The following is a 260,514-nucleotide window of genomic DNA, read 5'->3' on the forward strand; positions in this document are numbered from 1 at the left end:
TGCCATCTCCCAGTTATTGCCAATGACAGCAGCTTACAATCATTGTACAATGTTTTATAATCACCCTCTGTTTCACCAGCCTTTATTCAGGCACCTTTGAAGAAAGGGAAGCTTGGCAGGGCACTTTAGAAAGTGCAGAGAACTGCATGTAATTGAATGAGCTTGAATGGAGGCATTTTGGTTCTAGTTTACAGACAAGATCCTTAAATCCCTTCAAATGATCTGCTTCCCTGTGCAGAAAGGTAAAAAGAATTCTCTGGAACAACCCAAGCTGGGTGATTGTGCAGTGTTTTTCTATGTAAACATGTTGAAGTATTTAATATAATAAATCTATTAACAATTACATTTGCATTGTCTAACAGTCAAAATTTGATAAATTTGTGCCATTCAAATTTGATTCTCTACTGTATGTTACTGAAAACATTAAAATACACTCATTGTCAGTAACCATCCTTCTCTACAATATTGTCACGACTACGGACTTACGAGGGAAGGAAGCGCAGAGGTCTGACATACTGGGAAGGGGTTTTTATTATACAACAAATAAACAAACTCAAAGAAATACAAAGAAACAATGGCGCGATGGCCAAAAACAGTTTAACATAAATCAAGAACTGAAACAAACCCGTAGGCGTGTGGCGATTGCCAGAACTCAAAACACATAAAACTAAACAAGGTCAAGTTCGTGCATAGAGTTCACGAAAGTGCCAGCGACCCCGAACGGGCGGAACCTTCCGGCATTTATGGGGCGTCAGGATTGAGTTCCGGTGTGGAGCCCAGCTGCAGGCAATCCTGACAAATATCAGACGAATCCGTCCTTATCTGTCAACACAGACCACCCAGCTACTTGTTCAGTCCTTAGTAATCTCACAACTGGACTACTGTAACTCCCTTCTAGCAGGTCTACCACTATGTACTATCCAACCTCTACAACTCATACAAAATGCAGCAACACGACTGATCTTCAACCTTCCCAAGTTCTCCCACACCACCCCTCTGTTACCTTCCCTCCACTGGCTCCCAGTAACTGCACGCATCACATTCAAAAATGGCCTACAAAGCCAAACCACAGCCCTTATTATACTTCACACTGCATCTCGTATTCTCCGAGCCTCCAGTACTGCTCGCCTGGTCCCTCCATCTCTGAAGGTAAAAGGAAGACACTCATCTAGACTCTTCTCTGTCTTGGCCCCTCAGTGGTGGAATGAACTTCCCCTTGAGGTCAGAACAGCTCAGTCACTGAGTATTTTCAAAGAGCAGCTCAAGACCTTCTTCTCTAGAGAATATTTAGATGAACTTTAACTTTCATATTGTCTGTATAGTATGTATATGCATAGAAACTACAACAGAGTGAATTACTTTACTTTTACTTTAATTTACTTAGCAGACGCTTTTGTCCAAAGTGACTTATAAGAGGAAGACACCAGGAATTCTCATTTGGTTTCTATAGATTTTGAGTAGGGCCATCAGGAGCAAGGCAGGGGCACCAGACAATTGCGGGAAAAAATCCAGGGCCATTAAAGACAATCCATTGTGCAGCCATATTTTAAAGATCCGTACAGCGAACAGTGAGGACAGTGAGAAGATCATTGCAGTCTCTCCTCCCTCCATGACGGACACACGCTGAATCCAGAAAGCCACCAGCATTGTGAAGGAATCTATGCACCCCTCACATGCTCTCTTCACCCTTTTGCCATCTGGAAAAAGGTACCAAAGCAATTGAAACCTCACTGAGTGTCACGTGACTCCACTCACTTGACCGGGAGCAACGCAGGAGCGGGGTGACGCGACTCCTATAAAATGGCAAGTTGGCCGTCTCCAGTTGCTCAGTCATTGCTTGCCTTCAGACTCATTCACAGATGAACTCAGAGGAGATTCGCCTGCATTATGATATGCAGTGAAATGCTTGTCAATGGTGGTGGATTTGCCAGACAAGAAGAACGTAAACGAGGTCGAAGCAGTCGTGATGGCAGTCGACCTCACCGGCGGCATCTTGATCCCAGCACAACAGAACTCCGCAACTGGGTTTTCATTTCCACCAACACACGCTCGCTCACGTGTCTTGCCTCATTCCTGTGACACAGAGCTTCAGCGATACAGAGCAACAGCTTCCTTCTACAGGTCATCAGACAGCTGAAGACTATTCTCTTTGGACTGACACACACACACAGGTGGGGTGGCCTAGTGGTTTGAATCCCCGTACCGTCCCCACACACTGCACACAGGCACCTTTCATGGCTGCCCACTGCCAAGGGGGATGGTTAAAAGCAGAGGATACGTTTCGTTTGTGTCACCATGTGCTGTGCTGCAGTCACTTCACTTACACACACATTATGACAGTTACTTTGTTTAAATGTAACATGTAGCACATGTAGGTTCTGGAGAAACGTTGGTTCATTTCACTATGTAAGTCCTTTCCCGAACACCCCCTCTGGTGCCCACCCCCCACCCCTGTTGTGGAAACCAGGTAACTAGAAACCAGATTTAACCAGGTAAACATATATGGGGCTTTGACCTTTACTTATCCATCTTCCATCTGTGTAAATTTTGCACTCCAGTATCAACACCAATCCTTCAACCCAAGGATCACCCCAATGTAAATCAATAGACACTTTAGTGAGCACATTCATTTTGTATTTTTTTCTGTGATTTCGCACAACCCAGGAAAAATTCATTGTGACATAATGAGCTTGGATTGACAACATTATGAATGAATGAAATGTGCTTTATTTGGAAGCAGCCTCACCCCTTCCCCTTTAGACAGATGTGAGACTTCAGCCCAGCAGCTGCAGTAAGTGGGCGCACATGGCTGTTATAGAATTTAGAGAACACAAAGACGCTTAAGTTAGCTCATTATTCACAGCTCCTTATTTGAATTGTCTGTTTCACCTTAAATACTGCAGGCTGCAATACTAGCTATTTTACATGGAAATTTCCATATTCATAAAAAATCTATGTGTACATGAACAAAGTTCCCAGGTCAGTTTTACAGTAAAAAAGGTAAGAAAGTTATTAGTTGATGCTATTTCTACAAATCCTATCAAACCCATATTAAATACAGTCACTGTGTACAGTTCATCCAGAACGTATTCACAGCACATCACTTTTTCCACATTTTGTTATGTTACAGCCTTATTACTAAATGTATTAAATTCATTTTCCCCTCATAATTCTACACACAACACCCCATAATGACAATGTGAAAAAAGATTACTTGAGGTTTTGGCAAATCTATTAAAAATATATAAACTGAGAAAGTACACAAGTATTTACAGCCTTTGCTCAATACTTTGTCGCCTTTGTCAGCAATTACAGCCTGTAGTCTTTTTGAATATGATGCCACATGCTTGGTACACCTATCCTTGGCCAGTTTGACCCATTCCTCTTTGCAGCACCTCTCAAGCTCCATCGTGTTGGATGGGAAGTGTTGGTGCACAGCCATTTTAAGATCTTCCAGAGATGCTCAATCAAATTCCAGTCTGCACTCTGGCTGGGCCACTAACATAACATAACCCCCTAATTCTTCTTTTTACCTACCTGCATTTCATTGTTTATTTTTGGACTTTGGAGGTTCTCATGTTTGTCCGTTGTTTCTATGGCATGCTCTTTTTCGGTGCTGCTGCCATCATGAATGAGGAGGACAGTAGCCTGATGACTCACGCATAGCTGTTTCTCATTAGCCTAATGAGGGCGCTGCTATACTGTTCACATTCTGGGTTCAGGGTTTAACAGGCGCTTATCTCACTGCCAGTACCATGAGACCCTACGGCAAAAATGACTGTCACAAAGCTGACATCACGGTTCAAATCCCAGCTGTGGCCTGCTTTGCATGGGACGCCTGAAAGAATACAAACGGCCACTCATGCTGACAAGGCCTCCTACTATGAAGACGATTAATGAGTGCCCAGGTAGCAGTAAATCGTGAGGAAAACAACTAAAATAAACTGCTGCCTGCTCTTAGATGCTTGTAAGTGGTTTGTTTGAGTGTGGGAAAGGTATGCCAATCCCTAAATGCAACCCTGGTAACCAAAAAATATGTTTTTGTTTCTAAAATAAAAAAAACAGGATGACCACCAGGCCAGAAGTGTAGTGTGAAACAAGTGACCATACACAGAGACACACAATGTGAGCAAGCAATGTGAGTCATACTTTTGTTTAATATTTGTTTTGGCTGTGCATGTCAGCTGGTTGTGATGCTGATTAATCATCGTTTGGCCCCGTCCATGACATCTCCACCCACCGGTGTAATTACTCATAACGGAGAGATTCAGTGGATGGGAGAGCAATAAATCAAGGAAAAACACTGAAATTTCACCAGCGAGTGCTTAGCAAATCGTGTTTATTGATCTATTAATGCTCAGAAAGTTAAAGCCACCATCGTACATGTCCCCATGACAGAAGCATAGAAAAGTGTCATCAACAAGTGACGATTTTCCATAAGGGGATTTCTGTTGCTTTTGACTAGAATATCAGTAAATCTATTCAACAAACAGCACTATTGTACCTAATTATTTGTTACTTTTTATGTTACGTCATTGGCCAGTTTGAAAATGAAACATTTAACAGGAGCATTTTTAATTAGGAGAGGATTTACCCCTAATTTTTGCCTTGGCTCTTTCATGAACTTACATGAAGTCTGTCCTCTCTTCAGTTCAAAGCAGACCTCAAACATGGCAAAAACAAGCCCCTGCTTTAACCCAAATGTAAATGTGCTTTTAACTTGGACATGGGATCTAGTGAATTTGATGGTAATATTATTATTATAGCAAACTGAGGGGCATACTGAGGGGCCACTGAGCTAAGCATCCACCCCGCACACTGAGCTAAGCATCCACCCTGGGCGCTTGTTGTGGCTGCCCACTGCTGTGAGTAACACACTCACCTATGAACCAGAAGACCTAGGTTCAAACCCCACTTTGTTCCCAAGCAAGACACTTAATCCTGAGTAGTTCCGGGGGGACTGTCCTTGTAACTACTGATTGTTAGTCACTCTGGATAAGGGATAAATGTAAATGGTAAATGCAGAAGACACATTTCGTGTCCTGTGCTGTGCTTGCTGTGCTTCACAGTAACTTCACTTTCACTTAAACATCTTAATAACATTGTGAAACAGCTGGTTGTAAATGCGTTGTTATGTTCTTGTAGGTCATTAATTATTTAAAATTGTCATACATTTGCATGATGTTACATGCTTCTACTGTGTTAAATACAAAAAAATGCTGAAAAAATTCCTAAAATGCTGAAAGTTTACAAAAGACCAATAATATAAAGTTACTGGTGTCTAACCACAGAAAATTCTAATTCTACATAATCTTAAAATCTATAAGACCAGCTCTGCCAACGGTGAATATAACATGTTTTCTATGTATTTGTAATGGACTAGAGTATTATGTATGTTTGGGGTGGCGGTGGCCTAGCGGGTAAGGAAACTGTACCCACACACTGTTCTGCTGCAATGTTTCACAATGACCATGACTTTCAATTTTCACTATTTCATATGTACCATGTCAATGTATCATGTTGATAATCCCCATTAAATGTGCATTAAAGATGTGTGTTATGTGGAAAGAAACAGCCTGTTGGTCTCATATCTTTGACCAGAATCAACCATGGGATAAAATGTATAACTGCCTCAATGAAACAAGACCTAAACATAGTTCTCATTCCATAAAACTAACCATACCCAATCATGAGAAATGTGAGAAGTGAGAAAAGTAACTTTAATGTGGTAAAAGCCGCATGGCAGTTTTTTTATAGCAAGATCAGCATGTGGGTGCGCAGAGTAAGCATAACTGTCCTAAAACTATACAGTAATAAATCTAAGTGGTTAATTATAGTGATCTTATTGGTTTTACCAACCATAAGATATTTACATGATCATCTTGATGGCCTTTGATATAATTATTTGTTTATTTCTATATCACATTATACAGATATGGATAAGTCCTTTAATTTTATCTCCAGAGATCATAATGCTTAAAGGCCCTTTCACACATGCTACTGTAACCTTTTACTGTATCAGGGAAAACAACTTTGACACAAGCAGACAGAGTGATTTTTCACTTCAAGAGTCCATGGTAGTTTTTAGAATGTTCATTACTATAATGTACTGGAGTCCAGATCATTAGTCATAAAGAAAACTTGAATAACATGTAAATGTGAATTGTGTATAAAGCTGACATATGATATAAAAAGGTTCAAAACAGAACATTTGAAACTTAAATTAAATTACAAGTCTGAATGACTAGGACAGTTAGTTATAGAGAAAAAACTTTAGAAAGAATTCCAGAGAAAATACAATCACCTCGGTTTCATTATATGTCGCTTTTATTTTGTATTCCCACTTAGATTTATCCCACTGGCTTCTGGGGATGAATTGAATCCTGGCTTGATTTTAAGGTCCGTCTTTAATACATCTGTGTGTTCCATACAGCAAAGCAGTATCCATATTATTCACTCCAGCACTATAAAAATGTTCCTTTTTACATTACCGAGAACATGTACTGGCTACAAATACAAGGACTCTGTGCTAGTCAAGTTGTCATGGACATGAGCCATCACTGTCCCCTCTAGAGGGAGCTACATTTCAATTCAGTGACATTTTTGGTAGTGGCCCTCCAAAATTCAGTTGTGAAGAGTTGTCATGTGGTTCAGTCTGAAAGGATGTGAGGCATTTTCCATTAGGACTCACCTCACCTCAGAGTTAATAGAAGCATTGACAGAGAATGGGCTCAGAAAAAAACATTTTCCCTCAAAGCTAATTCACCAGTAGACCCTTGCCAAGATTACTGAATGTCAACACTCTCTCACATTGCAAAATAACACACAGACCCAGAAGTGACAAGATATCATCCTTATTAATTTTTATTATTTTTTTATTCATTTATTATTAATTTTTCCTCAAAGCTGTGTTTTAACCCCAGCATAGCATATTTATTCTGCATGATTACATTTCTGGCAGAAACTGGCTACTAAACTGAATAGCTTTGTGACATGACATGAAGTTGTGCTAACAGTGGACAAATATTTTAATCATCAGTAATATTTAACTGTTTTTCCAATCTTTATTGAAGGCTAAATCCTAAGAACTCTACTGTTATTTTAATAATTGACATTAATTGATGGATGCCTTCTATTTTTATGTCTGAAATCAAGAATTGATTCTCATTATGGATACTGGAGTAAGGGGTTACTAGAGTTAACACAGGGGCTTTTATGTAATGTTCATAAATGAACATTTCTGTTCATTGCATGGTGCAGTATCTGTTGGTCTTGTTATGTAAAACTATTGTTAGCAGCTGATTAATAGCCACTTCTTACGTCAACCAGATCATTCCTTGGCCAGACTCTTTAAGAAAAAATGTTTTGGGAGCTGCACTTAAAAACCACTAGAGTTGCATAAAGGCATAAAAAGGGCCAAACGGGAATTTGCGGTCTCTGTAATTCTAGAATTGTCTGCCAGAAATCCTGTTGACTGAAACTCTATCCGCTAGTGCATTAATCTCAATGCTCCAGCAATATTGTGGCCAGACATTACTGGTTCCAGTGTTCTCAATGCTTGACGAATACATAAAAAAAGGATGGGCCAGCAACCAAACTACTGTGGACAATCAAACTGCTGTGACTTCCATATTCACACAAGGCATTGTTTAAAATGGTTACATACATAAAATGGTTATTTTGCATCAAGTCTAAAACTACAACTGAAGCACCTCTGTCTTGAATGCTAATTTGGCATCATTGCCTCCATCGTTCACACAACACATGAGTCACTTCCCAGCCTGGATTCTCTGAAAGCAATTTAGCAGCGCCAATGCACTGCGTCTGAAGTCTTTGGTTTTACTTCCATATCTGGAAAAAGAGACACGACCGTGGTCCACATGAGCAGCTGTGTTTTGGCCTTGTGTTCCAGAGAAGTACCTTAATAAAAGTCCACTGCGTTTCTCCTCGCTCTAGTAAAGACCTCAACCACACTCAAATATGCATGCTGACAGATACATGTTGAAAAGCTCATGCAAGGCACCATGCAAGGGCTCTGTAATTAACCATTAAAAGTAGCAGACAATTAGCTGTCATGACTTTTCTTTGCTGCCTAATTAAACAGCGGAAGTCATGAGTTGTGCAATGAAACTGAAGAAGGCTTCACATTTTGCCTTTCTTTTTGTTGTGTGCGCTCTGTCAAACTCGTTTTAGCACAATTATTTGTGACAGACAGTATTAATCAGTCTTATCGCTCATGCAGGCAGTCCTGACAGTCATCAATAATGAATTCAAGGTTAATGTTAACATTTCAATGCTTCCTCCAGTGGCAGTGATCACGTTTTTTTTTAGCATTCAGGAACTAAAATGTATTTATTGCTGGAGTAATAAATGAACATGCATTTATTCTACCATAACTTTCACTTTTTTGGAGGATCAATCACAGGTATATACTTCTCTTCCTCTCTGCAAACATGAGGCCAAATTGTCAGATTTGTCACCTTTGTGTGGAAGAGATAAGAGTTAGTCAAAGTCAAAGTGCACTTTATTGTCATCTCAATGTATACAAGTACAAAGAGAGATGTGATTGTGAAGCTTTGGAGATTCACAGTGTGGCAAATGGAATAAGACACAACACAACAACGTGACAAGGGACATTTTGGACATTGTGGACATTGCACTGAACCATAAAAGACCAGCCGCATAAAAGACCAGTCTTTTAGAAATGTGTCAAGTAGTGGGGTCAGAGGCATCCCAATGATGTTCTCACCTGTTTTCACTATCCTCTGTAGGCTCTTGAGGTTGCCTGTAGAGTGTGGCGAGGATGGGCAGGGGGAGGTCCACAGGAAGGCTAAAACAATGTCAGGTACACCTGCTCATTTGGTTGCCTGACCCAGCAGGCAGACAAGTAGCAGCAATGACAGTAATGACAATATATTGCTGTGTGGATGTATTTAGTATAAAGTGTATGTGGTATATGATATGCTATGATAATAATGGCAGTAGTAGTGATATGAAATGATATGATGACCATAACACATTAGCACAGTGTGAGGTAGTGAGGGTGTAATACTTCAGCTAAAAGTGCAGAGTGCTGTACTGATGTTAAGATCGCGGTTGCCTGTAGAGTGTGGCGAGGATGGGCAGGGGGAGGTCCACAGGAAGGCTACACCTGCTCATTTGGTTGCCTGACCCATGTTCAGCAGCTGGTCTCTTCTGACATCAGCACAGGAAAACAATATACTGAGTGAAGACAGTTTGGATTAGACAAGTGACATTGAACATGTGGTAGCTTAACTTCTTTAGCCTTTTTTACAGTCAGTGTAGAAAGTCTTCAAGGGTTTTTAACTGGAAGTATGGAAATAATCAGCATCTGGCAGAATCCTTCGTATAAGAAAGGTCTAAGGTCACCCTTTTCCCATCTCATAAAACTTTACAGCATAGAGGATCTTGGTTGCAATCCATAATGTTTACACTGTTTTTACTGTGTGAAAATTAAAACAACAATATTAAAACAATATTGACCTTTAGGGCAAATAATAACAAAGCAACGTCTCATAGTGCATGTATGTTACCAGTAAACTTTTAATAGCTGCAGTTTTTAAGAACATATTCTTCATATTTGAATACCATGTGTTCTCATTGCCAAATCAAGTTATACACTTTCCAGACCACATAAAGGATCACTGGAATCTTCCCCTTATCCTGTACTGTTGCTCTTTCAAGTTAAAGTTAAGTGTAGTGATTGTCACATGATACACAGCTGCACAGCACACGGAAATTTGTCCTCTGCGTTTAACCCATCACCCTGAGTGAGCAGTGGACAGCCATGACAGGTGCCCGGGGAGCAGTGTGTGGGGACGGTGCTCTGCTCAGTGGCACCTCAGTGGCACCTTGGCAGATCGGGATTTGAACCGGCAACCTTCTGATTACGGGGCCGCTTCCCTAACCGCTAGGCAACCACTGCCCCTAAATCATAGACAGTATTATCCAAGGACCCACTTCAAATGGCATTGGGAATGATGTTGGTCCTAAACATGACCGTCCACTGGGGCATAAGGGCTTGTAGAGTGTCTAAATGTAGTGGACTTAAAGTGAAAGTGAAGTGATTGTCATTGTGAAACACTGCAGCACAGCACATGGTGTGCACAGCGAAATGTGTCCTCTGCTTTTAACCATCACCAACAACATTTGAATGTCTTGAATGTCTTACCAAGCTCCAGATGGATGGTTTCGCTATAGGGTGGGGTGGCTGTCATGTGTTTCACCATTTTTTAAAAAAAGTGCAGCAAGTTCGATAAATATCTGTGCTGTTTGCTTGGGCTATTTTCTTTTTTCACTGCTTTTGCTGCTCTATAGGAAAGGACCTTGTAAGTCTGGTACTTTGCTTTTTTCCTTATAAGGGAACAAAACCAAGACATAAGAGATACTGTTATCGATTTTGAATCAATGTTATCAATCAGATTGCATTGTAGTCAATTCCAGACTGCTGGTCTGAAATCCCTGCACTGTGGCCTTCTAATACTAATATCTATATAGCCATTGTACTATCCCATTATAGCAAGCATTCAGAAGACACAGGATGTGAGAGTCCTTTTCCAGCTCCTTTAACATTTCCATTTAAACCACTCTTAGAAGTGAAATGAAGACTCACATCTTATTTTTCTTCCCATTTTTATGCATTGCAGAACATTGGACATAATCTTAGCCTGAGACTCTTCACCCAGTCTGGGATTCTTGATCCAGGGCTTCATGCATGAGCACTTTTTGTTGCCAGAGCCCAATTAACCAACTAATTAAAACAACCAATTGGTTGTGTCTTCTCATGTGGGATTTAATGCCTTAATTGGTGGCTGACTGAGAGGTTATCCTCCACGCCCTAGTACACACCAATCTCTGAGGATTAAATTGCCTACTACTGTTCAAACCACCAACAATTTGTAGATCTTTGGGCCATTAAGGATTGTGTGGGTATAATTTACACAGACTTGGAATTACAATATTACGACTGAACAAAAACCATTAATTTTAATTTGTACATTTTAGGCCATTAAAGTTCCCCCTGAGATGTACATGTTCAGCGGCTAGTCCAAAATAGAACAATTTCTTGTACTGCTCATTATTATTTTTACTGTCATGAGGTCAAAGGATGCTGGTGAGAGTTAAAAATGTATTATTTACAAAAAAGGCAGGATGTTATAGGAGATCGGCAAAATGAGGGTGGGGAGCCAGCCCATCTCAGGGCACACACACACATTTCTGGGCAATTTAGAGTCACTAATCCACCAATCCAAACACATACGTTTGGTGAAGTCAGTTCATTCATTTGCCTTGTTTGAGTTGATGAGATTATCCAGACTGTTTTTTTCATATCTGACCATGTTTCCTCAGCTTCACTTTCAAACATCTCAATAAAGCGCTTTACCTCTATCGCAATTTTAAATGAGTACCATTGTGCATGGTCACCTAGAGCTTCACTACTGTGCTCAGACGGGCCCTTTTATCTTTGTTGTCTGAGTTTCAGAGTGTTTCTCTTTCGTTGTTATCACCCTGCTGAATCTTGTAGATATTGCATAAAGCACTTGCAGATGGTCCTGAACCAATTCTCCTCCATCTTTCACCTTTATCCCACTTTTGTATGTTACACAGCTATTTAGGCCCACATAATAGGATTTTAGACTAAACAGCTGTGCCATAAGAAAGACACTTTGTATGCACTCATCATACATAGTCCCTGCTGTATTAGCCTGTGGAGGCAGTGTTCTAATCTGGAGTTGCTTCAGTTGGTCATCTCTGGGTTCAACAACATTAAGTCAGCTAAATGACCATGATTTTCCATTTTTCAATGGTGGAAGAATGGTTGAGGGAACGTGAGCCATGTATTGGCAACCATGAGAATATGTATATATGCATATACACATATTAAATGCCTTTATCTTTGATTATAGTCTGTAGTATCCACCCACAGTATTAAGTTTCACTTTTGTCTAGAAGGTTAATTCTAGTATTTAGGAACAGGTCCAATAGGCACTGACAGCAGATGGTCAAACAACCTTGAGAGATCTAGGGCCTTGATACAAACATGCCTGATGGTTTTGAGTGATAATGAGCCTTCTAATTCAGGGTAAGTAATGACTTGATTATCTGATGACAAGATTATTCAAGTGCTTAGTGCATCCTGTGTCAGATTTGATCTTTTTATGTTAGGAGGCTTAAGGTGTGCCAAGCTTTGATTTTATGCTGACTTTATTCCTCTTTACTGGCACAGAGCGGTGCATTCCTAAGGACTTTTCACTCCCTTCCTCAGCACTTTTATGGCATTGGGAAGTGTTGATAAAGAGATAACACTAATCCTGGAATCTGGTTCTTCGCCTTGTCCTGGCCTCTGTCCATATTTATACACTTCTGGTGCGCAGTTTACTGATTCAGCTGGATGTGGAGGACACATGCACTGCCTCAGCTGTTTGTGCTCCCTCTTTATAGTCAGCTTGGGTGGTGAGCGTTGGCACGGCTACTAAATAAATAAACACAGACAACAGGGACAGCTAAGAACAAGAGGGCAAATACCATGTTCTTCAGATCACACGAGCTGTAACTGTCCCTGGAGGTCTAGTGGTTAGGATTCGGCGCTCTCACCACCTCGGCCCGTGGTGGCCTAGCGGAGGCAGTGGCGGCCTAGCAGTGGTGATCTAGCGGATAAGGAAGCGGTTCGAATCCCGACCGCCAAGGTGCCACTGAGCAAAGCACTGTCCCCACACACTGCTCCCAGCTAAGGCAGTTCATGGCATGACTAAGTGATGTTAACCACCGCTAGTCAGTAAGAAAAACTGAAAGGTTGCAGGTTCAAATCCCGAACAGCCTGTACTCAAGTATCGTCCCCACACGCTTCTCTCCGGGCACCTTTTATTGCTGCCCACTGCTCAGTATGGGTGATGGGTTAAATGTAAAGTAGCATTGTGTGCACTATGTGATGTACAGGGTGGGTCATTTATATGGATACACCTTAATAAATTGGGAATGGTTGGTGATATTAATGTCCTGTTTGTGGCACATTAGTATATGTGAGGGGGCAAACAAAAAAGGATGGGTGGTGACCATAGTGGCCATTTTGAAATCGGCCATTGGATCCAACTTTTGTTTTTTCAATAGGAAGAGGGTAATGTGACACATCAAATTTATTGGCAATTTCACAAGAAAAAATATGGTGTGCTTGGTTTTAACGTAACTTTATTCTTTCATTAGTTATTTACAAGTTTCTGACCACTTATAAAATGTGTTCAATGTCACCAACCATTCCCATTTTATTAAGGTGTATCCATATAAATGGCCCACCCTGTACTACACTGTAAAAAAACTGTTCTGGAGGTTGGTACACATGAACCATTCAAGTTGAGTAAATTATTCTTACTTATATTAGTCTTGTTTTTTAGTGGCATTGCGGTTAAGGAAGTAATCAGAAGGTTGCTGGTTGGAATCCCGATCCGCCATGGTCCCACTGAGCAAAGCAGTGCCCCCACACACTGCTCCCCAGGCGCCTGTCATGGCTGCCCACATCCTTAAACTGTAAGATACTATTTTTAAAAAAAAAATCAAATATAAATTATCTAAACAGAATGTGTGCAAATTGTTGCCTCAATTTTATGTGATTTTTATGCCTCAAGTGTAAGCTGTGTATGACAAAAAAAATCCCTTTCACTTTCTTGTTTCAGTTATTAGTTATTATCACTTAAACGGATGAAGTGAGGAAAACTGGCCACTTGTGGTGCTCTTTAGTTTGAAGATCATGCTGTTTGAGTATTGTTGTTTCTGAGACAGCCATTAATGCCTTCACCAAACCATCATTTAATGAAGATCTATGTATGACCACATTTACCGCTGCAAACCTGCATTTGGCTTTTAAACCTATTTTTAGTGTTATTGTCCAGGCATGCTGGACAAAGGGGAAGAAATGTCTAGGCTTCTATATCCTCCATCGTCCAGTGGTTTTACCAAAACCATGCTGGTATTGGACTGTTTTTTTTAAGGTTTTATTATTTTGTTCCCTCTGTCCTTCCAGGTGGTCAAGAGTCCTGTATTATTGCCTGTTCAGGGAGATCCTGCCTGATCCTTTTATTCACTAGCCTTTTTGGACCATTCATTTTTCAATCTGTTGTCATGTATAGCTACACTGCAAAGAAAGCTTTTCTTACCTAGTAATTTTGTCTCGTTTCCAGTCAAAATATCTAAAAAATCTTAAATTAAGATTACTAGACAAGAAAAATGGCATGAGAAAATTAAGTGATGCTTAAAACTTCTGTTTGAGATTATATCTCATTAAGATTAGTTTTCTTACCCCATTGGCAGATAATTTTGCTTGTTTTAAACAAACAATCACTTAATTTTGAGATGTTTTATCAGGAAAAAAGACATAATTTCTTATGCTATTTCATGTGTCTAGTAAATGTATCTTGATTTAAGATTTTTTAGAGATTTGGACTGAAATCAAAAAAACATTTTTTGCAGTGTGTGTGTCAGTGTGAGAGTTTGTGAGTGTGTGCATCTGCAGTGTAGTGTAGACATTCAAACAAATCCTGTTAAATTTTCTGATTTGTATTGTTCTTTATTTTTTTATAAATTATTTATCGTTCTGGCAGCTCAGGTGGCACTTTATAAAAAAAGTCTAGATTTGGCATATGTAAAGCATATGTGTATGTTTTTTGTGTTAGTTAATTTTAATTTTATTTTATTATTAAAACAGCTCAAGAAGCAACATGTTTGTGCACTTTCTAAAGATTTTGGTTCTGTTTTTGAATAAAGGGTTGGAAATGAATGCTTTTCTTGTTTTGTTTTTTTTTTTATATCCGATTCTACGATTCATAAAAAATAATAATCGACAGATTAATCGATTATTAAAATAATCGTTAGTTGCAGCCCTATATCTCATACCATCATTTGGACCAGATTTCAAAATATGAGTAATCATTGCTGCACAAAATCATACGACGAATCTGCAGAGATTATACGGTCGCACGGCGGGTTAAAACTTGGGACGTTCAGGTGTAGCGACGTCAGCGACGGATCCGCAGACCCGGGCTGCGCAGACAGGAGGACGGGAGGGGGGGGCGCGGAGAGCCCCGGTAATCCACGCCAATCCACGCCTCGTGATTCCACCGGCCGCGTCCGAGAAGCGAAGCGACGCCGCGCACCCAGCCTGCCTCCGGCCTCCAGACGGGGGACATCCTCACGCACCCCGTCCTGCTCTGTCGGTCGCGGCTTCTCTCCCTTGGTGCGTGTTGCCCGTTTCACTCGGTCGTTCATCCCGACCGAGAACTTTTATAAAACCGCCGCGTTTAATGGCCGCCAGCCGGCAGCGCGGCGTCCGTCAGGTTAAAGGTGGTCGGCACGTTTTTGCTTCCTTTCTTCTTGTGCCATGTGGCTCCCGTACAGCCCGGCGTGTGATGTCGGTTCCGCGTGTTTTACATGAATAGATGATAAAACCCGCCAGACTCTTACTGTCACGCTGTGGATGTTCTGTGCAGGCAGCGGCGTGGAGGGGGGTGTAAACACCGGGACGTGGCAGCGGCGTGGAGCTGCGGGGTGACGCGGCATCCATTCATAAAGCGCACCGGGGGGCTCAGCGGGCTCAGCGGGCAGGGCGGCAGGTAACGTCGCCGCCGTCGCTTCCTGTTACAGTTTCGTGCACCCGCGCGTTTTTATCATCATCATCATCATCATCATCATCGTCGTTGTTGTTGTTGTTATTGTTGATGATGATGATGATGATCGGGGGTGTGCACGCGCGCGCGCGCTCCCGACGACGGGAAGGTGACGAGGACGCCGACTACGACATGTCGGCTACGAGGATGCGGGGTCGGTGCAGGTGGCCGCGTGGGGCTGGTCGTTTTCTCCGCGAAAGTTGCACAGTTAATTCCGCTCGTGCACCGGCACCGAATGCACGCTCATCCTGGACCGTGAGTGGACGAGACACGCGTGGTTTGCTTTTGGCGATTTTTTTTGTTTGTTTGTTGGTGGTCACCACCAGATAGTTTCGATCTTGGCAGCACGCAGGCATTTCATTGCTCCGCACTGCGTGTTTTGTCTTATTGGACACCTACGTTGTTCTGGACGATCCTCTGTGGGACAGTTAGACAGTCCCCCGTGTTAAATGAGTCCATGTTGAACAAAATCGAATGTAGAGTTGATATTCTTATAAGAACTAGGAACCCATGAGCTGTGCGGATTGGTGAGTGAAATCAGGATGTTGCGACGGATCCAGTGCAGTCTTTTTGCCTCTTTTGACACCTGAAGTAGGTTCCATATGATGACCGCTCTCTGCACTTGTCTCTTGGGAGACAGAGAAGCGATAACGGCCTAAAATCGTTAGTTCTTAGAATACAGAATAGAGCAGGATGTTGACCATTGACCGGATGACCACATGCATGGAAACTGATGAATGAAGTGAATTGGTTTGTTGGCTACATTGGATAGAAAAAGCAGACAAGTGACGCCTGGGCTGATAATTGATTCTTAGTTGTAATGCTATATATATATATATATATATATATATATATATATATATATATATGATGCTTTTATTCTATATTCTGAGTGGGCAGGGAATAGTTTTTGTGACAGAAACGTGAGCATGAACGCTGCATGAACAGGACTGGCATCTGTTGACCTCTTCATTCTGCAGCGGTTTTTACTCAGAACGACTGACGTTGATCCGGTAATTTCTTTGTCATGCTTCACAAATTGACAGAGTTGCTTGTGTGTATTATCTGGATAGGCCTGACTTGAGCTGTAATTGTTTTGTAATTGGGCGTGTCCCCTGGGTGGGAGCCCGAGTCAGCTAGCTTGAAATTGACTGTGAATCTTCAGCAGTAATTGATGTGGACATGAAGTGAAGAAGCTAGATGAAGAAACTGGTGTTGGGCGAGATTTCAGCTAAATTAGTGAAATGACGGCGCTGTTCAAATTTTGCATGATCATGTGACATCATATACATTTTTTGGGGGATTTTATTTTGTTTTTGTGGGTACTTGTGGGAGGGTCTTTCGAAATACTGTATTAACAAATTAGCATACGTTTGCAGGTATTCTGATTGCAGGGCATTATTGCCACCTACTGTTAAGGAGTGTGACTTCAGAATGACTGCTCTAGACCAATCCAATGGAAAAAAACCCACAAATTTGACTGGCGATTCCAAATCAAGTCCTGTGGAGAGTTCATAGTACACAGTGGTTAATTATGAATTGAAAGTGGTTCAAGGAAGGACAAATTGTGAATCAGCAATGGAGTTACAGTGTGTGTGTGTGTGTGTGTGTGTGTGTGTGGTCATAACTTTCCTGCTGTTCCTTGCATTTCCTTGCCATTGTTCTCTATTGGAATTGTGTTGTGCGTGCCTTTTTGAGACCCCATTTTTCCGTCTACTGAGCTGAACAGTACTACAGGATGACCCAATTACTGTCCATCCTACACACAGTATTGTCCAGTCCTTCCCAATGATCACAAGCACCACCTCTCTCTCCCTGTCTCTGCTGGGCTCTGAAATGGCAGCGTTATGTCTGATCCCTCTGATTTCTCCAACACACGCACATGCACACTGATCAAGGTCACCGCAGCTTCAGACAACGAGGCACAAGGGGGATGCTTTCATAAGCCTGATGCTTAGAAATCTTGACGTGCAGAGAGTGGACCTGTAACATTGGTGTGACAGCATTCACACGCACCCTGCACTCTATAGCTAGTAATCTGTGCATGTGTGTGTGTGTGTTTGTGTGTTTGCACACACACTGTATTCCTGGCTCCATTTAGTGGTTGAAAGTAAAAGTGTCCCTTTTGGCAATGTAGAAATGAAAGAGGAAGGATTGATGCACTTTCTGCCACAGGAAGGCATCAATGAACTGTGGTCCTGCTCTCTCAGTGTGTGTGTGTGTGTGTGTGTGTGTGTGTGTGTGTTTTGGGTGAATGCCGAGTGGGGGGCATTATTCACTTTGGCGCAGGTGGGTGGAACATGATTAAAATCTCTAAAGGGCACCGCAGGCTGAGTCATTATGTTAAAGTGCAGGATAGCTCTGGTGCTAACATGCTAGCACAACACACACACACACACACACACACACACACACACACCCCATTCTCATTCACTCTGGGTGCATCAGCCCTCCCCATCCTTACTCCCTCATCCTTCCGCCTACAGAAAACCAAACTGGAAATTGTAGTAAGATAATCAGAGCGTATACACTCACACCTTAACAGATGGACTTATATTTCTGCCTGTGACAGCAGTATAAATGGCCTGCCTGAGTTATTTCTTCCCTCTGGTGCACCTGGAGTATGGATGCATGCTTTTCTGGTGTGTAGTCTGTGAAGTGGTCGTCCACAGGTACTCAGTACTCTGAACAGGACTCATTTAAGACTTCCTGAACTTCAGCAGCTGTGGTCTTGGAATGAAATGTGACAACAAGGTCTGAATCTGGACAATGCCTTAATAAACCAGAGATTAAAAAGTCGAATTAAGTAAAAGTAAAGTAAAATCTTTAGTTTGCTTAAATTATACTCAAGTAGATACCAAAGTAAAGATTTACTTGAGTGAAAGTGGGGGAAAGAATTGTTGTTTTTATTCTACTTTTAGGTGGTATAATGTTCGGACCATAAAACATTTTTAAGCGCTGTTAACCACAAACGTACCAAATTCAGAATTGTATGGTAGCTCAAACATTACAATAAAAAAGACAAAATATAGCCCAGATCAAAGATTCCAAAACTGTGAATGTTTAACAAATTTTTTATTAACAAACTGTGCTTTGTTCTTTTTATAGCAAACATAAATGTACCAGTTGTCTTTACTGACAAATGACACACTGACTGCAGATATAAGAAATGAAATAAAGTGCTCTGCCCCATAGAATTCAACAGTATTTGACTGTAAAGCTCTTGTTCAGTTTGGGCAACGTAATGTATGGAATACACAGGCAAAAATCCTACACAGTGCATCCAGAAAGTATTCACAGTGCATCACTTTTTCCACTATCAAAAAAGTACATAATCTTTGCCATGAAACTCTATATTGAGCTCAGGTGCATCCTGTTTCCCCTGATCGTCCTTGACGGCACAAATCTCGGGAAGGTTCCAGAAAGATTTCTGCTGCTTTGACGGTCCCAATAAGCAGAGTGGCCTCCATCATTCTTAAGTGTAAGACGTTCAAACCCACCAGGACTCTTCCTAGTGCTGGCCTGCCACCTAAACAGACCTGATGGTCACTCCAGAGGACAACCTTCTAGAAAGAAAACCATCTCTGCAGAAATCCTCCAATCAGGCCTGGTAGAGTGACCTGGTAGTAAAAGGCATATGGCAGCCAACCCAAAAAGGCACCTGAAGGACTCTCAGACCATAAGAAACAAAGTTCACTGGTCTTTGGTGTGAACGTCAGGCATCATGTTTAGAGGAAACCAGGCACTGCTCATCACCAGGCCAATACCATCCCTACAGTGAAGCATGGTGGTACTGGGAGATAGAGGGTAAGGATAGAGGGTAAAAAGTAGCTGCAGCAATGTACAGAGCACTCTTGAATTCAGATTTGAACTTGTCTTTTGGCAACAACCAAAGGAGTGGTTTCAGGAGAACTTGAGAGGCCCAGCCAGATTCCAGACTGGAATCCGATTGAAAATCTCTGGAGAGATCTTAAAATGTCTGTGCACCAACACTTTAACATCAACATAAACATCAACAGACAGACTGTCAGGTTGCTTACCCTGCTCTTTGACTCATTCTGTAGCCACATCAGCAGAACAGTTGAGTCGCAGCCAATACTCATATGGATCTTCTTGGGGCTCAGGGAATATAGAGCAAAGATCTTGCCGGGACAAAAACTGCTTGCAACTGAAATGCTTTCACAAAAGACTATAAATTACATCTGGGATATTTCTAATGTCAATTCCAGTAGAATTTAAGCCCACTCTGACAACATCCTTGGCCTTGCCCCTTAGATGAATGAGTATTTCTTCACCTTGCTCTTTAGTGATCAGACCACCTCCTTATGAAGGTTCGCATGAGTTCGCATTCTTGAAGTGTAACATTATAAGACGAGTCACCTCTGAATGTAGGATTGTCTCCATGGGTATCATGATGAGGTATAGATGATTCTGGGCTGGTTTTACCCAGCTGTGTAATAATAAAATAAGGCGGTTGTTGGCTGATTTGTTGCACAATGTTACTCACCTGAATTAGAATGTCATGTGTTATGCTGGGAGTAGATGTGCAGGGCTTTTGGTCAGTAGGGCGGCTGTCATGTGACAATCACTTCACTTCACTTACTAGAGTGGTTTAGTGTATTACTGCCAACAGAATCTAAATGCACCATCCCTACACCCCTAGCACCAGTATTACGTAAATCAGGAACACTCCCAATACACTTCTACCCTGATTGTCCCAATTGGAGTCTGATACAGACATCCAGTCAGCTGAGTGTCATCCATTAAAACTCAGAATAAAGAAGAATGAACAAATATAAAAAAAAAATAGAGATATGGAAAACTGAATTATTCTGTAATACAATGACCACACTCTATCTTCTGTCTTCACTCTTGTATATTAATTAATATTATGTTTCAAATGACCCATAAGAATGCTCAGCTGATCTGAAGTGGTTCGTTGACAACAGGTCCACTGGTCCAATTAGGCGTCAATCAATGATCAGCCACAGCAGCCGGATCATGACACCACTGTTTCTGCGTTGTGGTGATTCTGGATGACTAAGATGTGGTTGATCAATGAAACTGATTTATTGGCTGCACAAAGGGTCAACAAACAAAATAACTGGGATGGGCAAATACGTAGAGTCCTCCTGCAGCAATGCATGAGGTTTCTGCCACGAATTGCAGCATTGCGTGTGTGACAAGATCACCAACTCACAAATAAATCACAAAATAAACATACACATGAAACAAAATTTATATGTATTAGAAATTATTTTATCTTGAACATAAATGAACATTAAACTTTACACTTTAAACACAAGAAAATTATTAGCCCCCAGGCCATTAAATGTCAATAGTGTACCCTTTTTGAGCCACAACTAACACCAATCTCTTACACTAGTTCTTTACTAGGTTGGCACAGGTCTCCTGAGGGATTTTGCCACATTCTTCCATTGCAAATTGTTCTAGCTAGTCCAAATTGCATGGCTTCTGAGCATGGACATTCACAGATTCTCAATATGTTCCATAAAAAATATTCCAATATTCCATATTCCTGTGGGGCTAATAAATGTGGGTTTAAATGTACTTATTGAACAGGTATGTGTACTGGTTCTCATTTCCCTGTCCAAATGAAAGCAACTCATCTGCATTGTGAGAGTTATTTTGGTCAAAATATAAATGATGATTATTTAAAACACCCTGTGTTTATTGAACTTGAACTAAAGTACAGCATAATATAACAAGCAACAAAATGTAATAATAAATGAACCTAGTTATCAGAGCTATGTGTTTTAATGATTTAGTTTTATTGGGATAATAAGAGTGAATATTATTGATTACTCAGCAACACAAACAGCTCAGAGCAAGACAGAACATTCTGATACGGTTTAGTTGGAAAGAAGATGTACGTTTTTAGGGAAATGTGTCAAACAGGACTGCCATATTGGCAGTATTTGTGAGTAACAAGTTACGTGTAACTGTGTTACATAATTTAAGTACAAAATTCTAAATGATTCTAAGTGATTCTAAACCAAGTTCCTCACATTATTGAATGTTAAATATTTGATTTAGCAGTGGTTTTAACTGTGTCTTACAATAAAACGAGGCCTGAAGTCTGACCTTGTGGTGGCTTTTGTTTTATTATTTTAAGCGCCACAAATTCTGCATCTGGATTCTCTGTGGCAAAACTGAAATAAAAGCAGCTTTAGTCATGATGACTGGGAATGATGCAGTGTCCAGTTCAGACATTTCCATCTGCTGGGTTCTCCGGTGACGTCTCAGCATGACTCATCACATACAGCTGGCCTTTTTCGGGCCCCAAAATCATATATTGTCAGTTCGACTTGCCTGGATATTGGTTGCATGTCTTGAATTCGTTTAGAATGGAGCTAGATCTCACTCGTTGTGCCCTTGGGTCTGACCACTCCATCACCTCTGCTGACTCGATTGAATATCCTCCCTGTAGAAGAAAGTCACATTCATTAACAGAAGAGAAAACCCTGAAGCTAACCAGTGATCAGTTAATTCCGCTTCAGTTATCATTGGTATTTGCTATGATTTACTTTATTTGTGACGGAAGTAACTAGCAAAAGAAAAAAACTAAGAAAATACCCAGCAGTATCTTGATTGTTGGTCTTGCCATCTAGAAAAACATGTTGCCTAGTATTAAGCTGTCAGAACAACATTTAAAAAAAACAAAGAAATGCTAAATCTGTAGTGAAGTCACCAGATTTTTCATGTCTAATATGCAGTATTTCGGTAAAGCAATCCTAAATTATAGGCTTTAAAAAAAAAAAACACACACATTTGGGCTGCTCACACTTCAACCTGTTTCCCATTTATTTCTCATGGAAGAGGAAAAAAAAGATGAAATAAAGACCTTATTTTTAATCAAATGGTCCTTGGTAGAGTCTGCATGCATCAGAGGCAATAAAATACTGGTAACACACTGTGTTTACATTGAGACATTAAGATTCTATAATATAATACAAAGTCACTGCTTGTATATTCTTCTTCTGCGCAGTACAACAGCAGCTTAATTTACATTATTTATCATTACATTACACCCATGGTAGCACTCTGATGTGTGGTCCTGCATTGACACACACATACACAAGAGAGGTGACATAATGTCTCCACATGCATCATTAGCATCTGGATGTCATTGATCTCCTCAAGTAAATGAATGAACCTTTTTTTTCAGTGTGATTTGTAAATGAGGCAAGGTACCATTTATTGAACTGAATTGATTCGTTATTGAGCTAAATTTTCCCGGAAGCACCAGCTGATCTCTGGCAGGTATGTGAACCTGTGGTTTCTAGTATGGACTCTTGTACTATTGGTCAAGCAGACATGTAACAACCACCATGAGGGTAGAAACTTTGTTTAGGAAAAGTGATCAGAATTCACTGAATATGCTGCACTGGTGGAAAAATGGTTCTGTTTTCTCTACTTTTATGACTAAAAAATACTATACAGCTAATAAATGTCCTCATGTTTGCAGGTTTCTGGCGCTCTTGGTTACTCTGTGTCTGCTTGACCTGGAACTAACCCTGTCGCCTGTACTCCCTTGCGGTTCCGTTGCTGAGATGGGGCGTAAGCTGGACCTGTCTGGACTGACGGATGATGAGGCGGAGCATGTGCTGAAGGTGGTGCAGAGAGACATGAAGCTGCGCAAAAAGGAAGAGGAGCGGCTCAGGTAATTGTGTGTACATGTGCAAAAAAGAAGTCTGTCTTGTCTAAAGACTGTCTTTTCCAGCTAATTAAACTGTGAACAGTGTTATTATCTTAAAGGAATAACGCCAAACTGCCACTTTGATGGAAGCATTTTTTAATTTTGTTCCTGCTGCTGTCATGTACGTGAAGGCCATGTTTCTATATATAGTTATCTAACAGTGATTGACTTTGAGACATTTGACCGTATCAGGTGTTTGGTATGACTGCGGTTTTGAAGGTTCTGTAGAAATTGGTCACTTTTAGCCTGGTAAAGTTCTGTCCTAACAGAAAGTCTGTGAATGCATTCCATATATTTAATGTATTAATAATATGTACTAATGAAGATGATTTATGGATGTTGGGCGCACTGGTTCATGGGATGGAAAACCTTCCATTTTTGTTCAATTAAATACCTTCTGATTAAAACCCTGTTTTGTAGCTGTTTCTGAAATTAACTGAAAATTACTTCACTTTTTTCATCTTTGCTTCCCGCATTTTGTCTGTTGTTTGGGTTTATTTCATTGACTCTTATGGTGATTTTAACCAGTGTGACCCCTTTGTTGTGTACTTCGTAGTGAAGTGTACATAGTCTCTCAGTGCTATCTGATGCTATATTACACAGATGTGGAGGATGTCTCATTGTACTTGTTGCAATGTTTCTATTTAAAACATAAATGGCAGTCATTCCATTCTGCCGGCTTAATTTTGATTAATTTAAAATTATGAGGATAAACAAAAAAATGGGTGAATAAATATGGTATATACCCAGAAAAATGTGTAAGCCAGCTTAATCACAAAATGTATTGATCCTAGATCAATTTTAAAGGGGGTGGAAAATTGGATGGGAGGGAACAGAATGTTGAGATCAGCAATGGCCATATTAGACAGGAAATGCCAGAAGTGCTGTTTGGCTACATTTCAGGCCTTCATCTAGGCCTTATTTAATAAGTACGGCAAATAATTTGATATGGATTCTAAATTTTACATGGGGCAGTGGTGGCTTAGCGGGTAAGGAAGGCTTGAATCCCAAAACCCCAAGGTGCAACTGAGGTGCCACTGAGCAAAGCACCGTCCCCACACACTGATCCCCGAGCACCTGTCATGGCTGCACACTGCTCACCAAGAGTGAGGCTTAAAAGCAGAGGACACATTTCACATTTGCTGTGCTGCAGTGTTTCACAACAACAATAACTTCCCTTTCAAATTCTAAATATATATCAGTGTGTAGATTTTATATTACAACATAGAATATGTTTGTATATGTATATGGAGGCAATATATCTAGGCGTCTAAGCACTAAACTAAAAAGGACTTCTGATTCACACTGTGTGGTTCTCTTTATACACTCCTGCAATGTGGAGAGACCAGGGGTGTAAAGCTGCATTCAATAAGTCTGTGCCTGTAGGCTTCCTGAAATCCTGTACCTGTCTGACCTGGGCTAAACCTGAGAGTCCGAATATGATTTTCTGCTCATCAGTTCAGATAAACTTTGCATATACACTTTGTGTGTGACACTTAATTTAGTCCACACTCTGCTGTGATCAAAGGCCTCCTGGCTCTTTTGAAGAACAAACGATACTTCACACAGTCTCACACTCGCAAATAGATGGGCATCCCGTTAAGCCAGAATCTCATGAAGGAAATTAAACATGCTGTGTTGTCTGACTGAGTGACTGATTTGTCAGACGAAAGTAGTTAATTCTGCGGTGGGAAGTCCCCGCCCTGCACCCAATGTCCCGGGATGGGTTCCGGCAGTTGCGACCCCGAGAATGGTTGTGCATAGTGAGTGAATGAGGAGTAGTTAACAGCGAGTAAAAGCCACCACATCACTGAACACTCTTTAGATTTCAGGTATTTGTGTTTTTAGCTGTAGAATATTTTCATAGATGAATGATTCTGTAGTTTTATCCATAGGTCTTTTTATGGATAATTCACTTTGGACTTGACTGAGATAATACTTGAAAGTGAAAGTGAAGTGATTGTCACTTGTGATACACAGCAGCGTACGGCGCACACAGTGAAATTTGTCCTCTGCATTTAACCCATCACCCTGAGTGAGCAGTGGGCAGCCATGACAGGCGCCCGGGGAGCAGTGTGTGGGGACTGTGCTTTGCTCAGTGGCACCTTGACGGATCGGGATTCGAACCGGCAACCTTCTGATTACAGGGCCACTTCCGCTAGGCCACCACTGCCCCAGTATTTAAATGTGTGTAAGTGTTTGAATCCGTTGGACTGCTTCCCAGTCTGCGAAAGATTGCTGCGGTTTCCCTGTTACCCTTGCTTGGATAAGTGGGTTTAGAAGATGGATGGTTGGTGCCTCAGTTGCTCAGTTTCAGGCTGTGGTCCAATTTGCTGGCTTTCGTTCAGGCAAGCCAGGCCTGCTGCATATGTTCAAAAATTGTCTTCATCTTCCAGACAAGCTTCTCTGTCAGCAACTTGCCACATCTCCTTTATTCTAACCACATGAAATGAAGTTCATAGAAATCATTATTAAATTATTTAGTATAAAATTGTAGCCGAAGGTATGCTGCATACATCCCCATGCTGTATGACTTTGCACATAAAATACCTCATCAACAAGGATTAGACCTAAGCTGATTGAACACTACAGTTCACAATGCTGCTTTTTGAAGCATATGGGTGTGGTGAGGCAGCTAAGCCATCATAAGTGTAAATTGTGTGCTTTGTTCAGAGTGGCAAAGGCAGGGATTATATATTATGTCTGCAGCCACTCAGCTGTTACATAGTACCGCTACTCTACCACGTGGTTTAAGCTTATTGGTTAAGCCATCACCATCAGTTTGATATATGATGTTATAGATGTTACCATTCTACCAACATACATAATTCAGGTTAAAGCCCAGTTTTATCAGACATAAATAATATTGTAATGTTTCTATGATTTCACTGTGCAGTGTTATTTTTGTCACTTTTGCATGGCACTTTAGCTCACGTCATGCAACAATGCAGTAAACATGAATATGACTTTACATAAAGCAAGTAACAAGACTGAGACTGATGCTGAAACTGAAATCTGCTTTACTGCTCAACAATTTTAATGAATTCAATGGTTCTGGGAATCACAGATTCTAGATACCAGTGAATAGATGTCACCTGATAAATGTGAGAGAGTCTATGTGTGAGAGATCATAATACTGCGATGTTCTCACTCCTGTACCAGTGGGGTTTGTTGTTTTACATTAAATAATTTGACTATTGACTATTAAATTGACTATTATTGAACAGAAGTGCATCACACAAACCTGGTCCCAGCCGCTATGTTCATTTTATTTGATATTTTTCTCACTCGATGGAAGGCTGCGAGAAACATGTACAGTAGATAATGGAAAGGTTAATTTTTTAACCACTGAAATTATGTAGCAATGTAGGCCTTTATTAGTTATACAGTGACAAAATTCCACTAACCAGCTAGGTAATGGCCATAGAGTTATGCAATGTATAATAATTGCAAAAAAAAAAAAACGAACATGTTGTAAAAGTCAAAGTTACAACTGTCTCATATGTCACAAATTGTAGGGCAGAATATATGTGATGTAATTTGAATACAACAATGTTCCTTTTGTCACTATTTAAAGTACTTATTAATAGATTTCACGAAAGGTCAGTAGAATCCTTGAGGTCCTTTGGTGACATTTTCACACAAACCCTTATTTCTCCTAGTCTGAAATATCCAATGGATTTTCAGCACCTCCAGACTCCAGTAGCCTACTTGTAGTATTAATGCAAATGATCATCAGTGGCCTCAAGTAAATGGGGTACGGTTCTATAGCGACCTACTGTCCATCGATCTGACTAATATGAACCGTGGTGGGCCAACTGCATTCATCATCCTGGAGCACCTGGATGTTTCGGCCCAAATCGCCGGCTCACAGCCAGGCAGCTGAAACTTGGCTGCAAACAGATGTTCCCACACACCACTTACTCCCTGCATACACGCAGGAGCAGCTAATTGACCGGATAGTCAACATTTTGCCCTGGGTGTTTCTGTTGCCGTGGTTTGTGTTTATGAGGGTGAATGATTAAAAGTCCATTTCAGCGGGTAGCATTTGTTTGCACAGGGCTGGCAAAATCTTGTATTTGTTGCCCATGTTTAATTGGTGTCCACTCATATTTAGTTTAGTGCTCATATGTTATGCAAGTTCTAGCAATTTAAAATTTTATTTTCATAAAAATATTTTTTGGATTTTTTTGGTCATCATTCTGCAATAGTCGTGTATTGTTGTAAAAAAACATACAAATTCTTAATATTCATTGTCTGAGCCTAAACATGCCATATTAATGCACACAAATGAAATCAGTTTAGTGGTCACGGATGCTGTCTGGGTTGTTTCAAGGTCATATCCTGGCAACAACAGCCAGCAGTTTACATTATCAGATGGAGAGCTAGACAGAAAGTCTTTACCTTGGAAAGTCTTTTCCACTCAAAGCTGAGCACATGGTGTTAGAACTTGTTTTATCCCATTGTATTATTGTATTTATTGCTGTATTGTTGTATTTATTGCTTTACTTATTGCCCTCTGAAGACGTCTACTTGACTTAGTGCAAAGAAAGCAGTTGCATTTATTTGTACAAGTCATAAAATTCATTTTCAAATGGTCATGCAATCAACCTAATTTAAATTGCCCTTATTGTGTTATTTCATGTTTTTGGTTGGAAATTATCATATTTAAAATTTATTTGGGATAATAATATTCTTAAGCTATTACCGTCAGAGGTGGTTTATGCCACTCTGACATCTTCATTGCCTTCTTCAAATATAGTAAACAACATTCATATAGCTATGTCATGATTACTGGGACATTTGTTAGATATCTTTTACATGTGTTTTGGTTCAGTATTTGTTTGGTTTTATGATCGATTAAGGGAGCAGATGGCGAGAGAAAATGTTCATTGTCAAATATCAGTTCAGTTTTTTAAACAACATTTAGCATGACAGTCCCTGCAGCATTTCTGTGGCCAGGGAGCCACACTGTTTCACCTCAGATCACCTCAAGCAGAGAGAAATTGACTTTTTCCAAACACTTTAAAGTTGAAAGTGAAGCGATTGTCACACGTGATACACAGCAGCACAGCACACAGTGCACACAGTGAAATTTGTCCTCTGCATTTAACCCATCACCCTGAGTGAGCAGTGGGCAGCCATGACAGGCACCCGGGGAGCAGTGTGTGGGGACGGTGCTTTGCTCAGTGGCACCTTGGCGAATCGGGATTTGAACCGGCAACCTTCTGATTACGGGGCCACTTCCACTAGGCCACCACTGCCCCGCTTGACAACAGCGATGTCTTTTCCCCATTGTCAGCTGTTGTGTCAGAGTGGCTTACAGAGCATCAAAGTGACTGTCAGAGATATGCGCATGGAAAAAAAACGTCAGACTGCAGTTTTTCAGAGAGTGACACCTTATTCTCCTGTCAACAAGGATTTCAGGCTCTGGGTTGCCTTGTTTATTCCTTTGTATGTTTCTGAATGCCATCTACATCGCTTTCTTCGTATTGACTAATTGAAGACACACACAATGATGGTCGGCAGAGGGAATACAAATTTTTGCAGTCTGGATGAGCACTAACTGGCATTATACCATATCTGAATTTAATTATGCATCTGCTGAGCTCAGGGAGTTAACAATGGCTTACATAAAAGGAGTATAAATTGCAAATAGACCTTTGGTCTACAGGCATGCGGCTGTGGCCTTTTTAACAATCGAGCATCTGAGATCATGATCACTGTACCTTGGAAAACTCCAACAAACATACACACAGACAGCTTAGACATATAGACACATTGTTTAGACATCATGGAAATGGCAGATGATTAAGCAGTTAACACAAAAAAAAAAAAAGAACTGGGAAAAAATATAAACAATGGTGCAGATCCAAGCGGCTGAAAGTTGTGGGTTCCTGGAAGGAAAGGTGTAGTTGACATGACGCTCTCTGGAATAGTGGTTGAAACATGTTGTTTTTCCCAGACGAGCGTTCCAGTAAGACCACCTTGTGACATCGTTTCGTAAGGAAAGGGCCTAATGCTTTAATACAGGAAGTAATCTCCTCAGTTTTGGCTGAGCTCCACAGAGCCGTTTGCTCATTTCATTGTTTGTGGACATGGAGACGGTGAACAGCAGGGGGAAATATCCGTCTGCTGCGCTGCCGGTACCATGTTGTTTGCATAACGCAATAAAATGCTGTCTGTTCTAAAATGTGCTAGGCAATGTTAACTCTGTGGAATATTAAGAACGAATTATTGTTACCTGGCTCTTTTGCGTTAACGTTAACAAACGTCATGACAAAAGAATTCACTTTACTTCTAATTCTCATACAAAATAAAGGACTAACCGAATAAATTTTAATCAGTATCTCAGGGTACCTGTTGAGTCTGATGCAGAGAACCTGACTTTTCAGAGTTTTTAAAGTATTTGAACTTAAGGACTCACCAGACCAACCAACCTGGACTGTTGGCTGGTATCACCTCAAATAATAATAATAGTCACTGATGTTATTGTTTGTAAATGGGCCTTTAATTCTAATATTGTGACAATCCTAAAATCCGTTTATCCCAGAAGGATGTACACCGCTGAACATCGCATTGAAACCAACGTGTATTGAGACTCCATCAAAGGGCTTTTTTCATTTGTAACAAATACCGTATTGAGACATCAGAAACGTTAGCATGTACCTTTCTGTCATTTTGCTGTACATCTGAACTCAACAGTGTCTGACATCTTCTGTTCTTTTGAGCCGAGAGCTGCCTATCGGGATGTTGAATGGTGTCATGCGGTGATGAAGGAGATGAAATATCCCGAGTTAGATGTCAGAAGAAGCTGTTCTGAATTGGGCTTCAGTGTGATGACTGAAAACACTGTGGCATGTGAATCGCCTCATTATCATTCTCATCAAATTTTAGTTGAGCAGGCAATGCCTCGTGGGCATTGGCACACTCATTCTGGAGAAATGGGGAATGGACTATGAATCCTGTCTAGTATGCTCCCACTATTTTCACTCTTCTATTTAATTTACAGTTTCGTATTATCACGAAACCATGAAAAAAAACACTGCATGCCAATGATGTGCACAGTCTTCGTCAGAACTGCTGATATAGATGGATCGTAAAAAAAGTTAATGATAGCTTACATCTCCGCTTAGCTTTGAAGAGCTGCTCATCGTCCTTCTGGAAAGGAGCAGTTCTGGTGGACTGGTACGTTTTTGGGCCACAGCACACATCCTGTGTAAAACATCTGGTTTTTGTTAACACACTTAACTAAGCACTAAAAAAAATTCATGGAATAACCCCACTACACACTGAGGAGAAGTGGCCACTACAGGTCAGAAACTGGTGTCGTAACCTATTGTACATAATCTAAGCATTTTTGGGCACTTTATTATGGATATTGAGCTCTATATAACCATAAATTGCTGCAAAGTCTACCTTCATTTTTATGCTCTGCTATTTTTTCTGTGTCTGTTTCAATGTCTTCTTGCATTGTCTCTGTTCTAACGATTGGGTACTGCTCTGATAAATGTTGGTAACACACTCACCTATGAACCAGAAGACCCAGGTTCTAATCCCACTTACTACCATTGTGTCCTTGAGCCAAACCCTAAGTTGCTCCAGGGGGACTGTCCCTGTAACTACTGATTGTAAGTCGCTCTGGATAAAGGTGTCTGATAAATGCTGTAAATGTAAATGTAAAATGTAAAGTGTATGACGCTCATCCTGAAGATTGTGCTGTTATACAGCTTAGATTGTAAGGAACTGAATTTTTGTCGACCACATACTATGTATTTAGATAAATGACAGTAGAAGGAAGGGCAAAATGAGTTTTGTCAAAACAACAACATAGCAGCGGAGTCTTTTTTTTTTTTTTTTTCAGCTGAAACAACCCTCTTTCTATAGTCACTTAACACCAAGTGTTATTATTATTATTTTTTTATCAATATTTTTTTCAGTATACTGGGGTCCCTGCACACACTGGAATGCTAATTTGCTCTGTTGAGTCATGAGCTATGCTTGTTCGGTTGTAGTTTTTTCTGTTTTTCTTAGTCTGATTTAGCCAAAAGCAGTTTCCTTAATCTCTGCATAAAAACATGTTTTTTTTGTTTTGTTCTTTTTAAGCATCAGTTCATAAAAATCAGCTATGGCTTCGAAAGATATCATTCTATATGATATCTATCATATAGAAAATATAAACCAGTTATTATACCAGTTGTCACTCAGCGGCATGCCTTTATTGAACTGGACAAACCATTATTACCATGCATGGACTGGCATATATTTTATCTATTAACCAAAATGAAGACAAAAGGTAACCCCCTTTTCGCAATTAGTAGCTATGGTTCTTCATTTCTTAATATTTATTGCACATGATATGTCTCATTCACATCAGTGATATTTGACATTTGATGAATATCAAATGTCAAAGAAATTCATGATTATCTTCAGTCTAGTTTCAGCAGTTCAAGTTTCAGAATATTAGATTGTTTGTTTGAATAATAGCACCAAACCGTTTTCTTTTGATGACCCTCATTACTTTTCTGTGTACTCTATAATAAAGGGAATTTTTTTTTTTTTTGAACATCTTGGTTCACTTTTTTTTTTTTTTCTTAAGCCAGAAAGAAGAACCTCAGAAGCACATTTTAACATTTGGTAGAAATTCCTGGAAAAACTGATTTACCCAATTACATAGTATGTTCCTTACTCAGCAATGACTCCACTAAGTGACTGCATGGGATTCTGCTGTAGATTTATGGGTTTATGTGCTGAGTGAAAGCCAGTAAAGTTGGTGGTATATTGTGTTCATGTGTGTGTGTGTGTGTGTGTGTGTGTGTGTGTGTGTGTGTGTGCTTGTATTTGCAGCATGTTAATTAGCATATATGTTCCCATTAATAATTATTGTATTGTAATTATTTGTAATTATATTTGCTATACACTTAATTATAATATAATATAATATAATATAATATAATATAATATAATATAATATAACACCTCCAGCCCACTAGTGGGTTTTGTGAAATGATTGAATTTTGTCTAGTGCCTTGCACACTGCCTTGAGATTTGCTCATTGTGTCTTACTCAGGCTCAAGTTGGTTGCTACAAATGTTCTCTTCAATGTGATTGCAGTGCCCAAGTCAGCTCCTCATTGATGGTCAGACTCTGTAGGGTCATCAAAGTTTGTTTCTGGAGGCAGATATCAGTGTCACACAAACACATACTGTACGATACCATTCATCACTGTCAATATACTAGCAGGCTTCCATTGGTTTTGTGAAGCTGTGTATTTGTGCCTGTGTGTGCAGGGGCTTTTGCTCTGCTCCAGACTCTCATTGCAAATGTGGCAGAAAGCCCAGATCTACAACTTCGTCTGAGAAGTTCATCTGATTTAGCATGAAAATTCAACCCGGAGCTGATTTTACTGTTGACACTGACAGGAAAACAGGAGCAGATAATATGTTTTATGCATGGTCACTTTGCTCTGGTCCAGCTCTGTCCAGGGGGTAAAAGGATGGTTTTCAAGATGACTCTGAATGGCTTCAAACTCCATTGGTAATGGAGTACTATCAATCTGCCCCAAGACTAGAGTGAGACTGTGCCATTATTGTAGATAATTGATAGATATACTGTAGACTGAGTACTGTTACTCTAGTTAACTAGTGTCACTAGTAATTGCACAGATCATGGGTAGGTTTAGTTTTCAGTCTAATTAGGTCTGTGTCAGGATTATCCCATGTTTGATTGGTAATTTTTGTGGTAAAATAACATTTTGATTTAATGACAGTGTGGTTGAGGCTTTAATCCAGGTTCCTTATCGCCGCCTGAACACCATGGATTGACTCTAAACTGGCCACAGGTGTGAATGGTGTGTGTGCCCTGTGGTGGGCTGTATGTAGAAGTCAGGTCACTTCTACTGCCTTGCCGTGAACCTGTGTGTCAGACAATGTGACAACACCCAGGTCTGATGCCATAGTGACTCAGCACGCCTCGCCATGGTCTGTGTTCTGAAAAGGTGCTGTATAATCCACACTGGACTAAAGGTAATTTATTCTCGTTAATCTCAAATCTTAATATGGCAGAAAGTCCTTGAGCACATCATTTCTCTCTGTTCCTTTATTGCTTTTCTCTCTCGCCACCATTGACTTTATTGATCATTCAGGCACACTCTGTGAGCCTTGTGTGTGTGTGTGTGTGTGTGTGTGTGTGTGTGTGTGTGTGTGTGTGTGTGTGTGTTTGTGTGTGTGTGTGTGTGTGTGTGTGTGTGTGTGTGTGTGTGTGTGTGTGTGTGTGTTCTGGTGAAAGTGTATTGATCAGACCAGCTGAATTATGGAAAGCGTCACTGACTCAAGAAAGATGGAACAGAGACTATGAAGCTTCTTAGTCACCGAGATCAAAATGACTGGTTTTGACCAACATAGACGTTCTTTCCTGGAACTGGTGGAATTTTGTGTGTTGTGTCTGACTTTATTAGTGAAACATCATCGTTCACATGGGGATTTACAGAAATGAATATATACAAACGAGAAGTGACTGATTGCTAGATATCTATATGCCCTTATTGTTGGTTTGTCATTATTTCTGACACCCAGAAGACAAACTATAATGATGCTGTTGGCATGATTAATAGACATAAATCAAATGAGGCTTCAGTGTTGTCCTAGCTATGCAATGAAACTTGATTGTTGGCTTTCAGAGAGACTGGCTGGCACTAATCATTATAAAGGTATTAATATTGTAAAAAGTATAATTAACAAGGTCGTTTAAGTAATAAAATAACCAAAATTGTTAATACTTACAGATTATTTCAGAATGGTCTGTGGTCAGTTCACAGCTCTCTCGCCCTCTACTTCCTCATTAAGCCCCCTCCTGTCAATAGCACATCATCCGTCTCCTTTCTTCCTCCTCTATATTCCCTTCTTTCTCCCTTTCATTCATTTTGCCTCTCTTCTCACTCCCCTTCCGTCTGTCTGAATAACTGCCTTGACCCCGGCCTGTCTTGTGCTGTGCTCAGGATGTGATGGATGGGTTTGGCCTGGTTGAGCTCTCTGCTCTAATCAGCGTCACTCATTCGGACGCTGAGGGACGGACCAGACTGGTGCAGCCTTCCAGAATCCTGTTTACCTGGCGCTGCCTGTCTCGGCATCGGGTCTGTTCGGCAGGGTCATTCAAGTACCTTGCTGAGTGATGCTTTTTTTTTTTTTTTTTTTTAAAGAACAAAACAGAGGGTTACAAAGACATTTTGTAACCACCATTTTTTATTTAGTTATCATTACCAAGAGCGTGTGTTATCTGTGTTGGTATTCACGCTCACAGCCCTGCCCATAATGAGCTCTGAGAAGAGCCCTCCACTGAGCTTTCTGCTGATTCATTTTACATTTCCATCTCTCAGAGCTGTGGAGGAGAGATAAGTCATGGGATCAGGATTCTAGCAGGCTGTGAAACGAGGAATTGGGTCTACTTCAAACAGATGCCAACACGCGCACACACACACTCACAAATAGTGACTTTTTAGTCAAGGGACATCAGTGTGTACTGGGTTTCCAGGGCTCATAGTGACCATTCATCACTGTCAGGTAGTTTCTGTTTCCCTTTCTCTTTCAGTTTTCTTCTTTTCATTTTGCAGGTTACTTGAACACAGATGGTCGCTAAATAAATAGAAGCCAAATTGTAATTAGAATTAAAGTATAACCTTAATTTGAATTGAAGTCTTAAGTCTGAACTGTGACTGTTGCATCTATACAAGTAACTTTTCTCTTAGTAAAGATAATGCTCTCATTCCATTCATTTCAAACACATTTGATATTTGACTGTGTAAAAAGACACACAAGGGGACCTAGGGCAATTAGTAAATTAAATGCAAGGATTTCTAAAAAACATTTGAACAGGGATAATTAATCAAAGGCCTCGTACTACATATAAAGAAGCATCTCTTGGGACTGGGGATTTAGAGGCTATTAAAGGGTGTGGTGGAGGAGAGAGTTCAGTATGGGGTCTGCATGTGGTTCAGGAGATGTTCAACCACCTATACAGTATATCCCCATATGCATTGCTGATGTGTGCCACAGTTCGTATTCCCACTCACCTGTGCTGAATGTATTACCTGGAAGTGTTTCAGTAACTTAATATGAAGAATGTCCTGCTTTCAATGAATCCTCTATTGGATGATTATCTGGAAAATGATACCAAAATGCTAAAATTTCCTGACCCTAAACCTAAACTTTTTTTTTTTTTTTTACAAATATATGAAGTTCAAAGGAAATTGTTATAATAAACTAGACATTCAAAGTTCAGTTTATATATATTATATTGAATAGTGTTTTAGGCTTAATTAAAAGAATGCACCACAATTTAACTCTTAGTACTGGCTGTCATATATTAAACTTAGCAGCACTTATGTAGTTTTTAGATCATTGACATTGTCTTGTGCATCACATTTTAGTTGCATATATTGGTGTTGCATAACCATTATTTTATTAAGGTGTTGCACAATTTTGACACCCATTATACACTGAAATATTTGGTGCAATAGGTTTGTCTGTTCACAGAGTTCACAGAATTTTATTGTGGAAGTTTGTTTTAGCAAGTGAGACTAGTTTTCTGTGTCCCTTGCATAACATGCCAAGTTTTCAAATTGCTTGTATGGATTTTTGTATTGAATTTTATATTGAACTACCAAGTAGTAAGGCACGACAAGTACTACATACAAGTCACAGTTGTTCATAGTTCTGATCATTCGTTTTAGGGATAACTTGTGTTATCAAAATGTCCCATCCATCGTGTAGAGAATTGTCTTATAGCGGTTTCCAGCAGAGGCCATAATACATATTCACAATATGAATGTGCTGACCATTGGCCACTGGTCAAATCTGGAAATATCAACGTAATTAACAAGAAAGGTGGCAGGGTGCAGTGGTGGCCTGGCGGATAAGGAAGTGGACCAGTAACGAACTTGTGCCAGATTTAAATCTCAAACGTTTAAGGTGCCACTGAGTTCTCCTTGAGCAAGGCACTGTTCCAACACACTTCACCCTGGGTGCATTTCATGTCTGCCCACTGCTCCCTCAAGGGATGAGTTAAACGCAGAGGACACATTTCATTCTGTGCACCATGTGTGCTGCTTGCTGTGAATCACAATGACAAAAACAGTCACTTTTTGAGGACAAATTTAGTTTCATTTCCACAAATCATCTTGCAGCTGCCATCTCTGTACTGCTGTAAAGGCAGGAAACTTCAGAAGCACCAACCTTATTGCATCTCACATGGTAACAAAACAGACACATTGGGCTCATTAAGCATTCAGCCTAGCTGTGTTCATGTTATATCCCGGCTCTGGTGTCTCACCTGGAAACCTTGGAGAAACCAAAAGGAAACATTTCTAACTCTTAATACGCACTGTGTACAAAACTATGGCATGTAGGTTTAATGCATAGCAGTTTTAAATGACAACAGCCTTGTCCCAAATGCTCAGCTTTAAAATACAAATATGCACATGACAACAACAAGAGGAAACATTAGAATATGTTGTTCTTTGGGAGAGAGGGAAGCAAGGAATGAGACAGTGTGTCCGTTTGAATGGAGCCCTTGTGCTCAGTATGCGTTTTTAGGTTCCATGCGCTCTTTCCTGCATGCTTGTGTTTTGATTCATAGAGGATGGCGTTACCTAAGTCTGTGTGTACCTGCACAATATTTACAGTTATTTTTACACTTACCTTTTGTATCTTTAGCTTTGTTCTATCATAGGCTTAAAAATGCAAATCAGAAACTTCTTTGCTTCATAAGCCAGAAAAAAAAATCAATAATTATGCAGAAGGCATAAGGCTGCAGTTTTCCACTCTGTATTTAACACAAGATTTATCGAGGCTGCAGGCATCAGCCAAATATGTCTGTGTGGTTTCATGACTCGCTGGATCAGCGGAAAATGAAGGTATTTTCTGTGGTTTTGCTGGTTTGGGATTAATATCCGGCTGATGGTTGGCTGCTTGCTGTGAACTCCAAATTTCTCACTGGCTTCCTTCTTTTGGTGTGACCTATAGGGGGCAGTATTGGTGCAGTTTCACAATAATGCAGTCACACTGTTCGTCTTTACGGTGTCCATCCTCCCCTTAACATAATAATATTTGTGTGCTAAACATTTGTGTGTCAAGGGGACCTGAGTGGCACCTTGGCAGTTTGGGATTTGATCCCACAACATTCCAGTTACAAGTTCACTTCCTTACCCACTAGGCCACAAATGCCTCGTGTGAATGTATGTATTATTGCACTAGGATAAATGATAGATGTTTAGCAATGTCCAATTTCATCAGGAACCTGAATTCTTATAATGATTCATTCTGTTTGACCTCAGAGGATTCTTGGTCTCATACAGGAGCTGAAGCTCTACCACACCTTCATGGAATGCTCTGACTCCCCGAACATTGTCAAATGAAAACTTGATAAAACTGTTATGTGGTGACTTCAAGTTATAATCTGTGTGTAGCCGAAATAAGTACAGTCCTTTGATTTTCTTTCCATGTACTTCTCCAAGTGACTGACATATCAATTTCCTGATGAAATTGGACATCCTGCATAATTTATCATGTTGCCACACACGCGATTCACATAACTTAAGTGATGTCAATTGTGTACCAACACAGAAAACTTCTGAGTTGTGGATCAAAAATGCAGACAGTTCAGATGTGGTTTTGGGCAATACCGATAAGGAGATAATAATGTTGACATAGTTGTCTGATGACATAGTTGGTAGATAGCACTACACAGATAGTCTCCCATAGCAGGTTTTGTTAAAAGGACAAGGGAGGGACATTTTAAATCAAGTGATTATTAAAGTCCAGGTTGGATTGAGGAACATATTTTAAAAAATATGTCCAGTCTCTTTTCTAAATTCTATATATTTGCATTTTCTTAACTGTACATAAGCATGTGAAGAAGAGCAAACTCTCCTGGCACATTGTGAGAGGAGATAAAAATGAGTGCTGGTCACAGCCGTTCATAACTTTAAATTGAAGTCTCACTGTCACACCTGTCAGTGTGATAAGGACAATGAGGAATCCCATGCAGGAACAAATTGGGTCCCAAGTTTACCCAACCAGCTGTGAGTGAAAGTAAGTATGTGTGCGCAGCAAGTTTGTCATTTTGTGAGAACGTATTAGGCGTTGCTTCAATACATAAACTTTCACTGAACATGAACCTCACATTGCATGTAATATCAGGCCCTGCCTATTATTACTAATGAAGATATTCAATGTATGAATATGAAGTTGATAAGTGTTTATTATCTGCACTGTTCCTTGTCTGGAAAAAAAAAAACACACATACATGCACAAGAGGCTACATGTATGATGTATGCATATGCACACACACACACACACACACACACACACACACACACACACACACATGCACACATACTGCAGTGCAGAGAGGAGGGTGTGTTTATGCTCGGGGCTGCAGCCTCTTGCTGGGTAAAATAATCACCACTTCTCACTCTAACCTGACCTGCTGAGCCTCAGGTGTGTGTGTGTGTGTGTGTGTGTGTGTACTTGTCACCAGCTGCAGAGGTCTCAAAACAAATTGATATGAAGTCTCTTTATATTCAGTTATGGCCTTTATGTGTGTGTGCAGGGGACATTTATTTATAAAAATTGGGACTTTAAAATGGGATCATTTGAGTTGTTAAATTGAGAGGTTGGGTTAGACCTTTATAATCCTGGACATGTTTTATGTATTGTACAAGATATAAAACAAAAATGTAAATATCATGGTGACTGTGTGTCCCAGTGGGCATATGTTTCCCCTCCTGCTCTTTAGATTTCTGTAGATGTTCTGTGTCCTGCATTAGGCTGTGCTTGAATTAAAGCCTCTTGCAGCACAAAGGCAGATGAAGCAGTGATGCTTCTCCCCTGTGTCCCTGCCTGAGGCCGCGCCCTGCTCCGATTTTCACCACAGAGCTGTCTGTGGGCATTTCAGTGCCCTACTCCAGCAGAAAGAGATTTCTTATCAAAATATTTATTATTATATATTTGTTTATATCATTTAGCAGATAGTCCATAAGAACATGTACAGCTAGGGCTGATGCAATCTTGAAATATTACACGATGGTTAATTGTCATGCAAATAATTGGGATTAACAAATGACAAATTGGGATTGTCCATTGAACCCTGTGACAAATTACTACATAATAAACAAATGTATTAAAGCCTTTAAATCTTATGCAGGGTTACTGTGTTTTATATGATTCATTAGGGAATTATGGAACCACTGCCTACAGTGACTAGAAAAGGTATCTGAACCGTTTTGGAATTTCATGGTTTTTTCCATGAATTCGATCAGATCGTCTTTACCTAAGTCATCTTTTACATCTTTGAGAACAACCATAAACAACTTGAACTTCTTGTGGAAAAAGTATGTGAACCCTTGAAATTAATAACTGGTTGAACATGAACCAGGCACGTCTTGTACCTGTGGATCAGACCTGCATGTGGTTCTGGAAGAATCTTAACCCATTCTTTCTGGCAGAACTGCTTTAGCTTGGTCATTGTCTTTGGACACATCGTGGCTCTCTTCAAGTCATCCTGTAGCATCTCTATTGGGTTGAGGTCTGGGCTCTAATTTGGCCACTCCTGTTGTGGACGAGGTTTTGGGCCTTTGTCCTTTTGCATCATCTATCTCTTGACAGAGTTAGACCGTGCCATGCTGCATGTTGTCCTCCTGCCAAGGGGAGAGTTCATGGCATGACCTTCCTGCACAGAACATTCAGGGGTGTGAAGTCAGAGTCTTACACTAGAAATTCACAGTTAAGATAATTTTAACATTTTCCATCTATAACATTTCCCAACATGCAGTGCCATTTTCACGCCACATGTAGTTCTTTAATATTAGTGTCCTCAATCCACAAAACATTTTACAGTACCACTCTGGAGTGTAAAAGGGTTCAGATATTTGGATGTATGCTTGATGTAAATCAACAATAGGTTTATTGTTCTCGTGGAGGGCAGGAAGTGAAGTAGTGAGGATCTGCCATCTGAAAAGATGCTCCCTTTTTTTTTGATACACAAAGGCTGCTCCAATTGTTCTAACTGAGCAAATAAAAAGTGGTTGCACCTCACAAAGTAAACATCAAAAATGACTCTGTCATGGGAAGAAATTGGTACAAAATTTGTAACCAGGTTTGGATTTTCAGAAATAGCAGATCTGTATATGGTGTGACTCGTTCCCACCAAGAACTTGCATGACACTGAAGTGGCAAGGTCAAAGACACCAAATAACAAATGCAAGTGTTGGGCTCATATTCACACACTTATGACATTTAGTAGGTTTTACACCGAACATGCTAAGTGAAAATACCATTGAAAAATTGGTAAAATACATTGAGCAAATTATCTGGCATTTCAGTTGTTTCTGGGTAGACAATTTATGCACACTTAATATGTAAATACATTTATGTTTATAGTTTTCCAATCCAGCGTGAGAAGCTTTGCAATTCAATAATTATTCAGTTGTCTGCAAATATTTGGATTTGCTTTATTTCAGTCCCTAACTCATATTTTTCACATCTGTTTTTCACATGCATTATGAGTTGTTTATGTGATTTGTTTAAGTTTAAGTGATTTGTCATTGTGATATACTGCTCAGCACAGCAACCAATCACTGGTGAGCAGTGGGCAGCCATGACAGGCGCCCGGGGAGCAGTGTGTGGGGACGGTGCTTTGCTCAGTGGCAACTTGGTGGTTTGACATTCTGAATATGGGTCTGTTTCCTTACCCGCTAAGCCACCACTGCCCCAAATTATTTTCAAGAAAGACATGCAAGATCATAATATTTTGGTGTTTTTATTTTAGGCACATTATATTTGTCAATACCCTTGACTTAAATGATCAGATCAGATTTTAGAACAAATGAATGTAGAAAACCATGTTCACATCCAGGATACTCTCAGAGCTGCTGAGACAGGTGGGTTGTCTGTATAACTACAGTCATGATGCTTTATATTTAGTCAATGAGCTCAAAGCTTCAGCAGTAGCCAGTTGCCAGGATGGAGCCAATTAGGCTCTCCTAATTTAGCTGTTTGCTGGAAACCAAATTCCACTTACAGGTCTATATACAGGAGTACAACACATGTATGTGATGAGTGCAGATATTCTTCTTAGAGGGGATTTCGACATAAATATTGTTTAGCTAAACCTCAACATGGGGTTTGTATGTGTTTGTGTGAGAACTTTATGCAATAATGTAGAAATAATGCAGTAAAAATCTGTCTATGGTCCTGCAGTGGCGTTAGATGTAAAGAGTGCTTTGACCATTCTGTTTAGCCATTCAGAGAGCAACAGCTCAGATGGCCGGATCTGGAATTTGTCCAGTTATGTCATTATAAGGGGAAAGGTTACCTCCTGTTTTCTCATGCTTTGTCCCCCCCTAAAACATTATCTCCACCAACCATCATGGTTTGCAATCGTGTGTGGATGTAAAAATAAGCACAAATGTATTTTTTAGTAGAGACAGAAGAACCAGTAGGTTTATTTTTTTCTGGCAAAACGCAGACACTACTTCCTGTCTGTGCCAAACATGGTTGGTGAATGGTGCTGATGTTATTTCCGCGAATGCCTGCTCACTTCTATAGTGCTCTCTCTTCTTCGTCCCACCACTCTCCTCATTAACCTTTAAGCTACAGACACAAAAGCGGCATGTCCTGGGGAAATCTCATTGCGGGATTGTCTCAAAGTGACTAATTCTGCACAACACCTGAATTTCATAAAGAGACTTCACATATAGTATTAGGGGACCACTAAGACCCCTAATACTTAACTCTTATATCTAAATTCACACATTAATATCAGGTGCCTCCTGTAAGTCGCTTTGGATAAAAGCGTCTGCAAAATAAAGGTACTCATACTATACATACTACAGCATGAACAATATCACCTTGCACACACCAATGTACAAACATCTCTTTGTACAATCGGTTCAGTTCAAGTAAGAGTGATCAAACCGGTTTCGGAAGGATTAGGCCTATGAAAATATCTGTAGCCCTTTAAATGGGCTTCACATCACCTCTTAAAAAGCACTTCAATCAATGTGAAAAGGCAAATCAAATGCTGCATTAAGGCTCAAGGTTGATATATTTTTCCTCCAAATATCTGTTATTTGTGAACTGTCAAAATGCCAGCTTTTTGTGATGCAAAAAAAGACCACTGTAGGTCATTTCAAGACTTCTGACCTAATTTGACCATCAACGTGTACAGTTGAAAGCTTAAAAAGTCTGCACACCTGAAACTAATACTAGGGCTGTGCGATAAAATTTTACCATAGATGGTAGACTTAATATATAAGATGCATAAGATACATAAAATATAAGATAAGATAACATATAGCTTAATCATATACCAGATAAAACAATATCTATTGAAAAATACTACTGAAAGTGAACTTTGTCACATCCACAAGGAGAGTGAAATAACAGGTATTTGTATGATGTTAGTGGTTAAATAAAACTTTAGGATTTGCTGTATTCAGCTGTACAGTTTACATAAAAAATATTGTCAGAAAATAACACTATGCTTGTTCATAGTGTTCATATATTGATATATTCATATTCAAGATTTTATTTTGTGAATATAAAATCATAATTACTTTTTTTTTGTTGCTTAGGGCACCAAACAGGCTATGACCGCCCTTGGTTATTTCCATGCACTAGCTGTCTGTACCCTATCGGTTCCACTTGCCCGTTATGCGCCTGCTGTGGTCAGGATTGGGCACTGACACGCGTGCTGCATTTAGATTACTAACAGATTGAGGGCTTGTTTTATTGGGTCTACAGTATTTTTAAGACCTAGATTTAAGGATAATCTAACTCTAGATCTAAGAAATAATAATCTCTAACAATAAATAAGGCCTTGTTTTTTTGTTTGTTTGTTTTTTTACTCGATTTTAGGACTTTTTAAGGATCTGCGGAAACCCTGCCGTGCACTCTGCTCTCACCCGAAACTAATGCATTGCGCTGAGGTGACACGATATATTTAGGGCTACAACTAACGATTCTTTTAATAATCGATTAATCTGTTGATTATTATTTTTGATTAATCGTAGAATCGGATAAAAAAAAAAACAAAAAAAAACAAGAAAAGCATTCATTTCCAACCCTTTACTCAGAAACAGAACCAAAATCTTTAGAAAGTGCACAAACATGTTGCTCCTTGAGCTGTTATAATAATAATAAAATAAAAATTGACTAACAGAAAAACATACACATGTATCTGCCAAATATAGACTTATAGACAAATATAGTTAAAATAAAGTGCCACCTGAGCTGCCAGAACGATAAATAATTTATAAAAAAATAAAGAACAATACAAATCAGAAAATTTAACAGGATTTGTTTGAATGTCAGAACTTGTTCTCTACACTGCAGATGCACACACTCGCAGACACGCACACACTCACAAACTCTCACACTGACACACACACACACACACACACACTGCAAAAAATGCTTTTCTAACTTAGTAGTTTTGTACTGATTTCAGTCCAAATCTCTAAAAAATCTTAAATCAAGATACATTTACTAGACACATGAAATAGCATAAGAAATGATGTCTTGTTTTCTGATAAAACATCTCAAAATTAAGTGATTGTTTAAAACAAGCAAAATTATCTGCCAATGGGTTAAGAGAACTAATCTTAATGAGATATAATCTCAAACAGAAGTTTTAAGAATCACTTAATTTTCTCATGGCATTTTTCTTGTCTAGTAATCTTGATTTAAGATTTTTTAGATATTTGGACTGGAAACGAGAAAAAATTACTAAATCAAATTCAAATTTTATTTGTCACATACACAGTCATACACGGTATGATGTGCAGTGAAATGCTTTCTGCAACTGCTACAGACCACAGTATTGCAAATGTTGCAAGTAAACAGTGAACCAATATGCAAATATTGCAAACATAACCAAGTATTACACTTTTACGTCTTTAACATAAAATATGTGTAACTGGTAGGGTGAAGGTGTGCAAATGAGTTACAGTTTTTACAATGTTTAAAGAAAGAAGAAAGAGCCATAAAGAAAGAGCAGTAAGGACCTAAAAGGACCATTTTGTGCAAAGTGGTTTTGTGCAAAAGAGGTGGAGGTGAAAGTGCATGAGTTCTATGTACTGTTGTTGAGAGCTTGGACAGCCTGCGGGAAGAAGCTCCTCCTCATTCTCTCTGTGTTTGACTTCAGGGAGCGAAAGTGTTTCCCTGATCGCAGCAGAGAGAAGAGTCCATTGTTGGGGTGGGTGAGGTCCTTCACTATCTTCCTGGCCCTGGTGCAGCACCGTTTGCTGTAGATAGATTGAAGGTCAGGGAGCTTGGTACGGATGATTTGTTCGGCTGATCGAACCACCCTCTGTAGGGCTCGCCTGTCCTTCATGGTGCTGTTCCCGAACCAGGTTGAGATATTTCCCGTCAGGATGCTCTCTATGGTGCAGGAGTAGAAGTTCCTGAGCACCTTGGAGGGCAGTCTGAAGTCTCTCAGGCATCTGAGGTGGTAGAGACGCTGCTGGGCCTTTTTCACCATGGTGTTGATGTGACAGGACCATGACAGGTCCTGCGTGATGTTAACACCAAGGTAACGGAAGCTGTCCACTCTCTCCACTGGGCTCCTGTTGATAACAGGGGTCTGGTAGGTCCTCTCCTGCTTTGTACTGAAGTCCACTATTAACTCCTTTGTCTTGCTGACGTTCAGGTGGAGATTGTTCCTCTGGCACCAGTTCTCCCGATTTCCAATCTCTTCCAGGTAGGCCGTCTCATCGTTGTCAGAGATCAGGCCCACCACGACAGTGTCGTCAGCAAACTTGATGATGGTGGTGGAGTTAGTAGTGGCTGTACAGTCATGGGTGTACAGGGAGTACAGCAGGGGGCTCAAAACACAGCCCTGGGGGGCTCCAGTGCTGAGAGTGATGGAGGCTGAGACATGTCCACCCATCCTTACTGCCTGTGGTCTCCCGGTTAGGAAGTTGGAGATCCACTGACAGAGAGATGAGTCCCAGGTGCTCCAGCTTGGTGGTGAGTGTGGAAGGGATTATTGTGTTAAATGCTGAACTGTAGTCAATGAAGAGGTAAGAAAAGCTTTCTTTGCAGTGTAGCTATACATGACAACAAATGAATGGTCCAAATAAAAACATGTCTTTAGACTTTTAATGCAAAGTAACTATAGCACCCCTGCTTTACTACTGTTATTAACAAGCTAACGCTAACTTGTCATGCCTGTCAAGCTGAATGACGGGTAAACATTTACATTTACAGCATTTATCAGACGCCCTTATCCAGAGCGACTTACAATCAGTAGTTAAGGGGACAGTCCCCCTGGAGCAACTTAGGGTTAAGTGTCTTGCTCAGGGACACAATAGGCGAGTTGTCCACGCGAAGATGCAGAGAACAGTCCGAACGCTGTTTCATCCCCCCTCCACACCTGTAGGTGGCGCTGTCAAGTTCTCCTCCACGGTGAGTTATACACCAGCACCAGGGACATTACGTTCCTCACTTCAAAACGGAACAAAAGTAGGATTCTGTAGCGATTTCCCCTGCTGCTGAACTCCCTTCTTCCTCCTCAAACACTCCAACATGTTTGCGTTTCAGGTGCTGGATCATTGCCGTGGTGCTCCCGTGCCGTGCCATGTCGCTTTTGCATATTTTCGCACAGATTTCTATGCCTCCGCCATGTATCTGTCCTCTACCTCCGCTTGCTTTTTTTTTTTTTTTTTTTGCTCTGCGTCTGCTAGCATCTGTGCGCGAGAGAGACCGAGTGTGTTCACTCCGCGCTCAAATAAAGTTTTTTTTTTTTTTTTTTTTTAATATTCAAACGTCTCCGCATCGCGCGACATTACGAATCGATTAGGAAATTCGTTGCCAATTCTTTTAGTAATCGATTTTTATCGATTCAATCGATTCGTTGTTGCAGCCCTAGATATATTGCATACCGTTTATACCACGCAGCCCTAACTAATGCTTGCTGAAACTTTGGATTTAGTTACAACCTTCAGTTTAGCATGTACAGAAGTAGATTTGTAACAGAAAGGTTGCGGGTTCCACTTCCAAACCATGCCAGTCCCCACACACTGCTCCCCAGGAGAACACTTTCATTTTCATGGCACCCTTCACATTCTGCCAGATTGTCTGGGCATCATCATCATCTTTAAACCACCACACAGGAGGCAGGAGATTTGCCCATGGACAAAATGGTACAAACCTGTTACTTTTTGTGGTCATATGCTTCATAGGTGAGTATGTGACTAGTGTGAATGCAGTGTGAAATGGTTGCCCAGTCAGTGCCAGCAGGAAAAACTACCCCCCACTCATGAAGTGTTACTATTTGGATTTTGGAGTGCACACATTTGTTGTATGATTTTATTTTGAGAAAAACTAAACATTGTAGTAAACAGTGTTTTTGCCATGACTGATGTAATGTAGAACATGTGCTCATGACTTTCGATCTCAAAAGGCTGACCTGGCGCATAGAATAATTTCTGTACGTAGACATTCGCCATCGTCTCAACTCTTTCATCATAGCAGGTCAACCATATGATCTTAAATGAAAGCAGGTAAACAAGAAAGTGCTGCTGGGTATTTTCTTACTCCTGCTCTTCCAGCTTCGGCTAACCAGAATTTTCTGCTTCATATGTTTTCTTTTCTGAAAACTGAAAAAAGTGCTACGTTCTTCACATCTGCTTTATAAAAGAGCTGAGAGTTAAAAGAGTGAGCATATCAGAGAGAGAGTGTAGTTGTGTTTCGTATGTCTTCAAAAGAGCATGAGTGTAAATGTGTGTCTTTGTGATTCATGTGCGTTTGTGTATCTGGGTGATGACTCATCCTCAATGGCATCGGCTTCCTGCTTTCTGTTCGGTTTTGCCTCTTTGCGTCCTGGGGGGAGCTGTTCTCTGAATGGCTTTTTCCAAACGCTGCTCTCTGATTGGTCTTCTCCCAAATCATGTGGTCCCCCCAGGTCTGTTCGAAAGAGAGAGAGAGGATCACCTGTCAGTCAAAATTCTCTTCACTGAATGGCCCTGCTTCCCATACACTCTGCACATGAAGAGACACACACACATGCAACCTGACAGAGTTATGCCCTCACACACCTGTGTGTGTTGTGAAGGTTGTAAAAGTGTTTGTGTGTCTATTTGGAGCTGTGAATATAACCAGCATGCAATAAATAATGTTTTATCTTAAAACCTCAGTTTCTGCATTTACATGTGGAAAAGGAAAAATCTGACAACATGAATCTGCTGAATTTTTACCCATTTCCTGAGTGTTATTGTCTGCATGAGGCAATTTTCTGCAATTGAAAATGCAAACAAATACAGGGAGTGCAGAATGATTAGGCAAATGAGTATTTTGTCCACATCATCCTCTTCATGCATGTTGTCTTACTCCAAGCTGTATAGGCTCAAAAGCCTACTACCAATTAAGCATATTAGGTGATGTGCATCTCTGTAATGAGAAGGGGTGTGGTCTAATGACATCAACACCCTATATCAGGTGTGCATAATTATTAGGCAACTTCATTTCCTTTGGCAAAATGGGTCAAAAGAAGGACTTGACAGGCTCAGAAAAGTAAAAAATAGTGAGATATCTTGCAGAGGGATGCAGCACTCTTAAAATTGCAAAGCTTCTGAAGCGTGATCATCGAACAATCAAGCGTTTCATTCAAAATAGTCAACAGGGTCGTAAGAAGCGTGTGGAAAAACCAAGGCGCAAAATAACTGCCCATGAACTGAGAAAAGTCAAGCGTGCAGCTGCCAAGATGCCACTTGCCACCAGTTTGGCCATATTTCAGAGCTGCAACATCACTGGAGTGCCCAAAAGCACAAGGTGTGCAATACTCAGAGACATGGCCAAGGTAAGAAAGGCTGAAAGACGACCACCACTGAACAAGACACACAAGCTGAAACGTCAAGACTGGGCCAAGAAATATCTCAAGACTGATTTTTCTAAGGTTTTATGGACTGATTAAATGAGAGTGAGTCTTGATGGGCCCGTGGCTGGATTGGTAAAGGGCAGAGAGCTCCAGTCCGACTCAGACGCCAGCAAGGTGGAGGTGGAGTACTGGTTTGGGCTGGTATCATGTGGGGCCTTTTCGGGTTGAGGATGGAGTCAAGCTCAACTCCCAGTCCTACTGCCAGTTTCTGGAAGACGCCTTCTTCAAGCAGTGGTACAGGAAGAAGTCTGCATCCTTCAAGAAAAACATGATTTTCATGCAGGACAATGCTCCATCACACGCGTCCAAGTACTCCACAGCGTGGCTGGCAAGAAAGGGTATAAAAGAAGAAAAACTAATGGCATGGCCTCCTTGTTCACCTGATCTGAACCCCATTGAGAACCTGTGGTCCATCATCAAATGTGAGATTTACAAGGAGGGAAAACAGTACACCTCTCTGAACAGTGTCTGGGAGGCTGTGGTTGCTGCTGCACGCAATGTTGATGGCGAACAGATCAAAACACTGACAGAATCCATGGATGGCAGGCTTTTGAGTGTCCTTGCAAAGAAAGGTGGCTATATTGGACGCTGATTTGTTTTTGTTTTGTTTTTGAATGTCAGAAATGTATATTTGTGAATGTGGAGATGTTATATTGGTTTCACTGGTAAAAATAAATCATTGAAATGGGTATATATTTGTTTTTTGTTAAGTTGCCTAATAATTATGCACAGTAATAGTCACCTGCACACATAGATATCCCCCTAAAATAGCTAAAAATAAAAACAAACTAAAAACTACTTCCAAAAACATTCAGCTTTGATATTAATGAGTTTTTTGGGTTCATTGAGAACATGGTTGTTGTTCAATAATAAAATTATTCCTCAAAAATACAACTTGCCTAATAATTCTGCACTCCCTGTACATACTATTGCTAGTTATGCTGCTATTTGGACCCAGGCAATTGACCTATGAACTTGTTGTTTCCAAAGCGCTATAAAAGACACATTGCATAGGGCATGTTTACTAATGTCAGATAATAATGTCTGTCATAATTAACAGAAATAAACCGATATAAACAAGAAAGGACTCCTTTTTAGTGTCTTGGAGAGGAGGAACTAACTACTCTCCCAGCCCACAGCAATATGCCCCGTTCTGTTACTGATGAAATGTCATATTCATTACACACACTCCGACACACCCGGTGTGCATTACACACACTCTCATTTCCCCAACTCACGCATCGGACCTGCTGTGAGTCGGCGTCAGTCATGGTCTGTATACCACTGCAGATTGAGGTCTCTGTACAGTGCATGCACAGAACTGCTGTGCATTTGTGTTGTGTTGTGTTGTGTGTGTGTGTGTATACATGCGCCCATGCATTCTACACACTTACAAACAAATTGCTTTTGCATTTAACAGGCTAATGGCGTGTCTAATGTTAAAATCTATATGCCTTCTTGAGCACCGATATTTCATTTTCACTGTGTGTGTGTGTGTGTGTGTGTACAAGCTGGTGCTTTTGATGGCAGGTTTAAAGATTGGGTGCAAAGGCAGTTCAAATGAAACCGCAGTTAATCAGTTTTGCTGCTATTTTTAAAGTAGCAATTTCACAGTAATTTTGTGTGTTTTTTTTTTTCAGCTTTGCATGTTGTCTTCACAGTCTTAGAACTGCTCTAATGACTCTGAAGTGCCCTATGCTCCCCTCTTGCATTTTCCTATTCTGTTGCTCTCATACTCGTTTTGTCTCATACTGTGCAACGCTTTAGCCGAACTGTTGGCAGAGCATGAAATGATTCAGCAGAGCTGGAGCAATCATAGCCTTCATAGATATTCCATCATGTGCTTGGAAAGCTAGCATCAAATTGCAGGCCTCAAAACAGAAGGGGGCAGTGAGAGAGAGGAGATGAGAAGAAAGCACAAAGGAGAAAGACATAAAAAGTAAGAAAAGGATGGAGGGAGAGAAATATATATCTCAATATTGTGATTGAGTTGAGGGAAAAAATTGGATCTAAGGCAGAGACATGAATCCAACTCTGATCTACATGTTAGTTTGGTCCCGGACGTGGTCCCAAGATAACAGATTTTTTTGGTGAGCACTGATTATGATTTGTATGATTTAAGTTTTAAGTTTTATTATGAGGAAACCAGAGATGGAGTGGATGGAGGTTTTGTTTTCAGTTTTTAAAGAAACATTTCTTCTGTTCATGAGATATTCATGATATATTAAATGTCTTGGTTTATTAAATATTAAATGGCCACTGGTTTGCATTGTCCAGAATGAGGAATTAGGGTTTTTGAGAGCTGTCAGTATTGTCACGGGATTCATTATGAATCAAATATACAGATATCAAGCATGTTGTTCTTGTTTCATCTTGTTTTATCTAGTAATTTTGGTATATCTTGTTGTAAGGAATGTGAGGCAGGGGAAAAATGAAGAGAGCAAGGATATGTTTATACTAATTATAATATGATAACTTACACTAGCAAACAAGACTCATTCACTAAAATCTATTGTGGTGCATTGAAAAGTCTTCATATGGAAATGTCTGTTTGTTTGTCACATTAGTCAGTTTTTTGGGCCTCTCAGTATGACAGACCATTTACGTTTTTGGCGAGGTGAGGTCGGAGGCCTCGCCAAGTCCTATGATCTGACATATGGGATGAGTTGGTGCCGCCAATGGGGATTTGGAAAATCCCCCCCAAAAAAACGGAAAACGAGCCGGCGTCAGGAACAGGCTGAGGGCCTGTGCACAGCTGGTGGAACAGCGTTGTTCCCCTCACTCACTCCTGCTCACCGAACCTGGAACTACTGCCCATCATATGTCGTCCTTTTTATCTTCCTCGGGAGTTCACATCATCATCAGCGGCGCTTACGTCCCACCGAAAGTGGACACGGACACTGCCTTATGCGAGCTGCAGGAGGCGCTCACACAGCACCAGATAGAGCACCGGGACGCTGTGCTTATTCTGGCAGGGGATTTTAATAATGCCAGCCTCAAACGCGCAGCGCCAATATTTCATCAGCTTGTCACCTGCCCCACCAGGGGCGAAAGGACACTTGGACCACTGTTACACGACAATTAAGGACTGTTACAGGGCACAATTTCAAACACCGCTCTTCAGGACGCACTGGATGACACAGACTGGGGCATGTTCCAGAGCACTTCCAGTAGCATTAGCGAGTTTGCGGAAGCAGTTGTGAGCTTCATAGGGAAACTGACGGACGGCACCGTTCAGAAAACGATCGTCAGAACGTTTCCAGATCAGAAGCCGTGGGTGGATAAAACCATCCACGACGCTCTGAAATCTCGCACCGCAACCTATTGTGCGAGGCTCGCTTCCGGGAACATGGAAGCATACAAGGCTGCGTCGTACAGCGACAGGAAAGCGGTGAAGGAGGCGAAGCAGCGCTACGGGAAGAAACTGGAGTCGCAACTCGAACAGAGTGACTCTAGGAGCCTGTGGCGGGGACTACGGACAATAACGGACTATAAAGCACCAACATCCGGTACGATGAACGCAGACGTGTCTCTGGCAGACAAGCTAAATATATTCTATGCTCGCTTCGAGGCTGCAGCTAAAGACACTTCATCATTTCTTCATTACCGGACACACTCGACCCAGTTTGCTTACCATCCCAACCAATCCACAGACGACGCCATCTCACATCTCCTCCACACAGCACTCACCTATGTTAAAATGCTTTTCATTGACTATAGTTCAGCATTTTAACACAATAATCCCTTCCACACTCACCACCAACCTGGAGCACCTGGGACTCAGCTCATCTCTCTGTCAGTGGATCTCCAACTTCCTAACCGGGAGACCACAGGCCTCGGTGTTCACATCACGCATGGTCCTGTCACATCAGCACCGTGGTGAAAAAGGCCCGGCAGCGTCTCTACCACCTCAGACGCAATTCTTTATGTATTCAATAGTATATCAACAACAGACGCCTGAGAGGTTTTAGACTGCCTTCTAAGGTGCTCAGGAACTTTATTATCCTAGTCCAAAATATGACTTATTTTTTTTAATTTTTTTTTTATTTTTTTTTTTACTTTGTGTCCAGATGGTTTAACATACAAAAAAGTTTTTGTCTCGTAGATCTGGCCAAGACCAACATTTTGACATATGGTTTGTCTCTGTCCGATTTACAGATCACAATTTAAGAAAAACAAAAAAGTGTCAATGGACGAAAAAAGTTAACTTTTTTATTATTATTCCAGACTTTTTCAGCACTTAATGCGGGTCATACCGAAGCACGCACACCGGCAAGCTATAAATTAGTACTTTAATGTGCTATTACTTTTAAAAGCAATCAGAGTGGGCATGGCAGAGCTATTAACGCTCAAACGGGATTATTTTCGCATTGGAATGCATTGAATGCTAATTTTAGCATTGGTAGAATTTGTAAAATGGGGCCCCTTTTAAGTGGTACTACTACAGTGTCATTGCCAACAAAGGGGCCCCTACAAGGGGTACTGATACAGCAGCATCAGTGGAATTCAATGGAATCTTCAACCAGGCACTTCATTAGGATGCCTGCTCAATCAGCCACATTATTAAGACTGCCCTGTCCTTCGGCCACTTTATTAGGGACGCCCTGTCCATCGGCCACTTTATTAGGGGCGCCCTGTCCATCGGCCACTTTATTACGGACGCCCTGTCCATCGGCCACTTTATTACGGACGCCCTGTCCTTCGGCCACTTTATTACGGACGCCCTGTCCTTCGGCCACTTTATTACGGACGCCCTGTCCTTCAGCCACTTTATTGGGGATGCTCGGTCCTTCGGCCACTTCATTAGGGTGAATTGGTATCACTACATTACATTTACAGCATTTACATTTACAGCACTTATCCAGAGCGACTTACAATCAGTAGTTACCCTGGAGAAATTTAGGGTTAGGTGTCTTGCTCAGGGACACAATGGTAGTAAGTTGGATTTGAACCTGGGTCTTCTGGTTCAAAGGCGAGTGTGTTACCCACTAGGCTACTACCACCCTTTATCAGACGCCCTTATCCAGAGCGACTTACAATCAGTAGTTACAGGGACAGTCCCCCCCCCTGGAGCAACTTAGGGTTAAGTGTCTTGCTCAGGGACACAATGGTTGTAAGCGGGATTTTAACCTGGGTTTTCTTGTTCATAGGCAAGTGTGTTACCCACTAGGCTACTACCACCCCCACTAAATTCTCCATAGGCATAAGTTTGAGTTGAAGCGATGTGTGTGTATACGGCCTGGTCTGGGTGCATTATTTTCCATGCTGGGCACCAGCAGCTATGACCCTGATTAGGAATAAGTTGTTATGGAAATAAATGGATATCATACACAAATGAATGTAAATCTTAGAGATCTTAGCAATAACAAATTGCTGAGGTAACAACATGAAGCACTTTTAGTGCCCAGCTTTGAAATACATGTGTTCTTGGACAGCATAATGGTTCAAAATTGAAGGCATGAAGAAATAATACAGCATAATACTTTATCAGTTTTATTGCATGTTAAATGATTGAAGTTAAATAGTTTATGTGACAAGAATCACAAATGAAATATTACTGAGTCTTGACTGCAGTAGAGCCACTCCCAGGCTGTGTAGTTCTGTGGAGAAGAACAGCACCCAGGGGTACACAGTTTCTCTGCGCAAGCCGTCTCTCTGTTGCTAATTTCCTGCTGCGTCGGGATGCTGAGGCTCTAACTGGATTGTCACAGCTAAAGGCTCGTATGGAGAACCATACAGTATGTGAGCCTACAAATATTTTGTTTTGGAAAATCTTATTGGTTCATCACACTGCTGAGTTAAATTAGTTCTGTGAGGAGAAGGATTAAATTGGGGACGTTCCCCCTCTATTAATGTTGTTTTGAAGGGTTTGAATTTGGATTTACTGAATCCCAACCGAATCCCAATTGGTTGGGATTCGGTTGGTAATAGTGCTGCCTGACAAAATCCAGCTCTATTTATCTCTTTTCATTTTGCAGGCTTTCTCCAGGCTTTCTTTTCTAGTATGTGTTCCTTTTATAGTCAAGCTTAAGTGATGATCGTGTCTCATAGTGGGTGAAACTCATTACAGTGGAGAAATGCTATATGCCACTATTGGTACAGCTGCAATGCAATATCACTACCACAGTCTTTATGTAATTCTTTTTAATTCTAATTTAACATTTCCTTTTCAGTTTCAATACATATTCAATGATAAATGTATCTATAGTAATATATGCAAAAATTGCATTGTGGTCTAAACATGGCAATGATTTAATTAATTTAGGTTTCAATTGTGTTCTTGCCCACAAAGTAGGTTTCCTATATTCTACACGTCTTAAACAATGAAATGTAACTCCAGGTCAATCAGACTTCTGTGAAATCAAACTGTCCACTAGCAGTAGCATGAGACTGAGTCTACAACCCACACACATGCAAGCTATGGCCATCAGCGTAGTGTCCAGAGCATGGAGACGCTACCAGGAGACAGGCCAGTACATCAGGAGATGTGGAGGAGACCGTAGGAGGGCAACAACCCAGCAGCCGGACGTTACCTCTGCCTTTGTGCAAGGAGGAACAGGAGGTGCGCTGCCAGAGCCTGTAGATCAGCCTGTAGTGTGTTTTTCCACCTGTGACCTCCATGGGTTGATTTAAATTTGATTTCCATTGATAATTTTGTGTGATTTTTGTCTGATCATTCAACTATGTAAAGAACAAGTATTTCATAACAATATTTTATTACTTCAGATGTAGGATGTCTTATTTTTGTGTTTATTTTTTTGAACACTGTACTTATGTACATCATTGCTCTGTTTGGAGAAGGATTACCACAATGTCTTCTTTGTCACAGCACAAATGGACACAGGACAGACAGACATAACAATGATCACATGTTGGTTTTTGTACAACAAGTGAATATCAGGGTTCCCAATTTCAAGCAGTTTTCAGATTTACACTTTAACATTTAACATTTATGTCATTTATCAGATGTCCTTATCCAGAGCAACTTACAATCAGTAGATACAGGGGCAGTCCACCTGGAGCAACTTGGGGTTAAGTGTCTTGCTCAAGGACCCAATTGTAGTAAGAGGGGTTTGGGTCTTCTGGTTCATGGGTGAGTGTATTACCCACTAAGCTGCTACCACCCTACCGCACTTGCCTGGCATGTTTGGTAAATTAGCAAGTGGACATAGACTCTGCAAAGATTTCGCATTCTATAATGTTGCATATTTTTTAGAGCGGGAGAGCAAAACAAAACACTCACTGGGAACAAAGTTGTGTAAATACACATCAGGTTTACACAAAATTTCCTAACCCAAATGATCAAACTCCCTGACTTTCCCTCTCATTTACTGAAATTCCCTTACCTATGGGATTCCTGGAATATACATATACATTTATATGGATAACCACAACCTTCATGTTCAGTACTGTGAGAATGGGGAACTTGGAAACGGGGAGTGGGAAGGCAGAAACACAATTGCAGGGGAGGTGACTTACTTTGAAAGGAAAGACAAACAATGGTTAACACAGACCCTGAGAGACACTGACAGTAGAGCCACACCGGCTGCAGTAGAGATCGTTACATGTAGACAGACGCAGACTACTAGACATGGACCGGGCCAGTCAGGCCCTCGACTCGGAAGTCACACAGCCTCGGATTAAAATGCAGACACAGACCACATTGTTCTGCCCTGAGACCAGACACTAATACACAGGGCAGGACACTGCTGCGGCAACAGGACACATGAGACATTGCGTTCACCCACAGAGGGATTTGTGCAAACGGAGAAATCAGACACACAAACCGAGACGAGACAAGACTCGTACAGACGCACAAACGTACAGTGCTATACAATGGACGTGCGTCTAAGAGACCGGACCACTGGTGCAGGGGAAACAGGCGTAGGGAATGAGGACTGGGCGTGGCCTGCACTCAGCGGTAACTGCAACCCGGTAACCGCAACCAGCTGACACTAGATGCCGGAGACTGTTGTTACAGTATTTGCTTGCCATTTGTGAGCTTGACATTTTGCCACACAGTCACCGTTTGGTGGATGAGCACTCTTTGATGATTTGGATTTCGTGTGGACGTTGGTTGCAATGTTTTGGGTGGTCAGGATAAACCCACATTTCCCGCAACTCATATGAAGCAGTCTCACACTTTTAGATATAGAGCAAGAATTTATGGCAGGGAAGCAAAGTAGTTTGTCTGCCTAGATGTACTCTTCAATAATTTCCGTTTGGAGAATGCTGTGCTTTGGACTCATAAAATATAAATGAGGATTAATATTGAAATCATCCTCATGCATCTTTCAGCCAGGCTCTTATTAACAGGACGTGGCAGATTGGGAATCTGTTAAGAGCAGAGGCTCAGTCTTTACATGCTACAGAGCTCCAGTCTTGCAGTGAGCTGTTACATTCAATAAAGGAGTTGTTTTATTCCTCTCTACGTGTTTTAGTCAATTCATTCTGCATATCAACACTTAATCATGCAGTGGAACTGAAACAGGGGACTCAGCAGGCCAGGCTGATCATCAGTTGTGTCCTGGAATGTTCGTTTGAGTGGCATGTTTTGGCATGTTAACGGAATTAAATGTTTCATAATATCTGTGTACCCATCTTAAATATTAATACAAGTAAAAGTGTAAATATTACAGAATTCTTTTTGCATTTTCATTTCATTTTCCACAGAATTGCCCAGTTGATAGATGTGTGTTTTTCCAAATCATGTCCAGTCTATAGAGTTTAAATAGCTAAGAGAACACAAGGGATTGGTGAAATCAATGAACAAGAACCAAGACTACAAGTCGAAAAAAGTCGACTTTTAACAGTCAGCTGTGGAAAATCAAGACCTTATTACTCAACACATTCAAAAATGTAGGGTAATTTTGAAATTATAATTCATGAAATGTGTTTACATAGAAACAATAAAAAAAAAAATTGTTATTGACAAAATTTGAAATAACGATGTAGTCAAACCCACATCAGCTGATTTCACTAGATACTAATGTGAAGAAGGCCAGTTTTATGCCTTTTTTTAATAGTTAAATTGTTTATAGATGTACCAAGATAATTGAAAATCAGTTAATCAATGACGCTTTTAAGTGGCACAGCATGCCATTGGAATTGCTTGTTGTTGATAAAGTTCCTTTCTGTATGCAGATATTCCATCATTTACAGTCATTTCCAGCTCCCATAGTAATTTACAACTTGAGCAATGTCTAGACTTGAGTGTTGTCCATTTATTGATATTTTTTAATGCACTGAACAGTTGTTTCCTGTCAAAAAAGTGCCCCTAATCTTTTGAATAGTAATGTATATGGAAGAATGACATTGGAAACTGGACCTAGTGATGTTAATGGGCTGCCATCGTCATGATGCAATGGCATGAAACCAAAGTAAAGAGGGGATTTTTGCACCAAGGGTCAATCTCCTGTGTCCCCAGTGCCTGAAAGTGCATACATTTCCAAGGATAAAGACCAGATGTACATATGGTCAGGGAAAGATTGCAGGTGAATTCCAATTAAACACAGCGTGGGTGAAAGAAACCTCCAGCATGATTCGCAGTGAAGTGCAAGGAATGTCCTCTGGATTTCATAGAAAATACATCATGTAAGGATCCTTTCTGAGTGGAGAGGCAAGACTCTGAGACAGCCAGCTATGAAACCCAGCAATTCCCCACATGGGGTTTTGAGAGCGGCCAGAAAGAAAGCTATTACATTGGAGGACAAAAAAACTGAAATGAAATGTTGAAGGTTTGTCGGCAGCCATGATGAACCTTAAATCCAAACATGCAGGGATTACAGGCTTTGAATAAAAATGTTATTATGAGACGTTGTGTAATTATATGTCTATATGGTTCTATTAACACAACGTCAGTGGTCCTGTCCTTGGTTCTGATCTGACTGCTGTCTGTGGTTCTGACATACATTTTGACACAAGCTTGTTTGCTAATCTGGTGAGGCATACCTGGTTAATGTCTGTAGTCAGCTTCCTCCTGCTATCCTCCAGAGAACAGCTGCTCTGCAGCTGGTTTTGTTTGGACCGTGTCCTGAATAGAAACGTCTGGACGTCTGCCACATTCAAGACAAACACGGCTCCTCTGAAGGGCCGTCCCAATGAGCTAACAGATGGGAATAAAATCTGCCTGTAGCTGCCACCACACCGAAGAGATGAGTAAACAAGCCTAGCAATCGTCTCTGTGTGTGTTTGAATCCCATGAGTATGAACAGCCACTGGATGTCCTGCATTTACACTTCTGTAACTGCGCTCCAGCACATAGAGCAAGTCGATATTTTAACGGATTTCTCTGAAGAAACCCACAGTTCACATGTGTTGTTGCTTTAAGTGCTTCTGTGCACAGAGAATGTGCAGAATAATGTCATCTTTTACTCATTACCTTGCATAGTATGTTCTTTCACTGCATTTGTTGGAACATAAGAAATGCGTATTTATTTTAAAATGTTTACGGTCATTTAGACAGTTTCATTTAGACGGGGCAGTTGTGGCCTAGCGGTTAAGGAAGCAGCCCCTAATCAGGAGGTTGCCAGTTCGAATCCCAATCCGCCAGGGTGCCACTGAGGTGCCACTGAGCAAAGCACCGTCCCCACACACTGCTCCCCGGGCGCCTGTAATGGCTGCCCACTGCTCACTCAGGGTGATGGGATAAATGCAGAGGACAAATTTCACTGTGTGCACCGTGTACTGTGCTTCTGTGTATCACATGTGACAATCACTTCACTTCACTTTCTTGTCGTCCATATAGGAAAACACAGTATTAATTTGAGTGTAATATGTTTTAGTCATAGACAAGTTTAGAAACAAAGCTGCATTTGCTGATGCACACTCAAGTAGTCAGCCTGCTTTACCTTTATTGCCCCTTTAATCAGTGCAACTGTTTCCGGCTGTATTGCAAAAGGGTTTTCGAATAATCAATGAACTCAAGACTGATTGTTTGCCACTAATGGTCCTCTCTACATTAACAGTAAATATAGTCATTAACAATGTCAGGACACAATTATACATCAATTTTATGTTATTTTAATGGCTCAAACAATTGTGTTTTTTTGCCAAATTAACTTTTATATTTCATCATAAGTATATTTTTTGCTCTTTTGTTTTCAAAAATAAAACTCAGAAACCGTTGAATTACACTCATTAGTTTTACCGACCTGCTACTGTAAAAGGATTGCTGCCTCTGGAGAAGAGAAGAACAGTAGATTTCCATCTAACTTAAGATAGATTTTCTTGGCTAATAAAAATAGTAATGATTAATACAAAGCCATGGTAACGCTTGCCACAACTGGTTTCTGTTTCACTTTTGTCACACTTATTCGGCCATTCCCACTCACTCTCTGTTTTCCTCGGTCTCAGTGAATGACTAGTTAAATCTACTTCACTCCATTATTCATGTCCATTACTGCAACCCATGGTTGTTGTTTCAGATGGTCTTTTAACTCTGGTTTCCCAGCACTAAATGTTTTTTGCCCAATTCATAATTTTTTTTTTTGTGCAGATGGTAATAGTTTGGTATCAGTACAATCTCTCAGTATTCCCTGCCATAAAAGGATATACCTCTATATGGGTGCCTGATTGTAAACTAGGTCATTCTCAGATTATATTAAATGCACCAGGATGCCTGCAGAATATGTCAAATTTGAATCCAATGATATATTTATAAAATAGAAATCGAATCAATTTTATGACCACAATAATGAGCAATAAAGGAGCATTTTTATTTTTCTCCTTCTAGTGTTGTTGCAACCTAAGTGTCAATACACTGGATAACATTCTAACTGACCCGTTCAGCTTGAAATACGCAGCCGTCTTAAGACTGATTGTTTCAATTATTGTACCATTTCTTTTCTTTTACAAACTTTGAGTGTCACCTGAGAACATTGACTGACCATCTTTTACCTTGGGCGTCTGTCATCAGTAATATTAGGGGAACATTTTTCATTTCGTTTTTGGGTCACCACTGCATCGTAAATTCAGAACCAGAGTGATGTTAATTGTCCAGATTTTCCTCAACTGACCCTTCTCACAAATATCCCTTCTCTGTCTTATGACATGTTGCTTTTGGTCCATTAAGCATTTTTTCTCTTCACCGTCTAGATTACTTTGAATTGCTGAACAGTGCAAATGACCTTCCCCATTATTAGGTGATTGATTAGGACTCAGAAAGAGCTGACCTTAAAATGGAATCTAAATTTGCCTCAGAATTATGTAATTGGGTCTTAGTAGATGGAAAGTGACAATCAGATCTTAAACTAAAGAGTGTTTGAATGTATGTGTGTGTGTGTGTGTGTGTGTGTGTGTATATAAAAGTCATTTGGTTTATGGTGTGGGCAAAGAGTTATGGCCATTTTAATGACCTCTTTAAAAAGACATGAGTTAATGCTTGAGGAAGTTATGCATGTCTGATCATCTATTATACTGGGGTAGTATGTGTTGGATATTAATCTCATTATTATAATTGATCATCATCATCATAGCTCTGCCAGTCTTTTTCTTATCTGCACACACGGAGAGAGAAAAAGTCTGAAAAGAGATAGATAGACACACCCTGGGGGTGTTTTGTCCGAATAGAAGACCCTGGGCTTACGCCTGTTCTCTGGATTCTCCTAATTAAAGCATGTACTTTGTCTTTAGTATTTGCAGTCATTATAAAATTGCTTATATATGAAAATTACATTGCATTACAATAAATGTTACATTTACATTACAATAAATGTTATTTTATAACCTTAAACTAGAACTTTGGTACAGATCTAAACCTCACCCTAGGTGAATGTACAGTGGTAAACAAGTGTGTGGCATTTATATATCAAATGGCAGTGAAGATATAAATAGATGTTTGTGTGATACTTTAAGCAGTTTTTCATGGATTTGTCCATGAGTCTGATTGGTCTAGTTGGCCTTGGGCTGGAAACATTTAATCCTATACTTCAGTATTTAGTCAATACCTCTTAACACCCACCCAATTTCTCACTAATGTTACATTATGGTCTAGTTGTCCAATAATGTGTATTATTATCCAAAAATGTTTTATTATATTAATGACACACTTTGTTTCCTGTAGAGTTTTTTTTTTCTGTACTTTTGTATTTGATTCATTACTTCATGTGCCAGGACAAAAATCATTTTACATCTGCATAATCAACAACCCGATTTACCCAAGGAGTTTTACTTGAACCAGTCGTATATTTCAGCACTGTTTATGTTAACCCTCAGCAAAGTTGGTGTGATCTCTTGTATTTTCATGATAAGACATATGAATAAGACATATTGCTTTATCCATGCTCAATCACGTCACAGTTAGATATTTCTTGGTTTTCTGAAATAAGTAAAAATGGGTTCTGGCTGGTTATCTCTAGCTTAAAGAGGAGGAACTAACTTACATTCTGGTTGATTTAAAGCCAGGCACAAAACATAAGATTCCTTGTTATAGTGCAGCGTCCATCGCCTTGGACTCATGTTTCCTTCTGCTCTCTACATTCGTGATGCATCTTGTCTATGGGGACACAGATGCGATCTTGGAAATTATAGATATCTCTACTAAAACAAAGCATTCCAATGGGCACACATGGGCAAATAGGAGATTAGCAAACATTACCTCTGTGCTAAATTGTGTTGAAATATGTCCCTCTGTCTTTCAAATCTTTAGCCGTGGATTCTTGTTTTATATTATTCTGTTTTTGCTCCATCTACTGACTTTAATGTCATACTGTGCTTGAAGCTATAATTACTGATTTTATGACCCTTCCTGGGAACATTATGGTGCACTTTGTGCAGTTTGTGTCACTGTGAAATGTAGCTTTATAATTGTGTGTGTGTGTGTGTGTGTGTGTGTGTGTGCGTGCTTGTTTAGAAACCTTCAAGCACCACATGCCTTCATATGGTTGATGATAAAAGTAAGCACCTACTTTGTGGAGACCTTTAGGTTTTTCTAATCAAAGTGAAATGGCTTTAAGGTCCTCTGGGATAAATACATTATTTATAAATGGTACTTTTTGTTACTAGGTTAAGATGAGATTTAGGATTATCTGTGATATTAAGAAATCATTAATAATTCTGAAACATCCTTTGTGTGTATTATGATTTAAAGCTGTGCATACTTTTTTTTCTTCATGATTCTGGTTTTCGTCCAGTTGAACTTCCACCTTAAGCCTGCACACACATGGTTTGATTGATGTGAGGAAGCACAGACTGATGCCTTGGTGGATTGAAATGTCATCCATCTCGTTAGCGTGGGAGATTGGAGTAAGAGATCGGGGTGTGTGTGTGTGTGTGTGTGTGTGTGTGTGTGTGTGTTTGTGTGTCTGTGTGGTGGGGTAGAGAACAGTGGGAGAGAGCAGATTGGTCTGTTTCTCCATTCCTACCTCTGCCTCCGCAATTCTCCTCTTTTTAATTTTTCAACATCTGCAGCTACTTAGCATCACACATTCAACCCCTCACTCACCTTCTCTCTCTCTCTCTCTCTCTCTCTCTCTCTCTCTCTCCTCCCTGCCTGTCCTCTGTCTCCGCCTCTTCATCTCTTCTCACTTGTCCTCTTTCTCTCCTCCCCCTTCTCTCTCCCCACCCTCTCTCTGTCTCCACCTCTTCATCCTTCTCTCTCTCTCTCCCTTTCCCCTGGTCCTTCCCCTCCCTCCCTCTCTCTCGTTCTCTCTGCCTCTCCTCCTCTCTCAGTGAGATGAAACAGGAGCTGGTGGAGGAGGGCAGTAGATGCTCGCTCCTCACCAAGCAGCACCGCTTTAATGAGCTCTGCTGCATCCGCTGCTGCTCCCCCTTCACCTTTCTGCTCAACCCCAAGCGCAGCTGCCTGGACTGCAGCTACAACGTCTGCAAGGCCTGCAGGACCTTCAGCCAGAGGGAGAACGGCTGGATCTGCACCGTCTGCCAGAAGGGCAGGTGAGTGGATCATATACGTGCTCACACGTACACACCCAAAAATGTAGAGGTTAATGCTCACACACTCTCACACACGTTATTCGTGAGGCGCATACATACTTCAGCCACAATATTAAGCCACTGAACATTGATTGTCATTAGGCAGCAGTCACTTTTTGAAGGTCTTTAATAGTGATATACCTCCAAAATATCCCTGATGTAAGTGGTCCAAGGAAGTAGAACCAGTGAAAAAGACACGTGCACCCAAAGCTTATTGGGGATGTTGAGAAGGTACGTCTGACCTATCTGGTCATGAAAGAAAGTGATGGATATAGCGGTGTGTATGTGGCATGGTCATCACGGTTAGATCGTGTGCACGGCCGGTGTGCTTGTGCATTATTTACCTGTGGGGAAAATGGCAGCAGGATGCACTATGGGAATGTGATGTGATGCACTGGGAATTGGACTACAGACCACAGACAGCCCTTAATTGAAGCGGCTGGTAGGAATGGTTTGAAGAGCTTGTCACAGCGTTCACTTCTGTTCAAGCATCTGTGGGATATGCTGAAAAAACTGTGTTGAAGCATGAAGGCCCATTGCACAACCTCTTTTTAAAAGGTGTCTTGGTACCTTCAGAGGTGGTTGTTGGTGATCACTGTAAGCACATACATAGAGAAAACATGCACTCTCACCCACGGTAACACACAATCACACACAATCAAATACACAGCAATACACATTCTCTGATGATTACATATAACCATGTCAAGATAGACAGTCACACACAAACACACACAAACACCCTCGTGGACAAAACACAGGCAGACAGGCAGAAAGTGGATTTGTCAAATGGGCAGGTTGGTGCTGCCTGTCTCCCTCACTTGAAATCTCATACACACAAGCACATCTTATGCACAAACTCATGCACACACAGCTAACAGCGAAACACACAGAAATGGTACAACGTGCCAACGTGGCATGTCAAAGCTCATGAATCTGCAGCATGTCAGTGCCACGATGTTACAGCCACCAGTTATTCTAGAGAGAAAGAGAGTGTGTGTGTGTGTGTGTGTGTGTGTGTGTGTGTGTGTGTGTGTGTGTGTGTGTGTGTGTGTGTGGACATCTACCAAAATAGGTTTACTAAAGATTTGAAAGATAATTTACAGGACAGATAGAGCCTAAAACATGACTTTTGTATGTGTGTGAGAGAGGATGTCTGGATAATGGAGAATTGATCCTGGTTGTAAGTTGTAATTCTATTAACAATGAACAGAACAGATAGTTTAGATATTTATTAAGGTAGTAGGAACCTAGGGTGTGATCACAGGTTAGATCTCCACTTGCTACTATTGTGTTCCTGAGTGAGACACTTATTCCAGTGAAACCGAATTTACTGATTATGTGTTGTCTGCTTGTACCAATGTTCTAACTGTGAACATATTCTAATTTAATTGCAAATCCCCCCCGCTGCTGCTCTGTGGTAGTCTGCACCACACACTGCTGATAAAATTGGACAGAAGAAGCTCAGTGCAGGGCCTTGTCTGGGTTTGTGTCCATTTTTGCCAAAACTGTTTGAGCGTTCTGGAAAAAGACATCAAACACGAAAGAGTTTGGCTGAAAACCAAATTGGCAGACATGCCTGGGTACAACATTAGGCCAGTCATGTAAATATTCGAGTCCACAGCTACTGAGCACATTAGAGTCTAAGGAATAGACAGCCTCCACATTACCGCTCCTTCCACTGATTAAATAGGCCTTGGGGAAAGGAGGGGGGCAGAACTTGCACTGTAAAGACCCTTTCAGCAGAGCAGGAAAGATGGATGACTGGCAAATCCCCTTTATTTTACATATTAAGGTTATCCTCCACCCCTCTGCACATCCATCTGTGAAATGAAGACATGGACTTAACATTTTCAGCTTTCACTTCAGCCCAATGTCATATTTTCTCTTAATCTGGCTAGAGTGCTGTGAGTGTGTGTGTGTGCGTGCATGACATCAGTTTAAAAGATGTTATGTAGGACGTGCCTGTGGAGTGGTCTGTGGAAGTTATAATTTAGAATTTTGAATTTACAGATGCATCCCTAATATGGGAATTTATATTGGGATAGCATGTTCACCATCAAATGTTTCTAACAGTTTCATTTTTTAAACAGTTATTCATTAGAATTTGAAACTGGCCCCATATATATGTAAACCAAAGCAGGTGTACACACACTCTCACACACACTCGCACACACACACACACACACACACACACAGACACACACACACACACACACACACACACACACAGTATGAGAGACAGACTGAAAGGTCCAGAAAGACATTTCTCCAGATGTAATTTTGTCATTTCCTGCCACTGTTGAATTCCTGAGAGCCTGCAGCCAAGTGTGTGTGTGTGTGTGTGTGTGTGTGAGAGAGAGAGAGAGAGAGAGTCCTTTATTTAGACAGTAGAGTGTAATTGAAACATTTACTTTTTCACGTTACTCCTACTGGGAGTAGTCATGGACTCCACGATCCAGTATGTAGTAACAGTGGAGTAAAACTGTGGGGTGTGTGTGAGTAACAGTTCTGGCCTTGTGACAAACCTCCATGCCATCTGCTGGTTGACACTCTTTCATATGACACAGTTAACCGCAAGACTCTCCTGACTTGGATTTCAGGGCTCAGCATTAAAATGGTTGTTCTTTTACCAAGTGACTCAGAAAGTATCCACATCTGCTTCATGCAGACTCTCCACTGATGTCCCTCAGGGCTCAGTACTTGGTCCTCTCCTTTTTTCCCTCTACTCAAGATCACTTGGTGAGGCCATTTCCTTACATGGTTTATCCCCACTGCTATCTACTCTTTTCCTCCCTCAGATGTACATGCTGCTTCTAAAATCTCTGCATGTCTAACCTGTATTTCATCTTGGATGGCAGCCCATCATCTAAAACTCAATCCAACCAAAACAGAACTAATATTAATTCCAGCAGATTCTTCACCTGTTACTCCATATGCCATACATGTAAATTTACATTTACAGCATTTATCAGACGCCCTTATCCAGAGCGACTTACACTCGCACTGTCCCTGTAACTACTGATTGTATTAACCACTAGGCTACTACCACCCTTTGTGTGTAATATGTGTGTAAAATGTAATATGAAGATGGATAAATTGAGTATGCATTTTTAATTCCAAGATTTCCTCACATTATCTGTGCAAATACATTAGAACACCAGTTATTATCACCTGTTTTATTCAAAAATGTATTTTTACTGGGTAATGACAGTAACAGGGTTTAGAATGACTCTTCTAGGTATTTATTTAAATTGTAGTATTCAATTATAATAGTAATAAATACATGAAACATGGGTGAAAACATCTGTTGCATAAAACAAGTGATTTGTAATGATATTGTTACGAGTCAGTCTAGGGGTACGACCCATAACAAATAAAAGAAAAGACGAAAACCTACTAACAAAAAAACTAATAAATAAAGAAGAAATTCATACAAATTACAATGACTAATGACAAACAAAACAGGCAAAAAAAGTGAAAAACAAACACCAACAAGCCTCTTACGGGAAGCGCGGGGAAACCGGAAGTGATGCAATCTGGAAACACAACACAACACAAACACAGAACAGAAACACACCAAAAAAAAATAAAACAGAATGTAACAATATTCATATGTGATGAATATATTCATGGTGATGATACATCCCTTGTGAATGTATAAGGTTTTAATGGCTTGCAAGGGTTGAAACTTAAGCTTTTTGTAGTTCTCCATACACCCTTTAAAGTTTCCATTAGAGCGTGCCCAGTAGGAGTTTGCATTCTCTGCATATTAATTAAAAGGAGCAAATTGCACCACCATCCATTCAGTTATCATGCTGAGAAGTACAAATGCAGTGAATTATAATTAGGAGAGTGGGGGACTCTAATGATAACAATTCAAAAATGTAAACTAAGGCATTTGGACTATTTCATTTAATGTTTCATTTGCTTTTGGTCATTCAGACAGCTGCCTTGTGCACAGAATGGAAATTGTGAGAATTGTCTTTGTGACCTGAGACCTGGCAGTTTTGCCAGCTGGGAACTGTGTGTTAGATCAGTGCTGCACTGCACTCTGATTCAAGACTGACTGCGTTAAGCAGCATAATGGTGCACAGTGTGCTTCACAGATCAGGGAAGTAATCTCTGTGTGTGTGCCTGAGTGTGGACAGGGAAGAAGGCATTTGGAGAGGAGTAACTATCTTCAACCATTTTAGCCAGATCCACATTCTGTGTGAAATGGTACTCATTTGCAGTCTGAATGTATTTGTTGGCTGGTAAAGCAACATTTTGTTAAATTTCTCAAATATTTTTGGTCATACATTTCAACAGGTCCACAAAAACCTCTTAAAGTTGTAAATTTGAGGCAGTTGGGCCAAGTATAAATTCTGTAGCTTGCTCAATTGCTCTTGGGGATGCACTGGTGGCCTAACAGGTAAGGAAATTGACTCTTAACCGAGTTGCGAGTTCAAATCCCAAACCACCAAGGTGCCATTGAGGTGTCCTTGAGCAAGGTAACATCCCCACACACTTGATGGCTGCCCACTGCTCACTAAGGGTGATTTGTTAAATCCAGAGAGCACATTTCCTTGTGTGCTGTGCTTTGTATCACAATGAAAGACTAATTGCACCTTTATGATTCATGCCCAAAATGATTATATGACCCACAAATGACCCAAATGAAATATATGTAAAATGGAAAAGGTGTGGAAGAGATTAGGCAGCCCGGGTGAAGTTGAGAATGAGAAAAAAGATGAGGATGAGACATGCTGTATGGTCAAAATACTACATCTTAGAACAGTATGCAACAGTATGTATGTATTTACATTTATGGCATTTAACAGACGCCCTTATCCAGAGCGACAAACAATCCATTGTTACAGAGACAGTCCCCCTGGAGACACTCAGGGTCTTGCTCAGGGACACAATGGTTGTAGTGGGGTTTGAACCTGGGACTTCTGGTTCATAGGCAAGTGTCTTAGCCTCTAGTCTACTACCACCCCATGTGCCACACTGTATGCCAAAGTTATATTTAAAGTTATATGTAAAACCCTGCAGAAATATGAGAGTGTGTGTGTGTGTGTGTGTGTGTGTGTGTGTGTGTGTGACTAGGCATGAGTGCATGTCAGGCATCAGAGTGAAGATGAAATAGATATCGGATCTGAACCGTAAGCCATTTTCTTTATCACTCCTTTTATCTTCTACATTTTCCCCTTTACCCGCAAATGCTCTCAGTCAAAAGGATGAAGTGGAAACACCCAGGAGGGATGTGGCGAAAGTCACTTTCTTTCATCACCCTTGGTGAACAGTGGACAGCCATGACAGGCACCCGGGCAGCAGTGTGGGGGCTTTGTTCAGTGTCACCTCATTGGCACCTTGGCGGATCGGGATTCGAACAAGCAACCTTCTGATTCCTTAACCGCTAGGCCACCACTGCCCACTGCTTTGGTTCTATCACAGACTCATTACAAATACATGCATTTATCCACACCTCAAGCAATCTCAGTATTCTAGTGCACTGCCTGGAGCTAAATCAGTGTTTAGAATAATCGGCCCTGCCCTGCTGCTGTGACAGAATACTGTGATCACCTCTTCCGTTCGGTACAGTCAGCCATTTAAGAAGGACACAGTGGCCGAGAGGTCTTGTGATTGTGTGTGCGGGCATGCACTTTTATCTTAGTGGGAACCTAACGTACTCGTCAAAATAAGTAAACCGGAATTTGTTATATAAAGATAAGGCGTAGAGCCTTTGCCTTCGACAAAAGATTTGTCATTGGAGTTATTATTAAGTTATTTTCCCATATACAGAAATTTGCCCTGGGTCTTCATAAATACATGAAAATAAGTGCATGAGTATGTAAATAAAAATAGGTCTTCCTCCGATTGTGCATTACATAAATATTGCAGTTTGCAATGTGTGTTCTGAATTTGCTTTTATTCAGTTTCACTGCTTTGCCACAGTAAATCCCGAATCCCCGAAGAGATGAGATTAGTGCTTGGCATTTACGGCCTTTGTGTTTTTATTGTTTTTGTGCAGCAAATCAGAAAACTGGCTGCCTCTTTTACATCTCACAGCTGGCCATGTGACCTGGTGTGTGTGTGTGTGTGTGTGTGTGTGTATGCATGTGTTTAGTACACCCACCAGGACATCTTATGATCCGTTTATCCCTTAATCGGTTAGTCATTCAAATGCCCCCTCTTGCAGTTTAATCCTGTGTTGTTTTAGACCTCCATGGGAAATTCTGCAAGCTTGATGGAGCCTGAATCATGAAATGTGGAATTTACTAATACAATTCAGCACATAAATGACCCACAAATAGAGCAAAACTGTTGTTCTAGCACGGTTTAAATAGTCAACGATTCACATTGATACTGTGAATAGTATAGTCTCATGGTTTATGTGGGGAAGACTTGCTGGTTCATTTAATGATTAATTGTCCCATCAGTTTTCTTCTCTTTTTTTCTGTTCCTTTTTATGTCAAGGTTTGCTGTTTCCCCCCCATATGATTTGTGAGTGTTTTATGTCGAGGTCTGGGTGTAAACCAGTGCACCATGGACTGAATCATTCTTCTACCATATGATATGTGCAGTCAAGCAACATAACAATGAAACTGGGGGAAGATACTAGACATGGAAAGCCCCTCGCGTTTTGTGACCTTGTCTTCATACGTTTATGCTGTGAGTTTTTTTATCAGGAACGAGGAGGTGGGGCACACCAGCAGCGGGCAAGGTGGGCTTCAGAGTAGCAGAATTGGAAGGCAACTGGCTGTAATCGGGATCGATGAGTGTGGGTGGTTCCGGGTGGCAAATGTAACATCGGAGACAAGACTGGAATCGTGGTCGTGGACGGAAAAGGCGGTCTGCCAATTAAGAGTCAGAAGGGCAATACTAAAACATGGAAGTTGGCTTGAGGTGAGATCAATCAAGCAAATGACTTACAGCAAACATGAACTGTATTGACGAATTATACTGTCTCTTGACCTGGGCGTGTAGTCCTTCTGCTTCAGCGAGGTTTGGGTGTCCCAGGCTCCCTCTGGTGGCCCGGTGGACAAATGGGTGGACCAATGGGAGCCGTGACAATTTTATATTGCTGCTGCAGTTTAATCATGGAAGGAAAATGTTTTTATCATTTATAAATAAAAACATTTTCATTTCTATGAAATGGTTGAAATTATTGCTTCATTGTGATCTTCATTATTTTCTGCTTTATTCCAAAATGGGTTAAATGCATTATTTCCCTCAGAATTCATACAACACCCCATAATAAAACGAGGAGAAAAAAGTTTACTTGAGGTTCTGGCAAATTTATAAAAAATATAAAACTGACAAAGCACAGGTACATAAGGTCAGGTGCATCCATATCTCCCCCGGTCATCAAGAGAACTTTTTCACAAAGTCATTATGGGTGTTGTGTGTAGAATTCCGGATGCACTGTGCATCCTGCAATTTTAATGTGTTTGTACACTGTTCACATCCACTATATATAATGCATCACAATGTAAAGATGCTGAAAGGACTTTATATAAAAAGGCCAGTTAATCCTGGATTTTCTCTCAGTATATGATCATTTGTGCATTGATGGAGATGATTAAATGACTGAGAAATAAAAATGCTACATGAGAACTTTACTGTTGGAAAATATGCCAAATGAAATCATGTCAAGAATAAAGTTTTTTTACGCTTGCATGAGATGGTAATTCAGACCCTTTGAAAAAGGCATATTTCCTAATACTGCACTCCATTTTGTCTCATTTACAGGTGACATGACATTTTAAAGTACATGGTGTAGTATGTCTGGACAGAGAAGGAACGACTTCTCACGAGAGACTTAATGGGAACACAGTCATTTTGAGCAACTCTGCAATAGAAATGCAGCTACTATCTTCGTTCATCAGCAAACATTCAGCATCCATCATTCAACGTCAGCTCATGGCATTTGTGCGCCCTTTAAAATACATAGTACAAATCTCTATTCTCACAATCAAATCAGTATTTAGGGAATCTAATACTGAAACAGATACACAATCTGAAGGTGTAACACTGGCCCTTGAGAAATGATGGAACGTGAAGGATAGGATGATGGAGGGAGCAAGAGCGGTGATTGAGTTTCTACCCATGAAAACATTTCCATAATTGCAGAAATCCCTTCCTTCACTGTCAAACACCGACAGAGCTCTATTATCTCCCTCTTTCACTGTCTGCACACATAAACACATTTGCAGCCTTTTGTTTCTGAGTGTGTGTGTGCATAACAATTGGCAAACTTGTTCATTTGCATCTCCCGTCATCCTGGACTGTGGTACTGAGGCATTCCAACTGATGTCTTTTCTGTCTTTATTCTGTCTCTCTTTCTCTCACACACACATATTATACATATTTCCTCTCGTTGACAGATAGCATGTGTAGGTTTTGTTCATTTGGACAATTTTTTTGACATGGTATTAAGTACAGTGTTAGAGCAATGCTTGTATATAAATACAAACATTATTTCAGATACTTCTTGTTTTATGTATTTATGTAAATCCTTGCACTTTATCATTGCCATTTGAAAATAGTGCCCAATGTGTGTTAGGAACCCAGCAAGACTGTGCCAGTGCCATTTTTGAATAATTCTGTGCTGAATTGAAATGACAGGCTTGGATATATTACATACGTGCAGCGGGGCGGGTTGTAAAACCCTCGAGGTGCTAGAAGGAAACATGCCTGCATTTTTACTGCTTTCATTAATTGATAGTCTTACATCGTTTTAATGCAGCATTTTCAGTAGAGCCTTCTCAGAGGGAGTTCATGTCTCTCGTGTGGAGTCTCCTCTGTAGAAGGGCGTTCTGCTTCTGTGAGGTTTCCTTTGAAATCAAAGGAGCCGTTTTATTTTTCAGCATCAGGTATCAAAGCTGCATCAGCGGCAACAGCAATTTCATTACAGTGGCAGTGAGAGCCTCTGTGGATTTGTCATGCACTGTGGGTGTGTGCATGTGAATTAGAAAGATAAATGTACAATCCAATCTCTACCACATATAGAATCTTCCTTGCAGTGAAGTGTTAACCCTTTGACTTTCTGCTGCATGTTTCAAGATGATTTGTAAGAATACGGCTTTCATGGTGTATGTGCAGGTGTGTGTTTTTGTGGCAGTCTCACTTTCAAGGCTTTCTGCAGCTCAATGCTGAACATTGGCTTCAAGTCTACAAGCGTTCAGAAAGTGGTTGCTTCCTCCACATGTCTGCTTAATTATGTGTTTGTTGAAGTCCATGCTTTGATGTCATAGGTACAACATGACATGCTTCTCCACATCCAAGGTAATGAACAACTGACTTTTAACTAATTAACATTTAGCAGTGCAACATCACAATAGCATGTTAATCGCTGCAATGAATTCATTCATGTTAAAATGACATGGATGTGAAATTCATCTTATAGCCGGAGATGATCCACTCTTCAAGATGGAGAGGGAACAGTGGAAAAACCTTCAGGGCCAATTCAGAGGACACTTTTTTTTGCATTTTTGATCTTTTTGTTCTTTTCTAATGGAGATACATGGCGGCCGAGGTGTTGAAACAGGGGAGCAATGTGCTTGTGGAGTGTCTGCTTCTGGGCGGGTCTTTTTTTTTCAGGCTTGCAGAGAGTGCAAAGCAGGGGCGACCAGTTGAAAATATTTAAACATGCATGTGACATGAGGTTCACAGCTCTTCGCAGCACATCTAATTAGTTACAGTTCATTAGTTATAATTATGATACAATGAAAAACCATATAACAAATAGCAATGTAAATTATTTAGTAGTATGGACTTATTTATTATGCACTATGTCTTCCTGTGCTAGTGCATGTGTGTATGCATCCTTGGGCCTATGTATTTTATTTAAATTGATTTAAATGGCCTGGTACTATGACCAGTATACCAGCTTGAATGGGAAATAGTTGCAGCAAAAACATGCATAACTATGGACACGACACACACAGGTACTGTCCTACAAATGAATCCAAAAGTGGGACAGAACCTGTACAAGCAATACAAGTTGCTCTAGCTCTATCCATTCATCAATCAGTGCATTTTCTAAATTTGACTATATTCCCAGCAATTAGAAGAACCCTTGAGCCCTCTTGTATTTATTACTCTTTCATACATGGCCGTCAGTAATATTTTGTTTAAATATTTTATGCCCCCATTTTCATTTGTTAAATATCAGCATGGTCAGATCTAATCTTCCTCCCTCATTAAGGACACAGTGGCACAAGATTTGCACACTGTGGCCAAATGCCACGATACTCCATGGCATTTTCTGGGCAAACAGCCTGAAGGAGATGAACCCCAGAGGCCAGAAAGCGGAACAATTTTCTATCTGTCCTGCAGCCAAGCCGACCTTCACATATTTCTATCAGGAAGTGACACCGGAGCTATTATCCCATCACTTCCCCACTCTGTGGGCTTTATAGCTTGACGGCTGCTGGCAGCATTGGTAGTGCTGGTTATTTTTTGCTGAGTCACCATTGGAGCTGAGTGATGGCCAAATTGTCAGCGGGATGAGTCAGTGTAACAGATATGACAATATATGACAGAAGCTGCCATGCAGTCATAATCATGTAAATATGTCGACATTGTAAAGAATGTGAAACACATTCAAGAATCATGTGTATGATTTTGGGGTACAGGATGTGAAATTATTTTCTGGATCAGCGTTAACCAAGGATGGTTGAAAGTACAATAAATAAAAACTGAAAACACACACGTGCACACACACGCACATCTGAGAGCAGGATTCAAACCCACAACTGATTTATTTGTCCACATATCAGATTCTGCTTTGTGTAACAACTCACACAGAAGTGCTAAAATAGATAATTTACAGTAATAACCTTCTTGAACTCAGTTGTCACTGTAGAGGTACATTTGTTTCATTAATTAATGGAAAAAATATTTCTGTTTTAAACAAAACAAAATGAACAGAGGTTTTTCTAATCCTGGGTCCTAACATCTAAAGAATGCAACCCCGATCCTTCCATTCACATCTCAAACCTCTCTCTAAAGACGTGTGGTACGGTTTTGACTGTACCATCTGTGTCCCAAATATACCTGCATAAAGTATCTGCTCTAGTGAAAGCATAGAAGTGTTATTAGAAATCCACAGAGTGAGCCAGTCTGGAAAGCAGAAGAGGTGTATTGTCTCAGGAGACGAGCTGAGTGTGCACTGGATTACTGCTTTAATTTACCCTAGGCAAGCAATCAGCCATTAAACATACCTACAAAGCAAGGGCCTACACACACATACACACTCCCACACAGAGATAAGAGAATGACTCAGAGGGAATCAATTGTGTATGTTACTTGGTTTTTTAATGATACCAGCATGTTCTTTACTGTGGTCATTATTCTTATGAACAATTTATACACCAGAACTGTGCCGTTTTCTGTGTGTGTGTGTGTGTGTGTGTGTGTGAGTGTGAGTGTGTGTGTGTGTGTGTGTGTGTGCGCAGTGGAAATCTGTGTTTTGGTGCTTTTGTTTTGGGTAGTTTTAGCCAGAACCCAGACTTAAATCCAATATCTTCCAATAGAAGAAAGAATGCTATAATTAAATCAAAAGGTGCTTCAACTTTAGTGTTAGTTTAAGGGTGTGCATACTTATGCAGACAGCTTGTTTTATGATGTCTCTCCCCCAGTTGTATTTCAGATATATTTTGTAGATCACGTTGAGGGTTTTTAATTATTAATTTTTACATTACAGAATCCGGGTATTTTAACATGACAGCTGTGATAGTTTCCCATCACAAGACAGCCAAGAGGTGCTGCTTAAAACAGTTGCTTTGGACCGTATATACGCTGACCATAACCTGTATATCTATGCTGACCACCCACCTCTCTAAAGTCGCTGTTGTCAGTGTGTCATGTTCAAGGTGACTCTTCTTGTCTGACTGCATCCTCCCACAGACTCCACTGTGAATTCTGGCATTGCTGTATAAAGGGCACATTCACAGTCACACATACTTTTAGCAGAGAACCGGATTTATTCTCACCAGGGACAGCTATGAGGGTACCTGCATTTATTATTTATTTATTTATTTATTTATTTATTTATTTATTTATTTTTTGTAATAAAATTTTTCTATAGAATGGAAGTGACCTATGTCAGAGCTAATTAGGAGGCAGACCATACTGTTCTTCCAGCATGAAGAGATACAGTACAATAAGAGAGGGTGAAGATTTTTTTTTTCTGTGTTTGTGAGAGAGAGATAGAAAAACTTCCCCTCAACTTTACTCAAGTACAAGTACACAACTTCATGGAAACAGTTTTCTCTGATGGTAGGATAATGCATCTGGATAAAACAAGTTCAAGGTGTTGACATTACCTCCAGATCCTCCACAGCTCAGTCTGTGGGATGACCGGGTCTGATCCGTGGAAGCACCGCCTGTAAATTAGCTTGATCACCTGACAGTTCCTGCTATGTGAACTCTACTGATACATTTAGAAATGTGGATCATACTGCAGGTCTTTTAATCAAGCAGCATCCTGAATCACACTTGGCCTAATATCAAGAAGCAATAAATACATTTTTATGCTCTTGCAGAAAATGAGAGAATGTCCTGTAAGTGTTTGGGGTTCTGTTTGATCTGCAGTTAAATCCGCTGCCACCCCTCGCCCTTCCATAGGAGCATCTTCAGTTTATTAGAAGTCTCAGAAAGTCAATTATGTTAATAGCAGCTCTTGCCAGGGGAAGTTGGAGTTTGGCAGAAGCACAGACGCAGCCTTTCCTTGTGCATGTTTTATTTAAATCTCATTTAAAATTGCAGCAGGAGGCATGAAGCTTTTTTTTTTTTTTTTTTCTCAATTCAACTTACTTTGGTGAATGTATTAATTCTGTTTGTGATATAGGGTTGTGGGGTTGTGATGTACAGGAATTCTTGAACAATTATGCTTTTACCTTGTCAAAATGTTTGCATAGTATGACAAATGTATGCAAGATGTATTACACCCAAAAGAAACAGACATCATTATTTGACATCATATAATGTATTTTGTATTTGCAAAAGGTAAAGATGAATAAATCCACAAGAATAGCTGGTGGTTGCGCACATTGGGTTTAGTATTACATTTTAGGTTTAAAAGTCACTCTTATACATTTTATAAAAGATACATTTATAAAGTGTACTCTACAATTCAAGATTTGTATTAGTCTCATGCATAGTTATAATAGTACAACATGCAGTGAAATGCATCCTGAATCACCCTTTTTTTAACTGTGCATAGTTAAGTAAAATTATGTAATAAAGTAGAATAAGGGAGAAAATAGAATAAAATAAAAGATGTAAAATTATAATACATTTTAAGGTACATTTAATAGTGCAATTATGATCCTGACATGGCTATGTGTCATAAAGCTTTCTCTATGTGTGTGTCTTTCGAACAAAATACAACCCAAACACACTTTCCTTTTTGGCTGGATCTCACACACACACACACACACACACACACACACACTCCTCCTGTCCCCTGAAGGCCTGCTTTATTGCATTCTGCGTGACCTGAAATGTGAACTGAGTGAGAGGAACAGGAAGAGAGAGAAGGTTAAAGAAGGAAAGAGAGGGAGCGGTAGAGTATGGATGGAGAGGCGCTCTTTTTATCCTTTTTTTCCTTCCTCTCTCTCTCTGTCTGACTCTTTTTATCCCTCTCTCTGCATTACATTCTTCTGGATGAACTGCAGTAACAGCAGGACTTTCCTCAGCACCCCAACTGAAAAGGAGCCATTGTGTTTAAAAATAACCTGGGTCTTCCAAGGTAAAGAATGAGAAAAGTAGGCCGAATGTGTTTGACCAGAACAACATGGGCGGTGGTGGCCTAGTGTTTAAGGAAGCGGCCCTGTAATCAGAAGGTTGCCGGTTCGAATACCGATCTGCCAAGGTGCCACTGAGCAAAGCACCATCCCCACACACTGCTCCCTGGGCACTGCCTGCTGTTCACCAAGGGTGATGGTTAAAAGCAGAGGACATGTTTTGTTGTGTCATCATGTGCTGTGCTGTGTTTCACAATGACAATTACTTTCACTTTTGACAAGCACACTTTTTGAATAGCTCCAATGTGGAGCATGATTATCAACAAAACATTTCAATTAACTGTGTGCATGTGTGTGCGTGCTTTAAAAATGTAGTGAAACATAAAAAATTAAAAATGCAATGTACACACACTTAAATTAGACCAGTTGTGTGGGAAGTGCTGTTTTAAACACAGACAGACACTCAACTGTCTAATCAGTAGTCAAGCACTTGGTTACCTGCCAGTGGACTTATCTTCAGTGATGGATGCGACCACACAATTACTGGACCACAGCAAAGGAATCCCCACAGAAGAGGAAAGTTTGTGTGTGGGGTGTTGAATTTCCTCTAATACAATAGTGTAATTCACTAAAGAGTGTGGATTTCTTCCAATTATCTCACTTGTAATCACATAGGACGAACACAGCAAGCAAATCTTCAATTAGAGTGCTAGCTGAGCTTTAAAGATACTGGGCTCATTGACTTTGACTGCACATTAAGGGCCTGGTTATGAGCTCAGTCTTCACAATCCTCAACTTTACTCACTGAATAAAAGCTGATGGCGTGTGAAACCCTCGGTACTCCATGGAGTGGCTTCCTTCAAGTTCTACGCCAATCTTACCAGGGATTCTAATTTCTTTTCATGGAATTTACCCACTCAGTCTAATAAATTCTCATGTCAAATTATTAAATGACTATTAGGACTAAAATTCCTATATCAAATTTATAGAAATCATTATGAAATTTGAGGTTCGAAATATGAATTTAAAAATCAGTATTAGTATTATTTACTTCTGTGCTTTTTAAATGATCTAGTTATTCAGTGCAGAAACTGTTTAAATGATTGATGTCCACCAGGCCATGTGCACCTTTGTGGTAGTGAATGTCAGTGAGAATGTCACTGATGCTGTTTTGTCTGTGATTTGTGTTTTGCAGACTGCTGAGGACTCAGTCTCTGGAGTGGTACTACAATAATGTCAAAAGTCGTTTTAAGAGGTTTGGCAGTGCCAAAGTCCTGAAGACCCTCTACAGAAAACACATAATCGAGAAAGGAGTTTTTTCCGACCTGCCAGGTATATCTTACTGCCTCCCATCCTCAAGTTAATGTGTATACATATAGAAAAGCTGACCGCCCCACCCTTGGTGAGTCCCTACACCCAGTGTCTGGGATGCAGCAGTCCAGTAGGACCATGGAAAGTGTGGTTGTATGTCTAAGTATCCAGTTTTACCTCCTTGCCTATATAGATGTGTGTGAGTAAAAACAAGAGCTGTGTTTGTATTTTAGTGTATTTTTTAATTGCTATTGAATAATCACATAATCAGTCATTTTTGGCAGTATCTGATTACCACCATACTCTTTTCAGTTGTGTTTTAGTTCCTGTGTTAGTTTAGGCATTTTGAAGATTTGATCAGATTTGAAGTTATTTTTAACCCTCACCACCAAAGGTTTTTCTTCTTTAGCCATCCAATGCGAATGAAGACAGGAGGTTGAACATTTGAAATGAAGTTGGTGCAAACCATTATTTGCAATACGTAACACTTTTAAGACACATGCCTTCTATCTGGGAATCTGCAGTTTGATTTTTCATTTACATTTACGTTTACAGCATTTAGCAGACGCCCTTATCCAGAGTGACTTACAATCAGAAGTTACAGGGACAGTCAGGGTTAAGTGTCTTGCTCAGGGACACAATGGTAGTAAGTGGGATTTGAACCTGGGTCTTCTGGCGAGTGTGTTACCCACTAGGCTACTACCACCCAGCAGTAATATTAAAATATTGTAGTTTCACCTGTCTGACTTCACTGTTCTGTGTCCATATAAGCACATCAGTGCTGATTCATTCTTTTCATATAACCCCATTTTACCACGTCTTCTCCTGGAATGTCCCCTCGCCTGTTCCTGATCCCCACGCTGTGACTGCAATCCTGTGCATTGGCCCTCGTCCCTTCCTAATTGCTGTGCTATGGGTGTGTTCCTGTATACTGAACTCTGATCCTCCTTGTCTACTGTGTCGTGCTTTTCCCCCTGTCTCTATTCCTGTCCATGAAAATTCTCCAGTGCATCCTTTGCTGCAGCGCTTCTGGGTTATTCCTGCCTGAATTCTGCAATATTTTACCATATTGCTGCCTTTTCGTGCAGTTCTTTCTCAAGTAAAATTTGTTTTACAGAGAAGTTTTGTATTATAAACTTTCCTCAAGATAAATTAATAAATTAATATTATTGCAATATTATTTTTAGACTACATATCATTGCGCTTGACCACACACAAAATATGAAATAGTACTTGCATTTGTTGGTGTCAGGATCCGGTCCGGAAGGGGCTACTCCGGGGTTCGGATCGGAGTTTCGTGTTTGTCCTGTTTTTGGATTCCTGATGGTTTTCACCTGTGTCTGCCTGGATAAAGCTGCCCTGTTCATTTCTGTTCACCGTCGGGTTGTTTTTTTGGTGATGTTTGTGTCGTGTGCTCCATGTAATAAACCTCCTGTCTCGTGATGTTGTGCATATGTGTCCTTCTTCCTTGCCATGTCCAGCCATCATGACAATTGGTGACATTGGTCGCTCAGGGATAAGATGGGTGATCGCAGGTATTGCAGACATACACCAGATATTCTCTCCCAGTCTCACAACAAATGGTCGGGCAAGCTCCACTGGGATTTGAACCTGTGATCTCAGCTTTATAACATCTGTCTACTGCTCCCTAGTCTCCTTTCTAACTGACTGTCATTGTCTCCTCTACTCTCTCCTCTGTTCTCCTGCAACAGCTTCTGTTCAGGGAATAAAGCTATCCTTAAAGATCTAGAATTAATCATTGCAATTTATTATTTCAAATATAGAACAGTTGATCTATTTCAAAAGAAACAGAGTAAATACAACAAAAACAACTGTGACATATGTTAGATATAATACCATTGCAACCTGAACCCAACTTTATTATTATTAAAACAAGCATGCTCCCATTATTATAATTGTGCTCTTATTTCATTCAAAAGAAGCTTACGTTGCTGTATGATAATCTTAAGACTGTTTGTTCATTTAAAACCTGTAACCTGCAGTGTATAGAGGTGGTTGTTAAATGTCTGCAATATAGTCAATAGACTGTAGATTCTATGATGAAATAATAATAATAATTATTATTATTATATTCAAAGCATGTTGTTTGTATCTGTGCATGTAAAAACATACTGACTTTTGTGGTTACTCAGAATGCTCAAAAAGTTACATTTATTATACACTTTAGAAATGTGCACATTTTGTTCTTTCATTCATGCATAATGTCACTGTTTTGAATAACCTATGCCGGGTTGCCATGGTAACCCGGAGACAGACATTTACTCTCTGGAGTCAGTAGTGCTAAAAGGCAACTAGTTGCAAGAGGTGTGTGTGTGTGTGCGTGTGCATGTGCGTGTGTGTATATACATATACAGTATGTTTTCCACATGTATTATATCTTCTGACATTGCCATATTTTCAGAACAATGTGGTGGGATATACTGCTGAAAACAAGTAGACACTTCCATCATCAAATGAGTCCCTAGTGTGTGTGGTTTTACCCTGCCTTATTAGGGCAGAGTGTCTTTAGGGGGAGTCCATCTGTCCAAATGTTTTCTCTTATTCCCTGATCCTTCAGCATCATCTTTTGGTGCATCATTCTGAATGTGAATTAAACAGCAGGTGAACGTATTTGAAATGTACAAACATTATGACCAATCAGACAGAATGGCGGGAATGAGATATCTCTCTATAGCTGTTCACAACCTTCAGTCCCTAGATATCGAAGATAATGTCCTAAGATACAAGCACATTACTCCAGTTCCAGAATCATTACTTTGGCTCCCAATTTGTTATCGGATTGATTTTAAAATTCTTTTATTTGTTTTTAAATGTCTTCCATGACCTTGCCCCACAGTATCAGTCTGATCTGCTTCAGTTTTAGCTCCTCCACATGCTCTCAGGTCGGCAGATCATTCCTTGTTAGTTGTCCCTAAGACAAGGCGGAAACTTAGGGGTGACCAAGCTTTTTCATTTGCTGCTCCAAAACTTTGGAACAAAATGCCCTTGAACATCAGGAAGGCCAACTCCCTTCCTGCTATTAAGAGCTCCCTTAAAACTCATTTGTTTTCTCCTAGACTTTTAAATCTGTGTGAGATGTTGGTTTTACTGTTTTACTGTGGCTGTTTTTACTGTGGCTGGATTTATTCGCTGTCTCTCTCTTTTCTCTGTTGTCTGTGTACAGCACTTTGGTCAACTGCATTGTTTTAAAGTGCTTTATAAATAAATTGGAACTTTGAACTTGAACTTTGATAAGAGTTACAGTAAGTAAGCATTGTATGCAACCTGTCAAACCCCAGCCATAACAATCCATGCTCTTTTTCTCCTCTCCTCTCCAGAAGTTGCCAGTGTTCATGAGGGCAGCAATGACAATGATGGAAGTGCATGTGGCAGCGACTCCACCTTCTACAAGCAAAGTGAAGGTAAGCCTGATCTCCGAGATGCTCTTGGTAGTCCCAAGAATGTCACGTTTCCATACTGTTTGATCGTGTGATCAATCGTGTTCCACCTAAATGAAACAGTGCCTTCATTACCTCCACAAGGGAGGTTATGTATTTCCTGTCTGACTACCAGTCTGATTTCTATGGAATTTGATTGAGAGGAATTATAACAATTGGAGCACTCATTCTAATAGGCCCTGTTGCAACTAAGTGTAGAGGAATCTACTGCTCTCCCTGATGATGGTCTGCATTTCCTGTTTGATACTAAAGTCGATTTCCATAATGAGATTTATTTAAACTAAATTGGAGTTAAATGTCCAATATTTTGTAATAGTTTCAGGATTATCACATCAAAACAGCATATTTTGCAGGCATTATTTTGAAACTGGTGCTATGTGAAGCATTATGTGTGAAGCACTATAATATGAAGCATGTTTGGTACTGTAAGGTCAGTGGCATCCTCAGGATTTACATAATCAAGAAAGAACCACTTGGTAAACCGCTATAACCAACAACCCATTTATGGGTGTGTAATTATTTCTGTGTCCTAGAACATAATCTTAAATTATGTTTTTAAAATGTGAGGAGCCAATAATGGACAGCTCTTGCACACTATGCTTCTTTGGTTTAGAGCTATGCCAGTCAATACATCATTACATATTGTTTCTTTCTTTTTTGTATTTCTGTAAATTCAAGGACACTTTTGGTTTAGTTTGTTACTGTGACTGAAAATCAGAATTTACTATGAATTATACAATATATTTGTAAGTGCCGATTGTATATTTTTTCATGGATTTCTACTCCGGTGAGAAAGGCTTGTGAGTAGCTCCACGTTTGCATTCAAACAGCATTGCACCACACTTGAAATTCTCATGAGTGTCCTAAAATCTGTGAGCAGCAAGTAAGTGATCAAACATCTGAAGATGCTTATAAATCCTCTAGACTCTGCAAAAAATTCTGCTGACCAGTCAGAGCTTCAGTCTGGCAGCACCTCATTGCTTTCTGTTTTTTTTTTTCCCTAGGCGTGCATGTTTAGTGATATCATCTGTAGTGAAATGTAGGGAATGTTCATGTCACAGGTTTCTCAGGCACTACAATGAAGCAATTACAGATTACAAACTAGAAAGGGAAGTTTGTTGATGAACTTCATGTTGGCTTTGCAAAGCTGCTAAAAATGTTAAAAGATGCTGAACATATTTAAACTGACACGATGACTTGAAATAATAAAAGATGTGTTAATAATTCAACATGTTGATGTTAACAGGTGAATACAATCATATAAACTTATATAAATGACTATATAATGAGTATGCATGGGTTGTCTTTGAACAAGGCATACTCTTGTCATTGGCTGTATTCTCCATGTTTGTATCATGCACTGCATGCAAAGTTTGGTTGAAATTTTCTGCAAATGCAAAGTTTAATGCTTTTAATGATTTACCATTAATTTGCCCTGTTGCCCTGTAACATGTATAGGGGGTGAATGCCACGTTGTAATTCGCTCTGGATAAGGGCATCTGCCAAATACCTTAAATGTAAATGTAAATGAAAGAGGATGGAGGGATGAAAAAGGGAGTGGGGGATAGGGGGGGGGGGTGAGTGGAGAAAGGTTGATGGTGGCTAAAATGGTTACATTGGTTGAATTGGTGAAATGTGTGAAGGTTGGAAGGCTGAAAGTGTGACCACTGTTGCTCTGTAAAATACATGGGGTTAATAGACACAACTGTAAGACAATTGTTGGTAAAAAAAAATAAATGTTCCTTTTTCTCTTTCACTTTTTTGTATGCAACTGGATCACTCAAAGCCCATTGATTTATACTCAGCTGTTCTTAACATAAAATATTCTCAGATAGAATTTATGCAGATAATTTTTGGTGCTCAACACAGCTAGTGTTTACCAAGACGGTTTGTGGGTGTGGACTGTCCCCATGGTACAAAAAGATAATAAAAACACTTCTTCTGTAAATTTGGAATATCCAAATGCTTAGAAAAGCAGTAACCAAGTAAGTCAAGCCTCTGTTGAAGCATGGCTCTTTTCATTTGCTGTATTTCCCTATGCTCCCTGTGTATATTTCATGATGATTTTGCTGTCCACCAACTTTCAAAGTTGTGGTTTTAATATAACTCAATGCCAATTTCATCTGTAACACAATGAAAGTTTTGTTTATTTGTTTTATGTTTCTTTATCTTTATTAGTTTATTCGCTTTATTTGGTTATGATTTTCTTTTTGATATGTTGGAAAAAACCTCAACGGAGGCTTGGCTTATTTCCTGAGCAACCCTGAAAGCACCGTTTCCTAAATTGCAAATTGACACACCGTCTTCCTAAAGACTATCTGAGGATATGAGTTTCTTCTGTTCAGAACAGCTGTTATTTCATGGACTTTGAGTGATCCAATTGCCCTTTATATTGAAGGAGGTCATGCAGGCATGCTCATGTGAGACCAGACATAAAATATATTTTCTTTATGGTTACAAGTCTTGATATTATCATGGGAACGTGTCAGTGTTAGTGTCCACATCATATTGTAATTCATATGTGGTAATAATATAACATAATTAATTGCAAACAGTGTTATTGACATGAAAACATGATGGTGTAAGAAAAGTTTTGGATGTAACTGGATTACTTAAAGCCCATGAATCTCTACTCAGCTGTTCTGAACATAAGAAAGTCATATTCTCAGATAGCCTTTATACAGACTGTTTGTTAATTTGCATTTTTGGGTGCTCAACACAGCTAGTGTTTACCAAGACGGTTTGTCGGCTGAGTGGTCTCATAAAAAATGCTTCCACTGTAAATTTGGAGTGTCCAAATGCTTAGAAAAGCTTTTGCACACTCGAAGAATATGGGCCAAAGATGTGCGGGATATTTTGATGGCTGTAAAATGTAATCTCAAGGACTAGTTGCTGTTAGGAAAAATAGGCAAAATAATAAATAGAAGAAAGTTGATGAACAGTATGTTGGTGTTGCCAAGCCAACATAATTAGTAGAATGCAGCTCTTGGCTATACATGTCACCACTGCCCACTGCTCACTGGAATGAGCTCAAATGATTATTTGCCAGTATATATCTGCTCGAGTACCATGAGTACAAGGTGTCCTATGTGCATCAGGTTCCAGTAGAGGTATAGGCACATGTATAGATGTAATAAAATGATTTTATCAATGACTCAGATAAAATAAAACATGTTGTATTAGAATAGCATCGGCTAATGGGGAGATTAATATGGACTGATACCAATCATGTGTCATGTTTCATACACAGCCTGTGTTTTTAGGAAACACACCAATAACTCGGCAGTTCAGATTTGCCCATAATTCTAGACCCTAGAATAATATCAAATCAAATCGGTAAAAAAAATCTGATGAAATGTGATATTTGCCCTTTCAATTAATATTAATAGGTAAACACTAGGAACACTGATTCCACACAGTTAAAAAAAAAGTACTGTTGAATTTATTTTATTAATTTTAGTGTTATAGCTTGAGTTTACTGGTGCCAATGTGTTAAATATAAGATATTCAATTTTAACATGAACATTTTGTTTTGTGCTGCAGCAGATGTGCATGATGTGCATTACTTTTTGAATTATTAATGTGTGACTTTTAGGCATCAAATTGTAATGTAATCCTCTGATAGGAATAAAACCAGAAATGTATTTAACATGGCCTGCATGGGAGTGAGTGTGTTTTGTGGTGTCCACCCTCAGCAGATCCTGTGCAGATTGCTGTTTCAACCATCTACACATTACACAACAAGAGACCCACAGTGCAACAAAACATCAACACAAAATCACAGAAGCACTCAAAGGATAACAGCGAGTGTGAAAGCCTGAACAGACTGTAATTGTGAACTAAGAATGATGGGACAACAGCACTGCTTTGTTGTGCAAAAATGAGGCAGTAATAAGTACAGTATCAACTAGTTTCTTATACCTTTGCAACAGTGATGATTAGAAACGGATGCTTCTGAATGAATCTTTAATTATGTGTGTGTGTATGTTTGTGTATTTGTGTGTAGATCACAGCATGGCAGAGACACTCACCATTGCACTGCGTGTGGCTGAGGAGGCCATAGAGGAAGCCATCAATAAAGCAGAGAGCTGTGGTGACAGCCTGGTAATACTCCTTTCTCCCCATCACTTGCTTTGCGGTTTTCACCATCCATCTCTCTTGCTCTCTCGTTCTCTTACTTTTGCTGTCAATCTCAGTCCATCCGGCCATCCATCTTTTCATCCCTCCATATTTATCCATCCTTCCACCTCACAGTGTTGTGTCCTGTTCCCAGGAGAAACAGAATGAAGCTCGGTATCTGCGCGACCACAGAGAAGAGCTCATAGAGGAGCTGGCCACAACCATTGTTCAGAAGGTAAGCAGTGTGTTTGTGTTTGTGCATGTGTATTTTTTGTGTGTGTGTGTGTCCGATTTTTTGCATACGTTTATCTTTCAGATCATTCAGAGAGGGAAGCGCTCAGACATGCAGATGGACTTTGACTTCATGTTGCCACAGACTCCTAGCGCCTGCCTGCCCTCTCCTGGCCCGTCTACACACACACGCTCTCCCACAACGCACACACACACATCTACACCGAACACACACACCACATCCAAGCACAGCCCACTAGCACAGGCCTGCTTTAAGAGCTCCTTCTCTATCCGGGTAAGAGCACTCATGTGTTTACGCTCATCCGCTCACATTCCTAAGCACACATGCACACACATTCAGCATGCCAAATTAAATCACGTTTCCTGACTCGCGGTTCAATTTGGTATGGCTTAAATTTAGAAATCTGCACATTTTCCTCAGTTTATTTTCAACAGCGCATACTGACACATGTTTAACTTTCAGAGATGCTCTGTAGCTTTGTGGCTTTGTAATTGTAGTGTAATGCTCTTTATATATTTCATACCAACAACATTAAATAATGACATCTTGAGGAATTACTTGCAGAATTCAAAGCAAAACATGAATTTTAACAGATTCATTGTTATTGCATGTTGCCATTTCTGTAAGTTGGTAAAACCACTCACAGTATTCGCATGCTTTTATTCAATGGAATATTTCCAGACTAACAACTGGGTGGTGTTAGTTAAAGTAAGCAACAAAAATTATTCAGACTTTGCTACCCTCTTCTGGTCATTTTTAGCAATCACACGTGCATATAAATCATTTGGCTAAGAGTTCATTCATAAATAAAGACTGAACAGGTCTATGTTAGCACAGATGCCTATTCAAGTAGGCCAAATTAAGACTTGGTTAAATTTACAGCATTTATCAGACATTAGTAACAGGGACAGTAGTTACAGGAACAGGAACTCTAATTTTCTAAAGCTTTAAAGAAGCATGTCTGATAAATGCCATAAATGCAAATATAATGTAAAGGCATGCCACATTGCCACATCTATCACCATCTCTGAATATCTCTGAACTGCCACTAAAACTGAAGTTCAGTTTGGTTCAGTGGAATGAACAGGGGAGGTATGCCACATAGGGCTAACGCACATGGTTTGTTCAATGGTGTCTAATCTCATTATTGGCACGTGGGTCTTATTAGCCATGGGTCTGCCCTCCAGAAAACGGTTTTTCTCTCACTTTCTGCCTTTTTCACAATCTGTCGCTCCATGCTCACGTCCTGTTTGAATATGTCTGCCTCCCTGCCGCTCTATGTGTGTGTCTGCATGCTCCTTGTGTGTTGTGTGAATGTGCTACACCTGCTCTGTTTGTGTGTGTCCTGCGTGTGCGGCTGCTGCTGCTGTGTGTGTGTTGACGGCAAGCAGAGGTCCAGGTCAGCGTTCTCCCTGACCAGCGAAGAGTCACCAGAGAAGGATCCGGAATCGACCGCGGCCCCCAAGACACCGGGTGGAGAAGATGGGGAGGAGGGGAGGGAGGTGCAAGAGTACTCCTCCCTGAAGAGGGATGGGAGGAGGGCCTCCCTTCCCACCTGGAAAAGTGTGGACCGGCTGGACAACTCAAGTAAGACATAGAAACATCCATTAACTGTGTTTATAAGTTTTTTTTTTTTTTTGTGGTCATTATATGGTGATTTTTCGTAGTGATGCAGGACCGGCACTATGCTGGGGCAAGAGGGGGAAATGCCCCCTTAAATCAAACTTTTTAGAAATTAAGAAAGAAAATAATAAATTAGCCACAAACTGAATATTGACTTGATTTACTACAGTACCCTAAAAATCCACCGGAAAAGACACAAATTAGATCCCTCTCCCTCCACCTAGCTAAACATCCAATCACTGTTAGTATGTAAATGAGTCGGTGTCAAGTTTGTCAGCTGGGCATACACGGTGCGATTTTAGAGCCAATTGTGCACTCGTGCAATAATTCTTTCATTTCGGTCAAATCACAACTTGGTCGTGCGTTGTGCATCGTACAGTGTATAAGATGTACGATCACCAAAAGGCAGAATTAGAGACAATTACATTGTTACATCTCAACAAATAATTCTTTAAATTTGATTATTTTATGCATACACATACATTTAAGTGGTCTGAGGTGGGCTGAGGTGAGTTTGGACTGTTTCACATTGTTCCAAGATTAGCTAAGTAAACCTTGAAAAGAAACAAATGTTTTTTGTTGCTTAAGCCACAGACACATGAGGGCACATTCCATATAGTCTTTCCCAGCCAATGGGATCCAAACACCTACAATGGTCAGCATAAATGAGTACAACCCAACAGACTTGGCCTTTGGTTTCCTTTCAGAATCAGTATTTTGTGAAGTGAAAACTATGCTCCAAAATACTACCACAACTCTGGGCCATTGATTGGAAACAAGATTTTTCTTTTATTTGCTCACACAAATAAAAAAGAATTTGACTGTAAATTGGAATTAACAAAGAAACCCCTTCCCATTCCATGATGTGAGGAGTGGCATCACATGGAAGAGAAAAGGAGGCGTGGTAGGGGGGGGTAGTAGCCTAGTGGGTAACACACTTGCCTATGAACCAGAAGACCCGGGTTCGAATCCCACTTACTACCATTATGTCCCTGAGTAAGACACTTAACCCTGAGTTGCTCCAGGAAGACTGTCCCATTAACTACTGATTGTAAGTCGCTCTGGATAAGGGCGTCTGATAAATGCTGTAAATGTAATGTAAATGAGGCAGAAAATAATTTCTTTAGTAATCAGTAAAATCCGGAGGCGAAAGTGATTTCATCAACTGATGTTAACACCTTGGCAGGAGCATCTTCTGATGAGAATAGTTCACCATGAAAATCAAGAAAATCACCATGCAAGTTTGCTGCAGTTAGCTAAAGAAGTAGCAAGCCAAACTGGGCTGACTGTTTCCTGCCATGCATTGGTGTTGTCCATGAAGGACGCATCTCTTGAAGTCTATGCACAATCTATCATTTGTTAGGGCCCATGCTGAATAAGATGAAGACTACTTGGACTCTATACTCTGGAGTAATGAGATGACGATAAAACTTTTGGAACGGTTTGGCATCGCAAAGGTGAAGAATAGACAGAAAAATGCATGGTGTCTGCGGTGAAACTTGATGGTGGCAGTGCACTAATGCAGGGCTGCATAAGTGCTGCATTTCATTGATGGTATCATGAATTCAGAGATGTACTGCTCCCAATTCAAAGAGAAAGTGCTTCCATTACTTCGTGCCCTTGGTCGTTGTGCAGCTTTCCAACATGACAATGATCCAAAATGCACATCTAAGGCCACTGTTGCATGTGGAATTCTGAAGAGACAAGTTTAGCATCACTCTCCATGCAGCATCCAGGCTCTTAAAGAGGTCATTCTTGAAAAATAGAAAAGATAGATGTTGCAATATGTTAATTCCACAACTAGAAGACTCGGTGCTGATCTTAAAAACCATGAAGGTTATCCAAGGCACTGGAATCCACAAGCAAACATTCCAAGAGTAGAAAACTCTAATGAGTGAGGCTGTGTCCTATGAAGCTATGCTGGCCAGGCTAAGGGACAAAAACTCTGAGGCCCTTGGGAAAATGGGACTACTGTATGGTTCGCCTGAGTAGCCATTAAGAAATGTAGTGTTTATTCTTTGTGTGCAGGTGCATCTTCGGTCCTTCAGAGTCCCGATGGAAACTGGATTGCACTGCAGAGTTCTCAGCTCTCCCGCCCATCGCTGCTGACCAAGCGGAAGAGCCTGGTGTTCAGCGCCTTGGAAAAGGAGTCTGGGGTGGTCTCTGCTTATGATGAAATGGGCTCGGAATCAGACCCTGAAGATGAAGGCGGGTGGGGAGCTGCCCTGGCACAGTTCAGACGCAAGTATTCAGACGAGACCTACTACACTGACTCACAGCACGACCCAGAGTGGACGTACACACACCACCCGCCCATCACCTCCCCCTCATCCGGACAGTACACCAACACTGAAACACTCAATTCGGACTCCGAGCCCTGCAGATCCTGCAGACCTGGTCCACTCCAGCTGCGGCCGACGCACTCACCCCACCTATACTCCAGTGCTGGACTGGACGTCAACTTTAACCCACGCGTTGCTGGAGATAGCAGCGAAGCAGAAGAGAGGCAGAGTGAGGTGAAGAAGGCACGACGCAGGAGAAGGAGCAAGCGGGAAGGAGCACATGCACCATGTGGAGCTGTGGCTATGGTGAGAACAGAACAGAGTTGTGTATCTCTTAATAACTCAAATCGATTTTTGGTAACTATTCGCAAAGTAACTATACTCAGTACACCCAAACTGGCCAACTGCTCTTCAGTATCATGCCCAGCACAAACAAGGTGAGACACAAGGCATAATCCTTATAAATCTCATTAACCTTTGAGGGTCGTGGGATGTCATAAGCCAGAAAATACCACGAACAACAGTGAAAAAGGTACAGTTTTATCCATAGTTCTGTTCAGAACAATAAAGTATCTTGGCTGTTTTGGCTTTGAGAGGCTAAAATACAGTGAGCCTTCTTATTGAAGGTTCAAAAATGGTTGAAATGGTTAATCTAAGAAAATAGACTGAATAATTACCAGGACAGTCCACCAGGGGGCATCGGTGCATTGGACATAACAAGGCTGTGGAGGACTGTCTGTTTAGGAATGTAGTTTGTGATTATTACTGAATGACCTGAGATCATTTGCTAAGTGAAGACACTTGTGGCAGTAGATCATACAACAATCCGGATGTGTCCAGGTTTGTGAATGATAAAAGTAACATATTTACTGGAATTTTGAAATTGAATTATCAGTTATTAAATACTGCAAACATGAGAGTGGAGATTTGGGGAGCTCCAGAGTAGTAAATTACGGTCTCCAGGAAGCTCTGATGAGGAACTGTTTGTGGTTCTACAACAACAGTAAAACCCAAATAGACATATTCTATACATACAAACAACAATTTGATTGTGAAATCCTGCACATTGTGGTATGTTAGTACGTGGAGCAATTCCATTCATAATCCCAGATACTGCTTTATCTTCTAGTTCCAGCATACCAGGTTAAACGTTAATTGCAAACTTTACCCAGAATTCATACAAAGCGCTTGTCCTTGCATCACCACTTGGTCAATATATTACTAAATAACTAAAAAGTCTGAATTAATTGTTCCTCTCATTTTTAGTGGGTATAACAAGGGAGAATAAACAATTATCACATTTACTTTACCTGAAATCTGAATATCAAAGCGAAAGTCAACTTTATTGTAATCTCACAAACAAGTCACAGAGAGACGAGACTGCAAAGCTTCAGGGATTCAGTGTTCAAAAAGACAAATGGAAATAACACACAAAAAAATGACGGAGGACATTGTGCACCGACCCATAATATAGTGCAGGGGAAGACAAACTAGACAAAACAGACAGACAAGTAGCAGCAAAATGATAATATATGAGTGTATAGATAGATTTAGTGTTTGTAGAATGTGATATAATATGTTAATAATAATAGTAGTAGTGATATGACACAATATGATAGTATGATGATAATAAAAATAATAACACAGCAGCACAATGTGAGCTACTGAGAGAGATTAAAGATTAAAGTACAGGGTTCTGCAGATGAAGATTTTGTTCAGTTGATGTGAATCCTGGGAGCAGTGTATTGAGGAGCTGGACAACCTGGGGGCAAAAGCTGTCTCTCAATCTGTCTGATCTTACTCTGATGCTGCAGTACCTTCTTCTTGAGGGCAGGAGTGTGAAAAGACCGTGTGATGGGTTTGAGGGGTCCTGCATGATAAACAATCATTGATTTAGATTTTTATATTCCTCTCCTACCTTCTCTTTGTTTCTACCCCTAGGAGAACACTGCACTTCTGCTCAATGCTCTTATGATAAAGAGACAGCTGAGCGAGGAATCCCCACTTCCAAACCACATCCCCGACACTGTGACCCCTACCAATGTCTTGACCCATTGTGCAATGACTCCCGAACCCGAGTTCTCGGACACTGTGGTCCACAATTCCATATCCCCTGGCTGGCTGCCCATTGGTGGTCAGAACCTGAGCTTTCAGGGATCCAATCTGCTGAGCCCTTGCCGTAAAGGCCCAACAGTGGGCCATACCATGGAGCATGAGCTGAAGACCAAACTCTGTGAGCTTGTTGGTCAGGTCAGTGACAAGGACATGATCTCATCTGAGGACGAGCCAATAAGACAAACGATAGAGTGGCTGGAAGGAAGAGAAAGGAGGGAAAGAGAAAGTGAGAGGCAGAGGGGGAGCAAGAGAGAGAAGGAAAGGCAAATAGATTCATTGCGAGAGAAACTGTGTGAAATGGAGCAGGAAAGGAGGAACAAGAAAGAAATAGAGAAGCTGAGGGAGAGACAAGTGGAACGACAGATCAGCCAAAAGGACGTGAAGGACACTGGCCTGACAGAAAGACGCATCAAAAGAGACCAGGTTAGACATAATCGAGAAATGGAGGACATGAGAGAGCGACAGAAAGATGACATCGAGAGGCAGAGCAAAAATGAGACAGACAGACCTGGTCAGAGAGAGCAAACCAAGATGTTGATAGAAAAGGTGAGATTGGAGGACAAGATGAAGAAAGAGAAACGAGGGAAGAAAACAGAGAGGGGTATGAGCAAGAGATCTCAAGCATCACAGGAGGATAGAGAAAGTGAAAAATGTGAGCAAAGAAGCACAGATGGAAAACACAACAGCAAGAGGACAAGATTGACTGGCACATCCCCTGACAGTGCCCCTGCTGGTGTGGAAGACCCACTGCACCCAGAAGAAACTTGCACAGTAAGCCTCAGTGATAAAACTGAAGATCAAACTAGTGGTTGAATGTTTTTTTTTTTTTGCTTTTTCTGATTTTGTGCTTTGCTTCAATGATTGCAAATGTCATGTCTCTGCAATGAAAGGCAGATGCTAGGTGAATACTTCAATACTTTCCTTTGTAGAAGTGAAATACTATCTGCCTTTTTGTTCCAGTTGTCCCGCACCACAATGCCTTTGATGCAATGCCTCTTAAAGCTAAGGCTGCCAATCACATCACAGTGTATGACCAGACCAGAATCACAAGAGAATTTCTAGGGTGGTAGTAGCCTAGTGGGTAACACACTCGCCTATGAACCAGAAGACCCAGGTTCAAATCCCACTTACTACCACTGTGTCCCTGAGCAAGACACTTAACCCTAAGTTGCGTCTGATAAATGCTCTGAATGTAAATTTAAAGAAAAATTCATCTTAGGAAATTCTGAATTGAACACAGAAGGGCGGCCCTAAAAATGTACCGCTTTCAGTTTTTAATCAGGTTCATGTTTTTCTACTACTGAACAAGTTTTAGCTTCTTTTTTTGTAAAGTCTTAACATTGTAAGGTGGGTATTTGACTGCTGTCGCCACACAGTCGACAGCTGCCTCTTCTATGTGGGGCTGCTGATGAATCTGCTTCTACCCACTTTTCAACATACAGCTTCGTCCTGTATCAGCAACTGGACCTGCATGGGAGATAAAGGCTATGACGCAAAGCATGTTTTGACACCACGTCTGAAAGCACTTGGTTCAGGGTAGTGGTGTTGGGTGTTGTGCATGTTATTTATATAACCTGAATAGCCTGAGTCATGCCCCATTCCTTCCCCTTAATGCCTCTCAGTTTACTCCTGCAGAATTAGGACAGGGCTACTCTGAACATGACCTGAGCTCACAGCTAACCTTTACACAATCACAAAACCACATATACATTGAGTGTGTGGAGCGCACCTCACCCCCCACACCCCATTTTTGTGTGTTCACCTCTCTTTTGTCTTTCTTGTCCTCATTTCACTGTCCTCTTCTGCTTGTCTCCTGCTTCTCCTCGCTTGCCGCCTCCTTTTCTCCCTCCCTGTGAATCAGGAAGGTGAGAAATGGGGTGATCGTCATCTTCAGCAGAAACTTCAGTTGCTCTCTTCTCTCTTGCAGCAGGTGAGAATCACAAACGGGAGCCGGTGAGGCGAGCTTGCCTTAAAAAAGCATGCACCAACACACAGAATATACATGTTCACACATTCCCCAGGTGACCAGTTTGTAGCTACTTGGTTTCACATGTCACACAGTATACCAGAGTAAATAAAAATTAAAGCCTTGTGCTAATGAAGGAACACATAAGCACAATGTGATTGTGTTCTCACAATGGAAATGTTGCAGGAAAAGATAGAATCTTATTGGCAGTTCTTGCACAAAATTATGCCACAGATTATAGTGTCATATGAGTTAATCATGATAATTCACCTGAATCACTCTGCCCTACACATGCATTTTGAAATATACCACGGCATTTGGAAACAGAAAGAAACGTTTGATGGAAAATCATGGTTCACCTGTAACCCACACTGAAGCAGATCATATCTCTGCCTTCACAGACTTGTACTGTAGGAATTATGCACGATGGAGCAGGGTCATTCTGAACTCATCAGACCACATGACATTTGTCCATTGATCCAGAGTCCAATCATTTTGCTTCCTAGCAAACTGAAGCCTTATTTTATGATCAGCCTCACAGACAAGTGGCTGTCTTATGGCCACACAACTGTTTAGTCCCAATCCTGTAAATTCTAACCTCACAGTGTGCAATTTACTTTCACCAATGTCTAGCTTCTTTCTCAATTATTATATACAGATATATGTATGCTATATATGCTAGAATGGTGTTGCTGGTTTTGTTTGTTGCAACAATCTGCCCGTCATAAGGGCTCATAATGTGGTGTAGATTCTTCACATTAAAAACTGTTTAGAATCACGCACTGCAGAATGTCTATTCTTTTTCAAATTCCTATTTACTCATTTAAATACTGGTGGTCACTTGGAAGGTGGTGTGTTCAGTTTTTTAACAAAAGAAATAAAAGTTATGTTTCATAACTTATATAGTTCAGTCACCTTTCTTTACCTTCAATGCTGGTTTATACACTATTTATCATAAGTATCTTCATGTGAATAGCAGAAAATTAATAGATAATGCCCTGTTCTCTCTTCAGATACACCCAGACAAAATCTGTCCCAATTCAGGGATGACATACTTCACTTTTTTGGACCAACTTGTGAAGTGTTCACCTTCTTCCAGAAAGAAGAGACAACTATAAAGTACAAACCTGTAATTGCTTTGCGGTTTAAAGCACTGGAACATTCCTCAAACCTATCGAAACATTTGGAATGGTACTCAGCTGGAACCGTGCAGCCTATTGCTGCATCTGAAGCCGTGTTCAACACTTACACTTGCTGTTTCGAGTGTGAGTGGGCTCACACTGACAATCAGGGCAACTTGTAGTATACTCTGAGTACCTGAGTGCACTCATAATGGTCATAAAGTTGGGTGTGAAACACTGGACGCTTAACAGCCTTAATGGTGGCCTTCTCATACACATAGTGGAGAAGGAAGGGCCAGCAACAGCCGTGAACAGTCTGCACTTCTGGTGAAGTCATTTCCAGGATCTTGAAACACAGATGGCATACATGGGTCATGAACAGATATGGCGAGATATTTTCAGGTCACAATGTGGCACTACCCCATTGAAAGACAGTAAATATTTTACACTGTAGTTTGGGGGTTTAGCATACACACATGTTTCCCTTCTGGTTGGATCATTATATCATTGGATCATTTTCAGAGTTTTAGAGCTTTTTGATTATTTGTCATGTGGTACTTTTCCAATCAATACTTTCAAAGGAGATAATGTGAGAAAACATGCACTGTGTGTCCTTGTGTGTGTGTGTCATGCTTATGTACACATAATACGTCCCCCTCCTCTATCTTACCTTTTGTGTCCTTGTTTAAAAGCCGTCTTTGCTTTCAGCCGGTTTTAGCTGAGATCAATGTTCTTATTAGTGCCTTACTTCAGAGCGGGGGCAGCAGTAATTAGTTAATTAATTATTAAATAACATCTTGCTTTCTTTCTTGATGTCTTTTCGTCATTCACTCTAAAACATTATTCATAAGCTCTTCTTTTGGTGAATCACATTTATTCATATACACGCAGACTCTGTGTTATTGATAACATACCTGTCCTTTTAAGGTAACGACAGAATTTTTTTTTTCTTGGACAGATATTTCTTGGCTTTAATCAGAATCTTTCTTTGATCAGATGTTGAAAGCTTTGCTTTGCTTTGTGTGTGTAGGTCTGCACGCATGTGTGCATAGATAGGTGTGAATGTACATGTTTATTTGTTCCGGCATGGCTGCCTGCACTTGAAACTCATTGATCCGTCGTTAGAAATGCACACTCTAACACACTCTAACACAGTCATGCACTCGAGTCACCGTAATGCTTCACAACAGACCTTTGTATTCTAAAGGTTCAGAAAAGATGCGCTTTTGATCCTTATTTTTTTTCTGTTTCTTCTCCCTGACCATGACCAAACAAGTGGAAGACAACCTGGGGTGTGTTCACACTGTTGTGTCAGTATATGTATAGAAGGGACAGGCGGGATGCACACAAGGTGTAAGAAAATGGTGTGAATGGCTTGGTGAGCAGTAGATGTCTGTCCGTGTTTGACATGCTGAACTTGACTTTCTGAGCAGGAAATTGTGTGGATGATGATTGCCATTTTTTTTTTTTTTTTTTTCTTTTTTTTCCCCCCATTTTCTATCCGACTAGTCACCATCGACATGCACCCAGTCCACTCATACAAATAATAGTTTACAGTGGCATCTGGTTTCAGTACATTAACTAAGATTTTTTTATTTTTTAAATGCAATGGTTTAATTTTTTTCCATATTGTTTTTTTGTGTTTGTGTCTGTCCATGTGGCACGGGGAGCAGAAGTACTCTGCTGCGTCTCTTTGCAGCATCACCACTGAGGTGCTGAAGGTCCTAAATGCTACAGAAGAACTTATTGGTGAAGCTGGGGGTGAAGGTCATGACCAGTCTGGCTCCACCTCCATCACGTCCCTTACCTCTGACAATGCCAGCCGGAGGCTTGATCAGCACCTCACAAAGATGGAGGAAAATGTAAAATATTTGATTCAGTCTGCTGCGTTGTTGTGGTAAAGATGAAAGTTATGTTTCCATTAATGAGTTTAACTGGCATCACTGCACTAGAAGACATCATCTTGATCTAGTCCTCCTACAAAAAAAAAAGTCAACAGACAGATTAAAAAGCTTGATGCAGGTCAGAATTGACAAGGCTTTAAAATGAATGAAGACATCACTGATGCAGGCAATGCAAATTGTTAATCCATTTACACCCATAGATAAGCAGGTTTTAAATAGAATCCAGGAGACTTGCCTGACTTTATGAAAAATTACACATACTATGATTTAATGATATCAAAAAAATGTTGTTGTTATTAGGTAGCTCTGAAATTTTAGAATACATGCCCCAAATCCAGTCACTAACCAAAAAGACAACTGTGATGATCTGTCAGTCATGTAGATATTGTTGGCATTTAGATATTATCTTTACCTGCCTGTATTTGAATTCAGTCCATTTCTCCATTTAATATGAATTTTATTAAATTCATATAAACATATGAGATCCAAAATTATAAGGATGTGTTTTTTGCTAATGGGAAAAACACATCATACTTCTGTACCATTGAAGAAAGTACAGGATGGTGAACAATTTATGTTAATCACTCTTGTCATGTAAAGTTTAGTGCATGCATGAATTAAAGTGTTCTGACATCATTTCCCAGTAATCTTTGCACCCTACTTATATTTCAAAGCTATCTTTATATTGTGTCAAACTGCTTTAATTGGGTCGTCCAGTGTGTACCTGCTTAATGAAATGTTTTTCTGCTCTCTGGTAGGTGTACCTCACTGCAGGAGCAGTGTATGGCCTAGAGGGGGCGCTAGGTGATCTTGAGGACTGTGCCCGAAGCATCAGCAGCACAACCTCAGAAACAGAGCTTGCCTTCTTGGAGGACCAGGTGGCCACTGCAGCCGCCCAGGTCCAGCAGTCTGAACTTCAGGTATGTGTGATACTGCATTGTTATCCATAATGATATCTGCTGAATGTTTATACAGTTAGAGGAAACCTTTTTTTCTGTCTTCAAGATCTCTGACATCGAGGCAAGGATATCTGCTCTGAAAACTGCTGGTCTGAATGTGTCCGCCTGCTCACGTTTCCACAGACTGAAGCCTAAAACTAAGGTGAACAAAATACACTATAGTGAGGTAAGATGGTAGAAAATGTACAGATTACCATCAGTCACAGCTCCGTGAAAGTAAAAGCGTTTTACATAGAGTACAACAACGCCTTAGAGGATTGGGACTAAACAGCTGTGTGGCCATTCAAAGGCCACTTTGGTAGTGAGGCTGATTATAAAACAATGGCTTCAGATCAATGAAAAAATGTGGTCTGCGTTCATTTTGGGGTCGTTTTAGCCTAGTGGATTTGACACTCATCTATGTAAACCACAAAGTCACAGGTTCAAACCCCACTTACTACCATTGTAACCCTGAGCAAGGTTCTTGACCCTGTGTGTCTCCAGGGGGACTGTCCCTGTAACTACTAATTGTATATCAGCTTTGGATGAGGGCATCTCATAAATGCTGTAAATGTAAATTTAGGTTGACCCTGATCCACAGTGATGGGTGCATCAAGTTAAGAAGGGAAGTGTATATAATGATGTATAATGATCCCTACTGTATGAACCTGTGGGGAGTTATGATCTGTAGTTGCTTCAGATGGTCATGTCTGGGTTCAACATTAAGTGGTTTTCAGATTGTAGTTGACAAAATCTCTACGCCAAAGGTCACCATGTCAAACAATCCACCAGAGCCACCCAACACTCAGACCATCAACATCCACTGCTCTGCATACCCCCTTGAACCCCAGCTGTGTTTCCTGCAGTTTAATGAGATTTCTCTGTTCCCTCAGTCCCAAACGATAGACTCCTCACGTCAGCAGAGGAGGAAGCTGCCAGCCCCTCCCATCAAAGGTACACAGGAAAGTGTGTGTGTGTGTGTGTGTGTGTGTCCTCTGAAGCAGCTTTATAACTTTCCAAAATAAATCTAAATATAAGATTAAAGCTTGACCTCCCTTCAAATTCAAGATGGATTCCCATCTCAGAGACAGTATGACCTTCATTAAATGTAGTATTACAGATGAGTAAGGGTTATTAATAAAAATCATATTGGTACCCATATTTTCCAGATTAATGGACCAGAGCAAAGGCCCTCTCATCTGTGTGTAGGTGTGTGTTCGCCTTGTGTCATATGGATCAATGCCACAATCCCTAAAGCAACAGTTCATCAAGGTCTGTCGGGACCTGGTGTTCATTTACTGATGTTGAGCAGAAAAAGAAAAAAAGTGGACCAGTATTCACACCTCAGCAACATTACACGGCTTCCGCTTTGAAAGGAAGAAAGGGTGACTGCTGAAAGGGTGTGAGACCAAATGCACCAAGTAGCGAGAGAATGAAGGAGAAAAAAGGGTGGAGTGGCTCCATTAGGGAGAAATAGATTGACAAGACAGTGAAGAACCAATAATGTTCCCTTCTCTCTCTCTCTCGCTCTCTCGCTCTCACTGCCTTTTGCATGAAGCATTTTTATTTAACTAATGTGATCTTTCTACAGCTAATGCTGAGGTCTGACACTCACCTCTTTATTTAAATCAAAAATAAATGTTATCATTATGTTTGTTGGAATATATGCAAATGTTGTATTATTTAATTGTATTTTATTGTCGGTGTTGTAGAATAAATATTAAATTATTTTATCATGCTGAATTCAATCATAGAAGTTCAATCATACCACAGTAGTAGAACTGTGTGAAATCAACCTTTTTTTACAGATGCAGATGGGTATTCTTTTTTTTTTTAGTACACTCTTTGTACAACAAGATAAATTTTAAATCTCATTAGATAATCTGCAGTACAATGAATGCATGTTCAGATTCTTGTGTTCAAATGATTATTTTTTTATAGGATTCTTTGGGCAAGTACTAAGTAATAAAATAAATATCTGGCTGCTTTCCAGTCTTCAGATGATGTCCCTCTCCAGATATTAAACATGCTTTTCATTTGGTTCTTTCAGAACAGAAATATAAATTTTATGTTCTGTCCCAGTGTTCTCTTAACCGGTTAATTATGTCTGGTTAATTATGTTATTTTACATGATTACTTCTGTCGCCTCAGCCCATTCTCTCTATACATATTTTTAAAATTGTATTCTGCCAAAGAATCTGTCTCACTGCAGCTGTGAAAGCACAACTATGAAGGGCATGAATGCAAGCATAAATGTGGAATCCGCCTTATTGATTTTAAGTGAAATTAAAACACTGTAGTTTTTGGTACATTTTTAATCAAAAGACAACCAATGTAAATGCATATATAGCTTGTAGAAAAGGTTATGATTCTTAAATTTTTTTAATCTTAATTAGAGTAATAAATAATGTTTACCGGTTACCTACAATTTGACAAACTGAAGACATCTGTGTTCCCGTTTTTTATTATTTTGATGCCAAAATGTTGTTTCTTCCTGTCATTTTACTGTTTTAATCATTGCCTTTGCCTCACAATATTTGCAATGCAGAAACCCTGTTTTTTTGTCAGAAAATTGTACAATCCAAAAACTCATATGCTCATATCTGTCTCGTGTGGCTGCTGGTTTGGATTATTTATTAATGTGATCCTTCAGAGCTAAACAACAAACTAATGTATTAAACCCAGGGTTGTCCAAACTATGGTGCGCAGGCAAATTGCGATCCGTGTTCAAATTTAATTGGCCTGCAGCTAATTCTAAAAATGTAATAAAATATATACATAAAATTTGTTCTCAACTATATTATACTTCTTAGTTTCAACACAAGGTGAAATGTTTGCCCTGTTTCAGGCAAAATCTTCACAAAATAAGCGTAACCAAAGAAAGATTTTGCCCTTTTGTGTTAAAAAAAATCATTGAAAAATGTTTGGACACCCCTGAGTAAAACATTCCCAGAATGTGCTAAAAACATGCAGATGAATCATTATAATGATAATTCTCGAACCTCTGACTACTTTAATTTTATTGTCCTTACAGAAAAAGATGATTCAGCCGAGCAGTAGGAACTCCTCCTGGCTCTGTGTAGATCCACCGGGCTCCACCTCGCCAGTGCCTTGATCCAGCGTACAGAATCAAGACCTCCTGACAATTGGCTTCTTTAGCGTGATCCATCCAGCCTTCAGACCTCAAGACAGTATCTCATGGCTGAACAAGGCTCCAGACAGACCTCCATGTTCCACCCCTTCCCCTCAGCAGTCAGCAGAAGTAACCTCACAACACCTCAGTCACGGACTCACCTTGAGAACATGGGAGTCTGGTTCTCCAGCCCACTCTGCCTTAAACCAGTGGACAATCTTCAGGGCCAATACAGAGGGGACCTGTTTATAGCAGCACAACACACACACACACACACACACAGAAACACACACTCATATACATCTAAGAATAAAAAAAGAAGAGGAATTTGAAGAGATATGTAAGGGCTCAGTCCCTTCTCCTTGTTTTGTAATCGTTCGTCAGAGTGCTGTTTGTGAAGTCAAGTGAAGTTCGTGTGCTGGATGTCTGGTACAGATGGACTTTTGTATTACGTTCTAGTGCATAAATGTTGTTGAGGGAACAAGATAGAATCACCCCTTGGACATGCACATGATAAGGAAACTTTTTGTTTTTGCCAGGTTCCTGTGTCAGTTTTTCCCCAATTCTTATTTCTCATTAGTTGCAGGTTTTCCATTAATAAAAAATATAAAGATTTCTGACAAAGAAACCATTATGTACACAGGTGCATTATGGGTAACCATTGTCTTTCAGGCTTTAGGTGCCACCCTTTTGGGTTCTAGATGCAACACACATTAGAATTTTAAGACATCTAAGTAATACAACAGTGTAGATGTGATTAAGGCTCTACTTAACCCCTGGTAGACCACCAGTCGCCCAGCTCTACAGAACTCTCCATTCCAATGCCATAGGCAATGTGTTCTCCTTGTCTTGATAAATATTAATATGTAGAACCTTATCATTGAAATCAGCCAGCATGGTGCTAACATCACCCCAACCAAAATATGATTTTCTGGAAAAAAAACTTGCCAACAGTTGTTCATGAGACATGGCAACTTTTTACTTGCTTTGACCAGTGTGCAGCCAAATAACAATAAGATGGTGTAATTACTAATAACGTTGCCCTTTATATCTTCATTATGACTTAAAAGGGTCAAATTTATATATTTATATATATATTTATACATACACACACACATATATATATATAGATATATAGATATTAATGGACCCACTCTGTCAGAAAACTGTAGATGATTCTTGCTGTGTAAACTAGTTGGGCTTGTGTATTGGGGCTCTTATCCTCTCGCCTACTAAATTTAATATTTTTTTATTGCTGAAATTTTCATATTTTTGAAGTCATTTTTAAATATTAAAAATATATGGTCAGCCTGTTTGGTTGAAACACTTCTGTTTTGTTGCATTGGTTTACATTTTTTCTGAATTACTCTGGGCTCCTTAAAGTCTTGTGAAGTTCATGGAGGTCTTTCATTGCTGTCTCAAACAGGTCTTTCTTGCTGTTGTTCATGGAAATGTATGTCAGTCAAGCATGTTTCTGGTTTTAATTAGATTCGTCAAATAAGCACAGAAAAAATCTAATTCATGCCCCACAATGTCCCATATTTTTCTATTGTATAAATTAATAAATTAATGTGATATAGTTGTCCATTTGGAATAATTAGAACGCTATGGAGCGTATGGGCAATGCTGAATCTTTCAAATAAAATGCTTATTTAAAAATGTATTTCTCTAGCCTGAAGCAAAGCCAGAAAAAAAAGGCTCCCCCCAAAAAAATCCTTGTGCCAAATTGTTCTGAGAGAAAATGTAAAATTAAAAGAATAAAGTTTGCATATCTGAAGACAAATGTGTATGTGTCTTCTGTGTCTTTTCAATTTAATGTCTCACATTGCAGTTTGACTGTTAATGGTGTTATTGAGATTATACCCATTAAGAAGGCCATTTAGAAGGCCGATCAAAAGGAACTGGTTGATGTGGATCCTTATCTTTTTATAGCATTCAGAAATGATTGGATTAATAACAGTAACAATGAGGTCCATCCATGTGTTCTCCATTCCTGCAGTTTAAGGTGGACCAACCTGTCCTTTCACAGGATGAACACCCAGTTCCATTTCACCAATTCATGGAAAGTCGCATGCAAATGTGTGAGGCAGAGCTGCTGAAAAACGCAAAGCTGTATTTACTGAATCTAGTTGAGTTTTATTAGTGCCAGACCTTTTTAGTTTTCCAGTTTGGATTGGCGACCCTGCCTACCCTGTTTCACTATTTTACAATCAGTGTGAATCATAGTACTATTAGCAAATTCAAATTTCATTCATGATCATTTCACACAGACTCCTATTTTGCAGACAGAACTTTTAAGTTATGAATTCCACACTGCAGGTTCAAGGTGCAATATTAAGCATGAAGAGGATGGTAACAGACAAGTTTGAGAGTTTTTAATTTACTAACAAATTCAAGGGTAAACAGGTAAACAGACTGTACATCTTGGGTCCGTCACGGTATCCAGTCGGGCTCCTCTGGCGCCAGCGCGCTGCGCAGGTTCTCTTTGTCCCTGAGAGTACTCAGCAGGAGCTCCAGCGAACTCAGCACGTGCCGCAGGCCGCCTGCCGTCTGCCGTTTACCGAAGCGCCCAATGGGCCTGACCCCACGTCCCACATACCAAAAAGGGTCGATTTCAGGACCTGACACAACATGGATACAGGTCAGCATGTATACAATCAGCAGCCAATTTTAATTGGACAGTTGTGGAAATTCAATAATTTCTTCACCACAACAGGCCATTAATATAAGTGTATGCAGAACATACAGTCATGTATTATAAATTATAGGTTTGGTCAACGTCTATCATTTAGACTCCAATATATACTCCACATGAAATATGGAAATGATAACACACACTTAAGCCTTTGTAGTCAGTTCATATTTGACTCCCTAGTCACGTTTTAATCAAAATGATTACGAGCTGGGGAGTCCACTACAGTTCCATGTTGTACCCCAACATTTGCCACTTATTAGATGAGGTCAAACACTGCCGTAGTGAAGTGAAGTGATTGTCACATGTGATATACAGCAGCACAGCACACAGTGCACACAGTGAAATTTGTCCTCTGCATTTAACCCATCACCCGGAGTGAGCAGTGGGCAGCCATGACAAGCACCCGGGGAGCAGTGTGTGGGGACGGAGCTTTGCTCAGTGGCACGTCAGTGGCACCTTGGCGGCTCGGGATTCGAACCGGCAACCTTCTTATTACGGGGCCGCTTCTTTAACTGCCGTAGGAGCTCCATTCACAGCAAGCTCCCTCATAATAATATAATATATTTGTGATTCACAAAATAATATCCAACATTTAAAAAGCTTTTGAATCTTGCCAATACTGGGCAGACCCATTCTATGCATGTATTGTGGTCTGCATTCTTATTAATTTATTACTATGGTAAATTAATATGATTTTTTCTTTTAGAATTAACCAAACATTGTTTTCCCAACCATCAGATTTAGAGAAGACATTGATGATCTCCACTGATTTGAGTTTAGATAGAAAACGTGGGTTAAATGGAATAAATGGCACCCTCACTCCTGTTGTCGACGTTGTGGACGATGTGCAGGTCGTGCTCCACCGTGGTGCTCTGCACGCAGCCGGCGGTGAGGGAGAGCAGCAGGAGCAGTGCCAGCGCCGCCGTCCCCCAGTGAGAGTGGGTGACGCGCCTTCTCCCCGGGAGACGGAGGGTGGGAGGCAGCATGGTCGTCGGGTCAGGGCTGCAGAGGCCATGCAGCAGAATTACAACACATATATAATAACATTGCAAAAAAGTCCACAAGATAATCAACTCTTCTTTTACAACATTAAGTAGCTCGTCGAGCTTTAACGTGTTTATGATACAAAATGCACTTTGAACACTGTATTGTGCTAATATACTTAATTAAATAACTATTATTTTAATAATTGGAGCAAGGAGAAATCAAACTATTTCTGAATCATTGCTCCATATGAAGTATAAGTATAGTATTATATTACATCTCACTGTTATAATTTAAACTCTCTCCAAATCGTTGCTCAAAATGAAGTATAATATTATATTATATCTCACTATTATATTTTAAACTCTCTCCGAATCATTGCTCCATATGGAGTATAAGTATAGTATTATATTATATCTCACTATTATATTTTAAACTCTCTGGGAATCGTTGCTCCATATGGAGTATAAGTATAGTATTATATTATATCTCACTGTTATATTTTAAACTCTCTCCGAATCATTGCTCCATATGGAGTATAAGTATAGTATTATATTATATCTCACTGTTATATTTTAAACTCTCTGGGAATCGTTGCTCCATATGGAGTATAAGTATAGTATTATATTATATCTCACTATTATATTTTAAACTCTCTGGGAATTGTTGCTCCATATGAAGTATAAGTACAGTATTATATTATATCTCACTGTTATATTTTAAACTCTCTGGGAATCGTTGCTCCATATGGAGTATAAGTATAGTATTATATTATATCTCACTGTTATATTTTAAACTCTCTGGGAATCGTTGCTCCTTATGGAGTATAAGTATAGTATTATATTATATCTCACTATTATATTTTAAACTCTCTGGGAATCGTTGATCCATATGAAGTATAAGTACAGTATTATATTATATCTCACTGTTATATTTTAAACTCTCTGGGAATCGTTGCTCCATATGGAGTATAAGTACAGTATTATATTATATCTCATAGTTATATTTTAAACTCTCTGGGAATCGTTGCTCCATATGGAGTATAAGTATAGTATTATATTATATCTCATAGTTATATTTTAAACTCTCTGGGAATCGTTGCTCCATATGGAGTATAAGTATAGTATTATATTATATCTCACTATTATATTTTAAACTCTCTGGGAATCGTTGCTCCATATGGAGTATAAGTATAGTATTATATTGTTGGTAAGTGTTATGAGCGGTACTGACCTTGTCTTTGGAAGCGTCTTCTCCTCCTGCAGCTGATCGCTCCTGTCTGGCTCATTAAAGAAAAGTGGACTTGACTGCTTTATATGCGCATCCGTTGCCCTCCCTCCCTCCATCCCTCCTCTCTCTCCCTCCCTCTCTCTCTCTCTCTCTCCCCCTCCACCTCCTGCTCGTATTTCCCCGGACGCCTGGTACCAGTCACGCCGGAACGCGCTCCATCACGGCGTCCTGTGTCAATGTGGATGCATGTGATGCGGCTCAGTTATTAAACCTGTTTGCTTGTAGTTTTTGAATGTTAGGATAGTCACGAGTTTTCAGTTTTTCAGTTTTGTTATTTCACTTTTCTGTGTGTGTGCGCATGTGTGTTTAGTGGCCAGATTATTTCGTCTTGAGTCACTTCTTGGTGTCAGAACAGCATACAGGGTCAAATTCAAGTGGACTCCTTCATATTTGATTGCATCCTACATCCACTCTTGTGTTACTACTTTCTCAATCATTTCATCATACAGACCCAGGTTCAAATCCCACTGACTACCTGAGCGAGACACTTAACCCTGAGTGTCTCCAGGGGGACTGTCCCTGTAACTACTGATTGTAGGGTGATCTGGATAAGGACGCCTGATAAATTCTGTAAATGTAAAATTAAAAGTCTTGTAATGTACACTACAAGTTCAACTTCAGAGTCAGGATGGTATCCAACAGGTAAATGTGTATGTGTGTGTGTGTGTGTGTGTGTGTGTGTGTGTGTTTCTCGTCATGCAGGATTGTTCGGCTCTGTGATTTGAGAGCGCTGTAATTCTGTGTTAGCAGAGCATCAGATGCTGTAATGATGCCGGGAGCAGGAGAGGTAATGACCCGAGGGTGTCGTTTGTGCCAGTGCATTGCACAAAGCTAAATTAAGACCTTTATACATGAGCATGCTACTTGTTTTATGGCAAAACAAATATGAGGCGTGTGAAGTTTGGCCATGGGGCTCTGCTACTGTCTGCATATCGCACAGAGACACAGCAGCACGAAGGTCATGGGTTCATCAAATATCCAAGCCAATAAAACCAACCAAAAAATGAATACAGGATTTAATATTACAGCAACAAAAAATGACATCCTCATCTCACTGCTGCCAGAGAGGGGCAGTGGTGGCTTAGCGGTTAAGGAAGCGGCCCCGTAATCAGAAGGTTGCCGGTTCTAATCCCGACCCGCCAAGGTGCTACTGAGGTGCCAATGAGCGAAGCACCGTCCCCACACACTGCTCCCCGGGCGCCTATCATGGCTGCCCACTGCTCACTCAGGGTGATGAAGAGGACAAATTTCACTGTGTGCACCGTGTGCTGTGCTGCTGTGTATCACATGTGACAATCACTTCACTTTACACTGTCACAGAGCATCGCTTAATTGCCAATCTGAAAACATGTTAAAATAGGTTTATTTATCCGAAAGCCAAGACTGAAAAGCTGTGGTTTCTGATTAATTGAGTGGTTTCTGATTAATTGAGAATAGTCTCATTGTGCAAAGCAGCAATTGCAGGGTTCAGACTTATGTGTATGTTTTCATGAAGCAGTCATAAAGTTTATGGGTTGGCAGTGGGCCGCTCCTGTTGTGTCTGCAACGGTCTCCCTCTTTCCTAGTTCCCCTGGGTAATAGGTAAACCAGTTACAATTCATTTCCAGTTCCCACATGTTCTGGGTTGACCTGTTTTATTTTATGCTATGCACATTCAGCACATTCATTACAACTATTAAAAATATAATGCTTATTGAGTATTAGCAAAATGCCATTTGTGTATATGAAAAGTGAATTGATTGTCATACACTGCAGCACAGGACATGGTGATACACAGGGGAAAACTATGCAGGCAAACTATACATGCATAAATGTTGCTGAAGGTCCTTTAGTGATCTTCATTGACAGTGGGTGGTAGCTTTGTAAAAGGGTTTGGATTGATCAACACAACAGCTCAGTATAGAATTGTAGTCAGTCAGGAAGGTGTCTTAAAGCCATCAACCACCGTAATAAGTACTAGTTGTTGGGAGGTGTTGCCACTTTGCTCTGGAAAACCTCTGTCACCCTCAGTCGAAAGAAATTGGTTTGGATGTTCAGGGGCAACACAGGAATCCCTAAGGCCCTTCTGGAGGAAAGTTTTACGGTCAGATGAGCCAGTGGCCACATTCATAAGAAACCTATTAGGAGTGGTAAAGGTGTTACTTTCAAATCCAAGAACAGCCATCAGACATGGAGGTGGAAGCATCATGTTCTGGGACTGTTTTGGTGCCAGTGGCACCGGGTGCATTTGGTGGCTGGAAGGACTGCTACATCACACCAATCAACAACTAGACAGTTGAAACTTAAAGTGGAGTGTTCCAACAGGACAATAATCCCAAACAAACATTTAAAACTGGCTGTGGAATGGATAAAGCAGTAAGGTTTTCCAATGACCTTCCCAACGCCAAGACCTTCATTTGTGGACCTTCCTTAAAAGCCTGGTCCATGCCAGGAAACCAGCAAGTTTAAACCAGAACATTCAGCCAGAATGATGCCAGAAGCTTGTTTATTGCTACAACATTCAAACAAATTAATTACTTTAAGTCAATGTCCATATTTCAGACTGTATGTATAGATCTGTGAGCACCCCTGAACTCCCTGAACTCAGTACCAGGAGAGGCATTTCCTGTAGAAAGTCAAGGAGCATCACATTAAGCAATTCTTTTTCTCATATATGGGTTATCTCATTTATGTCTTAAAATGTTTTGTCACAAAGAAGGTCAATGAAAAATTGTGTAATTATGAATTTCAGGGTGTTCCTTCAAAATGTCAAAATGTACCTATACAGATTTTTTCCTCCAGGTAAGGTCAGTATTTCTGTATTGTTCATCTAGTTTGTATTTATTATATTGAAAAAAAAGCATTTGAATAATTCCATAAATTTGGAATTTATGTAAGTTGTATATTTTAATCATATATTATAGTATATTATTCATAATACTATAATATAGATCAACAAAGATTCCCTTTCTAGCTGTGGATCAATTTAAAATGTTAAATCTGAAAAAAAAAAGGATGATATTAATGATTTTTGTGCCTGAAGTAGGCCTCATGGTTCTCAAGTCTTGCATGTTTTTTCTCGCAATGACTCTATTCATATATGATTAATTAAGAGTAAGAAAGAGGCATCATTAATACCGCTTTGTCTCATTTGTCTCAGGCGCCTCAGGTATTAATCTTTCCCATGAACACTCTGGAATCTGGTAATTCAGTGGGGGCTGTAACTCTTTGCCTACACAGTGTGGGTTGGGATTCATATTGATTTTTTGGTGTGGTTTACAGCTTCTCCGCTAATTGTTGATGTGCCAGTTTACTCAGTTCAGCAAACGTAGGTGTGGTTGAGATTTTTTTTTTTATAAACGAACAAAAACGTTTAATGGTTCATTCTTGATCATTTGACCTGTTTTTTTTTTCTGGTGACCACCTGAGGCAAGAACAAAGGGAATCCTGTTTACCTGTAAAGACATAAATTACAGCGAGCCCCTCGGTGGCTTCCTGTGATTTATTTCAGTATGCACGGAGGAACACGCTCGGCCTAAAGCCCTGACTGCGCATTACAATGACAAGGGACACGGAGACCCTCCACCACGCAAACAAGGTACTACAGTCACAGAGGGACAAGAACCGGGCCATTCATAGAACAAAACGAAATCTTAAATGACTTGAATGTCATTGTTAATTCAAAAGTCTGAATCTGAACACGTATATTTGAGAATGTATATTTTTCGGTCATGTTGAAGGTGTAACAAAATCTTAGGATTGCAGTTTAAAGACTGGGGGGAGGGCTGGGTGAACGTGGTGGAAACAAAGCCCATTGTTCAGCCACAGAGCTACATCGTCGGCCCAGTGGCCTAATGGATAAGGCATCAGCCTCCGGAGCTGGGGATTGTGGGTTCAAGTCCCACCTGGGTCGAGATGAGAATTTTAATGCAGTGCACTGAACATAAAAAAGCGGGACCGGTGTTTCTATAGGAGCAGATGGATCAGCAGCTTGTTGGCGAGGAATGAACGATCTGGACCTTCATACACTGAAGGCAAAACAGAGCAATCATTTTGTGCAACGAAAATTATTCACAGGGTGCAATGCATGCCCGTGCATTCAAACTGGACATAACACAGTAATGTAGCAACCATATGATGGAACAAAATCAGCAAGACGTACAGCACATGCTGCTGTATCACAACAGGACAATTTATCATTTTGCAGTGGCACAGAGTCACAAACTGCCGGCAACTCACCCACAAACAATCTGTAGAACAGCATTCACCATTTAAGGCTATTTAGATGACTGCAAAAAATCCTGTGCAAAATAATCAGTGACATTAGACAAGATATGAACAATTCAACCGGATATGGGGCAAACTGGAAGGAAAAGCCAAGAGTGGGAGTTAACCAGGGGTTTAGTGTACCAGAACAGGGAGAGTCACAGAGCTGTAAATGTCTCATCAGGGAAGGAGAGGATGTTCCTCATGCACCTAGGGGCAGTAGTGGCCTAGTGGTTAAGGAAGCAGCCCTGTAATCAGATGGTTGTTGGTTCAAATCCTGTCATGGCTGCCCACTTTAACCTATAATTATTTCTATGACTATAGAATTACTGATGGTGCAGTGGTGCAATGGTTAGTGTTGTGGTCGCACACCTCCAAGGTTGTGAGTTTTAATCCTGGTTTGAACCTTGTGTGTGCGGAGCTTGTCTCTGCTTGTCTCCCCGTGACCCGGAGTAGCACTAAGTGGTAATAGTGAGAATATCAATTCTCAAATTATTGCTACACTTATGGTCATATTAAACGGGTGGCACGTGTTATAATGGAGACTACAACTGTGGAAATTTCTTCATGATACACCCCAGAGCCTCAAATCTCCATTGCTCTCATGTTTTGGTGGACTAAACAGCCAATCATAAAGAGCCATTTCAGTTCCTCAAAAAATAAAATAAATGAATAAATAAAAAAACAGGTTGCATGATTCCAGTGAGGAGAACCTTGTGTTGTTCCTAGAATCCACTCACACCAACACTGACCTGGACAAGCTGATTCAAAACAAACCAAAAAAATTCATTTCTGTGATCACATCCACATATCAATATGTTTACTCAACTCCAAGGCACATGCAGAAAAAATGTTTCCAATCATGCATTTCAACATTCTAATATCACAGAAAATATCTTTGGAATTATCTTGCAAAACCTGTCAAGCTTGATTTCCATTGTGCAACTCTTCAACAACAAAATAAAAAATCCTTCCCCAAGTTGTTTCTTTTTTCAAACACAATCACTACATCACTTAGCTTTGAAAAAAGCAGACATTCTTGACATTATTTGTGGGCAGTCCAACAGGATCATCCACATCACCTCAACCACCTCTGAAGCCTTAAATCATCTACAAAGGATTTTTCCTCCCAAACTACACATTACAAACGGATCATCAGTACCTTAATCTCTCACTACCTCACACTGTGCTGCTGTGTTATTATCATATACAATACACTATATACACTATATATCTATAAAATGTTATCATATTGCTGCTACTTGTCTGCCTGGTTTGTGCAGTTCGCCTCGACCTGCACTATATAATGGGTCAGTGCACACTCATTTGTCCACAATGTCCTTTGTCATGTTTTTGTGTTGTGTGTTACTGCATGTCTTTTTGCACACCTTGAATCCCTGAAGCTTCAGAATCTCATCTCTGTGCGTACTTGTATATTGGTGCTCACATTTAAAACTGCTGTCACTAATGTTTGGATGAAAGTGGTGCAACATTGTTGGGGTAATGTACAGTCTACTCATCAGCTTCTATTGTAATAGTTTTGAGTTGTATTAATGGTTTGGGTATGGGCTAACATTAATTCTTCCTCTGTTATATTCTCTTGTTAGTCTGTTCTCTGTGCCTGTAAAAAGTTGTTCAAGGACAAGCAGATTTACTTCAGCCAAGGCATTTTATACACGGTTACACCAACAGAACTGGTAGTTTTTCCAAAGATAACAGGTTTCTTGTTATATCATAAAGACATAGAAGCTGAAGAGTGAATAAACACACATGCACACAACAGCAAAGGTCAAATCTAAGGGTCAGGCAGGCAATGAATCACGGTGGAAGCGTAAGACACGGTGTGAGAACACGAGAGCGGTGAAAGGAGTGACACATCAAACGAGCAGCGTCTCATTCAGAGAGTACAGCGTGTGTTAAGAGTGGGAAAAAAGTAAATGTGGTCTAAATACACGTGTGTGAGAAAAGTGTGATATTTGTTCCTATTCATGCAAATTGTGGGAACTCGTAACCAAAAAACAAACTACCTGTGCAGAGGCCAGAAAAGCATGAGAGACTTAGGTCCACCAGAGGGCAACTTGTGTTATATTGAAACTCTAATCCATCGAAATTTGATGTACATTTGTCATATTGTGTTGCTGCTAAGTTGCTTATCCTGGCTAATAAGTTTGACAGAAAAATGTGTCAAATTTGTATTGAATTAAGCGTTCATCCTAATTTTTTTTTACATATGTAAAAAAATATACAGTACAGGCCAAAACCTTCTAATTCAATGTGTTTTCTTTATTTTCATGACATTGGTAGAATCTCACTGAAGGCATCAAAACTATGTTTTGAGTTATGTACTTGGCCTTCACAGTCTCAGGACCTGAACCCAATCGAGATGGTTTGGGGTGAGCTGGACCGCAGAGTGAAGGCAAAGGGGCCAACAAGTGCTAAACACCTCTGGGAACTCCTGCAAGACTGTTGGAAAACCATTTCAGGTGACGACCTCTTGAAGCTCATCGAGAGAATGCCAAGAGTGTGCAGAGCAGTAATCAGAGCAAAGGGTGTCTATTTTGAAGAAACTTATTTCACCTTTTTTTGTTAAGTACATAACTCCACATGTGTTCATTCATAGTTTTGATGCCTTCAGTGAGAATCTACCACTTGTACATGGTCATAAAAATAAATAGAACACATTGAATGAGAAGGAGTGTCCAAACTTTTGGCCTGTACTGTATATATACAGTTTCAGTTAAAGGTTTGGATGCATATATCATTATTTTATAGCAGGAAAAACTATGTTTGATGAATGTGTATTTTCTTTTTACCTCTATGGCTGCTTTGTTCACTCATCATCATTAAAAAAGGGATGCTCATTATTATGAGTGAATGATAAAGTATAAACCTTCAGGATTGTTGGAAACCGGCCCCGTTGTATAACTTAAGGTGGAGGATAGAAGTCAAGAGTGTGAAATGATGCAATCACAGCAAAAGATCCCTGCTTAAGAGACTCAAATGTTCAACTTTTTGTTTATTACATAACCTCATGTGTGTTATTTCATAGTCCTGTGTCTTAAATTTTTCCCAATAGTGTAAGAAATGCATAAATAAGTAGGTGTGTTCAAACATTTGAGTGGTAGATTGTGTGTGTGTGTATCATTCATATTAATTTAAAGGCTGAATTAATTACAATAAATTATAAGATTATCAATTTAAGAGAGATCTTATTTAATCAAAATACTTTGTGGTTAGCATTATTCTTTCAGGCAAGGTATGTCATTTTAACCAAACCTTTAGCCTAGTGGATAACACACTCGCCCATGAACCAGAAGATCCAGGTTCAAATCCCACTTACTACCATTGTGTCCCTGAGCAAGACACTTAACCCTAAATTGATCCAGGGTGGGACTGTCCCTGTAACTACTGATTGTAAGTCGCTCTGGATAAGGGCGTCTGATAAATGCTGTAAATGTAAATGTAACCAATCATACTTAATAATGCCTGTTGATCCAATATTGATCGGAAGTGTTAGTTTTAGAGCAGGAGGAGACAACACACTATATTTCTACAAGGCTGCGATCTAGTGCCATTGTATGGAATCCATGTGTATTCGGTACTGCAGATTTTACAACAGGAAAACGTCATGGTAAAACCAAAATGGAAGAACCTGGCAATGGACATGACTCAACCTGGGTAGATGTCTGTCTGTGAGCCTGATGTGATCTCTCAGCCGTTCTACCTCTACACATTTCTACAGCCACAATTTCACACATCAATGACAGTCTGAGATCAGCAGTAGCTGCATTTCAAATCAAATTGAATATAAATGATCAGGCATGTTCACCGTCAACTCATAATTTTACACAGAGTTCATCCTGTCACATCCTACATGCTCCTTGTTAGACACCTTCAACGAAAGGTGAGGACAAGAGAACAGACAGCATACAACAGTAAAAGAAAGGAACATGAATACAAAGGTCTTATTAAATATGGACAGTAATTGGCCGGTTGTCCACCATCCACACGGAGCCCTCAGGCCTGGAAGGGAGCGGCTCTGACAGCAATGGAGATTTAACCACGGACCAGCACAATATCCCTGACAATTAGTGGCTTTCTCTGGATATTTACTACACTACAGCTTCTGTTTAACATCACCCTTCAGATCATGTATCTGAGCGAATATCCAAATAATCATGTTTATTGTTATTGTGATAATAGTCTATAAATTCATGGTGAACGCTGCCCAGTGGACGTGTTACTGAAGCAGACGAATCCAGTCACCAACCCCAGGCGACCAGAATCATGCCGAGTCCATGACTGACGCTGTCTGAGGCGGTCACTGGCTGTTAACACGTCCAGGTTTGGACAGGAGTGGGCCGGTTTGCGGTCAGGACTGGGAAATGTAGGTTGTGACATCATCGAGCGCCGTGTTTTCACTGTCCAGGTACTCGAGGATGATGTTGCCGCCATTGTATAGGGGGCACTCTGGGTGAGAGAGCAGAGACTGCAGGGTGACGTCCATTCCAAGGGCCTCGCCCGTTTCAGGGTGGCACATACGTAGCTTCTACAGGAAGTACAGAGAGCGTGGAAGATATGAAATACTGGTAAAATAACGGACAAATAAGAACATTTGGGATGCCTGAATAAACTCAACAGCCTCTGGAAAAGGTGACCTACCTTGGCCGTGAGGACGTTGTTGTTGTTCTTTAGGCAGGCCTGGGAAGCAGCGAAGTCCACCACCTTCCCGACGCTCCAGCCAGAGCAGAAGAACATGGGCAGCGAGCGCTCTCTCACTTCTATGGGAAGGAAAACCTGGAAATATGTTCTCTCTGTCTGAAAAGGAGAGGAAGCAGCGTTAACGTAGCATGTAGACTTACTTCATCACAATGTTTGTATCTCCAGGCTCTGGTACCTGTGGAAGGCCTTTGTCTCCGGCGGCGTGCAGTTTCAGCTTCATCAGGGCGACCTTTGCCGCTGTCGCGCTGTTCTTTGCTCCCCTACGACCTTTACTCACTGGTGCATTCTTCTTTGATTCTGGACAGAAGACAAAAAGGCTGTTCTGGCCGGCTGCAGCAGCAAAGCATGAGGGAGGCGTGATATCTTACTGCCCTCTAGTGGCCATAATTGGGAAATTGCAGATAAATGTGTCATGTTTGAACCATGCTACATATTATATTTATACAAAATTTGTTTATTGTTGTTCCATTATCTATTAGCATAACTTTAGTTTTACGACTCATTGATTAATCTAAAAGTTCATTTTTTGAACTCATCAACTGGATCCTCGATTATTTCCATCAAGCATAAACCTTATGGAATGACTTCCGATTACGGTGAAGTACTCCCACATCTTTGATGAACGAGCATGTTTGTTGCACCGTTACAAATCTCTGCCATCTTAGTTCTGGTATTTTGTGTATTTTAGTGAGCAGTGGGCAGCCATGAAAGGCGCTCAATTCAGGATTTGAACCCACAAGCTACTAAGTCTACTTCCTTAGTCGTTAGGCCACAACAGCCTCATGTACATAGTACACAGGATAAAAAAGAAATAAAACAATGCAAAAATTTGTATCAGGTTTATGAGGCACAAGTGATCAATGTTTGGGAATAACTCACCTACTATCTTTTGCACCAGCTCCTGTGTGGCTGCCATTCGTGGCTTGGGGGTCTCCAACTTCTCGCACTTGTGATCATCTTGGTGTCGATGCCTGCAAATCAAAATATTTTTCCCAAACACATAATCAAACTAGCGACAATGGAGGTTCTCAACAAAGGAACAACTAGTTTTTTTTTTTTTAAAAACTTTAAAGCATCTTTAAACATGGAGAAACATTAAATCAAACAAATGTTTCTTTGTGAGACTTAATTAAAATATTTAACATCATTAAACACACAGTCTTGCTCACTAAATGTAATTAAGTGTAAGACCCCCCCCCCCTCCTGGTGTCATTTTATACCCAGTTTAAACTACATGCTTTGAAGAACACAAGATAATAAATAACGTCAAGAAGTGGAGACCTCCAACTCTCACTGTAGAAAATCAATTTTTAAAGCTTTATTCAATATGTTCCATCTAATTCTCATTCAATAAAAACTAATGTTCTGGCTTACTATGCTCTTTTTGGATGTTGCTAAATTAAACAGTGTTTTACGATCGATTTTACAGCCCGTGTTCAAGAAATGATCATTAAAGTGAGGTGAGGCATGAGGAAATTGCTTCTCTGTAAATTCCCTCAGTGTGTACGCCAGTGGCAAATTAGTAGGATCTACTCTGGAGATCAGGGTACATACATGAGGCAGAAGTGCTTTTCACAGTAAGGGCAGATGACAGGCAGCAGCTCCTTTCCCTTGCAGTCCGTAAAGGTACAAAGGTAGGATGTGGTGCCTCCGGATGCGGAAATCTCCCTCTGTACCAGCACCTGGAAGGGTTAAAACATGTTACTAATTAGTTCAGTGGGGGTTTCCGAGAGCAGTACAGAGGGAAAAAGAACAGCGAATCCGCAACTACTCCTCCATAACAGAATAAAATGCTTCCAGGTGCAAGGACAGGTGAGTCCTTACTCTGCTGCAGAAACACAACTTGTTTTTCTGATACTCCAGCCAGTCAGGAAAGTAAGCAGGATTTGTGCTGAAAAGAGGTGAGCAACTACCTAAAATTGTACTACTCAGGCAAGTTTGGTGCAGCAGTGGAGGAGCTCCAATTCAGAACAAAGGTGGTTCTTTGCTATGCTGTCTGAACATACCTTAATTTTGCAAGGTTTCAATTCTTCACATAAAGTTCTTACCTCTGGGCACGAGTGAGATTCTCGACTCCTGTGTTCGAAGCTTTTTAAATTGAATGAAGAAACTTGTTAATACAGGTAATAGGTGCTTAATTCAGGATTCATTTACTGCAAACAAATGTCAAATATATCAGCAGATGGCCTATGACACCATTTTATAATGCATTATCAAATAAAGTAAATGAGCTGAAGACAATATTTCCATAAAATTGAAGGCGTGAATGGATATGAAAACTCACCAGAAAACACCAGAGCAGGCATCACAGACAAAAGGTAGGAAATCTGCAAAAAAAACATGGAAATATTTTATTATCGGCAGATTCTATGTTATAAATCAAAACGTTTCCAGCGTTACGTTATGTTACAGAATTATCTGGGGTTGAGCATGGTGTCGGCAACATTAAACCACAAAAATAATAACAATAACTACACGTGGTCATAAAAAGAAAAACAAAAAAATGAACCAAATGAACCTTTTTGGCGACAAGATTTTATTTCACAATGTTTTCCGATATCCAGTTCCGCCATAGTTTCTTCTTCTTTGCTAGAAACTATGACGATGCTCCGAGATATTGTGCTGCGATGCTGCCACCAACTGGCGAGAAGTTAAAACTGCCAGCGCCATTAACACAGACGCCCTTCTTTCATTATATCGAAGAAAGAAAGAAAGAAAGATAGACAGATGTAAAGGTGTCAAAGGTGATTAAAGTATTAAAAGTAGTTAAAAGGTTATTTTAAAAAGTATTGTAAAAAAAAGTTAGAAAAGTTAGAAAAACTTTTTGCCTTTTTTGAAAGGCCTGCGTGTTGGTAATTGGCTGTTCACCTGCGCAGGTGTCCGGTTTCAGGAAGCAGCAGGTTGGAGTTCTGGACGGACAGGCAGGAACCACACACGCTCTTCAGAGGCACTTTTAAATCAGGGGAACCCCCAGAAGAACATGAGCAAGATTTCTAAAATGTTTAAGGGGAGCTCCGGCTCCGGCTCGAAATCAAAGCACCGGTCCCGGCCAGGACCCTCCCCGCAGGAGGCCATCCACAAGCTGCGGGAGACCGAGGAGATGCTCACCAAAAAGCAGCATTACCTGGAGAGGAAAATAGAGGAGGAGATTTCCATAGCCAAGAAGAATGGCACCAAAAACAAAAGAGGTGAGCTAGCCAGTAAAAGTGCATTAGTTTACTACTTATTAATACAGTTTGTATAACTTTAGAGTGGATTCTATGACGTTGTAATTATTTAGGGTAACACTTGCTAAGTAAACGTTACAGGTTTGGCACTTTTTACTTCTGTTTTATACTCTTTGCTTTATCAAGCTAAGGCCGAAAGATTTCAGGTTCCACAAGAACAGTGACTCCTTTGTGTGGAGTGTAAACAGCAGGCAGTGATAGCAGAGATGGGGGGAGAGAGAGAGAGGGAGAGGGAGAGAGACGCGCCCCTTTGTTGTACCATCATGGGGCTACGCCCGAAGCACGAAAATATCCAGTTCGTCAGGACTCTCTTCATTTCAGAGTCCCTCCTGTATCTGTAATAAACTGGCATGGGCCACACGGGAAGATGAACTTCGACCTGTGGAGTTATGGAGACCTGGAAAAGTAAGAACATGGGCGCTTTTCCCCATTAAGCAGGTTGAGTTCTGTGTATTCTTATTAAACGTCCATTGACTTGTCTGTAATGTGGAGCCCAGCCGAAACTGTGGATATTGAAAAGTTTTGCTGTGTGCATGGAACAATATATCCATGCATGTTAATCTGAAATAAAATAATCTGAATTAGGACATTTGTTCAAATCGTTTCCAGTACTAAATCCATCTGAATACGTCCACACATGTTTTCAGCATAGTGTTCAGAATAGGGGAATTCTCTGGAAAATAAGACCAAAATGCTAACAAAAAAATTCTGTAATATTTGCACTTTTACATGTCATAGTATTTAAGATGGGTACACTGTTATTACACTGTTGTTTATTACTAATTTCAATTAAATTCAAAGCAAATTATTATCATAGCCCAGACATCCAAAGTTCAGTTTATATATGCTATATTGAATTGTAAATTAAAATATTCATACAATGCACCACATTTTAACTCCTAGTACTGACTACCATATGTTAAACTTAACAGCAGGTGTGTATCTTTTAGACCAGTGACATTGTCCCGTGCATCACGTCCCATGAATCACACCATCTTGGTCATTTTAGTTGCATATGTTGGTTTTGCATATACATTATTTTATTAAAGTGTTGCACAGTTTTGACACCCATTATACATTGAAATACTTGGCTACCCAGTAATAAGGCACGACACGTACTACATACAAGTCACACTTGTTCACAGTTCTGACCACTAGTATGGGGATAAAGTAACTGTGTTATCAAAATGTCTTGTGTTCCATCAAAATGTGTTATCAAAATGTCCCATGCATCATGTAGAGAATTGTCCAATACTTTTAGAATAAATATTAGAGAATATATCATGTTGTATCATTACTTGTTTACTTTTCTCTTGCAGTTCTACTTGGGTGGTGAATTAGTCAATATTTTTGCACATCAGCTTTGACACGAATATATATATATATATATATATATATATATATATATATATTATTGATACCTTCACGTTTGAGCGTGCAAAGTATATTTACTGTTTTATATATTGCAGCAGACTCTGAATATATTCTCTTATATCTTATATCCAGAGTGACTCAGTACAGTCAGTAGTTACAGGGACACTCCTTTCACTCCTTTACAAGAATCTCGACTACTACATTCTACTCTATGTTTAGGAAATGTTGGACCATGGTATTATAGATTTTTTTCAGTAGAGGTTTGTGCTCGTATTTTAACCCCAATTTGTCTGCTAGCAGCTAGGACTATTATTGTGTGTCAGTTGCAACCAAATCCATTAAGTGCAAGTCTTTAAAAGATTTGTGTTCATTTGCACGTTAATACGTGGCATTAATATGTGTAGCTCATCTGCTATCTTAAGGACGATGATGATTTCTTGTCGTTCATGTTAAGCTGCATTGCAAGCATTGAAGAGGAAGAAGCGCTTTGAGCAGCAGCTGACACAGATTGATGGGACCCTGTCTACCATTGAGTTCCAGAGAGAGGCTCTGGAGAATGCCAGCACCAACACAGAGGTGCTAAAGAACATGGGCTTTGCCGCCAAGGCCATTAAAGGGGTCCATCAGAATATGTGAGTTTGGTAGACCTTCATCTGCACTGAATTAAGCGTAGCGATCCCATCAGGCTAACCTTATGAACAGCACCTGTATAAGATCTGCTAATTCTGAAGGACTTCTAAGATGAAGCTAAAATTATCCTTCCCCCTTCTGTTCTGCTAAAAAGGGATTTGGACAAAATCGACGATCTCATGGCAGACATCACAGAACAGCAAGATGTGGCTCAGGAGATTTCTGATGCGATTTCACGACCCTTTGGGGATCAGTTTGATGAGGTGATGTCATCAAGGCTGCATTTGGTATTTGTGTGTGACAAGCCTTCATTTGCTTTTTCATTTACTGTGAAACTCTTAATTCATTTGGATCTGTCTGTTCAGGATGAGCTCTTAGCGGAGTTGGCTGAGCTTGAGCAGGAAGAGCTGGAGGAGAGCATGAAGAACATGGGCCGATTACCTAGTGTGCCTGCCACAAAGCTGCCCAGCACAAAGCCCAGTCACCGTGCCAGTGAGTCCCGAATACCATACACAGCACAGGCTGTGACACACACCCTGGTTCCCCATGTGATCATGATCTTTTTGCTTTTTAGCATCAAAGAAAAGAGTGGAAGATGAGGCTGACATGAAGACACTTGCTGCTTGGGCCTCCTGACCTTACAACACACACGCTCTCACACACACTCTAAAGTTTGCATTTCTAAAGTTGTTGTTGGAAAGGACACTCTCTTATACAGCTTCATTTGAAGTTTAGGCGAGGATTAATTTTTTTAAATTTAATTATTCTGTTTAATTACTGACTTATTAAAGATGTAATATAATATTTGTAATCATCTTCATGCGCATGACTGCAGAATTAAGAATGAAGGATTTAAATGTACAAATGATGGATTGTTTAAACTTCGAAACAGCTCAGTATGTTTCAGTAACAATAGATACTTGGCAACTTACTGATCTTGGGCATTGTCACTTATGTGGAGGTTTGTATCTGATAGAAATTTATTACATTTATTATAATTTATGATCGTGATAACTTTAACATTTTACTAAATAAATTCTTGAAAATTAAATGTTTTCCTGTACATTTCAGACCAACAGGTACAGATTATTCTTAAAATGTTTACATGACACTTTAGTCCAAATAAAAATAAATGTCAAACTTCCTCAAATCAGACTATTTCAAACATAATAATGTGTTTCATAGTTGGTCTACTCCTGTATGTATATGTATGGACTAGGTGCGTGTGCCATAATGTTTCATTATTTTTTTTTATCTTGGCCCAGAAGTGGTGCCACAGTATAGGGATGATTGTTTATAAGCTGCTCTTCAGCTTCATAGTTGCCATGTCATGTGACTGTGAGTCAATGAAGCTGTATGACTCAAACCTGGGATTAGTTCATTTGGGTATTAGTGTGCAGTATGTGCAGATCTAGTATGTGTCAGGTTGGTATGGAATGTGTGGATAGTAGCTCTTAATATAGGAAAACACATAGAAAACACTTTTTTTGTTAATGTTAAAGATTATATATTACGTTAAAAGCATGTCTGCAATTTAGTATTCAATCTGTCATTGGTAATGTCTACTGTAGGGCCGGTCAAAACCCATTGAAACATACTGTATGTGATTAGGGGCTATATAAGAAATAAATGTTGTTGTAATACTATAAATAGTCCCTCCAGGAATTTACAATTATATGATCACAACAATTAGTGCAAAACGCAAACTTTTGGCATTATTTTTGCAATTTTGACCTATTGCAGCACTTTCTGCATTTTGAGCCAGTCAAACGTAATCAGTTTTACTTCCATTTTAACAAACATGCAGACATGGGGCAGTGGTGGCCTAGCGGGTAAGGAAATGGACCCAAAGGTGGGGGCAAAATATTTTGTACTGCATGCAAATTTGTGGCAAATCACCTGACTGACTCTGTTGCGAGTGTTTTTCTCACAAGAACGGCTTTTGTTCTTGTACTAGGTCAAGGTCCTTTTTCATTTATTACATTAAATTACATTTACAGCATTTATCTGACGCCCTTATCCAGAGCGACTTACAATCAGTAGTTACAGGGACAGTCCCTCCCTGGAGGAATTTAGGGTTAAACGGCTTGCCCAGGGACACAATGGTAGTAAGTGGGATTAGAACCTGGGTCTTCTGGTTCATAGGCGAGTGTGTTTGTTATGACAGACAAATATTGTCATTTTAGAAGAACCTTGTAGGAAAAAGTGTACCAGTGCATTTGTTTAAATAAAATATATTAAATGTCTTAATTAGAATTTTAAATTAATGCATTAAAAAAAACACAAAGGTAAGATGATTTGAAACTTATTTGGTATGTTGGCAAAATCTATTTTTTTTGGGGTCATGACCCCTGAAATTCCCAAGCAAATTACACACCTGGTGAAGACGCACCCACGGACATTTTACTCACAATTTCACCTAGTATGCATGCCTTTGGACAGTGAGGGGAAACCAGAAAACCCAGAAAACACCCATGCCAACACGGGACCTTGGAGGTGTGAGGCAAAAATTTCACTTTGTAGGATTATTTAACATGAATACGAGTTCCCCTAGCCTGTCTAGGGTCCTGCAGTGGCTAGAAATGGTGATAGCTGTAAAGAGTGCTTTGGCCATTCTGTTTTACTGTTCAGAGACTACAGATCAGACAGACAGATTTGGAATTTGTCCCCTTATGCCATCACAGGGGGATTATTTTTCTGTAAAAATGCAGACACAACTTCCTGTTTGTACCAAACATAATAATTGGTGAATGGTGTTGATGACGTCATTTCTGCGAATGCCCTTGCAACATCTATAGGCCTCTCTCCTCCTCATTAGCATTTAAAGCTGCAGACACAGCGCATCCTGGGGAAATCTCATTGTGGGACTGACTCAAAGTGGCTGTTATTCTGCACCACAGCTTAACTTCGGAAATAGAATTCAGACACAGTATCAGAGGACAACTAATGAGCTCTAAAAAAATCATGTCAGGGGACCTTATAATGGAAAATGAATAAATGGACAGCCGTCTTGCCATATGAGCGCATGGTGAATAAATGAGTGGATGTCTTGCCATGTTTCCGTCTCTCACCCCCGCCCCTCCCGCCAAGAAACCAGGAAATCCCGAACTGCCGGATTACAGCCACGCACCGTCCGATACAACAACTTTCTGCCACGAACCAGCCACGATGAATCCGGACAAGCCGAGACCGTCAGTAGGTGAGGCAGCTTCGGATGATATATAATTGGCTTTAATTCACAGCCACATGCGTGAACAGGACTGAGCGCTTTGCCCGTCAGTATTGAGAATGTGACACGTTTCACCCGACAGATGAGTTCGTGCTCTTAGAATAACTTAAAACAACTTAAAACAACTTGAGTAACAGTACAGCAGCCTTTGAATGATCACAAATGTGTTGTTATTTAGCAAAAGTGTGACGTCACTGGAAGTTTCAGCATTTCCAAATCCAGCGAGTTACACTGAAACGTCATCCCGCATCCTTTACACACTTTATTTTAGTTTGTTTGATGGATGTCGTGCTTATGTTGTGTGTCCTCAGATGACGACGCGGAGGAAGAGGAGGAGCAGGCAGCACTGGCCGCCCGCAACGCCAACCGTCTGTCTGAGCTGCGTCTGGTCCTGCTGGGCTGGAGGTGGCCGGGGAAGAGCCTGACCGGAAACACCATCCTGGGCCGTGAGGACTTCCGCCTGGAGCGCGCCGCAGAGTTCTGCGTGAAGCGCGAGACGGAGGTGGACGGCCGCCAGGTGACTGTGGTGGACACTCCTGGCTGGTTCTCGTCTCAGGGTACGCCTGCCGCATATCAGGAGGAGATGATTCGGGCCTCCAGCATGTGTCCACCGGGGCCCCACGCGTTCCTCCTGGTCGTCCCCGTGGGCATGTTCACCGACACGGACCGCGCTCGTGTGGAGGAGAACCTGGCACTGCTTGGGGACGAGGTATGGCGACACACCATTGTGGTCTTTACGTGGGCTGAGGTCCTGCGGGACATACCGATCGAGAGGTACATACGCAGGGAGGGCCGCGACCTTCAGTGGGTGCTGGACAAGTGTAAAAACAGGTATCACCTCATCAACAACCTCGTTTTCGGAAAGCACCCCCAAGTGCCAGCCCTTATGGAGAAGGTTGAGAAGATGGTGGCCGAAGAGGTGGGGCACTACAACCCGGAGAAGGCGGAACCACCCCAGAACCAAACCCAAGCTCAGAATGAGAACCAGAAACCTAACCAGGTGAAAGAGACCAGAGACCTGGGTGCCAGGCCCAAACAGAACGGCTCCTTTGGATCCCTGAAAGGCATGGAGGCGGAGCCGGTGCAAAGTGAGTGAACGATACGTTCAAATCCGGTTTTGGGCAATGAATGTCCGTCTGATCTGATGACTGAAAATCCTCCCCATCTCTCTCCTTCTCTTTGTCACAGAGACGTGTAGTAGAGCCTCGGCCTCTGATGACCTCAGGGTACCGCAGTGACGTTGGCCTGGCGTGGCCCCGCAACGCATGTAATTTACACTACACATTATTTTACGTTTTTTAATAGCACATCCTTACCATCAGGCATGGTTAATTAGTAAAGCGGCTACTCTGATCATACTAAGCCTTAACAGACTCTACTTAATGGGGAGGTCTGGAGAAAATAGTGAAACGTTAACTAGTTTTACTAGATTGCGTGTTATCTAATATTAGAACTATGAGAAACTTGTATAACACACATGTATTGAGTGATCAGCGGTACATAAATATCAGTTTATTTTTATTTATTTATTTATTGCCCATAATATCCCATTCAGATGGTTAACGTTTTACATGTTTCTGTTCACAGTCCTGGCAGAAGGGATGGGTGGGAAGAGAAGGAAGAGGAAGCAAAGGTCCAATTCCTGAATCAAATGTTGTGAAACCTGGCACACACTAGTTCAATGGGACTTTTAATATATACTTATTTATTTCTTTTTAAAGCAAAACATTTTGCTAACAATCTGACTGATAATCCTGCAAGAAAAAAAACATTGTCAGAGTGCACTGCAAAAGAAGAACGTTGTGATGTTGCTGTTGATGTGTACTATACTGCTGCAAAATAGGACTCTCACCTACAACCGCTATTGGACTGTAAAAATAACATGATTGAAGGGGTGAATAACGCAGCCATTCTTGATCTTTTTACCCTCCTCTGTGTGTTTTTACTCTGCTGTATTTACTGTCTTTTATTACTGGTGGTTGAAGACACCATCTCAGGAACCAAAGCCCTGTGTCCCACTTGGGAGAACTAGATGTCTGTGGCTGTAACAGGCGCTTCCAAATGAGACCATGTGACATAAATTCACTCCATTAGTTGGACTTCAGTTGAATCGTACTTTGCAGATTTTGTTAAAAATGTTGAGAGGATGGCATTACACACTCCTCCATGTTGAAAACCTCCATTTAGTTTCACACTGTAGGCTTCCATTGGAATTTCTGAGGAATTTATTTCAGGATAAGTGAAACTAGATCTTTTAATGCCTCATAAATTATTTACTTCCTTGAGCCTGTAACAAAAGCACTGGTATCGGTCCACCAGGCTTTATAATTTCTCTACTGCTAATGCATTTATCAACATGTATAACATCAGAACAACTAACTGTAGAATTTTTACATGCATTTATTTTTCCAGTCTGCACATATCACCTGATGTAAGCATTTATTATGATCTTCTATTTATGAATTATATTGCTGAATGATGTCTGGACCAATGGTTATAATTTATAGTGCATTAGTGATAGTGTAGTGTTGCATGGGGATGTGGAGACAGAATATAAGAGATGTGAAAAGTATGAGAGTTCTGTTACATACAGTTAGAAGTTTGTGGGATTTTTCCTCCTGTTAAAGTGATTTCAAGAAAACAAGAAATCAGTTGCACGTGAATTGGGGTTATGAAGTATTTCAGTGCAGGTGATGTGAGGTCAAGATTCATGTTGTGGGCAATTTTACTATAAGATGTCAAAAACATTTTTAAAAATATTTGCTTGAGCAGTCTATACAACTATTTGGAATGCTGCATAGAATTACTACAGATTGTTAGCAAATGTAGTCAAAAATGTATTTTTATTACAAAAATGAATATGCATATTGTGTTATTAAATAATATATTTACAGACAAATTGCTACTTCCGGTTTGTATCCTAGATCCAATATGAAAACTTATCTGGCCCAGAAAAGCTGATAAATGGGAGAAAATAAAAGTCAAAATAAAAAGTCAAGACTGATGTCAGGGCAGGTGCTCATGTTCACACTACTGCCAGATTATTAGGACCGCCTCCACAGGAAATGCATCTGGCAAGTTCAAGGCCTGACCTACACCTTACCCAGCAGTGACGCACACACTCCTGCCAAAGCAACATATCAGTGTCTGTACTCTGCTGATTCATACTGTATCGACGTATTACATGTGATCAGGAAACTTCACTCTTTTAACAGTGTTGAGTTCACTGTTCTCTATGGATACCAAGGACAGCCTAGGTATCTACTAATCTGGATGGTTTCAGAATCGTCTATGGATGGCCAAGTGGTCGAAGGTGTATTCAGGTTACAGTCACTCCTGGGTTCGAACCCTGCTTCTGACAAGCGTTGATTGATATATGGGTACAAATGATAGGGTGGTAGAAGCCTAGCGGATTAGACACTCGCCTATGAACCAAGAGACTGTAAAGTGACCGGTTCAAACCCCACTTTCTACCACTGCGTCCCTCAGTGTCCCCGAGTGGCTCAGTAGACGGCAAACTGCCAATAAACAGTGGTTCCTATATTATTCTCTGTAAACGGGTGGCTGGTGGGTGCAGGGCATCTCCGGTGCAGCGTGAGGCGGTACCGGCGAGAGGAGTGGCGATGGCCGCCCGCCCACCAGAAGAAGAAGAAGAAGAAGAGGAGCTGCAGAGTGGGAACTCGCAGTAAGTGTTGAATGCACACGGGGTATTTTGTTCTGTATATAGCTGGATGTTTTTTCATTTTTTCCTTCTTGTAAAAGAAAGGAAAAACAGACGCGCGCGTATTCTGCGCTGTCGAGGACGAGTTGGCTGCTTCGCAAAGCTCGGTTTCTCCGCTCGCTGGGTAACGGAGGTCAAAGGTCACGCCGCCGCCGTCGTCGTCGCAGTCGTTTTAAAATGTCCAACGTGTCCAGCCGCTGCAGAACGAGGTGCGGATTTCCCCGGCCACGCAGGGTCTGTGTCAGCCTAGCTCATTTTATTTCAGCTGTCGTACCCCTCTGCGTTGTTTACGAAGCTGACCTTAAACTTTTTTTACTTTATGTCTGTCGCGCATATTACTCTTTATTCAGGGACCCGAAGCCCAATAGGTGGTTTGTTTCAGAGACGAGACGTAAGAATAAATGCTACTCCGCTAACGCGCGGCTAATGTTGTTTACAGGGGCGTTGCGGTGGCCATGTGCGCACATGCAGGGATTCGTGGGGACACTCGTTCCCTTTTTTTATTGCGACCGAGCAGTTTAATTTTATGTCTGTAAACCTTTTAAAACCTACCTGTCAAATTATCACACAAACTTTTTTTCTCTACTTGGCAAGTTCTATCTTAATATTGTCTTCGTGCAGAAAAAAGGCAAAGACAGGTTGTTCGAACGATTCGCTTTTGTTTTTGCATAAAGATTACTTGAAGAAGAAATAATGTTTCTAAACATCATGAACTTGATATGGCCAGTAGTAAACAACACACTGTTCCCCTGTTGTTGGTCGGATTACTGTTATAAGCGTGTCGTTAGTTCGGATCACCGTGGTTCGGATCACCGTGGTTCGGCTCTCGGGTGCTGCTATTCGCTGTCGGGTGTTGCCATTAGCAGGGTTCAGTGCGGGTAGGTGGAGGGTGTCCAGTTAATACCATGAATGCTCTGACGGGTTCTCTTCAGTCCTGCATCGATAAGTGTTGTATAATATAACTGTATTTCTGTCAGTTTTGAAGTACAGTACTGTGCAAAAGTCGGAGCCAACATTGCAAAGCAGTGAAACATCAACACTGCTTGTCTAAGCTGCAAGCAAACGTCAATCAAATGTTGATTTACCTTAAATGCTATCACAGAATTTTCTTGTTTTTATTTAAATGTGTATAAAGACTTCTTAATCCTGTTCCATGTTCTGCAAGGTAGTATTAATGTTCACAAGGGGGAAATTTACATCGTCATGGCACAAAGTGGACAGTATAAGATAATTATCATAAAGATTATGCTAACAGTAAAATATATCAAAAGTTCACCATACAAATAAATAATCAGGAAATACCTGTGGATATACATAAATATGTTTATGCATGCATGCATGTATGTATCCATAGAATACATGTAAGTGTACGTAGAGGTGTGAACCTTCACTGGTGTCCTTCTCATGAGAATTGCTGGTGTCTTCCTCTTGTAAGTTGCTTTGGATAAAAGTGTCTGCAAAGTAAAGTAAAAGTCTTTATTTAATTAAGATTATCAATGCCTCTATCGATGCATCACAATGAATCCCAAAAAATTTCTTCCAAGCAGAGGAACCGAGCAAACTGGTCCAAACTCCTGTGGTCCCTTTATATTTCATTTTGTATTAAATAAAGGCAGAAACATCTACGAGTGGTTACCGACATTTGCCTGGACGTGACTGATCTAAGGTGCTGTAAGCAAACCCCAGCAGCGTGTGAGATTCTCTTTCTTCTCGGTGGGCCTTCTTTATCTGCGTGATTTACCAGAGTTTTCTCCACTATACAACCCAAACCCCAGAAAACACCTGGTTCACAGACCATTTTTAGGCTCATTGAAGAAAATCTAAAGCCGGTTTCAGACCAAACGTGGTACTTGCGGCAGCTCTCATTGCAAAAAACAAATTACTCCCGGTAAGACGATAATGTTGTGTTGTAGATCTCTGGACACTCAGAGAAAGATTAGTTCCCACTGTGTGTTTCGAAGTGGCAGAAAATTGGTCTTGCGTCCCGTGAAACTCCTACCCAGAGCAGAGCTGTACACAGATCAGGCAGCCACTGTTACTACCAGCACTACTTTTTAACCAGAATTTTCGTTGGTCAAGTATTGCAAACCAAAGTAACATTTTCTAAAAAATTATTTGAAATAAAACAAATTTACAACATGTGAAGCAATCTTTTGCTCTTGCTTTTTACATTTTCTCTTAAGTTTGCTGCTGCAGAATTATGTTTAAAGTGTCTCTCATGTAAACATTGGGTCCTCCAGGTAGCCGGGGGAGGGGCTGTCCACTGCAATGCCTGTTAAGATTGCCAGCAATTTCTGTGAACTGGCAGATGCAAAGCTGGATGAATCCCAGTGCTAATTAGTATCGAATTCGATACTAAATGTTAATTTCTGAGAATTTTTTTGACAAACCTACTGCAGAGTGGATATATACACAGGAAAACACTATGGTGTATTGCATGTGTGTGCTTGTTAGTCTCTGAACGTGCGGTCAGATGTTGTAGAGTATGACAGCAGTTGGCAGGAAACTCCACATTGTGGATGCAGCAGCTTGCCACTGAAGGAGAGGCTCAGTGCTGTCAGATGTTGTCCAGCATGGATGACTGCTTAGCCGCCATTGTCCTGTCTTTCACCTCCACCAATGGGTCCAGAGGGTATCCTAGAACAGAGCTGGCCCTCCGGATCAGATTGTTCAGTCTGTTTCTGTCCCCAGCAAGGATGCTGCCACACCAGCAGACCACACCATAAAAGATGACAGGCCACCACAGAGTTTTCAAGAGTGGACCCTTCACTCCAAAAGACCTGAGCCTCTGCAGCAGGTACAGCCTGCTCTGCCCTTTTCTCTAGAGAGCATCAGTGTTGTGAGTCCAGTCCAGTTTATTGCTACCAGCTTTTTTATTTAGCACAAGGTTATTGAAAATATGTAGAAAATAATAAAGACAGGCACATTGGAGAAAAAACCTAAAAGACTATTTTAATCACAGTTTATTCTTACTAAGGAGTGTCTCTTGTCAGGCATAGATATAAGTACCCACTGTAGAGAAGAATGTTGTCAAAGCTCAGTGTTTATGAACTTTGACCATTAACTGTTAGAACAGATTGATGCTTGGCCAATAGAAAAGCATCAAGACAGGCTGTTAATCCAAGGTTGATTGTAGCATTTTAATTCAACTGTGTCATCTTATTGTGACACTGCGACGAAGGCCGTTTGCAGGAGGCAGTTACAGAATGCATTATGTGGTGGGATTGTGAGGGTGGTGCACAGTGACGGTGTTAAACAATGTCAATTTTTATTATCTGACTCCTTCTACTACATGTTTTTGGCCCACCTGCGGATAGCTGTCAAAGCTGAAATATCGTCTGAAATATCGGATGTGCCGGTGCCGCCACCGGGAGCAGAGAAAAGCAGGAAAAAAAAACAAAAAAAAAACTACATTCAAGGCCGCCATGCCAAACCCGGATGTTGTGCCACCAACGGGTGTCTGAAAAATTCGGGAAAAACCACTGAAACTTGGGCCCACCCCAACCTCTCCTCCATCTTGTTTTTAGAGCTGGCTTTGATTCATTGTTTCTATCGGTCGTATAACAAAGTTCAACTAAATTTATTTTGGTGTGAGCTGAAGCTCATGTAGTGCCGTTTAAAATTGCCATTCATGCTTGCCATGTTTGGTCTGAAACAGGCTTTGCATTTGTCTCGTATTCCAGACTGAAAAATGGATTAGTAACTTGATTACTTTATTGGGATCAATACCGATATCACATTGGGCTCATCCCGACTCACGGATGTCAGAGTACGACGATTCAGTCACCAGTCCACCATTGGGCAGTGTGGCAAAGAGGCTAAGGTTGCTGACTTGTAACTGAAAAGGTTGCGGGTTCAAATCCTGAGCAGTGAGGCCACTGCGCACAATGTTAGATGCAGAGGACACGTATTGTTATGTGCACTGTGTGCTTGGTGTGTATCACAATGACAAAAACAATTACCTTCAACTAGAGTACTTGCCGCTCCAACACAGGAGAGCATGTAAACTCCACTCACACAAGGTCCAAGTTAGGATTCAAACTCACAACCTTGGAAATGTGAGACCACATCACATCTTTTGTGTGTATTATTTTGCATAAAAAATGAAGGCATTGATTAACATAATCAAATCGTTACACTATTGAAGGTTCACATATCTACTTAGCACCAATTTTTGCTCTAATCCAAAGGAGTCCAAGTAACGTGATAGAAATTGAATGCTGAAAAAGCACAATGCATCTATAAAACACATTACATGCAGTGATGAATGTCCTGGACAAGTGTCCCCTCTCCCCGCTGCCTTTCAGCAACAGGCCGCAGCAAATATATCATCAGGCCGAGATGATAATCAAGTTCAAGCCCTTGAAGCACTTTAAATTTAGATTTTTTAAATGTAGTTTTCTCTTGTTTCAATTTCAACTCAGTGAAGTATTCAAAAGTAACCAAATTCAATGCCATCAAAAATTTGGTGCGCTTAGCTTTTGTGCTGGTGCACCTAAGAAAGAAAGACAGTCGCACCAGTGCAAAAAGTCTCTCAATTATCCTCTCACAACTGTTTTAATTTACTGATAAAACTCTCATTGCTCAGCTGCTATATCCTCCCACAGAACATGATTTATAAGAAATGTGTAGCCATGCAGCATCTGGGCTACACTAATGTAGGACCCTATGATATCCTCTTTATTTTTTCCTAAATTCAGTTTTTTTTCCCATTTAAATATTTCTGAATTCCATATTTTCCATTAGAAACATATTTATTCACCTAAAAACGATAACCTCCAATTTGACATCACATTTAGTCATTTACTGTTTGTTTCTGTAAACCATTTACATGTAAATAATGTGTGCATTTCAGGCAAAGAACTATTGAGATCTATTCTTCCTTTTGTAAAATAAAAGTGCTTCACGTTTGACTTTAACATTTACACTTTACACTTTAAATGTATGAAATAAGTAAACATTGGGGAGAATACAGGGAAAAAAAAGTTGTGCCGACTTGCATAATGAACTGGAACCATCATAATAAAAGCACGAAATAGCTGTTTTGTTTGCATGACTGGATCTCGCTAGTTTGCTTCTTTTCTTGGTTTTTGATTTGAGTTATTGACTGTAAGCGCATGTGCAGAACCAATCAGGTGAGCGGTCCGGATTTGTAATCACATGTGCAGAACCAATCAGGTGAGCGGTCCGGATTTGGCACTGACAGACTTGTTGGTGTGCAAACGTCCCACATTAACAGGAAACACGTGTAATGGCCTGCAGCGGCCAGAAACACCAGTTCTACACAAATCCGGTTAAGTAGCGGATTTCGATTTATTTGTTGGAAATCATAGGGCCCTACTAATTTTCAAGTTAATATTTGATCTTTTGTATACACATAAAAGAAGGTTGCTCATGCTGGTTTTTGGCCTTCACTCTAGGTAAAAACGGCCTCATGACGACTCTAAACATGAAGACGGAGGAAGATATGGACTACGTCCCTCAAGAGGACCAGGTTAAAATTGACAACGTTGAGTCTTGGACTATCGAAAACAGCGCAAATGAACCAGAGCTGCAGTTAGTGCCCAAACAGAAGGCAAGGAGCGTGGTGTGGAACTACTTTGGCTTACTCCCCGACGAAGATGGAAATGCCGTGGATGATGGCAAGCCCATCTGCAGACGCTGTCTAACATTCGTCCCAGCAAAAAGGGGAAACACAACAAACCTCTTCAGCCACTTGCAGCGCCGCCACCCCGAAATAGTTATGGAGCTGGCAGACCAGTCTGAGGTAAAAACACACGCTATATTATGCAAATGTACAATCCCTATATGTGATGAAAATTATACCAAATATTAAAAACTATACTTATTCAAAATACCTAATGTTATTGTACATAAAATTGAACACATGGAGAAATAACATTCAAGTCTTTAGATGACACTGAAATACATAAAGAAGTTAAGCATAAGAGTGTCCAGTCTAATGGAAATGTGAATATTGTCTACATGAACATCTGCCATAATTTTGAATAATAAAAAAAAAAACCTATACCTTGGTCAGCTAGGGTTGCAATGATTAGAAATTTTGGAGGTATGATTATATTCAAAGAAATAATGAAGCTTTCAGAATTATCTACAGGGAGTGCAGAATTATTAGGCAAATGAGTATTTTGTTCACATCATCCTCTTCATGCATGTTTTCTTACTCCAAGCTGTATAGGCTCGAAAGCCTACTACCAATTAAGCTTATTAGGTGATGTGCATCTCTGTAATGAGAAGGGGTGTGGTCTAATGACATCAACACCCTATATCAGGTGTGCATAATTATTAGGCAACTTCCTTTCCTTTGGCAAAATGGGTCAAAAGAAGGACTTGACAGGCTCAGAAAAGTCAAAAATAGTGAGATATCTTGCAGAGGGATGCAGCACTCTTAAAATTGCAAAGGTTCTGAAGCATGATCATCGAACAATCAAGCGTTTCATTCAAAATAGTCAACAGGGTCGCAAGAAGCGTGTGGAAAAACCAAGGTGCAAAATAACTGCCCATGAACTGAGAAAAGTCAAGCGTGCAGCTGCCAAGATGCCACTTGCCACCAGTTTGGCCATATTTCAGGGCTGCAACATCACTGGAGTGCCCAAAAATCACAAGGTGTGCAATACTCAGAGACATGGCCAAGGTAAGAATGGCTGAAAGACGACCACCACTGAACAAGACACACAAGCTGAAACGTCAAGACTGGGCCAAGAAATATCTCAAGACTGATTTTTCTAAGGTTTTATGGACTGATGAAATGAGAGTGAGTCTTGATGGGCCAGATGGATGGGCCAGTGGCTGGATTGGTAAAGGGCAGAGAGCTCCAGTCCGACTCAGACGCCAGCAAGGTGGAGGTGGAGTACTGGTTTGGGCTGGTATCATCAAAGATGGGGCCTTTTCAGGTTGAGGATGGAGTCAAGCTCAACTCCCAGTCCTACTGCCAGTTTCTGGAAGACACCTTCTTCAAGCAGTGGTACAGGAAGAAGTCTGCATCCTTCAAGAAAAACAGGATTTTCATGCAGGACAATGCTCCATCACACGCGTCCAAGTACTCCACAGCGTGGCTGGCAAGAAAGGGTATAAAAGAAGAAAAACTAATGGCATGGCCTCCTTGTTCACCTGATCTGAACCCCATTGAGAACCTGTGGTCCATCATCAAATGTGAGATTTACAAGGAGGGAAAACAGTACACCTCTCTGAACAGTGTCTGGGAGGCTGTGGTTGCTGCTGCACGCAATGTTGATGGTGAACAGATCAAAACACTGGCAGAATCCATGGATGGCAGGCTTTTGAGTGTCCTTGCAAAGAAAGGTTGCTATATTGGTCGCTGATTTGTTTTTGTTTTGTTTTTGAATGTCAGAAATGTATATTTGTGAATGTGGAGATGTTATATTGGTTTCACTGGTAAAAATAAATAATTGAAATGGGTATATATTTGTTTTTTTGTTAAGTTGGCTAATAATTATGCACAGTAATAGTCAGCTGCACACATAGATATCCCCCTAAAATAGCTAAAAATAAAAACAAACTAAAAACTACTTCCAAAAACATTCAGCTTTGATATTGAGTTTTTTGGGTTCATTGAGAACATGGTTGTTGTTCAATAATAAAATTATTCCTCAAAAATACAACTTGTGAATTGATTTGACGAGTGTATTAACATATGTAAACATTATATATAAAGGTTTTGAACTTCAGGAGCTATTTATTGCAGCTTTTTGGACAGTTAGGTAATTGTGTAAATAAAATTATATATTTTGCTGCCAAAAACCTTAACTTAAATGCAGTGGAACAAAAAAAAAAAAGAAAATGTTTAACCTGTCTAGCTTTAACAGTTCATAAATCAGTTCAAGTTGAAGTACATTCCACAGATTACTGTAGCCTTCAACACTACACGAATCGCAGGTTTTTTCCCCTGGCAGCTTGAACGCTGCCTTTTATGACGTTTTATTGTATAAATACTTGTTTTTTCAAAACGAACCTCGTAAGTGGCGAATTGTGTCAGCTTTTTTTTTAACAGTCACCCCCTCCCTGTCGCCCACGTAGAATCTGTGACCCCCCTTTGGCCGCAACTTTTTTCCTGCAGGTTCTGCAAATTGGTGAACTTTGATCCTGGATTTCTATGGAATCAGATTTGTGGCAAAATTTTGAAACAAAACTTTCCTATGATCACCCAAAAATATGACGTTGAACTGTAAAATAAGAGGTTGTAATTTTGACGATGTGTTTTTGCTTACATCTCTCTCTTTTCACTTGTGGGACTTTCGGTTACGCTGCTCATTTTTACAGTTTCACTGCTGGCTTTTAAGTTGTTCGTCCCCATTTTACGTTTGCGCTGCCTGAGAATATTTTTGGACTTTTCGCACAATGTTCTCGTGTGGACAGGGCTTCGCTTCATTGGCCAGCAGGTATTTGAGTGACAGATCTGTTTCCCGGAACTAATGATGGGAAGTTTGACTCTTTTAAGGCTCTTGTGACATTCATAGCCTCATATTACTTGTCGAATATGAATATGAACTCTATCACTATGAGATGCGCGCACACAGCAGTAACAGCCATTTGCGATCATATATGGAATGAGATATGTGCACACGATCAACTGCATGAATTGTATTGATTAAATACGCTGATTATGATGTGATACATATGTGATGGCTAATAGCTGATGCTCCTCTGCGAGTTCTTGAAGCCCACGTATCTGAAGCCCACGCAGCTGTCACTCAAACACCTGCTGGCCAATGAAGCTAAGCCCCGCCCACACAACAACATTGTGCCAAATTTTTTTAGTTTTGTTTCAAAATTTTGGTACAAATTGATTCCATAGATTTTTCCTTTAGCATCTAAAATATTAATGCAGGAGACTTTAAGTGCTTTTTAAGTGTTTTTGCTATGCTATGTATTCTGTTCTGATGGATTTTAATTTTATTTTTTTATCATTTCGCAATGTCGGAGAAATTTTGATGGAAGATTAACCAGAATATTTCACAACGCAGTTAATTGTCAAGTTTGTTAATCCCTGCAACCCTAATGTCAACGTGATTATCTTTCATTCATAACACATAATGCAAAAAGTTACCTTTTGGGCTGCTAGTCATTGTGTTTCTGGTCTGATTTAAAGGGCATTGAGCAGATGACCCCTGACTGGGAGCATTTTTCTTAATGTGCTGTATTCTGGTAGAAGTATGCCTATTGTTACTCAGAAGATTCATGTTGTCATGTTCTGTAAATTTCTTTTTACAGGGATGACTATAAGACCAATTTGAACAGAACTACTGGCCTTAATAAATTACAGTTTTTTTTCAGAGGCTTATGTGACTGAACTAAAAAATACATTTATGCTCATTTTTACATCCAATCACAGAGCAACTGCGATGCTTTGCATGTTTACAAGTCATGACGGTCGGTGGAGCTACTTTTCTTAAGGTGAGGGGTGAGAAATTCTCTGGGCGGACAAAGCATGAGAAAACGTTCCCCTTATAATGACACAAGTGGCTAAATTCCCGATCCAGCCATTTGAGCTGTTGCTCTCTGAATGGCAGAGCAGGGTTGTTCACTGATGCATAACTCTGCAGTCAAAGTTGATTATTGTTAGACTTTGACCTCTGTGCATTGTGACACATTAATGCACAAGTAATAGAAACAAGGCATCGAAGCAGTGCACAAACCAAGATGGAGGAGTGTAGAAATAGTATATAGACCTACTTTTCAGTTTGTTTACTAAAATAACATAGGTATAGTTAGTAGTATTGCCATTAACCACACCTACTTTTTAAGCATTTATTAAAAAAAATATATTTAATCCAAGCATAAGGCGATAGCTGCACCCGTAAGGTGGCACATCAGTATGTTCCATTGCCAGAAACTTTGATGAAAGCTTGTCTCCAACTGAGAGGCCACTGGCTTACAGGAAGTGCCATCAAATTCTTCATTCTCGGTCATGTTCAAGGTTGACCAAAGCCGTTTCTGAAAACAGAAGATGCTGTTCACCTTTTAATTCAGGAAAGTAGGACTACAAACCAGACCAGTAAGGTGCTTTTTCTATAGATTCCCATTACATTTATTGCATTTATCAGACGCCAGAGTGACTTACAATCAGTAGTTACAGGGACAGTCCTTTTGAAGACACTCAGGGTTAAGTGTCTTGCTCAGGGACACAATGGTGGTAAGTGAGGTTTGAACATGTGACTTTGTGGTTCATAGGCTACTACCACCCATATATGTCCATATAAGTAATTAAGCAGGATTTAATGCTCCTGGGTGTAGTAGTTTGCAAGGACATTGTGTATTATGTTGCTATGTACTAGAAATTGTGAAATGATTGGTTCTTGATTATGACAATATTTATCGACTACATGTTAATACACAACTTGTCCACAGAGCTCATCTGCCGGTGATGATGATTTGAGATCTAAACAGAAGGACTGTGATCCAGATTATGTACCAACAGAGGATCAGAGGTTTGGCAGGATGTCTACACATCTGACGGCAAAAGGGAAAAGAAAGAGTGTCATTTGGAAGTTTTTTGGCTATTTGACAGACGAAAAGGGCCATCCAATTGAGGATGCCCAGCCGGTGTGCAGGGCATGCTACAAAACTGTCCGGGCCAAAGGAGGCAACACCACAAATCTGTTCTGCCATCTGAAGCACCGACACCCAGAGCTTGTCAGTGAGCTGAAGAATGAACTGAGTGAACAGAAGGTGAGCGTCTTGCCAGCTTTCATTTGAATTTAGAGTTGCTGTGATGAGCCACCGTGATTAGAAATGAACTAAGGCTGGGAATCACAGACAGTCCTGTGACGCTTTATCAGTGTGTTGATCACCATAATGAGGTTAGTCACAATATCATTTTACCTGAAAAGTACAATATAATTTTTAAAAAAGCAGAATTGTATTGTAGGTGAGTGTTTTGAAAGAGTTAACTTTTTCGGTTTTCTAGGTCTGTCTGTCTTTCGGCTCTAAAACTATTAGTATAAACTTATATATATTAGTAGAGGATAAGTAGTGGTTTATCAATAATTGTGAACATGACTATTAATGGCTTGCCATAGTTGAAGGGTGCCATTGTGACCTAGGAAAGTTATGTGTCATTATTATTACTACTACTTATTACCTGCATATCATCAGACTATTTTCATGTGGGATTGTTATTTTCATATTAAGACACATTAATACCAACTTGTTTAAAGAAACACTTTTGTTCCCCCCGTCCTTCGTTTGTGGTGCCCCGTTCACTTATTTATTAATATCAACTTTCAGCAGTTAAGGAAGTGGCCCCATAATCAGAAGGTTGCCGGTTTGAATCCCGATCCGCCAAGGTGCCACTGAGCAAAGCACCGTCCCCACACACTGCTCGCCATGGCTGCCCACTGCTCATGATGGGTGATGGGTTAAACTGAGAGGAAAAATTTCACTGTGTGCGCTGGGTATCACAATGACAATCACTTCACTTCACTGTTAGGCCCATGGCGTCATGCATTTGCAATATCGGTAATATAAAATGCAAATTCATTACATGAACTTTTATTAATTTCCCATTATAATCACTTTGTATTTCAAAAGAGTTGAATTATTATGGAACCTGATGTCACTAACTCTTCCTCAAGGTTGACTATGCAAATCAATTTTCATGATAATCATTGGCAGTGGCAGCCCCGTTTTTAGTGTATATGTGAATAATGTATATTTCAAATTTCAGTTGAAAAATGTAATGCAGTGATCTAATGTTACTGTAGCTCTGCTCTATACAGCTGGGATAACTGGTTGTACAAACCCTATTCCAAAAAATAGTTGGGATACTGTACAAATTGTGAACAAAAAAGGAATGCAATTATGTGGAACTTTCAAATTTCAATATTTTATTCAGAATACAACATAGATGACATATCAAATGTTTAAAATGAGGAAAAATTAGTTGATTTCAAATTTCATGGCATCAACACACATCAAAAAAGTTGGACAAGGCCATGTTTACCACTGTGTAGCATCCCCTCTTCTTTTTATTACAGCCTGCAAACATCTGGGGACTGAGGAAACAAGATGCTCAGGTTAAGGAATAGAAATGTTGTCCCATTCTTGTCTAATACAGGCTTCTAGTTGCTGAAATGTCTTGGGTCCTCTTTGTGGTATCTTCCTCTTTATGATCACCATGTTTTCTATTGGTGATGATGTAGTAATTGATGCAGTATGTAGTCTGGCATTGTCATGTTGGAACATGCAAGGTCTTCCCTGAAAGAGACGACATCTGGATGGGACCATATGTTGTTCTAGAACTTGGTTATACCTTTCAGCATTTATGGTGCCTGTCTGATATTGCCCCACTATTTTTCACCACAACATTGGGGGAATTGTTGATCCTCTTCCCATCCTGACTTCTGAGAGACACTGCCACTCTGACAGGCTCTTTTTATTCCCAGTCATGCTGCCAATTCACCTAATAAGTTGCAAATTGGTATTCCAGCTTTCCTTATATGTGCGATTAACTTTTCCGGCCTCTTATTGCTATCTGTTCCAACTTTTTTGGAATGTGTAGCTTTCAAAATATTGTGTGCTGCATACAAAATATAATAGGTGTCCTTTGTTCCAAGCACTTGCTGCATGTGTTTTAGACACATTTGTAACATTGTCACTACACAACCATTGTTTTCCTTAAATGTCAAGGAATCTGATCTTAAGAAATATTATTTTGTGTTAAACATCTAAGGCTGTCACGTTAATCACTCCAGTTCATTCTAAATATTCCATGTTTTATAATAAATGAACATTTAATGCAACTGCGGTTTGTTTACTGTTAACTAGCATGCATACATTGCTTGACAGTGGGCGTGTCCTTCGTTTCAGCATTTTCACTTGAGGGTTAAGCCGCTTAACCCTCAAAAAAACCTGCCTGATTGGCTGCCTTTGGTGCTAGGTAATTTTCTACTGATTTTCAACTGATGCAACTGATTTCCACTGGTTATATGTCACATTAAATGTGGGAAAGCTTTCGGAATTATTTCTTGTGGTCTAACATTTTAACGGGTATGTACACTTTAAATTAACAATCCGTGCATGGTAGCAAACTTTAGTCATTGCAGTTAGTCTTAATTAATCACAATAAATGTATTGTAAAACGTGGAATTTATAAATTGATCGACAGCCCTAGTTGTAAATACATTTAAATAATTAAAAAATAATTATGTAATTGTATACTATCTCATTATTGCACATGTACTGGCAGTACCAAACACTTCTGAGCTGATCGTGGTCCATGTGACCGTTTGGGGTTGTGTGGGATTTTGGTTTGTTTTTGTAGATTTGTTGTATTCATCAAGGTTATTATAGTTAACGAAAACGAACGATAAAACTAAAACTAGAATTAAAAAAGCATTTTCGTTAACTGAAATAAAGTTAAAAAAAAAAACGAAAACTAACTGAAACTGTTTTGTGTGTATACAAAACGAACTTAAACAAACTAATATTATAGCAAAAACGTCCTTCGTTTTCGTCTTTGCCCGCCCTCCCCCGAAAGAGAAGCGGTAGCCAGGCCAGGTAACATGGGAAAGGAACATGATACGACAGCATCCATAATGGACTGCTTCCACCGCCGACCAAGTAGCTGCTGGCTAGTAAATCCGCAGGAACACCACAAATGAGAAGAAGCATTGGTAAATATGTTTATTAAGACGGGAATGTCTACACGACTGTGTGACTCGATTACGTTCAAAAAGTTCACCACTTCACTCGAACCAAAATTCAAAACACCCGGAGCTGCAAGAGTCAATAACTTTATCGGAGCTAAGATGGATAAGGCTATTCTGGTGATTTTGATTCATGCACCTGACAAATATCCTAATTTACAAAAAAAAAATAAATAAAAATAACACTGTAACTAATAAAAACTAAACTAAAACTAAGCAATTTCAAAATATCAAAACTAATAAAAACTAGTAAATCTGCCTCTAAAAACTAATTAAAACTAACTGAATTTGAAAAAAAATCTAAACGAAATAAAAACTAAAACTAATGAAAAATCCAAAACTATTATAACTGTGGTATTCATCTTTTTGATCAACACTTTTCTTGGGGGCAATTGTGGCCTAGCTGTTAAGGAAGGTGCCACTGAGATCCCAATGCTCACTAAGGGTGATGGTTTAAATGCAGAGGAGGGCATTTCATTGTGTGCACTATGTGCTGTGCTGTGTGTCACTTGTGTTGTATGGTTAAAACTATGAAATAGTGTTAAAATAGTTAATCAAAATGTAATTATTTAGTGTCTGTAGCAATTGCAGTGACAGGTTACATACTTAAGTCAAGAAAAAAAAATATTGTTACAAATGGAATGAAAAAGTTGTTACAATTGTTGTGGTTCTCCCCCACCTACAAGTGTTTGATTAGGTTTGGCCTGTCAGTCAGCCTATCATACATTTAAAGGCTTGCATGGCAAAATAGTAATTAGGATTTCACATTTACAGCATTTATCAGACGCCCTTATCCAGAGCGACTTACAATCAGTAGTTACAGGGACAGTCCCCCCCCGGAGCAATTTAGGGTTAAGTGTCTTGCTCAGGGACACAATGGTAGTAAGTGGGATTTGAACCTGGGTCTTCTTATTCATAGGCGAGTGTGTTACCCACTAGGCTACTACCACCCCATATAATAAAATAAAAGTGCTTGCGCTCTCCTTTTAATCAGCCCCAGCAGTCACACACAGCAATGAAACGCCACAGGGAACAGCCCGACAGCGAGGAACCTGCTGAAGAGCCACCGGTAAAAGCAATCACGTCGTTCCAGATGTACCCACCCTGCACATACTGCAGAGGATGCTGGAGCAGAAGTCCGCCATGAGAATCTATGCTGGCGAACAAGAGACTTTTCCGTGCCTCACCGCAGACCAATGGGAATTTGTCTCCAGTTTAATAGGGACACCTTCATCCCATTGAAGAAGTTGCGATCGAGATTAGCAAAGACATTTACTTTTTGTATCATTCCAAACGTTGCAGTTGGAAGTTGCTGCTTCAGGTGTAGAGTCCCATGGCCAGGCCATGCTACAGAGCTTGGAGCAGAGATTTCCCAGGATGGAAGAGAATAGGTTTTTGGTCCTGGCCACGTTGCTGGATCCTTGATATAAGGAACATGTGTTTGACGGTGAGGACACCCTGAAAAAGGCCAAAAAGTGCCTGCTGGAGGAAGAAGTCAGCGCTTCAGTAGGCAAACAAGGCATCACCGAAGATAAGGGAATGCAAGGGTTTGAACAATTGAGGGAGGAAAAGGAACCCAAAATGTTTTCCGTTTTTTTGGCTCATCTGGCCCCTATTGAGGAGCAGAAGGAGAACATAGCTGAACTGTTACCTCCGGCTGAAAGAAAGGCCTGGAATGGTGCAAACAGAATGAGGGCCGTTTGAGTTTTCTTGCGGAAAATTCCTCTGCCCACCTTCCGCAATTTGCAGGTAGAGAGAATTCAGTGATATGAACATTAACTGGCTGACTGGAGAACATGCAGAAGAACTGGCCTTCCTCCACTTTAACATACACTGGGACTACTATTGTACAGAATGACCTCTGCTGCTGTATGTACTGCTTTAGAATCCCCTGTTTTTATCTATTCTTTTGCATTTTTGGATTTAGACTTGTTTCTGTTCATAATCGAACCTCGTTCTTTGATTAGTGCAACAACCAGCTAATGCAGCAAAAGTTAACTTGGCATTTAACATTATGAAATGTCCAACATTTCATAAATTCTGTGTTTTGTCATTTGTTATCATATTGTTTTGTTATATTATCTGAAAAACCTAAAGCAATAATTATGTGTGTGTGTGTGTGTGTGTGTGTGTATATAAGGTTCTTTTATTAAAATACCAAATTGGTATTCCAGCTTTCCTTATATGTGCATTATATATATAATTAAATGAAAAAAAAAAAAACACTATTGGTCTTCACTTATGTTTGTTTTGGTCAGTGTTTTCCTTTTCTTTGAAATTCTGGAATTAGCTGTGCCAAAGAAAAGGCCGGAAAAGTTAAATGCACATATAAGGAAATCTGGAATACCAATTAGGTACTTTAATAAAAGAACCTCGAGCAGTATGATAATTAAAGTATTTTTAACAGGACCGTTTATAAAAGGTTTATAAAATGACAACATGCCAGCATACAAAATTAGGAATTTAAATCATGTCTGTCACTTTATATAACTCGAATATAAATATAATTTGAATGTATATAATATGTGCATTTTACTGCCTCAACAGTCGAGCCTGGCTTGTCTGAATGGAAACACCTACAACAAAAATTTGGAAGCTGTTCGTGAGTCTTCTGAGGACCACACTGACAGCAATGGTTCCATGGCCTTGGATTCTACAGACCTCCCTGCTCGTCCACCAATACTCCTACCGAAGGAGAACACCAGGAGCTTGATATGGAACTACTATGGCTTTCCACCTGACGAGTTGGGAAAGCCCTTGGATGAAGACAGGCCCATTTGTAAGCAGTGTTTCAAAACGGTTCCCGCTAAAAATGGACACACATCTAACCTGTACCAGCATCTTCAGTATCAACATCCTCACCTTGCCAGTGAAGTGAAGCAACACTATGAGGTTTGTGCCAAGATGTTTCAAGTTTGCTTTCTTTCCTTTAAAACATATAGCTTTATGTTTCCTCTTTTTGTGTGTGTGTGTGTGTGTGTCTCTCCTCCAGAGCGTAATCCCCTTAATGACACCAGTAGCGGTGATGAGCCCCCCCCTCAGCACCAGTAACGATGAGGATGGCAGCGCCAGACAGGTACAAGCTTTAAACCGGGCTCTGGCGGAATGCATCTGCCTGAATCAGCTTCCTGTTCACATCGTGGAAACCGCAGGCTTCAGAGACCTTGTCCTGAAGCTGAATAGCAGCTACAAACCGCCGGGCCCAGATTTCTTCATGACCACTGAGATCCCGCAGCTGTATGCAGAGGCCCGCCTGGCCATGAGGGCTCAGCTGAGCAAGGTCTGTCATTATTCCTGTTCCGCCGAGCTGAAAGGCAGCGTTGGCGCGATGGACGTCTGCATGGTGATAACAGTCCAGTGGATTTCGGACAACTGGCAGATGCAGTCGTGGTGCCTCGGCTCAGCAGCACTGAACAGCGAATTCTCCTCCGAGACCCTGAGAGAAGTCCTCGATGAGATGGTGCAGGAGCAGTGGTCATTGGACCTTTCAAAAATGACTGGAATCACCACCCATTATGGCACAAACTACCGCAAGGCCTTCTCAGGATACAACTGGGTCCCGTCCTTCAGGCACAACCTGGACGTAGCGGTCTACAAAGCCGTTAACATGGACCGGGTGGCCGGAAGCCTGTCTAGAATCCGCAAGACGGTGTCGGCATTCACCCGGTCGGCCAAGATGGCCAAATTGCTTTTGGCCAGGCAAGAAGAGCTGGGCCTACCGCAGCAGCCGCTGGTGCACGATGAGCCGACGCACTGGAGCTCCACCTTTGACATGGTGGGCAGGTTTATTGAGCAGCGTCGGGCGGTGTGCGCCCTGCTGGACGATTTGCCCGACAAGTCGCAGCTGTTGCCGAAGGAATCTGAATTCACTGCGCTGGAAACCTTCCATGAAATCCTCTCTCCGCTCAGGGGCCTGTCGGACCTGTTGAGTGGCGAGAAGGACCCCATGTTGTCATCGGTTCTTCCTCTCAGCTGGAAGATCCTGTCCTGTCTCTGCCTTTCAGATGAGGATAGTGTCCTGGCCCGGGACATGAAGGAGAAGATCAGTGGGGAGCTGAAAAGCCGATACAAAAACAGGGAGCTGCAGATCCTGCTTAATACCGGCACCTTCCTGGATCCACGCTTCAAGGACACTTTCGTCATCATGCAGAACGATGTCAAGGAGACCCTCTTGGAGAAAGCCAAAGCCATCGACTTTGAGTATCCACCGCAGACCAGTTGTGATCCCAAAGAGAAGTTTGAAGAGGGACCAGATCCCAAGCGTGCCAAGATGGACATGAAGGGTTTCCTGTCCAGCATCAAAACCGAGAAGAAGGCTGGAGTCACCGAGGTGGCTGCTGCTGTCGGAAACCACAAACTGCAAAAGGAGATTGAGGCGTACTGCCACATGGAGGAGATCGGTGCTGAGGAGGACCCGCTGGCGTGGTGGCGTCAGAATGGCAGCAGCCTGCCTCTCCTGTCCCAGTGTGCCCAGCGGTACCTCTGCATCATGGCGTCAGCGTCCCAGCATTCGGATTTTGCCTGCAGCTCTAAACGCAGAGGGGTCAGCGAGGAAAACAAAGCCCTGATTGACTTCCTGGCCAAGAACCTGCTCCAGGTGAAGCAGCTAACTTCTCCACCACAGTGAACCCGATGACTGGCTGTCACATGTCTGTTGTGTCTTCTGACTCTCTTTTGAAGATGCAGTTTAAGCTTAAATGGTGCCTTTTGGGTGAAATGAGACCAGAGCAGCATCACGACATTGTGGACAAACTTGCTGAAAGTTGGTAAGTGTTTGTTAGGTGTATCATGTATGTGGAATAATACCATCATGGAGACTCGTGGTCTGATGGTCTGGCGTGCTGATGACTAAATTGTTCTAACTAGCTGAATGGCCTAAAAATGAATGTTTCTTCATTTTTTTTATATTAATAAGAGTAAAAACTCATGTTATGGAATTTCTCTGTGTGGTTTCTTTCTTTCTTTCTCTTTCTTAATTTGCTACAGTTTCACAAAACAGAAAAAAAAACATAATATAAATTAATTCATATAATATAAATTAAGGGACACAATGGTAGTAAGTGGGATTTGAACCTGGATCTTCTGGTTCATAGGCGAGTGTGTTACCCACTAGGCTACTACCACCCCTTTATGATGTACTGTCCATATTTCTATTACATTTTTGTGCGGTTTCCCAGGTATTTAATCTAGATGAAAGACTTATGATCTTATGATGTATGAAAGTGATATGATTTCTACAGCATTTACTTTTTGCATTCAAAACTGATTTAACCAAAATATTGCAGTGGGTCACTTCTGTGAACAAGAATTTGTCTAGCAGCTGGTATTTGTTGAACATCACTGACATACTCTAAGTAATCCATGTCTGCTTCAGTAAACAACATTAATCTGCTTGCTGGCAGGTTTGATTTAAACCTCAATTTATTCCTGAACTAATTCTACTCTTCCTTCAGGAAAGATTCTTTGTTTATTCATCAATACGCTTAGTTTAGGCCCGGGGAGCAGTGTGTGGGGACGGTGCTTTGCTCAGTGGCACCTTGGCGGATCAGGATTTGAACAGGCAACCTTCTGATTATGGGGCCTCTTCCTAAACCACTAGGCCACCACTGCCTCTCAATAAAAGACGAAAAACAAGATCAAATGGTTCATTCAGCTTCATACACTTATTTTTAAACAGTAAAAAAGTGTCTGAGGTCTCTTTTTTTTATGTGATTCATTAGTCAGTTGCTACGTATGGAACTTTTCTCAGTACGGGTTTACGCTCCACGGACTACATTGACTTATCATAGAATGAAAATGCCACTAGGTGGTGGTAAAATTCTATTTTTATTCTGCATCTTCAGCTGGGTGGGTTAGCTGTAGGGTATGATGTGAACTGAGGTACAGATGACTGTCTTTCACGGTTCTCTGGGAATGAAGTATTTTAACCTCCAATATTAGTAAAGTGGAGGGGGTTTCTGCTTCTTATCTTCATTGTCTTCAGATGTACAAATATTTTTGTAATAATCAATTCCTCATCTTTTTAAATCCATGCAACATGTATTGTTCCATCTTCACGAGGTCTAACCCCACAGAGATGTGCATGAATGTGTGTGTGCTGGGTCACCCAGCATTCACCTCAGGGTGGTGTGTTATATTCTTTTTGAAGCCTGTGATCCAGGCTTTGTCAACAGCAGCGTGTTTTTCCTTTCTTCCCGAAGCTGAATCGCTCACTGCTGCTAGGGCGCCTCGCCCCTGTCTGGTTTTCGTTGGAGCTTTGGTTGCTCTGCAGATGCTCTGAGGTTAGAGTTGGCCTGGCTCTCTCTGCCGCAGCTCAGTAGGAGGTGGACCTGTAAGCGGGGCAAGAATAATAAAGAGCTGCTAGAGTTGAGCCAAAACCATCTAGTTATTGAGTTATTTACTTGTTCTTGATAACTGGTTCCACGTATGAGAGCATTTATCTGCAAGAAGTGAAGGCTTGGAAGCCTCCATGAGGGCTTCCATGGAAAAATATGCCGTAAAGGAATGGCTGTCGAAAGTGTAAAAACCACCATTAAGCCTATGCAGTCGGTACCATGATACCATCCAAACCAGTCGGCACTCACAGACATGCACTTTTAGCACTGCTATTTAAGTCGGCACGAAACCCACTGTAAACTTCTGTAAAATTTGGATATTGCTACACAAAAATAGTGGAAACAGTTCATTAAAGTAACTCAACTTCTGAAAACACAAAATGACATGGATTTGCTAATTCCACAACTTAACTAGCTTAAGGTGGTCTGAGTTAATGCAAATTAACATATTCATATATTATTACATGCTCAATGACTACTGGGAGGTGGAAAAACATTGCAAAATACTACAAAAAGAGATGTTATTTGTGTGAAAAATTCATTTTGGTGCTTGCCTACATACCTGAGATCAAACATGGCCAGATTTCTCCACCGTATGCTTCCTGCACATGATGATATTCTGATTGTTGGAATTGGGCTTTCTTCACCCCGAATATTTTCCAGATTTGCTCTCTGTACCATTAGGAATCATTTGAGGGAAGATATCATTGCTGGATCACCTTGTTTAAAGTTTTGAATATATTGATCGATTTTTTTATGTAGGCAGTCTCTCTTTTTTTACTGTTTGGGTCTCCCACACTGTCATTGTATTTGCACAATATTCCAGGAAATCCATCTGGCATTCATTAAGCAGTCACTTTCTACCAAATTTAGACGCACAAAAACATATTAGCCCAGTTAGCTGCATTTCTAAAATAACACGTGTTATAAAAATACCGATGCTCTAATTCAGAACAACTTGCGTGCATTAATATTAATAGCAACTAAGGGATCTGTCCTGTGAACTTGTGACTTTGCTAAGCTACTATGAGGCCTTGATATGACAAATCCTCCAAGGAATTATCTATCAAGGCAAGGCAGGAAGAGCCCAGTGACCAGCAGTCCCAGCCTTGCTTCTAATGAAGATGACTGGACTGTTTCCACAAAGTATTTGTGCACCTTCACGGAACCGGCGAAATGAGGGCACATGAAGAACACATTCAAACCCACTCCAGCTCCCAGTCTGTTAATATTGATGAGCGGTTCAGATGCAGTTCAGAATCTTGAGCTTTTGCCAAGTGGCCAGGCAGCAGTAATGCAGCTCCCTGTGGCTCGGGCTGATAAACGCTCCTTTAGAGGGAAGCGGGAAAGTGTGGGGCATAAATTTGAGTTCAGGGGGGTTGTGTGTAAGGAGGTTGAAATGAAAAGGTGGGGAGAAGGTGAACAGATAGCAGGAGAGATGGTGCCCCACCCCCTGCCTCATTAATTCACCTCCAAATCTGCATTACTGTGACTGACAGGTAAGCTCGCCTCTTCATTGTGAGTCCTGTGCCGTTACCATGCCAACAGAGAAGTGAAAGGAGATCAGGGTGTCGTTAAAACAACATTCTTTATTTATCGCAAACGTAATCAAAAAAACAGTAGTTACAGAAACAAATGGACGGCCAGACTCAGACTTGTTCATCCTCAAGCCAGAGTGAAAATCCATTTGAAAATCCTTCCTGGTCCTCGTCCATCACAAGAAATTTATTTTCGTTAATTTCACAAAAGAGTGGGAAAAGTGTATGTATCAGTTAAATGCCAGTTATACCAGGCCAGCGCTCTGAACACCCCGAGGCTCATACGGGGCTGCAGGAGGGAAGTCGTGTCAGTCCAGTGAAGCAAGTGATTAAAAGAAAACAAAGGATGAATGGAATAAAAGAATGATTTATGAACCACCGTCAGGAAACACTTAATTCAACCCAGACTCAGAAAAACCCACTACAGCGCAAAACACTCACTGTATTACCTTAGACTGCAGGGTGATGCCCCCCCACCCAGACTTTCAGATCACCTGCCACATGTGATGTAAAAGGGGCGTGGCCCTCCAGTGGTTACTGCTGCAGCATGTACACTATATGTATTTTTATATAGGTGTGTGTATGACACAAGCTAATGTATGTGTGCCTCGGCAGTAGGTTAAAAGGCAGGATGAGAGATCTGCTGAAGTTTTACCTTTTTTTTTGAAGGACAGGTGGTGCTGAAGAAGCAATTTAAAGGCTCTCTACAGAGAGGATGGCCTGGTTTACTCATAAACATGGAGTTCAGTGTGTGTGCGCATAATAAAGCAGATCTGATTAATCTTTTAGTGTGTGTGTGTGTGTGTGTGTGTGTTTCACCTGAACGAGGAAAACTGCAGCTGATCTCTTACTGAATGCTATTACACACAAAATGAGACTTGAGTGTCTTTGGTGTCAATGAAAAGTAAGATAATGAAAGAAAAAAAAATCATCATTTACATCAGTGTGTATCATTATCATCCTCACTCGGGTGTCCACTGCAGAAACATTTGAACACATTCTGTTTAATTAATGTCATTATTATTAGCACAATACAAATAAAATATCAACCCCGCACACACTAAAGCTTTTTTCAGACCACATCTCAGTCTTATCTCAACACATTAGTGGAGGGTATTGCACGTTCATTTGGAAACTGTTCATCCTGAGGGTTGTGGTTATTTGTGGGTGAAATATAAAAAATATAGATATTTATATATATTTATTGTTTTCACATATGAACTGTCGCGTACGGTGGTGTGTTTTTGTAAAAGATTCATGTCAATGAAGAGATTTTGAATGCTAAAAAGAGGATACATTTCTGTGATAAAGTTTCTGTGAGAAAAAAGTGAAAGAGGCAACCCTCAACCAAACACTGAACAAATGCAATACAATAAAAAATTCAACAGCCCAGTTCAGGCACAAATTCAAGCAAGGGAACCCTGATCTAAGATAAGCCCCCAAAACCATCCTGTCTAAACACAATGAAGAAGAAAAAATAACCTGCTAACTCACAAGCGCCTGTCTTGTCATTTCTGTATTAGTGCCACAAACATGTCACTGGGTAAAAATAAAGCATATATGCATCAGAACTGTGCAAAAATGGGAAAGAAAATGGAAAGACACTGACAGCCTCCAGCAATAAATTCAGTACAAATGAAATGCTGGAGGGGGTGAATCCACAATATTGTAGAAGTTTGTATGTTTTTGTATGTTTTTTCGGAATGCAAGTTGGATCCCAAACCTCTCTTTCTTTCTCACGGATTTTGTCATTTAAACTGACAACTAAGGCCTGAAAAAGTAATAAAAACACAGAGGGGATCTTTGGAGTCGAGTCTAAACCCCCATACGAATGCTTTTTAAAGCATAATCAGAACACCAGCAGAAAGAAAAATCGTAAAAAGCACTTAATAACCCCCCAGACCAAATCCATATGGCATATATGTGTCTACAGTGCTTCCCTAAGTATTCACAGCTCTACACTTTTTCCACATAATATGTTACAGCCTTATTCTAAAATGAATTAAATTCTTTTCCCCTCAGAATTCTACACACAACACCCTATGAAATGAGTTTACAAAATTGAGCTCCAGTTTGCCCTGATTATCCTTGAGATGTTTCTGCAGCTTATTTGGAGACCACCTGTGAAAAAAACAGTTGATTGAACATGGATTGAAAGGCACACATCTGTCTATATACGGTCCCACAGTTTACAGTTAATTTCAGAGCACAAACCAAGCATGAAGGAATTGTCTGTAGACCTCGGAGACACAAATAGGGTGAAAGTTAGAGAAAAAGTTCTGCTTCTTTGAAGGTCCCAATGAGCACAGTGGCCTCCATCATTTGTAAGAAGAAGGTCAAATCTACCAGGACTCTTCCTAGAGCTAGGCCAATTAAACTCAGTGATCAGGGGAGAAGGGCCTTAGTCAGGGAGGTGACCAAGAACCTGAAGGACTCTTAGACCATGAGAAACAAAATTCTCTGGTCTGGAGAGACTACTATTGAACTCTTTGGTGTGAATGCCAGGCGTCATGTTTGGAGAAATTCAGTCACCACTCATCACCAGGCCAATACCATCCTACAGTGAAGCATGGTGATGGCAGCATCATGCTGTGGGGATATTATTCAGTGCAGGAACTGGTAGACTAGCCAGGATAGACGGAAAGATGACTGTTGCAATGTACAGAGACATCCTGGATGAAAACCTGCTCCTGAGTGCTCTTCAACTCAGACTGGGGTGACTGTTCATCTTTCAGCAGGACAACAACCCTAAGCACACAGCCAAAATATCAAAGGAGGATGACTCTGTGAATGTCCTTGAGTGGCCCAGCCAGAGCCAAGACTTGAATACAATTGAACATCTCTGGAGAGATCTTAAAATGGACACTGATGCTTCTCATCCAACCTGATGGAGCTTGATAGATGCTGCAAAGAGGAATGGGCGAAACTGTCCAAGAATAGGTGTACCAAGCATGTGGCATCATATTCAAAAAGACTCGAGGCCTTAATTGATTCCAAAGGTGCATCGACAAAGTATTAAGCAAAAGCTAAGAATTTCTCAGTTTTTAATACATTTGCCAAAACCTCAAGTAATCTTATTTCATGTTGTCATTATGGGGTGTTAAGTTTTGAGGAAAATTTTAATTTAACCAATTATGGAATAAGGCTGTAACATAACAAAAGTTATGTGCTGTGAATAGTTTCCGGATTCCCTGTATGTTTGAAAAAGGCCCACACACTGTATCTGTGGCTCTGGTAAGAGTTTAAGGGTCAATTTGCATTTGAAGGGTAGGTTATTTTGGTGAAAAATGGTCTGAAATACTGTGTGACCTCTGCTTACGCTCAGCATCAGTGAGATCAGGATCATGAGCTGCTCCCAGTCAATGTACATGGATTCCTCTACTGATCCTGGATCACTCTCCAGCAGGTAGCCCTGATCCATGTTCTTCAGAAGCTTCTCTCATTGAGTCTTTGTGGGAAAAAAAGGTATTTTTCTCGCCTTTTCTCTAGTCAGTAAACCACATGTGATTTTTTGTTTTATCTTGACGATGATTGTTAGGGGTGAGAGGTCACTAGGTCATGACCTCAGCACTGCTCGGACTCGATAAAGCCCTCCTTCTCCTGACCAATTGGCTCCACCTCGGCATACGCGGGGTGACCTGAACCACGACGGAACTTCATTGCTGGCCATCGTCTGGGTCGTCTCTGAAGGAAGGAAATATGGGTGAAAGGGCATAGGTCAGGGTCAAATTTGAAGGCATTTTTCATAAACATCTCAGAAACTATGAATGTAATACAGGAGGAGTAACAGAGCAAATAATGACACAAGAGCACAACAGAGAAGCCACAAGGTGATGCTTATATTGCACAGCATTATGGTATTTTCACAACAGATAAACATACAACCATTTCACAGTGTTTAAATATGTAAATCTCCTTGAAATTAAATATTGATGAAGCTATTCTTGATACCTCTGCACCAGGGAGAGATTAACAAAATAAGTCACTATCAATATATTGAACACAGCCCTAAAAACACACAGACCTCTCTGTATGTGTATATATATAGCAGGAATATGGTCAATCTGGGGTCAAAGTTTGTTGTAATCCCTTTGAGGTCATGAGTATTAACAATGTCTAGGGGGGAATTTTTTTTAAAGTGAGTTTAACTCAGAGCAACAGCAAAAAGTGTGCCTGAGTGAGGAAATGTGTCCTTGCCTTTCCCGTGCTTATCACTCTGTGGTAATGAGTAAAGTAGCTGTCCTTTTGATAGGACTGTTTTCCCTCACCCTTTGGGCTGCCATGATTACACCCTCAGCTAACATTTCTGCAGAAAGGTTGAAAAAGCATGAAAACTCTTACAGGAAGCCCATTAAGCATCATCAGCAGCTTTCACCCTAACCATTTTTCTCATGCCAACCACCCAGCCAGTCATGAACTACGTGACACATGGGCACAATCAGCTCCTGCTATCAGTGGGGGATATGAGGGGAGTACAGAGCCCTTAAATTCATGGATGATCAAGTTGGGATCGAAACTTATTCATCTTGTTGTAAACAGGCCCTTTATTCAGGATACATGAGCTCACAGGAATTGGAGGAGGAAGAGTGACTGAGGATGGAGGAATGGGACGAGGGCAGGTATAAAGAAATTTTTAAACACACATACCAACATGCATGCACACACACACACACACACACACACACTATACCTCAATGAAGAAAAGACCAGCGGTGGAGATGGGGTGGTGGTAAATGTAAAGGGTAACCAGGACAACAGCAGCCATGATCAGCATCAGCATCAGTACACCCAGAATGAGGCCAGTGTGGAGGGAGGAGGAGTTTTTGTTGGACGTGCTCTCAACTGGAGAAGCTGAAAATCAAACAGGTCAATGTTATTGCCAGTATTACTATGTTTATCTACAAACACACACTTATGACATTAAGGTTCCCAGAAGTGACACTTCAAGTTTCTTAAAGATGGTGTGGTCTCAGAAAGAGCTGGTGTGGATTAGGAGTTATGAATCCTTTAAACAAATATTGTATCTTATGATCAAAACCAAACCTCAGTCTAAACCACTGTGGATATGTTTGTAAAAGATTCCTTCATTAATATTTTGCATTGCATTGCAATGAATAACATTACATAAACAAATTATTTTTCACCACTCATTTTAATCTAATTTTTAATCATTATTCAAGTCAGTGAAAATAATTGTCTTTTGCAGTAGTTATGTAAAAATGCTCTCATACATCAGTATTAATTGTTATATGAATAATGATAATTAAGTAAAAGTGAATTTTTGTCATTGTGATACACAGCAAGCACAGCACACGTGCGCACAACAAAATGTGTCCACTGTATTTAACCATCACCCCTAGTGAGCAGTGGACAGCCATGAAAGGGAGCAGCAAGTGGGGAGCACAGTGGGATTTGAACCCTTCAGTTGTAAGTCCACTTCCTTACCCGCTAGGATACCACTCCCCTAACTACTTCTTGGTACAAATAATAATGAAAACAAATAAAAGTAAAGAAAAGAAAATATAAAGGTCTTCCATTTTCTGCAATATAAGGGTAATAAATTACACTGCTCTGTGTATCCTGGGAGACCACCAGTACAAGCCCCGGCATTTATATTAATTTTGTACAGAGTTATGTTCTTTAGAAGCATCTGTAATGGCTGCTGCATTGGGCTCCACTTGAGACGGGGGGATGACGACTCTTGAACAGGGAACAGAGCTATATGTTACATGTACAAGGCATTACATCACCACAAAATATCACCTCTATTCACTATTATAAAAACAGTCTTAAGTGAAAAGATTCTTTTGGTACACTTGAACCTGGGTGTCACACATGCACAGAGCAGCTAGGGACAATCAGATAGGCTAAGGCTAAGACACACACATATACTATGAAACAGCAGGATAAACTGGTGAGATCAGGAGTTGATCATTGGACCAACTGTCAAATCAGCAGCTCATCACATTCTCATCACTAAGGTACAGTGGGGCAAAAAAGTATTTGTCAGCCACTGATTGTGCAATTTTTAGACCGGCAGGATTTTTAATCCACGATGATGTAATCTGTTAATGATAGTAACCTTTGTTACTGTGGTCCCAGCTCTATTTAGGTCATTGACCAGTTCCCAGTCTGACTGTTTGAAGGTGTGGACAGGTGCTTTTATAGGAGTTCATAACAAGTTCAAGCAGGTGCATTTAATACAGGTACCATATACAAATAAATTCGTTAAAAATCACACAATGTAATTTCCTGTATTTTTTTTTTTTTTACATATGATGAAAATTACAAACCACTCTCATCTTCTTAAGTGTGACAACTTGCACAATCTGCCAAATATATTTTTGCCCCACTTCATGTTCATTGAATTCAATTCATAATTAACATAAAAATGCAGGAAGCAGCCTCATGACCAACCACTGCAAACTCCACCTCAACACAACTCAGTAACCTTCTGTAAACATTGCGCTGGTTTATGCTTTCTTCCCCATTCTCAACGTGGTATTGTCCTTAGCCCAGATTGGTGGGTGTCCTAGACACATGCAGATACCTTCAAACTTCTAATGAGGGTCAGAGTATGAGGAGTAAGAACTACTCAAGAGAAATGACTATATCATAATTATTTGCCCAAAAGCCTACCTGAATCACCATGACTGAAACTGACAGTTTAAGTACATTACATTACATTACAGTGAGGAAAAATATGCTCTGCTTGAATGGCAATCACTGAATTGCCTCATTCAATTCATCTCCATTCATTCTGTTCGAGGAAATGTGAACATTGGTAGGAATTAATCAGCCTATCTGATTGATTCCGGGGGCGTACCTTGGTTAGAATAACCGCAGCTATTTCCCTGAAGAAGGGGTCTGGTTTTAAATGAGTTGAACAGACTGCAGGCAGCAGATGCACTACTGTTCGAAAGTTTAGACTCATTTTGAAATGTCCTCATTTTCTAAAAGAAACAATTGTTATGCCCATTAAAATGGCATCAGATTGATCACATTTCTCACACAGACCGTGTTAATGTTGTAAATGACTATGGTTGCTAGGAATAACTGCTAATGAGGCTTGGGTTCCAATGAAATGCAATGATTTTAGTACATTTCAGTTCAAATATTGAACTGTTCAAACTCATTTCATGTTTCAGACCCTAAACTTCTGTATGGCTGTGTATATCACAGACCTGAAAATGTGCTTAATGTCTTTGTTTTTGTACACATGCACACCCGAACCACATCATTCCTTTGACATTTTTAACATTTATCAGACACCAATATCCAAAGCGACTTACAATCATTAGTTACAGAGACAGTCCCAAAGAAGACACTCAGGGTTAAGTGTCTTGCTCAGGGACACCATGGTAGTAAGTGTGACTTTGTGGTCTTCTGGTTCATAGGCAAGTGTGTTACCCATTGTGACCATGCAACTGACACGTAACTTTTAATTCTTATCTCAAGATGTGACTTTCCTGATGATGGGAGGTATACATGCCATACAGACAGCACAATCTGTGCAGAAACTGACAAGCTGTTATAGGCACATGAAGTGGTAGTCTTCACAGCACTCTGATGCTGTCTACACAAGAGTAAAAGGCAAACATCAGTCAGCTGACTGGCTCACAATCATCTCCTCTCAGGGACTAATCAGACTCCAGTCGCTTGGGCACTAACTGAAGTCACATTTGTCCTGACTGCCCACTCACACCTCCCCAGGATCGTCACAAGATCTCAGCCCCTCAATAAATGACTCAAGCACTGAATAAACAGTCAAGACTAAATAGGAATTAAATGAGAGTGCAGAGTGGGAGCAAAATAATGAGATTTGTCCTAGCCATAAAAATAGCGGCAGCTTGTACCTTGGGTGGTTATTAATTCCAAGCCTCAGAGGAAATCACAAATAAGCTTAAAGACTCAGAAGACAGCTTTGGGAGGTCAAATTAATTATATGATTACTAAACTGTAGTTAAAGGCAGATACCATTTTCTCTGCTCATGAGTCAACTGTCAATGGATGACATGGGTATGGTCACTGATACGCAAACCTACCAAGGACTAAAGCGGTCAGGAATTTGCACCATTGGGGCATCTGTCTGATGGACGATCCTGTCATGTTGCAGGAACTGTCATTGTCTCTCATTGCTTCATTTCACCAGTTTTCTCATACATTGTGTTTTGTTTTGTTTCTGCAACAGTTATTATTTACATTGCATACATTTATTAAAGCACAAAGAGTGCTTTGGCTATTCTGCTTTGTCGTTCAGGGAGCGGCAGCTCAAACGGTCGGATCTGGAATGTCTCCCCATATGTTGTCATAAGGGTACAAATTTCTAATGCTTTAGCTGCCCCGAGAATTTCCTACCCCTCCCCTAAAAAGTAACTCCACTGACTGTCATGGCTTGAAAACACGTGAGGCGTTGCAGTTGCATGGTGATTCGATGTTAAAATGAGCACAAATGTATTTTTTATTTAAGTCACGAACAAAGGCTGAATTTTGGAAAGAGTATGGAAAGACAGCTCGAATAAAGTATTAGGGGGAAAATATCATAATAGGGAACCTTTAAATTTAAACTTTTCATGCTTTGTATTGTGGACCTCACAAACTACAGAAAGAACATTTATTTGGACAGAGGCAAGAAGGTTGTAATACTGGTAACTTTTTCTTGTTAACCTTTGGCAAAATCCAACCTATTTTTCTCTTGTATACTGTCAGGATTGACAGAACCAGGTCTTATCACCTGTGCCCAATCCGGACAGCCTACAAAGGACTGGAGCTCCGCCATTTTCGTGAACTTGACCTTGCAACGGTGTATGGGTTAAGTCTTTTGAGTTCTGGCAATTGCCACATGCCTGCAGGATTGTTTACTTTGTCCCCCTTTTAATTCCGTTTACAGCCCTCGTGTTGATGTTCATTTGTGTTTATTGTTTATTTTATAATAAAACCCTTTTCCCAGCATGTCCCACTGGGGAGCCAGGCCGAGAGTCCGGGGCCGCCACACCTGACCTAGAGTTCCTGTTTACAGCCCTCGAGCTGATGTTCATTTGTTTATTGTTATTATCTTATAATAAAACCCCTTTCCCAGCATGCCCCGCCTCTGCGCTTCCCTCCCCCGTCAGCTCGCCAGCGTGACATATACTGGTGCTACACCCTTTTAGGACAGGAATGCTTGAGTCCCTCTAGCCTTAAATACATTATTATTTTTGCACCCTCAATCTGACTCATGTTGGCAAATGGTCCCCATATTGGGTGCATCACACATCTCTCCAACACAATAAAATGCTGTGCTACATGACACCAAAGTCAACCTAACCCCACTCCCCTTTTTGTCCTAATCCCAGGATCTCAAGAGTGGAATTCACAAGAGAATAAACAGAGTCTGCTTTTACACAATTAAATCAACTCACGCTGTCTGTCTCTCTGTAATAGTTCTATTAAAGCCATCTCCATTATGCAATCCAGTGGCTGTGATAATGCATCCTTTAAGTGGGGCTAATGGGAGCGTACAGGGTTTTACTGCTGTAATCTAGAGAGACAGAGCACAAGAGACTCGGTGGGTGTGTATGCAGTGCATTTGTGAAAAAGGGAGCGTTGAGGTTAAATCTAAATTTATCTACAGGACAGAATCTGTCATCCTCATCCATACGAGAAAATTTAACTTGGTCTGTGTGTTTCACTAAGCTACCAAAGCCTTTAGGAAGCTGCAGAGGGAAATTTGGCTGCTTTGAAGGATGAGCCGTTGACCCTTCTGCTGGAACAGACCTCTCACGCCTCCAGAAGAGCAGGTTTGAATTGTGAGGGCCTTCAAGTGCCCCTGCCAGACCCTCAGTAAATACGCCTTTCATTCCTGCAGCAGTGGGATGAACAGAGGCATTAACATCACTTACACACTGGGCTAAATAGCTTAATATCTCTGAAGAAGCAGAGCCAAGGTGCAGAACACACTGGATTCAACAGATAAATAACAGTCTGTATTCATCCAACATTGACAATCATCTATGAAATCAGTCCGAGTGCAATCAGAGGCTGATGTCTTACAGTGAAATGACACAGATAGCGAGACCTATGGAAAGAGAGACTTCATATAAGAGCCTTTCATTACATTTTGAGACCAGACATTTTACTAAAATAAATGACCACATATCAAAAGGCACCAGACATTCTTCCCATTCAATCATACAGAGAACCAACATCTCTTCATCGATGGTAAATTAAGCACGTTGTAAGTCGCTCTGGATAAGGGCGTCTGCCAAATGCTGTAAATGTAAAATGTAAATCTAATTACATTTAATTTGAAAGATATTTGAACATCCTGTTCCCCCTTAAAAACACCTATAAAAACATGTGGATGGGATCCCAGAGAAGTCAGTGGGGTTCACAACATAATAACACGTTTTTAGATGCAACCTGTCAGAATTTGTGGCAAGAAGACAAACACACACGTAAAAAAAATGTGTGAAGGCGTATTCAAACCTGTGTCCTTAATTCTAAATTCTTTCTAGGCTTTTCACAGAAACTATATAATTTGACCTTAGTGAGATGAAGTGAAAGAAAGGGAGAGCATAAGACGGAAGCTTTAATAGAAAATATGTGAATCCTATGAGCAAAATAGAATTAAGAAGCTGGTGATGGGTGGAGGCCAGATCTAAGAGCTCATGTACATAAATGTCTGTGTGCTTGCAAAGTAGAATAAGTACGTTGTCTGAGAAGTCCACAGGACATAGTAAATGAATATTCAAACACTACTAACACCCTGATCTGAACAACCTAGGTAAAATATCATTTAGTGCACTGAAAGACAGCAGAAGACAAACATGATGCAAGAGATAGTGGCATTTTCTTCATTAACTACATGTAAATTTTGCATAAGGACTTTTAGAGATACTGATCAGTGATGTGAAATGGCGTATGAGCATATGATTTGACTGCAGAGGAATAGTCATGACAGTCCTAACATTCACTATGAATGGTGCCGGATGGGTGGATGGATGTGCGGCTATAGAGTTCCTGAAAATTTCTGAAATAATACGTGGCCAGAGAAAACAGTGCACAGTCAGGTCATGGCACCATGTCTCCTCTGATCTCCAGTAGCCTCTCCTCTATTCCCCTTTTCCCCCTACAGCAAAGTTTAGCTGTTCTTTTCTCTTTCAGATATTCAATTACTGAGATGCATTCAGAGCCTTATCTCAGATTATACAGAATGAAAAGTAAGACCTTCTATGCATGACAAAAGTGGGGGAAATCTCACAAACACACGAGCCCATGCACATACACTCATTTCCCTTCTTCTTGTCATTGTTGTAATGTGATTAGCTCTGGAATGAAGCAGTAGGTGGTACAAATGTTGGTGGATCACACATGCCCTGTTGCTTCACAAAAACACCTCAGATGATGTCATTTCCTCCAATAAAATTTAGACTGAGAAAAGGTGAGAGGAAGGGGAGAATGGAGGGAAAGGGAGAGACGGAGCAAGAGAAAGGGAGTGAAGGGGGGATAGAGGGAGGCATCGTGCTTGGGTAAGATAAGGGCTACGCTGCTCAATCCTTCTACAGAAGGAAATGAAATTTGTGAGTGGCTCTACAGCTGATAGTGTTTAGTATTTACATATATAGAGGGAATCTGTACACATACACACACACAAACAGATTTCTGTTTATATTAATATGGGTAAAAGACCTTCGTATAATAAAACTGTAACACAGACATTTTCACAAGGCCTATGAAAATGTCTGTGTTATAATTTGTATTATAAATTTGTAACTAATACTACGCAACAAGACTTTTCTAAACCCAAAATTACAATTTTGTGTTTATCTTGATATTTGTTCATCACTAGGATGGAAAAACTCACTCATTTAGTCAAGTATACAAAAGAAAGAAAGAGTAAACGTACCTCTACTGACTTGGAGATGCAGTGCAATCTTGGTATCATCTGTAAAATAAAGGCAGCAACATATAATTGAAGAGAAAATACTTGTACATCATATCAAGACATCCCTTTTCTTTTCCTGATCTTGCCCACATACGGTTAAGGAAATAACTTATGTTTGCCACAGTATTTCTGACAAAACCAGTATAGCGATTTATTAACAAAAAAAGCAGGACCAAACACACAGATTTCCATCCTGTTGGGTGGTGTGAATATGACACATCAAAAGAACCCATACATCTGTAAGATTGGGCGTCGCAGGACCATGCTTTTGTTTTGCATAGCGGCCGTCTGCAAGAAGAAATGTGACATTCCTGTGCCAATTGTTGTGCATGAAGATTCAACACCTCTGTTTTACATGCCTTTTGTCGGACGGCCTTTTGTCGACCTCCCCCGAGCCAAACGTGTGAGGTGTTGGCCGTCTGGACCGCCTACCCTCTTTGTTCTGCCTAGACGGGAGGCCCCCGAGCCAAACGTGTGGAGGTGTCGGCCGTCAGGACTGCCCACTCTCTTTGTCTTCCCCAGATGGGAGGCACCGGGGGCGTGACATCAGAAACAACAGGCTCTGATTGGTCTGTGACAACGTCCTGTAGGCCAGGGGTATAAAGGTCTGTTCACATGTGGGGAAGGGACGCTTTCTTTTCCAGCTGTCTTTCCATTGAAACCGGATTTTCCGGTTTTCGAGCCTGCTCTATCATCTCATTTTTTCTCATGGCTCTGCCTTTTTCTCTCTCTCTCTCCCCCTTTACTCTTTCTTCTCATTTTTGTGTTCTCTGTAACCTTGGTACCTTTTTGCATACAATATTCACATGTAATTGCAATAATAATTTACCGGTGTTAATAAATTAGAAACTGTTAATTTTTTAATCTCTATTGTGCCATGCCTCTTTCTGCCAGGTAACATCAAGTTGGAGTGGTTGAATACAGTGCTTTTGTGTGGAGGGAGAAGGAGTTTTTTACACTCTGTTCTCTCACCCCACCACGGTCATTTTACACATCCTCTGTATTGATATATTTTAGCACATTTCATGTCACATACATAGTACACATTCGATTTCAGAAAAAGCATTACGATAACTATAATTGCAACTCTTTGTTGGAATTATAGTCTACTCAATCACATTGAGCCAACAAACACTCCTTAACAAGCCACAAGTGATTTTTCAAACATCCCTGGGGAGCAATTAGCATTGATAAGTATGCAGTAGGTTTATACATCAAAGACCAAAAGTACACTGGACAACAAAAGTCAATGTCTACTGTATCCTTTTCAAGCCTCAAAAGAATTTTTCTAACAGGGAAGGTCCACCACCCAGTTCAGCTGGTAGCTCATTAACTGGAGCTCATTAACAGAATGTCTTTAAGCTAATTTTAACCCAATAGGAATAGTACCTTATTAGTCAGAACACAAGAGCATTAATATCCTGTCCCAACTGCTCTCACTAAGTGACCTGAACAGTCACTGTGTCCAAACCAGGATGACACAGACTGACAGTGGAACGTCCACACTGAACATCTCCCTTTTAAAGAAAAACAGCCTTCATGTGCACCAGAAAGCCAGGATCTGATCCTACTCAATCAGAAGAGCCATGCTACGCTTGAATTAATATATTCTAGACGACTCATTCTGGGTAACCTGAAAACTATATCTGTGCATGAAGACATTACAATGAACAAAGGGAATTTGGGTGCTACTTTTGTGGACTAGCTAAAACAGCTGAAAAGTAATGAATTACATTTACTCAAATGGGTAATTTTATACTTACTCAAGTACATTTTAGCCAAGTATTTTACTTTGCTACATTGTTGACCAAAACAATAATGCTCTGTGTGTCACTTCAAGCAAAGAGTAAGTTGGGTGTCTTCTGTTTTAATGTTATAACAAATTCACAATTAGTTTTACACAAACTACAACTTGACTGCTGTTAGAGAATGTTTCCCAGATAATTAGCATCAGTTTTTCAATACAGTGCATCTGGAAAGTATTCTTTTAAAAAAAAGTGAAGTGATTGTCACATGTGATACACAGCAGCACAGCACACAGTGCACACTGTGAAATTTGTCCTCTGCATATATCCCATCACCCTGAGTGAGCAGTGGGCAGCCATGACAGGTGCCCGGGGAGCAGTGTGTGGGGACGGTGCTTTGCTCAGTGGCACCTCAGTGGCACCTTGGCAGATTGGGATTCGAACCGGCAACCTTCTGATTACGAGGCCACTTTCTTAACCGCTAGGCCACCACTGCCCCACCTATTCACAGCGCATTCAAATGTTTTGTTATTAAAATGGATTAAATGCACTTTTTTTTCTCAATTGAACACACAGCACCCAATAACACAAAAAAAAGTTGACTTTTGTATTTGAATAAAAAAAAAAAAAAGAGAAATCACTTGTACATAAATATTCCCAGCCTTTGCTCAATACGGCCTCAAGTCTTTTTGAATATGATGCCACAAGCTTGGAATACCTATCCTTGGCCAGTTATGCACATTACTCTTTGCAGCACCTCTCAAACTCAATCAGTTTGGATGAGAAGCATCAGTGTCCATTTTAAGATCTCTCCAGAGATGTTCAATCGGATTCAAGTCTTAGCTCTGGTTGGACCACTCAAGGACAGAGTTGTCCTGAAGTCACTCCTTTGATATCTTGGCTGTGTGCTTAGGGTTGTTGTTCTGATGAAAAGTGAAAGTGAAGTGATTGTCATTGTGAAACACTGCAGCACAGCACATGGTGCACACAACGAAATTGGGGAGCACTGTGTGGGGATGGTGCTTTGCTCAGTGGCACCTTGGTGGACCGGGATTCAAACAGGCAACTTTCTGATTACTACTAGGCCACCACTACCTAATTAAATTATTGTGTGGTATATCATTCAAGGATATTATTACTGCCTTTGAAAAGAAAAAGGTTCCAGCTGCTGGAAAAATAAAGAGAATGGATTGAATCGATGGACTGTAATTATCTTACTATATAGTGAAATGGTCACACAACATTGCCTCCATTAACAGCAACAATATCTGAAAAGATAAAAGGTTTCAACCCTAAAACAGGATAATGGATCTACTTGATTCTCTATTGGATTCTGCTTAACATATGTTCTGTTTCAGACAGTTCTGCACTGTAAAAATTTTGCCTTCAAAAGTACTTTGACATTTTTATTTTATTTATACATTTATTTGTATAAATAAAATATGCTCTAGTAGATTTGTAACCAATACAATGGAGGATCTACACTGTCTATATGTCACTGTATAATCTCAGCTGAACAATATCTAACCATATCTACCACCAACCACTACTCTCCAGTATAAACGACAGTTATAAACAATGGACTGCAAACCAATGTCTTCCAGCAAAGATCCATATTGAACACCTTTCCTCTCCATAAAACACACTCCTCACATGTTGAAAGAGAAATTGAATAAAGCCCCACATTCTTAGGAAACTGTGTTCCCAGCACGCACAGCATATGCACCACCATTTCAGGCCTCCTGATGGGAAAATTTACATGGAAAATCACCCACACCACCACACAGAAAAAAGCCTTCATCTTAACACCCAGGGGAAAATATGCAATGCTCACACACAGGCAACACCCACACCACAACATTATTTAACCCAGAGGGTGCTCACAGCCTACCAAAGCGGATCCATGGTAATGTGAGCCAATAGCTTGTTAATTTAAACATATTACCATCCTCTGAGGGAGAACATGGAAGGATGGAAGGATAGTGACTTCCTATACCATTAGTACCATGATTTACTGCATTTATCAGGTATTCATTAGGACTGATAAAGATGAATTGCTCACTTCACTCAACAAATAAACTGAATTCAAGTAAATCGAATTCAATTCAATAAAAACATGTTATTTAAGTCTACAAAGCGGAAAAGGTGTAACTGCCTCATTACTATTCATCACCTGCAGATGTCGTGTAGGTGTGTGTGTGCTTTGACAAGGAATAAATGCTCTGAAAGCAAAGGTCATGAAGCACAATTATCCAGGTCAGGGTTACACACACCAGATCCAATTTATCACCACCAATTCACATAGGTGCCATGCCTAGGGCACTGGGAGGAAACCCACACAATCATCGGTCAAACAGCGACTACCTGCGCCTGTGTGTGTGGCCGGTTTAGCGATGTTTCATGAAAAAACAATACATTGGGAACATCATACAATCCAGACATGATCAGAAAAGATGACAAATGTCATCAAGAATGTCGATCTAGCTCAAATATTGTAATACAGTTACACTCACTGGAAGGCATTTAAGCCACAAAGGACAGGTATTGTGGATGCTACAGAAATGCCACTTGGATGGATTCATCATCAAATAAATGAAGCATGGACTTGCTGGACCGCTCATAAATTTTCTAAACAAAAGGCAGAATTAATCTTTTTCTTTTTTATATCTTATATCTCATATTTTAAAAAGCAGAGCCACATTTATGTAGGACTTTACGTGAAACACTCGTGAGTGGTGTTCTTGCTGTGAGAACATGCTGCTATGTACTGCATAGCAAACGCCCCTCAAATTTTGAGGATTGAGGATTCAGATTTCATCAAAACATCAATTCATGCCACAGTTCCCCATCATCAGCATAAAGCCGAGGGAAACTGTTCCCCGCATCCCCTGCAATTAAGGTCTAGTTCTTTATTAAAAAAAAAAGGTTTCAGATGCGAATCATGTAGATTTTCAACATGAAAGAGGCATGTTTTTTCATTTTTCATTTTCAAAAGATAAAGAGAAAATGACATTTGTTAGCCAAGCAGGGTCTCTCATGTGAATTAAAGTGAAAACAACCACCCATTAATCACACAGGAGCTGCATACTGCATTTGAGACAGAAAAAGTACCCAGAAGCTCTTGAACAGGATAAGGCTGTTTAAAAAAAAAAAAAAAAGATTTTGGATAAACATAGATGAGTCACTATTTCCTTCATCTGGAGTTAATTTTATAACATTAGGGACAAATTTCTTAATGGCATGTGATCGTCAGAAACTGGTGTTTCTGTAGTTATATCCGAAACTGGTGTGAAAATCCTGTAAGACAAGAATGCTTTAAAATACCTAAATAATAATTGTTTATTATTGTTTATTTTTAACCATGATCAATCGATTATACTAAAACAGGTGCTAATGATCATCAACTTCACATATAAATTAGCAGTTGTGTGGGAGGATTAAAAATTCTGAACACAGTATCAAGAAACAAGGTAGTTGTACTCAATCAGCCAGGTCATTCAAATTCATAGCCGACTGGGTTTCGAGATGTGCTGTTCAAGCTTTATTGAAAAGGCACAAATAAATAGGTAAATGTTGTGGATCGTAGATACAGTAGTTGAAAGCTGTCCAGCTGTGCAGTCAGTTCCAAACTGGTAGAAACCAGTGGGACGCAGGTGCAACCACCAACTATCTAAAGAAATCTGTCCAGAAGTGGTCTTCATGACATGAAAACAAGGCCAAGTGACACAACTATGCATGAAAACATGGGATGCAGAAAATGGCAGCAGGAATTCTGGACTGACATTTGACTGACAGTCAAACTTTTAAATAAATGGAGGTAGCAGAAGGCAGTACAAAAATGAGTGTCGGCAGGCAATGGTGCAGCATGGTGGCGGTTCCTTGCGACTTTGAGCATTTCTGTAAATGGATCTGGAGATTTGGTCAGGAGTATAAATATAAGTATATCCATCATGCAATACCATCAGATACAGCCAGCTTAATTAAGAACTCAATTAAGTGTAAATAAGTCCAACGATTTCTACATCATTACGTCTTCCTGGGATTAATTTGAGAGACAGAAGAACTATTATATGATTCCTCTGTATTATTCTGGGTGCAATGGCTTTGGATCACAGCTTTGTCTTGTCTGGACATTCCCTGGTTGAGTGCATAAAGGCATCTCCAGTCCTTGTTTGCTCATGGTCATTCTGCCCTCATCCAGGTTGTGTATGTACTTGTGTGTCCTGTTTTTAAAGTCCTGATTCATGGACTTTTCAACATGGCCCTTATGGCTATTTATATTCTGGTCTAGACAGGCTATGTTCCCTTACGTCTAATACCAGGAATAATCTGTGAATGGGAAACTGACCCATAAGTGTTTATTCTGTGCAGTTAATTGATTAAAATCCTCAGTTGTGGTCATGACCTTTTTTTAATGACATAAAACATTACAGTAGATACAAGCGGGTGAAACAGTTTCTAAAGCCACTCTCTTTGACGGGATAAGTAGTAATTGCAGTGATTAACGTGTTCATTTTTGACAGCCTCTGAACACATGCTATGCAGCCATGTGAAAAAAATGTACTTGTGTTTATGTTCTATGCCTTACCCTCTGTGGGCCCACTGGTGGGGGTGACTTCGGTACCTCCTGTGGTGGCTCCTCTGATCTTGCTAGTAGTCGTTGTGAAAGGTTTTGTTATAGATGGGCTGAGTTGGGTGGTGCTGAGGATGTCACAGCTGTTGTCTTTAGTCTAGGGGGACAGAAACACACAATAGTAATTTCAGAGATTAAGGTTCAGGTTTTTAAGATGTGCGTCCTTACCCCAAACCAACAGAGAGTAGATGTGTCTGTTAAAAATCACACACCCTTGCTGCAAGTTTACATCTGTGCACATTTCATTATCACTCAGACAATTAAATCATTATAATCATATTTATCATTAAACATATTGATGTTTTAATGGTAAATGGTAAGTTAATTGAAACTAGTTTAAGTAGTTACAAATCATGAGATTGGTAAAACCAGGTAAAAACCTAGCCCATCTATAAAAGTGATCTTGTATCTCTCAAAAACTCAAACCTGTAGTCTGAACATTCCCAGTGCTGCCCCCTTAAATCATTTGAGTAAAGTAAAATAGATAAGAAGTGAGCAAGCTAATCCATCTTTGACCTGAGACATACATCTGATATTCCAGCTCTCATATCACCAAATCTATAATTGATAGATTTATCTCATTTTAAAAGCATGCTGGTGGAATGGAGTAGTTAGAAGAGATTGAGGACAGGAGAGAAAACTGGGACAGCGGCTTCACCCACGAGACCACAAATGGAGGCATTCATCATCAAGCAAGAGCAGCCAGATCCACACACAAGCACACGCACCTCATCGGGGCAGCTGTTATCCACCCAGTCCTGGCGATGGCGGTCAAAGCCACTGGAGCACCTGAGAGACAGAAATGACTGTCAGACTGAGCTACACACAATCAGAATAAGAGGAGCAGCTGTGTCATGCCACGCGGTGAGAAGGAGGAAGCGCAAACGCTCTACATGAGTGCAAAAGGGTGACATTTAATAAACACAACTGGCCAAAACCTACACAAAGGCTACTGAAAAACATGTACCATATACCAGACATCTCTGTCAGAATAATGCAGGACAAGCTATGTGTCCTGCAGAGTCACTTAAAGTGGTCAGAATTCTGTAACCAGGCACCAAGCCCAGTGGAAACCGAGCATCACAATCTGTTTCAGTGCAACTCTTTATTTATACCTTTAACTACATCTGCTTGAATATCTCACAGTATCAGAGAAAATGTTTATTAGTCGATCCTAAAGTCTAAATCATTTACATGTTCATGTGTTACATCTAATATGGTCATTTAAAGTCAAAGGGTCAACCATCCTGCTGCAGAATTTGGCCTCTTTTATGGTTGGGAATATGTAAGGTAGCTAAGATTCCTTGGTATTTCAGACTATTGATGTTGCCTTCCACCCTGCAGATCTCTCACACACCCCCATACTGGATGTAACCCCAGACCATGATTTTTTCCACCACCAAACTTCACTGTTTTCTGGGTGAATCTCGAATCCATGCGGATTTGAATCCATGTGTATGTCTCCTGCAATATTTGCGGCAACTGTGGTGTAATTCAACAGAAGATTAATCTGAAATTTTTATTTTTTTTATCCTCTCTACTTGACGCTGAGACACATTGACGGTGTCTGCCACATCAGCAGGGATCTGGTCTTCAGCCTCTAAATAATCAACACTTTAGTCTCAGGGTGAATCTTAGGCATGTTTGCAGAGGTCTAGTTGCAGTTGATGTGAAGGTCTAGAGTTCTGGGGTTCTTTTTATAAAGACCTGACACCTAATTGATCCATTATTAGTCACAGGTGAAGCTCATATGACAAGACGACAACACTTATGACTTTTCAAAAATTGACTCAATGGGCTTTACCAAGCTTTGAATATTAGAATACAGTTTTGTTTTGCACTGAAACATTATTACAAAAGCTGTTGGGAATAAAATGAGCCATTTCTTGAAAAAAAAATCTTGATCAGAAATATATGACTGTATATCAGTGAACACATAAATTAATAAGAATGATGCAAAAACTGTATCAAGTGACAATTCATGAAAAGGAAATTGAAATCCAGATTCAGCATCCACAAGACTTGGTGGTGATTGACAAATAATCAGAACAATTTCCCATTTCGTACATAAATTTGATATTTTTTACATAAATTTGACATTTTTGATAGAAAATAAATAAAGCACTATCAGTATATAGCATTGTATAGCGAATGTGCAAACAAGTTGTTAGGTGCTTTATTCTATTTGGAGCTTGGAATGACATCACAGCTGAGTTGAGTAAGCCACTGTTAATAAGACTGAAAACAACATAATTTGGACAACATGGATTTTCACATTAAAATAAAACACACTTTTAGCTTAAAGCATACAAACTTCACATAGTGCCCCCCTGTAGTGTCTGAAAGCTGTTATCCGTTATGATATTAGGTATCTTTTTGAATGTGTCCATGCTAACTGATATATTGGCGATTGATATATTGATATTTTATTGCATCCCTACTCATACCTGCTCACACAGAAATGCAGACAAAAAATAGTAAAGCCCTAGTCTCTATTTGTTACACTTACGCTTTTTTTATGACATACACTTTTGTGCTTCTTATTAAAAACGTTTCATCTTCCTGGCTCATTTTCCTCCACCTTCATCACTCTGCCCTTCTATTCTGCTTCTGGACTTCATTCACTTTTATTTTCTCTTGATGTCCCTCCCCTCTGTGCTACTCCAGCCATCATTCTTCTTCACTCTTGTTCTCTCTGCACCACTCTGCAGTTCCAGGTTCTAGGTGAGATGATTTGTGGAGGCAGTGGTCTCAGTTCTGCTGTCGTTGAGTCAGGCATTAACTGCATGTTACCTACACCATAATATCAAACTAATGCAATCTGCAGGGCAGCATAAACTGGCCCTGTGTTAATGGTGTATCCATAAAGGTGGTGCATTCCTGTGATTGCAGCGCCATGATGCAATGCTCCTCTAACGCAGATCTTTACCACTCAGATATATGAGGGTCAGGTAGACTTTCCTACAGCAGGTGCTAAAAGGCATTTTACACAACCTTTTACAATCTAAAATTTGAAACACTCTCCTCCAGTGTCAGGTTCTGCAGCAAAAGACCTCAAATCCACTTCTCTGTGTGGTCCTTTTAATCTCTATTGTAATGCTAATTTTGTTGCATTAATCCGTCAGAACATTCATTGTGTTGATGGCTCGAGCCTGCTAATCTCACCGTTTTTTTTTTTTTTGGGTGAGGCGTACAAGACGCAAGCACAAACGAGTAAACAAACACAACAAAGCAACTTCGGCTTCATCTGCTGAGCTGGGCTGGGCTGCATTCCTCTCGACTACCGCTGGAGCCGGGCTTCGTCTGCATGCACCCCGGGCCAAGACTCCATTCATCCCTTCCTGCGATTTTCCCGCGGTTTCGTGGAGAAACAGCAGATAATTATGAATCGTCTCAGCACCTCATTTGAATAGAAATGAGTTTGTTTGGGTAGAAAGGTCTGTTTCTTTCATGTGTCATTCCGCTGCCCTCCTGGTCTGAGGAGAATAGTCTTGTTCCCCCCTGCACTGTACAAATGACTGTGTATAAAGATAATTTTCTCAGCCTTTTATTTAAAGCCAAATGAAAATTTGCAGCCTTCAGCATTTCTGCACATCACTAGATTAACCCCTGGGTTTTATGTGTTGGAGGAACGGAATATTGGGAGCTACGGGCAGCAGGAATCTGAGCCACAGATATTCAGCAAGTTAGACAAAAGCCAGTCCCACATGAAACAATTCTCACCGGATACCCTGATTGACTGTGATGTCCAAATTAGATGCAAATTCTCCCAGCTGCAGTCTCACCAAAGCTCAACAGATGTGTGTTCTGAGTAAACATTAGAAGCCAGATTGTCATTTTGGCTCATGTTAGCGTAGCCTCTCTGGACTTCTCGCTCTCTCTCACACACACAAACGCACACACATGCACGCACACAGGTTGTTTTTCATCTGCATGGCCTAACCCACTGGGATGTTAAATCATGGATATTAAGAAAGGTCTGTTTTAATTACTCCAGCCAATCTGGAACAGCTTGCTTCTTTCAAAACACACACACACACACACACACACACACACAAACACACAAAGCCAAACTAAAATGCTTGGGGAATCAGTGTCCATGCCTTTTCTGGCAAGACAAAGGGAAACAGACTCTAATTAGTGATGTGGCTTTACACATCCGTGTTTCATTAACCTCGAGCTAAAACAGAGCTGATGTACATTTAATGCCGCCATTTCAACTACATTCATTCCTCCCCTCAAAAGCAGCGTGCCAACTAGGGCTTGTGTTTAATTAATGTTCAGCGTAATGAGCTTTTTACAATGAAGGTGAACAGCGATGCATGTAAGAAGTGCGGGTTGGGAGCCAGTGACGTACCACAGGATGACGGCTTCTCATTTTTGAATGTTTTAATCCAGCACACTGATGGCAGCTCATTTGTTGTAGTCTGACATTCCCCAACTCACTCAGCCCGAGACACAACGACGGCAGGAGAAACAAACATGTTGCGTGTCGGAGTCGATGACAGTGGTTAAAGGAATAAAAACTAATATAGGACTAGAGGAGAGGAAGGAGATGGAGAGGAAATGAAGCAAAGTACAAAAAAATTTTTTTGAAACTATTCACCCAGGTCACATATCCATTTACTTACTTCAACCTGCACATTTCATGTACGTGAGAATGCATGAACATACAAACACACACTCAATCACACACCTCTTCTAAATCCAAACATAACCAACTATGAAAATATGCAACTATGAAAGTATTCAAAATGCAGCAGCATGACTGGTTTTCAAGCTTCCCAAATTCTCAGACACCTCCCCACTGCTACACTCCCTCCACTGGCTCCCAGTAGCTGCCCACATCAGATTCAAAATACTTATAATGTCCTACAAAGCCAAATATGGGGTAGCACCATCCTACCTCATAGCCCTTATTATAACTCACACTGCACCTCGCTCTCTCTGACCCTCCAGTTCAGCTCGCCTGGTCCCTCCACCTCTGAAGGTATGAGGAACACATCTAGATTCTTCTCTGTCTTGGCCTCTAGGTGGTGGAAAGAAGTTTCCCTCAAGGTCAGAACAGCAGTATTTTCAAATGCCATCTTAAGACGTTCCTCTTTATAGAATACTTCGACTAACTTGTAACATTCTTATAGTCTGACTTATGCAAGAAAAACTACAACAGAGCGAATAAAATGATTGTTTTCATGGTTTGAGTCCTAATGAACCAGAACTGATTTTGTCATGATCCGGACCGGCAGGGGTTATCCGGAGTTCGGACCGGAGTTTCATGTTCGTCCTGTCTAATGTTCCCTGATCGTGTTCACCTGTTGTCTATTTATATAATTGTATAAACTATCCTGTTTGTGTCTGTTCGCCGTCGGATCATTGTGTGTGTTTATGTTCCCTTGTCTCGTGTTGTTTGTATTAAACCCGTCGTGTGAAATTGTGCGAATGCGTCCTCCTTCATCGCCATGTCCAGTCCAACCGTGACAGATTCCTTCATTGCTGGTAACATGAAAGCACGTGGTAAGTCGCTCTGGATAAGGGTGTCAAAAGCCAAATGCCATAAATGTAAATTACCTGTAAATAAATTACATAATCTAAATAATTCTATAGTGTACATTTATAATACATCTATGCCTAAACATAACCCTACCACTTAAACTCAAGCTCAAGCTTTTCATAATCCCTACCGAACCAATCAAGAAAATGTATGTTCTAAAGGATATTTCAAAAGTAACATTAAATAACAGGTAACTATTTGAAATGTCTAGGTGTCTGGATTTAGCCTTTGGAAGGTGGACCGGAGTTTTGCCTAGTGGGTTTTTCTGATTATCAAGTGTTTTCAACTGTTCTGCCCGGGATAAATGGACTGATGGGATCAAAATGTCTGACTAGCAACTCAAAGTTCCTAAACCTCACTTGCAACTTGTCCCGGAGATTACTGGCCTGAGATGCACTTTCATGGAATTCATTTAGTTTAAAGTTTAAAGTGATTGTCATTGTGAAACACTGCAGCACAGCACACGGTGACACAACGAAATGTGTCCTCTGCTTTTAACCATCACCCTTGGTGAGCAGTGGGCAGCCATGAAAGCCACCCGGGGAGTAGTGTGTTGGGACGGTGCTTTGCTCAGTGGCATCTCAGTGGTACCTTGGCAGATCGAGAAGATACATAAAATGCAGTACTGTTTACTAAGTGTTGGGCATGTTTATTACCGTAAGGTCAGAGCCATACTCAGCATTTACATAAATAGGTCAAACTAGGAAGAACCCGCTTTGGTTATCTGACACTCCTTCTACAGGTCGACTTCACCCAGCCTGAAGGTTAGAGGATATAAGCAGGGTGTACTGTCTAAGCAGGAGTCTCGAAAAGCTTCTGTAGCTTGCATAACTCCTTTGAGGCTCTTGAACTGATCAACACTCCTATTGCTTTTTGAGGGTGTTTATGTTATAGGCTCATGGTTAAGGCTTTGTGTTGCTTGAATTTAAATTTGCTATTGTGTTAGAGGCCTAATGTTTGATTTGAAGTCTTTTGTTCTGTAATTTTGATTTGGGGTTTCAGGAATTGTATTTTTTTATTTTATTGTTTAATTCTTTTTTTTTTTCTTATTTATTAATTATTACTTTATTTGACATACTTTGAATAAACAATATTCTGTTTATACAATCTTTCTGTGTCATTCATCCATATGACGTTTTACACTTATCATATGTTGTGTCCCATTACCCCAGTTTAAAATGGGAAGAGCCTGATTGACAGCTCTTGTACATGCACCTTCATTGCCCATTCTGGAGTATTTAAACCCATGGCAGTCAAAACATTTAATGTAAATGTACATTTACAGCACTTACAAGACACAACATTCAGTAGGTACTGAGGCCAGTCCCTCTGGAGAACTCAGGGTTAATTGTTTTGCTCAGGGACACAATGGAAGTAAGTTTAAACCTGTGACTTTGTGGTCACCTGGTTCATAGGTGACTGTCTAACCCACTAGTCTACTAGCACCTAAACATACAAACACCATTAAAGGTTTACAGCAGTTAGTCTCTCTGTAGCTATGGAGTCCAGTAATGTACATTTGTTGTGCAATCAGCTTTAACAATATGGTTTTGCTGACATTGGAAAAACATGAGGAAAAAAAGATAACCAAACTAACTAAAATAGTCAACTGAATTCCTTTTGAGCATTGAAGTCTTGTGAAATACCCATAAGGAACATTGAGGTCCCAATTAACACCCTATTGTATAGTAACAGGCAACTTGAACATAAATATCTGGGTGAGGAATGAAATGAGCTTGCTCTGGCCCGAGAATACCCGTCAAATTTACATTAACCTACATTAACACACATTTTTTTGTCCCTAACAGCAAATAAGATGATTTAAGGAAATGACAACTCAGTTCTCTGAGCAAATGAAATGTGAGCCTGTTGGCAGCATACATCTTATTTCCTGTCAGAACAGAACTCTGATCTGACTGTGTTTCTGGGCCTGCACACTGTCGCCTTGAGTTGCTGGCTTCAACTCAAACAAAACTCACACAATCAGCTGATGCCTGATTACACTCCATGATGAAATCATCATTCTTTATCCAGTCTTCATGTAATGACAGTTCTGAGTTCTGAAGTAAAGCAGACGTGCTGTCCGTGGGTAGGTTTCCATGAACATTTACACACCATTATATAAAGTCCTAAAAATGTGGTAAACATGTTGTTCAATGCTTTAGAGGAACGTTCCAAAAATATACTCTTACCGAAAACCACACTTTAGTCTATTTAACACCTTAAACACCTTAAAACCTCAGGAATCAGTACTACAAAGAGCAAAACGTAATGGGAGCCGGTGCCTAATTCATAACAACCTCCACTCTAGTGCTGCTCTTCTTGACAGCACATGCAGTGATGAAGAATTATGGATGGAGGAGAGACTGAAGGTTCATCTCACCTGCCCAGACGCTGGCACCAGCTGCAGTTAAAGTTGATCTGGGAGGAGATGCAGGAGGAGCAGCTTGTGAACTGAAGACATGCTGGAGGGGAGCAAAAATAGCTATTTAGATATTTGAGTCATTTAGGACAACTGTAGATCATTTATGGCATCAAGAGAAAAAAGAGAAGTGCTGGGTATGAGGGAGGGAAAGACACACCCAAATGTGCCTTAATAAATAATTAAGAATTTTACAAAAACTATATATTTATTAGTCTGAGTCTTATTTTCATTCTATCTGCTGATGCTGTTATAAGAGTGATCTGTGTTTGGCGTCACCTTTTTCTGAAACACAGCTAAAAAAATTACATTTGTGAAAACCTGTTACTTCTTATCAAATTATTGGGTAAGGGGCAGGCAGGAGTTTTGCATGTTCATTACTGGCCGGATTGGGTTTGGGTTATGGGCTGGATTGAGGCTTAAGTTTCAGGTCTTGGTTTCTAAGCTGTATAAATTCCACTCATAACAGTGAGGAAACTGTAGACAAAAGAACAGAATGAAACATGCTTTTCGTGCCGCCAGAGTTGGGAAACTTTTCCCAGATAACCAAGCTCTACAGGAGCTGTGTGTTCCTCACATATTTTCATATTTTCAATAAAAGATACAAACAATTTTCAGATTTCCCAGAGCAGTTCTATATTAAACAGTAAGCTACAGTGATAGTGCTGATTCTCAGTTCTGGTTCAAGTTAATAAGACAATCTAATGAAATATGCTAAAGAAGATGTCAGTAAGTACTATTAAAAGTTTGCGCAATATGGTCCTTCAGAGAGAATTCTGGGATTGCAGCTTGATGTCTGTCGAGATGACCCTCTGAACTCTTACTTGGCAGGGGTAGCATCTCCACCGCAGAACTGCTGATGATCCTGGATTTGAGCAGATCCACCCTGTGGTACTCATAGATGGTTCTCCGCCGAACATCTACACACATGACAGAGAGAGAGAAAGGGAGAGGGAGGGATGAAGTTATGACAGGAACCACAGAAATTAGGAAAGCTGCTCGCCTTGGAAGGGAGGAATGAGAAGATAAGTGTGTGAGAGGAAAAACAACTATATACCAGTAAAATGTGTCTTAACTGAGTCCAGGGTGCTGTGATAGACAGCAAGTCAGGCTAGGGACCACGGACAACAATTCACACTGTATCCCTATTATCCTGAACCACAGTTTCACATCCAAATCAAAATGCCCCATTCTGAAATTTCATTCTCAAGCCACTCCTCCAGTGGAACTGTAGTAAGATTACATTCAATATGATTACCCCAGTAATGAGTAGTCTAAGGGATTACAATACCAGTTGCAATGTTTGTGGTAATGCAATGTGATTATAAATGCCTTCGATACATGTACACGTTAATGATTTTTTGGGTTTAATTCATGATGAAACATACAAATATTCACAGCCATCATAAAAATTTTATCCTAATCCGTAGGATTCCTCTCACTTAGTTACTCCAGAATCAGGATGCTACTGGGTAAATGCTCATAAAAACTAACCTCACATTTGCCAAGAAGCACTTGAGTGATACTCAAGCCGACAGATAAGTCGAAAAGAAGCACTGGGTTCAGTTTCATGGTCGAAAACTGTGCAGGTGGGGGTTTGTGTACCTTGTCTACTGCTCTGTTAGGTTTGTCCCCAGATCTAATTTGCCTGCAGTAGTGTGTGACTGTGAGATGTGTGCCTGACCTGTACACTGGAGCATATTAAAACTCAATTCACACAGGAAGTGAGTTCACAGCAGGACATCGGCTCATTTCAACTCAAATCGATGAGGACACGTGTGCTGCTGTGGTGAATACAGTAATAACAGAATTACAGTTCGCTGTAACTGGATACGATTTTCATATTAATGTAGTGAATAAGGAACTTTCCCAGGTAGGGCCCATGTATACATTTCAAGCATTTATTTGAAGTAGTTGCTAGAAAACTGCAAAAATACAGTAACTAAATTATAAGTTCTGTTGTTAACTTGGTGTACGGGGTTCGAGAGGGTCATTTAGGGTAAATGTGACTACGTGCCATGGCATATTATTTGTTTATATTATATTGTATTATGAATTTAAACAAATACCTTATTCTTTTGCCAAAATGTAATATTATGCTATTAAAACATGGTGATGAAACTTTACTATTGATGAATATGTGAGCAGCTGCATGTATTCTACTCGAGGGTTGACTCTGACTTTCCAAGAATTTGTCAAGTGCACCATTGCCAGTGATGTAACTGTCATGTACACACAAGGCGAGGAATCAGAACGTAGAACGGAAGAGCGCGTATTGGAGGAGATGAGAAACCCAATTGTGGAAATAATGCAAACAGGCAAGTGAATCTGCGCCGGTTTGTTCTGTGAACGCGAGTCAGCCAGAGCTGCAACAACTACAGATGTTGGCGTTCGCGTAATCAAGACCATAAAAGACATAAATCAGGACAGGGAAAAGACGACAAGGTAAGGATTGGTCTTACTTGTTTCTGGATGAGAACGCTGACTCGAGGTAGGTTGATAGGTGGCAAACCAGAAAATGACAGAGCACCAACGACAAGTGCACGGCTGATTAAATACGCTCACATCACTCATGTCCATGTTCCTGGTGAACGTGAACAGCCTCACGAGACAGGATGAGAGCAGGGTCCAGGACACAGCGACTGGGGATCCAAGAATGCATTTCATGGTGTATGCCCCATCGATGATGCGCAGTGGAGGAGGGTCCGGAGCCGGAGGATGCAGAAGTGAGGCGATGAAGGGTTTCAATCTGCTGACATGGAAGACTGGATGCGCCCAGACAGTTGAAGACAATACGTTACTCGATTGATATGGCTGATGATCTGGAAGGGACGGATGAACCGTGGGGTCATCTTGTGTGAGTCAGTTCGGTGATGGAGGATGATGATGACCCAAGGAGAAGCTGTAGGTGCTGTGGAGGAGACGTGGAGGAGATGTGGTGAATTGGGGTCCCCAATCCGAAACAATGTCCTGGGGGAATCCATGAAGATGGACAACGTACTGTAGGAGCAGGTTAGCAGAGGTGACTGAGGATAGGAGCCCTGGGAGGGCGACCAGGTGGACCGCTTTGGAGAATCGGTCCACAAAGGTGTTCATGCACTCCGCTGTGGGGAGACCGGTGACGAAATCCAGCACAATGCGGGTCCAAGGACAACGAGGTACCGGAAGCGTTTAGAGCGGACAAGCAGGTGGAATGGTGGGATTTTTGGTCTGAGTACATACCTCGCAGGCGTCGGCTTAGGCCTGGTGATGAAGTGTCATAATCCCAGTCCCACCACAGCAGCGAAGGGCTGGGCGCCCATGAGGCAGATCCGGACGTGGTAGAGGGCAATAAACACCCTGCTGCCATATTGTCACCCGCTCTATAATTGTGGTTTGCCTGTTGTCGCTGTTCACCTGTTTTTCTCTTGTTGAATTGTATTTCAGTAACTTTATTCCAGCAACATTCTATTCCTCCTCATATCACTGGCCAATAATATTAAAGATGTGAGATTTCAATTTCACATCTTTGTCTCACTGTTTGAACACACAGCTGTAGTTTGCAACAGGCGGCTAGATGAGTGATACGCAGCCCTGCCTAATGAGTTTACTTCCTCTCTGCACTCCTTTGCCCCCTTCCTTTCCCTCTGACATTGACGTTCTTTTTAGGTTAGTTTGCTTGGTTTGGGTGGGAAATTGGTTGCTGTGAGTGGCGCTTAATGCAGACAGTTCCCCCAGACACAGAATGCAAATGTTGCCCTTTCTCTGCGGTCTGAAGTGGGTAAATATCACCACAGCCTGCCATTTAATATTACAGTGACACACAGCCCAGCACTCTAAGTTGAACTCATTAAATTAATTCACTACACGCATGCATGCACATAACACACACAGAACACTCACATAGACATTCCTGAAGAGTATACATTTATTACGGGACAAATAATTCTATTAATGCACAATTGTGTGTATACAAATATAATAATGGACATCCTCACTTTATTATCTTTCTACAGTCTCTTTTATTAAAGGTCTGTAAGCTTTCATGTTCCCCGTCTCTTGTCTCATCTCCCTTTTACTTTCTTCCATCCTTTCCCTCATCCCTCTTTCTGTTTGCAGATGCTGAGAGCAGCAGAGCCTGGCTTCCTCCCGCAGGGAGCTAACGCATCATCAAAGAGCACCGGTTTAATGAGAGCTGAGGGAGAGAGCGGCGCAGAATGCCCCACAGAGCCTCGGGAATTAAACCCCCATCTCCCACACCCCAAACCTGCCTCCCTTCAGTCTAGACACTAACGCAGACACAGACGGACATTTTATAACCTGGTCAAACGAACTGCAGTCTGCTGAGAGACACAGTCCAGAAACCTGCTGTGTGGCTGACTTGGATGTTTACAACTCACTAGTGAGACCCAGATGTGAGACCCCTGATTGAGAGACAAGAAGGAATTCTACATGCTCATTTATGTATATATAAAAAAATTATATATGTTTATTTTTACACAATTTGACCTACAGTACAGGCTAAAAGTTTGGACACACCTTCTCATTCAATGTGTTTTCTTTATTTTCATGACCATTTACTTTGGTAGATTCTCACTGAAGGCATCACATGTGGAGTTACGTACTTAACAAAAAGTAGAGACCTGGCCTCCACAGTCACCGGACCTGAACCCAATCGAGATGGTTTGGGGTGAGCTGGACCGCAGAGTGAAGGCAAAGGGGCCAACAAGTGCTAAACACCTCTGGGAACTCCTTCAAGACTGTTGGAAAACCATTTCAGGTGACGACCTCTTGAAGCTCATCGAGAGAACGCCAAGAGTGTACAAAGCAGTAATCAGATATACCAGCATAATGTCCTTTGATTTTTTCTCTATGGATAAAAACATTTTAACTTAATTATCCAGTCAAAAGTTTGAACGCACATACTCTGTGGTGTCTCAAAAAGGTTATTTCAATGGCAACTGGACTTGTTTTGGTTCCTTGACAACGGTCCATTCCAGAGGGCTTTCTCATTCTGACTGACTGGTTGGAGAAGCAGTTTTATAAACCCTGTAGAATCCTGAACATGGTAATTGGTGGTCACCTGTGGGTTGTCCTTCCCCCTGGCTTGAGATGAGAACACATGAGCCAGAGTGTGAATGACTGTGAAATGGTTGGAATGGTGAAACGTTGTCAAGGAACCAAAACAAGTCCAGTTGCCATTGGAATTACCTTTGTTAAAATAACCATGACCTGGATGACTGTGAACCTTCACAGATAGTCTGTGGTGGTTTTGGAGACTAACATGGACCCATTTTGAAGAATGCAAGAAACATATTTAGTTTTTTTATAGCAGGAGAAAGTATGACTGATGAATCTGAGTCACCTCTTTTTACCTTCAGGACTGCTTTATTTACTCGTCATCATAAAAAGCTGCTCTGTGGGATGTACATTATCATGAGTGAATGATATGAAAGTGTTCAGCACAAACCTTCAGGACTTGGTAACCATCCCCATTGTCTAACTGAAGGTGGTGGACAGAAGCCAAGAGTGTGAAATGCTGCCATCACAGCAAAAGTTCCTTGCTTTGGAGAGTATAACCTCACGTGTGTTATTTCATTTTTACATTTCATATAATGTAAAAAACATTTGACTCATAGTGTATGTCTGAGAAGTTGCTTCTCAAATAATATATACCTACTAAACAGCTAACAGACATTAGATCAATTATAGATAACAGATGGAACAAAAGCTCCATCTAAAGTTCCTAAAGTTATTGTTACAATTGATAAATATTAACAGCTAAGTAGTGGTAAAAACAACAATAATTAAGTGTATAATAAATGTAAATATAAGTGTATTAATGTGCAGGCTCCTGTCTGTGCTCACTGACTGTTCATGCCAATATACAGTAACTGAATGCCAATATATATTTTATAAGCTGGCACCTAATGTGCTAATTAATCACATGCTGAACCCAAAATCCCGCTAGTGGTGCAATGGATCTTGGCTTTGCAATTCATTTTAAAACAGTTAAGCTGTAAGCACCAATGGGTGAAAGCCCCTCCCAACAAGTTGGATGTCCAATCACTGTTGTGTCTCCAACCACTAACGCCCCTCACACTAGTGGAACTGGAGCTCACACATACACACACGAAAAAAGAAAACAAACAGGCGTTGCTCAAGCACTAGTGTGAAGAGCTGAAAGACAAAATTGGCTTCATTCAAATCTCTGGTGTTGGATAATTTCGGTTACACTGTTGAATGCAACAACGAAGCTGTCTGCAATTGTTCCTTGTAACATGTTTAAATGTTGTATGTTTTAATTTTATACATATATACATGAATGAGAGGCAGTTTACCATTTGAAAATCTTGTGTTTAGTAACTGATAACTTGAAAGAAAGGTGTTAATTAAGTACAGCAGTGACACTGAAATTTGTTCACTGTGAAATGTAATTTTTGCTGACATGCCAAATAAAGATATGATTTTTGGAGAAACCAAAACTGAAGGCCCAAATCACTTAACTGCTGTGAATGTGATTGCAATAATCTCAAAATCAACCCAAGAGGAGAGAATGGGAGCACAATCGTTTCAAGAAACACTGGGGGGACACTGTGATCACCAGAGAGAGACATTACAGCATTGTCATTACACAGCACTATGGCAAGGCGGCTTCATCAAAGCACAACCCTCAGCAGCGCGCTGCTTATGAAGTGGTGTAGATAATAATAACTGTGATGAAACGGCTGCTGGGGCTGCCTCCTGCAGAGACAAGACACACCAATTGCATCCTGAGTGCCTGAAGAAATCATGACTGACAACTTATTATTCAGGCATATTTTGTCAAAAACGGATTTCACAAGAGGTTAGAATTTGATCCTGTTAGTGGAGACACACACACACACACACACACACACACACACACACACACACACACACACACACACACACACACACACACACACACACACACACACACACACACACAGACAGACAGACTTTGGGTACTGTTTTCAAACTGGCAATACAGCACACTAAGCTTGACCCTTGGAGATTGTTGGCTAATATAGCTCAAGAGAGAGATGCTAACTGCCCTTTCTATGATTCTAGTCTGGGTTTCTGGACGAGAAAGATTAAGGGGACAGGCAGAGGAGCGGACCCAAGAAGGGTCTGAGGTGTAAGAATGCGTGGTGGTGGCATTCCAAGGGCTGAAAGAGTTGTAGTCAGTGATGAAATATGTGCAACTATTATTGATCATGTAATTAACCACGGCCTTTCACTAAGAGAGGCTGGTGAAAGAGTGCAGCCCAATCTGAGGCAGTCCACGGTTTCCTCCATTATACGTATCTTTCAAAGAGACAACAGGTAAGTACTGCATTGTACATGTATTCTTTCTATCCTCTCTTGACATGCCACTCCGGCCATAGAGTAATGCACATGTTTACTGTATTTTTTTGTCCGTCCATAGGATACGACGTCTTCCTCCTTCTGGGGGAAGAGGAAAGGTCCTCAGTAATGACCAAGAGCTTGCTATTGTAGAAATAGTTGTAGGCATGAAATTCAAACTAGAATTGTGGAGGACCATGGGACCATGATTTCACAAAATCAATAGCATCAGCCTCACAGCTATTACTCAGGCATTATCCAAGCACAGAGTACAGATGAAGCAGCTCTACACTGTTCCCTTTGAAAAGGAAACCAAGAAAGAAACCAAGGGGAGCCAAGTTCCCAACCCAGAACTACAGTGTAAAAATGGTGAATTGCATGTTTTGCATGCAATTACCTGTAAAACTGAAACAAAGTCTAAGCAGTTTTTGCAGTGCCTACAATTGCCAGCATTTTGAAACTGGATGCACTTTGATTGATTTTGTGTACCTTGTGAAATGAAAACATTCATTATTGTTTGACAGAATAATCTAATTTTGAGTCAGATTTCCAGCGTTTTGTTAATGTTAGTGTATGTGGAGAAAAGTGTATTGTATTTTGAAATGAAATGAATATTTGAATATTTTTCAATATTTTTGTTGTTTCTACTTACTTGGAATCTGCTGGATTCTGTGCACAACCACAAATGCATCAGAGAGCCCCACCTTCACCGGATGATTGACAGAGCTGATCTGGGAGATCGGGATTGGTATCTAAATAAAAAAAGGAGAAGAAGAATGTAAAATATTGGTCAATTGGGCTTCTTAAGCATTGATGTCCTACCTGATGATGCTATGATATTTTAAGCTAATTAATAAGGGTCTGTTTGGCAATTAGTTTCTGACACTTAATAATGAGCCTTTCCTGAAGTGCACAGATGTCTTCCCATAACAATATGCCAACAATAATTATATAATGGATCTAAAATTATTGCATGTTAATTCTCTTGATTGAAAAGGCAATGAGCAAAATGTGCTTTAGATTGCAGCAGTAATCCGTGTTTGTGTTTCACAATGAAACAACAAGACAAATGGGTGAGTCTGGCAGGGATTAAGACATTTTTTCTCTGGGCTTGTGTATGATGAGAATTATTAAAGAGGCAGGTACCAAGTGGAACTGTGATTTGTGACAAGGATTTATTTTAATGGAAGGTTTTTGTGTGATCACCCAAAAAACTAGTCAATATGACAAAGTGAACCATAACCTTTAGAGAAAAAACAAAAATGTGTGTGTGTGAATGTGTATGGTAGAGAGAGAGTAATAAAAAGGCAGAGGAAAAACAGAATGAAAGATTAAAGTAGGTCAGAATATGACAGTACGACTGAACAGGAGAAGAAATTGGATAGAGATTGAATCATTTTTTCAGTTACATTCTAATACTAAGAAGAGTCTCCTTAGCTTATCTACACCAGCTGGTGACAAAAAGAAAATCAATAGAAGAGACTCCCCATGGCAGCACAGACTAAACATCAACATATTATTTTGCTGAACATTTGCAAGAAATATAGTGACACTGTAACTCAGAATTTTCTGATTTATTTAATTTGTTAGCTTTCACTTCAGAGGGAAGAAATTAATGAAGTGCTGCTTTGAGTGACAAAGACAACAGAAACTTACTTAACCCTTTAACATACCCTTCATTTTTATCTAAAATGTATATTTTGTGTCCTATTTATTTATATATTGTATTCCAAGTTTACTTTGACTTTGACTTTAACATAATTCCGCATACACTACCATTCAAATTAGATTAGAAATTAGATTAGGACAGTTTAGAAATTTCCTAGTTTTTGATGGAAATTTTTTTTTCAATCATATAATTGATCAAAAATGGTTCTTAATGAACAAATGTAGAAATAAAAAGAGACCCGTTAACTGCAACTAATAATTTTGAGTTCCAATGGAATGCTGTGTTAACTAATGCTAATCTGTCACTTTGTAGGTTTCACTGATCATTAGAAATCCTTTTTAATGATCTTAGTGCAGCTAAAAATGTCTAGAAAATCTTCAAAAGGTCTGTTAAATTTTCATGTTTTTTCATGTGAAATCCTGACAATTTCTAAAAGTAGTGTAAGTCACTATGAAATATTTCTGATATTGCAACAAATGCAAAAATAACAGCTATATCTTTAGACTGTGGTGTTGAGGGGACATACATTTATAACACTCAAAGCACATTTCATACATGAGTTGAAAATATACCAAGGTGCCTTTCAGAAGATGAAAATAGCTTTTAGTTAACCTAGCTGTGCAGGTTTACAAATTTCTGGTGCCATATTGCTTATTTTCTTGTCATGCACCCAGGTCTTCAAAATAACAAACAATTTTGTGTGTCTCTGATGCTTGGAGGAGCAGTGTTTTGTACAAAGGAGTATGATTACATCAGTGGGTTCAGACGCAAATTCATGTGTTTTCTAATTCCAGCATTTATAATGCAAAGTTATTGATTAATAAAGTCTACTATGCTGATTCTCAGTGTGTTGCAGTTAACACTATTGCTTATTAGTTCTTGCCTCCAGCATCAGTCTGTGCCAAACATAATCATTAATCCACAACAAACAGACATTTTTAAATCAAGATTTTGACATTCAGATTTGAAGAGCCTTGATAAAAATATATTTATGTGACATTTAATGTAATATTAATTGTGACTGTTAAAAACAACAGCATCTGAAGCAACCACACAGAACTGCACTGAATTAAACCGCACTGAACCAAGGTGAGAGAGAAGCAGAAAGAGGAACCAGAGACCTCTTTGTATGCAAAGACGATCCGGCCATCGTTGTGCAGGGTAGCCTGAAAAGTGAAGCTGCCTAGGTGAAATGAATCCTGGAGATGAACATGGTCCCACTGTACCACCAGAGCTGTTCCTGAAAAGCATAGAGGAAGACAGAGAGAAATAGTGATGGTCACATGCCATGGCATTTTACAGCTTCTAACCTAATATACACAGATAACTGGTGCAGCAATAACACATTATTCATGATTATTGAATCCTAGAGGTGCTGAATACCTGTTAATATGAAAATATTGCTTACATTCACAACATCTGTCTGAGGCCAAAACTGCCAGCCTTATGACCTCTGGGCTGTAGTGAACTCACCTTCACATTAACCCTGAATTATCCTGTCTAACAGTGGCCATGAACCAGTACAGAGCTCTGAACCAGAATCAAAAGAGAGGAAGGGGAGCTGATTAAATTTCCATGATAGCAGATGCACCTCAAAAGGAAATGACACAGGTCCCTAGGGCCAAGCATTCTGGGAGAGACCCAGGAATACAAGAGACTAGAGGAGAGTGGGCCGCTCTGCCTCACATTTATGACAGAGAAAAAAATGGCAAGTATTAAAAGTGTGAGAGAAATAAAGAAAGCACTGTAGCACCACACCACATTCCAGCCTTTACTGGGGAGAACGAATCCACTGGCTATAAATACACCCAGTAAACAGCTGCTGTACTGTCCCAAGGGCAAAAGCTGCTTATGAAATGTCATAAATGTAGAAAAATAATGGAAATCATTCATAATGAGCAGCAGAGGGTCAGAAGCCTGCACTGGTAACTAATTGAGCCCAGAGATTGATTAATGCAAACCCTGTTTATTGATCACCTGTCTTTGGCCAAGCGCACTGACTGACATTGACTGACTGTGTGTGAAAGGTCATTGACATAATTTTTCACACAAGCACAAAACTCATGTTCACAGCAACCACCAACATGGTATGAATGTTTACCATCAGACCATGTAATGAAAATATGATATAAAGCTGATAATTTGCTTCCTGGATGTTGGTAGCCACAGTGGCAATCTCTTATCCATCACCATAAGTCACTCACTAGATATTCTAGATCTATATATTTTTGGAAGATTTTATTGTAGTTTTGGTATGCAATTGATGTCTTTTTCAGGAAAGGTTGTGTATGTTACAGCAAAACAATGCTAAGCTAACTTATTCTTTTATCAGACAACAGTAATCTCCCAAAACTCAACTGATCTCCTCAATGCCCAGTTATTTGTGGGCTGTTAATATAAGAGGGGATGCAACACAATGGTGAAAACGGCCCCCTAAGATTTTTGAGATGAGTTGATGGCACCAAATTAAACATGACTTTATTCTATTCTTACTTTTGTACAGATAAAGACAAAAGGTTTTAATGAAGCACACACACAGAGACACACACACACACACACACACACACACACACACACACACAGGTACTTTACCGTTGTCAAAATAAATAACAGTTGAGTTCCTGGACACACTAGGGTCAAAGTTGGCCATGAGAGGGGCGATGAACTGGGTGGCCGTGAGCATTCTGTGGACCACGTCTCCCGTGTAGATAAACCCTGAAATTAACAAGTACAGCGGGTGCAGTTCAAACATTCTATTATAAAAACGTAAGGATTTAAGCAATGGTTTGCTGACAAAGGTTCTGCTATGATACGTCTCAAAATGAAGAATCTGTCAGGAATCCATCAGGGATTTTTTTTATAAATCCCTGTGTGATGCACTGGTACAAAACAGTGTACAAAATATCAATGACCGGACTTGGACATCACACATCAAGACACATCTATACACATGAACACTGATACACAATCAGGTAATCAGACAAACACAAAACTCTGGAGAGCAGAGCATCCAAGAAAGACAGGTTTATGATAGAATTGTGATTTTCCTGCCTTGGCGTACCTGCTTTGGGATTCCACTTTGTGAGCTTTTTTGTTAGACCTCTGACTTATTTCTTGTCTGCCTTGAGTTCTGTCCATTGTACCTTGTACCACAAATATATATTTGTATATTTTCACAGTTTTAACTGAACTCTCTTACAATATGTAAAATTCTAACTGTTGCTTTAACCCTGTCATGGCTGGGAGCAGCTGGGGCCACAGCCTGCACCACTCAGCTTGACAGCAGGGCACTAATCATTCGTAAAGGTGCTGCTGATTAGGTGTCCATGGTTAGAACCCTGTTATAAGGAACTCTTTGGCAGCTGGCCGACGCAGCTGCATTGACATGGGCCCTGAACCTTCCCCGATGTGTTTGATTTCAGTTCCTGGCAATCGTCACACGCCTTTGAATTATTTTCAGTTGCTTTTGTCTATTGCTTTGTCCCTTTTGGCCCTCAGGCTGCTTTATGTTTATAAAATCCCTTTTTGTGGCAGTATGTGGTCATGGTGTGCCCGTGGTCATGACAAACCCTAAGCTGATTTCAACAAATCTTTTGTTTTGGCATTTAAAGTACTATGCAGTATAAATCACAAAATAAAATCCTGATGGGACTGCATGATAAAAATTGTAGATGTGACAGAAAGTCCACTTTCAGTAGAATTGCCCAGATATTGTTTTAACTGGTATACGGTTGTTACATTGAGGCAGCGCTGGGTGAATCACATAAACACAAGGATTCTTATCACCCCAGATGATGCTGGTTTGGCATGGGTGATTAGAACCCTTTTTTATGTTTGTTTATTCCCGGCCATCGTGCCGTGACTTTGTTTTCTGTTTATTAAATGCACGTTTTCCTTATGTCGAGTTTTTGCACCTTCTTTTCATCCTGTAGATTGCCAATAGTTATGCTATGTGTTGATGTAACTGTAAAAAGTTGATTATAACACTTCCTTTCCTTTTGCCGTTGCTATGGACACGTTACCCTTTCAAAAATTATCAAATTATGTACCACAATATATACGGTCTACCATTTATGGTTAAATTTCGATTGCAATTTATATTGAATTTTATGCCATATCGCACAGCCTTATTTCAAACTTTGATCCACTATATCATTGTAAAGTGTAAACTCAACAGCAGCACGTGCATTGTGTCTATAGAACAGAAGGCAAGGGCATTTTAATTTGGGTGTCCATGTGTGGTGACAGCCAGAAGTGGGACAAAGTCATTGCTTTTCAAGTCACAAGTAAGTCTCAATTCTTTGCCCTCAAGTCCCAAGTCAAGTGCCAAGTCAAGACAGGCAAGTGTCGAGTCAAGTCCAAAGTCAAGACTGATAAGTCTCAAGTCAAGTCCTAAGTCCTGCAGTTTGAGTTTCGAGTCCTTTCAAGTCTTTTCAACCGCACAATAATAATATATTTTCACCGATCGTGTAAAATCTATTGTTTTATTAAAACAAGTGCAATTGAAACTGCAGAAATAAATAGTGCTGACATTGCACTATTAACTTCATTTTTAACATTTAACTCATATTTTTTAATATTCTTCATTTTAAAACACTGCTTTACAGAATAAACGCATCTGAAAAAACAAGTGCAACTGTAATTATTTGAACAAAAAGTGCTAACATTGTATTTCCATGACATATTGTATTTCAATTACTTCCACAGCAGTTTGTCCTGTCCTGTAACAAATACATGAACATAACAGACTTAACTGCGGGAAGTGGAAAATAAGATGTACTTGTGTTTTACCAAATGTTTATTCAGTTAAATAGCTGCATCCATGTTACCACGTCACGTTTGATGTGGTAATTTCACAGTTCAAAGACTCGTTCTCGCCCCCTACAGTGCAATTCGGCTAGGTATACATCCGCGCTAAAATATCAAGGTGAAAGTCATCATAGTGTAGCGGTTCTTCTTCTGCATTGTGGAACTTTTTGATTTCGTTTCTTGAACCACAAATGATGAGCTGACACCCCAGAGATTTTCTGTGCAAAGTGTATTCTGTGCAAAAAGCAACATCGCGTCTTTCTGCACCTCTCTCTACAATATACAGTATTAAAAGAACATAAAAAAAAAGTTTGCGACGTTAACAGTGAGTTTACAGCCTCACTGATTTAACTACACAGCAAAGAAAAGTTAGCAAATAAGCGTTAGCATTCACTCAGAATTTACCGTTCTTTGTGCAACTTCAAATGTCGAACGAAGTTGGAAGTTGTTGCATCTCCATCTGCAATCTTCGACCCGCATGTTTTGCATACTGCTATTAGTTTTTTGTTGACCACCTCGTAGTTTTTATATCCGAACGAAACTATCTTTATCATTTTGTCTAACTGGCGCGTTATTTGAGAGTTCCACTGCGTTGGTTGTCCTGTAATTTGATTGGATGGATGCTGTTGGCTCAAAACAACGTGGATCTAATTTGATTGGATGTCTTGCCGACAGCAAATACGCGCACAGACGCACATATACACAGACATTGAAAGATACAGAGCGTTCGGTAATAACATACGTTTTAATATTTGGGTTTTCTGGGAAACAGCAAGTCTTGTCAAGTCAAAAGGCTCAAGTCCAAGTGAAGTCACGAGTCAATGATGTTAAAGTCCAAGTCGAGTTGCAAGTCTCTTTACATTTTGTCAAGTCGAGTCTAAAGTCATCAAATTAATGACTCGAGTCTGACTCGAGTCCAAGTCATGTAACTCGAGTCCACACCTCTGGTGACAGCATAGTGGAATGTTATTCAGAAGACTAGTCACATTTAAGTAGCTCTAAGGTAGCATAAAATAAATTCAAAGGAAAAGTTCAGACATGTTCAACACAAGGATGATGATAATGTTGATGATTGAAACAATGAAGTGAAATATCCATTTAAGAGTACCTGAATGTTATTGCATTCAAAATGGTCTGATCCCAAATGAGACTGGGTGTGAGTGTCCAGACAACGAGACTCACTGTCATCGTGTCTCCCACAGCTGCTGTCTCTCATTATCTCATCCCTCCACTACATCATTTCTTAAGAGCCAGGGCACAGAGCCTCCCCACACTGGCTCTGTGCCCTGCTCTGCCCCAACACCAATTAATTAACTAATTATCCCCTTAAAGCACTTTCAGAACAAAATTAGAAAAAACACCATGAATCCTTCAGCTGGGGTCTCAATGCATGCTGAGTCTGCAGAATTCTCTCATAAACCAGCACACACCAATACACTGGGGAAGGGGTGACAACAACCTTTTAGCAGCTAATCTATTCAACATTTTACAACTAAATCTTTAAGAGGCGGAAAGAAGATGGGGACGAGATGGAGGGATGGAGATCAGGATTTACACTGTTTAACACAGCTCTGTAAGATGATGATATGTACAAAACCACTTTCTGTTCTTTCAGGCTTAACCCCTTATGGGAACGTTTACAGAAATTTTCCAACTTCGTTATATCCTAATTACAAGTTACTTTTTTAAATATTAAAATATACTGGAGGTGTAAGTTCTGGCCAAAAATACATAATGTCTACACTGATCCTGTCAGGTTTGACAGCACCTGAGGACTCACCCATGCACAATCAAGACAGGAAATAAAAGGCACCATGCAGCTGCCCGTCAGGAGCGGCAACATTCTTCGTGAACTCTTTGTGGACCTTACAACTGTTCAGTTTGGTGTTGTGGGCTAGTTTTTGTTCTCCCCTTTATTTCCCTGTTTTTGGCCACCATGCCGTTGTTTATTTATTATTTAATAAATCCTTGTTCCCAGTATGTCCCACCTCTGCGCTTCCTTCCCCCGTCAGTTCGCCGAAGTGACAGATCCACCATGCTGTGCATTATTTAAATCATCCGTCTCCATCTTTATGTAGGGACTGACTCTGGCTAGGATGAATTTTGCATCTATGTCAAAGTTCAAACCCCACTGTTAAACAGCATTATCGAGCTAATTTTGACAGTCCCAAAACACAAGTATATTAAAATGTGGTCTTTATGTTTTTGATGCATCAACTAAAACCATATTAGTTTTCTACTCACTTTAATTAATATAATGCTCAATATGGTTAACAAATGTACATGTACCTTTTCCATGGTATCAAAAGCCTTGACAGAATCTGCAGCGCAATACTGACTTGCATACAGAAACATCGGTGTTGTAATTTTTTATTTGATGAAATATTAATATCCTTTTTGTAGAGAGGTACCTTTTTGTAGAGAGGTACATTCACAAAAAATACACACAAGCTGCAAAACATTCACACAGCACAACAAAATATGACCACCAAAGAAAGCACACACACATGCACACACACTCAGTAGGTCTCAGGCCTTGTCTCTCTGCTCCTGCTGGCTGGATGTGTTTGACCATCAGTTTATCCCATCAGCTTCAGGGCAGTGTTAAGCGAAGCTCATTAGAAGAAACAGATCTTCTATTCAGAGCTGCTCCAGCCACCCTCTGCATGCCAGTCTGTGTGTTTGAGTGTGTGAACACCTGCTTCTGAGTATTTGCTTATGAGCACGACTGAAAAGGATAGGTTCATTTCTGTTCATAAATCATTGAAAAACCATCATGTACAGGGTTGAAAACGTTTCTGAGGATCCTTTCTCTCTCTCTCTTTCTCCTCTCCCTCTCCTCTTCACACAGACCCACCTCATATATCTAACTGTGATACTGTCACCTCCCATTTTTAAAGTCAAAATTCAATGTGCTGAGCTGGTAATGCTGTCAAGTGCAGCATAATTCTGTTCACGTATGTGCAGATATTTTCTTGCAGATATAAAAAAAAAAACACTTTTCCAGAAAGGTCTGCTTCATGACTCCATATCAAAAGTCTACAGACAATGGATACCATAAATAGATTGAATATGATCAATAAACACCACTAGCATAGTGGTAATAAAATAATTTTATGATTACTATTAATATTATTGTTTACATATTTAACCAGTAATATATATCAAATATATATCAAACACTGCTTTACATCCACCTTACTAAACACACTTTTCCCCAAATTTCTTCCTATCTATCACAATACCAGCTGTAGTTCCCAACACTGAAGGTACTTTCACACTTTAGTTCATTTGCTTTGTCCAAATCAGTTGGTGAGTTTCAAACAGTGTATAATTTTCTTCTTGGTTTGGTTCACTTTCACACAGGGAACAATCCAAGCAAAACCAAAATGCTGATTGGTCAGATGTATTGCCGTGGAAACAACGACAGTAAATACAGGAAGCAGATCTGCTGTTGTAGACTGTTTGCATGAAATTGGAAGAAGATGTTGAAAGTAAATGTATGTGGGTTGGCTGTTGCCCTAGTGATTTTATTATATTACAGGCATTTACCACCTTAGGCTAAACATATATTTTGAAAATCTAGCGCAGTTATGTTTCTGATGGCGCATAACAAGATGACACAGGAGGCGCCGTGCATTAATCATACAGAATTGTGGGGAAAAAAACAAAATTCTAAATTTACCCACAATTCACTGTGGGTTCCTGTTTGGTTCGGTACGTGTTCTCATCAGGTGGACCACACCAGAGTTTGCGATTTGATTTGTATCAAGACCACCTCTTTTTGTGGGTCTTAGTGCGGTTGTAACGAGTATGAATGCGTTCACACCGGACAAAACGAACCACAACTAGGGGGAACAGAAGTTGATGTATTGAAGCACACTACACTAAAGCCTGTATGTGTGAAAGTGCCCTGAATCCCATTAACAAGCACCTTGCACCCCTCATTACCAAGCACTGACCTGTCCTGTAAAACAACAAGCAGGGTTCCTCAACACTAATAAAAACACTCGACTAGACCAGGACTGCAGTGCTGCAGCCACCTGGGCACACAGTGTTATTCAGCCCAGTAGTTTCACACACACACACGACCAGAGGAAAAACGCCAGCCCCCACAGAGCAGTACACCCTCCCAATACAGCACACAGCATCAGCATGAACATAAATTCCCACGCGGACACATTCACACAAACACATGCACACAAACAAATTAATTAGTTATCGCTCGCATGTGTTGCAAAAATAGGTCACATTTATTAAGGGATTCCTGTTTTTTTTTTTTTTTATCTGGATCATCCACACATGCTGAGTCCTATGTAATTTATTAAACTAGCAGGTCACTTACCACCCGTCGCCACGGTGATCTCACGCAGCAAATGACCATAAAAAGGAAAGTCGAAGGACAGATTCACACGCTGTAATCAAAGCAGAAAAAAAGCATATATAATTAAGGCATAATTTTTACAAACATAAAATATTTTACATAATTTATGTATGTCAGACAACATAACTATTAAAAGAACTCCCCATCCATACAAACACCAATTCAGAGTATTTTTTATGGAAAATATAGAAATGTATATATGTGTGTTTCAAACTTATTTTGAGAAAGAAAGATATGACTTGAATTCCAAGAAGTCATGCTTTTGAGAATTAGGTTGTATCCAGTGGTGTCAGTTTCAGATAAACAATTCAGAGACTGTTTTATTATAAGAGTATTACACAATTCTCTCCTGAGTGCACAGTGTCTCATATTGCCTATACATATGCAGGTCCTGGATTTCATAAGCTTCTACACGAAGCCTTCAGCATCATCTCAAAGAGGACACTCACTCACTTACACTACTTATGTATGTTAATGTGGATCAGCATTCACTTAAATATTATTAATGGTTATGAATAGTAAGGGCACAGTTTTCCAACTGGTGCTAAGCATGGCACTGTGTGGTTTGTATTTTAATGTAAGGTCACTAGAGTCAGTTAAAAAATAATGGCGTAAGTCTGATATGAGCATCAATGAGCATACCAACAGGTATGAATGAGTTTTTAACCTGAAACCTCCTGATTCATTTACACAACAAAAGGCTACATTTACAACAAAATAAGAGGCTAAACTGAAAACATTGCTAGAGTAAGGTTATATGTCATATGATTATTCTGGATCGTTCTGTAGAGTGAAAATATATATGTTCAAAATTCACAGAAAAGTGTCTTGGCATACACATCAAAACAAGCAGAAAAAGTGATGTTTCCTGGTTAAAACTGTTGTTGTTGCTGTGTGTACCTGGCACGGTTTAGACAAAAAAAACGCAACAGCAGCTACAGCTGAAGTCTGTGTGGAGTGTTATCTGTATAATGCATTGAGTTTCATATTACAGGTTATAGGGAATGTGGAATTTGAAGCCTCATGCTGGTTCATAAAGGGAATTTTCTAACATTTGCACGAGTGTGTCTATATGCCTTCGAATATTTATTTCCCAGGCTTGATCCAATTTAAAGATGTTTTTTATAAGAAAGCTGTATGTCAGAAAAGAAGAAAGAAATAAATGTGTTTTCTGGCTTGTGCTGCAGACCCACACAATACCTATTCACAAAGAAAAACAGAGAAACAATGGGAATAAGGATAAGTGGTTTGAATTGAACTAAATTGAGAGAATTTTTGGTACATTTGATAATGCATTCAGTGTTTTGTGTGAAAATGTGAATTAGCTTTTTTAAAACAGATTTTCCATTTAAAATGTTTAGATTTTTGTGCCTGGTATTCCTCCCCATGGTTCAGGAAGATAAATGACAGCCATGAAGGATGGATGGAATGAGGTTATAGTGTGATTTGACATCAGCCCAAATCAAATGGTTATGACTGGATTTCATTCCTGAAAGTAACTTGATATGAGGTCATGCATCATATGACCACCAAAAATTATATTGCCATATTTAGAATTATATGTACTTCTCTGTACATATATCTTACCTTAGCAAACCTTAGTAAATAACCATTCAGATTACATGACAAAATTTTTACCTTTCAAATTTTAGCATAGTGGTCATTAAAAATAACAATATTAATAAAAAAATACATTTACATTTACAGCATTTATCAGACGCCCTTATCCAGAGTGACTTACAATCAGTAGTTACAGGGACAGTCTCCCTGGAGCAACTTAGGGTTAAGTGTCTTGCTCAGGGACACAATGGCAGTAAGTGGGATTCGAACCCGGGTCTTCTGGTTCTTAGGCAAGTGTGTTACCCACTAGGCTACTACCACCCTTTATAAAACTACATGTCTATGTAAATGCTTAAATAATTAACTAAACATACACTAAGGATTACAGCAGACCAAAACCACAACAGTAGAAACTGCTTTCAAGTGTCATGGTGGCTCACGCAAAAACCGTGCTCACTTGACAATGGTTCCTGGAACAGTGATTGCAGGCCACGCCCCTCTTGAGTCTCCCTATTTAGGTTGGCCTGCAGCAGTGTTCTGGTTCTGGTTGTTCTGGGAGTTTCATGAAAGTATCCTGGTCATGGTCTGAGTCGGTGTGACTCAAAGTCTTGTTTATGTTTAATGGTGAAGTGTCTTTTTCACACTTTTTCAGATGGTGTTTTGTTACTGTGTGTTTCAGATGTTTCAGGCACAACCATTTTTCAACCTTCCCAAATTGTTCAGTGGTCCCCATGTGAGTGTCCTTCCCTTTTCTCACATCCACTTCCCCTGTCTCAAAGCTGAGTCCTAAGTGTTGTATTTTGTATTTTGATTAATTAGTAAAACAGCACCATTCCATGCCTGGGTCCTCCTCCTTTCAGTGTCATGACATCTAGTCCTGAAAAAAGGTAGGAGATCAGCACTATGGTCCAAAATATTACATGTCTGTGGTAATGCTGAAGCAATAGCCTGTCTTTACATGCCTCAGCAAAGAATTCATGCATCTTCTTGCTTTTGTGGGGATTTTTTTCTCTCCAATTTAACCCTACTCTAAACATGTATAATGTTTCTGACACGCGAACCGGGACCAGAACGAGAGAGACGTGTAGGAGGAAACGAGAGACCTCAGTGCGGCGGGACGCAGGGAGGCAGGTAAGTTCCTCCGCGTTAATCTGCGAACGGGGACGGCGCGAGCCGCAACACCACACTGATGTTGTCGTTCGCGTATTAAGACACAAGACAGGGCAGGACAGGTTGACAGGAAGGAGTTCAGGTATCGGGAGAACAGAGAGGACAGGTACGGTCTTACTGGGAGCGGGTTTTCGGAGCCGAGTCGAATGGCGTGCGTCATTCAATGACTGAGCAATTGGCAGCTGCTCTCCAGCCTAATATATAGGAGTCACGTTACCTCGTTTCCGTGTTACTCCCGGTCACATGATGGAATCATGTGACAGTTTCCCACACTTGTAATACTGCTTGTTCAGAGCAAATGTTTGATCACTATTAGACATTTAAGGACCATTAATTCATGTGACCAAGTGAATGTGATATTAGTGAAAACCCCACATGAGCTGAGAGTTACATATCACAGAGAAAATACACCTCTGATGAGTTGCACTTTATTTTTTTGTGTGTTTACATCCTTCTGTCTGATTCATCACTGAAAACCGCTCAAGGGCGGCATCATGTAAATGCCATTTGACTGAGGGCTTTTTCATACCTAGCTCCACTTCAGTGTGTCTGCAATTTCAAATTTCATTTTCAGATTGATTGCATTCACAGGGTTTCATGAATGTGCAGAATGGAGTAAAGGAGAGCTGATGGCGTGGAGACAATTCCGGTGCTCGTGCTGCTTGTGCACGGCTTACTGCTTACATTTTAATTACTTTTTTTCCCTCCCTCATCTTGTGCATCTTTACTTTGATATTTTTTCAGTCTGTTTGATTTTGATTCAGTTTCTTCAGGAGCACTCATTATCATATCTCACATTTTCTGGAAGAGTTATCACAGATGAGGACAATGACCTTATTTGTTTACACATAGATGTGTTTCATAGGGTTGGGGTAGGAGGAAGAAGGAGTTTGTGTTATAGCTACAAATCAACAAAACTCCCCATGGCTGCCAAAGAAGACAAATGTAGCAAAGTAAAACCCTGCATCACACACCTGAATACCAAATGCACTTTATGAAACTGCGGTAGTGCATTAGACTGGGGTTCACACTCAGATTGAGAGTTTTTATTAGGTGCATCCCTGAATCATATGGAATGTGTAAAAAGCTGTAAAAAACTGCACATCACTATTATCTCTACGACAGGTCCTTCAAGGTATCATGGGGAGGTGAGACATCTGTCCTCTCTAGGGTAACCACAGGGGTTCCACAAGGCTCTGTCCTTGGCCCCCTTCTATTCTCAATATACACTCGCTCACTTGGTCACATCATCCAATCACATGGCTTCTCCTATCACTCCTATGCTGATGACACCCAGCTCTATCTGTCATTCCCACCAGAAGATGCTACTATAGCAACAAAAATTTCGGCCTGCCTCTCAGACATATCGGCATGGATGTCTGAGCGACACCTCCAACTCAACCTATCCAAAACCGAGATTCTGATCTTTCCGGGCAACAATTCTCCTCAGCAAAACCTTTCAATTCAAATTGGATCGCTATTGTTAACACCCACGGCATCTGCAAAAAGCCTTGGGGTTTGGATAGATAACAAACTGAGTTTGAACCATCATGTTGCTGCGATCTCCAGATCCTGCAGGTTCACTCTCTACAACATTCGCAAGATTCGGCCTTTTCTCTCACAACAGGCTACGCAGCTCCTCGTCCAGGCAATGGTCATCTCCAAACTCGACTACTGTAACTCTCTCCTGGCTGGAGCCTCTGCAGTCACCATAAAACCACTCCAGATGGTCCAAAATATGGCAGCCCGCCTCATCTTCAATCAGCCAAAATACACCCATGTTACACCTCTCCTTACCTCCCTCCACTGGCTCCCGGTAGCTGCTCGCATTGAGTTCAAATCCTTGATGCTTGCCTACAGGGCTGTAAATGGAACTGCGCCCTCCTACATCAACACACTACTACCTAGATACACTCCTACACGCTCTCTCAGATCGGCAAACGAAAGGAGACTAAAAATTCCTTCTTCACGGGGTCTCCGATTCCAATCATGTCTGTTCTCCGTTGTCCCTGGCTGGTGGAACAACCTACCCTCCTCCACACGACTAGCCGAGACTATCACCACTTTTAAGAAGAAGGTGAAAACCTTCTTATTCCAAAAATATTACAGACAAATTTAACACATACACATGCATACACATTTAACAAACAAATACAAAATGTATAAATACATTATAATTTTTCTTAGTCTAGCACCCAACACTCTCCGAGCATGTTCTTCAATGACAAGTCTAAGCCTTATCAGGGCTCTTAGTTTGTATACTTGATATTCTATAGAAATCGAACGAGAATTGCTGGTGTCTTCCCATTGTAAGTCGCTTTGGATAAAAGCGTCTGCCAAATAAAGTAAAGTAAAGTAAAGTAAAGATTATTATTTTTGAACTGTGCTACACTTAGTACCAGCAGTAGCACTGTGTCAACTGTGTTACTGAAAAACTAGATGCTTGTTTCATCTATTTATTCATATAAATAATTAGCTAAAACAAGTAAAAATATGATTAATTATTTTAGGCATGTGGTGTATTTGACAGGCAAGGGAAGTAGAATGCATGAGAGATGTCAATCATCAGGCTCCTCCCATTTTAAACATTGTAAGGCCTGGATGACAGAAATAATAACACACCAACAAAAATAGTAGTTAGTTCCTCTTTTTCAATATACCAAATTTCACACTATTGGTTAATTCTCCTTTTCAATACTAAAACGGTTCATCAATGGTTCATTCAGGTATGTATTCACTCCCTTGTCATCTTGAGACTAGACTACTATAATTCATTCAGCACATCTTTAAGATTGTGGGACTAAAGCTCGGACTCTGGTGACCAATCCATATTCCCAGAATCATTGCTTCACAATTAGAGCCTAATGAATTCACATGCAAATTTCATCTTGATTCTGGTAGTCAACTGACTTCATTTTATAATCACAATGTTGCATAACCCAGACGTGATCAACAAAAGACACCTCTGTTCAGATTATCATCTGTTCTTATTCTCCTCATCCTCTCTGCAGCATTTGATACAGTAAACCACAAGACTCTCCTGTCCATTTTGAAGAGACATGGATTTTGGGGTTCAACACTGAAATGGTTTGCATCCTTTTCCTACACTCTTACCATTTGGTGAGGTCATTTCCTCACATGGGTTATCACTGCTATGCTGACAAAACAACTCATCTTCTCTTTTCCTCCCTTAGATGTATGTCAGATGGATTTTTTCTGTCCCTAGTAATCTCATGACTGGATTACTGTAAATTCTGTCTAGCAGGTCTACCTCTGAATGCCATCCAGCCTCTACAACTAATACAGAATACAGCAGCACAACTGTTTTTCAACCTTTCCAAATTCTCTCACACCACCCCACTGCTACGCTTCCTCCACTGGCTCGCCAGTAGCTGCCCGCATTCAAAATACTGATGTTGGCCTATAAAGGCCAACATCAGACTCTTCATAGTCTTTTCTCTATCTTGGCCCCTAGGTAGTGGAATGAGCTTCCCATCAATGTCAGAACAGCACAGTCGCTGAGTATTTTCAAATGGCAGTTGTAATGGCAGTAAGACCTTTAAAGAATCTTTAAAGAATACTTAGACTAACTTGTAATGTTCTTATAGTCTGACTTATGCAAAAAAAAGTACAACAGAGTGAATAAAATGATTGTATTCATGGTTTGAGTCCTAATGAACCAGAAGTGATTACTTCATTGATGGTAACATCCAAGCACATTGTAAGTCGCTTTGGATAAGGGCGTCAAATGCCGTAACTGCGTCAAATGCTGTAAATGTAGATGTGTTTCCCATTTTACTTTGATGCACCAATCACTCTGGAAAAGGGTCAGTCTGGAGGATCTTTTCCCATTGTTCCAGAATCTTTGTGCTCCCTAGCAAATTTAAGCTTTTTAAAAAAAAAAAAGTTCAGGTATATTTACTGATAAAACCTTCAATGTACTTAATGTAAGTAGATCTGGATAAGGGTGTCTGCTAGGGCTGGGCAATTATGCAATCTTGATGGATGATCATGAAAAAATTCAGGTCCTTTTTCATGATTGGAGGAAATTAGCATTACATGTGTTTCTAATTCCATAGGCAAACAGCATCCTCATGGATTTACTTTGCAAAATAAGCAAATCAGATTTCAGTGTGGACAGGCTTTTATTTAACTTCTCAAGGAGGTTATGATAACGAAAACCAATAACTGTTTTGGTACAGTGGATAATCATGGGTGGACAATTGTAGAGGCTAAATGGTCATTGTTTCAATAGCATAAGAAATTCAAAGTTTGAAATTCAAAGGCTGATAAAATTTCAAAATCTCATGGATAATGTTTTTAACAAGAAAACAGTTTAGGAACCACTGACATAAAGCTAGTAAAGAGCAAAATGGCTGAAAATGGAGCCTAGAAAGGCAGCTAAATTCATGGTTTCATATGTTGATTAATTGATTATTATCTCTGGTGTCTTTTGATTCAGTCTGGCAATATCAGAAAAAAAAAAATTCATCAAAAAATCTAATTGTTCAGAATGGGAAAGTATATCATGTGTAATTTTATGTTTTTGTCCTAGTGTCTGTCCAGACTGTGACTGTATGTAACTCCCCTTGGTGCAGTTCGTTTGGTCTGGTGTGAACATAGTAATCACACTCAGTGTTACCAAAACAACCATGGTGCGAAGCGAAAATGGGGCGAATTATGGTAGTTAGTTTAGTTTGTTCATTTGTACACTCAACATCCTGTAAGTTGAACCATGAACAAACTTTGAGTCATGAGGAGGTGCAATGCTTCATAGACATTCTCAGTGTGTGGGGACTCTGCTTTGCTCAGTGGCACCTTGGCAGGTCGGGCTTCAAACCAGCAACCTTCTGATTAAGGGGAACAGGTTTCGTTACCTGTTAGGCCACCACTGCCCCATCTCAAGCCCTAACCAGCTATCAAAAACAAAAACATCCTCTCATCATCTAGTATAATGTCTGATTGTCTTAAGGTTTGGTTTCTTTGCAATATCTTACACATATTGGTGCATGAGGCACAGCAACATACCGCTGCCTGTCGGTGAGTGTTTGACAGGATCCCGTGGATCTTAACCTTCTCCTTGTCCATCTGGTCAATGTTGACCCACAGGTCTTGGCTCATTGGATCAGTGGGACCGTAGGCCTTGGATGTGTAGTAGTTGTGATCTGTGTCCTCCTGAAGAAGAACAAGAAACTGATTGTTCAGTTCAGGGCAACATGAAACATGGACAGATGGGGTGATTATGATTGGATGATGGATAACAGTTGTTTGGTAAAAAGTTCACAAGAGATGGAGCAGAAGATTCAGTCTTGCTTATTCCAAATCCACTGAAATCCGCTTGTGAGATACTGTTGGCACTGCTAAGTGAAAAGAGGTGAAAAAGCAAATCTGGAAGGGATCAATGGACTTACATTGCATGGACACAGTATTAAAAACTGAGCCACCTGGTCAGGTGATCTCAAGAGATCATGAAAAATTATGAGAAACAAGAGAAGAGATAAGAAGTCGTTGTGCGTGTCGCTGTGCGTGTGAGAGCACAGAATGTCTTGATTTTTTGCAGTGCAGCACCACATTTTAATACAGCGGCAAATAAACCACTCACCACACACACACACCCGTGTGCACCATATACAGAATCAGCCTCAATGCTGCATGCTCAAATTTTTTTCTCTTCCTTGGGCACAGGATATAGCAGTGGTCCCATGGTGTAGCAAAAAACAGATATGAAATTATGCAAAAATACAAAGCAAATGCAAGAACTCTTACCAATTAATTGAATAACTGACTGTTTCCTAAGGCTCAATACCCACAGTAGTAGACGTGTTAATCTGTGGCTTTACAACAATTCATTTAGACTCTTATTGCTAAGTCATCTCATCTGACTGGTTGTGAATGTGACTGTTTACACAGAGTGATGATAACCAGGAAGTTAAAGGAAGTTAAAATGAAGAAAATAGGTATTAGGTATATGTGTTAAAGCTTATGCTGATACAATGACAAAGCACAGTTCATGTTGTGTTCGTGTAAGTGTCATATAAACATAACCTTAATGAGCAATAAAACAATACAGTCCCCTATTATTCCTTGAATAAAGATATTGGGCTTTAGGTGATTTGCAGTGTAAATGGGCTGGGCTGTATTTTGCGGCAGGGTTTGTGATGAGAACAGATGAGTGCCGTTTCTCAGCACAGTGGAGCCTTGGCCATGTCAGGGTTGATGGAACATGTGCCCAATCAGGACGCCATTTGATAAGGCGATGTGTTTCCTTTGGCGGCTCCGACATTTTTGTGAACTCTGTTGAGGACCCTAAAACTTGTGTAAAGTGTTCTGGCCATCGCCACACGCCTGCGGGTGTGTTTGTGTTTTTCCCCTTATTCATTTCAATGTTGTCGGCCTTCGCTCCAGGTTTTGTTTCAGTTATTAATAAATCATTGTTTTCAGAATGTCCCATCTCTGCACTTCCCTCCCCGTCAGCTCGCCGACGTGACAGGCCATAAGCACAGTCCCTATGAAATGAAAACAAATTCCCATTGTGTGATATATTGTTGAACAAAATTAACCTTTTTTTCTCACTCTATTAACAATAACCCCTGTGACATTATCCCTACTTAAGGCTGGCAAAATCTCCACAATTATAATTATGTGTTCCAATTTGGTCCCCACAAAGATATAAATAGATGCCCCTCAAACACAAATTCACTCATTTCCTATATATGCCAGGCAACAACAGCAGCATGCGACTGACAAATAGCAATGAAATCACACACTATACAAACATTACACGAAGGCTTCAGTCATACACACACATAAAACACACACACTGCTCAAGAAAAGTGTTATTGTCTTTTGGGAGGATCTTGGACAGGAAATTACTCTCCAGCCTGATATCTCCAAGGGCAGTGGTGGCCAAGCGCACCCTTAATCAGAAGGTTGTGATGTGTTGTGTTGCACAATGACAATCACTTCACTTTCACTGATAAACACATTTTTTTAGGACACATTCAGAGAATTCAGCATTTGCCGTAGGGAGGCCAGCTGGACGTTCTAAGCACAGTTTTTCAGACCCTTCCTGGGGGAAAGCAATGAGGTGTAGTGGGCAGACTGCCATACCTCCATCTGGGTGTTGGGAAAGGGAGGGAGGAACCTAAATTCTACTGGGAAAAGTCAATCTGAGGCTGTGAAGAGTGGAAATCTGAGAAATGGGAAGGACCTGTCTCTTGTGTGTTTCTGCATTTTTCTCCTGGTAGAATGAGTTACACAGCAAACTATTTTTGGAGTGGACTTGTTCAGGAATATTGGATCCCCTAATTCACCAAATCAACTCATATGTTGTCATATTGAGATTTTTGGGGAACTTGCTTGTTGAGAAAAAGTACAGAGGAACCCATTTCTTATTTGAATATATATAGTAGTCATGGTTGTAAATTAGGTAAATGTTATTGTGTATAGTATTCTGTAGGATATTTAGTAAATTGCATAGATTTTACATAACAATTAATTTGCTGCTGGATTTTGCAGATTTGTCAGGAGTGAGAGCAGTCAAAACACACACACACACACACACACACTCCTGTAATATTGTGAACTCTTGTTCTTTGTTTGTTCATCATTAATTATCTGCTCTCTAAAGCCTTAGAGACACTGACTGCAGTTTAATCCATTTAGCAAGTTGTAGAGGGTCTTACACTTTCTCCTTCTGCTTGTGCACATCAGTGTGTGTTTGCGCATAAAAGAGAGAGATATGGCAGTGTTTATTAGAGGTGTGAACCTTCACTGATCTCAGATTATTAATGCATTGATTATCGATGCATCATGATGCATCCCATACATTTTTTTATATTACTTCACATTATGTTTTCCAATACGTCACTGATATGAGAGTAAAGGACGTCTCAACCAGGTGTTTTTCTGGTGTTCATGGCGTCATGTGAGGGCTGCCTAAATGCAGATTGTTTTTTTTTTTCTGCTCATTGTAGAAAATCAAAGCATCCATATGTGCGTTCAGCACCGGTGTTTGGTCAGCTGTGCATTCGGATGGTGTCAAATAAATGCTGCATGCAATGTTTTCTTGTCTGAAATAACGACAAATGTTAAACAGCGTCAACTATTAAAAAGAGTCAAGCAAACATCAGTGAAACGGCAATCAGCTACAAAGTGCAGCAAAACATGTACGCCGTTCAGAGTGCGTTCATTACAAACGTCCATGTGGACGAGGCCAAACTCCTACCCAATCAGATCAGGCAGCCACAGTCAGTACTGTCACTGCTTTTTGATTTGAATGTTTAAGCTACCCCCAGAAAATCACCAAGCAAAATCATTATGATTTAATCAATTGTGTTCTGCACTGCCTTGATGCAAACTTGTCCATGGCTGCATCGCGATTCATCAATTATAAGATTAATTTAATTAAACACCCAGTGTTTATGCACATTCACATTCGTATGTGTGAAATAAAGACTTTGTTGGAAAGTAGAAGCCTGTCCAACTACACACACACATATAAAAATATGCAGTGTTTCAGGAGCACATCAAACACTAGAACTAAACAAGTGACAACCACATCAAATATACCAATGATCAAGCACATGTATGTGCATGATCTCTCTGTCTGTCTCTTTCTCTTTCTCTCTCTCTCTCTCACACACACACACAATTTCCAAAGAACTCACATTTCTCACCACTCTGATACTACTTTTGTGTCATGTGCCATGTCTGAACCTCTCTGATCAGACAGAACTGCTATGGTATTATTTATCTCTATAGCATTGAAACACAGTAGTGTAGATCAGTCTCATTCCTAAGATGAATGTCAATACCACAGTCACTGCATGTGAGGATATGAACTGTACTACTAACTGTACTACTGTACTGTTATGAATTATAACTAATAACATTTAAACAATTAACAGCTGTGAACATTAACAACATTTTCCTGGGCAATACCACTAGAGGGACTGGAACACAAATCAGATTGATAACCAAGAAACTAATTAGTTTCATATTCTTCTAAACTGTCTTTTCTTGTTTTTCTTGTTGTGATGGGATATACTGGAATTACATACAGGAACAGTAAACCTTTTATTTTATATCTTTTATAAAGATTTAAAACCTTTTATAAAGATTTTTACTGTATTGTTTTTATTAGTGCAGAGCAAGTTAACACATTACTATTGCTTCTAAATTATCACACACTAACTCGTTGTATTATTATATTTATTTTAATTGTTGTTTAGTTATTTTTGTTTTGAAAGTCTGGCTATTAATACACATATGTATATAAACCTTGGGTCACAGGATGTGTGCTACGTTGATCAGTACTGGCTAGGGATGGTGAGACATTTTATGTCTCACACGAACTAAAATAGAACACAAATGGCCGCTAGGCCATCCACTGCATCCAAAGATTACTTTGTTGTTTTCATGATGGTTGATGGTTAAAAGCAGAGGACACATTTTGTTGTGTGCTGTGTATTACAATCACCACTTTTTACATAAAATTGGGTGATTAAGAAAAAGTCCTGATAATAGGGCATTACTTTTACTTTTGATACTTACAGTATACAGTACAGGCCAAAAGATTGGAGACATCTTCTCAATCAATGTGTTTTCTTTTCATGACCATTTACATTGGTAGATTCTCACTGAAGGCATCAAAACTATGAATGAACACATGTGGAGTTATGTACTTAACAAAAAGTGGAGACCTGGACTCCACAGTCACTAGACCTGAACCCAATCAAGATGGTTTGGGGTGAGCTGGACCGCAGAGTGAAGGTAAAGGGGCCAACAAGTGCTAAACACCTCTGGGAACTCTTTCAAGACTGTTGGAAAACCATTTCAGGTGACGACCTCTTGAAACTGTCACGGGTGGGCTGGACATGGCATGAAGGAGGACGCATTCGCACGATCACAGGACAGGGGTTTAATACAAACTTCACGAGACAAGGGAACATTAACATGAACAATGCCCCAACGGCGAACAGACACGAACAGGATAGTTTTATACAATTATATAAATACACCAGGTGAACACGATCAGGGAACATTACACAGGACGAACATGAAACTCCGGTCCGGATTCCGGATCCGGAGTCAACCCCTGCCGGTCCGGATCATGACAGAAACTTATGCCAAGAGTGTGCAAAGAAGTAATCAGAGCAATCAGGTTTTCAATAATTTCACCTTTGTTTGTTAAGTACATAACTCCACATGCGTTCATTCATAGATTTGATGCCTTCATGAAAATAAATGAAACATGAAAATGGTCATGAAAATGGTCATGGAAATAAAGAAAACACATTGAATGGGAAGGTGTGTCCAAACTTTTGGCCTGTACTGTATATTTGAAGGCAAAAACTTTTATTGGAGTAAAATTGACCTTGGGTACTTGAAGTTCATGATTTATGTGCCCATATTGTTAATGAGCCAGGTTCTGGTTAATATTCCTCTAAACAGATACAGATACTAATTTGGGATTATCAAATTCTGCTGCTGAGTAAGATACTGGTGATTCTGACAACTGTTTTGAATGATTTCTCCAAAGTACTTTTTTTTTTATCTTGCAAGTTGCACAGACACACACACACACACAGACACACACATTTCACAGACACTGTGATTTGTAGCAGAGCAGTGTGGAATTTAAAGGCGCCATGAGCTCTTCCGGCCTACACCCACATTAACACGTTCACACCCACACACACTCCTCTAGAGATGAAAACAGTCCTCTGCTAATTCCACACGGCTGCACCACTTCATCCTTCAGACTCAACAGTGTCTCACCACACACTCATCTGTAGATGTGCAGAGACCCTGCCAGTTACTTGACTTCTGTACAAAAATAATGAACTCCAGTTTTGTAGCTCATATGGGAAATGGTTTTCCTATGATACCACAAGAAAAACAAATGCCCTATTATTCTTTCTTACCTTTCAATCATGCATTGTGATAAATGCTGGAAAGTGTCTAATAGTTTAGCCTTGGCAAGTCCCATCTATAGATCTAACACATATACATGTGACCAAATAGAATCATTATCCTCAGAAGCAAGGGTTGTGCATTATTAATTTAGCAAGAAACGTCCTGCAGAAACAAAGGTCTAGGTCCTGATAATTCAGTATTTCTTTCTTGCTCAGGGTATTGTGTTTACATTTTGGTTGGCACCCATTTTTTGGTTTTTAGACTATCAGTGTAGACCGTGTAGCTAAAAAAATAATATAAGGAGAAGACAAGGAGCAAGCAAGAATACCTGTAATGATATGTGCCAAACAACACAGATAAATCTGATCAAACTGACTGTATATGCTGTAAAGAATGTCATAGTATGAGACTATAGATAATGTATGATGATGAAATATGTCTATGGTTTCATTTTAAGTCATATTGCTTACACTGTTTATGGCAACACAGAGGACATGTATCGTGCCATATATAATGAGTCACTCAAAACTACATTTAAACTGAAATTGGACTGCTATCTGATGAGAAGTGCAGTCATGCAACCTAAAAATTAAATAGGGGGACGCAACTGAAAATGGACTGGCCATCAAAACACCATTTTCTAAATCTTAAACTGTTAAAAAGATACTTAATCTGCACCAAACAAACTTGTGAACGCCACAACTTTTGCATGTATTTGATGAATGCTGCCTGATAAAACCGGCAGGTGATTAATTATGAAGTCAACATGTTTTTCTTCATGACTATGATTTGTGAGCTATTAATCAACACAGATGTGTTAATAACAAATACTCTGCACAATGCGCCCGTACCTCGCCTGAGTTCATCTGAGGATACATCTCACTGTAAGAGTGTTTGTGTGCGTGACTCAGAGACCCACATTGTGTCGTTGTGTCATGTGATGTTGTTTTGGTTCACTACCTGCGTGCTGAGATGCCAGAAGCATCCGCAATGTGGGTGTGTGTGTGTTCTAAAGATGCAAAGCTGGCCATTACATCCATAGTAGACACTTCACAACAGTTATGCAGACATGAACCCTGAGAGTATCACAGAGGTCTTGTCCTACTTGAAGAGAACAGAAAGATTTAAACCCTTTCATAAGGATTATGAAATGATTGTCATTGTGAAACACTGCAGAACACAATGAAATGTGTCCTCACCCTTGGTGAGCAGTGGGCAGCCACGACCAGCACCCTGGGAGCAGTGTGTGATGAGGGTACTTTACTCAGTGGCACCATGGCGATTCAAACCGGCAACCTTCTGTTTACGGGGCTGTTTCCTTACCTGCTAGGCCACCACTGCCCCAAGGTTCAAGAACAGCCATGAAAAACAATAAGTACCACAGACAACGAGCAGCCTAGAGATGAACCTCTGGTCATATTTAGCATAAGCATTCATCTCATGCCGCACAGCTTTAATTTCATTTTTAGCATTTACAGCACAAATGCTGTCTTCTCATTATCATATAATTATCTTGCTTAGCGAGCATTTTTTTGTCCTTTCTTCCTTTTTAACAGCTATTTTATTTCCCCCTCTCTAAAGAGTTCTAAGTGAGAATAATGAGATGCTATTAATATGTTTAAGCAATTAAGTTACAGAGGGACATTCTGTCAGGGAACTTTAAACCCAGAAATATCCGAAAGCATATTAAATAAGATGGCATCCAGGAATTCATCAAGTGCGGTGGGTTTATAAAAAGGGCATCACAAGTTCTGCATGTCTGATTTTCTAATAAGATACATTGTTTAAAAATCTTGACATTCATATCCTTTTATTTGCACACTATTGATTTTTCCCCCAGTACTGTGAGGTCACAACAATATTTAGACTGACAATCTCCTGAGCAGAAATGTAGGTCACTTTCTGAAGCCATTAGGTACATACATCACTCCTCTCCAACAGCTAAATGAATACAGACAAAGGAGACATTTCTTTTGCAAAGCAAATTTGAATACATGTCATTTCTGTAGAGTGATGTTTTCTGCATCCTGGGAATATTGAGTGCATGAAGTGCATTAAAATTCCTTGTGCATAATATCAAATGCAGAAATGGGTTCTCTTGGTCCATTGTCTGGGCTTCACCTGACCCTTCTTTCCTTTCAAACTAGAGTTGCACCAGTTTACACTGATAATGAACTAACTAACATTTTAGAACTAACATTTTCTTGGAGACACTCTCTCACTCTTCTCTGGAACAGCTTTACTTTCTGACCACCGACTCTCTTCTAAATTTTACATACCTGCCTGTCAGTAAGAAGCACTCTGGCTTTTTCAGTCTGGACAAGCTAAAGCTGCTGGCTTTCAAATAACAACACAGGTCAGCATCTGCATAGAAAATCAGAGTACGTTTAACAGAGCATACTTAAACATGACAGCATGTATAGTTTCATGCAGCAACTATGGAGATTAATAACTTTGAGCTATCCAATGCTATCTGAAAACTACATAAAAATAATTTACTAAACTTGTGAAAGTTTTTTTTGTATATGTGAAGAAGACTGAAATAGAACATATGGCATTAACAAGGTTCTAAAATGTTCAGTTATAATTGAGCAAAATAACATGGGTCTGTAATTGTCCTACTTGTGCAGGATAATTGGGACACAATTATGACAGCAAGATTTCAAGTCATTTGTCTCTGACAATATTAGTTAAGGCCATCTGCGCCCTCAAAAGTTATGCTGGCATCTGATGTTATCTACTGAAATGCCCACATTATTTTTAAAAGGGGGCCAAGATCATTAAAGTAGATAAGTAACAACCCCAGTCATAATCAGAAAGCCATGGTTCTATGCTGACTGATACAGAAGAACGGAAAGGATGGCGAGATAGAGTCACATGCATTTTGTCACCAGGCAATGAATTATATAGTCATAATATATCTGTTCTCTGGTGCTTATGTTTTATTTAGTTATTTCTTTTATAAAAGAGGAGAAGCACTTTTAAAGCAGACCCAAACCACATAATCAACTCTTTTGGTGAAAGAGGATTATAGGATGGGCTAAATAAGACAGCAGCTCATATTTACTGTATAGGGGAACTAAGCAGAAAAGTCCTTCTTAAACAATCCCTTCTGTCCCCTTGATTCTCCAATAACGTCTGCTGTGCAGTTTGCAATGCTAGAAGATGAATAGAGTTTTGAAGTGTATTTATGGACTTTTGCTATAATGTCTACAGTTAATTATGTGCTCAACAAGCACAATGTTGTGTTTTCAAAACAGATATACACTATGACGCAGACTTTGTCTGAGTTACAGATAAAGTTCACTGTTTTCAGCACAACATGCTAATCAGGGGGCTTGGTTATCTAAATAAATAGTTAAAACAAGAAAGAATACCACTTGGTACATCTTAAAAAAGAGAAAGTAACTACCCTCTTTGTCGGTGTGTAAGGGTTTCTGTCACCCAGAACACAGAAGCTACTTTGTCATTCTGGATTATTAATACTTCATAATACTGTGGTTAGCGGAGTTTAATAAGAGTGAAATTCGTCCAACATACCAAATACGTTTTTAAAAAATTGACAATCAAAGCAAAATACAAACATGTTTTTTCATTCTTTTATCAAACAATATTTAATCAGTTGATTATCATTAATTGGAGCATTATGGTGAATTTCGAGTCAGGTCACCTCCATCTGTGTGCTGTTGTCCCTCTCCTCTTCAGAGAGCATCCCAGGAAAGTCTTCTGGGTCCGCAGCTGGATCCAGAATCTCGGGTACCGGTTTGCTGCTGTCTTGTGGCCGGGAGTCAAACAGTGACGCCCTCCTCCACCGGTGCCTGTGCTGCATGAGGCTCACAGTGGTGTCATCGTCTTGCGTCTGTCCCATAAGAGACAGGGAGTAAGAGACATCTGGAGAGAGAGGGAGAGTGTTGGTCACTTTTTTGAGGAATTTGATGGATCTGCTGGAGAGCAACAGGAGCACGGCAACTGACATTAGTTCAGGTACATTTTCCTGAGGCAACAATTAAACATATTAATGAGTAGGATATGCATGCCTCTCAAATAGATAAATCCCCCATTTCAAACAGTACTGTACACTTGTGAACTCCAGATAACCTCTTCATAATTAATGTATGCAGTCAAATTTGTATTAATCTAGAGTGAAAGGCGCAGCTTACAAAATGGATTTTGTTAACGTGACTGGTGTGAATAACAGCCATTTCTTTTGGCAGTGCACAGCTTCTGCTCTGATTATCTCCATTCATCTGTAGGCCCCATAATTCACTGTCCCACAGCCATTTTCATTACATTCTCCTGAAATGCTGCTTAGCATCATGCAACTGTGACTCAGTCACGTCATCAGATAAGAGCTGAAGGAAGCTCTGGAGATAATGTAGCATGAACTCCTAAAAGAGCCGCTGTCAGCCTGCAATAAGCAGCATCAAATGAGCGTAATCTGCATTGGTCCAGAACATGTCTTTCTTCACAAGGGTAGAAGTTTGACATAATGTCCTCTCTTTCCCTGGTCCAAAAGAGCTGTCTTGTTAAACAGGCCAGAAAGGCGTCCATAAAAATAAAGATGGAAGGATTAAGAACTGAAAGCTCAGCAAGACTTCAAGAACAATGAAAAAGAACAGGGCCGATTCGGTTCCTAATGATGAATTAAAACATGAAAATGAGCTTTTTAATTGCACAGCATGCCGACACATTTGGGAGTTTGTGTAAAATTAATTAAAGATAATTACTGACAGAACCCATTCTCAGTGATATCCTCATTTGGTGCACATGTCGGATGAGAAACAACCTGAAACAGCACTAATCAGTTTTATACATTTAAACATTAATTGGAAATTTTATTTTGTCAATTCTGTATAAGGAATTAATGAGGCACAATTTGTTTTTCAAAAGTTACATCAGTATAGCTACATTACTGAGGTTAAATTTAATTAATATTTAAAAGCTTTGAAGTGACTGGATTCAAGTCACAAGGACAGCAGCTTATAGTTCATATGAACAGTCAGAATATAGTAATTAATGTTCTGATTGCCTTTTAATGAATGTATCTCTCAACAAGCTTAACGATTCTCCAGACTCTGACCTTCTAAATAATGCTAATTAAAGGAGCGCCACAAACAAATGGCATTTCATTCCTCTCCTCATCAATCATCATTTGTCCTCCCTATATGTTCTGAGATCTCATAAGCCTACCTCAGGAGACTAGCTAATTTCAGAAAATACAGAGATGTACATGTGTGTGTGTAAGTGAGTAGCACATGAAGGATCTATATAAAGATTAGAATGTATTTAAAGTGAAGGCTTGACACAAGAGTTTTATAATGAGCATCTATGGGGAATCAGCCAAAAGAATGTAGTGTTGAGAACGAAACAGAGATGAAGGGGAAAAAGAGTGATGGTGACGGGTATGAATAGAAGGTTGCAAGCATGCTTTTATAACCACAGTGAGAAATGTGACAACACATGGATAATAGGTACCATGGTTACCATGAAGGTTCATCTTCTACCCTGCCATTGAAATGTTGCAGATTGTAGGGAAAATGTCTTCATGATCCTGTTAAAGCTAAAATCTTTGCAGTGTGTGGCTGGCTGTGTGAGCCACGATTGCATGGTAGTAAAATAATAGAAACTGACTGATAAACATTCGGTCTTGCCTTAATGGATCCTGGTGCATTGCTGGCTAATATATCCCACTCAATGTCAGGTGCCATTGCATCGAGCTAATAAATGAAATCAATAAAATTCACTTCACCTGTCAAAATGTTGATCAGTGTATAAATAGCTTTTATTGACACATCAGCCACACCTGTAGACAGATATTCACAACGGTATATCTGTCATTTGAATAACTATGTAAGCTTACAGTTATTACATTACAATTAGTTTATAATAAAAAAATTCTTTTTGTTGAGGAATCAAATAAACTTGTTGTGACAATTATTAAAAATCCTTTCTAAAAATTAATGTTTAATTAAACTGACAGAAATGTGATGCAGTGCTTCGCCATACAACCCCGACATCCACCCTTGGGCACTTCTCAAATGGTATTTGTGGCAGCCCCAATAATAAGATGCCCAGAGCCATAGATTTCTAAGCAGACCTCCAACCCTCAAGCTCAAAGCCTGAAATTAAAAGTGAAATTGAAAGCAGGACAATGTGGATAAAGACAGATGGGCCATGGAAACATGTTCTATCACTAGGATAGTGTAACAAAATGCCTCAAGGGATCAATAAAGTCTATGTATCTCTCAATATCTCTCTGGTGTAATAAGATTTATTCTGGAGTTAGACTAGCAGTACAAGGCAGATGGTTTGAGCTTTATAGATTAAAGATTGCTAGACAACAATGTCAGTATTTCAGTCTTGTTGATTGAAACTTCTCTTTTCTTTTTTTTGGATGTCAGAGCAATTTACTCCATCAATACAAAGCCTTAACAGAGTAATGGATTATGCACAATGAAATACTGAACATTTTCTTAATCATACAACGCAAGCATTGGAAATGTAATGAAAACTCATAAGGAAGTCAGGTAATTTGAGACGTTCTGCAGATACTAAATAACCTTATATGTCACATTTCAGGCCAGAAAGAGAGAAAAGGTTTCTGAAACTGAACCTTCGACACACTCTCTGAGCAGAAGACAAGCCGAGTCACGTTGAGCCATGCAGTGTGACGCTGGCTTTACTGCACAAAAGCCCAACTCATTACACAGTCTGATCAGCAACTCTACCTCCACCGTCTTCTCTATTAGAAAATTAGCATTATTGGGGTCCAACTTGCTGCTCTCAGGCTTCCCAGGAACGGATGCCAGGCATTCACTCTCACTTCCCCACCATCCCTCTCTCCCACTGCATCGGCTCATTCCATCAGGTCACACATATTTTAGGTTCATTTGTTTTGTTCGCCCCACGCTTTGACAGCTGTATCCTCCGAGATTTTCCTGCATTCCTACGGCACACACTTCTCTCCTCAGGTTCTGAAGGACCTTTGTCTGAGGTTTGGGTGTAGAAAGAATCTGGCCCAGAGGGGGCGTCATGTAAATATGCCATGACTAAAAAATGTGTGTCTGCTGGATCATACCTAGTTAAACATCTAAAGCAATACGGGTGAGGGGTCACTGAGTCTGTCTGAAAAAATCTTGAAACTAATCACCCAACCAGCTACAGACAGGAAAGTTGTTGGAAGAATGTTGGACATGATTTAATGTTTTTTTAAGGAAAGTTAAAGAGTTAATCAAGGAATCAAGGTTGTGTTCAAGGCTGTCAAAAATGGAATTTAGCTGTTTTCCTTGAAAAAGATCATTATTATTGGATATTATTATTCAGTTACAGGTTTAACATGAAACAAATGGATGCTAGCAGCTTTTGAGACCTTTGCAGAGCTAGAAATCCATTTCCCCACATCCTTTATAATCCTTGCTCTATTTATGCAACAAAATAGTCATTTTGTTCTCCTATTGCAAGTTAACAATATATTTTTCTTCTGCATTTCATTTTTTTCCAATGTAGTGAAGTACAATTCTTGTGAACTTGAGTAAAAGTAAAATTGCATATTTAAAAAACAACTTAAAATATTACTCACAAAAACTACTCAATTACAGTAACGTGAGTAAATGTAATTCGTTACTTTCCACCTCTGGTGCCAAGACATTAACAATACTGTCAGGACGGCTGGACATGGCAAGGAAGGTGGACGCATACGCACGACATCACGAGACAGGGGCTTAATATATTGTACACAGGACAGGGGAAACATCACCAGACAATGACCCGACGATGAACAGACACAACAGGGCAGCTTTATACACTCATATAATTATACACAGGTGCACACGATCAGAGAACATTGCACAAGATTAACATGAAACTCCGAACCCGGAGTAATCCCTGCCGGACCGGATCATGACATTACCCCCCCAAAGGCACGACCTCCGGGTGTGCCACACACAATGGTCTATGAAAGGGGGGGCGGGTCCATAAGGATGAGTGTCTGTGAAGATTCTCAGTCATCCAGGTGAATTTGTCTGAAAGTGGATTCATGGCAACTGGACTTTCTTTCTTTAAGGTAGAGACGTTTCATTCTGCATCCACAGAACTTTGTCAATCTGAGGGAAGTTGGCCGGTCCAAAGTCTGGACCCAGAGTAACCCCTGCCGGACCGGATCATGACAAATACAACAGAAAAAACATTTCCTAATACACATAAGATCTGACACCAGTTTCTGATATGGGTTATGGTGGTAGAGCTGCCTAGAAAGGTTGGGAGAAGATCAGCCCATGTAACCTCAACTTTCAGCTCATAGACTTCTTCCAGATCCTACCTGTCATTGTACAGCTCCAGGCAGTCTTCCCAAAGTAGTCCCATTCCCACTCATCATCAGTATGAAAGTGAAGTGATTGTCATTGTGAAACACTGCAACACAGCACATGGTGCACACAACAAAACATGTGACCTGCTATTAACCTATCACCCTTGGTGAGCAGTGGACAGCCATGACAGGAGCCCGGGGAACAGCTTCCTTTCCCGCTAGGCCTCCACTGCCGGCATCAGGCCAGCCAAGCAAAAAATCGTGCAAAAATCAGTATCACATTTATTGGCCCAGTAGGTGAGTGAACATATACAAGGAATTGGTTTCCGGTCGATGGAGTCAAGCACAATAGTATAAAAACAATGACATTATACAATATAATATATACACAAAAATACAATCATTTCAGATCACTAAATTGTCCAACTTCACAGCAGTTTTTTGTTCTCATCATCTACAGAAAGACATAAGCCCATCTCGAACGTATCTACTTCTATAATCAACCTCTCCTCCAGCTTGGTTCTAGAGTGGATGTATTGCTGGATGTATTGCCCTTTTTCTATTTGTCATGTTAAGTCATTGTCATCTATAAGTCACAGCGTGGAGAGGTCAAAGTTCAACTAAATTTACCATGAGCAGAAGCTTTTGGAGCACCGCTCCACAGCACAGCTTGGTGTTTGCCACGTTTGATCTGAAACAGGCAAGTGGCCTTGTTGGTTAGATACCCGATACGTAAATGACTTTTCACAATTGATCATGACAATCGTCTGCCACAGAATTACATTAAAGCAATAGAACTATTTAATCAAATTAGTTTTTAGTGTGCAGGGTGTCAGTGAAGAAGCTTGTCACTCATTCTTCTTCTGCCATCCATGTCTCAACTTCTAAAGTGCTTAGATCAGAGCTTTGTAGCCCCATTGAGTGTATATCTTTAAATAAAGGCCCTAACTGTAGAAATAGAAAAGAATTGAATTGGTGGCATAAATTACAGTCTTCACTGTCAGCACCCCAGTGTGTGTGAAAGAAGGGGAGTCTGCAGCCCAAAGGAGGGCAGCACATACTAAGCACACTGGAGACTTCCACCCATGGGGGGGCTTCCCTCTCAGGGCCTAAATCTGGTTCTTATTCTCTTATTATTATTCTTTCAGTTCTCTGCTCTCTCCAGACCCATTTCATTCGCCTGTCCTTCTATGAAGGAGAGTCATTACGCTTTTTTTAAGGAGGCCAGGAGGGTCATAAAATTGGGGGGAGGAGATAAGTGGCTCCCTAGTTTCCTCTACTCTCTTTTCTCTCCTGCCAGCAATGTTGGGCACCCTGCTGTGCGTTTCCTTTCACAGCCTGTCTACCTGACTCAATGGTACTGACAGCAAACTTCCTCACTACAGAAATGCTTGGAGGAGGGGGTGCAGGGGTGGGGTTGGTTCAAGCTGCCTGTCGAGTCCTTCACCCCCATCAGGGCAGCTACAGTGGCTGGCAAAATCTCCCCAAAGATATGAATCAAACTTCTTCCAAATGTTTGCAGCACTGATGAAACTTGATCTAATGAAACATTCACCAGTTGTATTTTTAAGCTTTTAGAACATTCTGTAATATAAAATACATTTTTTGGCTTGGTTTATATTAGTGCTGCACGATTAATCTAATCGCAATCGTAATCGCGATGTCAGTCTGTGCGATTACATGAACGCAAAAAGCTGCGATTTAAATGATTAGTACATGGATTGAATCGGCAAAATATCACTCATTCTCTCAAAGTTTGCGAGTTGACTGAAGTCTCACTTCAGTCGAATATGACGTGTTTGGTCACATGACTTTTGATTCAGTTCAATGGAGACCTCAGGTTCGTGACTCGCATAGACATCTGGGTAGACAAGCTACATCGTACGTCAACGTCGCCGCCATATTGCGATAGGCTCTGCTGTGGAGTGAAGCATATACATGTCTATGGAGAGAAGTGAATAAAAATGCCTCACTCTTGTGCTGCTTGGGGCTGTACAAACCGCTGTACGCTCCAAACCACATCCCGGGGGATTACATTTCATAGGTAAGGCTGGACAATTGTTTTGAATATATTTGGCCATTATAAAATCCCGTTTTATAAGTCTTAACCTTAGCTAAGCTAGGCTAAGCTAGCGAAGCTATGCATTCCTGTGTTCAAGTCAGCCTCCAAACAACGTTTTGGCTAAACATAGGCATTAACTATTTAGACTGTTCTTAGCTGTTTAGTTAACTGTTCTCAAACTTTGAAGGTTTTCTAAAGAAATTCACCTCAGTTTACAAATCTTAACCTTAGCTAAGATAGCTCAGCTATGCCTCCCTGTGTTCAAGTCAGCCTCCAAACAACGTTTTGGTTAAACGTAAGAACTATAATACAGGATTTTATAATGGCCAAATATAATCAAAACAGTTGTTTAGCCTTACCAGGGATTGTCGTTCGACAGTAATGTAAAGAGTTTTTTGTGATTATTTAATTTTGTAGAATATTGTATTTTGAAAGCACTGGCCATTTCAAGTTTTTATAAGTAGTTTGTATGTTTCACTTTGAAATTAAACATTTCACTATTAGTAATTTGTATGTGACTTTTCATTGATATACAAGCAAGTGCCCTTTGTCATATCACAATCGCATATCGCAATATTGATCAATAATTGCAATATGTCTTTTTTCCCCCAAATCGTGCAGCCCTAGTTTATATCAAATATGGTAAAAAATGAAGTGGTCAAAAATATTAGCCCCATGTGAATGTTTGCTTTCAAAATACACCTACAGTAATTAACCAATCAGCTGTGCAGACAGATGGCTTCCTAACAACATTCAATCAGCATAAAAAAGACTCCAAGGATCAGGGCACTTGAATATTGCTACTCACCATGCCAAAGACAAAGGAAACCAGTCTGGAGCTCAGAAAGAAGACAGTAGAGACTCATGCTAAGCGGGGATTCACAGTGTCTAGAACTGCTATGCGTTGCATAATTGCCACGTACAAGGAGAAAAATTCTCTGGCCGTGGACGTAAGCGCAAGATTCTGAGATTAAAACAGTCAGAGATGTCATCATGGAACCTCAAACATCTGCCAAGAGAATTGTTGCTGACAATGTTTCAATGTTGTGAGGGCTCTTCATTGTGGTCGGCTTCAGGGCCATCATCTTAGAAGAAGCCTTTTACTCAAAGAGTGGCACATCAAAGCCCAACTAATGGTTTGACTGTGAACATTTGAAAGGTGAAGATGAGTTTTGGAAGTCTGTGGTTTGGTCTAATGAGAATAAACTGGAACTGTTTAAGCACATGGATATTGCTTACGTTTGGTAAAAAAAAAGGGCGAGGCCTTCAACCCTTGGAAATCAGTTCCTACAGTTAAACATAGTGGTAAGAGAATCATGCTGTGGGTCTGTTTTGCAGCCTCAGGCACAAGGAGGTTTATGTGCATGAATCAAGAAAGTTATGTTGACATTTTGTGGGAGAATATGCAAAAATCTGCTTGTAGTCTGGGCTCTGAGTCTTCCAACAAGACAATGACACAAAGAATACATCAAAATTGTATTTTTGATTTTTTTTATCACATCAAAGATACAGAAACCAAGGTCCTGGAAAGCCTGCACAAAGCCCACACCTTAATCCCATTGGGAATCTGTCAATGTCCATGCTCAGAAGCCATGCAATTTGGACTAGCTAGAACAAATTGTAATGGGCCAAAATCTCTTAGGAGACCTGTGCCAACCTAGTAAATAACTATTGTAAGAGATTGGTGTTAGTTGTGGCTCAAAAAGGGTACACTATGGACATTTAATGGTCTGGGGGGGTAATAATTTTGGATGTCTCATTATTGTTCTATCTTGTTTCAACTCGGTTTATCAATAAATATGCTAATTAAACTTAGTGGACCTTGTTATACATAAAGTATTTGTTTTCAAAACAACAAATACTTACTCATAATAGTGATTTTCATGAAACAATCAATCAAGAGTGACTAATTTCATAAGGGGGGCTAATCATTTTATACACACACTCATGACTACACACAATGTAACACAATGCTCACAAATATATCTTTTATGTATATACTGACTTTTTTTTTTACAACTCACATTCACTGTGAGTGACTCACTCAGAGTCCGTCTGATTTATAACCAGTACTTAATCTATTTAGACCAGAGAAAAGAGGGACGAATAAAAAAGAATACACACGGAGTAAACAATGAGAAGTTTACAGAAACTGACAGGCCAGAATCGAGAATCACCAAAAAACAAACAGGGCAACAACAAGAAAAAAGAAGAAAAATGAATGAAGAATGACAGGAGAAAAAGAAAATAACCCATGGGTGGAGAGAGAGTCCTTTCAGGGACGTCCAATTTCATCTGCAGGTTTGCTGACAGCTGATGCCACTGGACCCACAAGGCACCTGACTTTTGCTTTCAGCAAAACCAAGAGATGGAGGTCACTTACCTCAAAAGATGGAACAGAAAACTTTACAGAAATTTTCGGTAAATATATACTTTATCTCTTCATGTGACTACCTGATGCCACTTGCTCACTGGGTGGTGTCATATCCTTTTCTGTCTAATTATCCTCATGCATCCCTAATTATCATTTTTAATATGGTGCATGTATACACTACAATGCTATACCATTCCTTTGTCATTTGTTTCGGGGAAACTTGTCCCTACATATATTCCCAGTTTTGTGTCTTTTCAGTTCAAAGACCACCAGAGTTTTGTTTCATTTCAGTTCTAGGCCTGTTTTGTGTTCTATTTATTCTTCATTTATAATTAAAATATCAGAATGTTGTCAACTTGTGCCTCATGCTTCGTCTTAATGCCACAGTGAGGCATTAAGGGCTATGGGACTGGCACAGGCTAGCAAGACAGGATAATAGGTATGACCTCTCCACTGTCCCGGCGACACTACACAGAGCCTTCCCAGAGCTCACTCAACCACCCTGGAGCTACACCAATGATGATTAGTGACTATACGACTACCCGTTGGAAAACTGATGGGACATGGAAGATAGAAACACAGTCTCAGTCAAGTAGCTCTCACCAGATCTGCATTTAATTCAGCATTGATTGATTACGAATACACAGTTAAAGTATATACTTTTTACACATAAACATACAAAAGCCCCAAAAAACAAAGAACACATCAGTACAAAACAAGCAAGTAGCCATTCATCCTGTCACTGTATCCATTCATTCAAGTATGATCTCTCTCCAGCAGTCCTGTGCGGTCCTGAGAAGGCATGTCAGGTGGGAGAATCTGGGTGGAGGACACCGTATGGAGAGCCTTTCATTTTATTCTTCATAATATTGATTTGGATGCAGGACCACAGCACCATCTCACACAATGGACCTCATCAGGTGGAGTGGAGGCCATTACAGCGGTCATTTAGAGAATTCATCAGAAAACAGAATCGATAGGCAAAAATACTTCCACACAAAGAGCGATTGACATGTCATTGGTGGTTCCGGAGAAAGAATAAAGCTAAATTGATTGCATCTCGCTGCATGGTATGATTATTATGTTATTGTAGAGTTGAAATGCACGGGGCATTTTGAGTGAACATTGTGTTCAATCAGCCTAATTGTAGGGTTTGCCAATGGTTTCCAAAAGCCAACAAACAAACACACACAAACATACATTTGTGTTATATAGTGGGAACTAGAAGATACGAATTAGAAACATGAATACACTTCACTGAAGGTCAATGAGTGAACCAAACTGCCTCAAATATGTGAGTTTTTCCACTCATTTAGTCATATATTTTCCATTGATCTGTCTCCCATCAGTATACACTACAAAGTATGTTTGTTTTATGACCTGCAGCAAGCCACACCTTCACAATCTTTCATACTGGCACACACACACACACACACACACACACACACACACACACACACACACACAGGCTTCTACATATCCATCTTGTTTACTGATTATGCTTCACTGAATAGTTTTAGTTTCACTTGTCAAACGATTAATCAGAACAAAACAAACACACAATGAATCTTGCTGTCAGCTGTCAGGTGCCACAAAGTGGTTTCTAGTGGAGAGGGGAGACTGAAAGATTGCCAAAATGTAAAAAGTAAAGGAAAATGTTAGGACAGCTGCACAAGAACAATCGCGATTTTGGTTAGAATTCAATAAATTGTTCAGCCCTAGTTAGGGTACAGCCCACTCTCATGGTTGGACCCTGCATGGTCACCATCAGGTAAACAAATAGGCAAACACATTTTTTTACACAAGATTCTTTATTTAGCAAAATCCTTTGAGTATAGTGACATTGGAAAAGTGAATTGGTTTCAGAAAATCTGCATGATGGGTCACAATAAAAAAAAATCTACTGCAGCATTACATGTGACAGCAGCAGATGCTTAAGAGCTCTAGTAAATGGGTGTGAGAACTGACCACTAGAGCTTTACACCAAAATCCTCAAATGAAGTCTTTTACGTTTACCCTCCACCATCAAGACCACACAAATCATATGTTTTAAACTCAGGGATATACTTAACTCCCCCAAAACATGACCAAACCAAACATCAGCTGAACCACAGGGACATTAAGCAGGGCTGCTCCTCTAACCTCAAAGAAAAACACAAAATCAGTGGCTCCAGGACTAAGACGTAGAGAGGGGGGAGTGAGGGCGAGACAATACTAGTAAGAAATGAGGAAATAAAAGAAGAAAGCCTCTTCCAGGCAGGCTCATTTCAAAGATCGCACACACACACACACACACACACACACACACACACACGCTGTTGGAGAAGGGGACAGGTCCTTTAGAGATGCTTAGCGGGCCCACACGTTTGATCTTATTACCAGACTGAAGCCCGGGAAGAGTGCTTCTCATTTTCGGCAGAGCCACCCCGGTCCCATACTCACTGATGGTGGCGGGTTTCAATTAGAAATACAGCCCTTCCATAGATCAGCCAATTCCTGCTAGAGAAATTAGAAACTTTTTTCTTTGTTCCCCCCTCTCTCTCTCTGTGTAGTGCAGAATATTTTGTCCAGACACTCACCGACAAGAGCGTGGTATGAACCACATTGAGCAGAGAAATTCAGGCTGGACAACATATTATTATCACAGACATGATGATTCACACCTCATTCAAATGATGAGCATTAAGATATATTCTTACACAGCATAGAGTTGTACAGTTTAATAATATTGATAATCATATTTACAAAGTATATCTGTATGAGCACAATCACAAACACAATAAAACTATAATTAATAATGCAGAGTGAACAAACAACCTGACAAATGAATCAATTTTTAATCTCACATTCTACATTAGCTTATAATCATTCGCTCACTTTTACAGCCACCCACATGTGGAATGCATCCATTTTACAGCCATCTTGTTTACTTTCACGTCTTTAACCCAATTTGCCACAAGCAACAATGGCAGGTCTGAGAAGGTTCTCTTCTGCTTGCTTGCTCTCAGAGATGACTTTTTCTCTAATGTCAGATGGAGGCCATGTGGTTCGTGGTTTCTTTTCATTCTGTGTCTGTGGGTATAGCAAGCTCAATGCTTTCGGAGGAAGACAACAATCCAGACAGCAGACCAGACTGAGATTTTCTGGATTTATCAATTCCACCAGACCTTGAACCTGAATCTCTGAGCTAACTCAACTCAACTAGTACCCTACCTTCAAGATTGGGTGGGGGTGACATCAATCAAATGAAATGGACCTTAATTCTCTAGTGGAGAAAAGCACCTTAAAATGGCATGCTGGACCACATCGGTGCAAAGTAACTGAAGTCTGAAGATATATTTTGACATATGATGAAAAGTCAGCAGTGGGATCTCCCAGCCCACATTTCCATGCCAGCGTGGAAACGCATGCTTAAATTCTCCACAGTCTCTAATGAAAGAGCAGATATCTAATTAAGGTCAAGTCCCTCCCACTGTAAACCCCCATCCCCCCACCCACACCCCTGAGTTGTCTGAACAGTGGGGTCTGCTTGTCTGGGGTTTTTTCCAACATAACTCAACATAATTGAACTTCCTGTTCCAACACGTCCACGGTTCAGGATTACATTTGTGCTCTAATAATAGGTGCATTAAAAAGTGGTGAATAAAATAATTTAATTTAATGACTGAATGCAGAAAAACAAACAGAGTGTTTAATTAGCAATTATGTATTAGCAATTATGTTTTGCACCAGTTCTATGTGCCTTTCCTTCCTGATGGAAACTGAATTCAGAATGATTTCCCTCAGTATGTTCCATGCACAGTTATTGATTGACTAGGCCATTTAAGCTGAGTACCCTGCTCATCCCAATATACATACATACATACATACATACATACATATACATATATATATATATACACACACACACACACACACACACACACACACACACACACACACACACACACACACACACACATACATACATATATATATATATATATTCTGTTCTGCACACACACACACACACCTTGCGGCTAGCGTAGTGTGTTCGGTCTGAAAGGTCCAATGAGCAGAAAAATGGTCTGTGTTCAGTCCGCCCTCACCTGTGGGGCAGTGGCAGTGTTAGGAAACGGAAACGGAAACAGAGGGTTGCCGGTTCGTAGCCCGGAATTGATCTCTTCATCGATGGTAACTTGAAAGCACGTTGTAAGTCGCTCTGGATAAGGGCGTCTGCCAAATGCCGTAAATGTAAATGTAAATGTAGCCCAAACAACTGAGGTGCCACAGTGAAGGTTCACACCTCTAATACACATGTATACTGACATTTATATATAAGAATAAGAAAGAAAGGTAATAAAGTGCTTGGTTGCATTTTGCTTTATTACACCAAGCCTTTCCATTACAAACCAACCCAACCCAATGTCAAACCGCAAACTGGACATTTGAAAATGTGTCCTCTGCTGGGGGGCAGTGGTGGCCTAGCGGTTAAGGAAGCGGCCCTGTAATCAGAAGGTTGCCGGTTCGAATCCCGATCCGCCAGGGTGCCACTGAGGTGTCACTGAGCAAAGCACCGTCCCCACACACTGCTCCCCGGGCGCCTGTCATGGCTGCCCACTGCTCACTCAGGGTGATGGGTTAAATGCAGAGGACAAATTTCACTGTGTGCACCGTGTGCTGTGCTGCTGTGTATCACGTGTGACAATCACTTCACTTTAAAACTTCAGCCCACCACCCCCAGTGAGCAGTCATGACAGGCGTCCGGGGAGCAGTGTGTTGGAACGGTACTTTGCTGAGTGGCACCTCAGTGGCACCTTGGTGGACCTAGATTCAAATCGGCAACCTTCTGATTACACTCTAAAAAATGCTGTGTTGTTTTTTCAGACTGCTGTTGGGTTGATTTAATCCAATTTGGGTTGAAAATCGGTCTTGATCTATAACCCAGTGGTGCTGGGTTGGGAATGCGGACGTGAAAGAGAGCATGCACGTCACGTCTTTAGTTTCTGAGGGGCAAAAAAAAAAACGATTCTGAGGGGCGAAAAAACTGTTTCTGAGGGAAAAGCTGCAGGGGGGAGGAGAGAGAAGAAATTTTTAAGTTTCCTGTAAGCTTCATGTAACACTGCTTAATATCTTGTGACTACATCGGTTCCACCAATTTGTGCATGTATTCACTCACACCGAGATAGGTAAAGAGATAGGTAAGGGTGGTAGTAGCCTAGTGGGTAAGACACTCGCCTGTGAACCAGGAGACCCAGGTTCAAATCCCACTTACTACCATTGTGTCCCTGAGCAAGACACTTAACCCTAAGTTGCTCCAGGGAGACTGTCCCTGTAACTACTGATTGTAAGTCTCTCTGGATAAGGGCGTCTGATAAATGCTGTAAATGTAAACTTTATTTTGCATATACGCTGTGAAAGTTTAATGTTGTATTTTAGAAGTATACATTTCTGTCTACTTTTGTCTGTTTTTCTCAAGTTTGGACCCTTTTAAAGGAATTTTGCTTGCTGTATATAAATATATATCTATATATAAATATATAAACAAAAAAGCTTGTTTACAGTGCCTAAAATAAAACCACATTGAATTATAAAAATCATAATATTATATAATTATATAATTTTATACAGCTGATTATAGACAAATTGCTGTTAACCTAAATATTCTCTTTTTGTCTTGTTTCTTGCACTATGTGCACTATGAGTCTTACTGAGGGTGACTCCATGGACATCCCAGTGGGAATCCTCTGCTACGAGGACAACAGTGCTGCAAGCCCAGCATTGCCACAACTCAAGTGGGCATCATCCTAGAGGGCAACCTGGCAATGGAAGCACTCAACAACCTACCTCAAGCAATGTGCCTCTTGTTTGGCTATACCTATGCACTTCACCTGCAGTACTTGAAATGCTTGAAAATGCTTCATTCAGCAGGTAAAAAGTGAGCTACCTCCAAAGGTTCAGAAGCTGAAGAATGAGCTAGCAGGGTAAGACACAATTATGCTTATAGCACAGCTCTTCATGCCTGTGTCTGGATTGTTGCACAATTACTTTGTACTGATTAGAGCAAATAGGCTTGCAGTTGTTCATTTTGTATATGATTCTTCTTGTGCTAGATGTGTCTAGTATTGTTTTTTTTTTTTTTTACAGAGGGCACATTTTAGAAAATGTTGGGCTGGACATGGCGAGGAAGAAGGACGCATACGCACGACGTCACTGGACAGGGGTTTAATACATACGAACAGGATAGACATGAACAGGATAGCTTTCTACAATTATATAATTATGCGAAGGTGAGCACGATCAGGGAATATTGCACAAGACTAACATGAAACTCCAGTCTGAACTCTGGACCCAGAGTCACCCCTGCCGGACCGGATCATGACAGTACCGCCCCTCAAAGGCACAACCTCCGGCAGTGCCCCACAAAACGGTCCATGAAAGGGGGGAGGAAGTCCATAAGGACGAGTGGCGGCTGTCCTGCACTGGCGGCTTCAGGCCCGGTCCAAAGCACGGCTCATCCGTGGGGGACCGACATCCTGTCCGCCATCCGCAGGCACCAGGTCACTCAGGGGTGCTCCCCCAAATATTTTTTTGGGGTGTGCAGTTCGGGTTGGGGGCTCCTTCTGAGGGGAGGGTGGGTGGGGAAGCAATGGAACTGGGTCCTCCGGTAGCCGGTGAGGAGGGCGGGCCAGGCATGGGCTGCCTCCAGAGGGGTGGAGCACCATAGAGCCCCCTGGTAGGCATGAGGACTCAGCTGGGACAGGCAGGAAGAGGGTCTGCTTGCCCCAACGGAGGCAGAAGAGGATAGCGGGATGGTCTGGCAAAGCCCCCATCTTGGCACCAGGGACGTGCAGTGAGAGAGGCTGCATGTTCCCAGTAGGAATTAGCCTGGAGTGCCGGGAACAGTCGCCGGAGGTTCCGGGACTGCCTCCCTGCACGGTGCAGGGAGGGAAGCTGGCCGTTCTGCCAGCGGGGACGTGCAGTGAGAGGGGCTGCATGGTCCCAGAAGGCACCAGTATGGGGTGCCATATGTGGTTGCCGGAGGCTCCGGGACTGCCTCCCTGTGTGGTGGAGGGAGGGAAACTGGCTGCTCTGCCAGTGTGCACCAGAAGGCACCATGCCGGACCATGGCAGGGAGCCAGCCCGAGGGACCGGGGCCGCCATGCCGGACCACGTCGGGGAGCCAGTCCGAGGAACTGGGTCCTCCAAGGGGAGGATACAGCTGGGCAAGAGCCCTGTGGTTGCCGCTGTCCATCCCGCCGCCTCCACTGATGGTACTGTTAGGGCTCCGAGGACGTAGCCCTTGGAGGGGGGCCTCTGTCAGAATTGGCTCCAGGTGATGGCTACAGCTGAAGTCAATTCTGACCACCTTTTAAAAGTCTGTGACTCCGCCCCTCCTGCAGCTCCGACATTTTAGTGGACTCAGTTGAGTGAACTAGACCTTCGTTTTTTACCTGGCAACCTATTGAGTTCTGGCAACTGCCACACGCCTGCGGGTTCGTTTTTGTTCTCCCCATTATTCCCCCTGTTTTCGGCCACCATGATGGGGTTTATTTGCGTTTCTTTAATAAAATCCCTCTTCCAGCATGTCCCGCCTCGGCGCTTCCTTCCCCTGTCAGCTCGCGATTGTGACAATGACTCTTATATCTTATTGATGTGTATGCATGTAATGAAAAGTCAAATGTCAAATTGTGTTTTTCTAAAGTTAATTTGTCTGACTTCAGTCTGATGCATTGTTACCTACTTTAGTCACAGTGTTTCTGTGATACAGTTTCATCCATATTCATAAAAATTGTCTTAATGCTGAGATGGAGATAGGAAAAACGTCTTAGATTCATATGGACAATTTTTTTACGTTTTGTCAGAAATAAAATTCCATTACTGAAGTATGTATTGCTGTAGAAACGTTTATTTTAGTAATTTTAATCACAAGTTAAATTACATTTAAAATTTTTGTTTAATTTCTGACCCATTTTGGGTTTCATTCAAACCAGCAAAATAGTCATTTTTAACTTATAGTTGGGTTAAAAATCACAACCCAGCATGCTGGGTAGAATGTGTAACCCAACTTGTTGGGTCAAAATAACCCAGTGTTGGGTTGGTCCCTTTTTGACCCAGCGCTGGGTTACCAAAATAACCCAAATTGCCTTGTTTTAAACCCAGCAGTTTTTAGAGTGTACAGGGCTGCTTTGTCATCTTTGTTATCTTTACTTGTTATACAGTGTTGTACTTGCTGTACCCTTGTCTTGTAGATGAGATGCTTTTACACCTCTGTGCCATGTAATCATAACACCAGAGGACTCTCTAAGTTCTATCTATTTTAAATGCATTCACATAGGGTTGCTTTAGCATTAATACACAGCAACTTCAAAACTGCTGCAACCTCTGCGCTTCATCTCAGCTCAGCAGTACACATTGATTTGATTCAATGAGCTAAATAGCTGCAGTGTGGTAGATTTTTTTATTTTTACTTTTTACATTTTATTGAAATGGTTCACCTGCAGCAGGGGAAATTCAAAATACTGTTCCATTTTCCATGACATCTACTATGAGTCCTAATATCCATCATCCTTCTGAGGATAAGGAGCATCTGGAGTGGGCCAGTTCCCCCATTAGTTTAGCGATTTATCAAAAAGTCTATGCTTGATTCTCACACTCTCCCTTAATTGAAATGCCAAATGAATCAAAGCCGTTAGATAATTCAGGGTCCAAAACAAAACCAAAGTAAATTCCTTTGTACAAGAGTGAAGGAAGCTAATGAGGCAGCAGCACTGTGGTAAATTGCAGAGACACGCTCTGCGTTTTTCCATTTTCAGCTGGAAGATAATTCTAACAATCCATACCCACATACACATACACACACGCCCACACACACTTTTAGCATCCACTGTCTGAAGGTCTGTGTTCACAATGTCAACCATCTAAACACCATAAACACATTAAGCCTCTTGTAGGAGTGGGATTACTAAGGTTGGCTCAGGTTCTGCGTACCTAGGGCTGCAAGATTTGGGGAAAAAGACATATTGCAATTATTGAGATCAATATTGAGATATGCCATTGCGATATGATAAAGGATACTTGCTTGTATATCAATGAAAAGTCGCCTACAAATTACTAATTGTGAAATGTTTAATTTCAAAGTGAAAAATACAAACTACTTATAACAACTTGTCACAGGGGGAATACGATGACGTAGTTGCAGACATACTTTCGGCGTGGGGATAAGCCGTCGTACCGGTAGAGGACGCTGGGCGAGCGGGGCAGGAGGACCGGGGACGCCTGGCCGGCGAGGAATGAGGAAGTAATGGACGCGCTGCAACGCAGCGGGGAGTCAGTTCGGGATCTTTGGGAAGGACCGGGGCAGAGGAGAACCGGAAGACGGCGGGTTTCAGGATGGTTCGGTATCTTTGGGAGGACGGGAGTAGGTCTTGGGCGGCAGAAAGGTAGGGGAGCATGGAATCCCGTCTTAGCCGAGGGGTCAGGTAGATTCAAGGTCAGGGGCAGGAAGAGGTTGGAGTCAGGAAGTTCCGGTCGGGGTTCCTTTCGTGGTTTCCAGGGGATCAGGCAATTCTCGAAGTCGTGGGCAGGCGAAGGTCGTATTACGGGAATCTCAATTATCGTAGGTCGTGGGTAAGAGAGCTAGCGTCTCTGGCGAGTAAACTCATACAACTCATTTAACTCATACAAAGAGCGGGCGTGTCTCCTTGGTGTTACCTCCCTTTTATACTTGCCACCGCCCGCTTCCATTTCCTCTTCCGGGTTGCCATCTCCCAGGCTGGTGAGGTGCCCTCTAGCGGGCTGGAGGCGCGTTGGCCATGACAGAGCCCCCCCTCTTAGGCCCGGCTCCTGACGGGCCCGGTAGATCAGGGTGTGGGTCGGAGAGCCGTTGCGACGCTGCGGAGACGGAGGCGGAGACTGGGGAGGTTGCAGAGGGGATGGGTGAGCCTGGCGGAGGTGGGAGACACGGAGGACTGGGCCGATGCGGCGAGGCACTCGGAAGGGTCCACGTTTTTGGGGACATGGCTTGGGTTGAGGGGTGTGGCCAAGTCGTCCCATAGCGACATTCTGGGGACAAGAATGATTCGCTGCTGTGGCATGTCGAGGGTTGTGGCGGACGCATTGGCGTCCCCACTGTTTAATGGTGCCTGTGGTCCAGTCAATGTGGGGTTCGTGGGCGGTCAGCCAGGGGTAACCCAGCACGATGGGGTCATGGGGAGTCGTGGTCAGATAAAAGGTCATGGTTTCGATATGGTTGGGCTCAAGGCAGATTAGTAGGGGTTTGGTTTGGAACAGGACCCAACCCGAGCCCAACGGGCTTCCATCCAGCCCCCTGACTGCACGTGGTGGGTTACACCGGGTGACCGGGAGCTGGAGTTGGGTGGCCAGGTCGATATCAATTAGATTCATGGCTGCTCCAGAATCCACCAGAGCTTGTCCCTCATAACGGCCAGGTTTGGGTGTCCTCCAGCAGATGGTGATGGGAAACAAGCAGTGGGTGGTAGAGCAGGGGGAGGCTTTGGTGCTCACCAGGGGGCTCTGCGCCTGGGGTGAGCAGGGAAGGCGAGCTCGGCCAAGCTGCATGGGTTCGTCGACGTCCAGGGGGGGGCGGAGTCGTCGGAGCGTCCGGCCAACGTGCTCTGGGGGCACTAGGGAAAGGGGCGTGGTTACGCCGTTCTCGGCCGCGCTCGGCGAGACGTCGATCGATGGACGTGGCCAGCGTGATTATGCTGTCAAGCGTGGTTCCCCAATCGCGATTCACCATCTCGTCTTTCACCGCCTCGTGGAGGCCTTGGTAGAACGCGACGGGGAGCGCGGTGTCCGTCCACTCACTGTCGCTCGCCAGGGTTCGGAATTCAATCGCGTAATCACTTACGCTCCGATTTCCCTGGCGCAGCGACATGAGCCGCAGCGACGCAGCGCGCCGCCCGGTTTCGCCCTGGAACACGGTCTGGAGGCGGTCCAGGAAGGCGGGGACAGAGAGGCAGACCGGGTCACGTCGTTCTACCAGCGGCGTTACCCATTCCAGCGCGCGTCCCGTCAACCGGGTAATTATATACGCGACTGCCGTCTCGCCATCGGGAAGGTGTGCGGCTTGGAGCCGAAGTATCAGACGGCACTGGGTTATAAAACCGCGACATTTCTTGGGGTTACCGTCGTAAAGCGGTGGCGGTGCGAGGCCCGCCAGTGCAGACGTAAGTGGGAGTGGCGGGGGAGCCGCGGCCGCGGAAACTAAATGACCGGGTCCACCAGGTTGAGACTGCAGCGCTTGGATCTGCGCCGACAGACCAGCGAGTGTGGAGCTAACCTGAATAAGCGCGTGCTGCTGCTGCAGTTGCATGTCGCGTTGGTCCTGGATCGTGGCTTGCTGCAGCTGCAGGGACGTGATCAGCTGGTCCAGTGTCTCCTGCATGGACCCTATGTCCGCTACGTCAGGAAATGGCCCGCTCTTACTGTCACAGGGGGAATACGATGACGTAGTTGCAGACATACTTTCGGCGTGGGGATAAGCCGTCGTACCGGTAGAGGACGCTGGGCGAGCGGGGCAGGAGGACCGGGGACGCCTGGCCGGCGAGGAATGAGGAAGTAATGGACGCGCTGCAACGCAGCGGGGAGTCAGTTCGGGATCTTTGGGAAGGACCGGGGCAGAGGAGAACCGGAAGACGGCGGGTTTCAGGATGGTTCGGTATCTTTGGGAGGACGGGAGTAGGTCTTGGGCGGCAGAAAGGTAGGGGAGCATGGAATCCCGTCTTAGCCGAGGGGTCAGGTAGATTCAAGGTCAGGGGCAGGAAGAGGTTGGAGTCAGGAAGTTCCGGTCGGGGTTCCTTTCGTGGTTTCCAGGGGATCAGGCAATTCTCGAAGTCGTGGGCAGGCGAAGGTCGTATTACGGGAATCTCAATTATCGTAGGTCGTGGGTAAGAGAGCTAGCGTCTCTGGCGAGTAAACTCATACAACTCATTTAACTCATACAAAGAGCGGGCGTGTCTCCTTGGTGTTACCTCCCTTTTATACTTGCCACCGCCCGCTTCCATTTCCTCTTCCGGGTTGCCATCTCCCAGGCTGGTGAGGTGCCCTCTAGCGGGCTGGAGGCGCGTTGGCCATGACACAACTTGAAATGCCCAGTGCTTTCAAAATACAATATTCTACAAAATTAAATAATCACAAAAAACTCTTTACATTACTGTCGCACGACAAACCCTGGTAAGGCTAAACAACTATTTTGATTATATTTGGCCATTTTAAAATCCCGTATTATAGTTCTTACGTTTAACCAAAACGTTGTTTTGAGGCTGACTTGAACACTTTGCTAGCTTAGCTAAGGTTAAGATTTGTAAACTGAGGTAAATTTCTTTAGGAAACCTTCAAAGTTTGAGAAAAGTTAACTAAACAGCTAAGAACAGTCTAAATAGTTAATGCCTATGTTTAGCCAAAACGTTGTTTGGAGGCTGACTTGACGCTAGCTTAGCCTAACATAGCTAAGGTTAAGACTTATAAAACGGTATTTTATAATGGGCAAATATATTCAAAACAATTGTCCAGCCTTACCTATGAAATGTAATCCCCCGGGATCTGGATTTGGAGCGTACAGCAGTTTGTACAGCCCTAAGCAGCACAAGAGTGAGGCATTTTTATTCACTTCTCTCCATAGCAGAGCCTATCGCAATATGGCGGCAACGTTGATGTACAATGCAGCTCGTCATGCAGCGTCTACCCAGATGTCTATACGAGTTACAAATCTGAGAATCGAAAGTCATGTGACCAAACACGTCACATTCAACTAAAGTGAGACTTCAGTCAGCTCGCAAACTTTGAGAGAATGAGTGATATGTTGCCGATTCAATCCATGTACTAATAATGTAAATAGCAGCTTTTTGCATTCATGTAATCGCACAGACTGACATTGAGATTACGATTGCGATTAGATTAATCGTGCAGCACTATGCGTACCAAATGTACAAAAGACATATGCGGTATCAGGCAACTGAATAGAGTAGCAGAGGAGTACAGAAAGAATGACGAAAGTCAAGTCAGGGAAGGCATTTATTCTGGCCACAATGCTAAGCCACATTTACAAAAACACATCCAGATCTGCTTTTAACCCATCACCGTTGGTGAGCAGTGGGCAGCCATGACAGGCGCCCGGGGAGCAGTGTGTGGGGGCGGTGCTTTGATCAGTGGCACCTCAGTCGCACCTTGGCGGATCGGGATTCGAACCAGCAACCTTCTGATTACGGGGCCGCTTCCTTAACCGCTGGGCCACCATTGCCCCCCAAAAAATCAGGGGAGAGCACAAACGCAGTCCCCCACTACCAGAAATTATGCAAGATTCAAGATTCCCACGTTTGGGGAATACGTAGGGGTCAGCACAGTGGCTGAGCCTTGCCCTGGGTGAACCGCCTTCTTGATCATGGAATCTCCCCTGCCAGGTAAGTATCAATTAATAGATTAGTGTATTATTGTGCATTAATAATAGTAATAATAATGCAATATTAACACAATCAACTTGGCTTAGATCTGGGTTTTTGTAGGGATTTTGAGAAAATACTTCAGATACCCTCCATTCACATATGTGTCCATCGGTTGGCAAATTTAACTAATTTAATAGTAATATTAGGTGACTATTTAAAATCTATATATGACTTCTAGCAGCATGAGAACAGCTCTCCAACAGCCAACACAGCAACCACAAGTCAGTCAGGGTAAAGGGATCAAGTGGCACCGAATGTTGACCATCAGTACTGACACAGCAAAACAGTGGGTGACACTTCTGCTATCAGATTCACTGCAGTTATGAAATAAGAAAATTTTATTCTGGAAGTGGTAAAATCCCCACAATGCATTTTTTGGTTGTAGTTGTAGTAATTTTGGCCCTAGCGCTTCAGAAGGTACAGATGGGCAAAGTGGGAAATATACCTTCAAATTCCCTCAAAGCTTATAGTAACTTTTCAGAAGAACCGCCAATGACACACAGGCCTATACTTGATCAGACATGGCTAAATTCTGTACTAGTCAGGTTCGCCAGCCGCTTGAGCTCCCCAAGCCTGTGAGTCTGACAACATCACATGAGGGTGTGCAGCCGCTTCCACAGGCCAATGTGAAGCCACAATTTTGGATGCAGCAAAACTGTGGTTGGTACTTCTACATACCAAAATAAGAAGATTGTGGAAGTGGATAGACAGTGGTGGTGGGCTGTCTGCAAACTGTCTGAATGTGAAACTAGCGGTGAAGCAGCAAATAATAAACCCAATTTGACTTAATGATATATAATGACGTAAAAAGGAAACATGTTAAAACCAGAGCTCATTTAAAATTCTTGGCTCAAAGTAAATGGGGGGGTTGAATATTTTAGATGAAAGAGAACTGAAATGTCATGTAACACTGTGAGATGAAAGCAAATAGAAATGTTTGGGGATAAGCACTGCAACTCAGACGTCAGAAGCAGAACCTTTTTCTGTCTCTCTCTCTCACACACACAAAGAAACATACCATGTGGGATAAAAACATCAGCAGTAAGTATCAGACAAAATCTGCTGGAACTAATATTCCCTCACTACTTTAGATCCATTATTCAATTTCAAACTAGAAAATTAATGTATTCCTTATAATAATTATTTCTTGAAGAAATAAGGAAAAGCAAGATGGGCTTTAATGAACCATTTACATGTGGGTTAATAAAAGAAACGGTAATAACTCATGTCCATTCATTGTGAATGTTTCAAGGCCACACTGACCCCCGCACAGTGCAAACCCCCAAAATACCTACAACTAGCAAAGAACACTCGCACAGGTGGCAACAACAGGTCAATCTTCAGCAAGCAGCCATTTAGAACCAACCCAATAAAAGGAGACCTATGACTGTTCATCCTTCTGTTCCTTATTCTTGCTACAAAATCTTTGCCAATATCAGTCCTGTTCCTGGTTTCAGATGAGCTCATATGTACCCTGAAGCAAGCTCTATAGCGGTTTCAGTACTGGTTCTACTGCAAGCTGGACACAACGAAACTTCAGATGATTAGTTTGTGTTATGTTGTTGGCTTGCAAGATTTACTGACGGGTTGAGTCAGGTCAAGAAAAGGACAAATACCAAATTCTGCTGACAAATGGGGAAAAGTACATAAAGCCAAAAGACATCAGAGAAACACGTCTCTTCCTCCAAGTCTGGAGAACAGGGATAGAGGGACCAGCAGAAAAAGAGAGATGGAATAAGGGAGAAAAGGGAGAAGGAATTTGAGACTCTGAGAAGTTGCATGAGGGTCAGTTGTCAGATTGAGTCAGAACTGCTCCCCAGCTCCCTACCTGACACACACACACACACACACACACTCACACCGAGCCTTCATTGTCCTTATTATAAGAAGGGTCTTATGTTCCTGAAAACAGCTGTGCATTCTTGAACTACCAACGCCCAGAGAAATCTTCCAGGGTTCAGAGAACACAAAGTACAACACAGCTCTACAAACAGTAAAACTTCCCCTTTATAAACCGTTCATTCAGTGTGCTGATAAATACTAGTAAGGTCTAATGGGACAAATGACATCTGAAATGAAGTGTGTTCCTTATCAGGTAAATAAAACTGGGAGATTGTGTTGTTATTGACCACATGGAAAAAACAGGCTCGTTTGTGGAGAGCAGGCAGCCTGATGGTCAGTAAAGGCCATGTTGCCTCCATCACTGCATGGAGATCAGTGGATCTCTTTGTAGAGAAGCATTTTAACTTTCACTCTGGTGATTATTATTGTGATGTAAGTCAGTTTTCTGGGAATGTTTCCCTTCTAGCCTGTCACGTTATGTTAAGTCAATCAGCAGTATTTTCATAATTGTATGTTGGTCTTTAACACCTGCAGTAGGTGTAGTGTGCCCTCTGCTTTTATTTCTAAAAAAAGGAAATATAAATGGAAATAACTATGGAAATCATGGATCTCTTTGTAGAGAAGCAACCCGACTGACTCGGGGACCGGAGAAAAACATTAACTCAACTGTCGGCACAGTTGTGCTAAAGTGTAAGTGTGTCAGTTTTCCAAGCTCCTTGGGAAAAGGGTTTATGTGCTGCTCCATCGGCAGGGGATTGCCGAAGAACTACCAATTAATGGGCTTTCTTCCCAGAAATTTGAATCTGGGTCTTCTGGTTCATAGGCGATTGTGTTACCCACTCGGTTACTACTACTGAACAACAATGTTTTTTTATTGATACACCAAGTTCAAACAAGATTTCATGATGCCATGCACCCAAACAAGGCTCCCTGTGCCTGAGGCTGCAAAACCGCCCCACAGCATGATGCTCCCACCACCATGTTTAACCGTGGGAACTGTGTTCCAAGGGTTGCAGCCAAACATTGCCAAAGTTGTGCCTATTTGCTGCCCATGTCAATCCACCATTGCTTCACTCCAGTTGTCTCTTTTTCCTTTTTATTATTTATGCCACTATAACAGCCCTCTCTGTGGTCAGACGAGTGAATTACTGGCCTCTTACTGCACAGCCAAAAAAAAAAAAAAAGATCAATTTTTGCCGAAGCTGTGACAAATGTCGGCAGCGTACCCTAACGTGCCCCTCCTTGACGTATGCATTGGTCCGTGGTAGCCTTAAATTTACAGGAATGGTAAAGCAGTTCCACAACTGGTGACAGTGTGTGACAGGAAAGTGAAGACTGAACTCTAACAGCTGCACTTTCCAAAATGCTTTGAAACCTATCAAAATCCTGCTGCGTGATGATTCTCTGAGCAGTTTACTCCACAGACATAAATGTGGAAATTTATGCAGGCCTGACGAGAGCTGGGTATCATTCAAAATTTTCATTTCAATTCTGGCATAAAAACTATTCCTTGTTTTTTATATTGGTTAGTCAATGGCCTGTTGCACTTGCTAAAGAGCACCTAAACTAATGATCATCATGCACTCAATTCAATACATTTTAACTTTCACTCTGGTGATTATTATTGTGATGTAAGTCAGTTTTCTGGGAATGTTTCCCTCCTAGCCTGTCATGTTATGTTAGTCAATCACCAGTAACTATAGATCTCTACACAAAATGTGCATTGCATTGTTATATTTTGTTATGTGCACCATGTAATGTGTATCATAATAATAATTATCATTTTTGTCCAGCATATGGCCTTTCTGACTAATTAAATCGCTATAAATCAACTGTGCTTTCACTGAATACCGTTCCATCTGAAGCCTGTTTAAAGGAGTCCAGCGAATAAGCAAATGGACTCAAGACATTAGGTGGGACGTTCAGATGCTGCTAAATCAACGTAATGTGATATAATGTGTTCAGAGAAATACACACACTGACCAGATACACAACACCCCAGGCATTAAACTATTTGCTTTTATTTGTTCTTCATTCTTTAATGGCTTTAACACATTTGCAATAATGGTACAGAGAAGACATCTGAAGTACTGACAAGTGACCCTTTTAGTCCAGTGCAGCTGTATCAGTGAACACATTACAGCTCTGTCCTTGGGGTTGTGGCAGTAAAATGGTTCAGCTATATAGTGCTTAATGTAATGCAAATGGTCAAGCATCCATTATTGACAATTATGATCATGATTAAGCTCTTGGGACTTCACAATCACTGCCAAACAAATATTCAGAGACCACAAAGCATTCTGTTAAGCACATACAATCAAACACCAGACCAGAGCTGGACCAGAATGGTCAACATTCACCTCTTACTCCAAAGCCTAGCTGGCAATTGGCTGATTTAAAAATAAAAGTGATTGTCATTGTGAAACACTGCCACACCGCACATGGTGCACACAACGAAATGTGTCCTCTGAAATTAACCCATCACCTTGGTGAAACTTGCTCAGTGAAACCTGAGTGGTACTTTGTGGGCTCCTGTTGAGTACCAGCCAACAGGGAGAAGAAAGATCTGTTTGCACCAGTCCAAGATGACAAAGCAAGGCTATTCTGCCTTTGTGGACATCTCAGAGTCGAGTGGCCTAAGGCCAGTACAGTCTAGGTTTTTGGACAGCTCACTTCTGTGCCATAATTGTGTTTGTCTTCACAATTGTCAGACAGTCCTCTCCTGCATTTAGCCCTGTTTGTCCTTTTTCTGGACATCTGCCTTTTGTCCACTACTGTCCACAGTGAGATCTGTGTGTGTGTTTCAATGTGTGCAAGTCCTTCAATCTTGAAGATAAATGCTCCTGTGATGCTGCAATGTCGGGAAGCTGGAATGGGGTCTTTTATTACAGAGATTAGGGGTCAAAGGTCAGACACATTGCTGTATTGAGATGCATTCTTCAGTGCTTTACAAGCAGAAAGAGACAAAGAGAGGGCTAGACAGGGGAGTCAGACATGAATGGATTTAAAATTCCACTGGATTTTACTCAACTCACATTTTAAAAAGATCTTTGGGACCTAACATTATACATGCAACGTATAGCAATATATATCAGCAATTTATTCATCTAAAATTCTATTTTGTAATCTGTGACAAGCAATGGGTCTGCATAACACTGAGTGAAAAATGCACACAACACACACACCTATGTTTAATAACCCACATCATGATTAATGAGCTGTTAGAGCTCCAACACTAAATCCCATTCCCTTAACCATCCTACACTGCACTGCAACAATCGGTGGGCTCAGCAAAAGTCCTAAAACAGCAATTGAAATGTTTAATATATGAATTCCATTGGTATGACTGATCTGAGTTCAGTTATATAATATCCTCCTGATTAAATTCTTTGTCAAAGAAGATGCAGGCACAAGGCACAACCCTTCACCTGAACAACACTCGGCAGAATATGACGATGACAATAACATAACAACAGGAACAAATTAAGCTCTGTTGTAACATGGCAGTACGTTAGATAGACGTCAAACCCACTTTAAGAAACTCAGACAGCTCAGCCAAACCATGCGTAGCACAGGTTGGGAAACCTTTGGCCAACTGGCAGCAGTAGCTTCTCTGCCTATTCCTGTCATCGGTGCAATGGTGAGGACAAATGACAGAGGTACCAGACTCGGAAGCAAGGCTATTCTGCAACGCATCATGAATCTGACAGCCTGGATAAATGTGACTTGCTACTGTTGGGTGGAAAGTTGAAGCAGATCCTTGATTAAACTTGTCAAAATTCTCCCTCCTTTTCAACACACAGTATGTAGTTTTTCCTCTTTTTTTTTTATCTGTCTCTTGTTTTGTCACTGGGAACAGAGAGTACATTGATCAGCAACATCACCTCCTGATGCAATAAAGAGCGAGACCGACAGAGTGGCATCTGAGCTAAACTCAGCCAGAGATCATTTCAGGGTGTGAATGTGTGAAGGAAGTGATTTATGAAAAAGTGTGTGTGGTCAGTACATCAATACTTTGGCTCTTCCCTATGATTTGACTCCATCTCCTGCATCTTAGATCAGTAAAGCAATACATAAAGCATGGTCCCAATAAATACACACACGCGCACACACACACACTCAAAATAAAGCAATGGTATACAATATCTTAACTCGCTGATCACCATCACAAACATGCAGCAGAGAACATACACTTGCATGTGTATAGACAGGCATACACATACAGTTCAAGTAAAAGATGTATAACACATTTTATTGGCAAACATTATAAAAGATCACATAATAAAACACAATTGTTAATAATAATAATGACCTTTCATCCTCAATCTTTAATGCCACACCCAGCAATCACGACCATACTTAGAACAACTCATTTATACATAATGCATCCTAATTATGCTGTCAACATTAATTTCCTCAGAATCCTATTAGTGCCTGGCATGCCCCTTCACACAAAAGCCTTTAATTACTTCCAATTGAAGCGTGTTGATGAAATTAGAGCTTCTGAGACCTGTTGATTTCTGATGGTTCACACAGGAGGCTCAGAAAGCAGAATTCCAAGTGTGACTTTCACAAGTTTTTACTTACTCAAATTGATCATATTTCCCTAAAATACCTATTTTATATTAACATGCGCCTAACTTATTTCAACAGACTGTTTTAGCTTGCTGACCACTGGCAGGACATTGGATGTGGATTATATATTGAATTGTATTGTGACAGTAAAAAAAAAGTTGATTTTCTGCAATTTGAAATCAAGACACGACAGTGCTGTCACTTACAGAACTGATGCAGACCTCTTGTCCAATTTGTTCAAATAACTTTCTTAAAATGTGCTTCACCTAACAAAAAGGTGCCTTGTTGTTCCATTTGTTTGTGTGTATGTTACCAAGGAAGTGTTTTTAGCCATTTTTATACTCAGCATAAAGCTAAATCAGGAGCTAAATCAGATAAGTAGGACAACACTGACAGCTGTGAGCGGGAACTTTCCATAAACAAACACACACACACACACACACACACAGGTCCCATCAGATTTTGGTATCATGGTCAGAGAGATTAACTGAGAAATGCTTCAGGCATTTTCCTATAAAAATTCACTGTACAGTGTTGTAAAATGTAGACTCTATAAACAAATAAAGCTCCGATAATCAACTACACAGACAATTAATATATTTCTGTATCAACATACAATTATCACCAAACAGTTCCACTCTAGTGGGTCTCAGAAACAGGATGCTTCATATTTGCAACAAGAATGGTTGGCCTTTAGCCAGCAGACCCACCTAATGATTATATTCTGATGGAGCTCATGGTTAACTGGTATCCTGTTGCTGAGAGGGGTATGGAGTATGCATAGTCAAGGAGAAGTGCACCTTCACACACGCACACACCTCTGTTCATTCAAGACTACAAAGAGTATAAAGCTTTTTTATTTTATGTTGTACACAGACATATGCATGTGCACACACGTAAAGTCAAAGGGGTCTTGAAAAGTGTGTGTGTGTGTGTGTGTGTGTAAGTGCGAGCGAGAGAGAGACAGAGAGACCAAAGCAGTGCACATGAACAGACAGATCTGTGAGGCGCCTGTAAGAGCTCTGCCTGGGAAGGTATGAAGCTCTGAGTTTCAGATAAACACTCCAGAATTTGCCCACATCTCCTGACCCAAACTCAGCTATACAAGCAGGCCTCTGTAAACGAACACAGAGGAACACAAGGAATAAAAAATGCTCTGATGACCAGCGTGTTGCAGCATAGCTAACAGGACTTGTTCTAACAGGTCCGACAGAACAGTGAAAATAGCAGAACAGAACAGAGTGTTCAGAGGTATGGAACGTTTTCTCTGTACAAATGTGTATATAGATACAACACGACAATCCATATACCTACTGTAATTGGTGCCAACGATCAATCCGAAGCAAAACTGGTACTGAAAACCCTACAGAAGTGCATCTGAAACCTCACAGCAGCTGTATGTGCAGGTGTGTGACAGCCATGTGAGTGAACATGATCTAAATTATACTGTTTTTTCCCAACAAATTCCACCATATCACACCCATTTTGTAAAATGGAAAGGAATAGATCAATAAAACTGCATAACTTTTGAAGTTAGTCTCATTAGTGATTAATGTTACCAGCCAGTGTGATCATGGTTAACAGCGCAAAATAAACTTCAACCTTAAATGGTCTTAATAGATGTAGTTGGCCTTCATCATGAATTCACAAATGAATTCATTTTATCTACATCATCTCCCATCTTAAGTTTCATGACTCTTCCTTCCGTGCTCCCAAATATCACGGCACACTTGGTGGTTATATGGTACAATGTCTGAGGTCATGTGAGTAAGTATGCATTTCTGTTGCATGCAAGGTTGTGTGTGTGTGTGCATACCTGTCTGATTGCGTGCATGCTTGTTTACACAAATGCAAAGAATCCTGTGTGCCTTTTGAAAGGCTCATACAGTCCCCTACGATCCCCGATCTCCCACAGAGGGCGCCGCTCTTATCTGGTGAAGTCGCTTTATCTGGAGGACAGCAGGAAGCTCCATCCCACACTACCGAAGGAATTCTGACAAGAGCTAAGCTGCTGGAAGCCTCTGGAGCTGCTGTGAGCTTAGAGAGGTGTTTGATATGGTAGAGCTTCTCCCACCATAGGGTGCTGGTGTGCGCATGCATATGTGTATTTTGCATAACAAAGCAGATTCATTAAAACCAATAACTGTTTTTAACACCCTAACAAATGTAGTCGGATAAGCGGAGGAAGACGAAGACAAATGTAGTGGTCAGCTAATCCACTTCAACACATCTTGCCATGTTGTTTGACAGCTCAATGAAAAAGGTCAGGTATGTATTTTACTGCCAGCGTGGGTGTTTTGTGGACATCTCATCAATAATTAACGACCAACTTGGAGAAAATCCATAACAATCATTTACAATAAGACTCACAGCTTCTCACCTAAAGAGAGAGTGAACTATTAACATACAGCCAGATACTGGCATATTCAAGGCTCTTGAGCCTCAAACTTAAACACTTATCTCTGAGAAGCACGCGATCATGTTCGCATTCAGATTTGTGCTGCCATTACAGGACGACAATTTAGCAGCTTTGACCTTCTAAATAGCCTTCAAGAAAAGGGCCTATGCATATTTTTTCCAGAGAAACTAAAGGAACGATGCAAGAACTTTAAACATGGTGTGCAGTGTCAACTTTCATCAAATATTCCATGCAATGTTTTGTTGACTGTGGAAGGGTATTTGGGCCAAATTAGTCATTAGTAAAATGCAAAAAAGATGGATTTATGGAGAAAAGCATTTATTTCTTGAAGGCCTACTGGAGAACGGTTGACATGCTAAAAAATATTTTACGTTCATTAAAAGCTTCTGTGCCTCAGCCTTTACTGCAGCAATAAAGCATCTGTTGTCCCACTATCCAATTCTCCGGCCACACCAGTGTCACAGCCATTCATGAAGAGTTCTTGGGAGGCATATTTTTCAAGACATCCTCCGGAAAGTTTTCCTCTGTGTGTGTTACTTATGGTTCCAGGTCACAGGGTTGCGCTTTAATATGTAATGTGCAGGCTCTTTGGGCCCTTGAGCTGGTTTTACATTAAAACTCAATAAACAGAACGGATGAGTGGTGGAGAGGAGCCAGCTTTAATTTAGATTACAATAACACACAAAAGAGAACAAGTGACGGGAGAGGAAATGGACCAGGAATTATTTGAATAAGGACAGGGTCCTCCAAACAACCTAAATAGGTTTTTTTCTTTTACACACACACAAACACACAGACACACACACACCAATTTACAACACTGTCAGGACTCAGCAGTGATACGATGTTGTGAAATATGAGTGATTCACACACAAAATGTATGGCTTCTGTGTCTTGAGAGGAAATATTTTTGGTAGTTTTGGGTCACCATTACAGATTTATAATTTCGATACAGGATCATTCTAGCTCACAATATTATTTGAATGATTAAAAAAAGACGCCACAAATAAGGGTGCACACTAATGCCCACCACACTCACACAACAACACCCAGCAGGCCATTATCCTGGGAGTAAAGCATATCCTCCAGGAGAAAGCAGAAGCCGTGCCCTGCTGGGAAGAGTGAAAGTAAGGGGTGGGGAATCAGCCCTTTTGTCCTCTCGGTTAAGCACATGGGGAGAAAAGCCCTAAATCCATTAGAGTCAAAACTGAGTTTCGTCCCACGCACGCACACACGCATACTTTGTGCCTACATGTTTATAACGTTAACAAAATTTTTAAACATTTTTCCAACGCACGCCTCTCAAACATCAACTCAAAAAAGACACACCCACACATACAGCCTCCTGCTGAGGAGAAGTGATAGAGGAGAAATGGAGAATGAAAACAAAAGCCTCATGAGAGAATTGAAAAAGAAGAGAGAGGGAGGAGCAGGTGGGTGGGGTGTGGAATGGATTTAAAGAAGCAAATGAATCACAAAAGGTCCCTGCAGGAACTTTTAAAACAGATTACAGCTTTCTTCATGAACTATGAACACTTTCTTCATCCTCCAATCTTCTTCCATTGTCTCTGTTGCCATGGAAACCATGGTAGGTCAAACCTGACGGCTCTGCACGGATTCAGCATCAACCAATAGGACGGTCAAAAAAAGAGATTTTAGCTTTTTTTGTGAAGTAATTAAGTCTTGGGACCTGGCAACGTGTGATTTAATGAATGAAGGAATTAAAGTGAAGAATTTGATACAGAAATTAACTAGGCATACACATACATGTCTATAGACTCCCACAGAACACACACACTCACACACACTCACAGTCAGCCACTGGAACCTGCCAATGGCCTTCATTACTTCATTACTGGAGAGCTCCTTCCCAGACTCAGTCCTCGGGGTAGTCAGCAAGTACTCTGGATTGTGAGGGAGGCTCTTCACACCACTGACATAAAGTCAGAGCAGAGAGCATGGCTGTGGGTTATTTATTAGTTAAAAATGCTTGTGACCTCTCACTGACACATTTTCAGATATTTTTTTTTCATTATTATGCAACATTCTGAGCATCACTGCCATAAAGATCAGCAAATGTCATTATTGTCATTGCATATACAGTTAATTCACAGTTTATACAGTGAATATATCCACCAGAACAATATGAAAATATATCCTGACTCTGCCCTCGAAGGATGAGTGCATGTAAGGACTGAATCAGTCTTCAACGAAAGAAAAAGCCATGAATGGGAGAGTAAAGGGAGTGTTGGGGGAGGCCACATGTAAGCAGCACAACTAATAATAAAACCTCAAGTTCAGGGCAGCCAGTGATGGGCATCACACAGCAGAAAACATGCTGCTATAAATACAGCCATATCTGGGACACACACTCTCACACACAGCACAGTCAAAAGCTGTCCTGACAGGACAGTCCGGTGTAGATCTTCAACTCAACCCCACAGAGCTCTTTCGCTCTGCTCCCATCAGTCCTAACGACCGTCCTGCACTCACTCAGTCCCCCATTCAATCCCCATTACCGCCAGGATCCAGATTAAAAACGCCGAAGAGGAGTGCTGGAAAAATGAATGTTTGCCAGCCACGTGGGGGAAATAAAGTCTGGCCACTGAGGCCACAGAGCGAAGGAACAGCATGAGAGTAAAGGATAAGACTCTGAGCCAGATGCAGAGCTGGAACAATTTAGGAAATACAGAGTGGTTCCACCAAAAAGGCTTTTTTTCTCACAGTGCTTGCTAGCGTTGACATTTTAACACGCATCTCTTGGAAGGGGGCTGCTGTGGTTATTGTTGAGGTTTCTGAAATGCACATCAACAGGACTCAGATTTCCAAACCAGCCATAGAAATTGGTCTCCATACGATATAGCACAGAGACAGACTTAGAGGGAGGTGAAAACAGAGAGAGACAGCCCACAGTTTACTAATGTCCATAAACAACTGGATTAGACATATTCCATCACAAGGTCCAGGTTTTTCTTGTCTTCCAAACTGCTAACAAAAACTAACTGTGCTACTCAATACGTTAGAAGACTCTGGACATGTCCACTGCACCCTCACCTATCTAAAGATCTAAAGTCACATTATGGGGCAGCAGTAGCCTAGTGGTCTAGACACTCGCCGATGAAACAGACAACCACAAAGTCACAGGATCAAACCCTGAGTAACCCTGACTGTCCCTGTAATTACTGATTGTAAGTCGCTCTGGATAAGGGTGTCTGGTAAATGCCGTAAATGGAAATGTAAAATGTAAAGGATTTTAACAAGACTGTAGACCTTGCATGGTCACTAATTATAAAACTACTCTCCTGTTTCACGTTTCTCAGAGGAGTTCTTCCTGTTTTACCGAGTCCTGTTTTCTCAATTATGATCACCAGCCTGAGCCAAGACAAAATGACTTTAAGCAGCTCGGATGACCACCTTACAATAAACAGTTTGCCTGCCAGCATGAAACTGTTTGAAAATGTTGAACCAAAGATCAGTGGAAAAGAGAGAAGGAAGAAAGGGATTTTATCCAATTAAAACAATTTAGAGCCTGCGGCAGATTGAGAGGACAAAGAGGAAGGGACGTTCTCCGGGCCTCAGAGCGAACCCGTGTTCTGGATGTTTATGAATGCATTGGTGGCATCCTCTTCAGATGATTTACTGCGTCGATGAACAAAAACAGAGTACCTGACAACCAGACTATATAATGGAAATAAAAAGACAACAAGCGTCTAGCCAAGGACCCTTCCCATCAAAATAAAAACTCCTTTTCCAGCCAGACTTACATAACGGCATAAAATGGACACTAAAAGCTAATGTATTTTAGTGACGGTCATAAATAGTGGATTTGTCCGTGCTCACTGTAATGCACAATGACAACCACTGTTGCGCACTTGCCCCCAAACGGTCATCGCTCCTGCAAACAGCACCCCCGCTGAGTCTTAAAAAAAAAAAAAAAAAAACACGGACGATTCGGCCCTTCAATTGTCTGCAGCTTGGCCGTGCTCTGTGGACACGGCCAACGTCCAGATCTGCTTGTCTGGACAGAAGAAGGTCCGTTCTCTCAGTATTGGGGGAAGGAGGCATTAGATCCAGGCGTCTTGAACAGGGTGTTCTAGGTCAGTCTAGATCCTGAACCAGATAAGAGTGCAGCCTTGTGGTGAAAAAGCCCACAAAACGCACTTGTTTTTTTTTTATATATCTGACCAACTAATATGCATAATAAATGTGTAAGTACTCCAGATGCTAAAGCAAACCCCTATAAACTGGCTCAAAATTTCACTTCACCTGCAACATTTTCAAGAGTTAAGGTCTTTATGAAGACAGCTGGTTATCTCACACACACACGATTATTATCTCTTTATAAAACAGTCAAATTAATATGCATAATTTACGTGAAACTACTGATCTCCGCCTCTTAATTTCACTTAACCCGGCACTTTCTCAAGAGTTTTTCCAAGATGCCTTTATGAGGTCGCCTGGTTCTAACACACCAGCTGCACGGCCACAAGCAAACAGGTCGAATCCGTCACGGATTCGGAGGGGGAAAGCGCACAGCTGCGAAGGCGGTCACGGGCGGCATCCGTGAACACGACGAACAGAAGGCCCGTGATTTCCTCCACCGACGTGGGTTTTTCCCCTCGGCGTCACGCAACAACGTTCCACGCAGCGGTCCACTCGTGGTCGGCGCCTTAGGTGAACCTGCGCAGCCACGCACACCCGGTCAGGCGGACGGATACAGAGCCCCGGTCGCCAATACAACAAGTTTTAAAAAGTGCTCGTCTCTCACGGCACGGTTCGCTTTTCGTTAGCAGGACACGCCGGGCAGGTTCACGCACGTTGACGGCGTCACATAAAAAAAAAAAAAAAGAAAAAAGAAGCCAAACTTACCGGGCACTGCGGACTCGCCGCGGGCGAAGAGGACCAGCACAACTCCGACTATACACTCCAGCGGCCGGGCCCCCGCCATGGTCGACGTCCCCAGCCAGGCGAGTTGATGCGGGAACCGCGAGAGAAGCGACGAGGCCGCGTTTTAAAGGACCGCCGCCCCGCGCGCACGCCGGGGTCTGTTTACGCGCGCGAACCTGCTCCTCCTCCTCCTCCTCCTCCTCCTCCTCTTCCTCCTCTTCCTCCTCCTCCCTCGCTGCGCGCGCGCGCCCGCCGGTACTCGTCAGGTACTCGTCAGGTACTCGTCAGGTACACGCCACCACACGACGTCTGCGTCGGGCTACCGCGAGTGGGGGGGTGAAATAATGCTTGATATCAGTCACCACATGAATCAAAAACGAATTAAACGATGACAGTCTTTTCAGTGGACGGATGTTTACAATAACAACATTATATCCTTACATTTGGACAGCAGCAACGTACATGTACATTACATTTACGGCATTTATCAGACGCCCTTATCCAGAGCGACCTACAATCAGTAGTTACAGGGACAGTCCCCCTGGAGACACTCAGGGTTAAGTATCTTGCTCAGGGACACAATGGTAGTAAGTGGGATTTGAACCTGGGTCTTCTGGTTAATAGTCGAGTGTGTTACCCACTAGGCTACTACCACCCTCAAGTGAGTTTTGTAAATTTGAGGGACCGTGTCTTTCCTGAGAGCAGAAAATTAATTTATAGAACGTTATATAAATGGGGCTTTGTATTATTAATATGATTATCAGGATGAAGGAATGCAGTGAACACTGGAAAAGTCGGGAGCACCGCTGAATCTATATGGCGCCCTCTACTGGTGAAAATGTCGCATTTGAAATACAGAACGTCACTTTCAGAGACACTTTCAGACATGTTGTGATGATTCAGGTTCCATACCTGCGCACAAAGAGAGAGGGTCTCTGGGTTCACAAAATGGGGAAATGTTTGGCCCTTTCTCGTTTATCCGTGAAGAGTTTCTATTAAGCCACAGTGCCAATGTATTAAAGCCAGGCATTCTTTTTTCATGTACGAAGAATGCCTGGATTCTACATTTTCTCTCTATTGTGGTTTCACCCCAAGAAACAGGATAGATGGCTATCGCCTGGCATCTGTTTCTCTCTTTGTGGAAAGTAGTTTCTGAGCGTTTGCCAGGTTGAGGAAATGTGAGAGGCAAGCCAGTCAGGCTGCAATGGCTGCTGTCCATGCAACCAGCAAGCCTTTTTTCTGCCGTGGCACAGAAATGGTTTTGCAACAAGCTGCAGTGTAATGATCACAGGAATTTCCAGCAGTTATTAACATCATTAGCATCAAGAGGTCATGTCTTTTCTTTTTGATTTGATTTCACATTTGACTTTTTTTTTTTCAAATAGACAATGCTAGAAAAGTGCACTGTGATTCCGATATTCTTAGTTCATACAATTTTAAGTCTGCTTTAAATGTAAAAAATAATTCAGGAGATTCAGTTCTTGATTCAGTTCTTTGCCAAAACAATTTGTAAGCTCCACGGAGGTCTGGGTTTGACTGACAAAACAGTCCTTCGCTTCCTCTCTGTGGCCTGATGAAGGGTCTTCAGAGACCACTCCAGCTCTTCTTCACCACTGTGGAGTTACTGTGCTTCTGGGATGGAAAGAAAACAGCCAGACAGAACGTTTTATGTCAAATTTTCACACATACCTTTACTCAGACCTCACTTGCACAAATGGTTTTCACCAAACCACTGTAAACTGCCAAAGAAATCAGTGTTACCTAAAACTGATGAAGTTAAGCTTTCTTGTCATTTCAGCTATATACATGTTAGACAGTACATAGTGAAACGGAATAACGTTTCTCCGGAACCTGGTGCTACATGCAACATTTCAACAGTTCAAGTTACATACATACAAAGTGACATAACGTGCACATGTGCGACAAACTGGGTAAAGACCGACATAAAGTGCAAACACGGGACACAAGCAGTGCAAGGCAGTTAACAAAAAAAACATGTAGACAACAATGAGACAGACAGCGCTAAAAATGAATAAAAAATGTGCAAGGAATAAATAATAAAACTGTACTGTACTTGAGATACTGGAGAAAACCCAAGAGCAACTTGTCGATATAAATTCATACATTAGATTATAACCTCCTCTTGATTTATTACACATGATACATTAGCCTGTTGCAATAGTATAAAACAAATTAAATGCAAATATGTAAAATATGAAACAATATGATATAAAAAGTGAATACACACACCTCTTAAATGGTTGTTTTCTAATGTAAAATAAGAGAATACAAAAATACATTTCCAAAACTTTTAATGTGACCTGTAACCTGTAAAAATTAATTGAAGAAAAGAGCAAAATAAGATTGTTACATAAGTTTGTACACTCTTACACTAATATTTTGTTGAATCACAGAAGACTCAGATTAACCCGAAATGAAGTTGAGATGTCCTGGTAGGATTTTCCTGCCTTTTCTTGGTTGTCTGTTACAGCAAAAGCTGTGGTTCACAGAAAACTTTCAAAGCATCAAAGGGATCTTATTGTTGAAGGGTATCAGTCAGGAGGGGGCTAAAAAAATCCACATTAATGTGTGTATCATGGAATCATGGTGGAGACAAAAAGTGTAGAAAATATGAGACAACTTTGACGAAAACTGGTCAGGGAGACAAGAGACATTCAGCAACACCGAAGGAGCTGCAGGGGTTTCTGAAGTGGTCACCTGTAGTATGGGCATACTGGTTTTGTCCTTCATATGACCACAATCTCCTGTATTCTACTGTAGTTGAATAGAAGGGTTACAAGACAGAAGCTGTTTCTTACAAACTAACAAAAACCCTGGACTGACTAAAGGAAGCACAAAGATTGGACTCTGGATCTATTGAGGAAGGTCAGGTGGACTGATGAGTTCAGATTGACCTGTTTTCCTTGTAAGATGGAAAGCATATGGAATAATGCACCTACCATGCATAGTCTGTACTGTACAAGTCTGTGTAATGATGTGAGCTTGCTTCAGTGAGTTAGGAACATTATGTGGCAATAAAATGAATTCAGCTCAATCTACTGAATGGCCACAGTTTTTCCATCCATGGTGTTTTTCTTTCCTGATGACGCAGGCATATTTCAAGACAACAATGTCGGAATTCATCAGGCTCAAATAATGAAAGAATGGTTCAGGGGGCATGAAACATCATTTTTCACACATTGCCCACCACAGGCAGCTGACCTTTGGTAAGGATAGCTGGTAAGGATAAGGACCTGTAACTGAATGGTTAAAGTCCACTAAGGTTGGACGGTGGTACCGTCCCCACACACTGCTCCCCGTGCACCTTTTCATTTAAATGCTGTGTATCATTTTCACTTTCCGGGTCCAGATCTTGACCCCACTGAGAATCGTTGGCATGTGCTGGCATGTGCTTTTGACATGGCTTGCAAGTACACAGGCTGGCTAATGCAGGTGAACTATGGAGGGTGAATATAGGTGTTGCAGGTGTTGTGCATCAGTCCAGGGGCATGGTCCATGATCAGTAGGTTGGTGATTGTGAACAAGCAAATGTGGAAGGGGGGTGCGTGACAATTATATCATAGTGCAATACTGTGAGGCAAAAGTCAAAGATCACGAACAACCTATAATCAGTTTTAACACTGATTGTAGCGTAGCACCACGTGTCCCAGCTCAGTTCAATGAAACGGTCCATGAAGAGAATCTGGCCTTTACAGTAGCAGCTGTGATCTCACCACTCAGCATGGCAGAGCCATTAACGGATTACGGTCACTGCAAACCCCACATTTTGCGTGCCTTCCACCCCAGCCACAGTACTAGCTAGGACCTGGCAAAGTACTTTACCAAGCCGCTGAGAAAGCATTTCTCTTCTTCCGTCGCGGTAAATCACTTGTGCCTGTAGTTTGGGGGCCTGCGACTGATGCTGTACTGAATAATTCACGGACACAATACAGATGGAGCATGAGAAGTAATGTAGAGCATACTCATTCTTTCCAGCCCCGTGCCCGTCGTGTTTTCATTTGTCAGTGAGAAAATGAACAGACTTCTCAGAATGTTTTGAATGTTTGCCATTAAAGGAAAATATTCTTCTTCCAGGACCAAAGGAAACATAGCGCTGTCGTTGGCACAATTACAACTGCATTTTTGCCAAAAATCTAAATCAATGACCATGTAACCCAAGTACAGATATCTTGTCTCAATATCAAGTGAAAATACCTCCCATTTTATGACACAGGCTTAGTTTAAGTGTTAATGTATGTGAGCCAAAGTTTGGCTCCAATCAGGCTCCTCGGGGGAAAAAAAAGGATGAGCCATTCTGGAGCAAACAGCAGCAACAGCTCTCGCTGACATAAAACCGTGTTAATGACAGTTCACCAGGGAGCAGAACAAGGCCTCCTCTGTCTGCCCAATTCTCTCTGACAGCAGTGAAGTCTGCTGGCCTTCAGGTTCTTACTGCCAAAGACAATCATCTTTAGAGAATATTCTCCCCGACTTGCCTTAAAGGGATGGAAATTATGGATTCAGTTCCCTCCAAGCAGCAGGATGAAATTGTGAAGCAAGTCCTAGACGCAAGAATGCAAGGCTACCTGCTGTGTTTGCAGACCTTGCACACATAAAACAGCTATTAACGTCTTAGAATGCTGAGAATCCAGCAGTCCAGCAGTGAAATGGCAATCCACTTCAGCTCAGAGGCAGGAGCATCAGCAGGGTTCCTGCAGAAACAGGATGTTTTGGGACTTTGAAAGAAGAATGATTCTCTGTAATAGTCCATTTGACAGGTAGACTGTATTTAGAAGCCTGTATTTAGTTTTATTATTTCATTCTTGGTGAAACAACTGGTAGCTTTTACGCAGATTGCAGTAATATTTACTGTTAAAGATATATGTGCTTACTAGGTTTTCAGTTGAACATATTTAAATATTGATTGTGGCTGTCAAAACGAAGTGATCAATTAATAAATAATGTTAAAATAATTTGAATGCAATTCAAAATTTATCCCTACAATGAACCCCAACATAAGGATCGAGATGAATGACTGAATGAGTTTTAGGGACAAGTAGAATTCAGGCGCAACTAAATTAAAATATTTAAATGCACAAAAACTATGCAGACTAGCAGCGGGGCAAAAATTCTGAAGATAAATTTTGTCTGGTAGTGTGTGCTTCCATGTTCTTCTCTAAAAGCTCCAGCAGCAGATGTAAAAGGTGAAGTTCAGCTGCTGGTTCAGAAAGAGATTACTTGTGTAACAGGATTTTTTTTGCTACTCTGTGGTGTTAATGGTTGTTGAACAAGACTTGAGCAAGTGCCAAATATGTTTTGGAATCTGCTAAGTCACCTCAGGGAATCATTTCCAGCAAAGGAAACGAGGAGATAAACCTGTAGATAAAAAAAAACTTGTTCCAAGCCTCCTATCCAGACTAAAATACACGGTCAGCAGGAGACCATTGTCTGTCTGGCTCTGCTCAATCCATCTAATTATCTCTTCAAATTTTGGCCTCATATGAGACTGTTTTGCACATTTACAGAATCTTTTTTTATTGTTAATGTTTATTGCCATGCCTCATTTGGCATTATCTGGCCCCCAAAATTGCCAAACAGCAAAACAGCATATTATCGATTATGCAGAATTTAAGCACATCGACCCCTCTGACTCATTACAAGATCCAATTCGGCAGTAAGAAAGGGCAGCTAAAACTCTGTGACCTTTTGAAAATAAAGCAGTGTTTGCAGATGGCACTAAATGATAATGTAATAAAGCAAAGACACAGGAGTCCAGATGAATGAAAATTGGTTGAATGAGATGATAGAGAAGGATATAGGTCTCAGACCCCCCCTGGCCACCCTTGTGCCCTCCCTAACAACATGTTTTTTTTTAGGAGAGGGTATCTATTTTAAAGGGCATTCTGTGTGTGTTTGTGTAGCACTTCTCTATTAGATCGCAGTTTGATACAGAGGGAGGTTGTGACCACAAAATGCCCTTGGGAAGAAGTTTATAGAAGGATTGCTTCCATTTATTCATCCATATGTCACATGACTGTGACAATGAAGGTCAACACTTTTCATATACAGTACAGGCCAAAAATTTGAACACACCTTCTCATTCAATGTGTTTTTGTCACGGCCAATACACCTCCAGCCCACCAGAGAGTGCCAGACCAGCCGGGGAGACGGCAACCTGGAAACGGAAGTGAGAGCGGGCAGCGCCAAGTATAAAAGCTAGATGACACTGAGAAGACACTGCCCACTCTTTGATGAATTTATTTCCAGAGACGCCAGCCCTATTTCCCCACGCTCGACTGATTAGATATCCTTGACCACGACCTTTGCCTGTCCCTGACCTAGAACTTTGCCCTTGCCCCTCTTGTGACGACGATTGCTAAACGGATTCCCCATTGTGACCACGACCTTCGCCCACCATTGACCTTGAGTTTGCCTGCCCCCTTTTGCTAAGACGATCTCCCATGTTATCCCACCTTCCTGCCATCCCAGACGCCCTCCCGTCCAGCCTCCGTCCTTCGCCTCCTTCCCCGTTACCTCCCACGGAGCCAGAGTTCCCTCCCCACCGCACTGCCCCGCTCCCGTTCCAGCTCACCTCTGGCCGCACTATCACCGGCCAAGCGCCTCCGGTCCTCCTCTCCCAGTACAACGACTACTCCACCCGCTCCAAGCATGCCTGCGAATGCGTCCCCCAACTCGGCCAGACTAGCCGAGACTATCACCACTTTTAAGAAGCAGGTGAAAACCCTCTTGTTCAAAAAATATTACAGACAAATCTAACACTTACACACGCACATGCGTACACATTGCACAAACAATACAAAAATGTATAAATACATTATAATTTTTCTTCGTCTAGCACCTAACAATCTCTGAGCATGCTCTTCACTGACAAGTTTGAGCCTTATCAGGGCTCTTAGTTTGTAAACTCAATATTCTATAGAAATCGAACGAGAATTGCTGGTGTCTTCCTCTTGTAAGTCGCTTTGGATAAAAGCGTCTGCTAAATAAAGTAAAGTAAAGTAAAGTAAAGTAAATTAAAGGTGACCGCGTTCCTGCAGTAGCAGCACGTTTCAATCCAGGATCACCAAGCCACGCAGCTCCAGCAGCAGCGCGCACTAATCCAGATCAGCTCCGCTCTCGCTGATCTTTTGGCCCACGTCCTCTCATTGCAGTCCCAGTCCAGCTGTCCTGGTTCTGCAGTTCCCACTTCGGATTCACGTAGGTCCACCCTGGCTGGATTGGCCCTGCCACCGCTTTATGGCAGTGATTCCAAAAGCTGTCGCAGATTTATAACACAGTGCTGGCTGCTTCTCCGCCTCCAAGCCACCCACCTCCCTGACGAAGAAACGGCGGTCGCGTATATTATTACGTGGCTGACCGGACGCGCTCTCGACGCTTGCCGTCTCTGCAACTCATGTCGTTACGCCAGGGAAATCGGAGCGTGAGCGATTCCGCAATTGAATTTCGAATCCTGGCGAAAGACAGTGAGTGGACTGATGCCGTGCTCCCCGCCACATTCTACCAAGGCCTCCGGGAGGCGGAGAAAGACGACATGGTGAATCGCGATAGGGGAACCACGCTTGACAGTATTATCGTGCTGGCCACGTCCATCGGCCGACGTCTCGCCAAGCGCAGCCAAGAACGACGTAGCCACGCCCCTTTACACCGACCCCCGCTCCCTCCCCGAAGAGAGGAGCAGAAACTCTGCTACTACTGTGGAGGCCCGAACCACCTCAGCGCTGCCTGTCCAAACCGTTGAATCAAACCACGACCATCGGGAAACCCCCTCCACTCGCCTGAGGTTCAGAGCCCCCGGAGGAGCACCAAGGCACTTCCCAGAGCCACCACCCGCTGCTCACTTCCTATCATCATCTGCTGGAAGAAACCCAGACCCGGCCAACATGAGGGGCGAGCACTGGTGGACTCCGGCGCGGCCATAAACTTAATCGACATTGACCTGGTCACCTGACTCAAGCTCCCAGTCTCCCGGTGTGATCCACCACGCGCGGTTATGGGACTGGATGGCAGCCCGTTGGGCTCAGGGCAAGTACTTTACCAAACCAAACCCCTACTTGTCTGCCTTGAGCCCAACCATGTGGAAAACATGATATTCTACCTAACCACAACTCCCCATGACCCCATAGTGTTAGGTTATCCGTGGCTGACCACCCATGAGCCCCACATTGACTGGACCATGGACACCATCAAACAGTGGGGACGCCAATGCATCCACCACCAACCCCGTCAGGCCATGCCATTCTCACTGCCTTGGCCCAAAACCCCAGTCCACAACTGCAACCACTATGCTCACAAACCACAATCTGTCCCTATTCAACCCAACCCCATGTTAACCCTGCTTCCAGGTGCAACCATGGCCAAACCACGGCCACCGACCGAAACCACGGCCATTGAAGACGACTTGACTGAGAAGCCGGCAGAGGCCACGCCTCGATCTCCACACGATGCCACCTCCGCCTCACTGGGGGTCCCCGACTGTTACCATGACCTTGCCGCGGTCTTTGATAAGGACAAGGCGGCGGAGCTGCCCCCTCACAGGGCTTATGACCTGCCGATCGATCTGCTCCCCGGCCCCTTACCACCACGAGGCCGGCTGTACTCGCTCTCGCTTCCGGAGCGAAAGGCGATGGACGAGTACATTACAGCATCCCTGGCTAGTGGCATAATCCGTCCTTCCACCTCTCTAGCCCCCGCCCCATGCACGGACTGCGACCGTGCATCGATTATAGGAAACTGAACATGGTAACCAATTAAAAACGGTACACATTCCCACTCCTGAATACCGCATTTGAACTACTGTCAGGAGCCACCGTCTTCACAAAACTGGACCTCCGAAATGCATACCACCTCGTTCGGATACGGGAGGGGGACGAGTGGAAGACCGGCTTCATCACACCGTCGGGACACTACGAATATCTGGTCATGGCCTTTGGCCTATCCAACAGCCCAGCCGCCTTCCAGGCGCTTGTCAATGACGTCCTCAGGGACATGTTAGACCGGTTTGTTTTCGTCTATCTAGACGACATCCTCATTTACTCACCCAACCTCTCGACCCACATCTCCCACATCAGAAAAGTCCTCCAGCGTCTCCTACAGAACCGTATCTTCATCAAGTTGGAAAAGAGCACTTTCCATGCCACTGAAATTTCCTTCCTGGGCTTCCACATCAGTCCCCAAGGAATCGCCATGGATCCGGTCAAGACCACAGCAGTCGCTGATTGGACGGTGCCCACCACCATCCGACACCTCCAACAATTCCTGGGATTCGCCAACTTCTACCGCCGATTCATCCGCAACTTCAGCAAAGTGGCCCAACCCATGACTTCCCTCCTCAAGGACAAACCCACCACAATCTGATGGAACCCCCTGGCTCAGCAGGCATTCACCAAACTAAAACATCTCTTCACCACAGCTCCCATCCTGCTCCATCCAGACCCCCAACTCCCGTTCATCGTTGAAGTCGATGCCTCTAGTCTAGGGATAGGAGCAGTCCTGTCACAACGTAACCCCCAGGACAACAAATTGCACCCCTGTGCCTTCCTCTCCCGGCGACTCAATCCTGCTGAGCAAAATTACGATGTCGGGAACCGGGAACTCCTGGCTATAAAAATAGCTCTGGAGGAGTGCTGCCATTGGCTGGAGGGGGAAGTCCACCCCTTTTTAGTCCTGACCGACCACAAGAATCCGGCGTATCTCCAAAATGCCCAATGCCTCAACCCATGGCAAGCACGATGGGCTCTGTTCTTCATGCGGTTCGAGTTCACTGTGTCCTATATCCCCGGCACAAAAAATGCGAAGGCGGATGCCCTGTCCTGCCGATATGTCACGGAGACAGAGGACAATCCGTCCTCTCCCATACTCTCACAGCCCTTTCTACTTGCCCCTGTCCACTGGACCCTCATGCAAGACGTAATTGCCGATCATGCACACCACCCCCCAACTTGAACCATGCCTCCCAACCTCACGTACGGCTCACCCCCTCTACGTCCACGCATCCTACAATGGGGACACCCCACTGGCCGTCAGCGCACCCTCGCCAATATTCGCCAGACATTTTGGTGGCCGGGCCTAGTCACGGATGTACAGGCATATGTTGCAGCCTGCCCTACCTGCGCATCACACAAAGCTGACACGCAGAGACCACAAGGCCTCCTACTTCCCCTGCCTCGCCCCCATCGCCTATGTTCCCATGTCTCACTGGATTTTGTCACGGGACTGCCAAGATCCAGGGGTATGACCACCATTATGACCACCAGACATACCTCCGCTGTGACTGCTCAGCCTGACCCACCTCCTGGTCCCAACACCTCCTCTTGGCGGAGCTCGCGTGGAACCAACACTTCTCCTCGGCCACAGAACGTTCCCCCTTCGAGGTGGTCACCAGCCTCAGACCCACGTGGTTCCCCACACCCATGGTCGAGGGACCGGTGTTGGCAGTCAACAGCCGACTCAGTCAACTCCATAAGGTCTGGTCCCAAGTTCACCGGGTCCTCAACCGAACTGCTGAGCACATGAAACGACAGGCAGACCGACATCGTCGACCAGGCCCCGTGTACCACCGCGGAGACAGGGTTTGGGCCTCCACTCGAGGCCTGCCCATGTCATATAGCCCCAGAAAGCTAGGACAACCCAGTAGCATACCAGTTGGCCATGCCATGCACTCTGCACGTCAGCCCGGTGTTCCAGGTTTCCCACCTCCGTAAAGCTGACTCATCGCCTCTGCAACCCCCCCGTCTCTACCACCGTCTCCTCGTCAGGTTGACGGCTCTCTGGCCTACACGGTCCGTCGCCTTCTGGAAGTACGTCGGCGGGGCCGCGACCTGGAATATCTGGTGGACTGGGAAGGATATGGGCCGGCAGACCAGTCTTGGGTTCCCCGGCGGGATATCCTGAATCCTGCCCTGCTCCTAGACTTCCATGACCGACACCCTGATAGGCCGGGCCCATCAGGTGCCGGGGCTAGGAGGGGGGGCTCTGTCACGGCCAATACACCTCCTGCCCACCAGAGAGTGCCAGACCAGCCGGGGAGACGGCAACCCGGAAACGGAAGTGAGAGCTAGATGACACTGAAGAGAAACTGCGCGCTCTTCTATTCATTTATTTCCAGAGATGCCAGCCCTATTTCCCCATGCTTGACTGATTAGATATCCTTGACCATGACCTTTGCCTGTCCCCGACCTAGAACTTTGCCCTTGCCCCTCTTGTGACTACGATCGCTAAACGGATTCCCCATTGTGACCACGACCTTCGCCTGCCATTGACCTTGAGTTTACCTGCCCCCTTTTGCTAAGACGATCTCCCATGTTATCCCACCTTCCTGCCATCGCAGACGCCCTCCCATCCAGCCTCCGTCCTTCGCCTCCTCCCCCGTTAACCCCCACGGAGCCAGAGTTCCCTCCTCGCCGCATGTCCACGGCGCCGCTCCCATTTCAGCTCACGTCCGGCCGCACTATCACCGGCCAAGCGTATGACGACTACTCCACCCGCTCCAAGCATGCCTGCGAATGCATCCCCGAACTCGGCCAGTGACAGTTTTCTATATATTCATGAGCATTTACATTGGTAGATTCTCACTGAAGGCATCAGAACCCTGAATGAACACATGTGGAGTTATGTACTTAACAAAAAAAGGTGAAATGACTGAGAACATTTTTAATATTCTAGTTTCTTTAAAATAGCCACCCTTCGCTCTGATTACTGCTTTGCACACTTTTGGCATTCTCTCGATGAGCTTCAAGAGATCGTCACCTGAAATGGTTTTCCAACAGTCTTGAAGGAGTTCCCAGAGGTGTTTAGCACTTGTTGGCCTCTTTGCCTTCACTCTGTGGTCCAGCTTACCTCAAACCATCTCGATTGGGTTCAGGTCTGGTGACTGTGGAGGCCAGGTCTACACTTTTTGATAAGTACATAACTCCACATGAATTCATTCATAGTTTTGTAAATGGTCATGAAAATAAAGAAAACACATTGAATGAGAAGGTGTGTCCAAACTTTCTGGTTTAATGTCTTCATGCCATTTGCAGAATTGGCCTTTCCTTTTTATCAACTGTCTTTTTGACCTTGTGCAGTTGTCCCTACTTGTGCAGCGTAGTTTATAACCATCATCATTTTAACATTTTTAACCTATAAGCAGTGTAATGTGTAAATGAGCCTCAAATGTTTCCTCTGTTTTTGTACACATGCATTTGGATTGTGTTTGGGTCCATGCAGAAGGACTAAGGGGTTAAACGTCCCTTTACTGAGAATACTCCCCTTTCTCTATCCCCCTGAGGATGACTTGATTGGCATGACAATAGTCCTGTAGGCCTGAATGGTGTTTGTGTGTGTGTGTATGCATGTAGGTCTGACTGCAGCTGTTTTATGAGTGCTGGGGACAAAGGGCCAGGCCACTGCTCATTCAGTGCACTGAATAACGAGGCTTCTAGAGAGTCACCATGTGCTTCTGAGATAAAGGGTGAAACAGGAAAAATGGAGAGGAGGAGAAAAAAAAAAACTCAGTCAACTGAGGGTCACATGGGGAAGAAGGGAGCATGATTCACCAAATGTGTGAGTGTTGCATGTTTGTGGAGGGAGGGGCTGTTTCAGTAAATGGGCAGGATTTATTGACACAAACCGAAAAGCTGAGCTGGTTGTTGTTTTGACACCATATGAATCGAGGCAGTGAAAGAGAGTGAGAAAAAGTGAAGTGAAGCACAGCAAACGGTGGACACAACGAAATGTGCCCTCTGCATTTAACCCGTGAGCAGTGGGCAGTGTGTGGGGATGGTGCTTTGCTCAGTGGAAAATGAGATGTCCAGTCTCTTTTGGACAATAAAGTAATGAATAATCTGTATTACTGAATAATCTATATAGTGTGTGTGTAAGTGATGTTCAGAACTGATCATGTTATAGCGTGAAAATTAACACACTGACCCTGAACAGGACTAAACAGTTATGGAAAGTGATTGAGAGTCAATGAACTACTGGGTCCAATATTCACACATTCAATGCACAACAATTTTAACAACCCTCGCAACACCAAGCGTCTACAATCTTATCAACAGTCTTTATATATTCAGCCAGGTCAGACAGAATGCCATTTCCAAATACATTTCCAAAGGTCCTCATGGAAAAGAAGTATAATACAGCACAGGCCCTTAATACACCCCAGATTATTGTTTCCAAAATTGAGCACAAAGCTTCAACAAAAATCAACAAAAACATATCTGTCATGACCAACACACCTCCAGCCCACCAGAGAGTGGGCTAGCCTTGTTTACCTATGCCTGACTGATTGTACCCTGTGACCACAAACTGTCCTTGACCTCGAGCTTTGCCTGCCCCTTTTGCTACGACGATCGTCTGACAAATTCTACCTTGTGACCATGAACTTCGCCTGTCCTTGACCTTGAGTTTGCCTGCCCCTTTTGCTAAGGCGATATTCCATGCTACCCTGCCACCCCAGACGTCCTCCCATCCAGCCTCATTTCCCCGCTACTCCCCACGGAGCCAGAGCTTCCTCCCCGCCGCACTGCAGTGCGTCCACTGCTCCACTCCCGTTCCATCTCAACTCC

The 260,514-nt window shown here is 41.1% G+C and overlaps 7 protein-coding genes and 2 non-coding genes across 14 annotated transcripts; 5 read left to right on the top strand and 4 right to left on the bottom strand.

The window, feature by feature from the left end:
• The first annotated feature begins 15,099 nt into the window (after positions 1-15,099).
• On the top strand, positions 15,100-102,997 carry myripb (myosin VIIA and Rab interacting protein b). Of its 5 annotated transcripts, XM_028969517.1 has the most exons (17): positions 15,104-15,244; positions 15,498-15,620; positions 23,164-23,358; positions 62,998-63,219; positions 78,193-78,329; positions 81,647-81,730; positions 85,773-85,870; positions 86,040-86,120; positions 86,202-86,411; positions 87,530-87,725; positions 89,790-90,349; positions 91,985-92,929; positions 96,919-97,107; positions 97,908-98,069; positions 98,155-98,250; positions 98,981-99,041; positions 101,122-102,997. In XM_028969517.1, exons 3-17 carry the CDS (start codon positions 23,249-23,251, stop codon positions 101,145-101,147), a joined length of 3,177 nt encoding a protein of 1,058 aa, XP_028825350.1. In that variant the 5' UTR covers positions 15,104-15,244; positions 15,498-15,620; positions 23,164-23,248; the 3' UTR covers positions 101,148-102,997. The 5 variants fall into 5 exon arrangements, with proteins under 5 accessions (XP_028825348.1, XP_028825350.1, XP_028825347.1 ...); XM_028969515.1 differs by lacking the exon at positions 15,498-15,620 and having other exon boundaries at positions 15,100-15,244; XM_028969514.1 differs by lacking the exons at positions 15,104-15,244; positions 15,498-15,620 and adding an exon at positions 15,815-15,929.
• Positions 102,998-103,580: 583 nt separating this feature from the next.
• prlh2 (prolactin releasing hormone 2) lies at positions 103,581-106,171 on the bottom strand. Its single transcript, XM_028970257.1, has 3 exons — positions 106,133-106,171; positions 104,736-104,917; positions 103,581-103,841 (listed from the first exon to the last, which is right to left on the bottom strand). Exons 2-3 carry the CDS (start codon positions 104,899-104,901, stop codon positions 103,654-103,656), a joined length of 354 nt encoding a protein of 117 aa, XP_028826090.1. The 5' UTR covers positions 104,902-104,917; positions 106,133-106,171; the 3' UTR covers positions 103,581-103,653.
• Positions 106,172-110,008: 3,837 nt separating this feature from the next.
• Positions 110,009-110,081, top strand: trnar-ccg (transfer RNA arginine (anticodon CCG)). The gene has a single exon. It is a non-coding gene; the product is annotated as a tRNA-Arg (tRNA).
• Positions 110,082-114,601: 4,520 nt separating this feature from the next.
• Positions 114,602-117,756, bottom strand: zfand1 (zinc finger, AN1-type domain 1). Its single transcript, XM_028966824.1, has 8 exons — positions 117,675-117,756; positions 117,441-117,483; positions 117,205-117,244; positions 116,711-116,838; positions 116,036-116,127; positions 115,332-115,453; positions 115,097-115,252; positions 114,602-114,983 (listed from the first exon to the last, which is right to left on the bottom strand). Exons 1-8 carry the CDS (start codon positions 117,727-117,729, stop codon positions 114,807-114,809), a joined length of 813 nt encoding a protein of 270 aa, XP_028822657.1. The 5' UTR covers positions 117,730-117,756; the 3' UTR covers positions 114,602-114,806.
• chmp4c (charged multivesicular body protein 4C) lies at positions 116,902-121,537 on the top strand. Its single transcript, XM_028966825.1, has 6 exons — positions 116,902-116,968; positions 118,033-118,344; positions 120,212-120,389; positions 120,542-120,650; positions 120,753-120,879; positions 120,962-121,537. Exons 1-6 carry the CDS (start codon positions 116,947-116,949, stop codon positions 121,021-121,023), a joined length of 810 nt encoding a protein of 269 aa, XP_028822658.1. The 5' UTR covers positions 116,902-116,946; the 3' UTR covers positions 121,024-121,537.
• A 1,936-nt stretch (positions 121,538-123,473) lies between these two features.
• gimap4 (GTPase IMAP family member 4) lies at positions 123,474-126,511 on the top strand. Its single transcript, XM_028969922.1, has 4 exons — positions 123,474-123,586; positions 123,928-124,704; positions 124,805-124,883; positions 125,204-126,511. The coding sequence occupies exons 1-3, from the start codon at positions 123,556-123,558 to the stop codon at positions 124,852-124,854; spliced, it is 858 nt and encodes a 285-aa protein (XP_028825755.1). The 5' UTR covers positions 123,474-123,555; the 3' UTR covers positions 124,855-124,883; positions 125,204-126,511.
• A 743-nt stretch (positions 126,512-127,254) lies between these two features.
• Positions 127,255-145,962, top strand: LOC114784821 (zinc finger BED domain-containing protein 1-like). Its single transcript, XM_028970541.1, has 6 exons — positions 127,255-127,301; positions 132,758-133,104; positions 137,727-138,047; positions 143,573-143,917; positions 144,018-145,622; positions 145,712-145,962. Exons 2-6 carry the CDS (start codon positions 132,772-132,774, stop codon positions 145,793-145,795), a joined length of 2,688 nt encoding a protein of 895 aa, XP_028826374.1. The 5' UTR covers positions 127,255-127,301; positions 132,758-132,771; the 3' UTR covers positions 145,796-145,962.
• A 5,732-nt stretch (positions 145,963-151,694) lies between these two features.
• On the bottom strand, positions 151,695-247,129 carry plxdc2b (plexin domain containing 2b). Of its 2 annotated transcripts, none has more exons than XM_028962016.1 (14): positions 246,926-247,129; positions 210,705-210,925; positions 201,143-201,289; positions 193,346-193,415; positions 186,784-186,906; positions 185,313-185,431; positions 183,175-183,274; positions 176,000-176,095; positions 175,137-175,218; positions 167,931-167,991; positions 167,158-167,299; positions 160,786-160,824; positions 153,589-153,749; positions 151,695-152,582 (listed from the first exon to the last, which is right to left on the bottom strand). In XM_028962016.1, exons 1-14 carry the CDS (start codon positions 247,002-247,004, stop codon positions 152,463-152,465), a joined length of 1,560 nt encoding a protein of 519 aa, XP_028817849.1. In that variant the 5' UTR covers positions 247,005-247,129; the 3' UTR covers positions 151,695-152,462. The 2 variants fall into 2 exon arrangements, with proteins under 2 accessions (XP_028817849.1, XP_028817857.1); XM_028962024.1 differs by lacking the exon at positions 151,695-152,582 and adding an exon at positions 158,655-158,739 and having other exon boundaries at positions 153,603-153,749.
• Positions 233,031-233,186, bottom strand: LOC114784978 (U1 spliceosomal RNA). The gene has a single exon (XR_003748979.1). It is a non-coding gene; the product is annotated as a U1 spliceosomal RNA (small nuclear RNA).
• Positions 247,130-260,514: the final 13,385 nt, after the last annotated feature.

This window comes from Denticeps clupeoides, chromosome 2 (genome assembly GCF_900700375.1).
Source record: "Denticeps clupeoides chromosome 2, fDenClu1.1, whole genome shotgun sequence".
Taxonomy (NCBI): Eukaryota; Metazoa; Chordata; class Actinopteri; order Clupeiformes; family Denticipitidae; genus Denticeps; species Denticeps clupeoides.

Coding starts and splice junctions, on each gene's coding strand:
- myripb (XM_028969514.1), top strand. CDS start 15,910: ATGCACGCTCATCCTGGACC. Junction 15,930..23,163: donor ATGCACGCTCATCCTGGACC/GTGAGTGGACGA, acceptor TCATGTTTGCAG/GTTTCTGGCGCTCTTGGTTA. Junction 85,871..86,039: donor AGAGCTGTGGTGACAGCCTG/GTAATACTCCTT, acceptor TCCTGTTCCCAG/GAGAAACAGAATGAAGCTCG.
- prlh2 (XM_028970257.1), bottom strand. CDS start 104,901: ATGCTGCCTCCCACCCTCCGTCTCCCGGGGAGAAGGCGCGTCACCCAC. Junction 103,842..104,735: donor CCACAACGTCGACAACAGGA/GTGAGGGTGCCA, acceptor ATGTTGTGTCAG/GTCCTGAAATCGACCCTTTT.
- chmp4c (XM_028966825.1), top strand. CDS start 116,947: ATGCTTCCAGGTGCAAGGACAG. Junction 116,969..118,032: donor GCTTCCAGGTGCAAGGACAG/GTGAGTCCTTAC, acceptor TCACCTGCGCAG/GTGTCCGGTTTCAGGAAGCA. Junction 120,880..120,961: donor AAAGCCCAGTCACCGTGCCA/GTGAGTCCCGAA, acceptor TTTGCTTTTTAG/CATCAAAGAAAAGAGTGGAA.
- zfand1 (XM_028966824.1), bottom strand. CDS start 117,729: ATGGCGGAACTGGATATCGGAAAACATTGTGAAATAAAATCTTGTCGC. Junction 116,839..117,204: donor AATCTCACTCGTGCCCAGAG/GTAAGAACTTTA, acceptor TAACCCTTCCAG/GTGCTGGTACAGAGGGAGAT. Junction 116,128..116,710: donor GAAAAGCACTTCTGCCTCAT/GTATGTACCCTG, acceptor TTTGATTTGCAG/GCATCGACACCAAGATGATC.
- gimap4 (XM_028969922.1), top strand. CDS start 123,556: ATGAATCCGGACAAGCCGAGACCGTCAGTAG. Junction 123,587..123,927: donor CAAGCCGAGACCGTCAGTAG/GTGAGGCAGCTT, acceptor GTGTGTCCTCAG/ATGACGACGCGGAGGAAGAG. Junction 124,705..124,804: donor GGAGGCGGAGCCGGTGCAAA/GTGAGTGAACGA, acceptor TCTTTGTCACAG/AGACGTGTAGTAGAGCCTCG.
- LOC114784821 (XM_028970541.1), top strand. CDS start 132,772: ATGACGACTCTAAACATGAAGACGGAGGAAGATATGGACTACGTCCCT. Junction 133,105..137,726: donor AGCTGGCAGACCAGTCTGAG/GTAAAAACACAC, acceptor ACTTGTCCACAG/AGCTCATCTGCCGGTGATGA. Junction 143,918..144,017: donor AAGTGAAGCAACACTATGAG/GTTTGTGCCAAG, acceptor TCTCTCCTCCAG/AGCGTAATCCCCTTAATGAC.
- plxdc2b (XM_028962016.1), bottom strand. CDS start 247,004: ATGGCGGGGGCCCGGCCGCTGGAGTGTATAGTCGGAGTTGTGCTGGTC. Junction 185,432..186,783: donor TGTTATTTATTTTGACAACG/GTAAAGTACCTG, acceptor TATGCTTTTCAG/GAACAGCTCTGGTGGTACAG. Junction 167,300..167,930: donor ATAACAGCTGCCCCGATGAG/GTGCGTGTGCTT, acceptor CTGTCCCCCTAG/ACTAAAGACAACAGCTGTGA.